The 288,358-nt window shown below is 45.9% G+C and overlaps 1 protein-coding gene across 1 annotated transcript; it reads right to left on the reverse strand.

The window, feature by feature from the left end:
• Window positions 1-2,650: 2,650 nt before the first annotated feature.
• ADAMTS10 (ADAM metallopeptidase with thrombospondin type 1 motif 10) lies at window positions 2,651-134,563 on the reverse strand. Its single transcript, XM_075343597.1, has 23 exons — window positions 134,168-134,563; window positions 132,760-132,913; window positions 131,720-131,937; window positions 130,990-131,073; window positions 130,675-130,814; window positions 122,310-122,353; window positions 119,163-119,268; window positions 94,389-94,535; window positions 70,536-70,677; window positions 69,917-70,024; window positions 69,457-69,602; window positions 64,482-64,545; window positions 62,419-62,521; window positions 48,272-48,405; window positions 47,178-47,301; window positions 41,574-41,654; window positions 35,795-35,961; window positions 31,582-31,708; window positions 31,345-31,474; window positions 17,223-17,427; window positions 3,805-3,981; window positions 3,556-3,712; window positions 2,651-3,328 (listed from the first exon to the last, which is right to left on the reverse strand). Exons 1-23 carry the CDS (start codon window positions 134,561-134,563, stop codon window positions 3,219-3,221), a joined length of 3,264 nt encoding a protein of 1,087 aa, XP_075199712.1. The 3' UTR covers window positions 2,651-3,218.
• Between the last annotated feature and the right edge of the window lie 153,795 nt (window positions 134,564-288,358).

Raw genomic sequence — 288,358 nt, forward strand, 5'->3', positions numbered from 1 at the left:
AATACCCCCAGATATTATCTGATCCTCAGCTGCTGTTACTCAAGTAGCTGCTGATTTTATAAACTTTACTTTCTTGGATTTCAAAACCTAAACATCCGAGCTGACCACCGCTAAAGGTATGTAGAGAATCATTATGATAGTGCCAGTATAGCACTGGCTTTAAGTTATATATGAAAATCCTGGTGTTTGGTTCCCTTTAAGGCATTTTTATTGTAATAGAAGGCGCTTTGCTCTTCATACAGCTGAAGAGCGCTACAATCATGAGTGTTTGCAGGCAATAGTAGAAGAATGGTGAAGATTCCTTGCAATCTTGCAGCTACAATTCAGCAAATGGAGTTGGGGAATTGGTCAGGATTAATGATGCAGATACGTGTCAATCACGCAATACCATCAGGGGAGTGTCTGATTATCTGTAAATTTATTCTGCAGCATGGGAACAACCGCAAATGTACAGACAATATCATTGGGAAGAACTACCTTCAGCATAAAGAAAAACAAGGAATCCTGTAAGTGATTATATGCCCCCCCCCAGACAGAAGGATTTGCACAAGCCCATATCTCCAGAAAAATGATGGTTAGTTCTCCAAGCCGTTTGGAACAACTTCCCTGTCGAATTTCTTCAAAAATCGATTGCGTACAAATGTAACTAAAAGAATTGATGCTGTTTGATGGCAAAAGATGGTCACACCAAATATTCATTTGATTTAGACTTTTTTTGTTCCTTCACTTTGCATTTTGTTAATTGACAATAAACTATTTCATTCCTATTTTTTTTTAAGCATTCTTACTTTGCAGCATTGTGTCCACAACTATCTAAAATGTTTGCATAGTATTGTATCTATCTACTGCAAAAAAAAAAAAATCAACGGTGAATGAGAACAGGGAGTGTGGAGGAGAGTGACCAGCACCCCCGTTCTTGGACTGCAGGGAAATAGATATTATCATGGCGTTGGCTGTTACTAACAACATGGAGCAGGCTGTGGCCCCACCAGGCCCCCTGTTCTCGGACTGCAAGGAATTAGATATGATCAGGAGGCAGGCTGTTACTAGACACCAGAAGAAGGCCATGCCCCACCAAGCCCCCTGTTCATGGACTGCAGGGAAGTAGATATGATGAGGGGGCTGGCTGTTACTAGACACCAGGAGCAGGCCATGCCCCACCCTGCCTCCCATTCTCAGACTGCAGGGAAATAGATATGATCAGGAGGCAGGCTGTTACTAGACACCAGCAGAAGGCCATGCCCCACCAAGCCCCCTGTTTGCGGATTGCAGGGAAGTAGATATGATAAGGGGGCTGGCTGTTAATAGACACCAGGAGCATGCTATGCCCCACCACACCCCCTGTTCTCGGACTGCAGGGAAGCAGATATTATCAGGGGTCTTTCTGTGACTAGACACCAAGAGCAGGCCATGCCCCAGCATGCCCCCTGTTCTTGGACTGCAGGGAAATAGATATGATGAGGGGGCTGGCTGTTACTAGACACCAGGAGCAGACCATGCCCCATCTGCCCACTATTCTTGGACTGCAGGGAAATAGATATGATGAGGGGGCTGGCTGTTACTAGACACCAGGAGCAAGCTATGCCCCACCATGCCCCCTGTTCTCGGACTGCAGGGAAATAGATTTGATCAAGACAGAAGCAGGCTGTTACTAGACACCAGAAGAAGCCATGTCCTACCAAGCACCCTGTTCACAGACTGCAGGGAAGTAGATATGATGACGGGGCTGGCTGTTACTAGACATAAGGAGCATGCCATGCCCCACCATGCCCGCCCCCTGTTCTCGGAGTGCAGAGAAGTAGAGATTATTACGGGGCTGGCTGTTACTAGACACCAGGAGCAGGCCATGCCCCACCATGCCTCCTACTGCGGGAAATAGATATGATCAGGGGGGCTAGCAGTTACTAGACACCAAGAGCAGGCCATGCGCCACCATGCCCCCTGTTCTCGGACTGCAGGGAAATAGATATGATCAAGAGGCAGGCTGTTACTAGACGACACCAGAAGAAGGCCATGGCCTACCAAGCCCCCTGTTTGCGGACTGCAGGGAAGTAAATATGATGAGGGGGCTGGCTGTTACTAGACACCAGGAGCATGCCATGCCCCACCATGCCCCCTGTTCTTGGACTGCAGGGAAGTAGAGATTATTACAGGGCTGGCTGTTACTAGACACCAGGAGCAGGCGATGCCCCACCATGGCTCCTGCTCTCGGACTGCAGGGAAATAGATATGATCAGGGGGCTGGCTATTACTAGACACCAGGAGCAGGCCATACTCCCTGATGTTTGATGTAACTTCCCAGAAGGGAGGGGGAGCACTAAGGAGCAGTTCCAGCATTACAACAAAGTGCAGGTACTGTGAGACTGGGAAAAAACACTATGGATATCACCTTTATAGCTTATGAAGGCATGGCCATTAGAAGATTTTTCCATCTTCCCTGAGTACACCTTTAAATCGACATATTGTAAGAGGTTATCTAGACAAAACATCAAAGTATACTGGAGGGTCAAGTCCTGCATTTTACTTAAAACAAATTTATCTTTGGATCTCTTTGTTAAGTTTGCAATAGAAAAAAAACATTAAATTGATCATTCATTAAGTTTTTAGCACCAACAATATTATACTGTGGATATGTTTAGATACACTTGGATTGAAATAGCACCGAAAAAACCCTCCAAGTATCTTCTAAAAATTAATTTGATATTGCTAAAACGTCCCGCAGTAATGCTACATCTCTTTGTGATAGCAGAAATTATTTTTCGGTTTCTACGAACAAAAATCAGTAGCCTTCTTGTTCTTCTCAACCTAACACAAACAAAAATGGCTCCAAGAAAAAAATCGGATATTATATAACTGTGGTTTAAAATACAATATTGGGCAATTAATTTGTTCTACTTTGTTATCTACAGCCATGGACAATAGTCATTATTTGCCAACATTAATGTCCCTAGATAGTGAGTTGATAAAAGTGATGTATATGTGGGACTAAATAAAGCAGCATGTCAATGCCACATGTGAAAAGGGAGAAATATAAACAGTTAATTGTACAAAGAGTACAAAACTAACAAATGTCAGCGATGAGCAGGAAAAAACACAGAATAAGTATTTCAAAATAAGTAGTACTACTGGGAGCTAAAAAATTAGAGACGATGACAAATACTCGGGTAGGAAAAGTATGCAGTTGGCAAAAATAAGGGACCGAATTCTCCCGATTAGCGTCAGTGGCCTTGACAGGTCCGGCAACACATCTGTCTGAAGTATGGCCGGCTGCAGAACTTAAACTTGAACACCAGGGGGCAGTAGGCCACTTTGTTGACATCTTTACATTCTGTAGAGAGCAAAAGGAAAGAACGTTAGAGACAGGAAACAACTGGAGATGCACACGGTGGAAGAAGGAAAAATATATATCGGAAGTAGAGGGCGCAAGTTTGAAGTCGTGGGAGGAATAAAGGACAGAGGCACATATATGGGGGAACAGTGAAAACGAGAACAGGCAACAAAGATGCAAGATATTATTAGAACAAATAAGACATTTAGAAAAAGCAAGACACTAACCATCTGGACTGTCAGAAGGTCCAGCCTCACATTTAATTTCACACTGCTGCATCGCAGGGGGGCGCACAGACTCAATGCATTCCACAGAGGGCTGTCCTGTGTGGCTCACACACTGTACTGAACGCCTCTGCTGGCCAAGTCCACACTGTGCTGAACACTGGGGAAAAATGGATTAAAGAAATCGCAAACTGTACTTTCTGTCTTTAGAAGAACTTTAATTTCAGTATGTTCTGATTGTTTAATCCATACCTCATCCCATTCACCTGTCACCCAGCGGGGAGGGGGACAGCGTTGCATTGTACACCTCACGCTAGATGAAGGCTTCTCCTGAGCTTGGCATTGGGACGGTGGTAGCGTGTTCTCAGTATCTCCTGACTTACAAAGGACAACTCTGTGCCTATACCCAGGGCCACAGCTTGGCGTACACTGCAAGAAAAGAAGTGTTCATCAGATAACTGTTTATTTGCTCTTCTTTTCATAACCTAGCCTAAGGGTTCCGTCACCCATAGCGATGCACCAACGATCCCACCAGTGATCCGACCGGGCAGGGATCGTTGGTGCGTTGCTACATGGTCGCTGGTGAGCTGTCAATCAGGCAGATCTCACCAGCGACCAGCCACCAGCCACTTGTGTAACGATACTGCGCTTGGTAACCAGGGTAAATATCGGGTAACTAAGCAAAGCGCTTTGCTTGGTTACTTGATATTTACCCTGGTTACCAGAATACACCGCTTACAGGCTGCCAGCGCTGGCTCCCTGTATACGTAGCTAGGGTACACATTGGGTTACTAAGCAAAGCGCTTTGCTTAGTTACCTGATAACCTGGTTACCAGTGTACGCTGCTTACACAGAGTCAGTGCTCGTTGGTTTCGCGCAGCAAACACGCCAATGAGTGATGCACAGCGGGACACCAAAGAGCAAAAAAAGGTCCTGATTGTTTTGTAATGATCAGCGACCTCGCAGCAGGGGCCCGCTTGCTGCTATGTTTCACACACAGCAACATCGCTGGTGAGGTCGCTGATACGTCACAAAACCTGTGACGTTTCAGCGATCTCGCTAGCGATGTCGCTGTGTGTGACAGGGCTTAATGTAAGGTAGGCATTAAACTTAGTACATTAACTAAAAACCATCCTTGCCAAGTTCATTGTCCTCTGTGCTGTCAAAGGCCTACACTTTTCAAGGGGACACAATCTTTTTGGTCTAAGGGCTACATTGCCATATTATATATATATATATATATATATATATATATATATATATATATATATATATATAATGTTATTGCTGGACTCTGCTTTGCTGTTGTTCACATGTATGTATGTATGTATGTATGTATGTATGTATGTATGTATGTATGTATATATATATATAATATATATATATATATATAATATATATATATATATTATATATATATATATATATAATATATATACAGTTAGGTCCAGAAATATTTGGACAGTGACACAAGATTTGTTATTTTAGCTGTTTACAAAAACATGTTCAGAAATACAATTATATATATAATATGGGCTGAAAGTGCACACTCCCAGCTGCAATATGAGAGTTTTCACATCCAAATCGGAGAAAGGGTTTAGGAATCATAGCTCTGTAATGCATAGCCTCCTCTTTTTCAAGGGACCAAAAGTAATTGGACAAGGGACTCTAAGGGCTGCAATTAACTCTGAAGGCGTCTCCCTCGTTAACCTGTAATCAATGAAGTAGTTAAAAGGTCTGGGGTTGATTACAGGTGTGTGGTTTTGCATTTGGAAGCTGTTGCTGTGACCAGACAACATGCGGTCTAAGGAACTCTCAATTGAGGTGAAGCAGAACATCCTGAGGCTGAAAAAAAAAGAAAAAATCCATCAGAGAGATAGCAGACATGCTTGGAGTAGCAAAATCAACAGTCGGGTACATTCTGAGGAAAAAGGAATTGACTGGTGAGCTTGGGAACTCAAAAAGGCCTGGGATAACAACAGTGGTGGATGATCGCCGCATACTTTCTTTGGTGAAGAAGAACCCGTTCACAACATCAACTGAAGTCCAGAACACTCTCAGTGAAGTAGGTGTATCTGTCTCTAAGTCAACAGTAAAGAGAAGACTCCATGAAAGTAAATACAAAGGGTTCACATCTAGATGCAAACCATTCATCAATTCCAAAAATAGACAGGCCAGAGTTAAATTTGCTGAAAAACACCTCATGAAGCCAGCTCAGTTCTGGAAAAGTATTCTATGGACAGATGAGACAAAGATCACCCTGTACCAGAATGATAGGAAGAAAAAAGTTTGAAGAAGAAAGGGAACGGCACATGATCCAAGGCACACCACATCCTCTGTAAAACATGGTGGAGGCAACGTGATGGCATGGGCATGCATGGCTTTCAATGGCACTGGGTCACTTGTGTTTATTGATGACATAACAGCAGACAAGAGTAGCCGGATGAATTCAGAAGTGTACCGGGATATACTTTCAGCCCAGATTCAGCCAAATGCCGCAAAGTTGATCGGACGGCGCTTCATAGTACAGATGGACAATGACCCCAAGCATACAGCCAAAGCTACCCAGGAGTTCATGAGTGCAAAAAAGTGGACCATTCTGAAATGGCCAAGTCAATCACCAGATCTTAACCCAATTGAGCATGCATTTCACTTGCTCAAATCCAGACTTAAGACGGAAAGACCCACAAACAAGCAAGACCTGAAGGCTGCGGCTGTAAAGGCCTGGCAAAGCATTAAGAAGGAGGAAACCCAGCGTTTGGTGATGTCCATGGGTTCCAGACTTAAGGCAGTGATTGCCTCCAAAGGATTCGCAACAAAATATTGAAAAAAAAAATATTTTGTTTGGGTTTGGTTTATTTGTCCAATTACTTTTGACCTCCTAAAATGTGGAGTGTTTGTAAAGAAATGTGTACAATTCCTACAATTTCTATCAGATATTTTTGTTCAAACCTTCAAATTAAACGTTACAATCTGCACTTGAATTCTGTTGTAGAGATTTCATTTCAAATCCAATGTGGTGGCATGCAGAGCCCAACTCGCGAAAATTGTGTCACTGTCCAAATATTTCTGGACCTAACTGTATATATATATATATATATATATATACATACATGTGAGCAACGGCAAAGCAGAGTCCAGCAATAACGTGAGCAATCCAGGATGCTGTTAAAAAATGTTTCTTTTTATTCATAGATCCATTAAAATACAGTGGTCCAAGCAATTCAGAACAGCATTATCGCAGGAAAGTAGCGCAGATAAGACTACGCATTTCAGCGGTAAAATCCGCCTTCTTCACGGTCCAGAATGTTGGACATATATATATATATACTTATATATATAAGTCCAACATTCTGGACCGTGAAGAAGGCGGATTTTACCGCTGAAACGCGTAGTCTTATCTGCGCTACTTTCCTGCGATAATGCTGTTCTGAATTGCTTGGACCACTGTATTTTAATGGATCTATGAATAAAAAGAAAGAAACATTTTTTAACAGCATCCTGGATTGCTCACGTTATTGCTGGACTCTGCTTTGCCGTTGCTCACATGTATGTATATATATATATATATATATATATATATAAATATATATATATATCTATCTATATATATAATTGCCTTATTCTGTCTGTCTGTCTGTCTGTCTGTCTTGCTCCAAAATTGTGTCCCGGGACATGTCCTTACGGTGACAAACAGCGGATTGGCTGCTGGCCTCGCCATGTCCCCGCCCCCCTGCACGGATTGGCCGCTCGCCTCGCCTTGGCTCCTCCCCCCTTACGGATTGGCCGCTCGCCTCGCCTCGGGTCCGCCCCCTCGCACGGATTGGCCATGTCGTTACGGTGACAAACAGCGGATTGGCCGCTGGGCTCGCCATGGCCCCGCCCCCCCGCACGGATTGGCCGTTCGGCTTCACGGATTCGCCATGGCCCCGCCCCCCGCACGGATTGGGCGCTCGCCTTGGCTCCTCCCCCCCGCACGGATTGGCCGATCGCCCAGGCTCCACCCCCCACACGAGGTGAGCGCATCCAGGTCTTGCGGCGGAACGCACACACACACACACACACACATCGCATCCACACACTCACAACATCCCGTGATATCGCTTGCTTCTCGGCAGCGATACTGTGTAGTGATCTCCCAGGACCTGCCGGAGGATCACATGGCCGGAAGCATGTGGTATCTCCGGATGTTGTGATTGTGTCAGCGCGTATATGCGATCGGATGTGTGTGAGTGTATGCGATCGGATGTGTGTGAGTGTATGCGATCGGGTGTGAGTGTGTGTGTGTGAGTGTATGCGATCGGATGGATGTGTCTGAGTGTGTGTGTGTGAGTGTATGTGATCGGATCTGTGTCGGCAGAGGAGCACGGCGTGCAGCACAGCTGCTGGGACCGCCCACCGGTGGGCACAGGGAGAAGTGAGGTGTGTGTGTGAGTGTATGCGATCAGATGTGTGCATGTTTAATGTCTGATGTGTGACTGTGGAGCACGATGGGGAGTGCGCAGCATGGGGGATGGAGCACGATGGGGGGTGCGCAGCATGGGGGATGGAGCACGATGGGGGGCGCGCAGCATGGGGGATGGAGCACGATGGGGGGTGCGCAGCATGGGGGATGGAGCACGATGGGGGGTGCGCAGCATGGGGGATGGAGCACGATGGGGAGTGCGCAGCATGGGAGATGGAGCACGTATGGGAGTGCGCAGCATAGGGGATGGAGCACGATGGGGAGTGCGCAGCATGGGGGATGGAGCACGATGGTGGGTGCGCAGCATGGGGGATGGAGCACGATGGGGAGTGCGCAGCATGGGAGATGGAGCACGTTTGGGAATGCGCAGCATAGGGGATGGAGCACAATGGGGAGTGCGCAGCATGGGAGATGGAGCACGATGGGGAGTGCGCAGCATAGAAGATGGAGCACGATGGGGAGTGCGCAGTATGGGGGATGGAGCATGATGGGGGGTGCGCAGCATGGGGGATGGAGCACGATGGGGAGTGCGCAGCATGGGGGATGGAGCACGATTGGGAGTGCGCAGCATGGGGGATGGAGCACGATGGGGGGTACGCAGCATGGGGGATGGAGCACGATGGGGGGTGCGCAGCATGGGGGATGGAGCACGATGGGGAGTGCGCAGCATGGGAGATGGAGCACGTTTGGGAATGCGCAGCATAGGGGATGGAGCACGATGGGGAGTGCGCAGCATGGGGGATGGAGCACGATGGGGGGTGCGCAGCATGGGGGATGGAGCACGATGGGGAGTGCGCAGCATGGGAGATGGAGGACGTTTGGGAGTGCGCAGAATAGAGGATGGAGCACGATGGGGAGTGCGCAGCATGGGGGATGGAGCACGATGGGGAGTGCGCAGCATAGGGGATGGAGCACGATGGGAAGTGCGCAGCATGGGGGATGGAGCACGATGGGGGGTGCGCAGCATGGGGGATGGAGCACGATGGGGAGTGCGCAGCATGGGGGATGGAGCACGATGGGGAGTGCGCAGCATGGGCGATGGAGCACGATGGGGGGTGAGCAGCATGGGGGATGGAGCATGATGGGGAGTGCGCAGCATGAGGATGGAGCACGATGGGGAGTGCGCAGCATGGGGGATAGAGCACGATGGGGGGTGCGCAGCATGGGGGATGGCGCACGATGGGGAGTGTGCAGCATGGGGATGGAGCACGATGGGGAGTGCGCAGCATGGGGATAGAGCACGATGGGGGGTGCGCAGCATGGGGGATGGAGCACGATGGGGAGTGCGCAGCATGGGAGATGGAGCACGTTTGGGAGTGCGCAGCATAGGGGATGGAGCACGATGGGGAGTGCGCCGCATGGGGGATGGAGCATGATGGGGGGTGCGCAGCATGGGGGATGGAGCACAATGGGGAGTGCGCAGCATGGGAGATGGAGCACGTTTGAGAGTGCGCAGCATAGGGGATGGAGCACGATGGGGAGTGCGCAGCATGGGGGATGGAGCACGATGGGGAGTGCGCAGCATAGGGGATGGAGCACGATGGGGAGTGTGCAGCATGGGGGATGGAGCACGATGGGGGGTGCGCAGCATGGGGGATGGAGCACGATGGGGAGTGCGCAACATGGGGGATGGAGCACGATGGGGAGTGCGCAGCATGGGGGATGGAGCACGATGGGGGGTGCGCAGCATGGGGGATGGAGCATGATGGGGAGTGCGCAGCATGGGGATGGAGCACGATGGGGAGTGCGCAGCATGGGGGATAGAGCACGATGGGGGGTGCGCAGCATGGGGGATGTTAGCACGATGGGGAGTGCGCAGCATGGGAGATGGAGCACGTTTGGGAGTGTGCAGCATAGGGGATGGAGCACGATGGGGAGTGCGCAGCATGGGGGATAGAGCACGATAGGGGGTGCGCCGCATGGGGGATGGAGCATGATGGGGGGTGCGCAGCATGGGGGATGGAGCACGATGGGGAGTGCGCAGCATGGGAGATGGAGCACGTTTGGGAGTGCGCAGCATAGGGGATGGAGCACGATGGGGAGTGCGCAGCATGGGGGATGGAGCACGATGGGGAGTGCGCAGCATAGGGGAAGGAGCACGATGGGGAGTGTGCAGCATGGGGGATGGAGCACGATGGGGGGTGCGCAGCTTGGGGGATGGAGCACGATGGGGAGTGCGCAACATGGGGGATGGAGCACGATGGGGAGTGCGCAGCATGGGGGATGGAGCACGATGGGGGGTGCGCAGCATGGGGGATGGAGCACGATGGGGAGTGCGCAGCATGGGGATGGAGCACGATGGGGAGTGCGCAGCATGGGGGATAGAGCACGATGGGGGGTGCGCAGCATGGGGGATGTTAGCACGATGGGGAGTGCGCAGCATGGGAGATGGAGCACGTTTGGGAGTGCGCAGCATAGGGGATGGAGCACGATGTGGAGTGCGCAGCATGGGGGATGGAGCACGATGGAGAGTGCGCAGCATAGGGGATGGAGCATGATGGGGAGTGCGCAGCATGGGGGATGGAGCACGATGGGGGGTGCGCAGCATGGGGGATGGAGCACGATGGGGAGTGCGCAGCATGGGGGATGGAGCACGATGGGGAGTGCGCAGCATGGGGGATGGAGCACGATGGGGAGTGCGCAGCATGGGGGATGGAGCACGATGGGGAGTGCGCAACATGGGGGATGGAGCACGATGGGGAGTGCGCAGCATGGGGGATGGAGCACGATGGGGGGTGCGCAGCATGGGGGATGGAGCATGATGGGGAGTGCGCAGCATGGGGATGGAGCACGATGGGGAGTGCGCAGCATGGGGGATAGAGCACGATGGGGGGTGCGCAGCATGGGGGATGTTAGTACGATGGGGAGTGCGCAGCATGGGAGATGGAGCACGTTTGGGAGTGTGCAGCATAGGGGATGGAGCACGATGGGGAGTGCGCAGCATGGGGGATAGAGCACGATAGGGGGTGCGCCGCATGGGGGATGGAGCATGATGGGGGGTGCGCAGCATGGGGGATGGAGCACGATGGGGAGTGCGCAGCATGGGAGATGGAGCACGTTTGGGAGTGCGCAGCATAGGGGATGGAGCACGATGGGGAGTGCGCAGCATGGGGGATGGAGCACGATGGGGAGTGCGCAGCATAGGGGATGGAGCACGATGGGGAGTGTGCAGCATGGGGGATGGAGCACGATGGGGGGTGCGCAGCTTGGGGGATGGAGCACGATGGGGAGTGCGCAACATGGGGGATGGAGCACGATGGGGAGTGCGCAGCATGGGGGATGGAGCACGATGGGGGGTGCGCAGCATGGGGGATGGAGCACGATGGGGAGTGCGCAGCATGGGGATGGAGCACGATGGGGAGTGCGCAGCATGGGGGATAGAGCACGATGGGGGGTGCGCAGCATGAGGGATGTTAGCACGATGGGGAGTGCGCAGCATGGGAGATGGAGCACGTTTGGGAGTGCGCAGCATAGGGGATGGAGCACGATGTGGAGTGCGCAGCATGGGGGATGGAGCACGATGGAGAGTGCGCAGCATAGGGGATGGAGCATGATGGGGAGTGCGCAGCATGGGGGATGGAGCACGATGGGGGGTGCGCAGCATGGGGGATGGAGCACGATGGGGAGTGCGCAGCATGGGGGATGGAGCACGATGGGGAGTGCGCAGCATGGGGGATGGAGCACGATGGGGGGTGCGCAGCATGGGGGATGGAGCACGATGGGAAGTGCGCAGCATGGGGATGGAGCACGATGGGGAGTGCGCAGCATGGGGATGGAGCACGATGGGGAGTGCGCAGCATGGGGATGGAGCACGATGGGGAGTGCGCAGCATGGGGATGGAGCACGATGGGGGGTGCGCAGCATGGGCGATAGAGCACGATGGGGGGTGCGCAGCATGGGGGATAGAGCACGATGGGGAATGCGCAGCATGGGGGATGGAGCACGATGGGGAATGCGCAGCATGGGGGATGGAGCACGATGGGGAATGCGCAGCATGGGGGATGGAGCACAATGGGGAGTGGGGATGGAGCACGATGGGGGGTGCGCAGCATTGGGGATGGAGCATGATGGGGGGTGCGCAGCATGGGGGATGGAGCACGATGGGGGGTGCACATCTCCCCCCAAAACACACACACACACACACACACACTGCCACACACGCACTGCACAACACACCACACACACACTGGGAACCACAAACACTGCCCTACACAGACACCCACACACACAACGCCGCACACACACAACACCCAACACACAAACACCGCGGCACACACAAATATACGCACATATCGCACAACACACACATTGCACAAAACATACCTCCCCCCAAAACACACACACACCCACACAAACCGCGCAACACACATACACAATGATACAGACACACAGCGCTCTACAAACAACGCAACACACAAACAACACCGCTCTCACCCCCCGCCATACCCAGACAACACCCAGAACATGTACAGCACCCTACACAAAGACCTGCTAACTACAGACAACAACATCTATATATATATATAACAAAAATCACACATTAACTACACAATACGTAAATTCTAGAATACCCAATGCGTAGAATCGGGCCACCTTCTAGTATATATATATATATATATATATATATATGTTACATGTGAACAACGGCAAAGCAGAGTCCAGCAATAACATATATACAGTTAGGTCCAGAAATATTTGGACAGTGACACAAGTTTTGTTATTTTAGCTGTTTACAAAAACATGTTCAGAAATACAATTATATATATAATATGGGCTGAAAGTGCACACTCCCAGCTGCAATACGAGAGTTTTCACATCCAAATCGAAGAAAGGGTTTAGGAATCATAGCTCTGTAATGCATAGCCTCCTCTTTTTCAAGGGACCAAAAGTAATTGGACAAGGGACTCTAAGGGCTGCAATTAACTCTGAAGGCGTCTCCCTCGTTAACCTGTAATCAATGAAGTAGTTAAAAGGTCTGGGGTTGATTACAGGTGTGTGGTTTTGCATTTGGAAGCTGTTGCTGTGACCAGACAACATGCGGTCTAAGGAACTCTCAATTGAGGTGAAGCAGAACATCCTGAGGCTGAAAAAAAAAGAAAAAATCCATCAGAGAGATAGCAGACACGCTTGGAGTAGCAAAATCAACAGTCGGGTACATTCTGAGAAAAAAGGAATTGACTGGTGAGCTTGGGAACTCAAAAAGGCCTGGGCGTCCACGGATGACAACAGTGGTGGATGATCGCCGCATACTTTCTTTGGTGAAGAAGAACCCGTTCACAACATCAACTGAAGTCCAGAACACTCTCAGTGAAGTAGGTGTATCTGTCTCTAAGTCAACAGTAAAGAGAAGACTCCATGAAAGTAAATACAAAGGGTTCACATCTAGATGCAAACCATTCATCAATTCCAAAAATAGACAGGCCAGAGTTAAATTTGCTGAAAAACACCTCATGAAGCCAGCTCAGTTCTGGAAAAGTATTCTATGGACAGATGAGACCAAGATCAACCTGTACCAGAATGATGGGAAGAAAAAAGTTTGGAGAAGAAAGGGAACGGCACATGATCCAAGGCACACCACATCCTCTGTAAAACATGGTGGAGGCAACGTGAGGGCATGGGCATGCATGGCTTTCAATGGCACTGGGTCACTTGTGTTTATTGATGACATAACAGCAGACAAGAGTAGCCGGATGAATTCTGAAGTGTACCGGGATATACTTTCAGCCCAGATTCAGCCAAATGCCGCAAAGTTGATCGGACGGCGCTTCATAGTACAGATGGACAATGACCCCAAGTATACAGCCAAAGCTACCCAGGAGTTCATGAGTGCAAAAAAGTGGAACATTCTGCAATGGCCAAGTCAATCACCAGATCTTAACCCAATTGAGCATGCATTTCACTTGCTCAAATCCAGACTTAAGACGGAAAGACCCACAAACAAGCAAGACCTGAAGGCTGCGGCTGTAAAGGCCTGGCAAAGCATTAAGAAGGAGGAAACCCAGCGTTTGGTGATGTCCATGGGTTCCAGACTTAAGGCAGTGATTGCCTCCAAAGGATTCGCAACAAAATATTGAAAATAAAAATATTTTGTTTGGGTTTGGTTTATTTGTCCAATTACTTTTGACCTCCTAAAATGTGGAGTGTTTGTAAAGAAATGTGTACAATTCCTACAATTTCTATCAGATTTTTTTTTCAAACCTTCAAATTAAACGTTACAATCTGCACTTGAATTCTGTTGTAGAGATTTCATTTCAAATCCAATGTGGTGGCATGCAGAGCCCAACTCGCGAAAATTGTGTCACTGTCCAAATATTTCTGGACCTAACTGTATATATATATATATATATATATATATATATATATATATATATATATATATATATATATACATACATGTGAGCAACGGCAAAGCAGAGTCCAGCAATAACGTGAGCAATCCAGGATGCTGTTAAAAAATGTTTCTTTTTATTCATAGATCCATTAAAATACAGTGGTCCAAGCAATTCAGAACAGCATTATCGCAGGAAAGTAGCGCAGATAAGACTACGCATTTTCATATATATTATTGAGGTTTAATTGTGGGCAATGGGTTTGCTACAAATATCAACACATAAATATCTAGTAGGTGCTGACTAAGATACTATTAGGAGAATAGAGGTCTGCTTCTCTCCAGTTCACAATCCGATTCAGCTTTCTCCATGGTAGTTTATGAGAAAAGTAGACACAGTTGAGTGTTTCCATTCTCCTATAATCTACAATGGTTATGGCAGGACTCATACATGGTCAATTCTTGACTTCACTACTCCTCACCTAGAAGATGACATGACCACACAGTGAACCATTATTAGTTAGCCATCCCTATTGCCAGGGATGGACATACCTGTTTCCCAAAAAATATGACAGAGGCTTATATTCTTTTTTGCTTTGAAAAATGTGCTAGCGCTTATTTTCAGGGTGTGTCTTATATTTGCCTGCTATATTAGTGTCTGAGGATTGCACCACAATCCTCGTTATCTCTCCTGAGCTGAGAGTGACAGCTGCATAGTAATACACACTGTCACACTGAGATCAGGAGTGCCGCCTCCAATGATTGTGGTGAGGAGACGTCCGCTAATTAAGTGAATGCATAGTCACCCTCTTTCCCACCCAGAATCCTGCCCACCCCTCCGAACCCTGCACTCTCACTCTATGCCTCCTGTAAAGAATCACTACCCGAGGATTGCATCGGTGGCTCTCTTGATCTGAGAGTGACAGCTGCAATGTGCAAGCGCATGGCTTATTAAGTCAATGAATATTCAGCCTCCTCTCCTGTAATCCCACCCACCGGTTTGAACCATGCATGGGCCCCAACACTCTATGCCTTCTGTACCATATCACTTCATGGGGATCGCATCGGAATCCATGGTGGCTTTCCTGAGCTGAGAGTGACAACTGCAAAGACATACATGCTATCATCTCAGATCTGGAGTGCCACCGATGATTGCAATGTGCAAGTGCATGGCTAATTAAGCAAATGAATATTCAGCCTCCTCTCCCATAATCCTGCCCACTGCTCTGAGTTCTGCACACGGAGAAAAAGCTGTGGAAAAACAAGCGCATAGGGTCTTACCCCAATATGTGAGGGGTGGGGGTGGGGGAGTGAAACTACTCACCAGATGTAGTTGTGAGAAGCCACAACTACTGTAATCGCATGTATCACACAATCCAAGGCTGCAGCCACCAAAACGGTAGATAACAGAGAGCACAAGAGAGTGGTGTTTTAATGCCGCGCCAATAGATCACTTCAGATGATGTTCAGACCAGTGTTACTTTATTGTTTTCCAGGTCAACGCGTTTCTGGGGCATCTGCCCCCTTCATCAGGACCACCAAAGAAACAGATAACATCCAATCTGTCTAGTACAGACAATGTATACAATATATAGACACATTGACATCACAGGCACATCCCCTAAAGAAAAAAAAAAAAAAAAAAACGAGCGGGAAGGACTGCCACGTTGCATGGAATGACGTCAAACAACCACTTAACATAAAAAAAAAAAAAAAAAAAAAAAGTGGTTGTTTGACGTCATTCCATGCAACGTGGCAGTCCTTCCCGCTCGTTTTTTTTTTTTTTTTTTTCTTTAGGGGATGTGCCTGTGATGTCAATGTGTCTATATATTGTATACATTGTCTGTACTAGACAGATTGGATGTTATCTGTTTCTTTGGTGGTCCTGATGAAGGGGGCAGATGCCCCAGAAACGCGTTGACCTGGAAAACAATAAAGTAACACTGGTCTGAACATCATCTGAAGTGATCTATTGGCGCGGCATTAAAACACCACTCTCTTGTGCTCTCTGTTATCTGAGTTCTGCACAGACACCCGCACGCTGCCTGATGTATTACCGGTACTGCCAGCCTGAGGATAGCATTGTAATCATCAGTGACTCTTCTGAGCTGAGAGTGACAGCGTGTATGTCTATGAAGCTGTTACACTCAGCTGAGAAGAGTCGCCGATGATTGCAATGCATTCCTCAGGCTGGCATTACCAGTAATACAGCAGGTAGAGTGTGAGTGCCTGTGCAGGACTCAGAGCGGTGGGGGTATTAGTTGAGTGGAAGCTGAATAGTCATCTAATTTGCCATGCGCATGCTCACCGCAATCATCGGCGGCACTCCTGATCTGAGAGTGACAGTGTGTATGTCTATGCAGCTGTCACTCTCAACTCAGAAGAGCCACTGAGGAGTGAGTGGTAAGCAGGATACTGGGTGGTGAAAAGGGTGAATATTTATTCACTTAATTAGCTGGGGTTTAGAGCAACACAATCGGACAATAAAAGTTGTGCATCTTGAAATAGGGCTGCACAAGCCACATATGCACTACAGATCGAGCTATCAATCAAAGCGCCCAGGCATACTTACAGCTAAAGCTCACTGTGTACTGAGTGGTGACTGTAACTGCTCCAGTCACGCCTCTATGATTGAAAGACGGTGGCTACTGGGAGGTGTAAAGTTCATTTTCTCTTGGTATCCAGGCTTTCAATAAAGACAGTCAGGTTGCGTTGGAACATTATTAACATGCAGCTATATATTTGCAGGTTAATAGCATTTTAGACATGACAGATTCTTTTTAAAAATTGAAATATTCCTTTAAATTGTAAATACTATTATGAGGCCTCCACAAACATTGAAACATATTGAATATTTATAGAAAGTTATTTTGGTACCTCAGACCAGTCCAGGGCAACCCACTCTGGAGGGCATTCATTGGTGTTGCAGGGTTCCAGCATGGTGGGGCGAGGTATTGGGCAATTGCTATCATCCAGAGATTTCTCCTCTCCTGATGATACCCTCCTCTGACAAATCACACTCCGGGTACGTACACCAGAATTGCAGCTCCGACTACATTCAGTCCATGAACCTATTGCCCATCTACAATAGAAACAATTGTGATTATCACTGGTAAATAATTTGCACCATTAGACATGTCTCTGTTTACAACAAGCCACCACCACTATATGAATGAAGAATAAATTAAATAGCTGCCCTGGGTAAATTCTGAACATTTGCTGACCCCACAAGTCAGAGAGTTATTGGCAGATTGTGCTGAGTCTCTCTAACTCTACATTCCTGGTTACTAGAAACATAAACCATTGGTTTTTGCTGTTTGGTATGTGAGTGATTTGCCGGTGAGAAAAGGAGGGAAAATAATGGTGTCATGCCAAAAGATGAGCAAACTTGTTTGGCTTGTTTGGGTCGGGATCGGATTCACAATCACTTTTCTAAAAAATCGGCAAAGTTCGGCTTTGTTCGGTAGGTGTTCGCATTTAGGCGGGCTTTGCACACTATGACATCGCAGGTGCGATGTCGGTGGGGTCAAATTGAAAATGACGCACATCCGGCATCGCAGGCGACATCGTAGTGTGTAAAGCCTAGATGATACGATTAACGAGTGCAAAAGCGTCGTAATCGTATCATCGGTATAGCATCGGCGTAATCCATAATTACGCTGACGCGACGGTCCGATGTTGTTCCTCGCTCCTGCGGCAGCACACATCGCTGTGTGTGAAGCCGCAGGAGCGAGGAACATCTCCTACCGGCATCACCGCGGCTTCCGTAGGATATGCGGAAGGAAGGAGGTGGGCGGGATGTTTACATCCCGCTCATCTCCGCCCCTCTGCTCCTATTGGCCGCCTGCCGTGTGACGTTGCAGTGACGCCATACGACCCGCCCTTTAATAAGGAGGCGGGTCGCCGGCCAGAGCGACGTCCCAGGACAGGTGAGTCTATGTGAAGCTGCCGTAGCGATAATGTTCGCTACGGCAGCTATCACAAGGATTTTGCAGCTGCGACGGGGGCGGGGATTATCGCGCTATCGCGCTCGGCATCGCCTTGCGATGTCGCAGCGTGAAAAGTACCCCTTACACTATTGAACAAACCATCCACTTCTGCACTCATCACAGCCAAGTATTGGCATGGCTGTGATTGGCCAGGGAAATCACTGTAAAAAAAAAAAAAAGGAAGCAAAATAGTTAAAGCAGGATATCCTTACCAGTTTCCATGGGGCTGAAACACTACTTCCGGGTCTGCTCATTAACTATCATATATATTCACTGCTTCCCCTGCCCACTGGCTGTCCCGGTATCTGGAATTGGTTGCAGTCAGACCACGCCCTCACCCTGTGTGACAGAGTCTGTGATTGATTCTAATTACACATGCTGTCTGCATACCTATAGTGCAAAAAATAAATAGATTGGCATAGGGTCCCCCCAAAATTACGATGCCGAGCGCAGATACAGGTTGCAGAACCCCAGCCATGTGCTTATCTTGGCTATGTATCAAAATAAGAAGGACCCTATATGGCTTATTTTTAATCAAAAAAAATAGTATGCGGTACCCCTAATTTGGATACCATGCCATGATAAAGCCAACAGTTAGGGGCTGGTATTCTCAGGCTGGGGAGGCCCATGGTTATTGTGCCCCCCAGCCTAAAAATAGCAGCCAGCAGTCACCCAGAAATTTCTCATCCATTAGATGTGACAATCCCGGCACTTTACCCGACTCATCTCCATTGCCCTTGTGCAGTGGCAATCAGGGTAATATAAGGCGTTAGTGAGAGCTCATAGCTGCCACTATGCTCTAGATTAGTAATGAGAGTCGACTATGAGACCCCCCATTATTAATACTATAAGTGAAAATAAATAAACACAGGTACTGAAGAATTCCTTCTTTTGATATCAAATGCAAAAAAACCCCACCCTCTTGCGCCAACTTATTAACCCCAAACACTCAGTTTCGATGTAATCCACACGAGGTTCCACGATGATCCTGGGTCTGCTACATACTGAAGTCATAGAACATGACTGCACACTGTGGCTTCAGGCAGAGACTTACTGGCTGTGAGCGGTGATGTCACGCAGTTTATTTGCAGTCATAGCTGGAGGTTCCCATGGTACCCCACCTGTGACCGCAGGTAAACTGATCTCAGGTGACCTCATTGAACTCAGTGACCTCACCTCAGCTGAATTTTTTCAGTTCAATGAGACCTGCATCTCCTGTCAGAAAACTGCATGGTGCTAAAATTTATATACCAAATTTCTGCACCAATACTGCATCTCCTGGCAAAAGAAAGTATCAAAACACGATGCAGTTTTGATGCAATATTTTGCCAGGAGATGCAGATTTGGTGCTGAGAATTATACACAAAAATCCTGCACCAAATGTGCATCTTCTGGCAAAAAAACACATCTAAACTCGATGTGGTTTTGATACGATATTGATGCGTTTTTCTGCCAGGAGATGCAGATGTGGTGCCGGAATTTGGTGTATAAAATCAGCACCAAATCTGCATTACTTGGCAAAAAACATACAAAATTGGTTTTGACGCAGTTTTGGTGTGGTTTTCTGCCAAGAGATGCAAATTTTGTGCAAAAAAAATGGTGCAGACTTTTTTTTTTGTAAATTCTTTATTTAAGATGTTTCTTAATATTACAGAAATGAAATTGCAACAACAAATAAGCATAAACATGTATTTTTCAGATGAAAGGAAAGAGAAAAGGAAAGGAAAGAGGGAGAGATGGGGACGTGAGGTTGGTATAAAGTAAAGAGAGGACAAGGGGTTGGGAATGTAGAGGGCGTAGGGGAAGGGGAAAAAGGTGAGATTCCCACCTATTTCTAAGAAGGTGTCTGGTTACTAGGATTTATATATATGAAAGTATGAAAAGGCTTTGTTTTCAGAGGTGTGTATGAGCAACGTATTTGTTTTGCTTAACTGTCTATTCAGTTTCTGAGCTAATGTGTTATCTTTGGATGAGAAAATTTGTCAAGAGATTTTAGTTAGCTTTTGGTATCTGTCCCATTTGTCCCAAGATTCTAAAAGCTTCGCATTTTTCCTAGTGTAATGCAATCGGGCTTTTTCATGTATGCTTATAAGATTTGATTCATTGAACCACTCGGTTAGACTCGGTGCATCACCTTCTTTCCAGTGTCTGGCTATTAGAAGTTTTGCTGCATTTATGAGATGAGGTATTATTGAGAGTTTGTTTAGGTGTTCCTTTTGTGGATCTAGATTGAGGATAATAAAGTTTGGGTTGAAAGGGAGTTTGGTCTTGAGAGCATTTTCTATGTGAATTTTAATGGAATCCCAATATTTTGCTATTTTTGGGCAATGATACCAAATGTGTGAAAGAGTGCCAGTCATTTGATTACATCTCCAGCAGTGTGGCGACAAGGAGTTGTCAATTTTGTAGAGAATGTCTGGGGTTTTATACCACCGTGAGATAATTTTATAGTTGAGTTCTTGATATCTAGATGAGGTTGATAGGATGTGGGCGTTGTTGAAGATCATTTGAATTTCACTAGGGTTGAAGGTGGTGTTTAGTTCCATTTCCCATCTATTAATGTAAGAAGGTTTTTCCGAAGTGTTATATAGTAGCTTGTATATTTTTGAGATTAGCCTATTCTTCCCTTGAGCATGTAGTAGAAATTCTTGTTGGGGGGACGAGTTTGAAGGGGAAATATCTGGGATGTGATATGAAGCTAGGTCTCTCATGATGGCTAGGTCTTTATCTTTTAAATCTATTGGATTAAAGATGGATTTTAGCACTTGTATAGTTAATGGTTCATGGTTATGGATTATCTCTGACAGTTTATGTTGCAGAGATTTTTTGATGTCCTAATTTTGTTTTTTAGGAGTCTAAATTTTTGCGGGATTACATGTAAAATGGGGGTGGCTCTGCAAATGTTCGGAATTAGATCTAGTTTTTTATTAAATTTGTGCCAAAGCTTAAGTGTTACTTTGGTAAAAGGGTTCAGTATGTCTTTATATTTGAATCTGTTGTGAGGGGTTGGCCATAGAAAATGTGATAGGTCTCCTTTTAAGTTGCTGATTTCCAAGGTAGTCCACAGTTTTCTAGGGGGGTTTGTCCTCATCTCCATTAGTCTAGCTATGTGTGTGGCTAGCCAATAGCGTTCAAAATCTGGGAGTCCTGTACCTCCTTTAGATTTAGGAGCAGTCAGTATAGTGTACTTTAGTCTATGGCTCTTTTTAAGCCATATAAAATTTGAGATCATGTTTTTCAATTTGCTGAAGAAATGTTGTGGGATATCTGTAGGGATTACTTGTAGAAGATATAAGATTTTTGGCAGAATGATCATCTTGAATAAATTGGTTCTCCCAAACCACGAGATTGGTAAACTGCTCCAAGCGGAAATGTCGGCTTCTATTTTGTGAAAAAGTGGCTTGAGATTCAGATCGTATAGTTGAGACAAGGAGTTGCTAATTCTTACGCCTAGGTGGGTGATGGAATTGCTAATACTGAAAGGGGATGATTCTAATACATCTTTCCATATTTTGGGGGGAATGTTAATGTTTAATAAATGGGATTTTGAAAAATGTATTTTGAAGTTGGAGACTTCACTATATAACTTGAAATCTGCGGTAAGGGCCTTAATTGAATTTGAAGGGTTCGTTAAAATGAAAAGTATGTCATCTGCAAATGCCGCGGATTTGTATTCTATTTGGTTGCATTTCAGGTCTGAGATCTTGGGATTTTGTCTTATTTTCTGGAGAAAGGTTTCTATTGTTAGAATAAATAGAAGTGGTGAAAGGGGACAGCCCTGTCTGGTTCCATTTTTTATGTTAAAACTAGAGGAGAGTTCATTATTCATTTTTAGCTTTGCGGTTGGGGTGGTATAAAGTGCCAGGATTTTGTCAATGAATAAGGGTGGGAAGCCAAATTTTTTTAAAGTTTGTTCGATAAATAGCCAATTGACGCGGTCGAAAGCTTTTTCTGCATCTGAGGTGATGATTGCAGTTTCAATATTGTTATGTTTTGCATATTGAATGGCATTTAGTGTTTTAATTACATTTTCTTTTGCTTGTCTCTCTTTTGTAAATCCCACTTGTTCTAGGTTTATAAGATCAGGTATTATGTTTTGTATTCTTTTTGCTATGATTTTGGCATACAGTTTTACGTCATTGTTAATCAGCGAAATTGGTCTATAGCTTCCGCAAAGGGATGGATCTTTTCCTTCTTTTGGGATTAGAGTTATGTGAGCTGTTAGGGCTTCTTTATTGAATGGGTTATTCTTGTTTATATAGTTAAAATAGTTTGTCATATGTGGAACTAGTTCTGTTTTAAAAATTTTGTAGTACTCAATTGAAAAACCATCCGGGCCTGGACTTTTCCCTCCCGGAGTTGAGTTTATGGATGATTCTACTTCTTGGGAGGATATTCGGATCGTTAGATTTTGTGCTTGTTGGGTTGTGAGTTTAGGTAATTTCAGATCTTTTAGGAAAGTTTTTATGAGTTTTGTTTTCCCCTCTTGAGACTCTTGTGCTGTTGTGAGGTTGTATAAGTTGGAGTAGTATGAAGAGAAAATATTAGTAATGTCTTCAGTTTTGTGATGTACTTTGTCATTCGTATTTTTAATTTTTGTGATATATGTTGTATTTATTTGTTTTTTAATCATGTTTGCTAAATTACGTCCACTTTTGTTGGAGTAAAGGTAGGATCGAAACCTTGCATAGTTAAGGTATTTTTTTCTTTTTTGATTTAAAAGAGCTCTGAGCTCAGATCTTAGCTTGAATAAGTCCTTCTGTAATGAAGGGTTTTGATTTGTTTTATGTTGTCCTTCTAAGTTATTTATTTGGTCTAGAAGGGAAATTGTTGTTTTTTCTCTTTCTTTTTTGGTTCTAGTGCCGAGTTCTATTAAAGTACCTCGTAGAACTGCTTTGTGGGCTTCCCAAATGTTAGGGTCACATATGTTATTGAAGCAATTTTCTCTAAAGTAGTTTTGGATGGACGTTCTTATGTAGTCTTGAGAGGTTTTGTTTTTTATTAAACTATTGTTGAGTTTCCAATTGAGTGGGCATCTTCTGCCTTGTGAAAGCTTTATGTTTAAAAGTAGGGGGGCATGATCAGAAAGTAATATCATATCATAATGTATTTTTTCAACATTGCTTAGAAGTTGATGGGATATGAATAGATAATCTATTCTGGAGTATTTCTTATGGACTTGTGAGTAATAAGAGTAATCTTTGCTTGAGGGGTATGAGATCCTCCAGCTGTCGAACAGAAGTAATTCTGTGAGGGATTTTTTAATGAAATTTACTGTTTTAATTGGGATTGTTGAATGTCCATCTGAGGTGTCTAATGGAGGGTGTAGAGGGATATTGAAGTCACCTTCTAATATTATATTCCCTTCTGAAAAAATATGCAGTGTTGAATATTTTCTTAAAGAAGGGCAGCTGGTTAGTATTTGGGGCGTAGATGTTTATGATTGTGTATAAGGAGTTGTATAGTTGGCATTTCAAGAAGATGAACCTGCCGTCTGAATCATAAATGACGTCTTTGAGGTTAAAGGTTATCTTTTTATGGATAATAATCGAGACCCCTTTATTTTTCTTGATTGGGGAATTGGCATTAAACCATCTGGTGTAGACCTTATTTTTTGTTACTGGTGTGTACGTCTACTTGAAGTGAGTCTCCTGGAGAAGAGCGATATCTATTTGGTGTTTGTTAAGATAGCTCAGTATTTGTGATCTTTTTGGGGGGATGTTCATGCCTTTAACATTGAACGTTATAAAGTTAAGATTAGCCATAGTTACCATGAAATAATTGATAATTTATCTTTGAAATTTGGGTAGGTATCTGGAAAGGGTGAAAAAGATTTAGTATAGGGTAGAGTGTGAGATATTTGAGTCTCTTAGCCATAGCCTTGAGACGTTGTGGATTTCTCAAATTGAGAAATGAAAAAACAAAGAAAATTTGCAGCTGGAAGGGATAGGGTAAGCCAAGCCAATCCCTTCCAGTGTAATCTGCAATAGTGGATTTTCCGGTCCGTGGGGGCGTGGACCTAGGATGTAGTACTTTTAGACAGTATATGTACTTGACACTTTCAGTGAAGTGAACTAGGGGGCACTATCTCCCAGCTAAGTCTTATCAGTAAATGTAATGTAAGAGGGTGAGATAAGTCAGTTATAAATGATAAATAATAACCAATTAAAGCAAACATTCCATATTTGTATAGTTACAACCAATGGTCTTCGGTTCTGTTGCTTGAACGATGAGGATAGAGGTCATGAGCGTCCAAGAAAGTTCTTTGTAGAATTGTGATTTGATTGAACGATATGCACAAATCACAGGCAGATAGAAAGAGGACTAAGTCCCGATGTCTCTATTTCAACAAATTTAATGTCTTTAGAACAGGAACTGAATTGGGAACATACGCAATCATGTGGTAAACTTAGACAAAACTACGACTTCTCTCCAATTCTCTCCTCCTCCCCCGAACGAAAACGTTGGGTGGAAGGTTAACAGAGGGAGAGGAGGGAGAGAGAGAGAGGAAAAATAAAATAAAAAATAAAATAAATAAATAAATAAAAAAAAAAATAAAAAAAAAGGATTTTTTTTTTATATGAATATCTTTTCTTTTCCGTTTCTCATCAGGGTGTTTCTTAAACTTGAATGATGAGGTCAGGTATATAAAGGTATTGGAGAGTCATCATCCATTTTCATCTTGTTCCCCTTTTCTTTTTCTTGGAGTCTTCTTTGGCCCCTGATTCAGTTTTCTCACTTTACTTGCTCTGGGTGGTGATGTTGTGGTCCATTTGTCACGTTTAGGTAGTGCAGGCAAGTGAAGGAAATCTTCGGCGGAGGTCCAATCTGGTATCTTTATATGCATTAAGTCCAACTTATTGAGGACAAAGGGAAGATCGTCTGGAGTTCTGATTATTAGATTTTTGTTGTCAAAGGTGATGGCTAAACCAAAAGGAAACATCCATCTGTAAATTATATTTTTTTCTCTCAGTGTTTTTGTTAAGGGCTGTAATTGTCTTCTCAGATCTAAAGTAAGCTTTGAAAGGTCCTGATAGATTTGTATTTCTGTCTCTTCATATTCAATCTTGCGGGTGTATCTCGCTTTTTGGTAGATTTGTTCCTTTATTTTAAAGCTTTGTAAACAACATAGAACATCCCTTGGTTTATCCCAGTTTGCTGTTTTGGGTTTGTAAGCTCTGTGGGCTCTTCCTAACCCTATGTCAATGGTTTCTTCTTTGCCAAGTAGAGTATTAAATATCTGTGTAAGGGCTGTGTGAATGTCTTTGTCTTCTACTGATTCTGGTAATCCTCGAATTCGAAGGTTATTCCTTCTGGACCTGTTCTCGAGATCATCTATGTGAAGTTTTTGCAAGAAGATCTCTTTTTGTTTGTCGATCAGTATTTCTGTCACTCTCTCTGAGTGCGTTGTAATTTGGTCAAAGTCGTTTTCAAGGGTATGAACTCTTGTATAGATCTGTTTTATGTCACTTTTAAGTTCAGCCATCTCTTCTTTTATGGTCTGTGTGAATTCCTTAAATAGGTTTCTGATGCAGTTTGCTGTAGGAAGGGCTTTGATGTGTTCCATGAGATTGGCATTTCCGCTTAGTGTCTCTTCATCCTCATCACTGTCTGACAGTGTGAAGTTGGTGGTTGGTGCTTGTCTGGATTTTTGTGCTGACATCTCTTGGGTGTGTTGTTTTTTAGATTTATCCCCTTCCTGGTTCTTCTTTGGAGTTTTCAGGGATTTGTTTGGCTCGTCAATTGTAATTTGTAGTTTTTCCCCATTTTCTAGACCTGGTCTTAATAGAACTTTGCTGGGAGAAAGTAGGTTGGGTTAACGCATTTGGAGTAAGCTTGTCCTCTTTTTTTTTTTTTTTTTCCCTTTCCCCTTTTAACTTTCTATATCTCAGCTGCTGCAGCCCTTTTCTTATCTTGACCACTAGATGTCACTGTTCACCACTGTTGCACATTGTTCTTGCACCTTATACTGGAGCTTCTGTTTGTTGTATGCTTAGAATCGTCAGCTCTAGCTGTATTTTTTATATATCAATGTATAACCTAGAGGGGTTTTATGTCCAGCCACTTACGTTTTGCTGCATTAACATGGGGTGAGCAGCATCTGTGATCCAGCAACAGGCAGCTTGGGATGAGTTAAATTTCCCCTGTGCTGGACTTTTATTGTCTAGATGAGCACGGGGGAGGGAAGCAGGCTGCTCTGGCCTTGGTGCTGTCCTAGGAACTTAACCCCTTACAGTTCAGTCTCCTCTCCCTGAGCCTTCCCCTCCTCTCTGTAAACCCCAGTACAGGAGTGGATCCCAGGCCAGTGTCTCTGTTCCTGTTTTCCAGGTACCTCTGCTGATTGATGGTGTAGCTATCTGCTGTGCTCTGCTATCAGCAGTCTCCCTCTCCTCACAGCGTTACAAATGGTGGTGCAGGGGGAACTTGGGGCCCCACTCTCTCAGGTGGCAACCCAATCCAGGAGCAATTAGGTGATATTTATCCTTCGGCGCAGATCTCCTCTCCTCCAGAGCCCCTCTCTCTAGCTCCATCCAAGAGAAATGAAGGGGGGGGGGGTGAGGTTGGAGTGGTGCAGGTGCTGTGCCTCTCTGCTGGATTCTAATGGCAGCTGCTCCCATACATCTAGCAAGCCCTCTCTCTTCTGGCCTTCTCCCTCAGTCCCTGCAGGCAGTGGGGCAGGAGGGAGCTTGGAGCAATGCTTCTTCTGTCAGTAAATCGCAGTGCTGCTGCACCCTCCTAGTCTCTGGGGACTGGTAGTTGTATGGTTGGTATGGCTGCTACTTTAGGCCCTGGCTTCAGCACTGTAATCAGGCCGCTACTCACTCAGTCTCCACAACGCTCCAAAGTTGTTTTCCTGGGCTCCACAGCAGATGTAGGGAGATGGATTTTGTTTTGGGGCCACTTTTTCTTAAGGATCGGCGTTGGATGTCACTAGATTACAAATTGAGATACAGGAGCTCCTCCATGTGCATCCTTCTTCTTCCCCATCTAAGCCACGCCCCATGGTGCAGACTTTTCAGCACCAAACTTGCATCTCCTGGCAGAAAACCGCACTGAAACAGCGTCAAAACATTTTTGTGCATTTTTTTGCCAAGAGATGCTAATTTGGTGCTGAAATTTATATACCATATTCGTGGACCAAATCTACATCTCCTGGCAAAATAATGCATCAAAACTGCATCACATTTTGATGCGGTTTGTTTTTTTTGGGCCAGAAGATGCATTTTTGGTGCAGGAATATGGTGTATAAATTTCAGCACCAAATCTGCATCTCTTGGCAATAAAACACAGTTTTTTTGTCAGGAGATGTAGGTTTGAGTGAATTCAGTTCACTTGCAGTGCGTTATCCTGCATTCACAGGTGGGGTACCATGGGAAGTTCCAGCTATGACTGTACATAAACTCAGTCTACTGTGGCTAAGCTCTGGTTTAGTCAGTCTTTGCCTGCAGCCGCAGCAGGCGGTTATGTTCTATGCCTGCGTGCTGCAACACCAGGATGTTGCAGAGCTGGGATCGTGTTACATCATGTGGATTATGTCAGGCCTGGATGTTTTGGGGGTTAATAAAGGGGTGAAAGAGGGTTGTTTTTTTGTATTTTATTTCAAATAAAGGATTTTTTCGGTGTTTGTGTTTATTTCTTTTCACTTCCAGTATAACCTAGACACCTCCCATTACTAATCTAAGGCTTATTGGCTTTCGTGAGCTGTCAATAACCCCTTATATTACCCTGATTGCCACAGCACCAGGACAGTCGGGATGAGCTGGGTAAAGTGCCGGGATTGTGACATCTAATGGATGCAACAATTCTGGGCAGCTGCAGGCTGCTATTTTTTAGGCTGGGGGGCCCAATAAAAATGGGCCTCCCCAGCCTGAGAATACCAGTCCCCAGCTCTCGACTTTATCTTGGTTGGGTATCAAACTTGGCAGGGAGACAGCAAACTGTTTTTTAATTGGTAATTTAAATAATTTTTAAAAGCCATATGTATTCTGATGCACAGCCAAGTTAAGCACACAGCTGGGGGCTGCAGCCTGTAGCTGTCTGCTTTATCTGCACTGGTTCTCAATATATGGTAGACCCTAAGCCATTTTTTCTTAAACTAATTTTACACTCGATTAGGGGACCCAGACAGCATGTGTATTGCGAACCAGACACAGACACTGTCACACAGGTTTGGGGCGGTCTGACTGCAACCCTTCCCAGACACCGGGACTGCCAATGGGAGAGAGAAGCAGTGACTATGTATGAGGGTTAATGAGCCATCCCGTAAGTAGTGTTACAGCCACATGGAGGACTCGGTAAGTATAGTGGTCATGGTTTATTCCATTTTCTTTATTTTTCCTTTACTTATTTTAAATTATTTGGGTGGCTGAATCTGAACAGTTACTCGGCGTTCCCTGAGAAATCCGTATTCGGGGTCCATGCACGGACACGAGGTATTCTGTATGAACCCCAAATTGTACAGTTCAGATTCGCCCATCACTAATGTCGGCTAATCAGATCAACCGACATGTGCAGAGAAACATGCAGAAACATCCCATGTGAGCCCGCATCAAAGGAATACATGCTACCTTTTACATACCAGTATGTCTAAGGTCATGAAGGGGATAAAAGCAATTGTACAGTTTATCTATGGAACCATATGTAAACTTTAGAAATAAAGAAATACAACTAAGAAAGAAATATTCCAGAAAGCTGCTCGAGTTCCCCATTGACTTCAGTTATACTCAGATGTTGGAGTTGCGCCCGTCTGAGCATCCAACTGCTCTTGATGCATACTGAGCACCCGAGCATGGTAGTGCTCGCTCATCACTAAATCTGACGTGACAATTTATGATCAATTTGGATTATATCCAAATTTTAGGCTGAGTTGCTGTAATGAAGAATTCTTCAGACTAAGAAGAATTGAGTGGATTTTATTTCCACAGCGCATTATAAACACTAGGCATTCAAGCATTGTGTAAATAAAAACTGTTCAAATCATCTTAGTCCAAAGGGTTCTTCATTACAGCAGCTCATCTTAAAATCATGATACTGTCCAAATTGGTCAAGTATCCTGGAGGAGTTCGTATCCCCAGCCACCGCAGCAGCAGCAGATATTTTCAGGCGTCCAAGGGAGTTGTGCCTGCACACAGCCTCCTCAGGTGAGCATCTTCCCTTTATTTTCCTTATGCTCACATATCACTTTATAGTCTTGTGAATTTTTATTCCTCTACAGTTTTTCTACCATGTGATAATTTATGTGATAATAACTTTGGAATGTTTCAACATATCAAAGTGATTTTGAGATTTTTTTTATTGTGACACTTTTTCTTTTTTGTTTACTTTTGAAAACATAAAATTTCATAAAAATATAGAAACTTAGCAATTTATAAACTTTAAAATGTTATACCCTTAAACAATTTTGGTATGCAACACCCAGAAGTTAATCAATATTTCCCTTATGTCAACTTGATGTCAGCATAATTTTTTGAATGCTCTTTCATTTTATTGCAAAATTATAACTCAGAAGACTTAAAAATTTAGCAGACATTTTATTGACCACCCTCTTTAAGCTTCAGGCAGAGAAAGATTGAGCCATGCGATGATCAGTGACATCACTCATTTTACTTGCTGGAGGTTCCCACAGTCCTCCACCTGTGATCGCAGGTAACCGGACCTCAGATGACCTCATTGAACTGAGTGACCTCACCTCAGGTCTCCACGTGTCACTCAGGTGAGGTCACTCAATTCAATGAGGTCACCTGAGGTCAAGTTACTTGCGATCACAGGTGGAGGACCTTGGGAACCTCCAGCTGTGACCGCAAATAACTTGAGTGATGTCACTACTCATTGCTGTGGCTCAGTCTTTTCCTGAAACTCACAGTGGGCGATCGTATTTTATGCCCGCACGCTGTCACTTCAGATGTAGCAGAGCTGGAATCGTCGTGGGAGCTTGTGTGTATTACAGCAGACCTAGGTGTTTTGGGGGTTAATAAAGGGATGAAAGATGGTAGTTTTTTTTGTATTTTTTCAAATAAAAGATTTTTTGTTTGTGTTTAATTCTTTTCACTTACAGATTAATAATGGGGGTGTGATAAATGCCTCCCATAACTAAACTAGGGTTTAGTGGCAGCTATGAGCTGTCATTTACCCCTTATTACCCTGATTACTACTGCATCAGGGCAATCGAGATGAGCTGGGTAAAGTTTTGGGATTGTCGCATCTATTGGACGCGATAAATCTGGGCGGCTGCAGGCTGCAATAACCCTAGCCTGTTTTATTATGGCTGGGTATTGGGAAAGACTGCACGCCATTTTTTAAAATTATATATTTAATTTTTTTTAAAAAAAAAAAAAAAAAAAGCCGCATGCGGTTCTTCTTATTTTGATACACAGCCAAGATAACAAGCATGGCTGGTGCCTGCATGCTGTAGTCGTATGCTTTATCTGTGCTGGGTATCATAATATTAGGAGACCCTATGCTAAATTATTTATTTTTACACCAATCTAGATGCATTCAGCATGTGTGAATGAAAGTATTCATACATGCTGTCACACAGGCTGGGGGCACTGTCTGACTGCAACGAATCAGAGACACGGAGACTGTCGGTGGGCAGGGGAATCAGTGCATGAAGAAAATGGCCATGGAAGCAGTGTCCAGCCACGTGGAGATTGGTAAGTATGAAGTGCTCGCTTTATTCTTATTGTTTTTCTTTTTTTTTTTTTATTACCCGGGTGGCCAGATCTGGTTTATTTCCTGGTGTTCCTTGAGAACTCCGGGCTCGGGGCCAGTGATTGGGTTGTTTTAAAACCGCGTGGATCCAGACTTTTTCAGTTCAGGTCCACCCATCACTAGTCATGAATTAGACGAGCTGTGGAGTCATGCACCATTCCGCCTCAACGTCTCCAATTTTGGTGGTGCTGGGTGAAAATGGCAAAATTCTGAAAATGTTCACGACTATTGAAAGTGATTTATGGCGTAATTAAAATCCTGAAATAGTTTACTAGTGTACAAGTGACGCAAAATCTTACTCAGGAGGACAAGGCTCGGTGTTACATAGACGCTGCTTTTCCTGTATTTTCTCTTGTGCCTCACACATGCCATTAGGCACAGCAGATCCATCTGACAGTCTTTTGCAAACAACATGTTGCATCTGCACCCCTGAAAAGAAAATGGTACATTTAATTTTCCTTTTAACATTGTTTCAAATATTCCATAGTAAATGATATGTTTAAGCTATTGTACGTTCTTCTGGTGCAGTAGCATACCTCCAGCACATAGAGCAGAGCACTTAGTCCACGGTGAGAGATGCCAGTTGTACCCACTCTGTGTATGTTTCTTGATAGGGGAATTAAATCTGTACCGAATAGCAGATATGTCCTCTCCCATCAAAACCTGTAAGAAACATAGTAAATCTGTCTGAGAGCGGCTCAGAATGGCATGGTCGTGTAACGTGATTGATGATGGTTGCATCTTTTAAATGAATTGATTCCCTGTGAATTTCAGTACTACAAATACTCTATTTGCCTAGAAAATACATATATAACACTATCATGACTTCTAGGACTGCATTGGACACCTTTTGAGCTCTTCTATGCAAATATAGTCTTAGTAGTGTCCAAGTGGCTGGGAAAAAGGTTGCCAATTGGTGCTATTAAACAGACTATTTAAAGGGACTCTGCCAGCAGGTTTCTGCAATGGAAGCTGAAGACAGCATGCTGCAAGAGTTAAAACAGGAATTTCATCCCTGCTTGTCTTATCTCAAACTCTGTTTTTGTTTAACTGCAATGTTAATTTAAGCCTCTTATCTTTATCATTAGTGGATCTCAGCAGCTTTGTAGTTCGACTCCGCCCCCTTCTGTTATTAGCAGCTTCTGTCTATGGAAACGTACACTGAAAGCCTGGTGTGAGCAGCTCTCCCAGCACTGTTACATACAAAATCTAAAATCTTTCACTGTGTCAGAACAGCTACACACAGTCATCTAAGTGATACATCGTTGAACTCAGGGACATTTTGCCTACATCATGCTGTGCTCAGTTAAGGTAGTAAAAACCTGTTGACAGATTCCCTTTAAATCTACACTGCACAGACAGGTGTTTCATAGTTTATTAAATAAAAAAAAGTCTAAAAAGTACCCATCTCAGGGTACAATTCATCAAGTTGCTTTTGACAGTTTTCTGGCATAAAACAGTTTGAAATATCATAACATTTTTGCACAACTTGTTGTAAAGCAAACCATTTAGAACTTTTCGGGGGTTTATGCCATTACTGTGCAGATTTTCTAAAGTGGGCAGAACTTGGACAATGTGCATCGAGCCCTCCACCTGGTATCATCACTTTCAGAAATGCCTGATGTATCACAATGTTAAATTAATCTGATCGGTAAACAGTGCAACGAAAAAAAATGAAAACACCAGGATTACTCTTGTTTGGCCATTGCAACATTGCAATAAAATGCAACGTCATATCTCCCTAAAAATGGTATTTGTAAGAACATCATCCACATAATCAAAGCCATCACACAGTCCCAGACACTATTTTATGTACCGTATTTTTCAGGTTACAAAATGCACTTTTCCTCCCAAAAATTTGCGAGGAAAATGAGGAGGCGTCTTAAAATCCAAATGTAGCTTACCGGGAAATACACGCTATGCTGACTGCGGTGGGCGCTGTGTGGAGCAGGGTAGTGCGGCGGGTGAGATGTACTGTTGGTGGTGCGGGGCTTTGCTGGCTGCGGTGGGTGAGATCCTCTGTCAGCGGTGTTGGGCTGTGCTGGCTGTGGCGGGTGAGATGCTCTGTCGGTGGTGCGGGGCTGTGCTGGCTGTGGTGAGTGAGATGCTATATCAGCAATGCAGGGCTGTGCTGGCTGTAGTGGGCGCTGTGTGTTGTGTGTAGAAAGGCATTGTGGGGGTGAGATGCTCTGTCGGCGGTGCGGGGCTGTGCTGGCTGCGGTGGGCGCTGTATGTAGCAAGGCAGTGCGGGGGTGAGATGCTCTGTTGGCAGTGCGATCTTCATATAATGCCACAAGGAGTCATCGCGTGTGCAGACGGAGCTCTCGGATTGTCTTTGAGTCGAGAGCTCAATCTGCACAGGCGCCGATTGCGGGCAGCATTATTTGAAGATTGCACTGCCGATACAGCATCTCACCCCCACACTGCCCTGATCCACACAGTCAGTATGACCACAGCCAGAACTGCTCTACTCCAACACCACCCCTGCCTCCTATGACCCACGCTCCACCCCAGCTGTCACCCCTCTATGGTAAGGCCACACCAGAGTATAACATGGACCCCATTTTTTTTAACCTTTTTTATCTCTATATTTGGGGTGCGTCTTATAATCCGGTGCGTCTTATAAACCGAAAAATACAGTATATCTTTTTGATATTAATCAATGTATCAATATAAATTTCTGTGCAATAGGTTAATGAGCAAATGTAAGCTTCAACAGTGGCGTGAAATGAGTGGTAATTACAATTGCAAAGTGATTGTAGGAGAAATAGCAGTAGTAGGGGATCTCATTCTTGTGGTGGGTGGCGTTGTGTCTCCATGTCGCAGACATGACCTGCAGTGGAAAACTAAGGTAACATTATCAGAGGATCTCCCATCAACAAACTTTGTTGAAACCATGGAGTTGGTCCAAACCTACCTTGCTAGGATTTATGAATGTGGTAAGGTAAAGTTTCTATAAAACTCTTCCAAATGTCAGAGAAATCTGGAACTCTATGTTCCATTAGAAAAAACATCGCCACCCAGTCTTCAGGCACGTTTTTTCAAAAACAATTTGAATGAAGGGTTGCGGAAGCCATGTGTGAAGTATTGTTTTGGATCCCACTGCTGTTATTACGTGTAAACATTTCCTTACACCAGGATTCCATCAATATCTTTCGGTAATCAGATATTCAAAAATGGCCCAGATAGGACCAAAGGGGGTGAAATTGGCCAGATGATTAGATACAAAAGCATGGATCTTTGTCGAAAAACACTGTATTTGTGGGCAAGACCACATGCAGTTATGTCAAATGTTAATAAAAATAGGGAATCAACTAGAAATGCCAGGTAAGATACAAGTGACAGCAAATTGGTAAACTCAATTGTAAGCTGTCATGTATAATTCGAGCTGCCCCAACAATGGGTATAAATGGGCATAAATGAGAGCCTTGCTGCACGATTGCATAATATAGTTTGAAGAAGCTTTTCTCAATACTGTTTACATTGATTGATGTGTTTCTCACTATTGGAAAGACCTGTCAATCACCTGAAAAGTGTGGGGAGAAGCCAGCTGGGGGCAGCATGGGACTAGTTTCGTCTCTGCATATGGCTCTATTCTGTGTTTTTTTATTTTCTCTTGAATGCTCCAGTTTTCCAGAGCAAAATATATGTGTCTGCAATTATGGATTCCTAAATTGGACTAGTAAAATAGGTATTCAAAACGTAAAATGCTTCCTTTATATTTAAAGATTAAAAAACAAACAAACCTGGCCTGGCCTTTGTCAAAAAGGACATAACAAGGAAGTCTCATTATGTACACATCCCAAAAGCAAGCAGCTGCAAAAGGTTACTGTTTTGTGTGGTGTGTTCAGGTGTAGTAGTGGACTATTACAACAAGCGTGCAAAAAATATAAAACATTTTTAAACCATGCACTCTTTGCAAGGTAGACAGTTGCATTTCCATTTCTAGAATGTTGAGATTTTCTTTTCTCTTTAAAAAAGAAAAGCCAAACAGATATCGCTTATGGCTTGTCTCTCTCATGAGCCATTAACAACTTTCTCATACAGACAATCCTTTGATTTCATTACTTTTCTTCAGTAAGAAAACAGGACTGAGGGCACTTAAACTGTACTTTTGTGCAGTACATCAAGAATGGAAAAAAATGGTGTTTTTAAAGGGAATCTGTAAGCAGGTTATTGTTATCTTAAAACAGCATGCTGTAGGGGTTGAAACACAGATTTTAATAACGCCTCTCTTATCAACATCTGTGCTTCTTACCCGCAATGTTTGTTTTAGCCCCAAGAGATTATCATTGCTTTGACTACTTTGACTCTTGATGTGTAGTCTTACATGACACTTGCTGGCATTAGCAGTTCACTGTCTATAGACATTGTCCATAGAGAGTTTGGTTTGGTTGTGGCTAGCTTTGTCAGTTCTGCTGCATTGCTAAATCTAAAATCTCTGATTGTGTCAGAACTGCTGCATCGAGTAAATTAAGTGATACATCATGGAATTCAGGGTCTCTTTTCCTACATCATGCTGACAGATTTCCTTTAAGGTGCTGTATGTCACAGATCAGTCAATTCACAGTACAATGACTCTGCAGGTCCAGCACCTTCCTATCATTTGAATCACTGGATTATTATTCTCAGTTTGACACTACCATTCCCATTCTTATAGAATATCAGGTTTTAAAACTTAATACAAATTAGAAAGCTTGTCCTACAAATGACACATATCTCTTCACAGAACAAATAATATTTTTTTACCATAAGAACCAGTGTTTCATTAGTGGGCCCTAAAGCTTCAAGTGACTCTGGTTCATCCTGAGGTCTTCTATAGTGAAACATGGTGCCAGCAGCATCAAATTTCCTTGGTGTGTCTGGTTGAAGTTTACCATTGATAAGGTATTCACTCCCAATGCTTGCTTTCAGGGCTACAAAATACGCAATAAATATGTAATTGTAAATGAAATACCACAGCATTTCTTTATTGCAGTGAAAAGAAATATGTTTAGTTACATGCGAGCATGTCAGATTAAAAGGAACTACATTGTTTTTATGATGGTCAAAGATTTTGTCCAACTGGAACCTTGGTTAGGTTTATTAGGAGCAAGGTGTATTATAACAATGATATAATTGACTTACTAAAATAATTGCCATTAGTAACCATCACAGTTAGTAGTGTAATAAATGGGCGATGGAGGGGGTGCTTGCTCTCAGCTCACTCACATGTTGGGGCACACACAGAACCATGGTCTCCCTGCCTTACCAATCTCTGCTCTGTAAGCTACAGATCACATACACAACAATTGTGGCATCCACAAGATGTCAGAGACCGGGAGCAGGTGGCATGATGTCACCCGCATCAGGACGCTGATCGTACTGATGGACTCCCCAAAATCCATAGTTAGGAGACTATATATATATATATATATACAGTGGGTACGGAAAGTATTCAGACCCCTTTGAATTTTTCACTCTTTGTTTAACTGCAGCCATGTGGTAATTTCAAAAAATTAAATTTTGAATTATCATTAATGTACACTCTGCACCCCATCTTGACAGAAAAAGCACAGAAATGTAGAAATGTTTTCAAATTTATTAAAAAAGAAAAACTGAAATATCACATGGTCATAAGTATTCAGACCCTTTGCTCATACACTCATATTTAAGTCACATGCTGTCCATTTCCTTGTGATACTTGGTTGAGATGGTTCTACTCTTTCATTGGAGTCCAGCTATGTTTAATTAAACTGATAGGATTTGAATTGGAAAGGCACACACACTGTGTATATAAGACCTCACAGCTCATAGGGCTTGTCAGACCAAATGAGCATCATGAGGTCAAAGGAACAGACAAAGAGCTCAGAGACAGAATTGTGGCAAGGCACAGATCTGGCCAATGTTACAAAAGAATTTCTGCAGTACTTAAGGTTCGTAAGGGTACAGTGGCCTCTATAATCCTTAAATGGAAGAAGGTTGGGACCACCAGAACTCTTCCTAGACCTGGCTGTCCAGCCAAACTGAGCAATCGAGGGAGAAGAGCCTTGGTGATAGAGGTAAAGAAGAACCCCAAGATCATTGTGGCTGAGCCCCAAAGATGCAGTAGGAAGATGGGAGAAAGTTCCACAAAGTCAACTATCACTGCAGCCCTCCACCAGTAGGACTTTTATGGCAGAGTGACCCAACGGAAGCCTCTCCTCAGTGGAAGACATATGAAAGCCCGCATAGCGTTTGCAAAAAACACATGAAGGACTCCCAGACTATGAGAAATAAGATTATCTGGTCCGATGAGACGAACTCTAAGTGGTATGTGAGAAGAAAACCAGGCACTGCTCATCACCTGCCCAATACAGTCTCAACAGTGACACATGGTGGTGGCAGCATCATGTTGTGGGAGTGTTTTTCAGCTGCAGGGACAGGACAACTGGTTGCAATTGAAAAAAAGATGAATGCGGCCAAGTACAGAGATATCCTGGAAGAAAATCTCTTCCAGAGTGCTCTACATCACAGACTTGGCTGAAGATTCACCTTCCAACAAGAAAATGACCCTAAACACACAGCTAAAATAACAAAGGAGTGGCTTCAGAACAACTCTGTGATCATTCTTGATCACGTTCACCATCCAACCTGACGGAACTGGAGAGGATCTGCAAGGAAGAATGGCAGAGGATCCCCAAATCCAGGTGTGAAAAACTTGTTGCATCATTCCCAAGACGACTCATGGCTGTACTAGCTCAAAAGTGTGCTTCTACTCAATACTGAGAAAAGGATCTGAAAACGTATTACCATGTGATATTTTCATTTTTCTTTTTTAATACATTTGCAAAAATTTCTACACTTCTGTTTTTTCTCTGTCAAGATGGGGTGCAGAGTGTACATTAATGAGAAAAAATGAACTTTTTTGAATTTACCAAATGGCTGCAATGAAACAAAGAGTGAAAAATTTAAAGGAGTCTGAATACTTTCCGAACCCATTGTATTTTTATCTTTATATTTATTGGCTGATATTTTTTTTTTGTGGTGGAACTCAGGAGGCATTATTGAGCAAACTAGCACCACTTGGCTACAGTCTCCTCTGAGACGACTCTGCTCCTTCTGCCTCCAGGTGTGCCAGATCCATCTTGGGGGGTTCTCAGCTGCCCACTGTCTTCTTTCCCCTGTTTTTTTATTATGGGTCATGTAAGCTCTCTGTGGAAATTCCAGGGAAGTGCAGCCTTAGGGACATATTTATTATATTCCAATATACTAGAATGTCCAGTTGTTGTGTACCAGTCAGCTTCACCAGGGGAGAAGTACCTGTCTGCAAGTGCAGCCCTATGGACAGATTTGTTGTTTATCACCAATGTATTTTATATAGCTCTTCAGTAGTGATGGGCAAACCTAAACTGTAAAGTCCGGGGTCCGTACCGAACACATAGTGTTCGTGCACACAATCCCGAACACGAACTTTCCTGTCAAGCTCATGTTACGGTTCAGGTCCACTGGCTTGTAAAAAAACCCCAACATTATTAAAAAACATTCTGATTTTACTTACAGGTCCCGCAATGCATCCTGCAGACTCTGTCTCCAGTTCGCTTCTGCATCTGCGTCCGATCATTGCTGTGCCCCCCGGTAACCAGCAGTGACTAAAGGACCTTCCATGACGTCATAGCCATGTGACCAGTCTGGTATCAGTCTGGTGTCAGGCAGCAACATATTAAAGAGCTGTAATTCCTAAACCTTACTCCAATTAGGATGTGAATACCCTCAAATTAGTGCTGAGAATATGCACTTAAAAACACATATCGATTACATAACTGTATATTGAAACTATTTTAATAAACAGGTAAAATGACAAAATTTGTGTCACTGTCCAAACATTTCTGGACCTAACTGTTTAAGAAAAACTTGGATTTCTCTGGAATAAGACATCGGATCACAGATATCAAGGCATCAATTTATTTAGTTTTTCACGTCCTCTGTATACAGATACAGTGTGTCCACCCATATCCTGTCCACTGCCATTAACTTGAGAATGGCGGCAGCTATAGGAATAGAAGTGGTGTCTAGGTATAGTAAAGTAGCCATGCGCTACGCAATGAAACCACCTATAGCACCACCTGGTGGAAAACAACAGAGTTAGCATTTTTATTTAGAAAACAGAACGAGATAGAGAAAAAAAGTGAATTATAAAGTTGTAGGGCATCATCAATTCAATACAAAATCGAAACCTTGCATACAGAAATGCTATGATTAGAACCTGTAAAACTCGCAAGGCTGCGGACATGAAGCGATACTTCATGGAGACCTTCCTACAAGTCATTGCGTATGGTGGCTGCGTGGATTGGCCTTCACGCTCACCTGACCTGACCCCATTGGACTTCTTTCTGTGAGGTCACATCAAACAGCAGGTGTATGCGACCCCTCTACCAACATGTGCAAACGTGTCACCTACCATATTGCACAACGTGCAGCAAGATACAGTATGCTGTCCAGAGTCCAGATGTGCATTGCAGCTGATGGTGCCCACTTTGAGCATCAAAGTTAAATGAGCGTCATTTATGTGACCAGCATTCAATGTTTTGGGGGGGTCATTGGTTTCATATCATAGCATTTCTGTATGCAAGGTGTCGATTCGTATTGAATTGATGATGCCCTACAATTTTTTAATTCACTTTTTTTCTCTATCTCGTTCCGTTTTCGAGATAAAAATGCTAACTCTGTTGTTTTCCACCAGGTTTTGCCATAGGTGGTTTCCTTGCGTAGCGCATGGCTACTTTACTATACCTAGGCACCACTTCTATTCCTATAGCTACGTTCTCAAGTTAATGGCGGTGGACAGGATATTGGTGGACACACTGTAGACAGCTTAGTAAGGTTAATCCTACTGACAGATTCCCTTTAACCCCTTCTCTCCCAAGCCTGTTTTACCTTCCTGGCTAGGCCAAATTTTACAACTCAAATTAGCATTACTTTATGAGGTAATTAGTGTGGAATACGTCAAAATTTCCCAGTGATTCAGAGATAGTTTTTTAGTGAAACATTGTACTTCATGATATTGGTAAATGTTGGTCGATGATAAATGATTTGCATTTATTTATGAAAATATCGAAAGTGTTCCAATATTTTTTAAAATATCCAAAGGTGACACCAATTTAAAAACTACAGCTCTGAAAGTGCTCCGAAATACATTTAAGAAGTTTATTAACACTTTAGCTGTTTCACAGGACTTAAAGAAATGTGGAAGGAAGAAAAGGAACATTGTTTCCACAAAAAAATGTTGCTTTAGCCCCACATGTTTCATTCTCACAAGGGTATTTGGAGAAAATGGATTGTACAATTTATTGAGAAAATTCTCCTGAGTACGCCAATACCCCATATGTGGTGGAAAACTGCTGTTTCGGTGCATGGCAGGGTAAAAAGGGAAGGAGCGCTAATTGACTTTGGATTTCAAAATTGGCTGGTATCGTTAGCGGATGCCATGTTGTATTTGCAGAGCCCCTGATGTAACTAAACACTGGAGCTTCCCCACAAGTGACCCCATTTTTGAAACTAGACATCTCAAGGAATTTATCTAGATATTTATATAATTATATAACATTATGCTGAGTAAATGAAAAATTACTATTTTTTTCCAGTAAAATGTTGCTTTGGCCACAGGTTTTAGTTTTTATAATGGCTAATAGGAAAAAAATGGTCACACAATTTCATTATAGTGTGTCAATACATGTAATCGGGAACTACTTTTCAGGCACAATGGAAAGCTCAGAATGTAAAGAGTGTAATATTATAGTGCAGATTTTGTTGTAATGGTGTGGAGGTGCCATCTCACAGCATGTGCCCCTGAGGTGCCAGAACAGCAGAAATCCCCACAAGTGACCCCATTTTACAAACTGCACCCCTCAATGAATTCAAGATCATTTTGACACCACAGGTGTGTAACAGGACTTAACATGCCCATCTGAATCTCGCCTAATAATAATCAGGCTGATGAGCCCAGTTACAGATACACCTCGTTCAGTAATCTTTATAGCGTAATCATTGTTTAAAATTAAATTTCAGAAATCAAAAGTACATGTGAAAATAAGAAACTTTATAATATATTTTATCAAACAAATCTACTTCTTTCTTTTCCTCGACTGATCTCTTATTCTCAAAATTCTCCATTCACAGGTAAAATGTCTTTTCTCCATTGAAAAGTTTTTACAGATTTTACCTATGATTTGAGAGCAAAACATCAGTCCCGGAGGAGAAATTAAAATAACAATTATATTTTAACTGTGGCATTTCCAGAGGATACAACGTAGAAGGTATAACAATTCTGTTAAGGGCAAACTTTTAAATCCTCCATTCAGTCCTTGAAAGCTTGAACTGTATCATCTGAGTATTATTGTAGATAGATGTAGCCTATAAAAATGGACACATCGTTCTTTTTCATGTTAAAAGGCCTAATACCACCCTGTTTGTTTTTATTCCACCAATGTCTTTATTCAGTCTTTCCATACAATAAATATTACTACTTTTTTTTATCTTTTATCACTATCATTACATTTATTCTACTCACCCAGGTAGTTTTTTGACACATTGAGCTGACGAATGTTAATATGGACAGAACCTTTGGGTATCCAGACTACCTCCTCATATCCTTGAGAAATGGGGGAGGGAGAGAGGGGGAACAAGCTGTAAGAGAGATGTTGAACATAACACTCAATCTTGTAAGCACATCACTCACATTCATACAGTAGACATTTTCTCACTCTCACATACCACAAATAGAGAACTTAATCTATGCATTCACTGTGCAAGTATTAATTTATATAACAGGACTATTGATAATGATTTCCCCAATGCTGTTAAACTGCCCAACCAATACCTAATATAGATGGCTACATACGGTAAGGCCAAAACACTGGACACCGTACCCAATTATAGCATTACTATGTTTCACAATCTTGTGGTGATATGTCCACTGTGGGAAGAGCCTCAACAGTGATATCTCCACACCGCCGCCATACACTTAGGGTGATTAAAATCGTTATTCTAAAATTGACACTGTAGATAATTCACTTATTACAAAGCCTGAGCTGAAACCTGTTCATTTTTGTGGTATATATTGACTATCTAACATTTATGGAGGTCTCCTGACTCTTTCCCAACATCAACTGTCAGTGGAACAGAAGGATCAGCTAGTCTGACTCACAGCTGATCAATGCCGCCTGATCCACGAGCCGCATGTATCAGACACAGGCTGTATGATTTTAGCCAGGTATGTTTGACTCTGAGACGGTAAGAAAAATCATACTTTAAAAGCCACCTGCTATCAATGATTGACAAGTCTCTCCGGGTCTGCATGCATAGGTAGAGACCTGTCAGTTATCGGCAGTGGGTGGGGGACCTGCCTGTCCAACTAGTCTTCCATGTGGCTTGGTCCCCGATGACTTTTAAAGGGAATCTCTCATCAGATTTGGGCCAGGTAAACCATTAATATAGGCATACAGGTAATAGAGTGGCATCTGCATCCAGTGTTCTCCCGGCGAGTACAAGTTACCAGTGACTCGACGGTACCTGCACAGAAGGAAAGTGAAGCCTTTGCCTATAGAAGGGTGGAACACTGAGGAGGGATGAAGCGAGAAGGAATGCACAGGAGCCGGACTTCATCTCATGCACCCGATGCCACAGGGATGAAGGGATAATGAAGGGAGGAGAAAGATATGATAATTAATTGAGACGGTAGTGTTTTTTTTATGGACAACAGCCTGCCCCATAACCTGGAAGAGCTCATTATTAAAAAGTCATAAAAGAGGATTTCTCTGCAACAAGGAATGAGATGTGAGACAGACAGGTATAACTTTTTTGGCACTCTATAACCAGTATGCCCATATTAATGGTTTATCATTGAAGTATCTTTTTTCCTGAAACCTCACAGCGTTTCAGAGTCAAACATACCTCGATGAAATCATACAGCCGGTATTTGATAAATGCTGCCTGCAGATTGGGCAGTATGTGTCAGCTGTCCTTGGTTCCCTATAAAATGAGTCTCTGACCCTCAAATCTCCAACCACAATGTTAGTACTGCTATGTAAGGGACCTTACCATGATAAAATAATTACTGTACTATATATTTTACTTCTATGCTCTCCAGATAAAATGTTCAGTTTTTTCAATATGTAAATTAAGGTTTATCGGCACACCACTGACATGGCCAAGGACTTAATGTTCTGTTCTGCCCTTCATTTAGCATAGAGTGCAGTGTACTTTAGCTTAATTGACAATTCTCTCTTGCTTAAAGCGAGCGCTGCCTTAACTGACTCGTGCATGCGCACTTACACTCCTTGAGCCCAGTGGCACAGACACAGTGTTGGTGTGTGTACGCTCTCCTTCCACACTTCTGACTGTACATCAGTGCAGCAAGAAAGTGTTACCGTCAGAAGCGAGGAATGAGAGCACAAGTCAGTCAAGGCATTACTTGCTCTAAGGCCCTGTGCGCACTAGGCGTTTTTACCCGTGGATTTACCTGCGGTTTTGCTGCGGAAATTTCTTGAGAAATGCTTGAAATCTTTCTGCAGACATTTGCCAGCAAAACCTATGGGGAAAAAAAAATAGCTGTGCGCACACTGCGTTTTTTTTCTCAAAAAAATTCTTTGTGAAGATTTTCTTGAGAAAATTTCTTGAGAAAATGTGCATGTCACTTCTTTTCCGCAGGTACCTGCGGTATACCCCCGGTATTTCACTCTATTCACTGTAATGTAATCGCAAAATTCCGGGGGTATACCACAGGTAGCAAATGATGTGCGGTATAGCCGCAGTATAGCCGCGATTTACCTGCGGTAATGTTCATCACTGCCTGCGGTTTTGCAGGAAGTGATGTCATTATGACAGAAGAGGAAGCGGAGCAGAGTAAACACAGACGTCACACTCCCTGGACGCCGCACAGAAACACTTCCGTGTGACCTCCAGGTGCCCGTGCAGTCTGTGTCCCACTCCAGCCCCGCGGCTGCCTGCCCTGCAGTGTCAGTGTCTGCCTGCAGTATCAGCAGCTTGTCACGCTGCAGCGCAGGCAGACACTTACACACAGCAGTGTGTGCAGCCGCGGGGATGACGGGCACTGCTGTCAGGAGGTGAGATGAGATCATTACCTGCTGTGATAATCTCCTGCCTCCTGACGTCACCACTGTCACTGCCGTCTATGCCCGCGGCCCGAGACTGTCACTGGCGGTGACGTCACGGGCTCTCGCGATACTGCTGAGAACGTGGCGGGCATAGAAGGCAGTGACAGCGCTAATGGCAGGACTGCAGGAGATCATCACAGCAGGTAATGATCTCATCTAACCAACTGATGGCGGCACTCATCATCCCCTGCAGTGACCTGGGCTGACCTATTGATGTTAGCTCAGGTCACTGCATTACTCTCCCAGCCAATGGGGAACCTTCTGTTCTTCACTTACTGGGACAGTGATGGTATGGATCGTCATGGAACCTCCCCCCTTATTGGATTACGCCGGACCCGGATTTGATTGTTCTTGTCAATAAATTGGTGAAAGAGGGAATGTGGGGAGTGTTTTTTCAAATAAAACTTTTTTTGTTGTCTATTTTTTATTTCTTACTGACTGGGTTGGTGATGTCGGGTATCTGATAGACGCGTGACATCACTAACCCCAGGGCTTGATGCCAGGTGACAAAACACATCTGGCATCAACCCCATATATTACCCCGTTTGCCACCGCACCAGGAAAACGGGATGAGTTGGGGCGAAGTGCCAGGATTGGCACGTCTAATGGATGCGCCACTTCTGGGGCGGCTGCAGCCTGCTATTTTAGGCTGGGGAGTGTCCAATAACAGTGGACCTCCCTAGTCTGAGAATATCAGACCCCAGCTGTCCACTTTACCTTGGCTGGTAATCCAATATGGGGGAGACCCCACGTTTTTTGTTTAAAATTATTAATTTAATGTAAAATAACAGCGTGGGGTGCCCTCTGTTTTGGATTACCAGCCAAGGTGAAGCTGCCAGCTGTGGTCTGCAGACTGCAGCCGTCTGCTTTACCCTAGCTGGCTACAAAAGATGGGGGACCTCACATCATTTTTTTTTTAATTATTTATTTATTTTTTGGCTAAATACAAGGCTAGGCACCCTTTAGTGCCACATGAAAGTCACTAAAGGGTGCCAGCTTAGAATATGCAGGGGGGTGGGACATTATATAGGTCTTTCTCATCTATCTATCTATCTATTCATCTATCCATCTTTCCCTCTATCCATTATCTGTCTATCTATCGATTATCTATCTATTATCTATATTATTTATTGCAGTTCAGCATAAAAAAACGCAGGGACCAACCTGCGGCAAAACCGCGGCAAAACCGCGGCAAAAACGCATGCATTTTTCCCGTGGTTTTGGTGCGTTTTTTTACCGCAGGTGCAGTAATATTCAACTCCCAGAAGCTTCTCAAGAAATTTTCATGAGAAAAATCACTTTTCTAGTGCGCACATAGCCTAAGTGCTAAGGGACATTGCACCCCATACTAATTGACAAGGTGGAACGATGCATGGAACTTTTGGCCATGGAAAAGCAGTAAGACACATAGAATAGGAAGGATTTTTATAGAAGTCCCTTATATTACTGTACTATCAGTTAAATAGGAGTTTTGGGGGTGACAGACTCTCTTTAGAGCAAGTTGCAGGTAATTTGTAAGCCAATGTCTGATCCCAAAAGAGGTATGGGGTGCAATGCTATGTGTGTTAATATGGGATCACCCAGGGGGTTGTATATGAATTGTTCCATGCTTTATTGGTTTTGCTTATATGTACAATAATGTATTTAAATTGTATAATTAGGAATTTGTATAATTAAAAATTGGATACCTATAACAAAATTAGTGTAAAAGACACTTACACTTTTACTAAAAGTACTTTATTGTCTGTATTAGTAAATCATCCCAGTGGCTAGATGTGACAATCTAGTTTCATAGTTTCATAGTTTTTAAGGTTGAAGGGAGACTCTAAGTCCATCTAGTTCAACCCGTAGCCTAACATGTTGATCCAGAGGAAGGCAAAAAAACCCCAATGTGTCAAATAAGCTCCAATGGGGAAAAAAATTCCTTCCTGACTCCACATCCGGCAATCAGACTAGTTCCCTGGATCAACACCCTGTCATAAAATCCAATATACATAACTGGTAATATTATATTTTTCAATTAATGCGATCAGGCTCTGCTTAAATTTTACTTGTGAATCCCTCAATACAACATCATACGGCAGAGAGCTCCATAGTCTCACTGCTCGTACAGTAAAGAGTCCTCATCTGTGATTATGATTAAACATTCTTTCCTCAAGACGTAGCGGATGCCCCCGTGTTCCAGTCGCAGGCCTAGGTGTAAAGAGATCTTTGGAAAGGTCTCTGTACTGTCCCCTCATATATTTATACATTGTGATTAGATCCCCCTAAGCCTTTGTTTTTCCTAACTAACTAACCCCAAGTTTAATAACCTGTCTTGGTATTGCAGCCCACCCATTCCTCTAATAATCTTGGTCGCTCTTCTATCTACCTGTAAGATTATGCTATTTATAACCTTCTATACTTTTGCTAACAAGAAATGCATCCATTCCTCTCTTAAATTCATTCAGTGAGTTGGCCATCACCACTTCCTCAGGAAGAGAGTTCCAGAGCCTCACTGCTCTTACCGTGAAGAACCCTCTTCTATGCTGATGTAGGAATTTTCTTTCCTCCAATCGAAAAGAATGCCCCCTTGTTCTTGTCATAGTCCTTGGTACAAACAGATCATGGGAGAGATCTCTATATGGCCCTCTGATATATTTGTACATATTTATTAGGTCTCCCCTAAGTCTTCTCTTTTCTAGAGTAAATAGACCTAATTTTGATAACCTTTCCGTGTATTGTAATGCACCCATTCCATTTATTATTTTAGTAGCCCGCCTCTGAACCCTTTCAAGTTCAGTAATGTCTTTCTTCAGCACCGGCGCCCAAAATTGCACACAATACTCCAAGTAGTGATACTGCAGATCGGAGAGGTTTTGAGGTCTGATTCTTTAGGTAAACTATTAACCATGGCAAAACAGTACTCCGTAACATTTTGTCAAAGTATATATTGTAACTCTTAATAAAGATTATACATTTATATACAGCTGTATATGGTCCTTTCAGTGTTTTCTTACCTGTCTCATGTAGTGACTGGTTGAAGACTCCCTCAATAGTCTCACATGTATTTCCATCCCCACCACACACACGACATTTGTCTTCTCTGGCATCAGATCCCAAAATCCGATCACAGCCCACATGCTAATAGCAAATAAATCTATTTTAATTATACATATATTTATACATAATATTTGTATGTGTAGGCCATGTCTAATTTAATGAAATTATGATATAAGCAGGAAACTATCAAGTGCCAATGGACATGGTATATTGTTGGCTGGTGCTCAATATGACCAGTTTGTCTTCTGCGTGAATTGGGCCTTTGGAAACTTTGGCTGACTCCTTGGTCAACTTCCCTATATAAAGCATGGTTGTCAAAGCACTCAACGAGTTGACCTTCCCGATATTGATGACACCAATCCATCCAGTAGATGTAGAAACTTGGCACTTAAGATAAATGTGAATAGTGGTCTTTTATTGAGAGGAACTTGTAGGACCAGCACAAGCACAGACGTTTTGGTCAAAGACCTTCATCATTATGCGTGCAGGAGGTCCTCAGAAGGTGTAGCAACTGGCGTAGTGAATGGGGTGGATGGGGTTATACAAAGATCAGCATTTAGATAACTGGTAAAACTGCAGCAGAAATCTAGTAGACAGAGTATTTTTTCCATCCATGCAGCCTATTTTCATACTGCTTATATTCTGAGGCCTCCCCCCAGCCATGAGGCAGTAGCAGGTGAAATTTCAAAAAGGGGACAACCACTAAGAATTTTAGAGATAGTTTCATGATACAAAGAATATGTTTTTATTGATTGAAGCCAAACAACCCATTATGGTGTGTCCTGATGGCTCTTCTGAGCGTGCATGGAACGTAGAGAGGAATAGCCACTCCTTATCCCATTTGTCAGGGAACTATCTCCTATGAGAACAAAAGGATTGGGTGTATTGAAATCCAACATTCCCGATGCATTTTTATGCCAATTTTTGCCACTGGTGGAGAAGGTGGAATCTCCCATACACTTAGACAATTGTCTGATCCTGAAAACAGTACAATCTTCAGCTGATATTCATGGAATATAAATAACCTTCTTTAGAATTAAAAAGTACATACCTTGCATTCCCCGTTAACACACACATCATAGAATTCAGGTCTACACGGAGTTCCATCTACTACCGCTGCAGCTCTTTCAGTGTAGAAATTGAACCCTTCAGCTAAGCAGTTCAGTGAACACGCCTTCACACCTCCTTTAATCATAAAAAGGAATAAAAATAATATGACAGGATATTATGTCTTTCTAGGAAGACATCCAGATAAATTATTTTGAAGAATCAACAATCATTACATTTTGGATTAGAATATTCCAAAGGTTTAATGCTCTTGAAAATCCCTTCAGTGTTGACGGTGAAAATAAGTTTTCACAAAGGTGGAAGATACATCCATCTCAAGGTTACAGGGTTAACAGTTGAACCATGTGTACAGCATGCCATCACTCTAGTCTATCACTGGACCATTGGACCAAAGGCGAGTACGTTTTTGTCATACTTAAAGGGGTGGTTCATCCCTTTTCATTATTGGCCACATCAGTATTATGTTGAGAAACAATGTTTCTCTCAAATACCTTGCGTGGCAATAGTGCCTATGAGCGGTACTATTGCGGACCACTCTTCCCCATCGCATGACCCTCGGGGCTCTGTGACCTCGAGGATCTGGTGATGTCACGACAACTTCCTGTTCACCTGAGTTCACTGCGGCCGGCCCCAGTCTCCTTGAGTGACTGGGCTGTGGTTGTAGTTTCACTGCTCATCACAGCCCAGCATAATAGCCCAGCATCACCCTGCTCCCTCCTACCTCAATGCAGAGCGCTGCAAGCTGGAGGGATGGTGGGCTGTGACGAATGGTGAAATTCAGCCCACAGTCCAGTCACTTACGGAGACTGGGCCGACCGTGGTGATGTCAGGTGAGCAGGAAGTTGATGTGACATCACCGGATCCCTGAGGTCACGGAGCCCCGGGGGTCAGATGATGGGGAAGGGTGGTCTGCAATAGCGCTGCTCAAAGGCACTATTGCCAATACAAGGTATTTGAGAGAAACATCGTTTCTCAAGGTTATATCGATCTAGCAAATAATGAAAATGGGTGATCCACTTCTTTAAGTGTGGTAGACAGGTAACCATCTGTTTTGTTAGCTTTCTAGCTTGAGCGCCCCTCCCTCCTCAGTGCATCACAAGACGTGGCGTTGACTACACACTCCACAGTGTGGTGCTTGGGGTCCCATGGACTGAAATTTTGGTGTAACTAACTGAAGGTTAAAATTTAAAAGTAGACAACCCCCTATGTCTTTTTTACATTCATCCAAAACTGATTTCAGTGTTCAATGTGGGCAGTAATTAAAATTTACATGTTCACTCTACATGCACCCAAGTGTCTTGTGAAACATTCCTTGATTTCATGTGCCTCGGCAAAAGACGCCTTGTCGTTTTGTCATTGACTAGTTCCCTTTTATGACATCCATTTTGTTATTTGCTTTATTTGATCACTGATAATTTTCTGTCTATGTTTTCAAATGTCCAAAACGACTTCAGTGTGAATAGCTTTGCAGAGATTGTGTCATGTGCAAAAATGGAAATTTTACTTTTGATGGTATGTCCATATGGGATGGAAATGTGCCAACATTTCCATTGGGGTTTGCACACAGGAAATTTCTGTTGCAGATTTTCACAGACGCTTTCATCACTTTTAATGTAGAGGGGTGAAATATACAGTGAAATCTGATGCAAAATAGCAGGTGTACTGGTAGGACTGAGGCTTGTATCGGTGAACAGGACGTTTCCCTTTTACTAACAGCAAAATTAGATCTATAATCATGAAAATGTCAATCCTAGAGGTTCCTTTGTCTATAAAGTGACAGTAATGTTTTTGTTGTAATTATTTGTGTGAGGCTACATGGCAACTTTGACCTTAACACTTGTTCCATGACCAAAATTCACTAGGTGTTGCTGCTATATTGTAACGCAATGCAAGTGAATGGGACCGCATTGCAACCCCTAGGGCACTGCAATTATAAAAAGCAAATTGCAAAAACTTGGCTTCACTTATGGAGACTTGCTAGTCGCTATCTCAGTACCTGCAAGATTGCAATATGACCCCATTCAATTGTATTGTGCTGCGAAGTGAAAGCGAGATCTAGCGAACACTGGTTGCGTGACAGGTTTTGCATCCATACTCACCGTGTAGCTCTAACCTGATTCTTAAAAGGGTATTCCCATTTTAGTCATTTATGATGCATTCACCTAAATGTCTAATAAATGGGAATTCAATTATACTGTAAATATTTCTCTCCCGCAACTTTTTTCAGATCATTAAAAAATTTGTTCTAATGGTTTACATGCAGTATAATTATATCACTAATGTACTGTCTGTAAGTGAGTTGTCTTTGAAAGCAAATCTCATGTATATACATGGTCATGTTTCTGGTATTTATGGTAATTCGACACTACTAGAGATGGGCAAACACTAAAATGCTTCGGTGCCCGGAACCCAAGCCGAGCAGGTCAGACACTATGAAAGAGCTCAACCCCAGTAATGAGTGTAATGGAAGTCAATGATTGGGAAGTTTTCCGCCCACACTCAGCCAGCCATCAGCCATAAACAGAGCATTTCTATGGGGAAGGAAGGGTGATCTTTTTTTTTTCTTTGAAACACTACATCCAAAAATGTTTCAACCCCAGTGAGAGCCATTCAGACTGTGAATGGCTTCCACCGAGGTGCCTGCACCCATCATGCAGTGAAGTGAGCCTGTGCTTTGTGGTCATTATTTCATGGACAACACATGCTAGCACCGGTGATACTCGGCCGAGTATTCAAGAGCCCCGATGCTCGATTGAGTATGAAGCAGTGGCGAGCTGGCTAGCTCAACATTGGTCCCTACCTTATCTACATTTTGGCCTTTTACATTTGTGCATTTTGGCCCAAGGAATTTAAGGCCAGTTTACACACAGTGACATCGCTAACGATGTCGCTGCCGATTGCACCCACCCCAGTCGTTTGTGCATCACGGGCAAATCGCTGCCCGTGGTGCACAATATTGCTAGGCCCCGTAACATGGATTTACCTTCCTAGCGATGTCACTGTGGCCGGCAAACAGCCTCTCTTCTAAGGGGGCGGTTCGTTCGGCATCACAGCGACTTCACACGGCAGGCGTCCAATAGAAGCGGAGGGGCGGAGAGCAGCCGCATGAAAGACATGCCCACCTCGTTGCCGGAGGACGCAGGTACGGTGTTGTTCGTCGTTCCTGGGGTGTCACACGTAGCGATGTGTGCTGCCTCAGGAACAACCAACAACCTGCGTCCTGAACCAGCAACGACATTTGGGAAATGAACGACAACAATAATCGATTAGGTGAGTAATTTTGATCGTTAGCGGTCGCTCGTATGTTTCACACGCAACGATGTCGCTAACGAGGTCGGATGTGCGTCACGAATTCCGTGACCCCCAACGACATCTCGTTAGCGATATCGTTGCGTGTAAAGCCCCCTTTAGAATCATTATTGTTTAATTTTGTCATATGTTCCCATTTTTGTACTGTGTAAAAATAGCTCAGTACAAGAAATGTATCAAGAAAACTTGGCAATTTGATGACTATGGGGGACAGGTTATCAAGAGATAATCCATGGAGAGTGGAGACCCAGACATCATTGGTTTGCTTTCAGCTACATCTAATGCAGCCATGTGGGCTGTGTTCTTTCTTCTTCTAATTTCTTATTTCACTGTTTTGAATATTTTTGCCGCAAACCCCTTTCTACAAATAATTGATTAAATGAAATAAGAAGATATGTTTATGGAATTTGTTTTCCACTGAGATTGGTGTGCTTATCACTTTTTTTTATGTGTCTATCTACTCATAGATGGTGGTGGTGAGGCAGCGGCAAACACATACAGAAGAGAGGTGTTACGGAGGGGACAATTGGATATAAAAAAAAGGATACCAATCGTCACCTGAAGTCCTCCGGGTGGATGACAAAGCCGCTACGGGACTGGTGGACGGATATAGCAACTAAAAAGAAAAACTGAAAGTGAACGAAGGGGATGTTAAAGGCACACTCTAACGTGTAGTGTGTCCCTGTTGGCGTCACAGGTACACGGGTATCGGTCACGTGTGTAAGGACACGTCAGACCGAGACTAAAACCAAACAGGTTTCAATCCTGTGTGTAGGGACACGTCAGACCAAGAGGTAACCCAGTTAGCATCACTGGGAAACCGATGACATAGACGCTGAACCGGTCATGTGCGTAGGGAGCACAATAGACTGATAGGATAAACCGGATAGCGTACACAAGTCTGCCACAGGCACTGCAGACTACCGGTCACGTGCGTACAGGGAACGTCACACCATGTGGGCTACCCAGTTAGCGTCATTGTTCACCCGAGGACTGATACACATACACACAAGTCAGCCACAAGCACTGCAGACTACCGGTTATGTGCGTACAGGGCACGTCAGACCGGGTGGGCTACCCAGCTAGCATTACTGGTTACCCAAGAACTGATAGGACAGAGACTGACCCTCAACGTGCCAATATACAGATGTACCGAGATACGAATACCTGGTAGTGGCGCCTAGCCCTGGTTACCACAGTCCTATCGCACACACACACTTGCCACAGGCACTGCAGGTAAGAAGGCGCTGGAACCCAAACATACATGCAGCACAGACTGCTCACTGAGCTGCAGCCATAGACAATGACGCTCGAGCGCCAATGGGCGTAGTTACGGACCTTTTATAGCCGCCTCCCTGGCGTCATCGCTGTCGTCAATGTGACCAATCAGCGGCCACCGCGTTAGCGATGACGTCTCGCAGATATGCAATAGCGGTAATCCTGCACTTAGTGCCTGGAGAGGCTTCGGGATCCTGCGCATGCACGGTAGCGCTAAATGAGCACTTAGGCTCAGAACGGTAGAAGACTCTAGCCACCTGATGCTGTCAGCTCGACACCTCGAGTGATGGACAGGTGGCACTGCGGAGTCGACCGATCTCAATGTGGGAGTCAATGACAGGACTAGACCGGTTCGGGACTAAGAAGGACCCCGAATCGTAACATTACTTTCCCGTCTACCCGTCTAGCCCCCCCCACTCCGGAGCTCGAAAGCTGCCACAAGGTTGGACGGAACTGCCAAAGACAACACCCAGGACCAGTGTTCCGGGCCGAAGCCATTCCAGCCCACCAAGTATCGCCTCCTCTTTCGGACCCGTTTCGATCCGACCACCGCGCGAGCGGACCGCTTCCAACCGGGGAACTCGGGACTGGTCAGATGGTCCCTGGAGACCTTGGTACGACGGACTGGCATGGGAACTGAAATATGGGGTTGCAGAAGTGAGGATGATATCTCTTGTGACTCTTTGGAAACCCCCTCTGCAGAGAAGGCATATTGGTGCGGAAGCTTGGGAACCTTCAACCGGCCAGCAGACAACACTCCTCTAATAGTCTTAAGGGGGCTTTACATGCAGCGATATCTAGCGATATCGCTAGCGAGCGTACCCGCCCCTGTCGTTTGTGCATCATGGGCAAATCGCTGCCTGTGGCGCACATTATCGTTAGGAGCCATCACACGGACTTACCTGCCTAGTGACTTTGCTGTGGCCGGTGAACCGCCTCCTTTCTAAGGGGGCGGTTCGTGCGGCTTCACAGCGGCGTCACTAAGCGGCCACCCAATAGAAGCGGAGGGGCGAAGATGAGCGGACGTAACATCCCGCCCACCTCCTTCCTTCCTCATTGTGGGCGGCCGCAGGTAAGCTGTAGTTCGTCGTTCCTGAGGTGTCACACATAGCGATTTGTGCTGCCTCGGGAACGACGAACAACCTGCGTCCTCAACAATGAACGATTTTTTGAAAATGAACGACGTGTCAACGATGGACGATTTGGTGAGTATTTTCCATCGTTAACGGCCACTCGTTGGTGTCACATGCAATGGCATCGCTAACGATGCCGGATGTTAGTCACGGAATCAGTGACCCCGGCGATATATCGTTAGATACGTCGTTGCATGTAACGGGGCCTTTAGACAGACAAGTCTTTTGACATGTGGTACCCCAACTCAGGATCTTCCCTGTGCCCCAGTCAAACTGTGCGGAATGCTGCCTCAGCCAGGGGAGCCCCAGCACAATCTCATCCATCCCATCGTTCATCACCAGAAAAGAGGTGGTCTCCTGGTGCCTCGAAGGCATAGTGAAAACCAACGTGACAGTGTGGTAGATGACACCCTCGGGAAGGATGCACCCTTTGGCTACCCAGACGGAAATAGACTTGGGCAGCATGATCATTGGAATCTCGTGCAGATGGGCGAACTCTGAAGAAACAAAATTCCCGTCTGCACTGCAGTCTACACATGCTGTAACGGATACAGTGATGTTATCAAATGTCAGTGTTCCCTTATAGGACAATTTAGGGGTCGAGGCAGACGCGTCTGGGGTTTCCCTTTTGACAGACGCCAGATAGAGCTACCTCTCGCCCTTTTTAGGGCACTGGTTGACATAGTGACCTGACTGTTTGCAGGCGAAGCAAACCGGTTTATCCACTAACATTGTGGACCTGGCACCTGTCCGCTCTATCGTGATAGGCTCAGGTTCGGGTTCAGGGTACGTGTCTGAAGCCTCAGGTTTGGGGAAAGAGGGTGCCAACCGCACATGAGAACGACTCTGTGCACGCTCCAACTGGTGCTGAGAGTAGCGCGTGTCGATTCTTGTGGCAAGTGATATTAAGGTATACAGGTCAGATGGTATCTCTCTGGTAGCCAAAGCGTTTTTCACATGCTCCGACAACCCCTTCCAAAATACCGGTAACAGGACCTTCTCTGGCCACTTCAACTCAGCGGCCAGGGTCCTGAAGTCAATGGCATAAGCCGTTACTGTTAATGTACCCTGGACCAGGTCCAGGAGACGTAAGGCAGAGTTATGGACCACCTGGGACCCAAGAACACAACCTTTAACGCATCCAAGAAATCAGTGGCCCAGATAGTCACTGGATCCCAGAGCGGAGTAGCCCATGTCAGTGCTCGATCAGCAAGGAGCGATATCACAAACCCCACCTTAGCTCTTTCTGTGGGGTATTGTGAAAGCAAAAGCTATAGGTGTATCAAACACTGATTTATGAAACCACGACATGCCTACTGTCCCCCGTGAATTTATTGGGAAGGGATAGGCGTGGCATGGGCTTCACTGTAGATGAGGCCAGTGACGTCAATGCGACCAATCAGCGGCCACCGCATCAGCGATGACGTCACGCGCATGCGCGATAGCGGTAATCCCGCACTTAGTGCCTGGAGAGGCTGCGGGAACCCGCACATGCACGGTAGCGCTGAATGAGCACTTAGGCTCAGAACAGTAGAAGACTCTAGCCATCTGATGCCTGTCAGCCCGACACCTTGAGTGACGGACAGGTGGCGCTGCGGAGTCAACCGATCCCAATATGGGAGTCAATGATGGGACTGGACTGGTTTGGGACTCAGAAGGACCCCGAATCGTAACAAGAGGCTCCTGTGTAAGAATTATATAGTGGCTCTTTGCTGTCCGCTAGGTTCTCATAATGCACCAGTTTATGTGTCTGTGACTAAAGCGGTTTGCTACCTTGAAGGTGGAAGTGGGTCCCATTGCCTCTTGGGCTCCGATGCGGTTGCTCAAGTTGCACCAGAGTATGTCTGCCCCTTTGGTGATGTCTGAAACGGGTTTGTACCAACAGGCGGTAACATGACAAATGGGTAAAGTTATGTGATGCTAGAATTAATTATATTGCATAAAAATAAAAGCTTTAGCCAACCCATGTACTTGATAACAGAACCAATTTGGGGTGGACACTTTTTACTGAGAGATAAGAGCCCTGATTCCTTGTTTGTAATTTATTGGTCATTTTTTTATCCTTTTTTATTTGCTAACATTTTTTCAGCCAAATACTTCAAAATGGCGCATTTGTTTCATGCATTTGTTGTAAAATTTAAAATGCCATTTATTTTTGGCAATATTTGTTTTTATAACCTTTGCTCTAAAAAAATTGCATGTTTGTCTTGAAAATGTGTCAAGTGATAAACTTTTCCAGAATATTGAAATGAGTAAAAAAAATGTGCAATTTTGTGAAAGTCATATTTCATGAATCTGTCTAATATATGTGGTGTGAGATTGCACATCACAACCTGGGGGTTTCACTCGCTCGCAGCCATGCGAGGTAGCCTAGGCAGCAGAGGTAACACAGTCTTTTTATGAAATTCCAGACGCTTAGTAAAACACTTCATGTATAAACAGCAAACATAAATGTGCCTTTCCTGCCTGAGGCCCCCTTCACACGTCCGTGAAAAACACGCACGTGTGTTACGGGCCGTTTTCCGGGTCTGTGTCCCGTTTTTGTGTCCGTTTTTATGGTCCGTGTGGGATCTGTGTGAATTGCGTATGCTAGCCGTATTTGTGTGTAGAGCGTCTGTGTGTGCGTGTGGAATGAACGTGTATGTCCGTGTGTGTGATGCACAATGTCGTTTATAAATGTCGGCTGACAGCCGACAGAGTTGCGCGATGAGAATGAACTCGGGTGAACTTCACCCGACTTCATCCTCATACCGCGGCTCTGTCTGTGTCGAGTACTGATTAGCGGTCACCTTCTTAAGGATTCACCGGTGACCGCTAATCCCCCGAGTGACTGAAGTTTCCCCCCCTCTCTCATACTCACTGTTCCCCGATCCCCGGCGTGGCGCTGCACGGCATTCACACTGCTGCGGTGGCTTTTACTATTTTGAAAAAGCCGGCCGCTCATTAAACAATCTCGTATTCCCTGCTTTCCCCGCCCACCGGCGCCTATGATTGGTTGCAGTGAGACACGCCCCCACGCTGAGTGACAGGTGTCTTACTGCACCCAATCACAGCAGCCGGTGGGCGTGTCTATACTGTGCAGTAAAATAAATAAATAAATAATTAAAAAAAACGGCGTGCGGTCCCCCCCAATTTTAATGCCAGCCAGATAAAGCCATACGGCTGAAGGCTGGTATTCTCAGGATGGGGAGCTCCACGTTATGGGGAACCCCCCACCCTAACAATATCAGTGAGCAGCCGCCCAGAATTGCCGCATACATTAGATGCGACAGTTCTGGAACTGTACCCGGCTCTTCCCGATTTGCCCTGGTGCTTTGACAAATTGGGGTAATAAGGAGTTAATGGCAGCCCATAGCTGCCACTAAATCCTAGATTAATCATGTCAGGCGTCTCCCCAGATTCCTTTCATGATTAATCTGTAAGTTACAGTAAATAAACACACACACACCCGAAAAAATCCTTTATTAGAAATAAAAAACACAAACACGCACGTGTTTCACGGACGTGTGAAGGGGGCCTTAAAGAAAGAACACAACTTCAGCCACATACCGTGGCTTTATTTGTATAAATACATGTGTGGTCAATATAAAGGACTGGCACATGACTTATTTCTTCCAAAGACAATACTAAGGACCAGGGGGCATACACTGAGAGTGGAAGAAAAGTGATTCCGGCAGCTAAATAGGAAAGGGTTCTTTACAGTTAGAGCAGTCAGACTGTGGAATGCCGTACCACAAGAGGTAGTAATGCCAGATACTATAACAGCTTTTAAAAAAGGGCTGGATGATTTCCTCAGTGCACACAACATTGTTGGTTATAAATGACTTAGTTACCAAATGTAGAACTGGTGGAGGAAGGTTGAACTGCATGAACGTAGGTCTTTTTTCAACCTAAGTAACTATGTAACTAGTCCATTAGAGTCCATAGGGACGTATGTCAGCCTCCTCACACTGGCTCCTGCCAGTATATTCTCCTCCAGGAGAGGTTTGGCCCTGTAGCCACAGCACTAGCCAGCCTGGCTGCAGCCTCCTTCCAGTCTAAACTCAGACCGATTTCCAGAGCCCTCTCAGAGGCTTCACCCAGCCTGAGACCTCCATCACACTAACAGCCATGTGCCAAATGCAGACTCCTTTAAAACGGTATGTGACACACCCATGGGCGGGGTACGTAGGTGGCCAGACCCTCCCATCTCTCCAGCCACCTGCAAGCCTGACCCAGTGAACATTATGATACAAAGCTGTGGTGTGGTACTACAGGTACCACAACGGAATTTCAGGCTTGCACCACTTTTGTGATACATACCGTCCATTAACAATATCACTGGTCACCTTCTCACACTGGTTAAGAAAAAGTTATAGAGGAAAAGGTAAAACAACTTAAAACAGCAAAAAAAAAATCTTTAGAATAAGGTACAAATACTTAAGACACTAAAAAAGAGCACATTACTCTGGAAACCTGGAGAAACAACAATGATGAATTGGGGCCAAGGTGTTTTGCATCATAAGTTGTAGCAGAGGAAATGTGAAATTCCATGGTGGCCATTGAAATGCAGCCTGAGTCTGGCAGAGCGAGATACGCGCCTCTGTGACATCCATATGCCCTTATAGCGCATACTGACAGATGTCCTGAGAGGAAAACCCTTTAGGCATATTTTTCAGTATCTTGGTTTGTGAGACACTTACCAACTCTCTTGGACATGTGTCTCATAGTCTTAAATGTCTCACAACCGAAATTGTACTTGTTTCAGAAAACAGAGTTCAGGACCTCGTTCTTAGCATCAGAGAACCCTGCTCGCTCCAAGTCCAGCTGTGTTTTATACTGAAAAAAGTTTGATGTGGTCTTGGCCAGAAGATTGCTATCTGTTGTAAGCCAAGTCTTGAAAGGTTAACATTAGGTTAAAATGTAACAAGGGGAATAAAAAAAAATACGCATCTTTTGGTATAAATGTGGGAAGCTCAGAAAGGCGTCCCAGCACCCTGATCACTGGAGGCATATTCCTGCATCTGGAGTGCATTAAGCTGTTCTCGGCCTCAGTTCCCCTTTGCACCTCTCACTCTATCTAGGAATGTGCTGAGTTGAGCATTTCAGCTAAATCTTCCACTTTAGATTTAAGTGTGGAATCTCCCAGGGGACAAATTCCCCAGTAAAGGGAGGAGGTGGTGTGTGTATAGAAATCTGGCTGACAAAGTAGAAGCCGGGTGTAAAACCGTGTGTTAAAAAGAAAAAAATAATAACTTGGTCGGCTATCCTTCTAATTGATGCTCAATAATACAGTGTTCACAGCAATACCATGGCGTTTCTGTTTTCCCCATGTTTGCTAGGGTTTTCTCTGTGTACTCCAGTTTCCCCAAACAATCCAAAATATACCAACTTCCTAGGAAATTGTCCTCATTGTGTGTCTGTGGCGAGAGATTGACTAATTAGATTGAGTCACCCCCTTCCCAAACGACAGATTATAATGTCAATAGTGACAATCCCAGTACAGCGCTGTAGAATATGTTCTCTCTATGTAAGTAATGGGAAAGAGATAAATCACAGGTGCTAAAAATATTCCTTATTAGAACAAATACAGATACAGAATAAGTTAGACAAAAGATTTAACAAACACATATTTGAAATTCAAATATTAAGCTGTCAGAAACAATCAATATATTATCATATTCAGAGATTAAAGGGAATCTGTCAGCAGGTTTTTGCTATGTAAGTGAAAGACAGCATGGTGTAGGGGTTAACACATAGAATTCAGGGGTGCCTGTCTTGTCAAGGTACAATCTGTTGTTTATTTGTTACTAGCTGTAGTACCCAGTATTGCCTGGGATAGTAACTGTCTCTCTGTCTCTCTCACTCTCCCTCTCTGTCAGTCTGTCTTTCTCTCTAACTGTCTGTCTTCCTCTGTGTCTGTTTGTCTGTCTCCCTCTCTGGCTCTGTCTGCCTCGCTGTCTCTTGCTCTTTCTGTATCTGTGGGTCTCTGTGTGTCTAAAGCTGGGTTCACACATAGCGACAGCGACAACGACATCGCTGTTACGTCACCATTTTCTGTGACGTAACAGCGACCTTGTAAGTCGCTGTTATGATCGCTGCTTAGCTGTCAAACACAGCAGAAGCAGCGATCATAACGTCGCTACATGTGCAGAGAGCAGGGAGCCACGCACACTGCTTAGCACTGGCTCCTTACTCTCCTAGCTACAGTACACATCGGGTTAATTAACCCGATGTGTACTGCAGCTACATGTGCAGAGAGCAGAGAGCCACGCACACTGCTTAGCACTGGCTCCTTGCTCTTCTAGCTACAGTACACATAGGGTTAATTACCCAATGTGTACTGCAGCTACATGTGCACAGAGCAGGAGCCGGCACTAGCAGCAAGAGCGGCGGAGGCTGGTAACGAAGGTAAATATCGGGTAACCAGGGAAAGATCTTCCCTTGGTTACCCGATGTTTACAGTGGTTACAGCTTTCCGCAGCTGCCAGACGCCGGCTCCTGCTCCCTGCTCGCTTCATTTCGTCGCTCTCTCGCTGTCACACACAGTGATGTGTGCTTCACAGCGGGAGAGCGACGACGAAAAAAAGAAGCAGGACATTCAGCAACGAGCAACGACCTCACAGCAATGGCCAGCTCGTTGCTGGATGTCACACACAGCGACGGGACGTCGCTGCAACGTCACAGAAAATGGTGACGTAGCAGCGACGTCGTTGTCGTCGTCGCTGTGTGTGACACCACCTTAACGCTCTGTTTGTCTATGTCTTTGTTTGTCTATGTCTCTGTGTCTGTCTCTGTGTGTCTCCATCTCTGTGTGTGTGTGTGTGTGTGTGTCTCTGTCTCTTTCTCTCTGTGTCTGTGTCTCTGTGTATGTCTAGGTGTCTCTGTCTCTGTGTGTCTGTCTCCGTGTGTGTATCTGTGTATCTGTCTCTGTGGGTTTGACCATCTACCTATTTAAATACAGCCTGTAATGTTATTTTATATGCTTGAAAAAGACTGTATGGTCGAAACATCGTAAACAGATTAAAGAAAAATAATTTTTTATTAATCATTTTGGCGGAGCTGTCTTTTCTTACTTTTGCTGTGTCTCTGTCTCTTTTTCTGTGTGTCTGTGTCTCTCTGTCTCTATGTGTCTCTGTCTGTGTGTCTCTGTCTGTGTGTGTGTGACTCTATCTCTCTGTGTGTGTCTCTGTGTGTGTCCCTGTGTGTGTCTTTCTCTGTGTGTGTCTGTCTCTGTGTCCGTCTCTGTGTCTGACTCTGTGTCTCTCTGTCTGTCTGTCTCTGTGTGTTGCTGTTTCTGTGTGTGTCTGTGAGTGTCTCTGTGTGTGTCTCTGTGTGTGCCTGTTTCTACCAATATCATAATACTTCACACATAAGCTGTCATATTTAGAATGTCCTTTGTTGTCTATAGCAACCAATCACAGCTCCTATTAATCACCTGTAGCTCCCACCTCTATTGACTTTAATGTAAGCAGTTTTTCTGGCGAATAACTAAAAAGCGTGGGGTTAAATTTTCCCCTCAAAACATAGTCCATCACGTTCTCTGAGTCAAATGAGGAGTCTGCGCAAAATTTCGTGATTGTAAATGTAATGGTGTGGATTCTTTTAGCGGGCATACACACATACACACACACACACACACACACACACACACATACATACATACAGTACATACACTGAACTTTATATATTAGATGTTTGTTTAAGCAGCAGGACTAATTGCTGGACTACAATGTTATGCGTTTGCCCCCTCCTCTGATTGACACCTCACAGTCACTGTACAATCTCTATGGAGAGCCTGGTGTGGGTGGGGAGCTCTCTCAGCTCTGCTACATGCTAAACCTATAACCTCTGATTATATCAGAACGGCCGCACCCAGTAATCTAAGTGATACATTGCTGTTTTCAGAGACTCTTTGCCTACATTATGCTCCTCTCAGATGAGGCAGCAAAACCTGCTGGCAGATTCCCTTTAAAAAGTTGAGTATTTTCCATTTGTACAGCCTGATACTCACATTTAAAGGGAATATGTGACATTCTACATGCACTCAAATCTGTGTAAACCATGGTATAGATGATATAGAATGATATATAGGTTTGTTGGGAAAGATTCATTACAACCTGAGTTTTTTCATTGAAATTCCTTTTGTTTACATACATGAGTCAAGTAGCGGGCCTAGTGGTGATTGACAGCTTCATCTGCATGTGGTCATACAAAGAAAAGACTGCCAATTACTAGTAGGACCGCCCACTGGACTCCTATCCATACAAGCACCAGGGACTTCAATGGATAAAATACCAGTTTTACTGAAACTTTTCCCACAACAATGTCGATTAATCAGATCAGCTCCTCCTGCTGTATCGCGTCCTGCCTGCAGATCAGATACGATTTTCAACATGACAGGTTTCCTTTAATATCCAAAAACACCTACCTCCTTTGTAACTTTTCCAAGTGTAATATTTTCCCCTAAATGCCACATTGTCAAATTCTGCACACTGTATCTCGCGAAAATCTTGGGACCCTGGTGGGCAACCCTGGAAAAAAAAACCTTTAGTTTAGTCTCTTATTATTAACTCTACTCAGACACCACTAACACTGTGTTAAGAATAAGGATATTGCAAATTGTTTTTTATAATATTTTCTAATTATATAAAAATTAATTATATCTCCATTAATTATAAAACAATTTATGTCAATCATAAGCTGCCAAAAAATTGTAGATGATTTTATTCAAAATAAAAAAAAACAAACAAAAACCCACATAATGGCATAAGTGTGTTTTTTCACTTTTAGCACTTATTTGCTACCTACATTATAGAAGATACAAATTAAATTGATAGACGTCCCACCAATGGTTAGTATGGCTGACCTCCTGCTCCTCATCCAATGGGCATCCATAGTAGGAGGATATGAACAGCCGAGCACACAAGTATTGCGTGATACAACCACCCTACTTGCCTAAGGGAATCCTCTAGCAGATTTCTTTTAAACACTAGAAGTCCCAGAGAGGGGTCATTTAACATTTCTACCATTGGAACCCTATGGAGTTCGAAATTCCTGGGACTTCTAGTGTTAAAAGTAGGCGACATACAGTACTGGTCAAATGTTTTGACAGAACTGTTTATGCAATGGTTTTCTTGTTCTTCTTGGTTTGTGCACATTGTAGATTTAGAGCCTTGAAGGGACACATATGTAAACAAGGAGTAAACAAATGCTTGTGAAACAAACTACAATATGTGTTAAGCTTTTATTTTTAAAGTACCCCCTTTTACTTTGATTACAGCAGAGGTAATTCTAGGTCTTTCTTTCCAGGGATGGTCCTCATGAGTTTCCTTATATCGATTGATGGTTTTCATGACTGCATTTGATTATACCTTCAAGGTTCTAGCAATTTTTTTGACTGGCTGAGTTTCATCCTTTAAAGTAACGATAGGCCATTACTCTTTTCTAATACAGTATAAAGTTGCCATCAGAATAAAAAGGGTATACTTAGAGAAATCTAAGGTTAATCATATCTTTAGTTTGTTTCACTTGTGTTTCTTTACTCCATATGTGTCTCTTTGTGGTTCTGTTTCATTCAGTGTGAATATACAATGTGCACATTCCAATATGAACAAGGAAAATCACTGCATGACCATCTGTGTCCAAACTATTGACTTGCACTGTATATCATGACAAATGCATAATTTTAATACATTTGAATTATAAGGCCAAAAACTGAAATTACTATTATTATTTATTATTATAGCGCCATTTATTTCATGGCACTTTACATGTGAAAATGGGTGTACATAATTGGTACAAATAAAACAATCATAAACAATACAAGGCACAGATGGGTACAGGAGGAGAGAGGACCCTAACCCGTGAAGGCTCACAGTCTACAAGGGATGCATGAGGATAGAGATGATTGTGCGGTGCTGTATCAGACTGAGGGTTTCGGCAGCTTGTAGGCTTGTCGGAAGAGGTGGGTCTTCGGCTTCCTTTTGAAGCTTGTCAAGGTGGGCGAGAGTCTGATGTTATGGCAGAGCATTCCAGAGTATGGGGGAGGCACAGGGGAAATCTTGGATGCGGCGGTGGGAAGAGGAGATGAGAGGGGAGTAGAGAAGGAGGTCATGGTCATGTTTAGAGGTCATGGTTACAGTTTTAAACTGGAGTCGTTGGGCAATGGGAAGCAAAGGATGGGATTGGCAGAGAGGAGAGGTTGGGAGTAGCGGGGAGACAGGTGGATTACTCGGGCGGCATAGTTTAGAATAGATTGTAGGGGTGCGAGAGTGCTAGCCGGGAGCAGGAGGTTGCAATAGTCCAGGTGAGAGATAAAAGGGTATGCACTAGGGTTTTTGCAGCTTCTTCGGAAATAGATATATGAATCTGAGAAATATAATAGAATCTTTTTCTTATAACATAAAAATATATAGAATTCACGTATATGTCATCAGTTCTGTGTTTGAAAATAATGTGCCAATCTACTTCTTCCTAGTTTACTCTACTTACATCAATGTTGCATGATCGGTGTCTTTTCCTTTCTCCTAAGCAATACTTTCCTCCAATGGTTGGCCTAAAATCCAATACAGATTTAGAAAATGTTCATTATTGCATGTTTCTAAGTTATGTAGTTGCACTTTTTTTAGAACAAGGGAAATGATGAAAGCATTTTTGGTAATTGTTCATTCTTGAAAAACGTCACACATTTTTTGTTTATGCTGTTGTTACGCAAATATTTGCGACTTCTGCTATCTAACACGGCTTTCGCCACTTTTAAAAAAGTCAGAGTAATCTGAGCATTGTTATATACACAAATTAGGTTCAAGTCAGATTTATGAATTGCAACTTTTTAAAAAGTTGCACTAAAAGTCACAAACCCACTCCAGTAGAGGGGTGGTGTAACAAGTTAAAAATCAGCTTAAGACATGTTACATACTGTAGGTACATAGATTGAAAAAAACATAGGTCCATGATTTCAACCTTCCTTGATCAGATCCTATTGCTTGATTATTTACAACATACATGCCAATTATTGTGAGAAAAGCATCCAAACCCTTTTTTAAATACTGTGGTAGTGCCATTACTACCTCTTGTTGTAGGGCATTGCACAGTGACTATTCTAAGGGGTACTTTGCACACTACGACATTGCAAGCCGATGGTAGCGATGCTGAGTGCGATAGTCCCCGCCCCCATCGCATCAGCGATATCTTGTGATAGCTGCCGTAGCGAACATTATCGCTACGGCAGCTTCACATGCACTTACCTGCCCTGCGACGTCGCTCTGGCCGGCGATCTGCCTCCTTCCTAAGGGGTCGGGTCGTGTGGCGTCACAGTGATGTCACACAGCAGGCGGCTAATAGAACATCCCGCCCACCTCCTTCCTTCCTCATTGCAACCGGGACGCAGGTAAGGTGATGTTCCTCGCTCCTGCGGCTTCACACACAGTGATGTGTGCTGCCGCAGGAACGAGGAACAACATCGTAACATCGGTCCTTCCGAAATTATGGAAATGACCGACGCTACACCGATCATACGATTTCGATGCTTTTGTATCGTAGTAAAAAGGATTCACATACTCCGATGTCGACAGCGACGCCGGATGTGCGTCACTTTCGATTTGACCCCACCGATATCGCACCTGCGATGTCGTAGTGTGCAAAGTACCCCTAACTGTAAAGAACCCTATCCTGTTTAGCTGCTGGTATTGTCTTTCTACCACACATATTGCTATGTCTAAAATAAAGTTCTAAATTTATCCAATACAGTACAAATAATGGAATTGCAGCCTCCAGCAAAACTGACTATATGTTGTGGCTGTCCTGTGTTTTCCCTCCAGAAATCTATGGTATGAATAAATTGCTCCTTGCTGTAGTATAAACAATCACTTAAGAATACTGGCTACACTATTACACTAAAATTAATAAGGTTCCCAACCAGATACTTTCTATATTGCTTCTATGATAAGTTGCCTTGAGAATTGCATGTCCATAGCCTCACAGTCAAAAGGAGGTTTTTACAAACTACTGTCATGGTGGCATCAGGATCTGTGGAGACTATAGATTCAGGCATTCTGCCTGCTAACTTCTCTGATGTCTGTGATCAATGCAGGGAGACTCAGGCATGGACCCACAGACTTGTAGTTCATAGGCAGACTAGAAAAAGTTAATCTCTGCTAGGCTGCTTGTTAGTCTCCTTTGATCACATGCTGTGGGGGAGCCAGTCACATTCGTTCCCTTCCTATAGATGCTGGCTGGACTGTTCCTTTAATGCCAGCTATAGCTTCTCTATGCTTGTATTATGAGGTATTGTGATCCAGACTTACTGGTGGTTGTAGTACTTAGTTGCTGTGAGTGGTTTTCAGAGGCGAGGAGCGAGGGGGGGGGTTGCTTTCAGGCACCGGCGGCTTAGATTGAGGAGGATTCACTCGCTGGCTTCAGACGCGCACTGCGCGTCTGAAACTGACAAGGAGAACTTGGAAAAGAAGTCTGCCGCAATAGTAAGTATAAACGTGCGCAGGATAGAATGAGGGGCGTGATACCACGGAAAGTATGCAGACGCCCATAGGGCAAGGCGCCTCCCATGGGCCCAGCGGCTCTGTAATCTACATAGGAAATATGAAAGTAATAAAATGTTTTTTATTACTTTCATATTACACAATTTTAGAGCACAGGTATGGTTAGGGAGCAACTATTAGGGCAAATATGCGTCTGCTAATATGTCAGATCCCATACTGACACTAGAGGTACAGGATAATGACACTGGGGGTACAAGATAATGGCACTGACACTGGGGGTACAGGATAATGACACTGGGGGTACAAGATAATGACACTGACACTGGGGGTACAGGATAATGACACTGGGGGTACAAGATAATGACACTGACACTGGGGGTACAGGATAATGACACTGACACTTGGGGTACAGGATAATGACACTGGGAGTACAAGATAATGACACTGACACTGGGGGTACAGGATAATGACACTGACACTGGGGGTACAGGATAATGAGACTGGGGGTACAAGATAATGACACTGACACTGGGGGTACAGGATAATGACACTGACACTGGAGGTACAGGATAATGACACTGACACTGGGGTACAGGATAATGACACTGACACTGGGGGTACAGGATAATGACACTGGCGTACAGGATAATGACACTGACACTGGGGGTACTGGATACTGACACTGTCACTGGGGTTACAGGATACTGACGCTTGATACTCGGTACAGGATAAACCACTTGGGGTACAGGATAATTACTCTGGACACTCGGTTCTTTTCCTCAGCTCCCAGCTCTTCTATGTTCTGGGTGATGAGGAAAAGAGCCTCTTTCTCTCAGCTCAGCACCCAGCTTTCCCAATCCCATCCCATGCTCTGACTGCTGCTATCCCTCTTTCTCCAATCCCTACTGATATATGGTTACTGTGTGGACTTTACCCAAGTCACACAGCAGGGACCGGTGCACACACCGTGCACCCTTAAATCACACACACCCAGCAGCCCCAAATCACACACACCCTGCACCCTCATGCCCTGCACATCTCACACACCCAGCACCTTCATGCCCTGCACATCTCACACACCCAGCATCCTCATGCACTGCATATCTCACACACACACACACACACACCCAGCACCCCCATGCCCCATATATCTCACACACCCAGCACCCTCATGCCCTGCATATCTCACACATCCAGGACCCCCATGCCCTGCATATCTCACACACCCAGCACCCTCATGCCCTGCATATCTCACACACACACACCCAGCACCCTCATGCCCTGCATATCTCATACACATCCAGCACCCCCATGCCCTGGATATCTCACACACACACACACCCAGCACCCCCATGCCTTGCATATCTCTCACACAAACACACACACACAGCATCCTCATGCCCTGCATATCACACACACACACACACCCAGCACCCCCATGCCCTGCATATCTCTCACACACACACATACACACACACACACACACACACACACATATACACACACACACACACACATATACACACACACATATACACACACATATACACACACACACACACACACACACACACACACATACACACACACACACACACATATACACACACACACAGCACCCCCATGCCCTGCATATCTCAGACACATACACACATACACACCCAGCACCTCCATGTCCTGCATATCTCACAGACTGACTGTACCACAAATTACCCCTCGCTCAAAAACACACTGAAGCCCCATGTCCCACACAGATAGTATCCCTTAACACTCCTCTGTCACAGTCTGGACCCCCCCCCATATACCACTCACCCTGCATCCCCCCCTCCACCATCATCCCTAATTACCGTGCTCACATCTTCCTCGGTCAGCAGCTCCTGCCCGGCTCCTCCTACACGGTCACATGGCATGAGTCACCGCAGGTCCTTCTTCTCGTGCATCTTCTTCCTGTAGGAAGGAGCTTTCTGTTCTGCCCCTGCCGCGCTGATGCTCATAATTTCTGTGTGCTCTCCTCCAGGTCAGGCCCGCCCCCTCTGCCCCCCGTGTAGCTACTGGCGCTGTCATCTGACGGCTGCCTGCAGTGCAGTATTTTTATCACTTGCAGCGGCTGCCAGACGGTCTAAGGAGCCGCGGCCACCGGTCATGTTAATACACCCAGCGGGGGCCCCTGCAGGCTGCCGAGGACAGCTTAGATTGAACACAAGGTCAGGGCCTACAGGGGGATTCCCCGCTACCCTGGCACGCCAGACAGACACTGTGTACGTGACATCATCGCAGGTCCTGCAGCTCCAGTAGTTGCTCTGTTTGTGCCTCTGCTCCACACATGGCTAATTTGCATAGTTTACAAATTAGCCATGTGGACAGAGCCAGAGGTGCTTTCCCTCAGCGCTCTTCAGATTTTCCGGTACGCCGTACCGGCACGTACCGCCGCAAAAAAAGCACTGGCGGTTGTGTTGTTAACCCTTGCTGTCCTTTTGTTTCTGCCGTCTTTCTTTTGCTTTTCTCCTTAGTCTTTTACTGTTTGTTCCTGTGAGTTTGTAGTGTGTCTGAGTTTTGGCTTTTCTCTGTCTGTCTTCATCTGTGTTATGATCTCACTCCTGCCCCTTCCTACTTTGGGGGGGAACAGATTAGCTCTGGTCAGGAGAATAATAAGGCACAGGACTCAGGCATCTCCACCATCAAGGGTAATCCAGAGCTTAGGAATAGACTAAGGTCCCTTAGCGTGAGAGACAGTATAGGTGCCCCTTGTCACTCGCTATCCTGCAGTCACATCGTGACACTCACCTGCTTGGAAGGTTTGCTAGAGAACAGAACCACTTAATATGCCAGCTACATTACCCATTATCAGATTTAAAGCATCCACGAGTAACAGTGATTTCACAAAAATGTCATTGAGTCTTTGAGCTAGGTATGCATAACATTTAATAAGTTTGTGTACCATACAATATAGTAAAGAAGATCTTACTTACCTTGGGCTATCACAGTGGCGGATGGAAGAAGATACCCCTCCTCCACAGGTTCTGCTACATTCTCCCCATGACGTCCATGGTCCCCATGCTCCATCCACACCCTCAGGACGGGTCCCAAATGGAACACATTCCCTCTTATAACACCACTATGGACAGAGCAAAATGATCATATAGTTTTTGTTTTATTACTTGAACTTTGAAACACAATGCTTTAGCCAATATGCTTATTTTACAGTTTATTGTGATCTGTCAAGTTATCTTTCTGCTTTTTGTCTTCTCCATGCAGTAGGGTTAATAAAGCTGCAAGTAAATGACTCCATGACATATGTAATGTGTGTTCTCGACTTGCACTAATGCCAATTCCATCATTACTTGGACATATAAAAAGATGAAAAATGATTACATCTGTTATAACATTCGTTTGTAATATTGATGTATTGATACATTTAGCAGTTTTTACCCCTTTTTCTATTGTGTTTGTCTGGCAGATGGTACCCTCGGCAGCCGGGATGCTGTTGGTGATGCAACGGCTGGTTTTGCTTAAACACCAAAGTTCACTGCAAACCTCCTGGAAAAATGAAACACAATTCAGTCATATATTTTGGAAGCAAGACGGAGTGCCAGCATTGGACAGTAGTATGAACTGTTTTCTCCAGCACATGGCCATAATTCTGGAACAAATGGGTTTTCTTTTCCACATTACACAATACAAGAAAAGGCCAAATGCAAACCAATTCTTAATTCCCGTTTTCTTTGTAAAGTAAGACATACAGTACAATGAGTTTTTATATTTCTGGAATATTTTTCTATAATTTCTTGAATGAGATAAAGCAATAACAAAAAACTATTATAAAAGGATTTTCTAGGACCTTCAATTGATGTCCTGTACTTATTATTGTCCGTCAATATATAACGTATATCCCTTTTGCATCCTCACTAATAACCTATTGGATGTCCATCCAAAGGACAGGCCATTGAATTTCTCAACACCCAGTTTAAAAGCCTAAATATACATAAAATATGGAAAAATCTGTCTCTGGTTTCCCAAAATGGAAGAATAAAATAAAAAAGAACTCTACCCCGTATTTACACTGGCGGGATTTAATTCCATGCTGGAAACGACATTGATCATCTGCGTCATAGGCTTGTCCAGGAGCTTGTGTTGGATAAATGAAATCTTGTCGTGGGGGAGCATTGTTCAAACAGACGCCCATACCTGAGCTGTGGGAGAAAATTACATTACAATCCATAAGACAACAAAGCAATACACGCATATATTAAAGATGGTTCAGAAGTATTCAGACATTGACACTATTTTTAAAGGGATTCTGTCAATAGGGTCAATCCTCATAATCCGTCTATATGGGCATACAGGTCCTAAAAAGCTCAACGAAATGATACCTTGATATCTGAGTTCCAATGTTTTATTCATTTTTTTTCTTATGTGTAACTAAGCTGTTAATATCTATGGACCGGACATAGATCTCTTGAGAATGTGCCTCTAAAGCTTATTTTACATGAAAGGGGGTTTTACCAGTGTGATTCAAGTAATAACTGAGACAGCTCTGCAGTGAGACCAGAAAGAACACAGTACAGCAGAGATAACATAGTACAACAGAAGTGAACTGTCTCTCTACAAACATTTGCAACACCTCTTGTCTTCTCGTAGTGCTGCCAGCTATGCTGTCGAGCTGTGCCTGATTACAACTAACACGGTACAGCAGAGATGAACTGATCTCATTACAAACACAACAAGCATTTTTGCAGTTGTCTTCTCACTGACCTGTCAGCTATGATGTACTAGGACACCTCCCTTCCCCTCACACTGGCTACCTGTGAGATGTAAGCTAAAGCACTGTGAGAGGACTGCAGCTGCAAATGTTATAGTAATGAGACTTCATTTTTGCTGTACTGCGATAGCTCTGCTGTACTGTATTAGCTTTGCTATACTGTATAAGCTCTGCTGTACTATGTTAATTCTGTTGTGCTTTGTTTGTTCTGCTGTACTTTATTAGCTTTGCTATACTGTATAAGCTCTGCTGTACTATGTTAGCTCTGCTGTGCTTTGTTTGTTCTGCTGTACTGTATTAGCTTTGCTATACTGTATAAGCTCTGCTGTACTATGTTAGCTCTGCTGTGCTTTGTTTGTTCTGTTGTACTGTATTAGCTTTGCTATACTGTATAAGCTCTGCTGTACTATGTTAGCTCTGCTGTGCTTTGTTTGTTCTGCTGTACTGTATTAGCTCTGCTGTACTGTATAAGCTCTGCTGTACTGTATAAGCTCTGCTGTACTATGTTAGCTCTGCTGTGCTTTGTTCTGCTGTACTGTATTAGCTCTGCTGTACTGAATAAGCTCTGCTGTACTATATTAACTCTGCTGTGCTTTGTTTGTTCTGCTGTACTGTATTAGCTCTGCTGTACTGTATAAGCTCTGCTGTACTATGTTAGCTCTGCTGTACTATGTTAGCTCTGCTGTACTGTATAAGCTCTGCTGTACTATGTTAGCACTGATGTGCTTTGTTTGTTCTGCTGTACTGTATTAGCTCTGCTGTACTGTATAAGCTCTGCTGTACTATGTTAGCTCTGCTGTACTATGTTCTGCTGTACTGTATTAGCTCTGCTGTACTGAATAAGCTCTGCTGTACTATATTAACTCTGCTGTGTTTTGTTTGTTCTGCTGTACTGTATAAGCTCTGCTGTACTATGTTAGCTCTGCGGTACTATGTTAGCTCTGCTGTACTGTGCTAGCTCTTCTGTACTGTATAAGCTCTTCTGTACTATGTTAGCTCTGCTGTGCTTTGTTTGTTCTGCTGTACTGTATTAGCTCTGCTGTACTATGTTAGCTCTGCTGTACTATGTTAGCTCTGCTGTACTGTGCTAGCTCTGCTGTACTGTATAAGCTCTTCTGTACTATGTTAGCTCTGCTGTGCTTTGTTTGTTCTGCTGTACTGTATTAGCTCTGCTGTACTGTATAAGCTCTGTTGTACTATATTAGCTCTGCTGTGCTTTGTTTGTTCTGCTGTACTGAATAAGCTCTGCTGTACTGTATAAGCTCTGCTGTACTATGTTAGCTCTGCTGTACTATGTTAGCTCTGCTGTACTGTGCTAGCTCTGCTGTACTGTATAAGCTCTTCTGTACTATGTTAGCTCTGCTGTGCTTTGTTTGTTCTGCTGTACTGTATTAGCTCTGCTGTACTGTATAACCTCTGCTGTACTATGTTAGCTCTGCTGTGCTTTGTTTGTTCTGGTGCACTGTATTAGCTCTGCTGTACTGTATAAGCTCTGCTGTACTGTATAAGCTCTGCTGTACTATGTTAGCTCTGCTGTGCTTTGTTCTGCTGTACTGTATTAGCTCTGCTGTACTGAATAAGCTCTGCTGTACTATGTTAGCTCTGCTGTGCTTTGTTTGTTCTGGTGCACTGTATTAGCTCTGCTGTACTGTATAAGCTCTGCTGTACTGTATAAGCTCTGCTGTACTATGTTAGCTCTGCTGTGCTTTGTTCTGCTGTACTGTATTAGCTCTGCTGTACTGAATAAGCTCTGCTGTACTATATTAACTCTGCTGTGCTTTGTTTGTTCTGCTGTACTGTATTAGCTCTGCTGTACTGTATAAGCTCTGCTGTACTATGTTAGCTCTGCTGTACTATGTTAGCTCTGCTGTACTGTATTAGCTCTGCTGTACTGTATAAGCTCTGCTGTACTATGTTAGCTCTGCTGTGCTTTGTTTGTTCTGCTGTACTGTATTAGCTCTGCTGTACTGTATAAGCTCTGCTGTACTATGTTAGCTCTGCTGTGCTTTGTTCTGCTGTACTGTATTAGCTCTGCTGTACTGAATAAGCTCTGCTGTACTATATTAACTCAGCTGTGTTTTGTTTGTTCTGCTGTACTGTATTAGCTCTGCTGTACTGAATAAGCTCTGCTGTACTATGTTAGCTCTGCTGTGCTTTGTTTGTTCTTTCTGTAGTGTGTTTGCTCTGCTGTACTGTGCTAGCTTTGCTGTAGTGTGATAGTTCTGATCTCACTGCAGAGCTGTCTGTGATTATGAGAGCAAAGTGTCAGCCATTACTTGGTTCACACTAATAGTGCCCCATTTCATTTAAAATAAGCAGATAATCAGGGAGATCTGTATACACACAGATCTTCAGAGCTCATTTGAGGATGGTGATTATAAAAAGAGAGGAAGCGCCGGATCAAGATCAGTGCTGCCCATTGGACCAGACTGTCCCATAGGCGAGTATAATAAAAGGTCTTTTTTATGTTCTACTGATCGGCTTGGGCACTTATATACAGCAATCTAGAATGCTGCATATAAGAGCTTACTGGTGGTGGCCGCAGTTTATTTAGGAAAAACCTGGTAACAGATTTCCTATAACAAGACAAATGTATCAGAAGGATAGCAAAAACTTTATGAGATGCCAAATCAACAATTTAGTAATTTGTTTCCTAATAGGAAAGAATACTTTAGCAATTTCAGCAACATCACGGGTTCTGTAAGGGCGCAGGAGACAACTAAAGTGCTGGAAGACAGAATTTTTGGCAAAAAAAATCTATTTCACAATATCTGGCCAAGTCAAGAGCTTTCTCTTCGACCTATCAATCTGAAGTCTTTAACTGGTAGATGTCTTTATTGTTACAATCTCTTCAAGCCTCACTCCTCTGCCGTCTTCTTTCAAGCACTGCTATTCTGACTTGACAAATTATGCTGATGAGAGAGAGTCCGGTGCTAATTTAATCGCTAAGTGGCTTGCTCACTGCTCAGCTTGTCAATTCTTGAATTGCTGTTTATTTCTTCATTCTGTCTCCTAAAATCAGATTAAAAAGCAATTCAAAAATATAATGTACCCCTAAATGGTACCAATAAAAAAATTAAACTTTTCCCACAACAAAGAAGTCTGTACTTATATCTGTTACCGGTCAATGGAAAAATAGAGGTTTCCACGTTAGGAAGCAACTGAAAAAGTAAAATGGTGTCACAAACCGATTTCAGGGGGTTTTGGAATCAGAAAGTCAAGGTATATAATTGATCACAGATCCTCTTTACTGCTCGCTTGTTTAGCCTGAGTTGGAGCTTATTTAATTCCATCTGATGCTGAAGGGGGTGAAGGTTTCTTTCTATTCTGCGGCAATCTAACAGGAAGATGTAATCTCAGGTGAAGCCACTCCCTTCTGCTATAAGTATTCACTTCCCCCTCCTCCCTATGGCGGTTATAGCTCCTATCTATGTGGCCCACTTTGAAGGAGCCTGTCTCTGGAGAAGCTGAGGTGTCGCTTCTGTTGCAGCTGAGAAGTTCCTGCTGGAGAAGCCATGAAGTGCTATTTATTGTGTCTTTCCCCACCTGTTTGTTTTACCTTCCTCGAGTTGTCTTATTGCAGTGGCGAGACTAGTGTCTCGCTGGCCTTCACTAGCCAGGATGAATTCAAGGCTATCAATGGCCTAGGCACGTGATGGCGCATAGGGGAAAAGACCCATCTAGGAACATTAAGCAGTGCAGGTTTATTTGAAGCTATTACTGCTAACTGTAAACTTGTTAAACGCATTTAATTAAATCTGAAAGTTTACACTTAAATAGAGATGAGCGAACCGGTCCCGGTTCGGCTCGAGGTCGGTTCGCCGAACGGACCTCCCGTTCGAGTTCGGCTCGTCGAACGTTCGACGAACCGAACTCGAGCCAATAGGAAACAATGGCAGGCAATCACAAACACAGTAAAACACCTAGAAAACACCCTCAAAGGTGTCCAAAAGGTGACAAACAACTCAAACACATTGGAAAGTGACAAGGACATATACTCATGCGAAAACAAAACAGCTGGACAAGGAAAAAGAGGAGGACACACAGATATTCTAAAATCATGTAAAACACCGCAAGGTGACTCCAAGCATAGTCTCCCTTTTTTTCCAAAAATTGGGCCCCACACCCACCCACCCATTCAGTGGCAGCAGTTGGGCTCCAGTTGTACAATTCACAGCTAGATTTGCAGCAAGCACATTCAAAAATACGCCATTCTTATCCGTCCCCAGGATGACACCGGGGTAGGTAGCAAAGTCTTTCCTGATCCCAGCTCTGTTCATCTTGGCTTCTTTTAAAAACACATCAAGCAAGGGTTACTCCAAGCGGAGTCTCCCTTTTTTTCCAAAAATTGGGCCCCACACACCCACCCATTCAGTGGCAGCACTTGTGCCCTAGTTGTACACTTCACAGCTACATTTGCATCAAGCACATTCAAAAATACGCCATAATTAACCATCCCCAGCATGACACCGGGGTAGGTAGCAAAGTCTTTCCTGATCCCAGCTCTGTTCATCTTGGCTTCTTTTAAAAACACAGCAAGCAAGGGTTACTCCAAGCGGAGTCTCCCTTTTTTTCCAAAAATTGGGCCCCACACACCCACCCATTCAGTGGCAGCACTTGTGCCCTAGTTGTACACTTCACAGCTAGATTTGCATCAAGCACATTCCAAAATACGCCATAATTAACCGTCCCCAGCATGACACCGGGGTAGGTAGCAAAGTCTTTCCTGATCCCAGCTCTGTTCATCTTGGCTTCTTTTAAAAACACAGCAAGCAAGGGTTACTCCAAGTGGAGTCTCCCTTTTTTCCAAAAATTGGGCCACACAGACACCCACCCCATCAGTGGCAGCACTTGGGCCCTAGTTGCAAACAGGATGTTTTGATTTGCATCAAGCACATTCAAAAATACGCCATTCTTATCCGTCCCCAGGATGACACCGGGGTAGGTAGCAAAGTCTTTCCTGATCCCAGCTCTGTTCATCTTGGCTTCTTTTAAAAACACAGCAAGCAAGGGTTACTCCAAGCGGAGTCTCCCTTTTTTTCCAAAAATTGGGCCCCACACACACCCACCCATTCAGTGGCAGCACTTGTGCCCTAGTTGTACACTTCACAGCTAGATTTGCATCAAGCACATTCCAAAATACGCCATTCTTATCCGTCCCCAGGATGACACCGGGGTAGGTAGATAAAGTCTTTGCTGACCCATGACTTGTTCATCTTGGCTTCTTTTAAAAACAATGTAAGCAAGGGTTACTCCAAGCGGAGTCTCCCTTTTTTTCCAAAAATTGGGCCCCACACACACCCACCCATTCAGTGGCAGCACTTGTGCCCTTGTTGTACACTTCACAGCTAGATTTGCATCAAGCACATTCCAAAATACGCCATAATTAACCGTCCCCAGCATGACACTGGGGTAGGTAGCAAAGTCTTTCCTGATCCCAGCTCTGTTCATCTTGGCTTCTTTTAAAAACACAGCAAGCAAGGGTTACTCCAAGCGGAGTCTCCCTTTTTTTCCAAAAATTGGGCCCCACACACCCACCCATTCAGTGGCAGCACTTGTGCCCTAGTTGTACACTTCACAGCTAGATTTGCATCAAGCACATTCAAAAATACGCCATAATTAACCGTCCCCAGCATGACACCGGGGTAGGTAGCAAAGTCTTTCCTGATCCCAGCTCTGTTCATCTTGGCTTCTTTTAAAAACACAGCAAGCAAGGGTTACTCCAAGCGGAGTCTCCCTTTTTTTCCAAAAATTGGGCCCCACACACCCACCCATTCAGTGGCAGCACTTGTGCCCTAGTTGTACACTTCACAGCTACATTTGCATCAAGCACATTCAAAAATACGCCATTCTTATCCGTCCCCAGGATGACACCGGGGTAGGTAGCAAAGTCTTTCCTGATCCCAGCTCTGTTCATCTTGGCTTCTTTTAAAAACACAGCAAGCAAGGGTTACTCCAAGCGGAGTCTCCCTTTTTTTCCAAAAATTGGGCCCCACACACCCACCCATTCAGTGGCAGCACTTGTGCCCTAGTTGTACACTTCACAGCTACATTTGCATCAAGCACATTCAAAAATTCGCCATAATTAACCGTCCCCAGCATGACACCGGGGTAGGTAGCAAAGTCTTTCCTGATCCCAGCTCTGTTCATCTTGGCTTCTTTTAAAAACAATGTAAGCAAGGGTTACTCCAAGCGGAGTCTCTCTTTTTTCCAAAAATTGGGCCCCACACAGACACCTTATCAGTGGCAGCACTTGTGCCCTAGTTGCAAACAGGATGTTTTGATTTGCATCAAGCACATTCCAAATCAACAAGCATTTACTCTCCCCAGGATGACACAGGGGTAGTAAATTCCTTCTGGATCCATGACTTGTTCATTTTGATGAACGTCAGTCTGTCCACATTGTCACTGGACAGACGCGTGCGCTTATCTGTCAGCACACACCCAGCAGCACTGAATACACGTTCAGAGACAACGCTGGCAGCTGGACACGACAAAATCTCCAAGGCGTAAGTTGCGAGCTCTGGCCATTTTTCTAGGTTTGAAGCCCAAAAGGAGCAAGGCTCCAGTTGCACAGTCATGGCATCGATGTTCATTTGGAGATACTCCTGTATCATCCTCTCCAGCCGTTGACTATGTGTCAGACTTGTTGTCTCTGGTGGCCTTGCAAAAGAGGGTCTAAAAAAATTATGAAAAGATTCCATAAAATTGCTGTTACCGGCACCAGATACGGTCCTACTGGTACGGGTAGACTGTTGAAGATGACGAGACCGTCCCATGTTTGTCAAGTTACAACTGGGAGATTCCCTCCCTGCAGCTGCACGGTTGTTTGGTGGAAAAGCCGAGCTAAGATCGAGTAACAGCTTCTGCTGATACTCCTGCATACGTGCGTCCCTTTCTATGGCTGGAATTATGTCACAAAATTTGGACTTGTACCGGGGATCTAATAGTGTGGCAATCCAGTAGTCATCATCACTTCTAATTTTGACAATACGACTGTCATGTTGGAGGTAGTGCAACAAAAAGGCACTCATGTGTCTTGCGCAGCCATGCGGACCAAGTCCACGCTGTGTTTGTGGCATAGAGGTGCTACCCGTTCTTTCTTCCTCTGACATCTCCCCCCAACCTCTTTCAACTGAAATTTTACCAAGGTCTCCCTCATCCGCTGAGTCTTCCATGTCCATGGACAGTTCGTCCTCCATTTCTTCATGTTCTCCTGCACCTTGCTCAACATTTCGCCTGCTACTATGCGCCCTTGTCGATCCCTGTCCCCCATGGTCCCATGCCTGCTGCGTTGGTGATGATGAACGTCTGGACCTTGGTGATGTTGTTGTCCCTTGCGCATATGAATCCTCCTGTAGTTCCTCCCCTTCATGTTGTCCCACCCCCTGACTCCGAATAGTGTTTAGCGTGTGCTCCAGCATGTAAATGACTGGAATCGTCATGCTGATAATGGCATTGTCAGAGCTAAACATATTCGTCGCCATGTCGAAACTGTGCAGAAGGGTGCATAGGTCCTTGATCTGAGACCACTCCATCAGGGTGATCTGCCCCACCTCTGCATCTCGTTGGCCCAGGCTATACGTCATGACGTATTGCACCAGGGCTCTGCGGTGCTGCCACAGTCGCTGTAACATGTGGAGAGTTGAATTCCAGCGTGTCGCCACATCGCATTTCAGGCGATGAACCGGCAGGCCGAAAGACTTCTGGAGCGATGCAAGTCGCTCTGCTGCGGCGCTTGAACGGCGGAAGTGAGCTGACAGTTTTCGTGCCCTGTTCAGAAGGCCATCTAGGCCGGGATAGTGTGTTAAAAATTGCTGGACGACAAGGTTCAACACGTGAGCCATACAAGGTACGTGTGTCACCTTGCCCAGGCGAAGTGCCGCACCCAGGTTTGCAGCATTGTCGCACACGGCCTTACCAGGCTGCAGGTTGAGTGGAGACAACCATTTATTAAACTCGGACCGCAGAGCTGACCACAACTCCTCAGCTGTGTGACTCTTATTCCCAAGACATGTCAAGCTAAAGACCGCCTGATGCCGTTGCGCTCTGCTGCCAGCATAGTAATGAGGGGTGCGTGATTCCTTCTGCGCAGTGAGAACGCTGGTGGCCTGACCAGGCAGGCTTGGGGCGGAGGTGGAGGACCCAGATGAGGTGGAGGATGCAGAAGCTGTGGCGGAACTTGGACAGACATAGGATTGACACACAAGTCGTGGGGACGGCAAGACTTGTGCAGCAGACCCTTCACCATCTATCACCATAGTTACCCAGTGCCCAGTCAGCGACATGTAACGTCCCTGTCCATGCTTACTGGTCCAAGTATCGGTGGTGAAATGCACCCGTTTACACACAGAGTTTCTCAAGGAAGCGGTGATGTTGTGTGCGACATGCTGGTGTAGCGCGGGCACACCTTTCTTAGAGAAGTAGTGGCGACTAGGCATCTGGTACTGGGGCACAGCGACAGACATAAGGTCTCTAAAATCCTGTGTGTCCACTAGGCGGAAAGGCAGCATTTCGGTAGCCAACAGCTTACAGAGGGATAGAGTCAACCTCTTAGCTTTGTCATGGGTCGGAGGAAGTGGCCTTTTATTTGACCACATCTGAGGGACAGAGATCTGGCTGCTGTGTGTAGACGGTGTTGAGTAGGGTGTCCCTGGAAAAATGCAGGTTTGTGAGGAAAGTGCAGGCGGAGACATGATGTTGCCTTGATCCAACGTTGGTGCTATCGATGTCTGAGAGAGCTGTACACACTCACTTGTTTCCCCTTCCAAACCAACTGACGACCTTACAAGCAAACTGCCTGTTGCGGTTACAGTGGTGGAAGTTTTGCGTGGAAAAACAGGTGTGACAGCTGTCCCCACAGTCCTAGAAGATGAAGAGCGTGCGGATGCACTGGAAGGGGCGGGCGGTGGATGGTTCGCTCCGCTAGGCCGCATTGCAGCACGGTGAGCTTCCCACCGGGACTTATGATATTTATTCATGTGACGATTCATGGAAGAAGTTGTCAAACTGCTGAGGTTTTGACCTCTACTAAGAGAATCATGACAAATGTTACATATCACATGATTTGGGCGATCTTTTTCGATGTCAAAAAAGGACCAGGCTAGGCAAGGCTTAGAGGCCATGCGACCTGTTGATCCACCCCGAATAATGCTCATAGGCAGAGTGGTGGCTGAGGATGCAGTTGTAGACGTGCTACCAGTGCTCCGACTCTGTCCAGGAAGGCGCAAGGTAACTTCGTCGTCGGTTGCATCCTCCTCCACCGCCTCTGTTGACCTCCTCGAGTGCCTGACTGGGGGTTGACAGTAGGTGGGATCTAGAACGTCATCATCAATTGTTGTGTTTGCACTCCCCTCCCCCTCAGACCGAGCCTCTTCTTGCCCTGACCGAATATTTAAGTTGTCATCCCAATCAGGTATCTGCGTCTCATCTTCATCAGTATGTTCCTCATTGTCTATAACCACAGGTGTTACAGTTTGTGACAAAGGGTCAACATTATGCTCAGAAACTTGGTCCTCACGGCCTGAATCAGAGTCACAAAGGTTCTGGGCATCACTGCAGACCATTTCCTGTTCTGTACTCACTGTAGCTTGAGAGCAGACCTCTGATTCCCAGGCTATAGTGTGACTGAACAGCTCTGCAGACTCAGCCATCTCAGTTCCACCATACTGTGCAGGGCTGATGGAGACTTCAGAGCTAGGAGAAATCAAGTGTGATTGGGATGACAACTCAGAGGACTGGTGTTTTTTGGATGCGGTACTTGAAGTGGCTGAGAGGGCACTTGTTGGACCACTTGAGATCCATTCAAGCATTTTCCTTTTTTGCCCATCATCTACCTTTCTTCCTGTTGTTCGTGTCCGTAAAAAAGGGAGCACATCGGATTGTCCACGGTAAGTAGTAGACATCTTACTTTTGCTGGTAGATGGTCTATCTTCAGCAGATGATAATGGAGCTTTGCCACCTTCCCCACGGACAAAACCTTTTTTGCCTTTTCCACCACGCCTCTTCCCCTTTCCACCAGCATCTGTCATTTTGCCACTCATGTTGATTGCGACAAGATTGTGGACTAAAAATGTGGTAGTAAAAATTGAGAGGTGGTGAAGATTGCAGTGGTGGTCTAGCTTTATTAACAGCAGAATAATAAAGAATAAATATCCCTGACAATGCAACTTAGTTATAATTAGTTGGAGTGTGCAACGCAGGCAGATGCGCTCTGCAAATGTCTTGGCACTAGTGGGACTATAGCAAAGTCCAATAGCCACGTATAGGATGCCACTAGGTACACTGAGTGTTTGCTAGTATAATGGCTTAGTTATAATTAGTTGGAGTGTGCAACGCAGGCAGATGCGCTCTGCAAATGTCTTGGCACTAGTGGGACTATAGCAAAGTCCAATAGCCACGTATAGGATGCCACTAGGTACACTGAGTGTTTGCTAGTATAATGGCTTAGTTATAATTAGTTGGAGTGTGCAACGCAGGCAGACGTGCTGCAAATGTCTTGGCACTAGTGGGACTATAGCAAAGTCCAATAGCCACGTATAGGATGCCACTAGGTACACTGAGTGTTTGCTAGTATAATGGCTTAGTTATAATTAGTTGGAGTGTGCAACGCAGGCAGACGTGCTGCAAATGTCTTGGCACTAGTGGGACTATAGCAAAGTCCAAAAGCCACGTATAGGATGCCACTAGGTACACTGAGTGTTTGCTAGTATAATGGCTTAGTTATAATTAGTTGGAGTGTGCAACGCAGGCAGATGCGCTCTGCAAATGTCTTGGCACTAGTGGGACTATAGCAAAGTCCAATAGCCACGTATAGGATGCCACTAGGTACACTGAGTGTTTGCTAGTATAATGGCTTAGTTATAATTAGTTGGAGTGTGCAACGCAGGCAGATGCGCTCTGCAAATGTCTTGGCACTAGTGGGACTATAGCAAAGTCCAATAGCCACGTATAGGATGCCACTAGGTACACTGAGTGTTTGCTAGTATAATGGCTTAGTTATAATTAGTTGGAGTGTGCAACGCAGGCAGATGCGCTCTGCAAATGTCTTGGCACTAGTGGGACTATAGCAAAGTCCAATAGCCACGTATAGGATGCCACTAGGTACACTGAGTGTTTGCTAGTATAATGGCTTAGTTATAATTAGTTGGAGTGTGCAACGCAGGCAGACGTGCTGCAAATGTCTTGGCACTAGTGGGACTATAGCAAAGTCCAATAGCCACATATAGGATGCCACTAGGTACACTGAGTGTTTGCTAGTATAATGGCTTAGTTATAATTAGTTGGAGTGTGCAACGCAGGCAGATGCGCTCTGCAAATGTCTTGGCACTAGTGGGACTATAGCAAAGTCCAATAGCCACGTATAGGATGCCACTAGGTACACTGAGTGTTTGCTAGTATAATGGCTTAGTTATAATTAGTTGGAGTGTGCAACGCAGGCAGATGCGCTCTGCAAATGTCTTGGCACTAGTGGGACTATAGCAAAGTCCAATAGCCACGTATAGGATGCCACTAGGTACACTGAGTGTTTGCTAGTATAATGGCTTAGTTATAATTAGTTGGAGTGTGCAACGCAGGCAGATGCGCTCTGCAAATGTCTTGGCACTAGTGGGACTATAGCAAAGTCCAATAGCCACGTATAGGATGCCACTAGGTACACTGAGTGTTTGCTAGTATAATGGCTTAGTTATAATTAGTTGGAGTGTGCAACGCAGGCAGACGTGCTGCAAATGTCTTGGCACTAGTGGGACTATAGCAAAGTCCAATAGCCACGTATAGGATGCCACTAGGTACACTGAGTGTTTGCTAGTATAATGGCTTAGTTATAATTAGTTGGAGTGTGCAACGCAGGCAGATGCGCTCTGCAAATGTCTTGGCACTAGTGGGACTATAGCAAAGTCCAATAGCCACGTATAGGATGCCACTAGGTACACTGAGTGTTTGCTAGTATAATGGCTTAGTTATAATTAGTTGGAGTGTGCAACGCAGGCAGATGCGCTCTGCAAATGTCTTGGCACTAGTGGGACTATAGCAAAGTCCAATAGCCACGTATAGGATGCCACTAGGTACACTGAGTGTTTGCTAGTATAATGGCTTAGTTATAATTAGTTGGAGTGTGCAACGCAGGCAGATGCGCTCTGCAAATGTCTTGGCACTAGTGGGACTATAGCAAAGTCCAATAGCCACGTATAGGATGCCACTAGGTACACTGAGTGTTTGCTAGTATAATGGCTTAGTTATAATTAGTTGGAGTGTGCAACGCAGGCAGACGTGCTGCAAATGTCTTGGCACTAGTGGGACTATAGCAAAGTCCAATAGCCACGTATAGGATGCCACTAGGTACACTGAGTGTTTGCTAGTATAATGGCTTAGTTATAATTAGTTGGAGTGTGCAACGCAGGCAGATGCGCTCTGCAAATGTCTTGGCACTAGTGGGACTATAGCAAAGTCCAATAGCCACGTATAGGATGCCACTAGGTACACTGAGTGTTTGCTAGTATAATGGCTTAGTTATAATTAGTTGGAGTGTGCAACGCAGGCAGATGCGCTCTGCAAATGTCTTGGCACTAGTGGGACTATAGCAAAGTCCAATAGCCACGTATAGGATGCCACTAGGTACACTGAGTGTTTGCTAGTATAATGGCTTAGTTATAATTAGTTGGAGTGTGCAACGCAGGCAGATACGCTCTGCAAATGTCTTGGCACTAGTGGGACTATAGCAAAGTCCAATAGCCACGTATAGGATGCCACTAGGTACACTGAGTGTTTGCTAGTATAATGGCTTAGTTATAATTAGTTGGAGTGTGCAACGCAGGCAGATGCGCTCTGCAAATGTCTTGGCACTAGTGGGACTATAGCAAAGTCCAATAGCCACGTATAGGATGCCACTAGGTACACTGAGTGTTTGCTAGTATAATGGCTTCGTTATAATTAGTTGGAGTGTGCAATGCAGGCAGATGCGCTCTGCAAATGTCTTGGCACTAGTGGGACTATAGCAAAGTCCAATAGCCACGTATAGGATGCCACTAGGTACACTGAGTGTTTGCTAGTATAATGGCTTAGTTATAATGAGTTGGAGTGTGCAATGCAGGCAGATGCGCTCTGCAAATGTCTTGGCACTAGTGGGACTAAAGCAAAGTCCAATAGCCACAGATAGGATGCCACTAGGTACACTGAGTGTTTGCTAGTATAATGGCTTAGTTATGAGTTGGAGTGTGCAGAGGACAAGAGGGTACAGTGGCAGGATTATGGTGCTCTGGGTAGAGGAATGGAAGCCTGCCTTTCTATTCCCTCCTAATAGTGAAATGCAGGGAGGAAATCCCTGACCTTGGCTGCACAGACGCTGGCGCTGTTTTCAGGACCTGTCACCTTAACTCTGACCCTGCCGGTTTGAGCCCTTAAAAGGACTGCTATAAAGTGCTCTCCCTAAGCTGTCCAGCGCTGTGTATGGAGCGCATACAGCTGTATCGGCTATAGGACTCAGGATGACGGAGCTGCGACAGTGATGTCTGACACCAAAGACGCAGAAGGCAGATAATGGCGTCCGTGAAGAAAATGTCCGGTTTTATAATGCAGGGACATGTGACATGCAGATCCTATCACACATGCCGTTGCTTCTCTGGCTCAAAGTCCACTTAGCTGTGTGTGTGTCTGTGATTGGCTGACATGCTGGCCCGCCCCACAAGACGCGCGCGCTTAGGGAAGGAAGACAAGAAAAAAAAAAAAAAATGGCGATCGCCATTATAGAAACAGCAGTGATCTGAAGGCGCTGTTCACGCACACTATACACTGAAATGTCATAATAGTGTGATTCACAGAGTGACTTACACTATTACAGCAGAAACCAAGCTAGGATTTAGCTGTTTTTTGGCTGCTAGAACCGTTCTCGAACGTTTCTAGAACTATCGAGCTTTTGCAAAAAGCTCGAGTTCTAGTTCGATCTAGAACATGCCCCAAAATCACTCGAGCCTAGAACTGGAGAACCACGAACCACGAACCGCGCTCAACTCTACACTTAAATCACATAGTGATGCTTTGTTTCCATTTTGTTATAATTGTTGGTCAAAGCTAATTTATGGAAATTCTTTCAGAGTGCCAACACTTCTGGACCCACCTCTATGTACAATATGTACTGTATGTATATTTTCTATAGGAACATGTAGAATGAATCTAACTTTTTACTTTTTTTATAATGTACAAAAATAAAAAAAATTGAAGGATTTGTTGTCTGAACCACAAAAAAAATTGCTTATATTATACAATGATTTATAGATACTACTGAAAGATATAAATCTAAGAAAAGAAAATGAAAACAAGCCTCCTTAAAGCTATAAGAAGAGAAATATAAAAAAGGTATGCTTTTTGGAAGACAGAAAATATCAACAATAATCCTCGGCACTAAACAGGATAAATATTCAGATGTGTAGAAATTCTGTGTAGAAATAATTTGTTGCTCAGACATACATAGATACTTAGATTTATTTTTCAATTGCAGAAAATCGTCTTTACATATACAGTGTTTCAGCCTACTCTGGCCTTTAGCAAGTAATTCTGCATAGTAACAAAAAAGAAGATGGAGGTGAGAAAAGATAACATAAGTAATGAGAACCTAAAAGTTAAATTGCTATCATCACATATTGAGTATATATGTGGTATATAATAGATGTGCGGGAAGCATTTGTCTTAAGTAAATACATCATCTCCCGCCTCAACTACTGCAACCTCCTGCTCTCTGGCCTCCCTTCCAACACTCTTGCACCCCTCCAATCTATCCTAAACTCTGCGGCTCGCTTAATCCACCTCTCTCCTCGCTACTCCCCAACCTCACCACTCTGCCAATCCCTTCACTGGCTTCCCATCACCCAACGACTCCAGTTCAAAACACTAACCATGACATACAAAGCCATGCACAACCTGTCTCCTCCCTACATCTGTGACCTAGTCTCCCGGTACCTACCTGCACGCAACCTCAGATCCTCACAAGATCTCCTTCTCTGCTCCTCTCTTATCTCCTCTTCCCACAATCGCGTACAAGATTTCTCCCGTGCCTCCCCCATACTCTGGAACACTCTACCTCAGCACATCAGACTCTCCCCTACCGTGGAAAGTTTCAAGAGAAACCTCAAGACCCATCTCTTCCAACAAGCCTACAACCTACAATAGCCCTCAGTCCAGTAGACCACTGCGCAACCAGCTCTGTCCTCACCTATCGTACCATCACCCATTCCTTGTAGACTGTAAGCCCTCGCGGGCAGGGTTCTTTCTCCTCCTATACCAGTCTGTTTTGTACTGTTAATGATTGATGTACGTATACCCTCTTTCACTTGTAAAGCGCCATGGAATAAATGGCGCTATAACAATAAATAATAATAATAATAATAATAATAAATACAAGAGTATAGTCGTATTTAGCATACAGAGATTATCACTCGATGATCAAGGATTCCATTACATCATTATGTTGTATAATGGGAATATACCAAGGGGTAGAAAATGTTTATGCACTATGGAGTGATAAGATCATGAACCTGTGGAGAAGGAAAGAATCAATTTGTGAGAAAATATAGATAAAGTCAATGCGATCATATCAGAGAAGAGGGCAGAAAGGATAAAGTGAAAACTTGAGGGCATGTAAGAGATTCAGGTCAGGAGCTGGTAAGTAAAGGGTTAAATAACGTTGATAGTGTGCGCAGTGACGTAGGGATCAAGCCATTTCTAAAGCTTTTGAACTTCAGCAAACCAGAGTGAGAACCATTATCCACAAATGGTGAAAACAAGGAACTGTGATGAATCTTCCCAGGAGTGGCGAGCTGCTGTCACTCAACAAGCAGCTGCCGATTTTATAAAGTTTACTTTCTTGGATTTCAAAACCTATATATCCGAGCTGACCACTAAAGGTATGTATAGAATCAGCCTGATAGTGCCAGTATAGCACTGGCTTTAGGTTATAAGCGAAAATGCTGATGATTGGTTCCGTTTAAGGGACTTGAAGTTTATACATTCCGATCGCTTGTGCTGTACAGAGCGATGCTTCAGAACTGTTATGAACAGCAGAAATGCTGATCTCCTGTGGATGCCGGTGCTCAGCTGGCATTCAAAGGAACTACATCACAACAGTGACAGGTTTCATGATATGACCGACGGCTGTCATGACAGCCCATCGACACCCTGTGATCCTGTCATGCCGATGGTGGCAGGGAATGATGCGATCCCCGACAGCTGTTAAATCCCGCTGTCAGAGATTGATTTAACTGAATAACAGTAAGTATACAGAGTTTTCGGTTCCCTTAAGTCAGGGCTGCCAATACAACTTTTTATTTTTCTGGACAGCTTATATAAAGAAAAAATCACAGACATACAATACTTTTTTTACGGACAGAATGTAAAACCATCTTTATAGCTATAAGTCCATAATTCTGATATGGACATTTTAGTTGCTTTCACTATAAACTGTAAAATGATGATAATTAAAGGCAAAATAATTTTTGTAAGTTTTTCAGTTTGAAAAAAAATCATAGTCACTTTAAATTTTTTTTAATGGACAGCTGGTAACTGAACTTTGCTGTGAGACTCCTAACATAGCGGAACAGATAGATGATGAAATGCTGCAACAAATTAAAAAGTCAGCAAATAACAATCAGGACCTTATTATGGAGGATTTTTACTATCTAGACATTCAGTGGGACATAGAATCTTCTTGTTATGCTAAAAGCTGTAAGTTCTTATCTACAATTCAAGACAATTACCTCTCTCAGATGGTAGATGAACCAACCAGGGGAGATAATTTGCTAGATCTGGTCCTGTCAAATTTGACCAGATACAATTTCAGATCTACAGGTCCAGGAGCACTTGGGCAGCAGGAACCATAATATGGTAAGCTTCAATGTTAATTCTGTAGTCTGGAACCATGTCATGGTAACTGGGGATACCAAACATAAATGAGTAATAGGGCAAGTTTAAGGATATACTACTAGAATCCTGTAGATAACTTATACCCTCTGGTAATAAAATATGCAGGAATAAAAAGAAACCACTATGGATAAATAAAACAGTACAAAGTATAATAAGAGGAAAAACAAAGAACTTTAAAAATTTTGAAGACTGAGAATATAGAAATAGCATTTCAGTAGAATAAATCTCTCAACAGGAAATATAAAAAAGAAATCAAGCTAGCAAAATTAGGTATTAAAACAATTTGCCAACAACATTAAAATAAATCCCCAAAAATGTAATAAAAATATCAATACCAAAAAGAAAACAAAGGATGGTATTGACACCTTAAAAGATAATAACAGGATAATTATAGAGGATAAAGAAAAGGTTGAGATATTAAACAGTCACTTTTCATCCATGTTCACCAATGAACTGAGATTCAGGAATCATTCAACAAGGCAAAAATCAAAGTTTGCTACTTGATAAAACTAATTTAACACAAGAGGAAGTACTTCTGTGTCTGAGCAAATTAAACATTGACAAATCCCCAGGGCCTGATTCTCCTTCCTACCTTGCTCCTGACCAGTTCATGTAATTCCCCCTCTTCCTCCCCCAGTGAGGGACAGGACAGAACTGTGTAGAAACATCAGATAAAGACAGATAAGAGAAAAAACAAATATCACACAGCGAGCATACATACAGGATAAGACAATAAGAGATTTAGGAGGAAAACAAGAGCAGGTAGGAAGTACAAAGCAACAGGTGTACACTCCACAACTGCACCAAGCAAAAAGCACAACAAACCACAACTTTCACCAAAAAGAGTCTGGGACGCCACACCTTACAGACCAACACAGAATAAGCTATAGCTGGCATGGGTAGAAGGATTCCAACAGTATGTGATAGGTCTACCCACAACATGTGATTTAAGGCACAAGCATACATTAATGCTTGCTCGCCTGCCTATTAATAAGTACACAGCAGGTCGACACCTGAGTCTGCCTGTGTTGATCCTTAACACCAGAGAAACCAAGAGGCAGAGTGTCAGAATCTGCAATCTGAACAAAGTCCAATGCCGCCATGACAATCCGTGAAATTTGTGAATAACTCCATCTGACATAAATCATTTGTAAGGCCACATCTAGAATTTGAGATCCAGTTTTGGGCTCCACATTAACAAAAGGACATTCATAAATTACAGTTAGTTCAAAGGCAGTCAAATAGATTATTACAAGGAATGGAAGGCCTCCCATATGATGAGAGTCTGGAAAAGTTGGGCTTGTTTAGCTTAGAAAAAAAACGTCTCAGAGGAGATCTCATTTATATGTATAAATACATGTGTGGTCAATATAAAGGACTGGCACATGACTTATTTCTTCCAAAGACATTACTAAGGACCAGGGAGCACTCACTGCGAGTGGAAGAAAGGCGATTCTGGCAGCAAAATATCAAAGGGTTCTTTACAGTGTACTACAAGAGATAATGGCAGACACTATAACTGGTTTTAGAAATCATGATTTCCTCATAACATTGTTGGTTTTAAATGATTTAGTGACAAAAATGTACAATTGATGTAGGAAGATTAAATTAGAGGGACCTAGGTTTTTTTTTTTCCAAACTATGTATCTATGTACCGTATTTTTCGTTTTATAAGATGCACTGGATTATAAAACGCACTTCAAATTCAGAAGAAAAAAATGTGAATAAAATGGGGTCTGTCTTGGAAACCGGTGGTGTCTTACCGGGGAGGGCAGTAGCGGTTGTGGAGGAGTCACAGGAGGCAGGGGCGGCGGCTGTCCCAGAAACTGTAGGCTGTGCTGGTGCAGCAGCAAAGGCTGGGGCTGCGGTGGTGATTGGGGCTGCGGTGGAGGCTCGGGCTGCGGTGGAGGCTCGGGCTGCCGTGCTGGAGTGTGGCGCCCCTGCGGCTTCAGGCGCCACAGGGTACTGCACCTCACTAGGGGTGCAGTATTCATCTCAGATACAGATGACGTCATTGCCGGTTAACCACCACAATACATTCAACACACAACTCGGGAGCTCTATCACTGGTAGGTGCCGGGGGTGGCCATCACGAGGTATGGGACCTCTTGTCCACTAGTTGAGCAACCCGGGAAGCAGAGCACCTGCAGGGGAAGTGAGGAGCCATCTTACACAGCATTCAGTTAGCTCCAGGCGCAGCAAGTGCCAGGTCAGACTCAGGAAGAGACGTCGGAAGACACTGCACAGAAAGGGGGCCATGATCTGGAGCTGGAGGCTCGACCCTGGTTCTTAGGAAGAAGGGGGATCCCAGGGTACGCGGAGAGTGCAGAAGGAACCCGTCACCCGTTTCACGGCCCAGGAGCTGGGGTGGAGGGAAGACCACTGGAAAGGACACACAGAAGGAAACACCGGCCTTGCCCTCTGAACTATCCGGGATTGGCTGAAGCTCATCATAGCAGAACACGGCATTCCAAAGGCGGTGTGACTTCAGTGAGTAAAGACCTTGAACTGCACCCTCTGTCATTCCATCATTGCCGGCGCTCCCATCATAGCGCCCCTGCGCCACAGGCAACTACTACTCCCAACATCCTCCCTGGGGCCTGAGCTCTGCCTGTGGAGCGCTGTACCATCTGAGCTATCATCCGCCCCAGAGAAAACCTCCTAAACCAACACTGGTCCGGTGACGAGTAACCCTTGAGACCCCCTGGGCACGTCAACTTGGCATCATAAACAGATTTCGTGCCCGCTTCAACGGGTACTGTTATGATTCACAGATCGAGCAGGATCAAAAAATACGGAATCCCAAAAAGGTAACAGAGTGGCTGGAAACTTAACGGACTGCAGATCTAATCCTGACACACAACTAACAGTAGGCATGCCTACGATGACCGGGACGCCTCGACATAGCCGGAGATAAATAATCTCACAGAAATATAAGAAAGCTAATCTGCCTCGGAGTAGTCCCCAAAGATAGATAGATAGCCCCCCACATGTAAAGGCTATGGTGATATAGAAAAATATAATACAAAGCCAGAAAAGACAGATTTTGCAAAGGTGAGGCCCAAACAATCTTTATAGGAAAGGATAGGAAAGAGCAACTGTCTGCAGCTGTAAAAACCCTAATATTTACCAGCACTACTGATATGGAAAAATCCTGAAGTCCCACAACCTCTCCTCCACTGTACCAGCACTCAGATGTTACTGGGATCCAAAAACACTAATACAGATGAAGGACTGAATTAATACCAAGCATGCATAACCCAAACCTTGCAGAATCATGGAGCTAAGTATACAGACACTCCCAGCAGGGATTGATACCATTCCGCCACAAACTCCACACAGACAAAATAGGAATCATGCATTAGTATCAAAGCAGAAACAGCAGAGGTACAAAGACCACTTATCTGAGAGTAGTTCTGGGAGTGAGCAGAGCTGGTTACAGAATGTCCTTAACATACAGGAGCAATTGACCACCAGCAAGTAACAAGAGAAAGCTACTAAGTTAAATAGCCCAATCTGACCCTGATTGCCAGTCCTCTTCAGGTGTGTCGCTTTCATTCCACACATCAACTGCACTGCCAGCACTGACCAGAAGAGGGAGCCCCAAACTGGAAAACATATTCACAACAGGGTACTGTGCGCCTTAAAGACTGTGTAAAAAGGACTGTGCAAATGGCGTCCCTCAGAAAACAGCGGCCGCCATGAACCACACAGCGCGCAGGAAACAAAGGGGTGTGCCATTGTGGGCTGGGTTGCAGCATGGCGTGAAAAGCTGTGTCCGCCCCCTACAGCTACAGAAGAGAGATGAAACTACCAAAGTGCACCAGGATCCCACCTTCCCAGGAGCTGGCAGAGCATGGGATGGCTGCGCAGACGGAGTCGGGACGCGCCAACATCTGGAAGTTGCACCGGAGTGCGCATCAGGCCGGGAACCTGCTCCTTACAGCGCAACAAGCACCGTGTCCTGCGACCAGGGGACACAGACTCTGGGCCTGAGCCTGAGCTATGGCTTGCCAGGATGCATGGACTTCCCTGAGTTGGGAGGCCGCAGGCATGGATACAAGCAATAAAACTGTCTAACAGCGATTAAAGTAATGTACAAAGTTAAAGATGTTTACTGATAATGTTTTTTTTTGTTTTTCTTTTACGTGAGCTAAATGGACAACTGGGTCACAGGACTATGTGTGGCCAGGACTGCCTTGTAAATAGCACTTGTTGTGCTCCCTACCAAAATTATCATGACCCAAAAACCTGTTGTGCGTGCTGAAGAGGGGGAAGCATGGTCTGGAACACTCTGAGCACGTCCAGAGCCTATGTTGGGGGTTCAAGGCAGGTCCCCCATATTGTTGTTGCTGCTAAATTTATTGTACTTGGTCAGAGGGATACAAGGTGCAAAAGAAAAAGTTTATGCCAAAGAAACGTTTTTTGCAGAAGTGAAAATTTTATGCCAAAGTGAATGTTTATTGCCAAAAGTGAATGTCTTATGCTGAGAACCAATGTTTTATGTGTGTTACGGTGTCAACAATTTTACTTGTCGTACTGTGAAGTATGTGAGAGTTTGCAACGTTTAAGAAACCATGCCTCCCATAAAGGGAAGAAATGTTCATGTTTTACAGCATAACCAACATTTTGTAATTTTCCACTGTATTGCTTTATTTCCAGCCCGCGGACATGCTGGGATTCGCTGTGGGGGTATGTGGCGCTCCTGCGGCTTGAGGCACCACAGGGTACTGCACCTCACAGGTGACCCCGTGAGTGCGTCAGGTACAGCTGCTGTGGCTGTGGGCGGTGAGGGCTTCAAAGAAATGGCGCTAAGAGTCAGCGTAGATTGAGCTCTAGGCTCAATGGCAAGCCGGGATCTCATCTGCGCAAGTGCCACCTCCGAGCACCATTTTCCTGAAGTCCGCCGCTGGATGGAGATCAATGGGCCGGAGTTGGTACCTGCGCAGATGAGAGCTTGAGCCAATAGCCCCATCTGTGCATGAGCCAACTCTGGGTGGCATTATTTGAAATCCTCACCGCCCGACCGCAGCGCCAGTACAGCCGCCGGAGACCCGTGGGTTACCTGTGGAAGTGTAAGACTTCAGGAACTGCGGGTTGCCTGTGGAAGTCTGTAACCAAGGCTCACAGGTCTCAGCACAAGGCGGGTGCAGACACTAGGACAGTGGAACACTTTATGGTCAGCTGTTAACTCTGCTGGATGAGAAGATCTCCAGGGTCCATCCATGGTGTGGACTGTTTATTATCACCCTATGCACTCACATAGACAGTTCCCTACTACAATCCACATCATTTACTGCTGGGGCCTGTACCTGCTTGCGGAGGGCACAAACACCTAAGCTGCACTACCACATCAGCCCCAGCAGGACCCTGCACCGGTGGCTACCAATAACCTGGCCGCATTCCGCAAGTGGCGTAGTCGACAAACTCTTTTATTTTATTTTCTTTTATTTTGATCTCTTTTCTTTTTTTTTATTCGGACCGACCCCCAGGGTTTACGGAACTGGGCATCGGCTCGACCACAATTCCTCCTGAGTGCCACACATACCCGGGACTGAGTACCCCACAGCCCCTGGGGCGTCACAACATCGAGACTACAATTCTTTAAAATGAGGTCCTTTCATTAATAGGGAATTTTAGCCAACTAAAGAGTTTGTACTATATAGGTTTTGTTAAGAAAAAATCCTCACCGCCGACCTGCAGCGCCAGTCCAGCCGCCGGAGACCCCGCACAGACACCGCACATCCACTGCAGCTGCCGGAGACCCCGCACAGCCACTGTAGACACCGCACAGCCACCCCAGTAGCAGCCGCCGGAGACCCTGCACAGCGGCTGCAGGCACCGCATTGCCGCTGCAGACACCGCACAACCGCTCTAGTACCATCCACCGCAGACCCAGCACCAGCCACCACAGACCCTGCACCAGCCGCCGCAGACCCTGCACGGCCGACGCAGCATTCCCCCGGCCTCTTGCGACCACACTCCACCACCCCGGTAAGCTACATTTAGATTATAAGACGCACCCCTCACTATCCTCCCAAATTTTTGGGAGAAAAAGAGCGTCTTATAATCCGAAAAATACAGTAATTATAAATAGAGTTTTACAGCTCCAACCAGTCAAAAACAACCATCCCCATTAATTTTTTACTTAAAACTGAAAAATAAGTAAAAAGAATAGATTTTAGTTAATAAACTAAACAAGTAAAGAATGAAAATTGTGGTGTTACTTACTCTAAGAAACTAGTAATGTAGTCCCGACTGCAAGCTGACCATACAAAAGGATTGGTCTTCATTGTAATATGAGCTGCCATGAGTTTGGCTGTCTCTTGTCCACGAGATCCACAACCATTACCGATGCCATCATGGTTCATGCCAAATCTAAGTGTATGAAAAGAAATAGTTTGGTCAACACTCAATGAAAATTGAAACACCAGAAGTGTATAAATACAATGTTATTTCTTTATTGCTTTATTAAATGCATACTCATGATATAAAACATTGGTGTCCTATTTAACATCCAGGACCCTCTCAGTCAGCACAAAAGGGGGCACCAGCTACACCGCAGAGACAGGTAGAGTGGCTCCATCTTATAGGCAGCCTCACTGCCTGTGTAAAATGAAGAAACAAGGAGCAATGTAAGGGGGTCTCATGGGTTGAATCCCCAACATTCAAGCATGGTTGGTTTATCCTAAGCACAGTCCATAAATGTTGAAATCTTTAAAATAACCTTTATATTGTTTTTATCACGTGTATAAAACAAAATTTTCCATAAACAGATTTTCCCATATTTATAGTTTTATGTCAAATGCCATTTTTATTGGAGGGGGGAGTGATCTTTTTTAGATGCCATTGTAGAGTTCATATAGGGTAATGTTAAATTTAACTGGAGGCCATTCTATGATGTTTTGATACATTATCACTGGGGAACAATTTGAAAAACAATTTCTGTTGAGTTAGGTTTTTGAGCAGATTTATACTAAAATTGGCATGCTGATTCCAAAAATGTAGTCAGTTTTTTTCTATCACGTCAAGTTTTTCCTCCTCAACTTACCTGCCATAGAAGCACAATTGCACTGATTTCTGTAATAAGACTTGTTATCTGAGTACAATTCGACTCATATAGAGCTACGTGGCAACTTGTAAGAGTAGTCACAACTGACACAGTGTGGTGAGAGGTGTGTGCAGCTTTTTTGTTCATATTTGTACTATTTAAAAAAAAAAAACAACACTTTTTAGGTACAGTAGTTTACATATTTTTGAGAAGACAAAAATCCTATAGTTCAAAAACTTGACGTGATAGAGAAAAACTGAGATAATTTCTGGATTCAGCATCCAAAAATTAATTAAGAACAGTTGTCTGACCTAACTCCTAAAAAATTGCGTTCCCCGGTGATTTATAACTCTATGTAATAAATGGACCATTTATATGACTGGACATATTGGACATTGTAGCACACCTGTGGTACCAGTTGCCTCAAATGTAACCCGTGGAAACCCAAACCCCAGAATATCCGTGCCGGCCAGTACACCAGCACCTTCCGGCCACATACACAACCCCAACACCAGACTGGGAGATCGCGTAGCAACAGGTAAAAGGGAAGAGCACTGACTGGATAGTCGCCACCCAATCTGTAGGGAGAGACCCAATGAGGGGGAGGTTCCTGTGGTCAGTTGGAAGTTGGCGAGAGGAAGTAGTCAGGAGTGAGGAAGTGGAATGAAGTGAAGGTAGATGTAGAGGAGTTGTGAGGAGAGAGAGAGAGAGCAGGAGCAAGAGCAAAAGTACAGAAAAGACTCGATGAGACACCGGAGTGCTGTAAAAGGAGTGCGGGACTGTGGAGTAGAACAAGGACTCCAGGCACCGTGGGTTACCTGTGGAAGTGTAAGACTCCAGGAACTGCGGGGCGCCTGTGGAAGTCTGGAACCAAGGCTCACAGGACTCAGCACAAGGCGGGTGCAGACACTAGGACAGTGGAACACTTTATGGTCAGCTGTTAACTCTGCTGGGCGAGAAGATCTCCAGGGTCCATCCATGGTGTGGACTGTTGATTATCGCCCTATGCACTCACACAGACAGTTCCCTACTACAATCCACATAATTTACTGCTGGGGCCTGTACCTGCTTGCAGAGGGCACAAACACCTAAGCTGCACTACCACATCAGCCCCAGCAGGACCCTGCAGCGGCGGCTTCCAATAACCTGGCCGCATTCCGCAAGTGGCGTAGTCGACACTCTTTTATTTTCTTTTAATTTTATCCCTTTTCTTTTTTTTATTCAGACCGACCCCCAGGGTTACAGAACTGGACATCGGCCGCGACCACGATTCCCCCTGAGTGCCAAACATACCCGCGACCGAGTATCCCACAGCCCCTGGGGCGTCACAACATTGTGACTACAATTCTTTAAAATGAGGTCATTTCATTAATAGGGAATTTTAGCCAACTACAGAGTTTGTACTATATAGGTTTTGTTAAGAAAAAAATCAATAAAGTACTTTTCTTTGTTAATATGTAAAAACATTTTCTATTGATATATTGCGTTATATTGGAGTGTATGGCCAGAGGAGACAGCACATAACTTAGGGGTACTTTACACGCTGCGACATCGCTAGCATTTGCTAGCGATGTCGAGCGCGATTGCACCCGCCCCCGAGCATGGTCGATATGTGGTGATCGCTGCCGTAATGAACATTATCGCTATGGCAACGTCACACGCACATACCTGCTCTGCGACGTCGCTGTGACCGGCGAACTGCCTCCTTTCTAAGGGGGCGGTTCGTTCAGCGTCACAGCGACGTCACAGCAGCGTCACTGAACCACCGCCCAATAGAAAAGGAGGGGAGGAGATGAGCGGCCGGAACATGCCGCCCACCTCCCTCCTTACTCCTTTTCCGGTGGATGCAGGTAAGGAAATGTTTGTCGTTCCAGCGGCGTCACACATAGTGATGTGTGCTGCCGCAGGAACGACAAACAATATCGTACCTGCAGCAGCACCGATATTATGGAAATGAACGACGTGTCAATGAGCAATGATTTTGCATGTTTTTGCGCTCATTGATAGTCGCTCATAGGTTTTACACGCTGCGATGTCGCTACCGGCACCGGATGTGCGTCACTAACGACGTGACCCCGACAATATATCGGCAGCGATGTCGCAGCGTGTAAAGTATCTCTTAGTGATTGAAGGAAGAGAGAATCCCTGTCTCTTGTGCCGTACCCATATACTGCATTCGACGTAACCGTATATAAGATAACCAATTTAGTCTAGGGTATTCTTTTATAAAAGTCTCCTAACATGTTTGTGTTTGAGTACCAACTTTAGAATATCTCTGATAATCTATGTGATGTTAATCTGAATTGAATGTTTTACATATTACATATTAAGCATAAACATTATATAAGAACATATTTCCAAAATTGTAGTAACCAGACATTTGTAGAAAGGCAACTATTAGGGGTACTTTGCATGCTACGACATCGCTAGCTGATTGTAGCGATGCCGAGCTCGATAGTCCCCGCCCCCGTCGCAGATGCGATATCTTGTGATAGCTGCCGTACATTATCGCTACAGCAGCTTCACACGCACTTACCTGTCCTGCGACGTCGCTCTGGCCGGCGACCCGCCTCCTTCCTAAGGGGGTGGGTCGTGTGGCGTCACAGCGACGTCACACGGCAGGCGGCCAATAGAAGTGGAGGGGCGGAGATGAGCGGGATGTAAACATCCCGCCCACCTCCTTCCTTCCTCATTGCAGGCGGGACGCAGGTAAGGAAATGTTCCCCGCTCTTGCGGCTTCATACACATGTGTGGTGCCGCAGGAACAAGGAACAACATCGTATCTCCTATTGGTGCGACATTATGGAAATGTCCGACGCTACACAGATCACCGATTTTCGTCGCTTTTACGATCGTTTATCGGTGCTTTTAGGCTTTACACGTTGCGATGTCGTTACCGGCGCCGGATGTGCGTCACTTTCGATTTGACCCCAACGAGATCGCAGTAGTGATGTCGCAACGTGCAAAGTACCCCTTAGTGTGTTAAGGAGGATCTATCACTTGCTCAAAATAATAAATCGGAATAAATGATTTTGTAATACTCTTAGCGCCCCTGATTCTATGGACATTTTCCATTTTGTGCTATGTCTCGCTTCATTGCAGAGATATTCACATTTGTTGCATATGGAGTGTAATATGTGAAATCTCTGCTTTTTCAGTCCAACTGGATATTTTTTTTTAGATTTCTGCTCTTTCACCCTTCTCTTTGAGATGTTACCAATCACAAGTCAGCAGCTGATTTCACAGTCTATAAGCTTCACACGCTATTGAGCTGTGATTGGTAGCATCTAGGAGGGAGGTGAAAGTGCACGCACCCAGAGAAGACCCTAACTAAACTCCACGTTGGAATGTAAAGCAGAGATTTCACATACTGCTCTCAAGAAAAAAAACAATATTTGATGCAGGTGTTAGTTTTGGGAATGAAAATTTACAGGGAATTCCATAATTTTTTTCTCATAATTGAGTGATTCCATAATTTTTCCCCCTGTTTGATCTTGAAAATTAACCGTTACTGGCTAGCACATTTTGTTTTCATGATTTGTTTTAGTGTTTCTTAAAGCCAGAAAGTTGACATTTGAAATGACTAGTTTTGTGCCATGTCTGTGATCTGCTTTTTTTTTTAAACAAAAGTAAACAACTGAATGAACATCCTCAGAGCCAGGTGAGTCCATAATTTTTGCCAGGGGTTATATAAACTGTTATACGGAGTCATAGTACTAGGAATTAATATAGTAAATATCGTGAGTATAATAATTAATCTATTTCCACAATAGATAATGTTCGTTCGATATACAGTAGATTTATAAATACACTTAGCCAGTGAAAGGCCGGTCTCAGTGGTTTGAATCACATAAAAATATAGTAGGAAAGCGCTTAAGAAATGTGTATGTGATTCAAACCACTGAGACCATCCTCTCACTGGCTAAATTGTTATTCTGTACCAACTCTAAAGCGGGCTTTACACGCTGAGACATCGCTAGCAATTGCTAGCGATGTTGAGCGCGATAACACCCGCCCCCGTCGTACGGCCGATATGTGGTGATCGCTGCCGTAGCGAACATAATCGCTATGGCAGCGTCACACGCACATACCTGCTCTGCGACGTCGCTCTGGCCGGCGATCCGCCTCCTTTCTAAGGGGGCGGGTCGTGCGGTGTCACAGCGACGTCACACGGCAGCCATCCAATAGAAGCGGAGGGGCGGAGATGAGCGGGACGTAAACATCCCGCCCACCTCCTTCCTTCCGCATTGCCGGTGGAGGCAGGTAAGGAGATGTTTGTTGCTCTTGTGGTGTCACACATAGCAATGTGTGGTGCCGCAGGAACGACAAACAACATCGCTAAAAAGCAGAAAACGATTTTTTATTTCAGGATGACCTCTCCGCGGCAAACGATTTTGCCCTCTTTTGCGATTGTTTTAGATCGCTCTTAAGTTTTACACACTGCGATATCGTTAATGACACCGGATGTGCGTCACAAACAACGTGACCCCGACGATAATTCATTAACGATATCGTAGCATGTAAAGCCTGCTTAAGTTTCAGTACATACTCATCCCAACTGACATTTTCCGAGGTCCCTAGGTCGGGTTAGGTATGTTCTAATACTCAAAGCAGGGACAGAGAAACACCCCCCAACCAATACTAATATGATGTTAGTGCTGAAACATACTACCGGGTGCCAATAAGCTTACAGAGTGCTACACAAATACAATCAAATTTAATTAAACACAGGTTTGGGGGCTCTAAAAGGAAACAAATTGAGAGTAAGAGCTGGACAGTTGACCTGCAAACAAATGTGGATAGGGAAATGAATTATAAAACAGAATAAAAAATAATCATCTTGAACCAGGTGGTGGAGGTCCAAGTTGAGGAGAAAGTGGAGATGGATGTGGTGGTGTAGGTAGAAGAGGTGGAGGAGGTGGTAGCCAACAATTTTTTTTTAATTTGGGGAGGCCACAAAACATTGGGAATGGCAAGTATAACAAACAAACTGCGATAGAATACAAAAATTGCTGGGTGCGGCTGGTATACTTCTCTAGTCAGCCAAAGGTAAGGACAAGTCCTGTGGGATCCATATAAGGTTCATTTTAATGAATGTGAGCTTGGACTGACAGATGCGCCTGTCTCATATGATAATCAGGGTCTCATGTTATCACATACCCTGTCGTGCTAACCACACGTTCCAACAGTACACTTTCTGCATGGCAGGCCAACACCTCCAGAGCATTAAGCATAAGCTCAGGCCATGTGCCCAATTTGGAGAATCAGAAGTTAAATGGGGCAGACCCATTACTTAGTACGTGGAGACATGTGGACACGTACTCTTCCACCATGTTGTTGAAATGCCGCCTCCTGCTAATACAGACCGTATTAGATGGTGGTGCCAGATGTTGTGTCTTGCTGAGAAAGGTTTTCCATATTTTGGTCAGGCTAACACTCCCTTCCGGGGTGGTTCTGGTGGCCCAGCTGTGTTGGCAACTTCCTCCTCCTCCACTGCTTTGTGCTTTCACTGAGCCCTGCGTCTGTGGCGCCCTGGACAAGCCAGGGGCCACAGGTAACAACACACACCCCCACCCCCAGCAGTTCACAGCAGACATCCGCAAAGTGACCTGCTTTCTTCCTCGGGCTCAGACAGACACACCAGGTGGGCGGAGTCAGGAGATGGAGACGCCCACCCAGGAGTTTTGGCTGGCCTGAGGCAGGAAACGAGCCCAGTCAAGTCCTAGGAGAGGAAGAGAGAGGAGGTCTGCAGGGAGGCAGACGCAGACTGGGGCCTAGGATTGGAGCCTAGGGCCCTCGTGCAGCAGAGAGTCAGGCAGACGGTAGTGGCCGTCTGCAGGGAGCTGGGGAGACAGTTGGTGGAACCGTAGGTAGCCGGGGCTGGGCGGTGGCCCACCGATACCGAACCGGGGAGCCAGCTGGAAGCCGGAGCGCAGGAGAAGTGTGCACGGAGGTGAAAGAAAGGACTTACACCACCAAACTGGGTCAGAGGAGAAACAACAACCGCAGCCGTCTGTGGGACCCGTCCATCCAGCCGTGTGTTTTACTGAGAACTGTGTCATCATCATTACCGGCTGAGTACCACCGTGCCGTGCGGCACCGCGCTGCCCCCACGACCCTGCACCTCACCAGGCCCCGTGACCCACCTGCTACCCATCCACCTACCTCACCGGGCCCCAGGACAACCAACCCCCTACCCACGGAGGGGAGAACTAACATCTAGCTGCTCCATACCATCACTCCCGGGATCCCCATCCAGAGCAGCGGTGGTGCTCCAATCTCACCACAACCGTGGGTGGCGTCATGGACAATCTCCCTTACCCAAATCCCCTTTTTACTGTGGAGCCTGGCATCACAGACCGGGTCACGCCACCGTGATACCCACAGAAGTGACCCCGTGGCCCGGATCTGAGTACCCCTGATCCGCAGGCGACACATTTGGCATCACGAACAGGATCCTACCGCTCTGCCGTTTGGTAGAGGTGCGCCTTGTTACCGCCGGAGGTGTCCGGCCGGAAAATTTCAGAAGCTGCCATCTTTGGCGCGAAGATTTCCCGCTCGAGCGTCTTCCCCAAGCAGGAAAGGCGCGAAAGTGGAGCCCCGCCCCCTGAAGAAGGAAGTGCTAAAAAGAGGCTAAGGGGGACGGGATGGCATCCGGCCGCATGTGAACCGCGGCTGTGGAAGCAGGGACGCCAGGACTCTGCAAGTGTTTTGTTCCTGGAACACCGTTGTGCGAGATGTCCCGTCCGTCCAGCACCGCTGATGACAACGGCCCCGGCAGTCCGCCCGGCCGCGACGGAGATGACGACGGCTTCGGCAGTCCGCCCGGCCGCAACGGCAGCAAAGCACCCACCCCGTTAACCATCTGGGCAGCCTGGTTCTGGACTGGGGTCAAGGGGTGCTGCCCATTTGCTTAGGGGCAGCATCAGGGCCAGGTTGTTTGGGTGGGTGACTGAAGGACCCATTCCACTGTTATTATTATAAATGTTTGATTACTGTTGCAACGTTAAAGTAATGTGCATCCCGTTGTGGGAAGATTGAAAATGCTTGTGTTTAATGTTTTAATCTTTTGCAGTTTAAAAAAGAAAAATAAAACCGGTGATGGACGGGCAGCCCGAGGACGGTCTGCATTTTGCTAAGGGGGAATGTAGCGCCCTGGACAAGCCAGGGGCCACAGGTAACAACACACACACACCCCCACCCCCAGCAGACATCCCCAAAGTGACCTGCTTTCTTCCTCGGGCTCAGACAGACACACCAGGTGGGCGGAGTCAGGAGATTGAGACGCCCACCCAGGAGTTTTGGCTGGCCTGAGGCAGGAAACAAGCCCAGTCAAGTCCTAGGAGAGGAAGAGAGAGGAGGTCTGCAGGGAGGCAGACGCAGTGTCAGGTTTCCGGGATTTCCAGTTCTCTTTTGAAAGAGCTTGCCCTCGGTTAACATGGAGTTTACTGTTCTGTTGCCCTACTTCCTGTACAGCTGCTTAAAAGGCCGCCTCTAAGCCTAGTCCAGTGCCTGAGTATACTGCTTGCTGTGTGCTCCTGCTTTGCTGCTCCTAATTCCTGATTGCCATTTGGATCCTCCTGAAAGACTACCGACACCGACTCTGGACCGTACCCGGTTTCTTCAAGCTGTGCCCGGACTCCGTCTGCCGTCTTTGGTCAGCACTTCTGCCCGGTTCCTTCCGGTTCGTAACCACTCTGGACTATCATCCCGTACGGACACTTCTGGACTTTACCTCTTGCCCCTTGTGTCCCGGCTGCTGCGCATTTAGGCCTTCCGGGGTGATTGCCAGACAGTCCCTGTATAGGGGTTCGCTCTTGGTGGTCTCCCTGGGGGGAGTCCGGTGCGTGGCCCCGGGAATTCCCTTCGCTCCGATTCGGGAAGGTATTTCGTGTGTTATTGTTCTACTGTGTTTGTTCCGTTTGTGTACCTATCGTGGTTACATATTATAAACATCTTTGTACCAAGAACTCGTCTCTGGTTGTCATTGCCCTAACGCTATCGAAATCCTCAGAACATACAATAGTATTACACGCAGACTGGGGCCTAGGATTGGAGCCTAGGGCCCTCGTGCAGCAGAGAGTCAGGCAGACGGTAGTGGCCATCTGCAGGGAGCCGGGGAGACAGTTGGTGGAACCGTAGGTAGCCGGTGCTGGGCGGTGGCCCACCGGTACCGAACCAGGGAGCCAGCTGGAAGCCGGAGCGCAGGAGGAGCGTGCACGGAGGTGAAAGAAAGGACTTACACCACCAAACTGGGTCAGGGGAGAAACAACAACCGCAGCCGTCTGTGGGACCCGTCCATCCAGCTGTGTGTTTTACTGAGAACTGTGTCATCATCATTACCGGCTGAGTGAGTACCACCGTGCCGTGCGGCACCGCGCTGCCCCCGTGACCCTGCACCTCACCAGGCCCCATGACCTGCCTGCTACCCATCCACCTACCTCACCGGGCCCCAGGACAACCAACCCCCTACCCACGGAGGGGAGAACTAACATCTAGCTGCTCCATACCATCACTCCCGGGATCCCCGTCCAGAGCAGCGGTGGTGCTCCAATCTCACCACAACCGTGGGTGGCGTCACGGACAATCTCCCTTACCCAAATCCCCTTTTTACTGTGGAGCCTGGGATCACAGACCGGGTCACGCCACCGTGATACCCACAGAAGTGACCCCGTGGCCCGGATCTGAGTACCCCTGATCCGCGGGCGACACACGTCTACCAGTGTGTGCTTGTATTCCCACATTTTCCGATCACGCTCCAGTAACGGAAGTAAGGATGGCACATTGTCCTTGTAGAGTAGATCCAGCACGGTGGATAGCAAGTAATCAGTAATGGTAACAATACAGGCAGTTCGACAGTCGATGCACACACACAGCAGCATGTAGTGGCTCATGTGTGTCAAGCTGTCCAGATGCAATTGTGACGCCCCTGGACTATCAGGTTGTCACAGGGTACTGCACGCTCTTTCTCTTTAGTGCAGTATTCAAATCCCTCATGGTTCTGGGTCCCCATCTTACAGTTCTGCCTCCAACAGCAAATCAAATCCTAGGAACACCCTGCACCACACCAACCAGACACACCTGTAGGCGGCTTAAGCGGAATAGGGTCGCCCACCTAGGGGTCAGGAAGGGAAGGTCAGTATAGTGTCAGTGAATTAGAGAGAAAGGAGGAGTGAAGTGGAGGAAGCAGGGAGCGGTGGTTCCCAAGAGTAGCTGTCTAGGTTGCAGGCGATGGTCTGGACTTAGAGGAGTGGGACCCCCGGTCGCAGGGGATAGAGGCAAGGTGCCTGGACCTGTTGAAGTGGACGGTCGGCAGACGGGTCCTATCACCGGTCCGGGACCAAAGGCACGGCGGGGTACACAGACCCCAGGTCGGGGAGAAGCTTCAGGCAACCCGGCAATTAACCTGAGGAGAGCAGAGCCTTTATGGACTGTTCCCACCAGCTCCAGAATCAGGGCACTAGCGCAACGAGGGGGATAGTGTTACGAGGGGGACCCGGGGAAGCGTGCCAAGATGGTGTATGGACAGCTTCCGCCGGTCAAGGTCCACTGTGCGGTGTAAGGGACCGCTGCTATGGTGGGAGAAGAGTGAGCGGGTTGCTGCTAGCGATCGTCTGGAATGTCACAGACGATCTGCGTACACCTGTCCGCCCTAACCCGTGAGGGTTGTATGGCACGGGGCTCACAACTCGGTGTACCTGTTGCACGGGGACGCACAGAGGTGCCTACGCACGTGTGCCAGCGGGAGTCACAGGAATATGGCACGAGGGTAGCACAGAGGTGCCCACGCACGTGTGGTTCAGAAACCAGGTGAGTCCGACAGAGATTCAAGGAGCTCACCTGGGACAGGAACACAGCCTGTTAAACGGAATACTGCCGGAGCAGCAAGGCAGGGGCGAGACCTGCAAAATACAATGACGTCTGTACAGTGGCGTGGCAGCACGCTGCCAGTCATCCAAACATAGAAGGACGGTCGCGCGCCGCCATGATGGCAGGAGGGGTTTTTAAGGAGATGTAGCTCCAGCCAAGGGCGGGCGCGAGACGGATGTGACCCAATCATGATCTGTGACGTCCTGGCCCGGCCAGTCAGGATTCAGCACATCACCAGCCTCGTTATCTGGCCGTGTGATACCAGTGAGCGAATCAGAAGACGTCACGTGGGGCACATGCTCAACCTCCTGCCTCTGGGTCATAAAGGCGGGATCTTCGGTTTCACAATGTGCAGAGCTAAGGGAAGTCTTGCTGCTTCCCTGAGCATCTATCCTTTGCACACTGTGCAACCACTCTGACCCTCTGCGATGCCGAGCAGGACGACACGTGGCAGGCAAGGGATGGGAGACCACTCCATTCCTTACAAGGAGTAAACCACTAGGTGTCACCCTTCTGCTGCATCTAGGAGGAGGAAACTCCTGCAGTCTCCCAGGCCTTTGGCGCTGCTGAGCAGGAGGGCTCGCGGCAGACAAGGAATGGGGGACCACCTCATTCCTTGCAAGAGGAGAGCCACGAGATCTAACATTACCCCCCCGTCTAGGGCCCCCCCGCCGCCTGTGCTCAAAGGCTGCTACCAAACCCAGAGCGTGGACATGATCCTCCAATTCCCAGGTCCTGTGCTTCGGTCCACGACCGACCCACTCCACGAGGAAGTACCTCTTGCCCTGAACGATTTTTGTTTTAACCAACCTCGCTACTTCAGGGTTGTCGGACGAGGAGTCGGCCGTCGGCCACCAATCATGCCTGGCCTCTAGAACTCTGGTCCTTTTGGACCTGAAGAGGCCCACGACCTTGGAGGTATGGTCCCAGGAAAGTAAATCGTTCCGTAACCTAGGGGGAACGAGGGTCTGGCCAGGTGGCACCAGGTCTAGGGGAGTGGGTGACCCGGTGGTCCCGAGGTGTTCTTTACATGACCCTGCCCAGGACGAGATCTCCCCTGTTGTCCAGTTGAGTATCGGAGCATGCCGTTTCAACCAGGGGAGTCCTAGTAGGATCTCATCCGTCCCTTCTGGAAGCACCAGAAAGGACACCTGCTCATGGTGGCCTGGTGGTACATCCATCCTGAGAGGGACGGTGATCTGGGTAATGGGTTTGACAAGTAGGGACCCGTTGACTACCTGGACACTGATTGGTTTAGGCAACAGGACCAGGGGAACAGAGTACCTAGTTGCCAGGGAGGCTGAAATGAAATTGCCGTCAGCGCCAGTGTCTAAGCAAGCCAGGGCAGGGAAGACAGTGGTGCCGAACTGCAACTGGGCGCTGAGGGTTAATTTAGAAGGAGAGGCAGCGTCTAGGGTTCCTCCTCTGATGGAAACCAGACTTTGTCTCTTTTCCGATGGTTTTGAACATCGGGTAGCTACATGTCCCCTCTGCCCACAGGCAAAGCAAACGACCGGCGGCCGAGAGCCTGTGGTAGAGGAGACCACCTTGGAGACTTCCATGGGCTCCACAGAGTCATCAACAGAACTGGCTGGGAGACTGGTCTGGTGGGGAAGGAGAGTCAGAGGCTCTGTAGGCCAGGTAGACCTGGGTGCCGAAGAGACCTCGAGCCTCCGCTCCGCATGGCGGATGTCTATGCGAGAAGCAAGCCGTATCAAGGCCTCTAAGGTGGTCGGCACATCACGCGTGGCCAGTGCGTCTTTGACGAACCCTGCCAGACCCTCCCAGAACACAGGGACAAGGACTTTATCTGGCCAGTCCAGCTCTGCGGCGAGTGTCCTGAACTGCACCGCAAAGTCCCCGACTGAAGTGGACTTTTGCCGAAGGCGTAGGAGTCGCAGCGCGGAGTCGTGGGTGACTTGAGGCCCGAGGAACACCTTTCTCATGGCCTCAAGATAAACTGGAAGGTGATTCACCACCCGATCTCCGCGCTCCCACAACGGCGTGGACCATTTTAGCGCTCTCCCTGTGAGCAGGGACTGGACGAATGCTACTTTCGCCTTCTCAGTAGCATAAAGAGTGGCGGACATCTCCAAGTAGGTGGTAACCTGGTTTATGAAACCACGGCACTCGGAGCTGTCCCCGTTGAAGCGCTCTGGGAGCGCAAGGCAAGGCGACTTTCCGCTCAATTCCACAGCCTGAGTAGCCGCTTGGGTGGCAATTGTCGCTAGAGCAGCCTTATCGGGGGAAGACCGCTCCACAGCTGCCAATCGTGACTCCAACTGCTGCACATAACGCAGCAACTGCTGCTGCTCTTCTGCCATAGCCAGACCTTTGGCGCGACCGTAATGTTACGAGGGGGACCCGGGGAAGCGTGCCAAGATGGTGTATGGACAGCTTCCGCCGGTCAAGGTCCACTGTGCGGTGTAAGGGACCGCTGCTATGGTGGGAGAAGAGTGAGCGGGTTGCTGCTAGCGATCGTCTGGAATGTCACAGACGATCTGCGTACACCTGTCCGCCCTAACCCGTGAGGGTTGTATGGCACGGGGCTCACAACTCGGTGTACCTGTTGCACGGGGACGCACAGAGGTGTCTACGCACGTGTGCCAGCGGGAGTCACAGGAATATGGCACGAGGGTAGCACAGAGGTGCCCACGCACGTGTGGTTCAGAAACCAGGTGAGTCCGACAGAGATTCAAGGAGCTCACCTGGGACAGGAACACAGCCTGTTAAACGGAATACTACCGGAGCAGCAAGGCAGGGGCGAGACCTGCAAAATACAATGACGTCTGTACAGTGGCGTGGCAGCACGCTGCCAGACATCCAAACATAGAAGGACGGTCGCGCGCCGCCATGATGGCAGGAGGGGTTTTTAAGGAGATGTAGCTCCAGCCAAGGGCGGGCGCGAGACGGATGTGACCCAATCATGATCTGTGACGTCCTGGCCCGGCCAGTCAGGATTCAGCACATCACCAGCCTCGTTATCTGGCCGTGTGATACCAGTGAGCGAATCAGAAGACGTCACGTGGGGCACATGCTCAACCTCCTGCCTCTGGGTCATAAAGGCGGGATCTTCGGTTTCACAATGTGCAGAGCTAAGGGAAGTCTTGCTGCTTCCCTGAGCATCTATCCTTTGCACACTGTGCAACCACTCCGACCCTCTGCGATGCTGAGCAGGAGGACACGTGGCAGGCAAGGGATGGGAGACCACTCCATTCCTTACAAGGAGTAAACCACTAGGTGTCACCCTTCTGCTGCATCTAGGAGGAGGAAACTCCTGCAGTCTCCCAGGCCTTTGGCGCTGCTGAGCAGGAGGGCTCGCGGCAGACAAGGAATGGGGGACCACCTCATTCCTTGCAAGAGGAGAGCCACGAGATGTAACAGGATAGGGCTTTCCAAACAAGTGGCCCACTGAAATCCTAAGAGTGAGCCCTGAGAGCAGGCTCCCACACTTAGCCACAGTGGGGAGCAGGGCCCGGCAAGTTCCAGACTACCGGGCCACTACAGTGAATCTAAATTTTGTTCCAGGGGGCAGGTCACGGATCATCAGGCAGCACTATAGGGGATGGGACCCGGACGAGCTCCCATTGGGAGGCAGCGGCACCTAGAGACTTGGTTTACCCATTTGTCAGCTTCTGCTTACTGGCTGAGTGAGTACATGAGTGACCTCCCCATCACGGCACCTAGCATCATCTTCCAGAGCCCCGGGGCATACCCCTACCTGTAGAGGTTAACAACACCTTGCTGCCCCATTCCATCAACCCGGGTATTCCCAACGGCAGCGGCGGTACTCCCAATTACCACACACTAATGGTGGCATCACGAACTATAACTCCCCTGTAAATATCCCCCTTTTACTTTAGATTGTGGTCCCTAAGCCCCCGGGTCCGGAGACCCTCGAGCCACGAACAGACACTGCCCACGGATCCGAGCAGATCGATCCGCTGCTGGGGCGGCACACAATGACAAGCTGTCTTTGGTTGGAGGTGTATCATCTGTGTCCTCTGTATCCTCCTGCCATGCTCCAGTGATGCCCATGAGCTGCTTTGAGTGCCACCCTTTAGGTAACATGGTTCCTCCGCTTCATCCTCCAAAACTGTCCCCGGACTGGACATTTATGTACCTTGCCGCTGTTGGTACAGGACGCCACTCTCTGAGCCATGTCTGGCCAACTGGCCTGATAATTGTGTGAATGCTCCCTGTTTCTCCTTCTCTTTCTTCTGTGCCACTACATCATCCATCATTGCATGAAGTATTTTTTCAAGGATGCATAGAAGTGGGATAGAAATGCTGATGATGGCATCATCAGCTTTGGTCATGTTTGTGGATTACTCAAAGCATGGCAACATTGGCACACACATCCCGCATGGAGGTCCACTCATTGGTCATGAATTAGTTTTGCTCCTCAAAGCAACTCGCCTGTGCATGCTGCAGTTGAAACTCCACTATTGCCTGCTGCCACTTGCACAGTGTCTCTAGCATATGTAAGGTGGAGTTCCACCATGTGGGTATAGTGTAATGAAGCCTTGCGCATGAGGCAGAAGTGATCCTGCGGCACAGATTGGCGAGCAACATCAGGGTGAGAATGCCGAATGCATGCACGAATGGCTCACTGTCACGCTCTTTGTCCGACCGCACCGCTCACTATCCGTCGCTCCAACCCCTGGGGTCCCCACTCCCCTCCGAGCCCGCTCTCCTGCTACACCGTCCAGACCTTTTCCCCGTCGGCTCCGGCTCCGCGCCGCTCACTCACTGCAGACACCTGCGCTCCAACGTCCTGCCTCTCCTCCTGTGGTTTCGGCTCTGACTTCCGGGTTGCGGCCTTCACACATGCAAATTAGGGGGCGCGCGCGTGCACTCACCTAGACTTAAAGTGCCAGCACAGCTGTCCGGAATATCACTAATAGTAACCTTGGGTATTTAAGACTTGCTACTCCCCATGGCCAGTGCTTGTTCAATGTGTCCCTGTGGCTTGTCACTTGTACTAGTTTTTCAGGTCCCTTTGTTCCTGTGCTTGATGTAACTCTCTCTCTGCTTGCAGATCCTGAGTACCGTTCTGGGCACAAACTCCAGCCTGATTCCAGTAACCTGCATCAGTCTTCGGCTCTGGACTTCAGCCTGATCCCGTTAACCTGCACCAGCCTCCACCTCCTGACTTCAGCCTGATCCCGTTAACCTGCATCAGCCTCCACCTCCGGACCTCAGCATGATCCCGTTAACCTGCACCAGTCTCCGCTCCTGGACTTCAGCCTAATCCATGTGACTTGCACCAGTCTCAGTTTTGGACTTCTGCCTGATCCCGTTAACCTGTATCTGGTCCAGATCAGATTCTGCATCCAGTGACTCTTGCTGATCTCGACTTTCGTGCATCTAGGCCCTCTGCGGTTGCGCCCGATAGTCCCTGTATAGGGGTTCGCTTGAGGCGGCGTCGCAGGGGAGTCCAGTGCATGGTTCTGTGGGTCCACTCCCAGGACTATCCTTACACCTGCACTTTCTGTAGCAACTCTGACATCTCAGGCTAGTTTTTTCAGGAAGCTCTGTACCACCAAATTCAATACATGTGACAGGCAGAGGATATGTTTGAAACTGGCTAGGCTCAGAGCTGCTACAAAATTTTGCCTATTATCGTACACCACCAGGACAGGCTTGAGGTTCAGTGGAACGAACCACTTATAGGTCTGTTATTTGTTCCCTGTCCACAGCTCCTGCACGATGTGGAATTTTTCCCTGAAACAGATGTGTTTTAGAACAGCTTACTGTCATTTCCCCCTGGCTGTGCTGAAGTTGGTGATGCAGGTCTTAGGCTACCTGGATGAGGAGACAGTGGAGGAAGTGCAGTAGGAGTAGGAGGCAATATGGACCTCGAAACATCCAGCAATCCTTGATGGTGGTTAGACATGTGCCATGGGTTGTAAACTTCTTGATTATGTTATGTTCCCTGAATTAAGTTCTCTCCTCTGTTATACATGCTTTTTGTGGCACACACAGATACAAAATGCAACGATTGAGTCAACTTCTCTTTTTATTTGGTAACAAGTGCAATTTCACATTGCCCACACCTGCTACTTGCCACAGGTGACTTTGAATGAGCATCACATGCTTGAAACAAAGTTGTTTACCCACAATTAGTGGAAAGTGCTAACACATTTTTCAGCTGATTTTTAGGGTTGGGTGTGAAATTACGTCCAATTGGCCTTTTTTTTCCTATGTTCTTTTTGTGTTGCTTGAATACACACAAAGGAAATAAACATGTGTATAACAAAATATCTGTAAGTGCAATATTTTCTGGGAGAAATACTTGATATTTTGGAATGATTTCAAGGTTGCCAACAGTTTACAGTATATATATATATATATATATATATATATATATATATATACAGTATATATACACATGGAATGAGTAAAGGTCCTATTGACATGAATTTCTCACCAGATGTCTTTAACAAGCCACCCAATCCACCCAAGCATGGAAATCGAGCCAATCGAACCATAGATCCCCATATATTATGTGTAATTTAAACATATAACCGGGATGATTTAGGAAGACCTGCACCCACAGGGAGATGGACATGGTGGCTCTTGAGGTCCTTTTCAACTCTACTATTCTATGATAAATGACACAGGGAGAAAGTATTGAGCACATGAAGAGAAATGGAAAAAGCCAGGGAAAGCCATTGCTCCAGCTGAAATATATCAGTAAATAGAAAGCAATACTGACGCTTTGTGAAACATAATATCAGTTGGTTCAACCAATGATCTATAAAAAAGCGTCTAATTACCAAGGTACCACATAAGAAACTTCTCATGATGGGTAAAACCAATGAGCTGACTCAAGACCTTTGCAACCTTATAGTTGAAAAACATGCTGATGGCAATGATTCCAGAAGAATTTTAAACTACTGAGGGATCCAGTGAACACTGCTGGGTCAATAATCCAGAAGTAGAAAGATCTTAATTTCCCCATAGATCGTCCACAACCAAGTGCTCAGCACAAGATTTTAGATGAGGAGGGAAAAGAATCAAGGAGTGCCTGAGAAGAGCTACAGAATTATTTGAGAGACAAGAATATGAAAGAAGGGAACGAAAAGGGTTTTGTCCTCTCTTTCATCAACATCCGAACTGGTCAATGTGAAAACGTTTCCCAGCAGTCCAGAATGGCCATATCATCCTTGTGCAAAATGACCCGCTTCCTGGCAAGCCAAACAGCATCTTTAGAGGAGTGCACATGTCTCTTGCATAGTCCCAACATAATGGACTATACAGACCATTTCTTAGGGTTCAGCATGATACAGTAGCCTCCTCTTGGGTATCGAGTCTTTTAGATCTTGTTCCATGCTGCTTAATAGTCAATCCTTGTGGAGAGTGTGAAGTTGCAATAGAGAGACTTATATGCCATGCAATGCTCCAGTGCAAATTTTAATATGCAAATAGCCTCTTCAGATAATAAGTGAAAAGGCAATCTCGTGCCACCTATTGGATGTAGGAATCCTAAAAGTCAATATGGACCCATTAAATGATCTTGCTATTGACTAAGGCCTCCTTCATATGTCCATGTGTCCTGTACTTGTGAGGTCTGATTTCACTTGTACCGGAGACACGGACACATGTAGACCCATTAAATCATGGGTCTGCGCACATGTGCGTGTTTTCACATGGACCATGTGTCTATGTGGAGCATACGTGTGTCCGTGTGCTCCACACGGTGACATGTCCATTTTTCTCCAGCAGCGCGGGTGTCACACGGACCGAACAAGCTGCACACTGATGTGATCCATGTGACATCCATGTGACACGTACCGGAGAAAGCACTGTGTCTGTGAGATAAAATTATTTTCTATACTCACCTGTCTCCAGCTCTGCTGTCTTTGGCGCTGCTGTCACTTTCTTCTGAGAACCGCTCATTATGCTCATTGCATATGCACTGCACTGAGGAATGGAAGCAGCAGCAACGGAGACAGCAGCACCATGGACAGGTAAGTATAGAAGTTCATGCTGTCAGTGTGTTATGCCGATGTCACATGGATACCACACTGATAGCACACACTGAACACACACACGGACACACATACGCACCTATACCACAGACATGCAAAACATGTGTGTTTTGCACGGACGTGTGAAAGAGGCCTAAGGGATAGTAGTCCAAATCAGAATCTTCATTTGCAGAGATGTGTTTGTTTGCTTTTTAACTCATCAATGCAAAGCTGGAAAGCTGGTTGGTGAGAGACCTATGACAGTGTAAACCAAAGGGTAAAGTATCTCTTGTGGAAAGCATCAAGTGGGAATGGGTAGACTTACAGACCAAGCACTGATCCTCTTGGAATTTTAATATGCATATTGCCTCTTCATAGAAATAGAGAACTGGAACTATATTGCCATCTATTGAAGTGACAAGTCTTAGGGGCACTTTGCACACTACGACATCGCAGGTGCGATGTCGGTGGGGTCAAATCAAAAGTGACGCACATCCGGCGTCGCTCTCGACATCGCAGTGTGTAATCCTTTATGATACGATTAACGAGCGTAAAAGCGTCATAATCGTATCATTGGTGTAGCGTCGGTCATTTCCATTAATTTGGAAGGACCGATGTTACGATGTTGTTCCACGTTCCTGCGGCAGCACACATCGCTGTGTGTGAAGCCGCAGGAGCGAGGAACATCTCCTACCTGCTTCCTGCGGCTCACGCCAGCTATGCGGAAGGAAGGAGGTGGGCGGGATGTTTACGTCCCGCTCATCTCCGCCCCTCCGCTTCTATTAGCCGCCTGCCGTGTGACGTCGCTATGACGCCGCACAACCCGCCCCCTTAATAAGGAGGCGGTTTGCCGGCCAGAGCGACGTCGCAGGGCAGGTGAGTGCAAGTGAAGCTGCAGTAGCGATAATGTTCGCTACGGCAGCTATCACCATGATATCGCAGCTGCGACGGGGGCGGGGACTATCGCGCACGGCATCGCAGCATCGGCTTGCGATGTTGTAGTGTGCAAAGTGCCCCTTAAAGTCCATATCAAATCTTTAAAGACAACTGGTCAATAGGTTAATTCTGCTCTGAAACGCTGTTTAGAACATAGTTTGAGAATTTGGCTAGGGACTATAGGGAGAGATTTGACAAGTAAAGTGTGATCACTGCCTGGTTCCTTTCCATTCCACTGCAGTTGATTGATGGGTCTCTCCCTATATGCACGCAAAGCTGTTAATAAACAGAAGTGGGGTGGGGCAGAACTGGATTAGTCAAATCCAGCTTTTTGCACAATGTTTTCACTGTAATCCTGGGGCATTTCATAGTAAAACCCGCCTGGCTGTAATCAATCAGTTTCTGATTCATGCTGCCCATTGTTTGGCCACCATGAATCTACACTGTGTGGAGAATTATCAGGCAAATGAGTACTTTGATCACATGATAATTTTTATACATGTTGTCCTTCTCCAAGCTGTATAGGCTTGAGAGCCAACTACCAATTAAGTAAATCAGGTGATGTGCATCTTTGTAATGAGGAAGAGTGTGGTGTAATGACATCAACAACCTATATAAGGTGTGCTTAATTATTAGGCAACTTCCTTTCCTTTGGCAAAATGGGTCAGAAGAGAGATTTGACAGGCTCTGAAAAGTCCAAAATTGTGAGATGTCTTGCACAGGGATGCAGCAGTCTTGAAATTGCCAAACTTTGAAGGGTGATCACAGAACAATCAAGTGTTTCATGGCAAATAGCCAAAAAGGTCGCAAGAAGCGTTTTGGGCAAAAAAGGCACAAAATAACTGCCCATGAATTGAGGAAAATCAAGATTGAAGCTGCCAAGATGCCATTTGCCACCGGTTTGGCCATATTTCAGAGCTGCAACATTACTGGAGTATCAAAAAGTACAAGGTGTGCCATACTCAGGGACATGGCCAAGGTAAGGAAGGATGAAAAACGACCACCTTTGAACAAGAAACATAAGATAAAGCATCAAGACTGGACCAAGAAATATTTTAAGACTGATTTTTCAATAGTTTTATGGACTGATGAAATGAAAGTGACTCGTGATGGGCCAGATGGATGGGCCAGAGGCTGGATCAGTAAAGGGCAGAGAGCTCCACTCTGACTCGGACGCCAGCAAGGTGGAGGTGGGGTACTGGTATGGGCTGGTATCATCAAAGATGAACTTGTGGGACCTTTTCGGTTTGAGGATGGAGTGAAGCTCAACTCCCAGACCTACTGCCAGTTTCTGGAAGACAACTTCTTAAAGCAGTGGTACAGGAAGAAGTCGGTATCGTTCAAGAAAAACATGATTTTCATGCAGGACAATGGTCCATCACATGCATCCAACTACTCAACAGCTTCGCTGGCCAGTAAAGGTCTAAAAGATGAAAAAATAATGACATGGCCCCCTTGTTCACCTGATCTGAACCCCATAGAGAACCTGTGGTCCCTCATCAAATGTAAGCTCTACAGGGAGGGAAAACAGTATACTTCTCGGGACAGTGTCTGGGAGGCTGTGGTTGCTGCTGCATGCAAAGTTGATCGTAAACAGATCAAGCAACTGACAGAATCTATGGATGGTAGGCTGTTGAGTGTCATTATAAAGAAAGATGGCTATATTGGTCACTAATTTTTGGGGTTTTGTTTTTGCATGTCAGAAATGTTTATTTCTAAATTTTGTGCAGTTATATTGGTTTACCTGGGGAAATTAAACAAGTGATGGAAATATATTTGGTTTTTATTAGGTTGCCTAATAATTCTGCACAGTAATAGTTACCTGCACAAACAGATATCCTCATAAGATAGCCAAATCTAAAAAAAAAACCCACTCCAACCTCAAAAAATATTAAGCTTGGATATTTATGAGTCTTTTGGGTTGATTGAGAACATAGTTGTTGATCAATAATAAAAAAATCCTCTAAAATACAACTTGCCTAATAATTCTGCATGCGGTGTAGTGACAGGTTCCATTTAAAGGGGCTGTCCACATGAATTAGGATAGTTACACTAATCATAAGCTGCATTTGCAGATTCTTGTTTCTGGGTCTTTGCCCAACATCAGTGCAAAGCATGAAATCTGGTTGGCTGGGTGAGAGACTGAGAAATGTTCCAGGATGTAGTGTGACTTTTTTCTTTATAACACATACACACACTTCCATCCATCATGCAATATATTTTGCAGTAGGATGGCTCCAGATGTACAGTCAATATCATTAAGAAGTCCTAGAAGTGATGATATTGATCATCACTTGATCACACTTGATCCCACATGATCCCGATCTCAACATTAAGTATGTGTAGATTACATGTATAGAAAGAAGGCTTTGCATTAATCTACAGTGCCTTGCAAAGGTAGTCGGCCCCCTTGAATTTGTCAACCATTACCCACATTTCAGGCTTCAAACATAAACATAAAAAATGTTAAATTACTGATGAAGAATCAACAACAAGAAGGACACAATTGTGAAGTTGCACAAAATTTATTGCTTATTTTAAACATTTTTAAAAAATAAAAAACTGAAAATTGGGGCGTGCAATATTATTCGTCCCCTTTACTTTCAGTGCAGCAAACTCACTCCAGACGTTCATTGAGGATCTCTGAATGATCCAATGTTGTCCTAAATGACTGATGATGATAAATATAAGCCACCTGTGTGTAATATAGTCTCCGTATAAATGCACCTGCTCTGTGATAGTCTCAGTGTTCTGTTTAAAGTGCAGATAGCATCATTAAGACCAAGGAACTCAACAGGCAGGTTCGTGATACTAATGTAGAGAAGTTTATAGCGGAATTTGGTTACAAAAAGATTTCCAAAACTTTAAACATCCCAAGGACCACTGTGCAAGCGATCATATTGAAATGGAAGGAGTATCATACCATTGCAAATCTACCAAGACTTGGCTGTCCCTCAAAACTTTCATCACAAACAAGGAGAAGACTGAGGCCCCTGATCACTCTGGATGAACTGCAAAGATCTACAGCTGAGGTGGGAGAGTGTTCATAGGACAACAATCAGTCGTACACTGCACAAATCTGGCATTTATGCAAGAATGGCAAGAAGAAAGCCACTTCTCAAAGATATCCATAAAAAGTGTCATTTACAGTTTGCCACAAGCCACCTGGAAGAAACACCAAACATGTGGAAGAAGATGCTCTGGTCAGATGAAACCAAAATCAAACTATTTGGGCACAATGCCAAACGATATGTTTGGCGTAAAAGCAACATGGCTCATCATCCTGAACACACCATCCCCACTGTCAAACATGGTGGTGGCAGCATCATGGTTTGGGCCTGCTTTTCTTCAGCGTGCACAGGGAAGATGATTAAGATTGATGGGAAGATGGATGGAGCCAAATACAAGACCATTCTTGAACAAAACCTGTTAGAATCTGCAAAAGACCTGAGACTGGGACGGAGATTTGTCTTTCAACAAGACAATGATCCCAAACATAAAGCAAAATCTACAATGGAATGGTTCACAAATAAACGTATCCAGGTGTTAGAATGGCCAAGTCACAGTCCAGACTTGAATCCAATCGAGAATCTGTGGAAAGAGCTGAAAACTGCTGTTCACAAACGCTCTCCATCCAACCTCACTCAGCTCCAGCTGTTTACAAAGGAAGAATGGGCAAGAATTTCAGTCTCTCCATGTGCAAAGCATATAGACATATACCCCAAGCGACTTGCAGCTGTAATCGCAGCAAAAGGTGGCACTACAAAGTATTAACTTAAAGGGGACGATTAATATTGCATGCCCCAATTTTCGTTTTTTATTTTTTAAAAAATGTTTAAAATAAGTAATAAATTTCATTCAACTTCACAATTGTGCCCCACTTGTTGATTCTTCACCATAACATTAAAATTTTTATCTTTATCTTTGAAGCCTGAAATGTGGGAAAAGGTTGAAAAATTCAAGGGAGCTGAATACTTTTGCAATGCACTGTACATCCACAAAGATCTGTGGTTAGTTCACAAAGATGTTGGGAACAATCTCCCTGCCTAGTTTCTTCCAAATCTACTTGTAAGTGTACCTAGAAGAAATTATGCAGTTTTGAAGGCAAAGAGCGGTCCCACCAAACATGGATTTAATTTAGATTTCTCTTTTGTTTAATCCCTTTGCATTTTGTTAATTGATAAAAGTAAAGTATTACCATTTTAGATTATTCCTATTAGTAACTAATAAAAGTTATATTTTCTATTCACAGTCCTTTAACACTAGAACTACTGAGGTAGTCATTTTGACTACTTTGCACTATGTATTTCTATATAGGTGTCACGAGTCCAGTAGTTCTAGTGTTAAGCGGGCTTTACACGAGATGATAGATTGTGCGATATGTCATTGGGGTCACGGTTTTCGTGACGCACATCCGGCTTACTGCACGACGTGGTTTCGTGTGACACCTCCTAGCGACGCAGTATCGCTCACAAATCGTGAGTCGTGTACTTGTCGCTAGGTTTCATAAAATTGTTTAATTAAAATGGCGGCGGTAGTTCATCGTTTCCGTGGCATCACACGTTGCTCCGTGTGACACCACGGGAACGATGAACAAGAGCTTTACCTGCCTCCCGCGGCACCCGACGGCTTAATGGAAGGAAGGAGGTGGGCGGGATGTTTACATCCCGCTCATCTCCGCCCCTCCGCTTCTATTGGCCGCCTGCCGTGTGACGTCAATGTGACGCCGAACGTCCCGCCCACTCCAGGAAGTGGACGTTCGTCGCCCACAGCGAGGTCGTCCGGATGGTAAGTGCGTGTGACGGGGGTTAAACGAGTTTGTGTGCCATGGGCAACTAATTGCCCGTGACGCAAAAACGACGGGGGCGGGTACGATCGAATGTGCTATCGCACAAACTATCGTCTCGTGTAAAGCAGGCTTAAATCCATTACTTTTATTTTCAACTCTGTATTTGAAGTGGTTCCCATTTAGTGTGAATATCGTAAGCCAATGTGGGTTCTCAATATTTTAATCTACTAAAGATAGAACTTAGGTTATATTAATATTTCCTTTACAATTGGCTCTCCAATATTCGTCATATATTGTTAAAAAAAAATGTTGAAAAGCACGTAAAAGAGTATTGAGGTAGGTTGTGCAAATAAGAGACATTACAGTACATGGAACTCACTCACGTGTGTCCCACCTCATGTGCAATGGTGAAGGCTGTAGCAAGACCAATATCTTCATTGATACTGCAGCTCCTCTCTCTTTCACACATTCCACCTACTGGTGCCAGACCTAGATAGTGACATAGAAAGAAAATCTAATAGAGTATATCATATGTTATCTTTCTTCTGGAAAACTCATTTTGTGTAGGATTATTTTTCATTACATAATTATGTACTGAGAGCATTCTAAAAAATTATGTAAATGCCATCTACAGAGATAAAATAGAAATTATTGGACTTTTTGTTATTAACATATCGGTAACAAAATATTTGTATACATTTTGTACTTAAAGAGGTTGTACAATACTTTATCATTGATGGCCTATCCATAGGATAGTTCATCAATGTTTGATTGGCTGGGGTCCGTTACCAGGCACCATCTCTGTTGCAGAAAAGATGTTCTTGGTTCCTCAGTAGAAGGCGGATGTGCAGTACCCAGCCGCGGCCACTATCAGAAGATGGAGCAGCTCCGGAACTGAGCATTTCCGGCCGCCTGCTGCATCCACCAGCACCAAGAACAGTCGATAGGTGGGTTACTGGGTGTTGGACCCCAGCAGATTAGAAATTGTGATATGCTAATGACCCTCGGCTCAGGCTGTGCTGGCAGCATGAGCCAAATGTCATGCGACTGTGACCCTATCTAGTAGCTCTGCAGGAGAGGGCAGGAGCTGCGGAGGAGAGGAAGGGATCAATCTCCCCATCTTCTCTAATGTCAGCAGATGTGATTATTGCACTACACTCAGATGTCATCCGAGTGCAGTTAGATGTTTCACTCGCACCCATAGACTTGTATGGGTGAGACGGCTCTAACAGACAATCGCAGCATGCTGTGACTTTTCTCTGATCCAGAATCTGGATGAGAAAAAAGCTGACCATCTCCTCTTCCTCATTGAATAACATTGGTCTGAGCGCAATGCAGATTTTTTCGCATTGCACTCGTCCGATTCATAGGCTCGTGTGACTGTACCCATAGCGTGAAAAACTAGAGGTAGAGGGAGGAACTAATTGCAGAGCTCGTCCCCCTCCTCTCTTTCCTATCTACACTACATCTCTTCTCATCAGTAACATCTGCCATCTCCTCTCTCAGTAATGGAAAGTCTTCACTGAATACAGATTTTACCTCAGAATTGAAAAATGTGATAATGACTGATCAATTCTGGCAGAGAAAGAAGCAAATTAAGTATTTATTAATTCAAATACTGAAATTCTGATTTCTCAGTAATAAAGGAGCAGATTGGAAATGTAAAGATGTTTGATTTGTCTTTGAAAGAACTATATGTACATATCAACAGTTTGAGAGGTGATTTTTTTTAACCCCTTCACCCCCGGGCAATTTTCCGTTTTTTGTTAATTCCTTCCCTTTTCTCAAGAGCCATAACTTTTTTATTTTTCCAGCAATATTACCATATGAGGACTTGTTTTTTTGTGGGGTGAGTTGTTCCTTTGAATGACACTATTCATTCTGCTAAATATTGTACTGGAACACAGGAACAAAATTCCAAGTGCGGTGAAATTGCAAACAAGTGCAATTCCTTGATTGATTGTTGTTTTTTGTTTTTTTTTACTGTGTTCTCTATTTGGTAAAACTGACCTGGCAGTATGATTCCTCAGGTCGGTACGAGTTTGCAGATACCAAACAAGTATAGTTTTACTTTTATCTAAGTGGTGAAAAAAAATCTAGAATTTGTAAAAATAATTGCGCTTTTATCGCCATTTTCCAAAACTCAAAGCGTACTGAATTTTAGGGATCTGGGGCTCAGTAATGGCTTATTTTTTGCGTCATGAGCAGTCAGGTTTTAATTATACTATTTTTGCAGAGATGCGCTGTTTTGATTGCTTGTTATATATTTTAATTCGATGTTGTGTCGACCGAAAAAAAACATGGTTTTGGATTTTTTTTCTTGCAACACCAGGGTCGGGAACCTTTTTGGCTGACAGACCCAGGAACGCCACATATTTAAAAATGTAATTCCATGAGAGCCATACTCACCAGGAAGGAGCAGCAGTGGTGGAGTGGCTCAGAAGGTCCCAGGAGGCAGGGTAGGCAATGCTGCGGGCACGGTGTCGTGGCTCAAGAGGGTCAGTGTGCAGAAGGTCAGTGATACTGCTGTTGGTCTGTGGGGAATGACGGCGGCGAGCACCATTGATCTGCTAGCGGGCTGCTTTGAATCTCCCGCAGTTGATGAGATTGACTTCAAGAAGATGGCCGTGGCCCGTGTGGAGATCGACGCGATGGACTTAAAGAAAATAGCTGTGGAGTCCTATCTGCGCATGCGCGACCTCCGAGGCCATTTTTTTAAAGTCTATCTCGTCAACTGCGGGAGATTCAAAGCAGCCCACAGATCCCTGACGCCTGCCACCATGACAACGCAGGAGCCCGCAGTATCGCCGACCCTGCGCCACCACTGCCGCCCCGGTAAGCCATATGCGGTTTGTAAGATGCACCCCCATTTTTCCCCCACTTTTGGGGGAAAAAAAGTGCATCTTTCAAACTGGAAAATATGGTATTTTTTTTATTAAAGATTTGTCTGTGAGCCAGGTGCAGCCATGAAAAGAGACACATCTGGCTCACGAGCCATAGGTTCCCTACCCCTGTGCTACACCATATACTGATCATATTAACTGATTTTATATTTTAATAGATACCAAAAATGTGTATTTTTATTTCCCTATTATTGGTTTATTTTTAATGGGGCAAAAGGAAGGTGATTTGAACTTATAGGTTTTCTTATGTTTTAAAACTTTTTTTTTTACATTTTTTATTTATTGTACTAGTCCCACTAGGGAACTTTATGCCTACACAGTCCGATCGCTTCTCCTGATCAGAGCAATGCTTCAGTACCGCTCTGATGAAGAGAAATGCTGTGTTCCTAGGAGTGTTGGCAATCTGCCGGTATATACAGGAAACGCATCATGGCAATGACAGAGGTCACCATCTGACTCCATGCTGCCTTGAAAACTCATTGGCACCCCAAATGGACCTTGGTGGCTGTTGTGCCACGTGACTTTAGGTGATGTGTATGATCAGAAAATGTGTTATTCAAAGTTTAATCTAGGTGGAGAAAAATCCAAATAGGGCATTAGAGCATGATTTACTTTTTTATTTCTTACCCAAAGTTCCACATGGCTTATTTTTGTAAATACAAATGTCATATCTGAAAGAAAACAGACACGCAATCACTGGAGACTAGTACAATAATGTGAAAAGCATTAAGTCATCATTTTTATTTTCTGCACAAACATTCTAAAATTCTGAACGAAGATGTACATGTATACGTTTCTGGATTTTGGGGAGAACAATCTTGTGACTGAGCAAATACCCAAAAACCAAGCTGTTGCAGTTTGGGCTGGCAGGTTGGGCATAAAACCGTTTTCACCCAGCTCTCCTTATTTTTGGCAATTTGGTCTTGTCCATATAGTGTGACTGCATGAAACAACTCTGATTTATTGCAAATCAAAGGCACTTAATTAACTTGCACACAATATTATACTTAACTGTGATCCTATAAGCTTACTCTAAGGGCCGCTGTACACACTACGACATCGCTAAAGCAATGTCGTTGGGGTCACGGAATTTGTGACGCACATCTGGACGCGTTAGCGTTGTCGTTGCGTGTGACACCTATGAGCGATTTTGAATCGTTGGACAAACATTCGAAATCACTAATCGGTGACATGGAGGTCCATTCCCAATTATCGTTGCAGCTGCAGGTACGATGTTGTTTGTCGTTCCTGCGGCAGGACACATTGCTACGTGTGACACCACAGGAACGAGGAACTTCACCTTACCTGCGCCCGCCGGCAATGAGGAAGGAAGGAGGTGGCCGAGATGTTACGTCCCGCTCATCTCTGCCCCTCCGCTTCTATTGGCCGGCCGCTTAGTGACGTCGCGGTGATGCCGAACACACCTCCCCCTTGAGGGAGGGATTGTTCAGCAGTCACAGCGACGTCGCTGAACAGGTATGTGTGTGTGACGCTGCCGTAGCGATAATGTTTATGTTGGCAGCGATCACCACATATCGGCAGTACGACGGGGGCGGGTGCAATCGCGTTCGACATCACCAGCAAATGCTAGCAATGTTGCAGCGTATAAAGCGGCCCTAACAGTATTTGCAACATAAATGGCTTAGGATGTATTCACACTTAAGCGGGCTTTACATGCTACGATATCGTTAATGAATTATCGTCTGGGTCACGGTGTTTGTGACGCACATCCAGCATCATTAACGATATTGCAGTGTGCGACACTTATGAGCGACCTTAAACGATTGCAAAAGCGGTCAAAATCGTTTGCCGCGGAGAGGTCGTCCTGAAACAAAAAATCGTTTTCTGCTTATTAGCGATGTTGTTCGTTGTTCCTGCGGCACCACACATCGCTGTGTGTGACACCGCAGGAGCGACGAACATCTCCTTACCTGCCTCCACCGGCAATGCGGAAGGAAGGAGGTGGGCGGGATGTTACGTCCCGCTCATTTCCGCCCCTCCGCTTCTATTGGACGCCTGCCGTGTGATGTCGCTGTGAAGCCAAACGAACCGCCTCCTAAGAAAGGAGGCGGTTCGCCGGCCAGAGCGACGTGGCAGGGCAGGTATGTCCGTGTAAGGGGGTTAAGCGAGGTTGTGCGCCACGGGCAGCGATTTGCCCGTGTCGCACAACCGACGGGGGTGGGTACGATCGCTTGTGATCTCGCTAGCGAGATCGCAGAGTGTAAAGCCCGCTTTAGACGTAACATCACTGTGTTCACACTTTAGCAGTAATTCTGTAGCTAAAAACTAAAACTACAACAGCCCTATACCGCTCCAGTATGTCACTGCACAATCACTTAACCTTGCAAAAAAAGCAGTATCGAGAACAACACATGTGTCCGATTGAAAAGTATAGGGCCAGAACCTCACCCCTGGTATGGATGGAGACCGGCATGACTTTGTTAGGGGGAAAGTGACACCGGGGAGAGAGTGGGGACTAGGGTACCGTTGGGGTTTATATAGGGCAGCCTGGTGTGGAGGACCATTGGCCTGCATTCCCCTGGGATAGTGATACCAATTATCCCCTTTGTGGCCATCCTACCTCCTAATGTCCTCTGTGGACAGCCTCGTGGAGCAGCGGGCTGAAGCCAGCCGCTATCCCCCTGGGTGACTGTATGGTCAACTGAGGGTCATCTTAGGTGGCGGTGTAGCTGCGGCCTCCTCTGTCCACCCTTTGCTGAAGGAGCAGCCTTCCCGCAGGTCCAGACCGCTGGCATGGTTCTCACCTGCTGTGCCGAAATCTGCCTCCTGTCTGTCGCTGGAGCGACCTCATCGCTGGTTCTGGCCACCGGCGCATCTTTCCCTTGCAGCGCCTGAGTCCCTTTCTGCTATGCCACAGGAGCAGCTTTCCCACAGGCCCCGGCCACCAGCGTAGCTGTCCATGGATGCGAGCCTGATGTTGGAGGTGGTAGGTAGGCCTCAGATTCTGCTGGGGGTGGGGCCTGCCACTGCCCTCCAGCTCCAATCCCCTGATGTTGAAGCAGGTCACCCCAGCAATGTACTGGTCAGGCAGCCTGGCTTTTCTTTGACAGTGGTCTCCCAGAGGATTCAGGGCTTTTTCTTGCTGGACAGTGCAGTCGTTGGAGGTCTCCTCCTCACAGCTGCAGCCCACAGGTGTGGTCTCCAGGTCGTCCAGGCGGGCTTCTCCTGCACTGGGCCTGGCAGCGGCCAATCCAAGTTCCATGTCACCGTTTCCTGGATTATTCGTTGACCAGCATTGGGATGTCGGTTTTATGACGGTTTTGGATGGGCAACAGGATTTGGGAATTCCGGCTGGTGGAAATCACAGTTCCTGTGCAGCCCAGTGAGTATGACTCTATGTTTTATTCATTTCCCTTTTTTGTTGGTTTTCCGAGTGTTTTGTCTAGTCAGACGGTGTCTGTGGTTGGTGACAGTTCAGGGTTAGTACGGCAGGTGGACCACTTAGGCAGGGGTGTTGTAGTGGAGGACTTGTCAGGGGTTAGGGAGTTGTTAGCCCGCTTGCAGGGTACTAGGTCTGTGGCGGGGTGTGTATCCGCTTGACTGGCTCCTGGTGTGTTGGGTACGGTGGTTGTGGCTGGAGGGCCGGTGGGCCAGGGCAGACTGTCAGAGCCGGTGTTTGTATTGGTTCAGACGGAGAAGGATAGGATTCACTTGGATGATAAAAAGCGATGTGAGGTCTATGTATGTTTTGAGGGGCCGTTGGGTTCTCATCTGAAGAAGGAGGTCAGGGAAAAAATTGGATTGACAAATACGTCAACATTTTTTCCCTGTTGACCTTGGAAAAATTTAGTTTAGATAAGCACAAAAAGGATGACAGGAAGAAGGAGGATGAGGAGAAGTGCCAGTTGCGTCTGATCCCACAGACTTTCCCAAAGTGATTGCAGGCGTTCACGATTTTGGCTAGTGTTATTGGGGAAAAGGCGCCGGATAAATATTTGCACCTTTTCTGTTATATGGATTCCATCGGGGAGGCTTACAAGGTCTACGGGAGGCAGGCTTGGTTGCGTTATGACGAACAGTTTCATCAGCGGAAGGCCATCCGCTCATAAATCTATTGGGATCAGAAGGACATTTGCTTCTGGTTGAGGGTAATAGCCCCCATGAGATATGGGCAGTCCTTTCACGGGGGTGGGGGGGGGGCTTCTGGCCAAACTCAAGGCAACAGTAACTCAGGGAGGGTCCTTTGGACAGTTCAATAAGGAATAACGTTTGGAACACCATTCTAAGTCTGAACTGGGTGCAAAAACCTAAAAAAACATCACTATGGGGAGATAAGGTATGCACACCAGTGACTATGTAAGGGGAATACATGAAATAGCAGAAACTGCTGTGTGAATACTGACTTGAAAAATCCAATAGCTATATGTAAGAGTGAAAATGTGAAAAATGGAATCTGCATTACTGCCATGAACATATGAATCAAGAGAAATTTAGCTACTGAATTGATCAATGCAATAGAGCCCCAACACTACGCCAAAGTATTTCTCTACGTTGGGGTCCCTAGCTTGTGTGTGTCCTCTCATGCAGTTAAAAAACTTACCGTGTATGGGAAGCTGAGACCCAGGCTATTTATGCGTATGATATGGATTGGCAATAGGTGTGGTTGGGGAGGGTTCACAAACGAAAAACTACTAACAATAAGGAATAACGTTTGGAACACCATTCTAAGTCTGAACTGGGTGCAAAAACCTAAAAACCCAAAAACCTAAAAAAACATCACTATGGGGAGATAAGGTATGCACACCAGTGACTATGTAAGGGGAATACATGAAATAGCAGAAACTGCTGTGTGAATACTGACTTGAAAAATCCAATAGCTATATGTAAGAGTGAAAATGGGAAAAATGGAATCTGCATTACTGCCATGAACATATGAATCAAGAGAAATTTAGCTACTGAATTGATCAATGCAATAGAGCCCTAATAATACGCCAAAGTATTTCTCTACGTTGGGGTCCCTAGCTTGTGTGTGTCCTCTCATGCAGTTTTCACTCTTACATATAGCTATTGGATTTTTCAAGTCAGTATTCACACAACAGTTTCTGCTATTTCATGTATTCCCCTTACATAGTCACTGGTGTGCATACCTTATCTCCCCATAGTATATTTGGACAGTTCAGGCCTCAGAAGTCTGGTTTGTGCTGGCAATTTAACGAGGGACAGTGCAATTTTAGGACAAATTGCAGGTTCACACATCTCTGTTCGCACTGTAGCAGCCCCTCTCATGGGGCCTCTAAGTGTTTTAAGCAAAATAAGGCCAAGTCAGGGACCTCTAATACCCATGGGGGAGACATCGGTGAGGCTTCACGTGATTCTCCTCTATCTAAATAGATTCCCTGATTGGGAGAATGCGGTGTTATTAATCGATGGTTTTGCTGCGAGTTTTCGAATTCCGTCTTCTGTTTTTCGGATTCCGCAGACTTTGAAAAATCAGTCCGCTTATCAATATCCGGCGGTGGTTAAGGAAAAGTTAGAGATAGAGGTGTCTTTGGGTCGTATTGTCGGGCCCCGCCTGTCTCTCTGCCTTTTTTCGGATTTGTTTCCCCTTTGGGGGTGGTACCTAAAAAAAGAGGCAAATACATTTCGGCTCATTCACCATCTGTCCTACCCATGGGGGGGGTTGCTCAATGACGGTATTGATCCGGATCTGTGCTCAGTGGTTTACATGTCGTTCGAAGAGGCGGAAAAGTGGGTGAGGTGCTGTGGCAGGGGGGGGCCCTGATAGCAAAAATGGATGTGGAATTGGCGTTTTGTTTATTGCCGGTTCATCCTGACAGTGTTCGCCTGCTCAGCTGTTGCTGGGACGCGGTTTATTTTATTGACAGGTGCCTCCCTATGGGCTGTTTATTCTTGTGTTCATTGTTTGAATTGTTTACTTCTTTTCTGGAGTGGGTGGTAAGAAATATTACTGGTTTTGAGTCTGTTATTCATTACCTGGACGATTTTTTCTGTGTTGGTCCTGGGGATTTTTGATTTGTCGGAATATTCTTGCAGCGACAAAGTAGGTAGCAGGGTATTTTGGCAACTCTCGGGTCTTGCGACGTGTATTTCATTTTTAGGTATTGTCATTGATTCTGAGAGATGGAAATTTTGGCTACCTGAAAACAAGGTGATGGCCCTCAGGGGTGAGGTGGCTCGGGCACTGAAGGTCAAGAACCTTACCTTGTGAGAGGTTCAATCCTTTCTTGGGAAGCTAACTTTGTGTGCCAGATTATGAATATGGGCTGAGTGTTTTCCTGTTGGCCTGCCAGTGCCACGGCCGGCGTGCTGGTGCCACACCATTATGTTCATATGTCAGTGGAGCTCAAGGCGGATTTAGCAGTTTGGGGGTATAATGGTCAGTCTTGTTTTATGGAACCACTGGTACACAATTCAGAAATTGATCTGTTAACTGATGTGGCAGATGGTTATGGTTTTGGGGCCTATTTTGGGGGGAAGTGTTGTACAAGTTGGTGGGTGGTGTAATGCTGGTTTGGTAAAAATATTGCTTTGATGGAAATTTTTCTGATCTTGGAAGGAGTTTGTGGAAGGAGTAGCTTCAGAATAGGAGAGTGTACTTTCATTGTGATATCATGGAGGTGGTTATGGCGATAAATAATATATTGGCTTCTTCACCTCCTGTGGTCAGTGTTCTTTGGTGGCTGGTGTTGGTTTGTTTGTTGGTTAATGCTTGTGTGACTGCCTCTCATGTGCCGAGTGTTTGGAATTCTATAGCTGATGCCCTCTCTCATTTTCATTGGGAATGTTTCAAGGCGTTGGCCCCGGAGGCAGAGGCCAAAGGGTTGGAGTGCCCTCCCAAACTCCTGAGTGTGGTGTCAAGTCCATTGAGCACTTGATTAAGTCTTCCTTGTCTGACACTATGTGGACTACTTAACAACGAGCGTGGCAACAATCCGAGTGTTTGGTGGATTCCTTCAGTTCATTTTTGTCAGAGGAGGATCAGGTAGGTGTGTGTTATTGCTATAGGTCAGTCAGTGGTCGACGGTTGGTTGTTCTCCGGTGAAGGTAAGTCGGCTGGTTGTGGGTTTGGCATTTGGTTTTAAGCATAGGAATTGGAGGGATTAGACTAAGAATTTTGTGGTATGGCAGGCACTAAGGGGTTTTCATAGGGGAAAGATGAGGAAGGATTGTAGGAGGCCGGTGTCATTTGCCCTGTTGGAGAGATTCGGCAGGCAGTTAAGGTTACTGTGTACTTCAGAATTTGAGGTGACTTTGATTAGGTTGGCTTTTACTTTTGCCTTTTTTGGCACTTTAAGGATCGGGGAGCTTGTGGCTGTTAAGTAGCTTAGCTCAGGTGGCATTTTGGCTCGGGATGTTCTCATGTTTGGTGACAGGGTGGAGTTTTGGATTACAAATTCAAAAATGGATCAGGCCAGTGAGGGCAGGTGGGTGGTTTTGGGGCAGTTGTGGGCTCTGAGATGTGTCCAGTGCATTGCCTGGATTGTTTTTTTAGCATTAGGGACCCAGGCTGATGGGCCATGCTGTGTTATGAGGATGGATCCTTTTTCCCCAATTATCAATTCAAGGTGATTTTTCGGAGATATATGTGGGCTCTTGGTTTGGATCCAGCGTGTTATGCACCACATTCATTCTGCATTGGAGCAGCAACTGTGGCTGCAGTTTGAGCTCTGACATACTTTAGAGGTTTGGTTGCTGGGAGTATTGGTAATATCAGGGTTATGTGAGGCCTCAGGGGTTTGTTAGAAGCTTTGTTGTTTAAGGTGTGTGGGTCAAGAGCTCTTCTGACTGTTTTTTTGTATTGTTTATTTTAGGGTAGATTCCTTGCTTGGTGTGGATTTTTGGCCACTTATATGTGTACTGGGCTGCGATCTGGGCCAATGTCCGCGCAGAAGGGAGGCAACTCAGTTTTGCGAGGAGCATGGCAATTGTCAGGTGGCTGGGTTTTTGGGGTATGTATTGGGGTCAGGTTTTGTCAAAGGTACACAGGGCGATTCGTTTGTATTGAACTCCGGACATTTTAGTTTCACATGTGGGTGGCAATGATTTGGGGGTTTCCACATTTCGAAAATTAATTTGGTGTATGAAGCATGATTTGCTCCAGCTCTGGGTATCCTTTCCAGGAATTTGTATGGTCTGGTCTGAGATAGTGCCATGGTGGAGGGCTCATTCGGTGGATAGGCTTAATAAGCCCCAGTTAAAGTTAACAGGGCAATTTCTAAATTTGTCATGAGGAAGGGTGGGGTGGCTGTTCATAACTTTGACTTGGAGGCTGGGTAGGAGGATTATTGGTTGGCTGATGGGGTCCACTTGAATGGAGTTGGTACTGATTTATGGTCTATGAGGTTGCAGGAGGGGGATCGAGAGTTCCATGGCCTTGCCTGGTGGTGGGGTCTCGAGCATTTGAGGATTTCAAAGTGTTCTCATTGTGGCGGTTGGGGTGGGTTCTCGAAGTTTGCCTAAATTGTTACTGGGGGTTCATGAAGATATGGATCCCTTTATTTTACAAGTTTTGGTTAGTGGTTTGGTGATTTGGTGAGACGCTGGCATAATAATGTCGGGTCCCGTGTTTTGTATTTATCCTTTCCGCCCTTTCTGTTGGTGCTCCCGAGTTGGTGTTTACATTTGGGAGAAAGTGTGGCTCAGGGGGAAGTTAATGTTTATAAGGTTATTAATTAATCAACAGATTTATGAGCTTTGAGGACGCCACCCAATCTAAGTTATTTTCTGATGTATATATGTTAAATAAAAGGCTGCTGTGGCCATTCATTCCAACTCTGTTGTCTGTGGTTGTTTCATAGCCGCTAGGGGTAAGGGGACAGTAAAAAAAGGCATATGGTTGGGTCACCGGAACTCGACTATACTAAAGTCATGGACCCTTAGTTTTTCTTTCCTAAACAAGATAAAGTGATTGTGCTGTGAAAGAGAAGAATGATCGAAGTTTTTAGCCACAGCATGACTGCTTGGTATTAATGCAGCCTTACGTTTGTCTGTTCCGTTTTAGTTTGTATACCTGGTTATTAAGACAGCAGTGTCATGATCAGCAATTCCATTCTCAGTGATCGCATTCCCATTTCGGCTTACAATAGACTTTTGCCACCGACAGAAACTGTCAAGAGACTTTCCAGCATGGTGATTAATTTCCAAGGTGGGCTGTTGAATAAGTGAATGGTCTAGCATTAAATCACATGAACCAATTAATAATTTATGGCTTGATGTGTGAAACTAAATCCTAGAACAACGGGCTAACAATGGCAATGGAAAATGATAAAATCAGTTTGGGCTTGAATGTACAGTAATCATTATATTAATATCCTTTAATATTCACCTGATCTTCAGTCAAGAGGATTAACCTCGTCACCATTATGTTCACAATGTTCCCCAGACTTGAGTCCTGGAAAAGTTTGGCAACCTGACCTCCAGGAAACAAGAAAATATCAGTCTTAATACCAATGGAAAAAAGGCATAATACTAAATTAAATAGATAGTTGTAAAGGAAACTTTTAAAGTTTGGTAAGATCTACCCTCCCACACCGTATGTATGGGCATATAGATTGTAGGAATCTGAATAAAATGATACCTTGATATCTGTGTCTTATTGCAGAAAAATCTATGATTTCTTATATATATATATATATATCTCCCTGAGAATCTGCCTTTTGAGCATGTTTTACATGAAGAGGAGGTGTTTCCCGTGTGAGACATGTACAGTAGATCAGGAAAGCAAACTGTCAGTTAGTACATGTCTCACATGGTAATGCTTCATTTCACCTAAAAAAAGCTTTGGAGGCAGATTCTCAGGGAGATTTATGTCCGGCCCTTAGATCTTTACAGCTCAATTACATATAAACAAAAATGTGGATTTCTCTGGAATAAGACATCAGATTGCAGATATCAAGGCATCAGTTTATTCAGCTTCTTATGACCTACATACTCATATTCTTGTCTTAAAAGGCTTCATCTTACTGACAGATTTCCTTTAAGATAACCTATTAAGATGACTGACAGGTTCCCTTTAAATATCCTAATATTTATCGATGGTCGGGTGTAATACTTACAATGTTCATGATAGCGAGGATGTACTGCTCAATGTCCCTTCTCCCATGATAGCCAATCATCATTTTGTCAGCAACAACCAAGGTCTCTACATATCTCTCTGTGCTAACTGATCGTTTGAGCGGAAGCGGCCCACGCTGTGTTTGATTGGATGTGGGTCTCAATGGAGGTGGCCTTAGGTTTCTTAACCACCAATGACGATCCCTCCAGGGTTTATCATCTGTTAAAAGAATATTTCCCTTGAAACTGTCATTTTGTACAAAACAGTGACTGATATAATACTTTCGGGGCTATACATATGAATTTATAAAAATATAAACTAAAGGCCGCTTTACACGCTACGATATCGCTAAAGCGATCTCGTTGGGGTCACGAAATTTGTGACGCATATCCGGCCGCGTTAGCGATGTCGTTGTGTGTAACACCTATGAGCGATTTTGAATCGTCGCAAAAACGTTCAAAATCGCTCATCGGTGACATCCCCCCCTCTTCCGAATTATCGTTGCGGATGATGGGACAATGTAGTTCGTCGTTCCTGCGGCAGCACACATCGCTACGTGTGACACCGCGCGAATGAGGAACATCACCTTACCTGCGGCCGCCGGCAATGAGGAAGGAAGGAAGTGGCCGGGATGTTACGTCCCGCTCATCTCTGCCCCTCCGCTTCTATTGGCCGGCCGCTTAGTGACGTCGCGGTGACCCCGAACGCACCTCACCCTTGAGGGAGGGATTGTTCGGCAGTTACAGCGACGTCGCAGATCAGCCGTACGACGGGGGCGGGTGCTATTGCACTCGACATCGCTAGCAATTGCTAGCGATGTCGTAGTGTGTAAAGCGGCCTTTAGCCTCAGCTGTCATCCAAGACATTTATGGCATATCCTTCCTCGGGACCAGCAGCTATCTCCAGGTCAGAGGACCACCAACCCCATCTGTCTCACCAGATGAATTCACTTTAGTGATTTGAGAAGTGGCTACACATACACAGATTTCCTCATTTACATGTAGAATACATTTGTACAGTAAGGAAAATTGTTATATATACCTATCACACCACAAGCTGCGTCCAGGTGCTGTCGTTGTAAGGAAGAACGCTTGTAAACCACATGAGGTGTGCCCTCACTTGTCTTATTATAGTTTCCACCTGGAGGCAATGGCTCAATGAGATATTCATCATCTCCCGACACTATCACTCCAAGCTAAAATAGAAGGCATGTAGTGTTACAAGAAGATATAAATATGACTTCCACTACATTTATATAAAGATAAATAAACATTACATTGACAGTGGCATGCAAACGTTTTGGCACTCCTTCTCAAAATTACTGTTATTGTGAACAGTTAAGCAAGTGGAAGATGAAATGATCTCTAAAAGGCACAAATGACACATTTCCTTTGTATTTTAGGCAAAAAATTTTTTTTTATATATATATACATACATACAGTATATATTTGTCATCTTTTACATTTTAAAAATTACAAAAGGGAAAATGGACAAAAAGTTTGGGCACCTTTGGAGAATTGTGTTCTCAGATAACATTGACCAAGGTTTCAGACCTGAGCCTGTTAGGGTTATGGCTTGTTCACTATCATCGTTAGGAAAGGTCAGGTGATGCAAATTTCACAGTTTTATAAAAACCCAGCCTCGTCTAACCTTGGGTTCTTCTAAGCAGCTGCCTAGCACTCTGAAAATGAATAGTGGAGGCCCGCAAAGTAGAAGAAGGCTATAAGAAGATAGCAAAGCATTTTCAAGTTGCCGTTTCCACAGTTTATTATTTATTTTTTATTTATTTTACTACTTAATCAATATGTCTTTGGAGAGTAAGGCCTTGTGCGCACGCTGCGCTTTTTGCTGCGTTTTGTGCATTTTTTGGGTGCAGTTTTGGTCCCAAAACTGCATGCATTTCCTCCCCCAGCAAAGTCTATGACATTTAATTTTTGCTGTCCGTACATTGCAGCTTTTTTTTTTTTTGCTGTGTCTTTATGATGACCACAAAGATGCAGCATGTCAATTCTCTCTGCATTTTTGCCAGCATTTTTGAGCACTTCCTGTCAATAGATTTGACTTAAAAAACGCACTGGGCAAAAACACTGTAAAAAACGCTGTAAAAAAATGCAGTATAACGCGACAAGAAATGCATGCTGAGGGAGCGTTTTTTGGGACCAAAAACGTGAATCTTTGTGGTCGCCACAAAGATGCAAGGTGCGCACAAAGCCTTAGAGAAAACCAGAGCACCAGGAGGAAACTTATTTTTTTCCCTAGCCAACGCAACAATGTATATAATCTAAACATTTGGGACATCTTTGGAGTTATTAAAAGTATATTAAATCTTTATAAAAGAATGGGCTCTAATACCTGTAAACATTGAAGAAGTAAAGCTATTAAAGACATTTCACAGATAGAAAACACAACTTGTTTAATTTCAATGAGTAAAAAGTAGCATTTTTCTCACCAGTCCATTGCAGTTGCTAATAGCCACCTTGGAGTTCAACTGTTGGTCCTGTATGTGGCCAACATAATGACAGTCCTCATACAGCTCATGCTTCCAATCCAGACCTCCACTTTTCCAGTACTCAACAGTGAAGTGCTGTCCTAGTAGATCTGTTTGAAGGGTAAGGTTGAGCAAGAAGCTAGAACTCTGAGCTTGTAACCGGTAGTACACCTGATGGTCGGATTCATCAGGGATACTTCGCCGAGACCTGTGGAAGCTTGGAGGAGTTCGACGAAGATCGTAGGTCAGGAACTTCCCACTCTGGTCCACCTGGGCGGGGAAGGCGATCTCATAATCGCTCAGACGAGAGAGGAAATCTGCTGGGTCAGAGGAGAGGACTTCACTGGCTGCTGTCATTCCAACGATGCAGTGACTTTGGCTGAATTACAAGGCACCACGTCAACCACAATAACAAGTACAACTTGAATGATTATAGGGCCAAAGTGCACTAATGGTTGGAACATTGTGTTTTATTATTCTATCATAAATGTATTATATTGGAGCAGATGTAAAAAAATTAGACTTTTTATCTGTATTTTACTAAATATGTTGGGGATATGATTTTGTGGCACTAAGATATACACATGTAATACAGTTTCTTCTCTCTTTTGCTTGTTAGAACAGTCTTTCTTAAAAAATACATAGCATTAATGGTCCGAAAGTGGGATAATTGAAAAGCACGTGACGAGATATTTCCATCAACCCCCTACAATTGAAAAAAAAGCTGTTCCATGTGCAATGTTTTTTAATTGGAGAAGGCTAGAACTTTGAACTCCTTTCATCGGATTTTTTATCTGACAAAAAAGACAAACACTGCCTGAAAACATGACAAACAAGAGTCTAAAATTTCATGTTTTGGACTCAGTTTCCATGAATAACATTAAAGGATATGTGGAGACTCACAATTGAATATAATTGTCCACTATTCAATAGAACCCTCCAAAAGAGTTCTCAGCCTAGAGCATTATCATGAACTCTCCTTACCCTTTACTATTACAATTACTTTCTATGTGATCTTCATAATTTTTATGTCCAATTATCAGAAAGAAAAAACTATTTTATGGGGTTGTAGAATTGATGACGTTAAGTGCGTTATCTCACATGGGTGGATGCTTATATATTTCCCACAAGCTGTTTGTAAATGTGTGTACTGTCTACGACTTCCAGGGGAGTTGGGAATGGTGTTAGGTTCACGTTTTTTTTCTCTGTGGTATGCTAAAAAGACTAATAAATAACTCTATGCTCTTTGGATTAAAGAGTTGGAATGCAGTCTGCAATAATTCAATCATCTGTTAAGAGTTTAAAGAGGTTGCAAGCCTATTCCATCTCTACTTTATGACCAAATGAGGATCAGTAGCTGCCTCCAATTATTCTCAGGGATCAGATGGGAGACTAAACCCTTTTTACATAAATAAATGTGACCTAAAAAGTTGGTAAAAATGACTAAATTATAAAATATATAAAAAGGTACACAAAAGTAAATGGTCAGTTGTCACAATAGAACTTGCCTAGTAATGTTGGGTACCTCTGAATCAAAGTTTATTGCTTGATATTACAATAATTTAGAAATACTCCATTCTCCTGAACTTTGTTCTGACTGTTTGGTTATAACTAGTGATGAGCGGAGTGCTGCCTAGTACCGGGAGCTCAGATGTACCATCAATGAAACAACGACCACAATGCCCAGGCTCACTTCACTGCATAATGTGTACAGGAACCCCAGGGAGAGCCATTCGCAGTCTCTGAATGGCTCGCACTGGGGTAAAAGCAATGCTTTCAGATGTAGTGTGTCAAAAGAAAAAAAACATCCCTCCTCCTCAGAAATAATCTTTCTGGCTGGCTGTATGTGATTGGAGAACTGCAGAATCATTGACTTCCATCATACTCGTTACTCGAGTGGAGCACTTTCAGAGTGTCTGATCTGCTCGGCTTGAGGACCGAGCACCCAAACATTTTAGTGCTTGCCCATCTCTAGTTAGAACATCTCTATTTCAAAATGCATTTCACATGTTGGCCCAGCTTTAATTCCTCCCTGGTATGGAAATTTTTACATCACATGTTTAGACTCCAAAATAGTGTGACAAATATCTCTCACCTTCTGACCTCTGTTTGGAATTTCTGGATCTTTTGAAACTTGAAGGCTTTGCTACAGTCATGGTGAAGGCCAAGGCCAATAATTCCCAGATAATTTTCATGGTGTCCAGTCTTCTTTGGCTCAGCTTTAACTCCCAGTTTCACCATGTCTCTGTCTCTTATGCCTTCTCCCCAGGACTACTAATCCAAGGCCTTTAAACACATCTTACCCAATTTTTATAATGTTTTTCTATATTTTTGTTCCTTTTCTCTGATTTAGGTTTATGGTGCCAAATGTTTATTTCTTACATATGTGTCTATGGATCTGAAAAAAAAAAGGATTTTTAAATATAATTTTATTATAGAATTTGTCTGAACAATATACCAAAAAATGAAATTTAACATCATTGTAATATACAGCACTGGCAAAAAATTAAGAGACTACTGCAAAATTGTCAGTTTTTCTGATTTTTCTCTTTATAGGTATATTTTTGAGTAAAATGTAAATTGTTTTTTTATTCTATAAACTACTGTCTTCGAATTTCCAAGCAATAAATTTGTATCTATTTTCTAGAATAAAGGCCCCATTACACGTGTCGATTTATCGTGCGATCGCATGTGCGATCGCACCCGCCCCCATCGTTTGTGCATCACGGGCAATTTGATGCCCGTGTCACACAAAGTGGGTCACCCCTGTCACACGTACTTACCTCCTGAACGACCTCGTTGTGGGCGGTGAACATCCTCTTCCTGAAGGGGGAGGGACGTTCGGCGTCACAGCGACGTCACACAGCGGCTGCCCAATAGAAGCGGAGGGGCGGATATGAGCGGGACGTAACATCCCGCCAACCTCCTTCCTTCCTCATTGCTAGCGGGACGGAGGTAAGCTGTGTTCGTCGTTCCCGAGGTGTCACACGGAGCGATGTGTGCTGCCTCAGGAACGACGAACAAGCTGCATCCAGGAATGTGACCGATATTTTGAAAATGAACTACATGTCAACGAGCAATGATAAGATGAGTACTTTTGCTCGTTAACAGTCGCTCATAGCTGTCACACGCTACGATATGTCAAACAATGCCAAATGTGCGTCACGGAATTCATGACCCCGACGACATATCGCCCGATATATCGTAGCGTGTAACAGGGCCTTAAGGTAATCTTCTCTGATGAGTCTAAATTTTCAGCTTTGCCCATCACCTGGTCGTCTAATGGTTAGACGGAGACCTGGAGAGGTGTACAAGCCACAGTGTCTTGCACCCACTGTGAAATTTGGTGGAGGATCGGTGATGATCTGGGGATGCTTCAACAAGGCTGGAATTGGGCAGATTAAACTTTGCAAAGGACGTATGAATCAAGCCGCATACAAGGTTATCCTGGAAAAACAGTTGCTAACTTGTGCTCAGGCAAATGTTCCCCAACTCTAAGGACTGGTTTTTACTGCAGGACAATGCATCATGCCACACAGCTAGGTCACTCAATGTGTGGATGAAGGACTACCTCATCAAAACCCTGTCATGGCCAGCCCAATCTCCAGACCTGAACCCCATTGGAAACCTCTGGAATGTAATCAAGAGGAAGATGGATAGTCACAAGCCATCAAAAAAAGAAGAACTACTTAAATTTTTACGCCAGGAGTGGCATAAGGCCACCCAAAAGCAGTGTGAAAGACTGGTGGAAAGCATGCCAAGACACATGAAAGCTGTGATTAAAATCATGGTTATTCCACAAAATATTGATTTCTGCACTCTTCCTGAGTTAAAACATTATTAGTATTGTTCTTTTTAAATGATTATGAACTTGTTTCCTTTGCATTTTTTGAGGTCTTAAAGCAATGCATTTTTTGTTATTTTGACCATTTCTCATTTGCAGAAAATAAATCCAAAATGTATTGCTTGGAAATTTGGAGACATGTTGTCAGTAGTTTATAGAATAAAATAATTTCTATTTTACTCAAAAATATACCTATAAAGAGAAAAATAACAAAAACTGAAAATTTTCAGTGGTTTCTTAATTTTTGCCAGAGCTGTATGTTTCCATGTTCTTATTTATTCTACTCAAATCCTGTTTTAATTTCTTCAGTGTAATCTATGCGGCATAGTAAAAATCTTGGGTTATCTAAAAACTGTCAGCAGACAAGCTTCTTCAGCAGTTCGGGACTAGATATATGGTTGTCCTACCATAAGCCATTTCAAAATCTGTATGCCAAGGAATGCTGAAACACTAAAGGGGGCTTTACACGCAACGACATTGCTAACGAGATGTCGTTGGTGTCACGGAATTCGTGACACACATCCGGCTTTGTTAGCGAAGTCGTTGTGTGTGACACGTACGAGCGACCGCTAACGATGCAAAATACTCACCAAATCGTTGATTGTTGACACGTCGTCCATTTCCCAAATATCGTAGCTGATTTTGGATGCAGGTTGTTCGTCATTCCTGAGGCAGCACACTTTGCTATGTGTGACACCCCAGGAACGACGAACAACACTGTGTCCTCCAGCAACGAGGTGGGCGGGACTTTTTTCTTGCGGCTGCTCTCCGCCCATCCGCTTCTTTTGGATGCCTGCCGTGTGATGCCGCTGTGACGCCGCATGAACCACCCCCTTAGAAAAGAGGCTGTTTGCCAGCCACAGCGACGTCATTAGGAAGGTAAGTATGTGTGACGGGTACTAGCGATTTTGTCCACCACAGGCAGCGATTTGCCCATGACGCACAAAAGAAGGGGGCGGGTGCTTTCACGAGCGACATCGCTAGCGATGTAACAGCGTGTAAAGCCCCCTTTAGAGTGATCTTATTTTGGATTTTTAGCATGTATGTGTTCCAGACTGACCCCTTTTTCATAGTAACACCATAATCTTACAAACAAGGTCTTACAGGCCTTACGATGCAAACTTACTCCCTTACCTCCTCATGGTGTTGTCATACAAGGCTTTTTCCACCTTGTATTTTTACTTTTAGCACTGAACTGCCACTGCAGATATTATATCTTACTAATATACTTTTATATTGAAAGGTACATCAATGTTTTACTTGTCTCCAGCTTACAATATTTATTTTTCTCCTCTGTCCCACTTGCCAGTATATGCATATCCAGATCTTCTCTTCTGTGCATGTCTACTCTCAAAAGTTACCATCTGAAAACCTTCTCCTCATATCTGGTGCTAATAATGCTCCAAGCTGGGAGACAGTTGCAAACAACACATCTTGGGCCCACAAGCCACATGTTGCTCCCGAGCCACAAATTGGGGACCCCTTCCTTAAATTATCAGTCTTACATGTATATCATGTTCCTCTTAACTGCACCTTACAGCCCACCCAATCTTTAGAACAACCTATTTCTGCATCTCCTGCTATCCTTAGCTCTTATCTTTCAATATTAGCTATTTGGCAGGCTGTTTTAACTTGTTTTGGCTTATCCAAACTGCTCCAGATGTCAAAATGATTATGATATCTGGATAGAGACAGATCAGCCAAGGATCCAATGTGATTTTAGGCAGCCAAAGACTTATGTGTAGACATAAGTCATGTTCCTTTCTGTAAAGTACTGTACACGGTCTCATCTAGCTAGTGGAAAAGGTGGACATTTATTTGAAAACTGTGTATACACCAAATCTATAACATGGTTTTATTGAAGAAGTGGTTCACACATATTTATTATTGGCCACAATGATATTATGTCGATAAAAAAGGTTTCTCTCAAATACCTTCTGCTGCCAATAGTGCCTGTGAGCCACGCTATTGCAATCCGCCCTTCCCCATCGCCTGACTCCCGGGCTCCAGACCTTGGGGATTCGGTGATGTCACGTTAACTACCTGCTCACCTCACATCACTGCGGCCGGCTCCAGTCTCCGTGGGTCACTGGGATGTGGGTGGAGGTTCACCGCTCATCACAGCCCAGCATCCCTTCTGCTTGCGCGCTCTGCAAGCAAAGGACGAGTAAGCAGGGAGGTGCTGCGCTGTGATGAGTAGGGAAACTCCACCCACAGCCCAGTCACTCACGGAGACTGGGACCGGCCGCGGTGATGTCAGGTGAGCAGGTAGTTGACGTGACATCACCGAATCACCGAGGTCACAGAGCACGGGGGTCAGGCGATGGGGAAGAGCAGACTGCAATAGCGCGATTCACAGGCACTATTGGCAACACAAGGTATTCTAAACATAATATCATTGTGGCCAATAATGAATATGGGTAACCCACCCCTTTAAGGGTAAAGCATGAATAAGCATGAATATGGCTACACTGAGTAGCAGTGGATACTCTCTTTGAATTTACTGACCAGTTATTTCATTGCGTGATATCTCATGAAGCTTCTGATAGAATAAGGTATTCATAAAATCATTTAAATACAGACTTGTGATAATGCTCCACATCTTTCTACACAGCAATATAATTAATTGCATCCATACAGTCAGGGCCAGAAATATTTGGACAGTGACACAAGTTTTGTTATTTTAGCTGTTTACAAAAACATGTTCAGAAATACAATTATATATATAATATGGGCTGAAAGTGCACACTCCCAGCTGCAATATGAGAGTTTTCACATCCAAATCGGAGAAAGGGTTTAGGAATCATAGCTCTGTAATGCATAGCCTCCTCTTTTTCAAGGGACCAAAAGTAATTGGACAAGGGACTCTAAGGGCTGCAATTAACTTTGAAGGCGTCTCCCTCGTTAACCTGTAATCAATGAAGTAGTTAAAAGGTCTGGGGTTGATTACAGGTGTGTGGTTTTGCATTTGGAAGCTGTTGCTGTGACCAGACAACATGCGGTCTAAGGAACTCTCAATTGAGGTGAAGCAGAACATCCTGAGGCTGAAAAAAAAGAAAAAATCCATCAGAGAGATAGCAGACCTGCTTGGAGTAGCAAAATCAACAGTCGGGTACATTCTGAGAAAAAAGGAATTGACTGGTGAGCTTGGGAACTCAAAAAGGCCTGGGCGTCCACGGATGACAACAGTGGTGGATGATCGCCGCATACTTTCTTTGGTGAAGAAGAACCCGTTCACAACAAACTGAAGTCCAGAACACTCTCAGTGAAGTAGGTGTATCTGTCTCTAAGTCAACAGTAAAGAGAAGACTCCATGGAAGTAAATACAAAGGGTTCACATCTAGATGCAAACCATTCATCAATCAATTCCAAAAATAGACAGGCCAGAGTTAAATTTGCTGAAAAACACCTCATGAAGCCAGCTCAGTTCTGGAAAAGTATTCTATGGACAGATGAGACAAAGATCAACCTGTACCAGAATGATGGGAAGAAAAAAGTTTGGAGAAGAAAGGGAACGGCACATGATCCAAGGCACACCACATCCTCTGTAAAACATGGTGGAGGCAACGTGATGGCATGGGCATGCATGGCTTTCAATGGCACTGGGTCACTTGTGTTTATTGATGACACAACAGCAGACAAGAGTAGCCGGATGAATTCTGAAGTGTACCGGGATATACTTTCAGCCCAGATTCAGCCAAATGCCGCAAAGTTGATCGGACGGCGCTTCATAGTACAGATGGACAATGACCCCAAGCATACAGCCAAAGCTACCCAGGAGTTCATGAGTACAAAAAGTGGAACATTCTGCAATGGCCAAGTCAATCACCAGATCTTAACCCAATTGAGCATGCATTTCACTTGCTCAAATCCAGACTTAAGACGGAAAGACCCACAAACAAGCAAGACCTGAAGGCTGCGGCTGTAAAGGCCTGGCAAAGCATTAAGAAGGAGGAAACCCAGCGTTTGGTGATGTCCATGGGTTTCAGACTTAAGGCAGTGATTGCCTCCAAAGGATTCGCAACAAAATATTGAAAACAAAAATATTTTGTTTGGGTTTGGTTTATTTGTCCAATTACTTTTGACCTCCTAAAATGTGGAGTGTTTGTAAAGAAATGTGTACAATTCCTACAATTTCTATGAGATATTTTTGTTCAAACCTTCAAATTAAACGTTACAATCTGCACTTGAATTCTGTTGTAGAGGTTTCATTTCAAATCCAATGTGGTGGCATACAGAGCCCAACTCGCGAAAATTGTGTCACTGTCCAAATATTTCTGGACCTAACTGTATATACAATGAACGGATTATAAGCACCAAAAATTTCGTGTAGGTCAAAGTTATGTATCATCTCTACCATGCTGAACCTATACATAGAAAATTGATCCAAAATAAGTGATTTTTATTTTTACTATCTTTGAATACATACATTTTGTGCTTACAATGGTATGCAAACGTTTAGACAGCGCTGGTCAAAATTATTGTTATTGTGAATAGTTAAGCTAGATGAAGATGAAATGATCTCTAAAAGGCATTAAGTTATAGATGACACCTTTCCTTTGTATTTTAGACCCCAAAAATATATCTTCCTCTTTTCATTTTAAAATTAACAAAATAGGAAAATGGGCTAATGCAATAGTTTGGGCACCCTGCATAGTTAGTACCTAGTAGCACCCCCTTGGCAAGTATCAAAAGCTTGTAAACGCTTTTTGTAACTAGCCAAGAGTCTTTCAATTCTTGTTTCAGAGATTTTCAACCATTCTTCTTTTAAAAAGTTTTTCAGTTCTGTGAGATTCTCGGGTTGTCTTGCATGCACTGCTCTGTTGAGATCTAGCTACAGATTTTCAATGATGTTCAGATCAGGACACTGTGAAGGCCATTGTAAAACCTTCAGATTGCGCTTTTTGAGGTAGTCTATTGTGGATTTTGAGGTGCCATTAGGATCATTATCAATTTGTAGAAGTCATCCTCTTCTCAACTTCAGCTTTTTATAGATGATGTTATGTTTGCATCAATAATTTGTTGAAATGTTATTGAATACATTCTTCCCTGTACCTGTGAAATGTTCCCCATGCCATTGGTTGCAACACAATACAAAAACATGATTGATCCACCCCCATGCTTAATGGTTGGCAACATGTTCTTTTCCAGAAATGCTGTGCCCTTTTTCTCACACATACCTTTGATCATTGTGGCCAAAAAGTTCTATTTTAACCTCATGGATCCACAGGTTTTGTTTCCAAAATGCATCAGGCTTGTTAAATGTTATTTTGCATATTTCAGACGCTGAATTTTATGGTGAGGATGCAGGAGAGGTTTTCTTCTCTCATGATTCTTCCATGAATGCCATATTTATGCAGATGTCTCTGAACTGTAGACAATGTACCACAACTGAATACTCTGCTAAATTTTCCTGAAGGTCTTTAGAAGTCAAACAGGGGTTCTGATTTGTCTTTCTAGCAATCTTATGAGCAGCTCTCACAGAAATTTTCCTTGGTCTTCCAGATCTTATCTTGACCTCCACTGTTCTTATGAACTGCCATTTCTTAATTACATTTTTGAACTGAGAAAAGAGCAACTTGAAAACGCTTTTCTTCTTATAGCCTTCTCCTGTTTTGCGGACCTCCATCATTTTCAGAGTGCTAGGCAGCTACTTAGAAGAACCCATGGCTGCTATTTTTTGGCACAAGGTTAGAGGAGGCTGAGTTTTTTTAAAGCTGTGAAATTTATATCACCAGGCCTTTTGTAACGAGGATAGTGAACAAATCATAACCCTAATAAGCTAATTAAGGTCTCATTCCTTGGTCAAAGCTATCTGAGCACACAAATCTCCAAGGGTGTTATAAGTTTTTAAAATGTAAAAGATGAAAATAAAACAAAGTAAGAAACAAAATAAACTATATAGACATATTCACTGCAGATCAAAATTAGAGAACAACAGACAATTTCCTAAATGTTCAGATCAATGTGTAGTCCTATGTGATTATATCCTAACATGAGTAAACTAGCAGTATTTTAAGCTTATTTCTAGTGATGAGTGAACTCGCAGATAGTCGGGACCTGTGGGTTCTGGTGATTCGGTTTTTAAAATCTGGTTCCGTGTTGGATTCCGGTCCCCATGTAAGCCTATGGGGACCAGAATCCAGGGATTAAAAATGTTGGTAGAAGGGATAGGGAGATAGGAGCAAGCGTATTGTACTTCCCAAGGCATGGCTATTGGGCTCATGCACACGTTGCGTAATTACATGCATTTACGCTGCGTAATTACTTGCATTTATGCTGCGTTTAGCACTGCAGCGTAAATGCATGCGTCCTGCGTCCCCTGCACAATCTATGTAGATTGTGCATGAGACGTGCGCACATTGCTTTTTTGAACGCAGCGATTTGGGTGGTAAAATTTTGACCCAAATACGTGCGTTCATAAAAGCAGCATGTCAATTATTCCGTGCGCTTTGGATGCAGCTCCCACCCTGTCTATGGTGAGGGCAGCAGCCATAGCGCATGAAATCGGCTTTTTTTATACAAAAAAACTGCATCCATTATGCAGTATTTCTGCAGCGATTTGAAACGCACATGTACTCTCAAATCACTGCAGAAATTTCAGCATTTACGTGCGAACACAGGCGTACACTGCTTCCAGGCCGCCCATTCAATTCCGAGGCCGCGCATTACCTCCATTGCAAATGCACTGCATTCCCCATTCACCGGTGTCTGTGATTGGTTGCAGTCAGACGCGCCCTCACATTGGAAACAGTCAGCTGACACGCTGACACTCAATCACAGGCGCTGTCTGCGCTTATCAAAGTATAAAATTAAATAAATAAATAAAAAAATTGCCATAGGGTCCTCCCATATTAATGATACCCAGCACAGAAAAAGCATACCACTACAGGTTGCAGCTCCCAGTCATGCACATATCTTGGTTGGGTATCAAACTAAGAGGAACTGCATGTGGCTTTTTTAAAAAAAATAATTATTTAAATAAATAATTTGAAAAAAAACAGACAAAACAACATGCATTCCCCTTCAGTTTTGATACCCAGCCATGATAAAGCCAGACAGCTGGGGTCTGGAATTCTCTGGCTGGAGAGACCCATGCTTATTGCTCTGCTCCCAGCCTAAAAATAGTAACCTGCAACCACCCAGAATTGTTGCATATATTAGATGCGACAATCCTAGCACTTTACCCTGCTTTTTCTGATTGCCCAGCCCACAGCTTCCATTAAGCCCTAGATTAGTAATGGAGAGGGGCTATGAGACTCCCCATTACTAAACTGTAGGTGAACGTAAATAAACATAAACACCAAAAATAATCCTTTATTTGAAATAAAATACAAAAATCCCCACCCTCTTTCACCTTGTTATTAACCCCAAAACAACCCTTACAGGTCCGGCGTAATCCACACGAGGTCCCATGATGATTCCAGCTCTCCTACATCTGAAGGCACAGCACCCGATCATGGAACATCACTGTCCGCTGTGCCTTCCAGGCAGAGAATGAATGAGTCACAGCAATCAGCGGTGATGTCACTCAGGTTATTCGCGTTCGCAGCTGGAGGTTTCCATGGACTTCAACCTTTGACTGCAGGTAACATGACCGCAGAAGACCTCAGGTGACCTTATTAAACTCAGTGAACGCACCTGTACCTACTGGCAGAAAACCACAGGTTTTTTTGCCAAGAGATGCAGATTTGGTGCGGAAATCTTTATACCATATTCCTGCACCCATTCTACATCTCCTGGCAAAAAAGTTGCATCACTACTGCATCATACCTCATGCAGTTTGAAGTGGGTTTTTTTTGCCAGGAGGTGTAAATTGGGTGCATGAATATGTTGTAAAGACTTCAGCACTAAATCTACATCTCTTGGCAAAAAAAACGCGGTTTTCTGCCAGGAGATACAGGTCTCATCGGTGAGGTCACTGACTTTACTGAGGTGACCTGAGGCCAGGTTACCTGTGTTCACAGATGGAGGACCATGGAAACCTCCTGCTGTGATCGCAAATAACCTGAGTGATGTCATAGCTGATTGCACAGCTCAGCCTCTGCTTGAAGTTTGCAGTGCGTGGTCAGGTTCCATGATCATGCTTTCTGACTTCAGATATATAGCAGAGCTGGAAACATCATTGTGGGATCTCGTGTGGATTATCTTGGACCTGCAGGGGTGATTTTGGGTTAAAAAAGTGGTGAAAGGGTTTTTTTTGTATTTTATTTAAAATAAAGGATTTTTTCAGTGTTTGTGCTTATTTGCTTTTACTTACAGATTAGTAATGGGAGGGATCTCATAGACACCTCCCATTATTAATCTAGGGCTTAGTGGCAGCTGTGGGCTGTGATTAACCCCTTCTTACCTGAATTGCCACCGAACCAGGGCAATCGGGAAGAGCCAGGTAAAGTGCTTGGATTGTCGCATCTAATGCAACAATTCTGGGTAGCTGCAGGCTGCTATATTTAGGCTGGGGGGCGGCCCAATAAGCATGGGTCTCCCCAGCCTGAGAATACAAGCCCCCAGATGTTGAGCTTTATCATAGCTGAGTATCAAAATTGGGGAGGGGGGCGCATGGTGTTTTTATTTAATTATTTAACTTGTTTATAAAAAAAAAAAGTCGCATGTGGTTACACAGCCAAGATAAGTGCACGGCTGGGGGCTGCAGCCGTGGCTTTATCTGTGTTGGGTATCATAACATTGAGAGACCCTATGCCAAATATTTTATTTGTTTAATTTTACTGTATGATATAGACCCGCAGACAGCGCTTGTGATTGGTTGCAGGCAGACGTTATCACACAGGCTGGGGGTGCATCTGACTGCAACTAATCACAGATGTCGGTGAGCGGGAAAAGCAGTGCACATTCACTAGCATAATACGTGGCCCTGGAAATGAATGGGATGGCCGCGGGATCAGTGTACAGCCATTCAGGAGCCTTGGTAAATATGAACTGCTTGCTTCATTCTCATTTTCTTTATTTTTCCTTTATTTTTTTTATTTCCCAAGTTGCCGGATCTGGATCAACAACCGGAATCCCAAGCCCGGGACCAGCATTCGGATAAGTTTGAAACTTTTTGAAACTGCGTGGATTCGGACTTTTACAGTCTGGGTCCGCCCATCACTACGTTTTTCATAAATTGAATTTTTTCAAAAGCACGTAATAAAAATGTAAATGACATAAATGAAAAAGAACACTGATCAAAATTAGAGAACACTTTCAGATACCTGCAAGTTGTTGGTGTTAATCTGACACCTGTTGCTAATTTCCTTAAGTATCTGACATTCTCTATTTAGCTAGCAGAATAACTTTCTATTTTTCACTAACTATGCAAAAATTGGTGTGCCGTTCCAAAGTGACTGAAACCCTCAAGCAGCAGGTTGTACAGATGAAGGCCAAATGGGTGACTATCAACTATAGTAAGAAGTTGGTTGTTTGAAGTCTGTGATTTTGATAATATTGCATCTTTATAACATCACAAACTCTCAAGTCCCCCTAGAAGGCTGGTCGTCCTCAAAAGACAAATGTAAAGGGGGCTTTACACGCAGCGACATAGCTAGCAATGTCGCTCGTGAAAGCACCCGCCCTCGTCGTTTGTGCATCAAATCGCTGCCCGTGGTGTACAAAATCGCTAGTACCTGTCACACGTACTTACCTGCCTAGCGACGTCGCTGTGGCCGGCGAACAGCCTCTTTTCTAAGGGGGCGGTTCGTACGGCATCACAGCGACATCACACAGCAGGCGTCCAATCGAAGCAGCGGGGCGGGGAGCAGCCGCATGAAAGTCACGCCCACCTCGTTGCTGGAGGACGCAGGTACGGTGTTGTTCGTCATTCCTGGGGTATCACACGTAGCGATGCCTTAGGAACGACGAACAACCTGCGTGCAGCACCAGCAACGATATTTGGGAAATGGACGATGTGTCAACAATCAACGATTTAGTGAGTATTTTGCATCATTAGCAGTCGCTCGTACGTGTCACACGAAATGACGTCACTAACGAGGGCGGATTAGCATCACGAATTCCGTGACCCCCAACGACATCTCGTTAGCGATGTTGTTGCGTGTAACAGGGTCTTTAGAGAGGACAGGATAATGCAGAGAATCTCAATGGATAATCGTTGCAACACTGCAGCTGGAATTGTTCACCAGTTCAGCACTAAACAGGGTAAGGATCTGTCTCGTCATACAGTGACACAACGTTTATGAGCATTTGGACTGAAAGCCCACTCTGCAGTGATCAAACCTCTTATTAGCAGAAAGAATCACAAGGCTAGACTCAGCTTTGGTGAGGAGCATGTTGTGTGGTCACAGAAGAAGTGTCCACAATTCATTTTAGTGATGAAAACAAGTTTAATTTATTTAGGTCTGATGCGAAACATTATCTTCGTCGACAAACTGGGGAAAGATTAAACCCAAAGTGTGATAAGAAGTCAGTGAAAGTTGGTGGAGGAAGTGTCATGGTTTGGAGAATGTTTTCTGCAGCAGAAGTTGGACCTTTCATACATCTACAGGGCAAAGTGAATGCAAGTGTGTATCAGAACTTTCTTCAACAACACGTGGTTCCTTACTTCCTCACTGAATCAGCCAGCAATTTTTATGCAGAAAATGCCTGTCACACAGCAAAACGGCTAAAGCAGTTCCTTGAAACAGAAAACATTGAAACAATGAAGTGGCCGACACAGAGTCCTGATCTAAACCCACTAGAAACCTTTGGAAAATCCTTGATGACAAAGTTATGGCTAAGAAATCCACAACGCTCAAAAAACTGTGGAGGAGGCTGGAAGAAGAGTGGACCAAAATCACACCAGAGGAGTGTGAGAGACTTGTGTTGTCCTGTGGTCACAGATGTGCTGAAGTCATTCAAAACAAAGGCCTGTACACTTCTTACTGATTAGTGACTGTTGTTACCTTCAGAAAATGTAGTTCTAAGTGTCGCGGGCGGAGGGGACGCGCTCGCCACGCTCGGGTCCGGGGCTTCTGCTGCTGCTGCTCGGTGGCTCGAGCGGTGGGCCGGACCCGGGGACTCGAGCAGCGCTCCTCGTCCATGAGTGAAAAGGGGGGGTGGTTTGTTTAGGGAGATAGTTTGTGATGCCACGCACGGGTCGTGGTGATTATTAGCACCACCGCTGCTGGTGAAGGGGATCCCGGGAAGGATGGTAGGGAGCAGCTAGGATGTTGTCCCCTCCGTGGGTAGGGGTTGGTGATCCCGGGGCCCGGTGGTGATACGGGGAGGCTGGATGGCTGGGGGTGCAGGGTTGCAGGGACAGCGCTGTGTGGTGCCGGATGGCACTGGTGTACTCACTCAGACAGTCAATGATAGAGTCTCTGGTAAACCAAACGGCTGGATGGACGGGTCCCACAGCCGGCTGCAGTGTTGTGCTCTCCCCGGACGGCTGATGGTGGCTGTCTTTCCCTGCACCTGTTAGAATGTTCTGACTCCTGTTCTTGCCCACCGGTAGTCCGCTCCCCGGCGTATAGGTGCCGTATGAGCCCATTTTGCCCGCAGGCGCTGGCCCTTGGATCTCTAGCCTATGGAGGTGGCTGTATATCCTCAAGGTGTGGACTGTTGCCTTCTGTCGGGTCTTGGTTGTTGAGAAACCGCTGGGGTTCCTGTCACACTCGGATTTGACTATTGTCGGCGGCTCCAAGCCTGGTCGGGATCCGATGGCCCTGCCTGTGTGCTTAGCTTCACTCCGCTCCCCGGTTCGGTACCGGCGGGCCAATGCCCGACGCCAGTCCTACGGCTCTGCAGAGTTCCACTAACTCCTGCAGACGGCCACCACCATCTGCCAACCTTGCTGTTTGTGTCTGGGCAGTCTAATCTGTCTGTTTTCCTGCCTCCAGACCTATGTACTCCTCGGTGGGTGGGGCCAACTGCCTGGCTTTGCCCCACCTGGTGTGGACATCAGACCCTGGAGGGAGGCAACAAAAGTTTTTGTTTGACTGTTGTGACTGTCTAGGGAAGGGGGTGTGTATGGTGTTATGTCTGTGACTACCTGGCTAGTCCAGGGCGTCACATTCCCCCTTGGTGAAATGCAGACCGTCCACGGGCTGCCCGTCCATCACTGATTTTATTTTTTTCTGTAAAAGATAAATTAACATATAAAACATTCAACATAAGCATACTTGTAGTTCTTCCCTTACAGGAGGCATGGCACTTGAACGTTTCAAACATATAAAAACATTTTTATTACTAATGGACATGTTCATGGTCATCCGCTCCCCCACCCAAGCAACCTAAACCTTGGTGCTGCCCCTAAGAAATGGGCAGCACCCCTCTTCCCCAGTCCTAGTCCAGGTTACCCGAGCGGGAACGGGTACAGTATCTCGCACCCGGCTGTCACTTCAGGGGACCCCACGTCCAGGGGGACCCCTGACCCCCGGAGGATGGCCACCGGTCATGGTGGTGGCCGGGCCCCAGCCTACTTTGCTGCGGGCCCTTCCTCCAATCTGCCTCTCCGGAGGCGGCACGGAACGGAAAACGGCCCACAAACTATTTACAAGCCGACAAGTTCGTGGGTGGCCTGCAAGTTCTCGGCCATGTTCATGAGCAGTTCCTCATGTGGGCTGTTTTGGGTAAACACACTGATGGTCCCAACGGGAACAACTTGTCTTACAACGGACGGCAATCAGGTGAGATTTCGGATTGATTAGTATTCATTCAATGGAAAACAAGGTGCTGAGGGTCCCAACGGGGACGACTTGGTTGCAACGAAGGACCGCTGCCATCATTGCTCATTTCCATACTCCTCGCCCTGCTCCAGGCGAAGAACTACAGTCTCTAGCCCCTCCAGCACGCGGCAGGCACGCCGGGGAAGGGCCGCCCAGCATCCATTGTTGCCACTCTGAGGGATGTAGGTAGCCTCCATATTATGCAAGTTGACGACCCCTTCTTCCTCTGAGACAGGCTCTGTGTCAGCCCCTGAGTCACTGTCATCCGACTCCAGGGGACTGAGGGCGGGGCCCGGCAGGACAGATACGGTTTCCAACTGAGCCCAGACCCGTGGCTCCTCAGTGGCAGGCGATTCGTCATCGGTCGGTGCACAGAGGACTGCCATCGGTTCTTCTGAGCCTACCGCTCCAACATTCGACTGTCCGGCGTCCTCTCGGGCCTCCGGGCCCTGGCTGGGCATCAGCGCGGACTCTGCTATCCCCATCGGGAGCGGCGGGCTGAGCGGGGTAGTAGGGGCGGTCAGCACAGGCAATGGAGCGGGCCCTGCAGGGGCCGCGGGTAGACCGGGTCCTTCAGCCGCAGCGGCCGGTACCTCGGGGACATAAGGGCGTGGGTCACTCACCAGCTCCTCTAGCATGGCCTCTATTTCATGCGCCAGCACAACCGCAGCCAGCTCCTCCAGTTCAGCGGTCCAGCAGGTCACGCACCTGGGTCCGGTTGTGACAGCACAGCACCATCACTTGGGCATTCAGCCACGCCGCCGTCCCGGGCGCAGGCTCTGGGGACTCAGGGCTTTCAGATGGGGTGGACATCCTGACGCTTGTGCTTCCAGGAACGGGAAGGTTTCAGGGTTCTGGTGTCCCTGCTTCTTATGCCCTTGGCTACATCAGGCAGGCTTTCAACCGCACCCTCCCTTGGTTCTTTCTAGCACTTCCTCTGTGGGGGCGGGGCTTCACTTTTGCGCCTTGCCTGCTCGGGGAAGACGCTTGAGTGGGAAATCTTCGCGCCAAAGATGGCGGAACTTCAAATTTTTCGGCCGGACGCTGCCGGCGGGGACTGCATGGCGCACTTCTACCAGTAGGTAGATTGGTTCTATCCTGTTCGTAGACGCCAAGTTGTCGCGGGCAGAGGGGACGCGCTCGCCACGCTCTGGTCCGAGGCTTCTGATGCTGCTGCTCGGTGGCTCAAGCGGTGGGCCGGACCCGGGGACTCGAGCAGCGCTCCTCATCCACGAGTGAAAAGGGGGTGGTTTGTTTAGGGTGATAGTTTGTTACGCCACCCACGGGTCGTGGTGATTATTAGCACCACTGCTGCTGGTGACGGGGATCCCGGGAAGGATGGTAGGGAGCAGCTAGGATGTTGTCCCCTCCGTGGGTAGGGGTTGGTGATCCCGGGGCCCGGTGGTGATACGGGGAGGCTGGATGGCTGGGGGTGCAGGGATGCAGGGACAGCGCGGCACAGTGCCGGATGGCACTGGTGTACTCACTCAGACAGTCAATGACAGAGTCTCTGGTAAACCAAACGGCTGGATGGATGGGTCCCACAGTCGGCTGCAGTGTTGTGCTCTCCCCGGACGGCTGATGGTGACTGTCTTTCCTTGCACCTGTTAGAATGTTCTGACTCCTGTGGTTGCCCACCGGTAGTCCGCTCCCCGGCGTATAGGTGCCGTAGGAGCCCGTTTTGCCCACAGGCCCTGGCCCTTGGATCTCTAGCCTATGGCGGTGGCTGTATATCCTCACGGGGTGGACTGTTGCCTTTTGTCGGGTCTTGGTTGTTGGGAAACCCCTGGGGTTCCTGTCACACTCGGATTTGACTATTGTTGGCTTCTCCAAGCCTGGTCGGGGTCCGATGGCCCTGCCTGTGTGCTTAGCTTCACTTCGCTCCCTGGTTCGGTACCGGCGGGCCAACGCTCGACCCCGGTCCTACGGGTCTGCAGAGATTCACTAACTCCTGCAGACGGCCACCACCGTCTGCCAACCTTGCTGTTTGTACAACAACAGAAAAAAGAAAGGACAGCTCCTCCAGTATGATAAGCAAAATTCTTTTCCTTTATTCCATTTGCAATGTTTCAACCTTCCGGTCTTTTTCAAGCATACAAAATAGCAATACAGGCTCCATATAAATAGGCAGATGGTCAAAGCTGTCACTAATCACAATAAAGACCTCTCCCACAAGAGACAGCCTTCAAATGCAAACAGTGGTATACTGACACTCATAGAAAAAACCTAGTGTCTGGATGGAAGATAAAAAAAACACAAAAACATAAAAAACATCATAAAAAGGTAACAGCCCTAATGAAATACAGATATAAACCTATAATCACATATACATTATTTATATATAGCTTTTAGATCTTTCCATCAATTTGATCTATCACATGTTCGTTACCACCGATTTAGCGCACCAATGTGCATGTGCGTCAGTGTCTTAATTTGATCGGTGAAAATCTTGCAGATCCTCACATTACGTGGTTATTCTCCATAGGTCCTATAGGATAGGAACGCGCCTTCCAAGTAATGGCCTGTCCCGGCTACTCTTGACTGCGCAGCTGCCGCAAATCCAGCGGCGATATAAACAAAACAGTTCACTGACTGGAAAAAACTGCGGTGGCGTCGTTACTATAACATAGCCATAAAAGGCTGAATGTATAACCCACGGACCCGATCCACCTTCAGTAAGGGAAACGGATGTGCCGCCATAATAGGCGAAGTCCATATAATGAGGACATACATACACGCAGAGGAACATATCAGGATATCACCACTTATTAATAGGACATATAAATGTAATGAAGCCACTAAACATACATAAACAACTCAGGGGCTGTAACCTATAGCAACCACATAAACACATGCATGTTCAGATGTAATGAAGGGAATAGAAGGCAACACCAGTGTTAACCAGTCTTGTCCTGACCCCATGGTGATAATAAGTCTCTGTAGGAAAGTTCAAGGGATAATAAATCACACATCCCCATATTTAAATGCAAGTCCGCATTGAATGTCCACAGATGCACGCGAGTAAGAATCCATAGTCTATTGTAACAAAGGTTACTCACAGCACCTATAAGTTGTGGATATGTTGCTAATAACAGGAGGTGCACGCCCGGTCCAAGGGATCCACTTGGAACTTGCAGCAACAACAGAAAAAAGAAAGGACAGCTCCTCCAGTATGAGGTGTATTTTGCACCTTGCTGTTTGTGTCTGGGCCCCTACCCAGACACCGACAGTTCCTGTCTTCTCACTTTCACCTCAAAAACGAATCTGTTTTCTCGCCTCCAGACCTGTGTACTCCTCGGTGGGTGGGGCCAACCGCCTGGCTCCGCCCCACCTGGTGTGGACATCAGACCCTGGAGGGAGGCAACAAGGGTTTTTGTTTGACTGTTGTAACTGTCTAGGGAAGGGGGTGTGTATGGTGTTATGTCTGTGACTACCTGGCTAGTCCAGGGCGTCACATAAGCTTTCTCTGTGCTACAGTCATTGTTCTCTAATTATGATCATCACATTTTTAAGGTTGTATGTTGATAAGCTTTGGATCATTTGCAAAACACTGTTTTAGTGGCATGGTGTTCCCCTTACAAAATAACCTTCAAATGTTCATCAATGTAGATTACATTATTTATGAAAAAAAGCAAGTGATCATACATTGTTCTCTAATTTTGATCTCCAGTGTATATATATATATATATATATATATATATATATATATATATATACATATATATGCCTAAAATACAAATGAAATGCGTCATCTTTAACTTTATGCTTCCTAGCTAGAGATCATTTCATCTTCAACTGGCTTAAATATTCACAATAACAGTAATTTTGACCAGGGGTGCTAAAACCTTTGCATGTCACTTAATAATTGTTTTTTTATAGTTAATGCTGAAAACTTTGCAATTCTGCATGTAAAAAAAATAAAAAAAAATCAAACTTGTTTCTTTATTCTATTTGTGGTGAATTAGGGCGGCTTTGAACGTTGCAACATCGCACATGCGATGTCGGTGGGGTCAAATCGAAAGTGACGCACATCCGGCATCACTTTCGACATCGTAGTGTGTAAATCCTAGATGATACGATTAACGAGCGCAAAAGCGTCGTTATCGTATCATCGGTGTATTCTCCGACATTTCCATAATGCCGGTGCAGAGACAGGTACGATGTAGTTCCTCGTTCCTGCTGCAGCACACCTCACAGTGTGTAAAGCAAGGAAGGAGGCGGGTCGCCGGCCAGAGCGACGGTCACAGGGCAGGTGAGTGCATGTGAAGCTGGCGTAGCGATAATGTTTGCTACGCCAGCTATCACAAGATATCGCATCTGCGACGGGGGCGGGGACTATCGCACTCGACATCGCAGTATCGGCTTGCGATGTCGTAATGTGCAAAGCCCGCCTTAGACTGCCTTTTTGACATTTTCGTTAAACGTATTGTTTTTTTGTTCCCATAGGGGATTTCGGGGTTTGTTTTATCAGTTCTAGGCCTTTTTCACACGTCCGTGTCTCCGGTACGTGTTTGGTACGTTTCCTCACATACCGGAGACACGGGCACACGTAGACTCATTAAAATCAATGGGTCTGCGCTCACGTGCGTGTTCTGCCATGGACTGTGTGTCCGTGTGGAGCATACGTGTGCCCATGTGCTCCACACGTCAACATGTCCGTTTTTCTACGGCATCACGGGTGTCACAGGGAACGCAAACGGACCACACAGAGGTGATCCGTGTGACATGCAGCGGAGAAAACAAGTGTCTGAGAAAAAAAAAAAAAACTTTACTCACTTTCTCCAGCCCTGCTGTCTCTGCCACTGCTGTCACTTGCTGCCGACCGCCGCTCATTATGCTCATTGCATATTCACTTCACTGCGGATCGGAAGCAGCAGCAGCGGGGAGTCGGCAGGACAGGAGACCAAAGATCAGCACCAGGGACAGGTGAGCGGAAAGTTCCCGTTCTCCGTGTGTTATCATGGATAACACACGGAAAACACACGTGTGCCATAAACACAGCTCACGGAGGGCAATACGCACCTTTGACACGTCTGTGAAAAACATGCGTGATTTTCACGGACGTGTGAAAGAGGCCCTAGAAAGCATTGCTTCTTGTGCTAGACATGTATGTGACTTGGCCTGATAATCAAATGCGCAGGCAGGTCTGGTGGTCCTTTGGCAGGTCTTCGGCTGTTTCAGGAAAATATTGGACCTTGTTTTTTAGCCATGGCATTAAAAGTGGTTGTCTGGTCTAAATCCATAAATCTGCAGTCACACTATATGAATGCAGACTGATGAATCCTCACATCATATGCATGGGGTACTGTGAAGATCTGCCAGTTTCAAAGCCGGGAACAGCAGTCAAGTGGCCCCGAGTATGCGATATGCACACTCCCGATCAGAACCCAATTAGATGGGTGTGGCCTTGCTCAATTCAAGGGTAGTTGGATTCTAGCCGGGAGTGTGCATATTGCATACTCACGGCTGAATGACCGCTTTGAAATTGGAGAATCCTCACAGTGCACATGATGTGAGAATTCATAAGTCTGCAGTCACATAGTGTGTCTTCAGATTTATGGATTTAGATCGGACAACCCCTTTAAGGAGATTAAATGGACAGAGATCATCTTCATTGCTTTCCACTCATCACCTGATATCCAAGGCTAGCTCCGCCATATGTCCATTTGAAGCATTTGGTTTTGTCAATGAATAAAGCAGTGGAATGTGTGCAGATTTGGATAGTGCAACACATAATTTCCAATTGTTCGGCAATACTTTTACAAACATGTAGGCATATCAGTTACCTTCATTCTGAAGCTATAAGTTCACATGATTTTTTTAAAGGCCATTGAAGCTGCTGAGTTTGTAACGGGGGCAGGGGGTGCCTTGGGGGGTGCTGTCATGGCCGCTTTATGCATCAGGCTAACCCCCGGCCCGGCCGTCACTATTAAAGGATGGGTTCCGTTTGTGGGGCAGAGTGTGGATGGCAGGGGCTCTTCTTCAGGCTCAGTAAAACGCCGCAGACATTCAGTCGGTAAACCAAAAGACACTTTATTGAACATCTTGCTGTACAGTTTCGGCACACCAACCCTTCAGGTTCAAAGTACAATTCTTGCCGGGGGACTACTATCCTTTTCTCTTCTGCGGGCGTTACCCGTCTACTTCTGTCTCTTCAGCTATACACGTACTTCACTACTATGGGCTTTACCCACACACTTCTGTTTCTCACTGTCTATGCTCGTACGGGTCTTACCCGAGTACTTCTGTCTCTGCGTGGTCGAGGCACTTTCTCTTTCTTTGGCTATCTGCCATGTGTCGCTCCCACACTCTGCCCCGTTGCTTCTCTCTGTCTCTACACACACTTCTGCACTAACTACTACTCTCACTCTGCTACAGAGTCCTCTAACCCTCCCCCTAGGCTGTCCTGCCCCTTTCTTCCCTGTCACTGTTCCCATGGGGACCACTGTTCCACCCTGACACCTAGTGGGGACACCAGTTACTACTAAAAACACAAATAACATCACATCCGCATCACTGGCTACCCCAGCATGGGGCATCTTCAGGGGGGGAAAACTGCTTCTTCGTTACCAGGGGTCCGTCCACCCCTTACATTCCTCCCCTCTTTTACCTCAGCCTCCCGGCAAGGTTCGGACCTGCAAGACAAAACCTGACCAAAAAACACATACACACGGGTGTAAAGCAATCTTCTCACTTTATCTCATAAAACTTTTAAAACCAAACTATAGAGCACAATCTTCACAACACATCAAAAGGCACCCAAGTTCAGTGCCCGGAGTCCCTCCAAGGGAGCTCCCGGTCTTAGTAGCATCTTTGCCCGGAGGCCCTCCGCAGGCGCTCCCAGTCTTAGCTGACCTTCTGCCCAGAGGCTATCCCAGTGCTCCCGGTCTTACGTGGGCAGGAAACAACAAGCAATAAGATTTTCTTAACAGTCACGGAGGGAGTCCCTGCACAGTCCGGCATCAGGCTCCTCCCGGGCTCAGTACCTTAAACATTGCTGCAACTGAAAACATTCACCGGCTTTCAACAGTACCGGTTCTCAAGAACATCCATGTCCGTCACCTCTGGTTACTGTTATCTCACGCGGGGTGGTAGGCGCGCAGCCATTCAGCCCGCTGGGCCCTCACATACTCGGAGAGGGATTGGCCTGGTAAGCGGCGCAGCCTTTGAAACGGTTCATAATTTGGCTGCAGCTCTGTTTCTCCGGCCTCCGGTTTTGGCCCCTCAGCCCCCAGCGGGGGTGATGGGGTAGCTGGACGGGACGGCTGTGGGCTGCCAACAACAACCACCGGATGCGACACCGTGCTCCGGCGAATCGCCAAGATCGCCGATGCTTCCTTCACCTGATCCCCTTCTGCCGGCTCGGCTACCGGTCCAGCAACTGCTTCTGGCGATGCCGCCGGAGTGCTTCTTGGCCGACAAACTTCAGCGGTCACCGGTCTCTGCTGCGTACGCCTCCTGTACTGGCAATATTCCCACTCTATCTCCTGCTGCCACTGCACGGCCTCCTGGACAGTGGGCATCCGGGTCACTCCCACTGCGAACAGGCCCCGGCAACCCACTTCTCTTCTGAATTTTACCTTCTTACCCGGATACAGGGTATGGAGACGCTGTGGTAACCCCTCAGTGTCCAAATTGACTCGATTATAAAAGAAATGTTCTCCGGTCTCATCATCTTCTATAAACCCGTATCCCTCGGCCTGGTTAAACTTGACCACGGTGCCAATACTACACTGCCGGTCAAATTCTTCACTGCGGGACCCGGCCATTATTTCCCTTGCCACGGTCTCGGCCAGGAGCCTCTCCTGCACCGGATCTATTTCGGGCGGTGGGGACTGTCGCCGGGTTAGGGGTGCCGGCTTCACTGGCTCCCAGATAAACCCCCACTCATCTTCCTCAAACTCTGGGATGTTTTGCCAGCCCGGGGCCTGGACTTCTGTGGGGGGCGGAGGCCCTACCTTGACCGACGCAGCCGCCTCCGGACTCTGGAGGGATGCTCCGAGTGTCCCGCTTCCCAGCGTCAGTTGGGTCGTGTAGGTGGCCCGGACTTCTGTGGTCGTTTTCCCGGTAACAGCATCCCACGAGGTGACACACGTGACCTTTGCGGGCCTCTCCGGTCCTCCGGTCACAGCCGGTAACTTTATGGTAGGTGCCTCCTCCACTAAGCTTCGCCTCGGGCGTCCTCTTCCTAGACCTGTTGTCACCAGCACGCCTGCTTCGGCTCGTTTGTCTGTCTGTGTCTCCATTTTGCTTAGCGCAGGCCACTGAGTCGGCATCTCCTGTTGCTCTAGCTGTAATGGCGCCGGGGAAGGTGGAGGCGGACCTTCTTTTCCCGCTCTTGCATGCACTCCACCCCCGGCCTCACCCACCAAGTCGACCCAGCGTAGGCAACGCCTCTTCTTTCCTGCAACGCCGCCCACGTCTCTAGTCCTCCGCAGCATCTTGGGGCAAGTACCTCCCCTCTTTAGGCGGCACACTCTGCACTTCTTCTTCTTCACCGGCCAGCTCAGTGTTTTGCGTTTGGCGCCAATTTTCCGCGCCTCCACTGTGTCTATGAAGACAGCGGCCATCTTACCGCCATCTTGCGACCAGTCCAATGCCTTAGGCACCACTTGGTCTTCCTCACATTTTTGGGTCGGGGTTCCTTGCAGACAGGCTTCACCCTGCTCGCAGCGCCACTTTGTAACGGGGCAGGGGGTGCCTTGGGGGGTGCTGTCATGGCCGCTTTATGCATCAGGCTCACCCCCGGCCCGGCCGTCACTATTAAAGGATGGGTTCCGTTTGTGGGGCAGAGTGTGGATGGCAGGGGCTCTTCTTCAGGCTCAGTAAAACGCCACAGACATTCAGTCGGTAAACCAAAAGACACTTTATTGAACATCTTGCTGTACAGTTTCAGCACACCAACCCTTCAGGTTCAAAGTACAATTCTTGCCGGGGGACTACTGTCCTTTTCTCTTCTGCGGGCGTTACCCGTCTACTTCTGTCTCTTCAGCTATACACGTACTCCACTACTATGGGCTTTACCCACACACTTCTGTTTCTCTCTGTCTATGCTCGTACGGGTCTTACCCGAGTACTTCTGTCTCTGCGTGGTCGAGGCACTTTCTCTTTCTTTGGCTATCTGCCATGTGTCACTCCCACACTCTGCCCCGTTGCTTCTCTCTGTCTCTACACACACTTCTGCACTAACTACTACTCTCACTCTGCTACAGAGTCTTCTAACCCTCCCTCTAGGCTGTCCTGCCCCTTTCTTCCCTGTCACTGTTCCCCTGGGGACCACTGTTCCACCCTGACACCTAGTGGGGACACCAGTTACTACTACAAACACAAATAACATCACATCAGCATCACTTGCTACCCCAGCGTGGGGCATCTTCAGGGGGGGAAAACTGCTTCTTCGTTACCAGGGGTCCGTCCACCCCTTACAAGTTTTTCAAGAGGATGTAGCTTCAGGAATCTCTGGCATTTTTATTATCCTGAAGCATCCATTTTAGTGTTTTTGTTTGTTCGCTTCTTGAGTGCTTTGCGCTTTTTTGTCATTTTTTGTCTGACAGCTTTTTTTTTTAACTATTTTCCAAAGTTGTGGGGGCATCTTTATTATACTGGCGTTTTTTAGACTCTTTTTTTTTTTTTTTTTTTCAATTCAACAATGAAGAAACCACTAGTGGTTTTTCAAACAAAAGCGCTGACAAAATGCTCTGTGTAGGCATCACAATAGACTTTACAGAGCATGAGTTAAAATGGCTCAGACCTAAACACTAGAGTATACAGTATTTGCAAGAATTAGTAGCAGACACAGACAGAAAAGGACCCTGTGCAAGAACAGTATATGTGCCTCTTACCAGTGGCGGCAAACCATGCGGCCACTATGAGGCCCATGAGTTGGAGGGGTGTAGCACCCACGGGGAAGGGGTTAAATGTACTCATTGCCGGGCCGGTGATATCGGGTCCGGGATGTCACAGGTGGCCCTGCCCGGCTTCTTGGCCCCGAGGTGTACAATAAAAGGGATGGATGATGGGGATGTTGGGAGTAGAAGTAATTGTCTTGTGACGCCACCAGCGGTACGCGACCAGGAAGTAGCTACCGCTGCGGTCGCTGTCCTCTAGGGCGGGTGGTGACGAAGCTAGGATAGTTCAGCTTGCCGCAGGTGAATCTAGGCTCCAGGAAGAATGATGGGGGTGGCAGTCTATGGTGGCGTGCACTAGGGTGAAGGACTGAGGACGCCGACAGTAACTGGACAACACAGGCAAGAAGTTTTGTTTACCTTTTACTGGTCAGTTGTTATAGTCCCGAGTTACAGTGGTCCGGTCAGCCTGGTAGCAGTGGGGGATCTCTCTTTGCCAGGTGAATTGGAGGCCTTCCCTAGTGCGCTCTGTGTATTGATCGCTGTGGCCTGAAGCAGCACAGTGTGCCTCTTCATAGATGCAATTTGCCTTGCCCTTTGTGGTGGGCAGCGCGAGCCGGATGCAGGGCCCGCTTGTATTTATGCAGCCCCAGGCTCTATGGTGCTACTTCACCTTGGGGAGTCTCTGGTGAGCCAGGAGATATAGAATCTCCTGCTGTCCGTGTTTTACCCCTGTGCCATTAGCACCCGACAGTCGAGGACCCCGGTGTCCTAATTCTTGAGCTTAGTCCTGGAAAGCTTGCATTCAGCTCTCTTACAGTGACCGTTCTCTTTGCTCGCCTCCGTGTTCTGAGGTTCCTCTTCCTGTTTCTCTGTCTAACCCCTCCCCAGCCCAGAATGCACAGGGAAGCTTGTCCCAACCAGGACTTGAGCTCCCCCTTTTGGCCTGAGTTAGTGTTGTGTGCGTTTGTAACTGACATGGAGATTTTCCCCGCTGCTTCCAGGAATAGCATTGCCCCCCGATGAGGAGAACAGTACCACTGTGGCTCCCATGACCACTGGGGTGCCACGGGGGCCCAGTGCCAGTCATCACACTTTCAACTGTACCGTTGAAAGCAATGGTGAAAGAGGGAGTGCTTCACTGACACTCTCTCCTCCATCATTCCACTAGTGTCACTATAAATGGAGCATTATAATATATGGAGTACTAAAGGCGATGCATTATAATATATGGATGACTATGGCATCTACATTATATTATATGGAGTGCTATGTGGGGCCCATTATACTATATGGAGGACTATGAGGGTGCATTATACTATGTGGAGCCAATTATAATATATGGGAGGTTGTATTGGGGGTCATAATACAGTGTGAAGAGGTGTGGAGGCCATTATACTGTATGTAGTTCCAATATACTGCATGGAGAGCTGTGTGGGAGGGCACATTTGGGGATCATACTGTGTTGGGGTCCCCATACTTTGCTGGGGTAGTTAAGGAGGTACAGTAAATACATTATATTTTGTGTGGAGGGTACTGTGGAGAAATTCAATGTAGTGGTATCATACAGTGTCTGTTGGGCACTTTTGTTGGCATCATACATTTTTGGTGCAGTGAAAGAGTAATCTAGGGGCTTCAATTGGAGGAAAATTGTTTTGAAAGGGCTGTAAAGTAGTAAGATATGTTCTTATGTGACCCAGACGAATATTATGTTTATTTACTTATTTATTTGGATTTATTGTTAACCTTGGTCCTAAATTGATTGTCCCTTTTAATGTCTGAGGGTGAAATAAAACAGATTCTTCATCTTATACAATGTTTGAACTTTGTGAATCTGATCTGATATACATGATTCTAACATTGTTGTTTATTTTATACATTTTATTTATTTCTTATAATAAACGGTATGAAAGGCAAGAATAAAGCTAAATATTAAATTCAACAATCCAGTCACATGGTGTTTGGCTCTAAACTCACCATGTCATGGAGGCATCAGACGCTGGTCAGACTACAGACTCTAAAGGCCCCGTTACACGCAACGACATAGCTAACGAGATAACGCAGGGGTCACGGAATTCATGACGCACATCCGGCCTCGTTAGCGACGTCGTTGCATGTGACACCTATGAGCGACCGCTAACGATCCGAAATACTCACAAAATCGTTGATTGTTGACACGTCGTTCAGTTTCCAAATATCGTTGCTCATTCTGGACGCAGGTTGTTTGTCATTCCTGAGGCAGCACACATCGCTACGTGTGACACCCTGGGAACAACGAACAACAGCATTCCTGCATCCTCTGGCAACGAGGTGGGAGTGAAGTTCATGCGGCTGCTCTCCGCCCCTCTGCTTCAATTGGTGCCGTGCTGTGTGACGTCGCTGTGACGCCGCACAAACCGCCCCCTTAAAAAAGAGTTTGTTTGGCGGCCACAGCGACGTCGTTAGGAAGGTAAGTTGGTGTGACGCGTGCCTGCGATATTATTCGCCACGGGCAGCGATTTGGCCGTGATGCACGAATGACAGGGGCGGGTGCTATCGCTAGCGACATTGCTAGCAATGTCACTGCATGTAAACCAGCCTTAACACTCTTCACTATGCTTCCTCTGGTGCTTCTGAGTTGCCTCGGGCATCAAAAAGCTGTGTGCTCATTAGTGATAGGACTAGAAGGATTTAATTTCTGCTAGCCTGCTGGTTACCTTTTGGATCACATGTTGCAGGAGACCTATCACAGTTACTCCCCGCCTTTTTAAGATTGAGGAATTTGTCTTCCAGTGCTAACTATAGCTTTTTGCTAATCCGGTCCATGTGCTGTTGTGCTCCAGTAACTGGTGATTTACTGTTTGTTGCTTGGTGTGCACAAAGTGAACCATCTGCTTTAATGAAAGTTAATTAAAGTTAATGAACCCATCGGCGAATATGCATGAATCTTGTTTATGAGTTTTTCAGATGACATGACATTACACGTGATGTGAACATAAGCTAAGCTTTTGGTAATGAAGAAGCCTCTCCAGATGTCAGCCTGAGATATGGGGAGCATAAACTGCTGACAGGTTCCCCCTTAATATACTCTCTGCTGTTTTAAGTGATTTGTTTTATGGTCTATAAGAGTAAATATTTTAAAAATTATGAGAATGCAGCTGGTATTATAATATAGAATATACTTTAAAAATCAAGGAGTAGTTACAAACAATTAGGTTTGCTAGGCTTTGAAAGGAGTGTATTGGGAGAAGAGAAAAAGAGAACATAAATCATGAGAGCAGAGATTAGGAACAGATGTGAGTGGTAGGGAGGAAAAGTGGAGCGTGGGAAAGAATGAAAGAGGGAGAAGGAAAAGAAAGCAAACAATGACACAGAATTGTGAAAAACAGACACTATGAATGTGACAAACAATCGCAAGTCTTTTACAGCAAAACTTTTTCCTAAGAACTAATGCGATTTAGGCTATCACTTGAAAGGATAACAAAACGTGTCTTATAGCTATCAAGATGCAGTTTTTTTATTGATGGCCTATCTGATCGTTGGTAGTGTGACACCCAGTGTAGCAAGCCAAAATAACCCCTCCCAGATTAAGCCCAGGTATAGTTTGGCCTAGGCCAGATTATACCCCGGCAGTTAACTGTCCTAGGCCAAACTACACCGCGAGTTGTAAAATAGCCTAGGCTAAACTATACCCCTCCAGGCCACAATATACCCATCTGACGTGGAACTGGTATAGTCTGGCTCAGGCTACAGTTTATGTGGCGCCCCTGACCTGGTCAGGCACCACTAAGTACTGCACCCATGCTGGGGGCAGTACAATACAGGTAATCCAGAAGGCTGACCGAGGTGTGACTACACAAGCGCATAGTAATCAGGTCTCACACATCTAACTTTGGGAGGACTCCTGAGAGATTCCAGGAGGGGGCGTGGCCTCCATGTCCACTCAAGGGGTGTGGTAGAGAGCCTGGTTGCTAGGTTGCGTAGGCAAGAACAGGAGAGGAGGAAGTAGTGAGCCGGTTTAGTGTGCAGCTCAGGGAGAGCAGACGTGAGGAGCAGACCCTGGAGCTGTTGCAGTGTAACAGCATCCGCGCAGTGACTTCCAACGGGGGAGATTGGTCACCTGGTAGTGCCGCCCGAAATCCACCCAAGGCTAGAGAGAGCAAAGGGGTGGCAGAGTAAGGGGACTGCCAGGGAGGTACCAGGCCAGCAGGAGTAACAGGTCCCAGTGCAGAGATAGATTCACCTTTCTTCTGCCAAACCTGCCGGTGGGGGCACTCCAGACCCACAGCATACCACCACAGAGTCCGAAGCCACGTAGCAAAGAGAGGGCCCATAGTTCACAGGAGGCAAGCAGCCGGAGTTACCTGGTCCAGGCTACAAGCAAACAGGCCAAAACAAGGGGAGAACAGGCAGCAGCAACTTCCCTGGGTGACCCCCGTAGGGACTTCAAGTCGGGGTCACCACAAAAACACAAAGTACTAAGGAAGGCGAGTTAGTAGTCACCCTCATCACTCAGCCGGAAGGATTCCTGGTTCCAGCCTGGCTCATCCCAGCTACGCCCGGGTCACTCACTCTGCCACCTAATGTGAGTAAAACCCCTGAAAGACATTCTGCTTGTGTTTGAGTCATTCTGCGACCTGTGGTTCCACACACCTACACAGGGCCCTGGGGCTTGCCTCACTCTCGGGAGGCCACTACAACTGACTGCACCCACTATCAGCCCCAGGCACCCCTTAATCTGCAATGGCGGTCACCCTGACCGCAATACCGAGAGTGGCGTCACGACAATCCTAAAAGAAGGTTCCCTACCTGTGACCACACTGTTCCATCCACGTGGAGTCCCTGAAGGTAATGCACCGACACAACACCTGTGGGGCTTTACATATACCTTGGGGATTAACTGATCTAGGCCAAATTATACCCCTATCTGTATAGTGAGCTAGGCCAAACTATAGCCCTCCAGGCCAGAATATATTGGCTTAGGCCAAGTTATACCCTGGAGTATAAACTAGCCTACACCACTTTAACCACATGTACAGTCAAGACTGTGGAAACACTCATTCTGGCCTGCTACACCGGCTGCTTCACTAATCAGCTGTTGCAGTCAGTGGATGGCTATAAGTCCTTGAATGCTTCTGGAACACAGCAGCTCCATCCAGCCAAAATACATAATTCTGGCATTTTCAATTTTTTTCCGTTACGCTGTTTACCAATCAAATTAATTTATTTTACATTTTAACTGAATGTGGCAATAACAAATATGTTTATTTTTTCTTTTTTTTTATTTCAATGGGACAATAGAGTGGTGATTTGAACTTTTGAGGGTTTTTTTTATTTCTTTCATGTTTTTATAACTTTTTTACATTTTTTTATCCTATTTGGTATTTCCCTTAGGCCCTCTTCACACGCACAAGTCTCCGATATGTGTTAGGTCCGTTCCTGCACGTACCGGAGATACGGGCACACGTAGACCCATTAAAATCAATGGGTCTGCGCACATGTGCGTGTTCTGCCATGGAACGTGTGTACGTGTGGAGCATACGCGTGTCCGTGTGTTCCACACGTAGACATGTCCACATTTTCTCCGGCATCACGGGCCGCATACGGACCACACGCATGTTGTGTGGATGCGGTCCCGTGTGACACGCGCCGGAGAAAACTCACGTGTCAGAGAAAAAAATAATCTTTACTCACCTTCTCCAGCCCTCTTGTCTCTGCCGCTGCTGTCACTTGCTGCTGACCGCCGCTCATTATGCTCATTTAATATTCATTTCACTGCGGCCGGAAGCAGCAGCGGGGAGTCGGCAGGGTTGGAGACCAAAGTTCAGCACGACGGACAGCGACGCCAGGAACATGTGAGCAGAAAGTTCCCGTTCTCCGTGTATTATCACGGATAACACACGGAGAAGACACGTAGTGCCATAAATACGGCACACATTGGGGAAAATGCACCTTTGACACGTCCGTGAAACACGTGCGTGATTTTCACGGACGTGTGAAGGGGGCCTTAGGGGAATTGAAGCTGTGATATTCCGATTGCTTGTGCTGTACAGAGCAATGCATCAGCACTGCTCTGTACAACAGAAATATTGACTTCCTATTAACGCCGGCACTTAATCAGCGTTCACAGGAAATTCAACATAACTGTGACAGGGGTCATTAGCTGACCACTGGCTGTCATGACAACCCATCGGCACCCTGCGATCATGTCACGGGACGGCTGAAGGCAGCAGAGAATGACGCGCTCCCGCCAGGACGCGTTAAATCATACTGTCGGAGATTGACAATGGAATTTAACTAATTAACAGGTGCAGATGGATCTCTGATCTGCCCTCTGCTGTTAGGCGGGCTTTGCACACTACGACATCGCAGGTGCGATGTCGGTGGGGTCAAATTGAAAGTGACGCACATCCGGCATCGCATGCGACATTACAGTGTGTAAAGCCTAGATGATACGATTAACGAGCGCAAAAGCATCGTAATCGTATCATCGGTGCAGCGTCGGCGTAATCAATAATTCCGCTGATGCGACGGTCCGATGGTGTTCCTCGCTCCTGCGGCAACACACATCGCTGTGTGTGAAGTCGCAGGAGCGAGGAACATCTCCTACCGGCGTCACCGTGGCTTCCGTAGGTTATGCGGAAGGAAGGAGGTGGGCGGGATGTTTTCATCCTGCTCATCTCCACCCCTCCGCTCCTATTGGCCGCCTGCCGTGTGACGTCGCAGTGACACCGCACGACCCACCCCCTTAATAAGGAGGCGGGTCGCCGGCCAGGGCGACGGTCGCAGGGCAGGTGAGTTCATGTGAAGCCGGCCTAGCGATAATTTTCGCTACGCCAGCTTTCACAAGATATTGTACCTGCGACGGGGGCGGGGACTATCGCGAGCGACATCGCAGCATCGGCTTGCGATGTCGCAACGTGCAAAGCCCGCCTTAGAGGGACATCAAATCAGCCGACGTGTAGAGAACATTGCTGGCTCGCCATGTGATACATCATAAGTCATGAAGGGGTTAAATTAAAGCTGTTGTTTTTTAATTAAATTCAAATTGTACCCATTTAATATTGCTAGTCTGGTGGATTATGTCCTTTTAATATAATTCTAAATGTTGTTCATCTGTTATATAACTGCTTATGCTACTGACATTTTCAGTCAATGATTGAAGAATGTAGACAGCCTCTTACCTTCCCAGCTTGTGCTCTTCTCCACATGCAGCAGCTCAGTTACTATATATTGCAGTTAGTGGTAATTCTGTAATGAAATAATATCCATTTGATTTTTCCATATTTTGGCATACTTTTTGCACATAGCAGAAGTGATAAGATGCATACATACAAGGATATGAGATGCAGTCACAAACGTCTGAAACCTGTTTGCTCATCTTGTCAATAAAGCAAATATTTAATACTAGCTGTTCTCAGCCAGCTAACGCTCGGCTCAAGGGTATACAGCTCTCCTCCCCCCAAGGGTATACAGATCACCTCCCTGGTTTATAGATCCCCCCAAATGTATACAGCTGTCCTCCCCCCAAGGGTATACAGCTGATCTTTCCCCAAAGGGTAATCAGCTCTCCTCCCAAGGGTAAAAAGCTCCCTTCCCCCCAAGGGTATACAACTCCCCTCCCTCCAAGGGTATATAACTTCTCTTCCCCAAGGGTATACAGATTTTCCCCCCAAGGGTATACAGATTTCCCCCCCAAGTGTATACAGGTGCCCTCCCCCCAAGTGTATACAGCTCACTTCCCCCACAAGGGTACACAGTTCACCTCCCTGGTATACAGCTCTCCCACAAGGGTATACAGCTGTCCCCCCAAGAGTATACAGCTCAACTCCCTGGTATATAGCTCCCCCCAAAGGTATACAGCTCTCATCCTCAAGGGTATACAGCTCTCCTCCCCACAAGGGTATACAGCTCACCTCGCTGGTATATAGCTCCCCCCAAGGGTATACAGTTGTCCTTCCCCAAAGGGTATACAGCTCTCCCTTCAAGGGTATACAGCTCCTCTCCCCCAAGGGTATACAGCTCCTCTCCCCCCCAAGGTTATACAGCTCCCCTTCTCCAGGGTATACAGCTCCCCTCCCCCAAGGGTATACAGTCCCCCTTCCCTCCAAGGGTATACAGCTCTCCCTTGGTGTGCAATGTACACAACAGGATTTGTCTCTGTGCGTACAGGACATGTGATGATGTCACAGAGAGGGAAGGAGTCGGGGGGGGTCACATGATCAGTTCTTAAGTATGCAGGACTTTGTTGTGCTGGTTGTCATGGTGCTGGATGAGGTGAAGTTTATGTGTGGGGTCAGGAGGGATTTAGAGTGTGGATGTAGCAGAGCTATAGGTGTAATGTGCGGGGGCGGAGCCGCGTGTGTAATGTGGGGAGCGGAGACACATGTGAAATGTGCGGCGGGGCCGTGTGCGGTACTGTGGGGGGTGGAGCTGTGTGTGGTAATGTGTGTGGGGGGCGGGATTAGCGAGTAATCACAATGGCTCTTATTTATATAGATTTCAAGGGAATCTGTCAATAAGATCAACCACTCAAACTGCATGTAATGGCATTGGAGAAGAGCGGATTGATTCACAGAGGATCGACTTCCTTTTGATTTCCTGAAATTCACAGGTCCCTATGGATTAAAACACATTGCACTTCAATTTGTGAGGGTCGGTCAAAAAAAAAGTGCTGCGGAAGACTCAGAGAGTGGGTTAATGGCGTCAGGCACAGGCTTCGCCATCATGCCTGGCAGCTATCACATCACATGGTCTAGAGCAGTCAAGCACTGGGGTTATCACAGACAGTATGGTTGCCGGTCAAGGAGGTCCATTTTATGCTTGTACAGTGTAGGGATAGGTGCTTAGAATACACAGCATAGGGATAGCAAAAAAGGAATAACGTTTGGAACACCATTCTAAGTCTGAACTGGGTGCAAAAAAACCTAAAAAACATCACTATGGGGAGATAAGGTATGCACACCAGTGACTATGTAAGGGGAATACATGAAATAGCAGAAACTGCTGTGTGAATACTGACTTGAAAAATCCAATAGCTATATGTAAAAGTGAAAATGTGAAAAATGGAATCTGCATTACTGCCATGAACATATGAATCAAGAGAAATTTAGCTACTGAATTGATCAATGCAATAGAGCCCCAACACTACGCCAAAGTATTTCTCTACGTTGGGGTCCCTAGCTTGTGTGTGTCCTCTCATGCAGTTAAAAAACTTACCGTGTATGGGAAGCTGAGACCCAGGCTATTTATACGTATGATATGGATTGGCAATAGGTGTGGTTGGGGAGGGTCCACAAACGAAAAACTACTGACAAATAAGGCTGGTTTCACACATCCGGCTTTTTGCCGTTTTGCCGGATGCGGCACTCTCCCGTACAGTTAATACAGTACAATGACAGTGCAACAAGCGCCGGTCACATGCTGTCATGTGACCGGCGCATGTGACCCGGAAGTTACAGCGCTGTCATTGTACTGTATTAACTGTACGGGAGAGCGCCGCATCCGGCAAAACGGCAAAAAGCCGGATGTGTGAAACCGGCCTAAGGAATAACGTTTGGAACACCATTCTAAGTCTGAACTGGGTGCAAAAAACCTAAAAAACATCACTATGGGGAGATAAGGTATGCTCACCAGTGACTATGTAAGGGGAATACATGAAATAGCAGAAACTGCTGTGTGAATACTGACTTGAAAAATCCAATAGCTATATGTAAAAGTGAAAATGTGAAAAATGGAATCTGCATTACTGCCATGAACATATGAATCAGTATTCACACAACAGTTTCTGCTATTTCATGTATTCCCCTTACATAGTCACTGGTGTGCATACCTTATCTCCCCATAGTGATGTTTTTTAGGTTTTTTGCACCCAGTTCAGACTTAGAATGGTGTTCCAAACGTTATTCCTTATTTGTCAGTATTTTTTCGTTTGTGAACCCTCCCCAACCACACCTATTGCCAATCCATATCATACGCATAAATAGCCTGGGTCTCAGCTTCCCATACACGGTAAGTTTTTTAACTGCATGAGAGGACACACACAAGCTAGGGACCCCAACGTAGAGAAATACTTTGGCGTAGTGTTGGGGCTCTATTGCATTGATCAATTCAGTAGCTAAATTTCTCTTGATTCATATGTTCATGGCAGTAATGCAGATTCCATTTTTCACATTTTCACTCTTGCATATAGCTATTGGATTTTTCAAGTCAGTATTCACACAGCAGTTTCTGCTATTTCATGTATTCCCCTTACATAGTCACTGGTGTGCATACCTTATCTCCCCATAGGGATAGCAAAAGGCTGAATGCAAATCTAGCAGGATCGGACATATCAATATGAACTGATTGATCTGAGATATACAGCAGTATCAGCACCTTAATCTTTTTCACTGCAAACAAGTGTATAAAAAAATCTTTCTCAGAGGCTTTTCAATATTGAAATAAGTAATTAATTAATTTTAGCAAAATTACATTTTTGGGAAAAATTAGGTAATCTTGACAAATTCAAAATTGAAAAGATCCACATTAAGTGCTCTGGGCAGGACACAGCACTAATGAGCTACTAACGAGCTACTATCTCCCTACACAAATCTCTTTAGCTTCATTAAAAGTTCACTGTCTACATGATGTCAGGTAAGGAAATCAGACAGTGAGCTTTCAATCGAGTTTAAGAGGCTGATGGTGGGCGGCAAAAAAGTCTCGGAAAGCAGAGACTTGTTAAGTGCTATGTCACGCCCAGAGCTCTTAAGGCCCCTTTCACATGTCAGTGTTTCTGGTACGTTTGTGCTTTTTTTTAAACGTACCAGAATCACTGACATACGCAGACCCATTATAATGAATGGGTCTGCTCACACGTCAGTGATTTGTCAGTGCACGTGTCTCCGTGCAGCGTACCCGCGTGTGCGTGATTGCTGCACGGAGACATGTCCATTTTTTTCTGGCATCACTGATCTCCCACGGACCACGCAGTGGTGTGGTCCGTGAAACACGTGCCAGAAAAAAACGTACTTTTAAAATAAAAAACATTTTAAGTCACCCGGCGTCCAGCGATGTCCTCTGCAGCCCGTTCTCCCTGCTGCTTCTGTGCCGGCTGATTACTGTCGCGCATATTCATTATGCACGACACAGCCGACCCGGAAGCAGCTGCTGCGGGGGTCACCGCCGGCCGGATGTTGCGTCGCGGGAGGATTCAGCACCATGGAGAGCGGGAGCGGGCGCAGGTGAGTGAATCTCTAAGTGCAATCACGGGCCACGGAGAACGGAGCCCGGATTGCACTTAGACAACCCACGTGTACCGTGATTTTCGGCACACGCAGGGACATGTGCGTGTTTTACACGCCAGTGAAAAACGTCACTGTTTTTCACTGACGTGTGAAACGGGCCTAAAGCACACCAATCACTAGGATTTTCCTATATAACCTAAAGCCGGTGCTATACTGGCGGTGCGCTATGATGCTGATTCTATAGATACCTTTATTTGTGACAGAGAAAAAGGAAAACACGATCAGACGTCCAATAAATCTAATTAAATTTATTCAGAACACCACATGTGTAAATGCTAAAACCATCTACAGTGACCGTGTATAATCCTCAAATAGAAGGATATACTGATAATATAACAAATACTCATACATAGATAGCAACACAAGGTATGCTGTATACTGTAGGTACATGACCTTTTAAGGTATTTTCACACTTGCGTTTATTTCCTTCCGTTACAATCCGCCCTTTTGGAAAACAGCGGAATCCGTTAACGGATTCCGCTGTTTCCCATAGACTTGTATGGGTGACGGATTGTACCAAAAGGACCTGCGTTGCTTCCGCTGGGCGACGCTCCGTTGCTTCCGCCCAGCGGGAGGAACGCAGCATGTAACGTTATTTTGAGCAGCGGAATCCTCTGGATTCCACTGCGCATGCTCTTTTTTTTTTTTTTTTTTTTAAATCAAACTTTATTTTGGCTCGCGGTGGCCGAACGTTCAGCTGAGCGCCCGGCCGTCGGCAAGCGACAGCGCTCAGCTGAGCAACTGGCCACCGGCATGCCCGGCCGCCGGCAAGTCACAACGCTCAGCTGAGCGCCCGCCCGCCGGCATGCCCGGGCGCCGGCAAGTGACAGCGCTCAGCTGAGCGCCCGCCCGCTGGCATGCCCGGCCGCCGGCAAGTGACAGCGCTCAGCTGATCACCCGGCGGCCGGCTGCAGGGAGCGATCAGCTGATCACTCGGCGGCCGGCTACTGGGAGCGATCAGCTGATCACCCGGCGGCCGGCTGCAGGGAGCGATCAGCTGATCACCCGGCGGCCGGCTACTGGGAGCGATCAGCTGATCACCCGGCGGCCGGCTACTGGGAGCGATCAGCTGATCACCCGGCGGCCGGCTACTGGGAGCGATCAGCTGATCGTTTACAATAGTCTGCCGCTGGTAAAACTGTAAAAAAAAAAAAATCAAAACGAATTGCGTTGTTTTGCAGCATCCGTTGTATCCGTTGTGGCACTATATGCAACACATCTGTTGCATCCGTTACACAACGCAATGCAACGGATACCGTTCAACGCAAGTGTGAAAGTACCCTTAAACGTATAACTACCCATAAACAATAATCTTTATTAAACTATTAAAGGGAACCTGTCACCACTTTGGCCTATAAGCTGCGGCCACCACCACCGGGTTCTTATTTACAGTATTCTAACATGCTTTATATAAAAGCCCAGGCCGGGCTCGGCTATAAAAAAACACTTTATAATACTTACCTAACGGTCGCGCGGTGGGCCTAATGGGCATCTTCGTTGTTCGGCGCCGCCTCTTTTGGCCATCTTTGTTCTCCTTCTTCTCTAGCCGTGGTGCATGACGGGTCTGACGTCATTCACACTCACGACATTCCGGTCCTGAGCATGGCAGATCAAAGTATTGTAGTGCGCCTGCGCAGGATCAGCGAGTGTGTATGACATAGGCGCGTCATGTACCCAGGCTTCAGAAAGAGGACAAAGATGGCCGAAAGAGGAGGCCCCGGCACCGGACAACGGATACGCCCATTAGGCCCACCGCGCGACCGTTAGGTAAGTATTATAAAGTGTTTTTTATGTTCTCACAGTGGCCTGGGCTCTTATATACAGCATCTTAGAATGCTGTATATAAGGGGGAATAACTCTCCCTCTCTTGGTCCTGGCTGACAATGGCACCTTAGGTGTGTGGTGCCCTGCATTCTGCGGGGGCTGACCCTCTTTATTCCTAACTACCTTAAAACCCCTTCACGACCGGCCGATTTTTCGCTTTCCGTTCTTTTTTTTCGCCATTCTTTTTCTGAGAGACGTAACTTTTTTATTTTTCAGTCAATATGGTCATGTGAGGGCTCATTTTTTGAGGAACGAGCTGTACTTTTAAATGAAACCATAAGTTTTACCATATAGTGTACTAGAAAACGGCAAAAAAAATTCCAAATGCAGAAAAATTGCAAAAAAAGTGCGATAGCACTATGGTTTTTGAGATATTTTATTCACTGTGTTCACTATATGGTAAAACTGATGTGTGGGTGTGATGCCTCAGGTCAGTGCGAGTTCGTAGACACCAAACATGTATAGGTTTACTTTTATATAATAGGTTAAAAAAAAAATCGGAAGTTTGTCCAAAAAAAGTGGCGCACGTTTTACGCCATATTCCGTGACCCGTAGCGTTCTCATTTTTCGGGATCTATGGCTCAATGACGGCTTATTTTTGCGTCTCGAGCTGATGTTTTTAACGGTACCATTTTTGCGCAGATGCTACGTTTTGATCGCCTCTTATTGCATTTTGCGCAAAAGTTGTGGCGACAAAAAAACATCGTTTTGGCGTTTGGAATTTTTTTGCCGCTACGCTGTAAACTGATCAGATTAATTGATTTTATATTTTGATAGATCGGGCGTTTCTGAACGCGGCAATACCAAATGTGTGTATATTTTTTATTTTTTTAACCCTTTAATTTTCAATGGGGCGAATGGGGGGTGATTTGAACTTTTAGGTTTTTTTGTTTTTTTTTTAATTTTTTAAAACTTTTTTTAACTTTTTTTTTTTATTTTACTAGTCCCCCTAGGGGGCTATTGCGATCAGCATTCCGATCGCTCTGCAGTATCTGTTGATCACAGCTACAAGGCTGTAAACAGCAGATACGCTCTCTTTCTCTTTTGCTGTGCCGCTGGCACAGCGAAAGTGAAAGCAAGTCAGGTGTAGTACAGGAGTCATCACATGACCCTGTGCTACCATGACAACTATAGGAAGTCAGGTGATCGCGTAAGTAAATGTTTACCGCGATCGCGCTTATAATGGCGCTGTCACATATTGACGGCGCCATATATGGGGTTAAACGGCACGAGCAGATAACGATTCTGCTCGTGCCTAGCTGGCACACTTCTCAGCTGTGAAAATCAGCTGAGATGTGTGCCGATCGCAGCATGATGCTGCCGGCAGACCGCGGGCAGTAACATTATGACCGCAAGGACGTAATTTTACGGCCCGCGGTCGTTAAGGGGTTAAAGGATACCCACCACCAGCCTCCAAAAAGTGCAAGGTGCAATAAAAGTAGCACACAATTACCAGACACAACACGGGGTGGTATTAGTAGTTCATAATACCAACCTCCCCAAAATATAGGAGACTCTCCACACAGATAATAAATGACCACCGAGTCATAGTTATGTGGCACAAATATGCTGAAAAAAGGTTCAGTTGAAAAAAGTCACACTACTAAATGCTGGGGTACTGTGTTATTTCATCTGTAATTTGTCTAGGCTGATTAGAATATCAAAAATAGCTCAGTACTATCCCAGCCTATAAAGACTTACTGATACATCCTCTCCTATTCAGAAAGGGCACCACACACCTAGGGTGCTTAAAGCCCAATTGTCAGGCAGGGCCAAGAGAAGGGAGAGTTATTTCCCCTAGGGTCCTAGGTCCATCAAAGTATCTTGCATGTTCCACTCTTACATCAGGTTCCTCTACATTAATCCCTAATACCTTGCTACCTAGTGTGCACTTACACACTACACGCACATTGCGTGTTTGATTGTCTGTTTGAGTATATTGGTTTTAATACTTTAATAAAGATTATTGTTTATGGGTAGTTATACGTTTAAATGGTCTTGTAATTTCTGAAGTACCCGAGGATATCTTTTTGGTCTACTTATGCTGTATAGGTAACAATTAGTGATGAGCGAGTACTAAAAAGCTCGGGTGCTCGAAGCTCGGGCCGAGCCTCCCAAGATACTCGTGTACTCGGGCCGAGCAACGAGCCCAATGTTATCCTATGGGAGACCCGAGTATTTTTGTGAAATGACCCCCCGGCAGCATGGAGAAACCCTAAAAATGTCACAAAAGTCTCAGAAGAGTGCTCAAATGACATGGCAACAGCATGGGGAAGACCCCTTGAAGCATTTATCACTCAAAAGTCACAGCTGTGAACAATTTTGTCCGCGTTACACGCCATTTTTACGGACTCACCAGAAAACCTTCCAAAATGACCCCAAAATGATTTTTCATGGCAGAAATGTTAAGGGCACATACCCAATAGTGAGATAGAGCTGGTGTATGTTACTTTTTGAGATTAATACATGAAAGATTTTACGTGAAAACATTGTGTGGCACTCCGATGTCCCTGAGAAGAGACGTACATGAAGGCCTCTTGAGTCTAATGTGCCCATTTTGAGGAAGTGAGTCTTTGTAGTATTTTCCTTTGCCAGGGCAGTCCAAAATTGTGAGGTTCACCAATGCCCCTGCATACAGACGTGCATGAGGGCCTGTAAACCTGAAGTGCCCATTGGAAGGAAGTGGGTCTATTGTAGTATAGCCCTTAGGCAGGGCAGCCAAAAATTGGGAGGCTCCACATTGTCCCTGAAAACAGACGTGCATGATGGCCTGTAAACCTGAAGTGCCCATTGTAAGGAAGTGGGTCTATTTTAGTATAGCCCTTTGCCAGGGCAACCAAAAATTGGGAGGCTCCACGTTGTCCCTGGATAGAGACGTGCATGATGGCCTGTAAACCTGAAGTGCCCATTGTAAGGAAGTGGGTCTATTTTAGTATAGCCCTTTGCCAGGGCAGCCAAAAATTGGGAGGCTCCACGTTGTCCCTGGATAGAGACGTGCATGATGGCCTGTAAACCTGAAGTGCCCATTGTAAGAAAGTGGGTCTATTGTAGTATAGCCCTTAGGCAGGGCAGCCAAAAATTGGGAGGCTCCACATTGTCCCTGGATAGAGACGTGCATGATGGCCTGTAAACCTGAAGTGCCCATTGTAAGGAAGTGGGTCTATTGTAGTATAGCCCTTAGGCAGGGCAGCCAAAAATTGTGAGGCTCCACGTTGTCCCTGGATAGAGACGTGCATGATGGCCTGTAAACCTGAAGTGCCCATTGTAAGGAAGTGGGTCTATTGTAGTATAGCCCTTAGGCAGGGCAGCCAAAAATTGGGAGGCTCCACATTGTCCCTGGATAGAGACGTGCATGATGGCCTGTAAACCTGAAGTGCCCATTGTAAGGAAGTGGGTCTATTGTAGTATAGCCCTTAGGCAGGGCAGCCAAAAATTGGGAGGCTCCACATTGTCCCTGGATAGAGACGTGCATGATGGCCTGTAAACCTGAAGTGCCCATTGTAAGGAAGTGGGTCTATTGTAGTATAGCCCTTAGGCAGGGCAGCCAAAAATTGTGAGGCTCCACGTTGTCCCTGGATAGAGACGTGCATGATGGCCTGTAAACCTGAAGTGCCCATTGTAAGGAAGTGGGTCTATTGTAGTATAGCCCTTAGGCAGGGCAGCCAAAAATTGGGAGGCTCCACATTGTCCCTGGATAGAGACGTGCATGATGGCCTGTAAACCTGAAGTGCCCATTGTAAGGAAGTGGGTCTATTGTAGTATAGCCCTTAGGCAGGGCAGCCAAAAATTGGGAGGCTCCACATTGTCCCTGGATAGAGACGTGCATGATGGCCTGTAAACCTGAAGTGCCCATTGTCAGGAAGTGGGTGTATTGTAGTATAGCCCTTAGGCAGGGCAGCCAAAAATTGGGAGGCTCCACATTGTCCCTGGATAGAGACGTGCATGAGGGCCTGTAAACCTGAAGTGCCCATTGTCAGGAAGTGGGTGTATTATAGTATAGCCCTTAGGCAGGGCAGCCAAAAATTGGGAGGCTCCACATTGTCCCTGGATAGAGACGTGCATGATGGCCTGTAAACCTGAAGTGCCCATTGGAAGGAAGTGGGTCTATTGTAGTATAGCCCTTAGGCAGGGCAGCCAAAAATTGGGAGGCTCCACGTTGTCCCTGGATAGAGACCTGTTAGGTTCTTAGTGCCTCCGTGCTTGCATTTAAAAACCGCACGTGTGTGCCTGTTGGTGGCAGCTTTCCGCTGCATTTGTGTGAGTTTTGCAAAAACTTGGATATAACGCACAAGTCTAGTGAATACACATCAGCACAGCATTGCAAAATGCGCAAGGGCGTTGTCAACGAACAAGGAAGTGGACGTGATGGTGGTGCAGGCAGAGACCGAGGTTGTGTGCAAGCTCTAATTTCGCCACAACAAAGGGCCACATCTAGTCGCTCGCACGTCCTGTCCCAAATTCTTGGGGACCGCAGCAGTACACCACTCTTGAACCAAGACCAGTGTCAACAGGTTGTTAGTTGGATAGCGGATAATGCTTCCAGTCAGATTGGCACCACCACAAACACTCTGTCTTCCACACGGTCAAGTGTCAGTAGCCGTGATACTGCACCGCACATTTCAGAACCTGATCCTCCTTCCTACCACCAGGCCGAGTACACGTCCACGGACATTACTGATCCCACACTTGGACACTCGGAAGAGCTGTTCGTTCATGTTTCCATTCACAAATTCTGGCCTCTCGCCAGCTCCTGTTGAAGTGGGCCATGACGAGATTGTATGTACAGATGCCCAAATATTTGAGCAGCCACGTTCTCACGAAGTTGGCAACGTGTCTCAACAAGGGGTGGACGATGATGAGACACAATTGTCAGGAAGTCAGGAGGAGGAGCAGGGTGCGGAAGAGGAAGACGACGTGGTGGATGATCCAGTAACTGACCCAACCTGGCAGGAGGATATGCAGAGCGAGGACAGCAGTGCACAGGGGGAGGGAGGCGTAGCATCACAACAGGCAGTAAGAAGCAGAGTGGTGGCCCCAGGCAGACGTCAGGCAACTGTTCCCCGGAACAACACGACACAAGGTGCCTGTACAAATGTTAGGTCTTCCCGAGTCTGGCTGTAATACTATTGTATGTATTGAGGATTTCGATTGCGTTAGGGCAATGACAACCAGAGACAAGTTCTTGGTGCAAGACGTTTATAATATGCAACCAGCAAATATGTACATAAACGGAACAAAAACACAGTAGAACATAAATACAGGAAATACCTTCCAGGGACGGAGCGAAAGGGAATTCCCGGGACCGCGCACCGGACTCCCCCAGGGAGACCACCAAGAGCGAACCCCTATACAGGGACTGTCTGGCAATCACCCCAGAAGCCCTAAATGCGCAGCAGCCGGGACACAAAAGGGCAATAGGTAAGTCCAAAAATGTCCGTACGTGATGTGAGTCCAGAGTGGTATTAAACGGAAGGAACCGGGCAGAAGTGCCGACCAAAGACGGCAAACGGAGTCCAGGCACAGCTAGATGATACCAGATGAAGCCCAGAGTCGGTGTCGGTTGTTTTCCAAGAGGATCCGAATAACAATCAGGAACCAAAAGCAGCAGGGCAGGAGCACACAGGAAGCAGTATACTCAGGCACTGGACTAAGCTTTAGGGGCGGCTTTTAAACAGATGGACAGGAAGTAGGGCAACAGAACAGAAAACTCCATGTTAACAAAGGGCAAGCTCTTTCAAAAGAAAACTGGAAAACCCGGAACTCTGACACTGGCAGTTTTTTAAGTTGGCTCCAGATGATACTAAAAAGGCTATTTGCAACACCTGCCATGCCAGCATCAGCAGGGGTACCAAAACTAGCAGCCTGACCACCACCAGCATGATCAGGCACATGTCAGCCAAGCACCCGACTTTGTGGGAAGTACAACAGAGTCGAGGAGCAGTGCTTGCTGATGTCACTGCTACGTCTTCGCTGGTTGTGCATGCGAGCCAATCCCCTGTCCATGCTGCCTGAGAACAAGCCTCCTCCACTCCTGCACCTGCAGTTGCCTACGCAGAAAGAACACCATCATCAAGCACGTCCTTGTCCCAGCGCAGCGTTCAGTTATCCATTTAGCAAACCTTTGAACGCAGGCGCAAATACACTGCCAACACCCCACATGCCACAGTTCTAAATGCTAACATTTCGCGACTGCTTGCGCTGGAAATGTTGCCTTTTAGGCTGGTTGAGACAGAAGCATTCCGCGACCTGATGGTGGCAGCTGTCCCACGTTACTCGGTCCACAGCCGCCACTATTTCTCCCGGTGTGCCGTCCCCGCATTGCATAACCACGTGTCACAAAACATCACACGTGCCCTGAACAACGCTGTTTCAGCCAAAGTCCACCTAACCACAGACACGTGGACAAGTGCATGTGGGCAAGGCCGCTACATCTCGTTGACGTCACACTGGGTTAATATTGTGCAAGCTGGGACCCAGTCTGAGCGAGGGACGGAACACGTCCTTCACACACCAAGTTTTGCAGGCCCTACCTCAGTCAGGGTTTCACACACACTCTACAGCTCCGGAATGTCATGCTCCTCAGCCTCCTCCTCCTCCTGCGCATCCTCATCCACTTTACCCTCCACACCAGTCCCAAGCTGGAAGTGTCGCGGGCGGAGGAGGGGACGGTGCGCTCTCCCACTGCTCGGGTCCGGCTGACGCTGCTCTACGGCTGCTGCTGCTCGTTGGCTCGAGCGATGGCCGGATCCCGGGGACTCGAGCGGCGCTACTCGCCCGTGAGTGAAAAGGGGTGGTTTGGGTTTTGGGGATATTGTCCGTGACGCCACCCACGGTTGTGGTGATTGTGTGGACACCACCGCTGCTCTGGACGGGGATCCCGGGAGCCTGTGACAGGGAGCAGCTTTGTTGTTATTTCTCCCCTCCGTGGGTAGGGGGGTTGGTTGTCCCGGGGCCTGGTGATGGGGTAGAGATGGATGACAGGCGGGTTGCGGGGCCTGATGAGGTGCAGGGTCGCAGGGGCAGCGCTGTGCCGCACGGCACGGAGGTACTCACTCAGCCCAATGATGATGACACAGTTCACGGTAAAACAAGTGGCTGGATGGACGGGTCACTCGGACGGCTGCGGTTGTTCCTCCCTGCAGGTTAGTGATGACTGTCTCTCCCTGCACCTAAGTTAAGTGTTGGTAGTGATGGTTTCCCAACGGTAACCCGCTCCCCGACCTGGATATGGGCCGGAGGAGCCCCTTTTGCCCACAGGCGCTGGCCCTGGGAGACGGTTACCCTTGGCGGTGGCGGTGTCTCCCCTTCACGGTTGGACGGTTGCCTTCTATCTGGACTTGGCTGTTTGGAAACCCTGAGGTTCCCTTCACTAACGGATTTGGCAAATTCACGGCGACACCAAGCCTTGCCGGGATCCGAAAGTCCTCTGCCAATGGTGCTGGCTTCTCTTTGTATACCGGTCCGGTACGGCCGGGTCACCACCCGTCCACGGTCCTTACGGCAGACTCCAATCGGCCTCCACTGCAGACGGTCACCACATCCTGCCAACCTTGCTGTCCTGTCCGGGCCACACACCCGGACCAACTTCAGGCTCTTTGCTGTCACTTTTCTCCTCTCTACTACTTTCCTCCTTCCACTTCCTTAGCTTAACTCTCACTGCCTGTGTTTTCCCTCCTCCTCGGTGGGTGGAGACCAACCGCCTGGCTCCACACCCTGGTGTGGACAACAGCCCCTGGGGAAGGCAACAAGGATTTTGTGTTTTGACTATGATATGCCTGCAGGGAGTGTGGGGTGTTTAAGTGTTGTGCTCTGTGGCCCCTGGCTTGTCCAGGGCGACACAGAAGCACTGCAACACTGCCTCGGCGAAGCGGCAACAGGCAGTGCTGAAGCTAATCTGCATAGGTGACAAACCCCACAATGCAGAAGAGGTGTGGACAGCTCTGAAACAGCAGGCAGATCACTGGCTCACAACTCTGAACCTAAAGCCAGGAAAGGTCGTGTGTGACAATGGCCGGAACCTGGTGGCGGCTTTGAGGCGAGGCCAGCTGACACATGTTCCATGCGTGGCCCATGTGCTCAACCTCGTGGTTCAGCGGTTTCTAAAGTCATACTCAGAGCTGTCTGATCTGCTGGTAAAAGTTCGCCGCCTGTCTGCACATTTTCGAAAGTCACCTACTGCTTCAGCCGGCCTTGCCGGCTTAAGACGCCGTTTGCATCTTCCGGCACACAGACTGGTGTGTGATGTCCCCACGCGTTGGAATTCAACTCTGCACAAGTTGGTCAGGATATGTGAGCAGAAGAGGGCAGTTGTTGAGTACCTGCATCACCTAAGCCGTCGGGAAATGGGTCAAACTCCACACATAACACCTGAGGAGTGGAGATGGATGTCCGACCTATGCACCATCCGCCAAAACTTTGAGGACTCCACCAAGATGGTGAGCGGCGATGACGACATTATTAGCGTCACCATACCGCTTCTCTGCCTTCTAAAATGGTCTCTGCTCAAAAAACAACCATGATGCATTGCAGGCGGAGCGCGATGAGTTTGAGCAAGAAACAGTAGTGGGTGTGGGTGATGATAACACACAGCCCAGCCTCGTCTCATCACAACGTGCAGTGGAGGACTATGACGAGGAGGAGGATGAAGACATGGAGCAACTCTCTGGCCAAATTGAGGATATGACATGCAGTCATATCCTCGGTTCAGCGTGGCTGGCCAGAGGACAGGGTAGATGATGAGGAGGAGGAGGAGGAGGACAGCATGTTCAGTCATCGTGTTGGTCAGGATACTGAAGTGATGGCTGTTAAGAGTCTGGCACACATGGCTGACTTTATGGTAAGCTGCCTGTCTCGTGACCCTCGCGTTAAGAACATCTTGGCCGACAATCATTACTGGTTGGTAACACTGTTAGACCCACGCTAAAAGGAGAACTTTATGTCTCTTATTCCCGAGGCGGAGAGGTCAGGCAAAATGCAGCAGTTCCAGAAGGCCATAGTCACGGAAGTAGGCAAAGCATTCCCCTCACAAAACGCTAGCGGCATAGGTCAGGAATCAGTGGACAACCAAGGCGTACAGCCGAGAGGGGCACAAGTCCAATCCGCCAGAGGTAGGGGAACAGTCTTTAAGATGTGGGACAGTTTTCTCAGCCCCTCACATACCACAGCCCCTGAGGTGAGGGGTAGTGCCACAAGAAATCCTAAGTTTGCCCAGATGCTCAAGGAGTACCTTGCAGATCAAACAACTGTACTCCGACATTCCTCTGTGCCTTACAATTAATGTGTATCCAAGCTGGACACGTGGCATGAATTGGCTCTCTACGCCTTGGAAGTCCTGGCCTGCCCTGCCGCTAGCGTTTTGTCAGAGCGTGTTTTTAGTGCCGCAGGTGGAATCATTACAGATAAACGCACCCGCCTGTCAACTGTAAATGCTGACAGGCTGACTCTGATCAAGATGAACAAGGGTTGGATTTGGCCAGACTTCACCACACACACCAACAGCAAATTACAGCGGAATTTAAAGTTTGTAACGGGAATTTGCCATGTACCTCCACTCACCCATGGTAACACACTTCTGGACTTTGGCTAATCGCTGGACTGCTCCTCCTTCTCCTCATGCGCCATCATGGTGACCGTTACAATAGTTAAGCCGTTGTTTCAGGTATACCCCCAGTGGTAAATTTTTTCGCCCATTCTTTCTGAATGGGCATTACAACGACAGGAGACCCGCTCCTTTGCAATGGGAACAATGTTTTGAGGCCCTCATGCACATCTCTATCCAGGGACAATGTGGAGCCTCCCAATTTTTGGCTGCCCTGCCTAAGGGCTATACTACAATAGACCCACTTCCTTACAATGGGCACTTCATGTTTACAGGCCATCATGCACGTCTCTATCCAGGGACAATGTGGAGCCTCCCAATTTTTGGCTGCCCTGCCTAAGGGCTATACTACAATAGACCCACTTCCTTACAATGGGCACTTCATGTTTACAGGCCATCATGCACGTCTCTATCCAGGGACAATATGGAGCCTGACGCTGCCACCGACTGCCACACACGTGCTGTTTTTAAATGCAAGCACGGACGCAATAAGAACCTAACTGGTTTTTAGGAGCGACAATTACTGAGAAGTCTGACACTATCAGACACTGCTGACTGACGTGTATTATACACTAGACTTGTGCGTTATATAATAGTTTGTGCAAAACGCGCACCTGTACCCTGCCACCGACTGCCACACACGTGCTGTTTTTAAATGCAAGCACGGACGCAATAAGAACCTAACTGGTTTTTAGGAGCGACAATTACTGAGAAGTCTGACACTATCAGACACTGCTGACTGACGTGTATTATACACTAGACTTGTGCGTTATATAATAGTTTGTGCAAAACGCGCACCTGTACGCTGCCACCGACTGCCACACACGTGCTGTTTTTAAATGCAAGCACGGACGCAATAAGAACCTAACTGGTTTTTAGGAGCGACAATTACTGAGAAGTCTGACACTATCAGACACTGCTGACTGACGTGTATTATACACTAGACTTGTGCGTTATATAATAGTTTGTGCAAAACGCGCACCTGTACCCTGCCACCGACTGCCACACACGTGCTGTTTTTAAATGCAAGCACGGACGCAATAAGAACCTAACTGGTTTTTAGGAGCGACAATTACTGAGAAGTCTGACACTATCAGACACTGCTGACTGACGTGTATTATACACTAGACTTGTGCGTTATATAATAGTTTGTGCAAAACGCGCACCTGTACGCTGCCACCGACTGCCACACACGTGCTGTTTTTAAATGCAAGCACGGACGCAATAAGAACCTAACTGGTTTTTAGGAGCGACAATTACTGAGAAGTCTGACACTATCAGACACTGCTGACTGACGTGTATTATACACTAGACTTGTGCGTTATATAATAGTTTGTGCAAAACGCGCACATGTACCCTGCCACCGACTGCCACACACGTGCTGTTTTTAAATGCAAGCACGGACGCAATAAGAACCTAACTGGTTTTTAGGAGCGACAATTACTGAGAAGTCTGACACTATCAGACACTGCTGACTGACGTGTATTATACACTAGACTTGTGCGTTATATAATAGTTTGTGCAAAACGCGCACCTGTACCCTGCCACCGACTGCCACACACGTGCTGTTTTTAAATGCAAGCACGGACGCAATAAGAACCTAACTGGTTTTTAGGAGCGACAATTACTGAGAAGTCTGACACTATCAGACACTGCTGACTGACGTGTATTATACACTAGACTTGTGCGTTATATAATAGTTTGTGCAAAACGCGCACCTGTACACTGCCACCGACTGCCACACACGTGCTGTTTTTAAATGCAAGCACGGACGCAATAAGAACCTAACTGGTTTTTAGGAGCGACAATTACTGAGAAGTCTGACACTATCAGACACTGCTGACTGACGTGTATTATACACTAGACTTGTGCGTTATATAATAGTTTGTGCAAAACGCGCACCTGTACCCTGCCACCGACTGCCACACACGTGCTGTTTTTAAATGCAAGCACGGACGCAATAAGAACCTAACTGGTTTTTAGGAGCGACAATTACTGAGAAGTCTGACACTATCAGACACTGCTGACTGACGTGTATTATACACTAGACTTGTGCGTTATATAATAGTTTGTGCAAAACACGCACCTGTACCCTGCCACCGACTGCCACACACGTGCTGTTTTTAAATGCAAGCACGGACGCAATAAGAACCTAACTGGTTTTTAGGAGCGACAATTACTGAGAAGTCTGACACTATCAGACACTGCTGACTGACGTGTATTATACACTAGACTTGTGCGTTATATAATAGTTTGTGCAAAACGCGCACCTGTACCCTGCCACCGACTGCCACACACGTGCTGTTTTTAAATGCAAGCACGGACGCAATAAGAACCTAACTGGTTTTTAGGAGCGACAATTACTGAGAAGTCTGACACTATCAGACACTGCTGACTGACGTGTATTATACACTAGACTTGTGCGTTATATAATAGTTTGTGCAAAACGCGCACCTGTACCCTGCCACCGACTGCCACACACGTGCTGTTTTTAAATGCAAGCACGGACGCAATAAGAACCTAACTGGTTTTTAGGAGCGACAATTACTGAGAAGTCTGACACTATCAGACACTGCTGACTGACGTGTATTATACACTAGACTTGTGCGTTATATAATAGTTTGTGCAAAACGCGCACCTGTACCCTGCCACCGACTGCCACACACGTGCTGTTTTTAAATGCAAGCACGGACGCAATAAGAACCTAACTGGTTTTTAGGAGCGACAATTACTGAGAAGTCTGACACTATCTGGACTGTTTTACACTGTGTACACCAGCCCCAGATATGATGAAGGCTGGTATACGGTCACCACTACCCTGCCTGCCTGCCTGCCTGTATACTGCTACAATAGTCCTGACAAGGACTCTTCTGGTCAATAGCCTGTATTCCGACCTGGCTATACCCTGCCTGTATATAGCAACAATAGTCCTGAGAAGGACTCTGCTACTGTACTCCGACCTGGCTATACCCTGCCTGCCTGTATACAACTAGAATAGTCCTGAGAAGGACTTCTGGTCACACTGTTTGCAGCCCTGCTCCGGAACTAACTATAAAGGGCCGCAAAGCTTTCCCTGAATCAGCGACACTCTCCCTGCACTGACTGTCTGGATAGCTGTGAGCAGAGCACAGCGCGCCGGCCGGTATAAAGGCTCGGTCACGCTGTGCAGGCCGGCCAATCACTGCAATTCCACAACTAACAGGGCTGTGGCATTGCAGTGGTCTGCCAGCCAATCCCTGCATGAGGGCTGGCTCTCAAAAGAGCGCCAACATGCAGAAATGAAGACCACGAGTACAGCACGAGTATCGCGAGATTACTCGGTCCCCGCCGAGCAGCCCGAGTACAGCGATACTCGTGCGAGTACCGAGTAGTTACAAGCATGCTCGCTCATCACTAGTAACAATGCTTTTCTTGATAGCAAAAGTATAGAAGGTTATAAATAGCATAATCTTACAGGTAGATAGAAGAGCGACCAAGATTATTAGAGGAATGGGTGGGCTGCAATACCAAGACAGGTTATTAAACTTGGGGTTATTTAGTTTGGAAAAACAAAGGCTTAGGGGGATCTAATCACAATGTATAAACATATGAGGGGACAGTACAAAGACCTTTCCAAAGATCTCTGTACACCTAGGCCCGCGTCTGAAACACGGGAGCATCCGCTACGTCTTGAGGAAAGAAGGTTTAATCATAATCACAGACGAGGATTCTTTACTGTACGAGCAGTGAGACTGTGGAACTCTCTGCCGCATGGTGTTGTAATGAGTGATTCACTACTAACATTTAAGCAGAGCCTGGATGCCTTTCTTGAAAAATGTAATATTACCAGTTATGTATATTAGATTTTATGACAGGGTGTTGATCCAGGGAACTAGTCTGATTGCCGTATGTGGAGTCAGGAAGGAATTTTTTTCCCCATTGGAGCTTATTTGACACATTGGTTTTTTTTTGCCTTCCTCTGGATCAACATGTTAGGCTACGGGTTGAACTAGATGGACTTAGAGTCTCCCTTCAACCTTAAAAACTATGAAACTATGAAACTATGTCCACAAAATTGTCCAAAAAATAGCAGAACAGGAAAATAATCCCTGGTCATAATACCAAAGTAATGGTAAGACTATCGCACATAAAGAAGCTGAGCTGGAAAGCAAAATAAGCTATGAGAAGAAAAGTATATACCTGGTACTATAGAGCAGTAAATGAGGACAGCCGGGCACACTGAGTACCCGACGTGCATTTCGGCTATGCCTTAATCAAGGGGCAAAGTTCAGGTAGGAAGCATGTGTGTTGTAAATCAGCGAGCGGCAATTGTACTGCGGTGACTCATATTGTGACATTTGCATCACCATAGCAACCTGCGAGGTCGGCCACCGTGTCATGTCTGGGCGGTGCTGATCAAAGCACATGATTGGAGCACCACCCACACAGAGATGCGGCAGAGTGGAGGGAGTCGCAGCAGAAATGGTCCGTATGCATGCTGTATATGTAGCGACTCTGAAGCCATCAGGAGCTACAGGGAACTGCATCCTATTCAGGATGCAGAGCCTACCCCCAGAGACCTAGAAGACCAGTGTTGGTAACATCACAACATTCAAGTTAAGCCCTGTTTTTCCCATTCCCAAAGACTGGTGACAGGCTAGGGTTGGACCCAATGGGTGGCCACCTAGGGGTGGGACCAATCCAGTCCACTAGACGACAACCAGGTGGGAGGGGTGAGACAGACAGTCAGTGTGAGTGAGAGGAGACGGACGTATCCGTACTGACAGCAGAGTGTAATGGTGACCTGAGGGCCCAGGCATGTGGTTGCCGTTGGAGTACAATGGAGTACTCCCGGAAACATAGCACCGATGGGGTACAGAGCCCTAGGTCAGGGAAATGCTCTAGGCAGACCTGTTAAAATCTGCACGGTGAGGGGACCACCCAGGACCTCACCGACCGGAGAAGTTCAGGACCCAGTAGCAACAGGAGAACCGGGGAACAAAACCAGAGGAACCGACACCACATGGTTCAAGCTACCTGTCATATGGACTAAGACTTAAAGACAACCAGGAGGGGACCCCCAGACGCTCCAAGCCACGAGGACCCACCAACCAGAGACAGGTGCAGGGCAAAGAAGCCATCAGGTTACCACACCGGCACTGGGACTAAGGGAAACAGTGGTGAGGACCTGTCTTCTTCGGGTTACCAGCCATAACAACTCTGTGAGTAAAGAAACCAGTTACACTGCAATTCCTTGTGTGGCCTACCTTCTTTCCGCGCCTAACAACATTATCTATCCTCTGGGGCCTGGCCCTACTTGTGGAGGACCCAACATCCAAGCTGCCCCCAACACCAGTCCCAGTAGTAAGAACTGTGCAGCGGCGGCTCCACTTAAATAGCCGCAATCTGCAAGTGGCGTCACGACAAAAACTTTCTCTTTATTCAAAATCCCTTGTTAAATAGCTCCCTTTTTAAAGCGGCTCCCAGCGTCATTGAATCGGGCACCAGCCACCACACCTGTGACACTTCCCCAGTAAAAATACTGCCCGGGACTGAGTACCCCAAAGCCCTGGGGCGGTACATATACAACCAAAAACATTAGTGCATGTGATGAATATAGCATAGCACGGATGATTAAATGACAATGTCCATCACAATTAATAATTCGTTACAAATTTACATATAGAACATATATAAATAGATGGTCACATATATAAAAATAATCGAAGACTATGATAGAATAAATTAATTATATAAATAAATATCATGTACAGTCATGGCCAAAAGTTTTGAGAATGACACCAAAATTATATTTTCACATGATCTGTTGCCCTCTGGTTTTTAATTGTGTTTGTCTGATGTTTACATCACATACAGAAATATAATTGCAATCATATTATCAGTACCAAAAGGTTATATTGACAGTTAGAATGAGTTAATGCAGCAAGTCAATATTTGCAGTGTTGACCCTTCTTCTTCAGGACCTCTGCAATTCTCCCTGGCATGCTCTCAGTCAACTTCTGGACCAAATCCTGACTGATAGCTGTCCATTCTTGCATAAGCAATGCTTGCATTTTGCCAGAATTTGTTGGGTTTTTTTTGTCCACCCGTCTCTTGATGATTGCCCACAAGTTCTCAATGGGATTAAGATCTGGGGAGTTTCCAGGCCATGGACCCAAAATCTCTATGTTTTGTTCCATGAGCCATTTAGTGATCACCTTTGCTTTATGGCAAGGTGCTCCATCATGCTGGAAAAGGCATTGTTGCGTGCCAAACTGCTCTTGGACAATTGGGAGAAGTTGCTCTTGGAGGACATTCTGGTACCATTCTTTATTCATGGCTGTGTTTTTAGGCAAGACTGTGAGTGAGCCGATTCCCTAGGCTGAGAAGCAACCCCACACATGAATCGTTTCAGGAAGCTTAACAGTTGGCATGAGACAAGACTGGTGGTAGCGCTCACCTCTTCTTCTCCTAATAAGCTGTTTTCCAGATGTCCCAAACAATCGAAAAGGGGATTCATCTGAGAAAATGACTTTATCCCAGTCCTCAGCAGTCCACTCCCTGTACCTTTTGCAGAATATCAGTCGGTCCCTGATGTTTTTTCTGGAGAGAAGTGGCTTCTTTGCTGCCCTCCTTGAAACCAGGCCTTGCTCAAGCAGTCTCCGCCTCACAGTGCGTGCAGAAGCACTCACACCAGCCTGCTGCCATTGCTGAGCTAGCTCGGCACTGCTGGTAGTCCGATCCCGCAGCTGAAACAGTTTTAAGATACGGTCCTGGCGTTTGCTGGTCCTTCTTGGGCGCCCAGGAGCCTTTTTGGCAACAATGGAAGCTCTCTCCTTAAAGTTCTTGATGATGCGATAGATTGTTGAAACAAATCACAGAAAAAAACGATCAAAGGGGAGTAACCCGAAAATATAATCACAGAAAAAATACTCCTAAAATTTTTTTCGTTAAACTTTTATTAAATATCAATATATTGAAACATAAAGTGAGGGGGGGGTGTTCAGAAAAATATAAAATACCCTAAGGGTCTAAAGTACAATATAAAATACAGTCTAGTGGACCAGCCAGCGGTATATCTAAGCAAATGGTGGGAAAGGCTTATATCGCTCCACCAGTCAACTTTACAAATGATGATACATCAATTTTTTAACATTGATTGCAGAAACATTTTTAATATACAATTATCATCCAGATCCAATAATTAACCATGCATTGAAAAAGAGACTTACATAAAATGTAAATTTTTAGATAGATTTGGCATATATCTCTCAAATACAGAAACTTGAACTATATGTATTATTGGTAGGACAGTGTAAGAAGATATAATTATAGAGTACTGTAGTGGGATAAAACAAACATACAGTATTCTTTTTATGTCAAAAAAAGCGTAAACAATTTAGCCCCAAGAAATATTACCCAACGCGTTTCGCCTCCTTGGGTGGAGGTTCATCAGGGTATAAATATTACATATGTTCCATAGTGTATCACACGTTGTAATATATCAGTTTAGATTCTCATTCTTCAAATAAAGATATTTTTACAATGTAATAGAATTCATCAGTGGGACCTCTTTTCCATTCATAAATATAGCCTCACTCTGAGGAAATATTTCACAACAGAGGGCTCTCAGCCCATAACAGGTCAGTGAACCCTTCAATGGTTAATCAGTTGTTTTTATAAATCCATTCCGGAAAAACATTCCTGTGACTGCATGTTTCATCAGAAGTAAGTCTGCTTCTTATGTTGATAAGAAGAGACAAAAGGGGGATGGAGGGTTTAAATAACCACAGAAGTCCCCTTTAGCTGATTGTAAGGATGTAAGGCTGTGGATAAAAGTCCTCCTCTCCTGTCAGAAATCAGGCATGGTCTGGAGATTGTTGACTGAGGTGCAATGTTTGTAGCTGCGATACTCGTCCCTGTTAGGCCATTTTTGTGCAGAGCAATGATGGCTGCATGTGTTTCTTTAGAGATAAGCATGGTTAACTGAAGAGAAACAATGATACCAAGCACCAGCCTCCTTTTAAAGTGTCCAGTGGTGTCATTCTTACTTAATCATGACTGATTGATCGCCAGCCCTGTCCTCGTCAACACCTACACCTGTGTTAATGGAACAATCACTAAAACAATGTTAGCTGCTCCTTTTAAGGCAGGAATGCAATGATGTTGAAATGTGTTTTGGGGGTTGAAGTTCATTTTCTTAGCCAATATTGATTTTGCAAGTAATTGCTGTTAAGCTGATCACTCTTTATGACATTCTGGAGTATATGCAAATTGCCATTAGAAAAACTTAAGCAGTAGACTTTGTAAAAATTAATATTTGTAGCATTCTCAAAACTTTTGGCCATGACTGTATATAACAATCATCAATTGATTAAATATAAGTTAATGTAACTAGATTAATCTACATGATCACGAGTACAATGAATATAGCAGTTAAACATATACCATATCATGGACCAATGCTATATAAATAGGGTCTCAGTATATAGACATGATCCCTCCCTCAACGAAATTAAGGGAGTCCCATACATATGCATAAGTTGGACAACACATATACCTGTTACACATTTTATACTGTTCACTGATTTATTAATACCATTATTTCCCTGTTCTTCTATTTTTTGGACAATTTTGTGGACATTGTTAGCTATACAGCATACTTTGTGTTGCTATCTATGTATGACTAATTGTTATATTATCAGTATATCCTTCTATTTGAGGAATATGCATGGGCACTTTAGATGTTTTTAACATTTACACATGGGGTGTTTATTAGAGTTGAGCGCGGTTCGTGGTTCGTGGTTCTCCAGTTCGCGGCTCGAGTGATTTTGGGGCATGTTCTAGATCGAACTAGAACTCGAGCTTTTTGCAAAAGCTCGGTAGTTCTAGAAACGTTCGAGAACGGTTCTAGCAGCCAAAAAACAGCTAAATCATAGCTTGGTTTCTGCTGTAATAGTGTAAGTCACTCTGTGAATCAAACTATTATCACATTTCAGTGTATAGTGTGCGTGAACAGCGCCTTCAGATCACTGCTGTTTCTATAATGGCGATCGCCATTTTTTTTTTTTTTTTTTCTTGTCTTCCTTCCCTAAGCGCGCGCGTCTTGTGGGGCGGGCCAGCATGTCAGCCAATCCCAGACACACACACAGCTAAGTGGACTTTGAGCCAGAGAAGCAACGGCATGTGTGATAGGATCTGCATGTCACATGTCCCTGCATTATAAAACCGGACATTTTCTTCACGGACGCCATTATCTGCCTTCTGCGTCTTTGGTGTCAGACATCACTGTCGCAGCTCCGTCTTCCTGAGTCCTATAGCCGATACAGCTGTATGCGCTGCATACACAGCGTTAGACAGCTTAGGGAGAGCACTTTATAGCAGTCCTTTTAAGGGCTCCAACCGGCAGGGTCAGAGAGCCATAGGTGACAGGTCCTGCAAACAGCAACAGCGTCTGTGTAGCCCAGGTCAGGGATTTCCTACCTGCATTTCACCATTAGGAGGGAATAGAAAGGCAGGCTTCCATTCCTCTACCCAGAGCACCACAATCCTGCCACTGTACCCTCTTGTCCTCTGCACACTCCAACTGATAACTAAGCCATTATACTAGCAAACACTCAGTGTACCTAGTGGCATCCTATACGTGGCTATTGGACTTTGCTATAGTCCCACTAGTGCAAAGACATTTGCAGAGCGCGTCTGCCTGCATTGCACACTACAACTCATTCTAACCAAGCCATTATACTAGCAAACACTCAGTGTACCTAGTGGCATCCTATACGTGGCTATTGGACTTTGCTATAGTCCCACTAGTGCAAAGACATTTGCAGAGCGCGTCTGCCTGCATTGCACACTACAACTCATTCTAACCAAGCCATTATACTAGCAAACACTCAGTGTACCTAGTGGCATCCTATACGTGGCTATTGGACTTTGCTATAGTCCCACTAGTGCAAAGACATTTGCAGAGCGCGTCTGCCTGCATTGCACACTCCAACTCATTAAAACCAAGCCATTATACTAGCAAACACTCAGTGTACCTAGTGGCATCCTATACGTGGCTATTGGACTTTGCTATAGTCCCACTAGTGCAAAGACATTTGCATAGCGCGTCTGCCTGCATTGCACACTCAAACTCATTTTAACTAAGCCATTATACTAGCAAACACTCAGTGTACCTAGTGGCATCCTATACGTGGCTATTGGACTTTGCTATAGTCCCACTAGTGCAAAGATATTAGCAGAGCACATCTGCCTGCATTGCACACTCCAACTTTTTTAAACTAAGCAATTTTACTAGCAAACACTCAGTGTACCTAGTGGCATCCTAAACGTGGCTATTGGACTTTGCTATAGTCCCACTAGTGCAAAGACATTTGCAGAGCACGTCTGCCTGCATTGCACACTACAACTCATTGTTACTAAGCCATTATACTAGCAAACACTCAGTGTACCTAGTTGTATCCTAAACGTGGCTATTGTACTTTTGTCTATTCACAGTATTGGAACGATATTTGCAGCACGTCTGCCTGCATTGCACACTCTAACTTTTTTAAACTCAGCCATTTATAGTAGCAAACACTCAGTGTACCTAGTTGTATCCTAAACGTGGCTATTGTACTTTTGTCAATTCACAGTATTGGAACGTTATTTGCAGCACGTCTGCCTGCATTGCACACTCAAACTTTTTTAAACTCAGCCATTTATAGTAGCAAACACTCAGTGTACCTAGTTGTATCCTAAACGTGGCTATTGTACTTTTGTCTATTCACAGTATTGGAACGATATTTGCAGCACGTCTGCCTGCATTGCACACTCTAACTTTTTTAAACTCAGCCATTATACTAGCAAACACTCAGTGTACCTAGTGGCATCCTATACGTGGCTATTGGACTTTGCTATAGTCCCACTAGTGCAAAGACATTAGCAGAGCACATCTGCCTGCATTGCACACTACAACTCATTCTAACCAAGCCATTATACTAGCAAACACTCAGTGTACCTAGTGGCATCCTATACGTGGCTATTGGACTTTGCTATAGTCCCACTAGTGCAAAGACATTTGCAGAGCGCGTCTGCCTGCATTGCACACTCCAACTCATTAAAACCAAGCCATTATACTAGCAAACACTCAGTGTACCTAGTGGCATCCTATACGTGGCTATTGGACTTTGCTATAGTCCCACTAGTGCAAAGACATTTGCATAGCGCGTCTGCCTGCATTGCACACTCAAACTCATTTTAACTAAGCCATTATACTAGCAAACACTCAGTGTACCTAGTGGCATCCTATACGTGGCTATTGGACTTTGCTATAGTCCCACTAGTGCAAAGATATTAGCAGAGCACATCTGCCTGCATTGCACACTCCAACTTTTTTAAACTAAGCAATTTTACTAGCAAACACTCAGTGTACCTAGTGGCATCCTAAACGTGGCTATTGGACTTTGCTATAGTCCCACTAGTGCAAAGACATTTGCAGAGCACGTCTGCCTGCATTGCACACTACAACTCATTGTTACTAAGCCATTATACTAGCAAACACTCAGTGTACCTAGTTGTATCCTAAACGTGGCTATTGTACTTTTGTCTATTCACAGTATTGGAACGATATTTGCAGCACGTCTGCCTGCATTGCACACTCTAACTTTTTTAAACTCAGCCATTTATAGTAGCAAACACTCAGTGTACCTAGTTGTATCCTAAACGTGGCTATTGTACTTTTGTCTATTCACAGTATTGGAACGATATTTGCAGCACGTCTGCCTGCATTGCACACTCTAACTTTTTTAAACTCAGCCATTATACTAGCAAACACTCAGTGTACCTAGTTGTATCCTAAACGTGGCTATTGTACTTTTGTCAATTCACAGTATTGGAACGTTATTTGCAGCACGTCTGCCTGCATTGCACACTCAAACTTTTTTAAACTCAGCCATTTATAGTAGCAAACACTCAGTGTACCTAGTTGTATCCTAAACGTGGCTATTGTACTTTTGTCTATTCACAGTATTGGAACGTTATTTGCAGCACGTCTGCCTGCATTGCACACTCTAACTTTTTTAAACTCAGCCATTATACTAGCAAACACTCAGTGTACCTAGTTGTATCCTAAACGTGGCTATTGTACTTTTGTCAATTCACAGTATTGGAACGTTATTTGCAGCACGTCTGCCTGCATTGCACACTCAAACTTTTTTAAACTCAGCCATTTATAGTAGCAAACACTCAGTGTACCTAGTTGTATCCTAAACGTGGCTATTGTACTTTTGTCAATTCACAGTATTGGAACGTTATTTGCAGCACGTCTGCCTGCATTGCACACTCAAACTTTTTTAAACTCAGCCATTTATAGTAGCAAACACTCAGTGTACCTAGTTGTATCCTAAACGTGGCTATTGTACTTTTGTCTATTCACAGTATTGGAACGTTATTTGCAGCACGTCTGCCTGCATTGCACACTCTAACTTTTTTAAACTCAGCCATTATACTAGCAAACACTCACTGTACCTAGTTGTATCCTAAACGTGGCTATTGTACTTTTGTCAATTCACAGTATTGGAACGTTATTTGCAGCACGTCTGCCTGCATTGCACACTCAAACTTTTTTAAACTCAGCCATTATACTAGCAAACACTCACTGTACCTAGTTGTATCCTAAACGTGGCTATTGTACTTTTGTCAATTCACAGTATTGGAACGTTATTTGCAGCACGTCTGCCTGCATTGCACACTCAAACTTTTTTAAACTCAGCCATTATACTAGCAAACACTCACTGTACCTAGTTGTATCCTAAACGTGGCTATTGTACTTTTGTCAATTCACAGTATTGGAACGTTATTTGCAGCACGTCTGCCTGCATTGCACACTCAAACTTTTTTAAACTCAGCCATTTATAGTAGCAAACACTCAGTGTACCTAGTTGTATCCTAAACGTGGCTATTGTACTTTTGTCTATTCACAGTATTGGAACGTTATTTGCAGCACGTCTGCCTGCATTGCACACTCTAACTTTTTTAAACTCAGCCATTATACTAGCAAACACTCAGTGTACCTAGTTGTATCCTAAACGTGGCTATTTTACTTTTGTCTATTCACAGTATTGGAACGATATTTGCAGCACGTCTGCCTGCATTGCACACTCTAACTTTTTTAAACTCAGCCATTATACTAGCAAACACTCACTGTACCTAGTTGTATCCTAAACGTGGCTATTGTACTTTTGTCAATTCACAGTATTGGAACGTTATTTGCAGCACGTCTGCCTGCATTGCACACTCAAACTTTTTTAAACTCAGCCATTTATAGTAGCAAACACTCAGTGTACCTAGTTGTATCCTAAACGTGGCTATTGTACTTTTGTCAATTCACAGTATTGGAACGTTATTTGCAGCACGTCTGCCTGCATTGCACACTCCAACTTTTTTAAACTCAGCCATTTATAGTACCAAACACTCAGTGTACCTAGTTGTATCCTAAACGTGGCTATTGTACTTTTGTCTATTCACAGTATTGGAACGTTATTTGCAGCACGTCTGCCTGCATTGCACACTCTAACTTTTTTAAACTCAGCCATTATACTAGCAAACACTCACTGTACCTAGTTGTATCCTAAACGTGGCTATTGTACTTTTGTCAATTCACAGTATTGGAACGTTATTTGCAGCACGTCTGCCTGCATTGCACACTCAAACTTTTTTAAACTCAGCCATTATACTAGCAAACACTCACTGTACCTAGTTGTATCCTAAACGTGGCTATTGTACTTTTGTCAATTCACAGTATTGGAACGTTATTTGCAGCACGTCTGCCTGCATTGCACACTCAAACTTTTTTAAACTCAGCCATTATACTAGCAAACACTCACTGTACCTAGTTGTATCCTAAACGTGGCTATTGTACTTTTGTCAATTCACAGTATTGGAACGTTATTTGCAGCACGTCTGCCTGCATTGCACACTCAAACTTTTTTAAACTCAGCCATTATACTAGCAAACACTCACTGTACCTAGTTGTATCCTAAACGTGGCTATTGTACTTTTGTCAATTCACAGTATTGGAACGTTATTTGCAGCACGTCTGCCTGCATTGCACACTCAAACTTTTTTAAACTCAGCCATTTATAGTAGCAAACACTCAGTGTACCTAGTTGTATCCTAAACGTGGCTATTGTACTTTTGTCTATTCACAGTATTGGAACGTTATTTGCAGCACGTCTGCCTGCATTGCACACTCAAACTTTTTTAAACTCAGCCATTATACTAGCAAACACTCACTGTACCTAGTTGTATCCTAAACGTGGCTATTGTACTTTTGTCAATTCACAGTATTGGAACGATATTTGCAGGACATCTGCCTGCATTGCACACTCAAACTTTTTTAAACTCAGCCATTATACTAGCAAACACTCACTGTACCTAGTTGTATCCTAAACGTGGCTATTGTACTTTTGTCTATTCACACTACTGCAAATCTATGTGCAGCACCTCTGCATGACAACCTCGTGCTCTGTTTTTAATAAGCTATAATGATAGCACAAAATACTGCCATTTTGTGGCATCATAGAACTGGCTGTTGTATTCCATTAGTGCCCCACTGGTGACAAGCTATTTCTAGCACCTCTACATCACACCCTCATGCACATTTAGCTACGCTAATGTTATAGCAAACTCATGGAATTCATTGCTGCATTTCATAATTCGGAGGGATAGAAAGTCAGGCTTCCTTTAGCTTTTCCTTCTGTTCATAGACAGCATCTCCAAGACAAATTTCCCCTCCACGTCTAAGTGTGGAGAGGCAGCTAGTGCGCATGCGTGTGCCGATGTACCCCAGCTGCAGCATAATTACAGTGTTTCGCCTAGTGAGTATGCTCAGCCTGACTGTGCCATTCCTGACGCTAAGTCTTCATTTCGGGATACAGCGCATGCTCCCACACTAAGTGTGAAAAGCCTCTTTGCACAGGTGCTTGCATTCTGTGCCGGGTCTAAGTCCTGTTTTGTGCCTAGACACCATGCTAAAGCTGATAGTCTTTTTTCAGAGACTGTATTTCATGCTACTGAGCATGCTCAGGCACTTCCTGCATCAGAGACTAGGTCCGGTAATGAACTCTTTGGCCCTGGCCCTGATGTGGGGGTCCCATATAGACCACAGGGCATCAGGTGTCCTCCCAAATGGCTTGCAGAGGCCCACACCTATGACTTGTCACCGCATTATTGATGGTCAGACGATGACTGGTGAGGTGTTTGGGTCATGGCAGCCATGAGGTCATCATTGAAGTTGCGTTTCCAAATAGGACGCTAGTTATGCCACTCATGACGTGTCACTCTGCTTTTGTCTCCAGGAGGTGCATTGTGGTTCACCCTGGTTTGGGGCGGACCCAGGTTATAAAAGGGGCTGGAGCCAACAAGGAGGTGCGCAGTCTTCTATTATGCTCCGAAAGAGCACACCTCCATGTGTTGAACCCATTGCGGCTTTAGGCCAGAGGTAGGCAGGGATAGGGTGGTGGATGCAGGCCACCACCACAGTTGGTAACGCAGAACGGTTAAGACCAGCTCCTGTCCTAACAGTCCTGCTTGTGCAGCCCAGTGGCATTAACAGGCCTGCTGCTGCTGATGCGCCTGCTGTCCACAGGTGTGGCCCCTACGCACACGGTCAGCGTACTCAATGGCCCCTGTGTTGTTAACAGGGAGTTCCTGGGCTGGGTGGGCATGTGGACCCTGTGACGCTAACAGGGCTCACAGTCTCCAGATCCGAATGGCGTCTAACTCGGTTCAGGCTACTATTAGTTTCATAGCCACACAGCTCTGTATCCTCCACCAAACCTTCAAGTTGCCAACCTCTCCTTTTCCAACTGGGAGCACGGTGGACACTGACTGCTGAAGGTGATATATACCTTTCTCTTTCTTTTCTTATTAATTTTTGTTATATAGCGGTCACAGATTATATACCACTTTATCCAAATCTGCCAGTCCCACTGTAACAGATGTTGTTTCTTCAGCAAATGTTACAGTTGTTTAACCACCAAATCCACGGACCAAAATTTTTTTCCCCTTTCCAACACACCTGTTCCCCTTTCCAACAGCATCTGTCCTTTTTCAACTCATTTTGGGATATGACCAAAAGTGCAACTGTGCAGGGACACCGTACTCAACGCCATCTCAGCACAGCAGCCATCCCTCGGTCCCTCCGATGTGGACAAGTAAAAGACCATTTCCTCCTATCCATGACAAAGTGTTGAGATTCACTCTGTGCAGCACTGGTGTTTAGTGGAAAAGTAGATCTAAGATTGCGTACCACATTCTGCAGATACTCCTGTATACGTGCGTCTATTTCTATGGCAGGAATTAGTTCGCCAAATTTTGTCTTGTACCGGGGATCTAACAGTGTGGCAACCCAGTATTCAGGATTACTTCAAATTCATACAATCCGAGGGTCATGTAGGTAGTGCAGCAAGAAGGCGCTCATGTGTCTTGTGCATCCAGGAGGACCAAGTCCTTGGTGTGTTGGTGGCAGAGAGGTGAGAATCGTGCATCCTTCCTCTGCCCTCTACCCACAACCTCGCACAACCGAAATGTGAGCAAGCTCTCACTCATCTGCTGAGTCTTCCATGCCCATCGCCAGTTCGTCCTCCATTTCTTCATGGGCTCCTGCACTTTCATCAACACTTTTTGCTGATACTATGCGCCCTTGTTAATCCCTCTCCCTCACCATGACTGCCGCATAGGTGCCGCTGACCATCTGGACCTCGTAGATCTTGTTATCCCTTCCGCATATGACTCCTCCTGTACTTCCTCCCCTTCCTCTTGTCCCAACACCTGACTCCGAATAATAATTACAGTGTGCTCCATCATGTAGATGACCAGAATTGTCACGCTGAGAATGACATTGCCAGTGCTAAACATCTTCGTCGACATTTCAAAACTGTGTAGCAGGGTGCATAGGTCCTTGATCTGACACCACTCCAGCAGCGTGATCTGCACCACCTCTGGATCAACTTATCCCAGGCTATATGTCTTACCGTATTTCAGCAGGGCTCTGCGGTGCTGCCACACACGCTGCAACATGTGCAGATTCCAATTCCTGCGTGTCGGAACATCGCATTTCCGGCGTTTAACTGCCAGACCCTAAGACTTCCGGAGTGATGAAAGTTGTTGAGCTGCTGTGTGCGCACGATGGAAGTGAGCACATAGCGAGCGTGCCCGCTGCACAAGGCCATGTAGGCCGTGATGGTGTTTTAAAAATTGCTGGAGAATTCGGATCAACACGTGAGCCATAAAAGGCACGTGTGTCACATTGCCCTGAGGATGGCCCGCAGCCAGGTTTGCATCATTGCCGCACACGGCTGTTAAGTCACCAACGGAGTCCGCTCCGTCAATTTGTACTCCGGTCGCCAGGTGACAACGTGTTCCTTTCATGAATAGTGCTGATGATGGGAGAGTAGTCGATGCCAGCGGCGCAGGTGGACGCAGGTTATGCTCACCCACTGGGCTGCATTACCTTGACAGATGCAGAATCTCTGGCTGAATGTAGCTGGTGGGTATCTCACAGATGAAATACCATCATTCAGCTACAACCAATGGGAAGACACCACACCCTTTTTTATGCCCATCCTGTCTGCAGACCACTGCCAGACATAGCTATGAACCTCTGGTTAATTTTACCCCCAGTTCAGTTTTATGATTTTGTGTGCTTGTTACCTGACTACTTTTCCTGCTTGCTGTTTATGTACCTTGTTGGCCGATACGCATTTCACCTCTGCTTGTTTTCTGATTAAGTCCTGGCCGTCCCATTCTGTTCCTGTTCCTCAATTAATGTTTTGACCCTGCCTGACTACTATTCTCTGTAATAGCGGTGTGACTCACATTTCCCATACATTTCAAAGTAAAACTTTGACCGCCTGATGGCATTGAGCTCTGCTGCCAGCATAGTAAGGAGGTGTGTGGTAGTCCTTGTGCGCAGTTGCAAGGAAGGGTGGCCTGACCACACAGGGTTTGCGCAAAGGTAGAGGACCCACACGAGGTTGAAGAGGCAGAAGCAGTGTATTAACTTCTACATACAGAACAAGGATTGAAACAACTCGTGGGGACGGCAAGACTTGTACAGCAGACCCTTCTCCATCTCTCACCATAGTTTGCCAGTGCCCAGTCAGTGACATGTAATGACCCTGTCTATGCTTACTGGTCCAAGTATCTGTGTTGAAATGCACCCTGTCGCACACAGATTTTCTCAAGGAAGTGGTGATGTTGTGTGCGACATGCCGGTGTAGCGCGGGCATGCTTTTCTTGGAGAAGCAGTGGTGATTGGGCATCTGGTACTGGGGCACAGCGACAGACATAAGGTCTGTAAAATCCTGTGTGTCCACTACGCGTAAAGGCAGCATTTCGGTAGCCAACAGCTTACAGAGGGATAGAGTCAACCACTTAGCTTTGTCATGGGTCGCAGTAAGTGGCCTTTTATTTGACCACATCTGAGGGACAGAGATCTGGCTGCTGTCTGTAGACGGTGTTGAGTAGGGTGTCCCTGGAAAAATGCAGGTTTGTGAGAAAAGTGCAGGCGGAGACATGATGTTGGCTTCATCTTGCCTTCAGATCTGTTCATCTTGTATCATTTTTAAAAAACACAGCAAGCAAGGGTTACTCCAAGCGGAGTCTCCCTTTTTTTCCAAAAATTGGGCCCCACACAGACACCTTATCAGTGGCAGCACTTGTGCCCTAGTTGCAAACAGGATGTTTTGATTTGCATCAAGCACATTCCAAATCCACAAGCATTTACTCTCCCCAGGATGACACAGGGGTAGTAAATTCCTTCTGGATCCATGACTTGTTCATTTTGATGAACGTCAGTCTGTCCACATTGTCACTGGACAGACGCGTGCGCTTATCTGTCAGCACACACCCAGCAGCACTGAAGACACGTTCAGAGACAACGCTGGCAGCTGGACACGACAAAATCTTCGAGGCGTAACTGGAGAGCTCTTGACATTTTTCTAGATTTGAAGCACAAAAGGAGCAAGGCTCCATTTGCAAAGTCATTGCATCGATGTTCATTTGGAGATACTCCTGTATCATCCTCTCCATCCGTTGACTATGTGTCAGACTTGTTGTCTCTGGTGGCCTTGCAAAGGAGGGTCTAAAAAAATTATGAAAAGATTCCATAAAATTGCTGTTACCAGCACCAGATACGGTCCTACTGGTACGGGTAGACTGTTGAAGATGACGAGGCCGTCCCATGTTTGTCAAGTTACAACTGGGAGAATCACTCCCTTCACCTGCACGGTTGTTTGGTGGAAAAGCCGAGCTAAGATCGAGTAACAGCTTCTGCTGATACTCCTGCATACGTGCGTCCCTTTCTATGGGTGGAATTATGTCACAAAATTTGGACTTGTCCCGGGGATCTAATAGTGTGGCAAGCCAGTAGTCATCATCACTTCTAATTTTGACAATACGAGGGTCATGTTGGAGGTAGTGCAACAAGAAGGCACTCATGTGTCTTGCGCAGCCATGCGCACCAAGTCCACGCTGTGTTTGTGGCATAGAGGTGCTAACCGTTCTTTCTTCCTCTGTCATCTCCCCCCAACCTCTTTCAACTGAAATTTGACCAAGGTCCCCCTCATCTGCTGAGTCTTCCATGTCCATGGACAGTTCGTCCTCCATATCTTCATGTCCTCCTGCACCTTCCTCAACATCTCACCTGCTACCATGCGCCCTTGTTGATCCCTGTCCCCCATGGTCCCATGCCTGCCGCGTTGGTGATGATGAACGTCTGGACCTTGGTGATGTTGTTGTGTCTTGCGCATATGAATCCTCCTGTAGTTCCTCCCCTTCCTGTTGTCCCACCCCCTGACTACGAATAGTGTTTAGCGTGTGCTCCAGCATGTAAATGACTGTAATCGTCATGCTGATAATGGCATTGTCAGCGCTAAACATATTCGTCGCCATGTCGAAACTGTGCAGAAGGGTGCATAGGTCCTTGATCTGAGATCACTCCATCAGGGTGATCTGCCCCACTTCTGCATCTCGTTGGCCCAGGCTATACATCATGACGTATTGCACCAGGGCTCGCCGGTGCTGCCACAGTCGCTGTAACATGTGGAGAGTTGAATTCCAGCGTGTCGCCACATCGCATTTCAGGCGATGAACCGGCAGGCCGAAAGACTTCTGGAGCGATGCAAGTCGCTCAGGTGCGGCGGTTGAACGGCGGAAGTGAGCACTGCAGACAGTTTCCGTGCCCTGGTCAGAAGGCCATCTAGGCCGGGATAGTGTGTTAAAAATTGCTGGACAACAAGGTTAAACACGTGAGCCATACAAGGCACGTGTGTCACCTTGCCCAGGCGAAGGGCCGCACCCAGGTTTGCAGCATTGTCGCACACGGCCTTACCAGGCTGCAGGTTGAGTGGAGACAACCATTTATCAAAATCAGTCTCCAGAGCTGCCCACAACTCAGTCGCTGTGTGACTCCTATTTCAAAGACATGTCAAGCTAAAGACCGCCTGATGCCGTTGCGCTCTGCTACCAGCATAGTAATGAGGGGTGCGTGATTCCTTCTGCGCAGTGAGAACGCTGGTGGCCTGACCAGGCAGGCTTGGGGCGGAGGTGGAGGACCCAGATGAGGTGGAGGATGCAGAAGCAGTGGCGGAACTTGGACAGACAGAGGATTGACACACAAGTCGTGGGGACGGCAAGACTTGTGCAGCAGACCCTTCACCATCTATCACCATAGTTACCCAGTGGCCAGTCAGCGACATGTAACGTCCCTGTCCATGCTTACTGGTCCAAGTATCGGTGGTGAAATGCACCCGTTCACACACAGAGTTTCTCAAGGAAGCGGTGATGTTGTGTGCGACATGCTGGTGTAGCGCGGGCACACCTTTCTTAGAGAAGTAGTGGCGACTAGGCATCTGGTACTGGGGCACAGCGACAGACATAAGGTCTCTAAAATCCTGTGTGTCCACTAGGCGGAAAGGCAGCATTTCTGTAGTCAACAGCTTACAGAGGGATAGAGTCAACCTCTTCGCTTTGTCATGGGTCGCAGGAAGTGGCCTTTTATTTGACCACATCTGAGGGACAGAGATCTGGCTGCTGTGTGTAGACGGTGTTGAGTCGGGTGTCCCTGGAAAAATGCAGCTTTGTGAGGAAAGTGCAGGCGGAGACATGATGTTGCCTTCATCCAAAGTTGGTGCTATCGATGTCTGAGAGAGCTGTACACACTCACTTGTTTCCCCTTCCAAACCAACTGACGACCTACCAAGCAAACTGCCTGTTGCGGTTACAGTGGTGGAAGTTGTGGGTGGAAAAACAGGTGTGACAGCTGTCCCCACAGTCCTAGAAGATGACGAGCGCGCGGATGCACTGGAAGGGGCAGGCGGTGGATGGTTCGCTCCGCTAGGCCGCATTGCAGCACGGTGAGCTTCCCATCGGGCCATATGATATTTATTCATGTGACGATTCATGGAAGAAGTTGTCAAACTGCTGAGGTTTTGACCTCTACTAAGAGAACCATGACAAATTTTACAGATCACATAATTTGGGCGATCTTTTTCTATGTCAAAAAAGGACCTGGCTAGGCAAGGCTTAGAGGCCATGCGACCTGTTGATCCACCCCGAATAATGCTCAGAGGCAGAGTGGTGGCTGAGGATGCAGTTGTAGACGTGCTACCAGTGCTCCGACTGTGTCCAGGAAGGCGCCAGGTTACTTCGACGTCGGTTGCATCCTCCTCCACCGCCTCTGTTGACCTCCTCGAGTGTCTGACTGTGGGTTGACAGTAGGTGTGATCTAGAACTTAATCATCAATTGTTGTGTTTGCACTCCCCTACCCCTCAGACCGAGTTTCTTCTTGCCCTGACCGAATATTTAAGTTGTCATCCCAATCGGGTATCTGCGTCTCATCTTCATCAGTATGTTCCTCATTGCCTATAACCACAGTTGTTGGAAAGGCAGCATTTTGGTAGCCAACAGTTTGCATATGATGAAAGTCAACCTCCAAGCCATTTCATGCCCTTCTAAAAGCATGTAAAACACAGCGAGGGGACTCCAACCACAGTCTCCCTCGTTGCCACTAACTGGGCCACACACACCCCACTTGACTGGCATCGGTTGAGCCCCCTTTTGAAAAAGAAAAAGATGCTTTGCATGAAGCACTCTCAAAAATACGCGTGCCTTTCCCGTCCCCTGGCTGACCCAGGGGAAGAAAAGTCCTCTGAGAGCCATGACTTGTTCATCTTGGTTCTTTTAGAGACACAGCGAGGGGACTCCAACCACAGTCTCCCTCGTTGCCACTAACTGGGCCACACACACCCCACTTGACTGGCATCGGTTGAGCCCCCTTTTGAAAAAGAAAAAGATGCTTTGCATGAAGCACTCTCAAAAATACGCGTGCCTTTCCCGTCCCCTGGCTGACCCAGGGGAAGAAAAGTCCTCTGAGAGCCATGACTTGTTCATCTTGGTTCTTTTAGAGACACAGCGAGGGGACTCCAACCACAGTCTCCCTCGTTGCCACTAACTGGGCCACACACACCCCACTTGACTGGCATCGGTTGACCCCCCCTTTTGACAAAGAAAAAGATGCTTTTCATGAAGCACTCTCAAAAATACGCGTGCCTTTCCCGTCCCCTGGCTGACCCAGGGGAAGAAAAGTCCTCTGAGAGCCATGACTTGTTCATCTTGGTTCTTTTAGAGACACAGCGAGGGGACTCCAACCACAGTCTCCCTCGTTGCCACTAACTGGGCCACACACACCCCACTTGACTGGCATCGGTTGACCCCCCCTTTTGACAAAGAAAAAGATGCTTTGCATGAAGCACTCTCAAAAATACGCGTGCCTTTCCCGTCCCCTGGCTGACCCAGGGGAAGAAAAGTCCTCTGAGAGCCATGACTTGTTCATCTTGGTTCTTTTAGAGACACAGCGAGGGGACTCCAACCACAGTCTCCCTCGTTGCCACTAACTGGGCCACACACACCCCACTTGACTGGCATCGGTTGAGCCCCCTTTTGAAAAAGAAAAAGATGCTTTGCATGAAGCACTCTCAAAAATACGCGTGCCTTTCCCGTCCCCTGGCTGACCCAGGGGAAGAAAAGTCCTCTGAGAGCCATGACTTGTTCATCTTGGTTCTTTTAGAGACACAGCGAGGGGACTCCAACCACAGTCTCCCTCGTTGCCACTAACTGGGCCACACACACCCCACTTGACTGGCATCGGTTGAGCCCCCCTTTTGACAAAGAAAAAGATGCTTTGCATGAAGCACTCTCAAAAATACGCGTGCCTTTCCCGTCCCCTGGCTGACCCAGGGGAAGAAAAGTCCTCTGAGAGCCATGACTTGTTCATCTTGGTTCTTTTAGAGACACAGCGAGGGGACTCCAACCACAGTCTCCCTCGTTGCCACTAACTGGGCCACACACACCCCACTTGACTGGCATCGGTTGACCCCCCCTTTTGACAAAGAAAAAGATGCTTTTCATGAAGCACTCTCAAAAATACGCGTGCCTTTCCCGTCCCCTGGCTGACCCAGGGGAAGAAAAGTCCTCTGAGAGCCATGACTTGTTCATCTTGGTTCTTTTAGAGACACAGCGAGGGGACTCCAACCACAGTCTCCCTCGTTGCCACTAACTGGGCCACACACACCCCACTTGACTGGCATCGGTTGAGCCCCCTTTTGAAAAAGAAAAAGATGCTTTGCATGAAGCACTCTCAAAAATACGCGTGCCTTTCCCGTCCCCTGGCTGACCCAGGGGAAGAAAAGTCCTCTGAGAGCCATGACTTGTTCATCTTGGTTCTTTTAGAGACACAGCGAGGGGACTCCAACCACAGTCTCCCTCGTTGCCACTAACTGGGCCACACACACCCCACTTGACTGGCATCGGTTGACCCCCCCTTTTGACAAAGAAAAAGATGCTTTGCATGAAGCACTCTCAAAAATACGCGTGCCTTTCCCGTCCCCTGGCTGACCCAGGGGAAGAAAAGTCCTCTGAGAGCCATGACTTGTTCATCTTGGTTCTTTTAGAGACACAGCGAGGGGACTCCAACCACAGTCTCCCTCGTTGCCACTAACTGGGCCACACACACCCCACTTGACTGGCATCGGTTGAGCCCCCTTTTGAAAAAGAAAAAGATGCTTTGCATGAAGCACTCTCAAAAATACGCGTGCCTTTCCCGTCCCCTGGCTGACCCAGGGGAAGAAAAGTCCTCTGAGAGCCATGACTTGTTCATCTTGGTTCTTTTAGAGACACAGCGAGGGGACTCCAACCACAGTCTCCCTCGTTGCCACTAACTGGGCCACACACACCCCACTTGACTGGCATCGGTTGACCCCCCCTTTTGACAAAGAAAAAGATGCTTTTCATGAAGCACTCTCAAAAATACGCGTGCCTTTCCCGTCCCCTGGCTGACCCAGGGGAAGAAAAGTCCTCTGAGAGCCATGACTTGTTCATCTTGGTTCTTTTAGAGACACAGCGAGGGGACTCCAACCACAGTCTCCCTCGTTGCCACTAACTGGGCCACACACACCCCACTTGACTGGCATCGGTTGACCCCCCCTTTTGACAAAGAAAAAGATGCTTTGCATGAAGCACTCTCAAAAATACGCGTGCCTTTCCCGTCCCCTGGCTGACCCAGGGGAAGAAAAGTCCTCTGAGAGCCATGACTTGTTCATCTTGGTTCTTTTAGAGACACAGCGAGGGGACTCCAACCACAGTCTCCCTCGTTGCCACTAACTGGGCCACACACACCCCACTTGACTGGCATCGGTTGAGCCCCCTTTTGAAAAAGAAAAAGATGCTTTGCATGAAGCACTCTCAAAAATACGCGTGCCTTTCCCGTCCCCTGGCTGACCCAGGGGAAGAAAAGTCCTCTGAGAGCCATGACTTGTTCATCTTGGTTCTTTTAGAGACACAGCGAGGGGACTCCAACCACAGTCTCCCTCGTTGCCACTAACTGGGCCACACACACCCCACTTGACTGGCATCGGTTGAGCCCCCCTTTTGACAAAGAAAAAGATGCTTTGCATGAAGCACTCTCAAAAATACGCGTGCCTTTCCCGTCCCCTGGCTGACCCAGGGGAAGAAAAGTCCTCTGAGAGCCATGACTTGTTCATCTTGGTTCTTTTAGAGACACAGCGAGGGGACTCCAACCACAGTCTCCCTCGTTGCCACTAACTGGGCCACACACACCCCACTTGACTGGCATCGGTTGACCCCCCCTTTTGACAAAGAAAAAGATGCTTTTCATGAAGCACTCTCAAAAATACGCGTGCCTTTCCCGTCCCCTGGCTGACCCAGGGGAAGAAAAGTCCTCTGAGAGCCATGACTTGTTCATCTTGGTTCTTTTAGAGACACAGCGAGGGGACTCCAACCACAGTCTCCCTCGTTGCCACTAACTGGGCCACACACACCCCACTTGACTGGCATCGGTTGAGCCCCCTTTTGAAAAAGAAAAAGATGCTTTGCATGAAGCACTCTCAAAAATACGCGTGCCTTTCCCGTCCCCTGGCTGACCCAGGGGAAGAAAAGTCCTCTGAGAGCCATGACTTGTTCATCTTGGTTCTTTTAGAGACACAGCGAGGGGACTCCAACCACAGTCTCCCTCGTTGCCACTAACTGGGCCACACACACCCCACTTGACTGGCATCGGTTGACCCCCCCTTTTGACAAAGAAAAAGATGCTTTGCATGAAGCACTCTCAAAAATACGCGTGCCTTTCCCGTCCCCTGGCTGACCCAGGGGAAGAAAAGTCCTCTGAGAGCCATGACTTGTTCATCTTGGTTCTTTTAGAGACACAGCGAGGGGACTCCAACCACAGTCTCCCTCGTTGCCACTAACTGGGCCACACACACCCCACTTGACTGGCATCGGTTGACCCCCCCTTTTGACAAAGAAAAAGATGCTTTGCATGAAGCACTCTCAAAAATACGCGTGCCTTTCCCGTCCCCTGGCTGACCCAGGGGAAGAAAAGTCCTCTGAGAGCCATGACTTGTTCATCTTGGTTCTTTTAGAGACACAGCGAGGGGACTCCAACCACAGTCTCCCTCGTTGCCACTAACTGGGCCACACACACCCCACTTGACTGGCATCGGTTGAGCCCCCTTTTGAAAAAGAAAAAGATGCTTTGCATGAAGCACTCTCAAAAATACGCGTGCCTTTCCCGTCCCCTGGCTGACCCAGGGGAAGAAAAGTCCTCTGAGAGCCATGACTTGTTCATCTTGGTTCTTTTAGAGACACAGCGAGGGGACTCCAACCACAGTCTCCCTCGTTGCCACTAACTGGGCCACACACACCCCACTTGACTGGCATCGGTTGAGCCCCCCTTTTGACAAAGAAAAAGATGCTTTGCATGAAGCACTCTCAAAAATACGCGTGCCTTTCGCCTCCCCTGGCTGACCCAGGGGAAGAAAAGTCCTCTGAGAGCCAGGTCCACATTGTCAGTGGACAGACACGTGTGCTTATCTGCCAGCAGACCCCCAGCAGCACTGAAGACAGGTTCCGAGAGAACGCTGGCTGCAGGACACGACAAGATCCTCAAGGCGTACGTGGCGAGCTCAGGCAATTTATCCAGATTGGAAGCCTAAAATGAGCAGGGCTCAAGTTGCACAATAATGGAATCAATGTTTCTTTGCATATACTCATATATCTGTGTGTCTCCCTCTTTTTCCTTGTCCAGCTGTTTTGTTTTCACATGAGTATATGTCCTTGTCACTTTCCCATGTGTTTGTGTTATGTTGTGAGTTGTTTGTCACCTTTTGGACACCTTTCAGGGTGTTTTCTAGGTGTTTTACTGTGTTTGTGATTGCCTGCCATTGTTTCCTATGGGCTCGAGTTCGGTTCGTCGAACGTTCGACGAGCCGAACTCGAGCCAGACCCCCCGTTCGGCGAACCGCCTCGAGCCGAACCGGGACCGGTTCGCTCATCTCTAGTGTTTATCTCTCAATACCTGTTCTGAATAAATGTAACTACATATATATAATATATATATATATATATATATATATATATATATATATATATATATATATACTGTATATGCAGTGCCTACAAGTAGTATTCAACCCCCTGCAGATTTAGCAGGTTTGATAAGATGCAAATAAGTTAGAGCCTGCAAACTTCAAACAAGAGCAGGATTTATTAACAGATGCATAAATCTTACAAACCAACAAGTTATGTTGCTCAGTTAAATTTTAATAAATTTTCAACATAAAAGTGTGGGTCAATTATTATTCAAACCCTAGGTTTAATATTTTGTGGAATAACCCTTGTTTGCAATTACAGCTAATAATCGTCTTTTATAAGACCTGATCAGGCCGGCACAGGTCTCTGGAGTTATCTTGGCCCACTCCTCCATGCAGATCTTCTCCAAGTTATCTAGGTTCTTTGGGTGTCTCATGTGGACTTTAATCTTGAGCTCCTTCCACAAGTTTTCAATTGGGTTAAGGTCAGGAGACTGACTAGGCCACTGCAACACCTTGATTTTTTCCCTCTTGAACCAGGCCTTGGTTTTTTTGGCTGTGTGCTTTGGGTCGTTGTCTTGTTGGAAGATGAAATGACGACCCATCTTAAGATCCTTGATGGAGGAGCGGAGGTTCTTGGCCAAAATCTCCAGGTAGGCCGTGCTATCCATCTTCCCATGGATGCGGACCAGATGGCCAGGCCCCTTGGCTGAGAAACAGCCCCACAGCATGATGCTGCCACCACCATGCTTGCCTGTAGGAATGGTATCCTTGGGGTCGTATGCAGTGCCCTCCAGTCTCCAAACGTCACGTGTGTGGTTGGCACCAAAGATCTCGATCTTGGTCTCATCAGACCAGAGACACCTTGAACCAGTCTGTCTCAGAGTCCTCCAAGTGATCATGAGCAAACTGTAGACGAGCCTTGACATGACGCTTTGAAAGTAAAGGTACCTTACGGGCTCGTCTGGAACGGAGACCATTGCGGTGGAGTACGTTACTTATGGTATTGACTGAAACCAATGTCCCTACTGCCATGAGATCTTCCCAGAGCTCCTTTCTTGTTGTCCTTGGGTTAGCCTTGACTCTTCGGACAAGCCTGGCCTCGGCACGGGTGGAAACTTTCAAAGGCTGTCCAGGCCGTGGAAGGCTAACAGTAGTTGCATAAGCCTTCCACTTCCGGATGATGCTCCCAACAGTGGAGACAGGTAGGGCCAACTCCTTGGAAAGGTTTTTGTACCCCTTGCCAGCCTTGTGACCCTCCATGATCTTGTCTCTGATGGCCTTGGAATGCTCCTTTGTCTTTCCCATGTTGACCAAGTATGAGTGCTGTTCACAAGTTTGGGGAGGGTCTTAATTAGTCAGAAAAGGCTGGAAAAAGAGATAATTAATCCAAACATGTGAAGCTCATTGTTCTTTGTGCCTGAAATACTTCTTAATACTTTAGGGGCACCAAACAGAATTCTTGTGGTTTGAGGGGTTGAATAATAAATGACCCTCTGAATAAACTTTTCACAATTTAAAAAAAAAAAATTAAAAAAAAAATAACATTCTTTTTTGCTGCAGTGCATTTCACACTTCCAGGCTGATCTACAGTCCAAATGTCAATTTTTATTAATTACTGATTAAAAATATCCAAAAACCCTGTGCAATTATAAGCGAAAAAGAAAGGGAGGAAGGAAAGATTCTCACCCTATCCGATGAACCTCCCTCCTGTCCACTACCTACCGCGGGGGTCGGCACCCTGATATCTACGAAAATGGCGCCCCCTTTCGTAGATATCAGGGTGCCGACCCCCGCGGTAGGTAGTGGACAGGAGGGAGGTTCATCGAATAGGGTGAGAATCTTTCCTTCCTCCCTTTCTTTTTCGCTTATAATTGCACAGGGTTTTTGGATATTTTTTAATCAGTAATTAATAAAATTTGTGTTTTAAAGGGCTATATGATTCTTGTTACAGTCCAAATGTCACAATGCCAAGTTAATTCCAAATGTGTAAACCTGCTAAATCTGCAGGGGGTTGAATACTACTTGTAGGCACTGTATATTAGCTGTAGGATAGTAACTGTCTCTCTGTCTCCCAGACTCTGTCTGTTTGTCTCTGTCTGTCTAAGTCTCTGTGTGTCTGTCTGTCTATTTGTCTCTGTCTGTCTGTCTCTGTCTGTCTTTGTGTGTCTCATGTGTGTCTCTGTCTCTATCCATGTCTGTCTGTCTGTGTCTATCTCTCTGTCTGTCTGTGTCTATCTCTCTGTCTGTCACTGTATCAGTCTCTCTGTCTATCTCTATCTCTGTCTGTCTCTCTATGTTTGTCTGTCTCTCTCTATCTCTGTGTCTGTCTGTCAGTCTCTTTCCCTGCCTGTCTCGTTCCAGGTCTGTCTCTTTCCCCATCTGTCTCTTTCCCTGTCTGGCTCTTTCCCCATCTGTCTCTTTCCCCATCTGTCTCTTTCCCCATCTGTCTAGTGCCAGGTCTGTCACGTTCCTCATCTGTCTCGTTCCCCATCTGTCTCGTTCCCCGTCTGTCTCGTTCCCCGTCTGTCTCGTTCCCCGTCTGTCTCGTTCCCCGTCTGTCTCGTTCCCCGTCTGTCTCTTTCTAGGTCTATCTCATTCCATGTCTGTCTCTTTCCCCATCTGTCTCTTTCTCCGTCTTTCTCTGTGTCTTTCCCTGTCTCTTTCTTTGTCTCTGTCTCTTTTCATGTTTTTGTCTCCTTTCATGCTTTTGTCTCTTTCCCTGTTTTTGTCTCTTTCCCTGTCTGTCTCTTCCCCTATTTGTCTCCTTCCCAATCTGTCTCTTTCCCTGTCTCTTTCCTTGTCTCTGTCTCTTTTTATGTTTTTGTCTCTTTCTCTGTTTTTGTCTCTTTCCCTATTTGTCTCTTTCCCCATCTGTCTCTTTCCCGGGCTGACTGTCTCTTTCCCTGTCTCTTTCCTTGTCTCTGTCTCTTTTCATGTTTTTGTCTCTTTCCCTGTTTTTGTCTCTTTCCCTATCTGTCTCTTTCCCTGTATCTGTCTCTTTCGCTATGTCTGTCTCTTTCCCTGTCTGCCTGTCTTTTTACCTGTCTGTCTGTCTGTGTCTGTCTACCTCTGTCTCTTTGACTGTCTGCCTCTCTCTGTTTCTTTTCCTGTCTGTCTGTCTCTTTCCCTGTCTGTCTCTGTCTGTCTCTGTCTGCCTCTTACCCTGTCTGTCTCTGTCTGTCTGTCTCTGTCTATCTCTCTTCCTGTCTGCCTATTACTCTGTCTGTGTCTATGTCTGTCTGTCTCTTTCTGTGTCTCTCTATTCGTCTCCCCACCGACATCTTATTACCTCACACATAAGCTTCTTATACTAACAATTTATTTTATTCCTATACCAATCACTCACAGCTGCTATTAATAACCTATAGGTCGCACTTTCATTGACTTTAATGGAGGCAGGTTTTTTTAGAGAGTAACTGTAAAGAGCGGGGTTAAATTTTCCCATCAAATCGTAGTCTATGACGTTCCCTGAGTCACATGGGGTGTCTGTGCAAAATTTCGTGATTGTAAATGCAACGGTGCGGATTCCTTTAGCGGACATACACACACACGTACATACACTCAACTTGATATATTAGATATTATATATATATATATATATATATATATATATATATATATATATGTGCTAATTCTATTATACAATCATTTAACTAAGTGACTAGAAGGACCTATGCTAATGTCATACCCATGTGATCAGAAGGGCCTGGGTCTCAGCCAACATAGCTTATACCTAGAAGCAACATTTTTCTGTTGGCTGATGCCCCGCCCCTTCTGATCACATGGGTATGACATTAGCACAGGTCCTTCTAGCCACTTAGTAAAATGATTCTATAGTAGAATTAGCATAAATAACAGATAGGAGGAGGACAGACAGGCAGGGGGCGAGAATCACTATCAACCCCCCCCCCTTCCACAGCTATTAGGTGATTGGCAGCTACTGCCATTCAAAAAGCTGCTGAGTTTACAAACTTAACTTGCTTTTGTTTCAAATCCTATAGATCCTAGCTGACAACTAAAGGTATGTATAAAATCAGCATGATAGTGTCAGTATAGCACTGGCTTTAGGTTATATAGGAAAATTCTGGTGGTTGGTATGCTTTAAGGCCTCGTTAACATATTAATTTAAATGCAAATTTCTCTGGAATGCAGCATTAGTTAGATGTAAAGGTGTTCATGGATTTACACATTAAGGACATCTGTGCCATATATGTGGTTTGGTGGGATTGAGCTTATTGACAGATTCCCATTAATACATTGACACTAAATGCCATCACCAGAGATAGTGGATACATTCTTCCATCTATTTTGCTGCAAATCCTAGCAAAGTCAGATTTGTTATATGCATATTTTGACTCACATGTGTGATGGATATCACCCTTTGCATTGGTACAAATCTGCAGTTAATCCTTACAATATTCAAAAAAATGCATATTTTGATACTGATTTTTTTCCACTACATTTAACAGGATTAAAGGGAACTTTTCAGGTGCAATATGCACCCAGAACCACGAGCAGTTCTGGGAGCATATTGCTAATTCCTGCCTAACTATCTAGTCTACTATCTAACTATCTACTATCTAACTAACTATCCCTGCTTCTAGTAGCACACATAAAGAGATCTCTAGAAAAAGTATTTCTAAAGACCCTTTATGATATGCTAATGAGTTCAAGGACTAGTCGCAAGGGCGTTATTTCCCCCGACTCGTCCACCCTCTTAGCATAGAGTCAACAATCAACATCTTTAAATTTAAAGATGTAATCCGTAGTGAAGAGCAAGCACTACCTTTCTCGGTACTCCCAACAAGGGCATACTAACATGCTGTTCAATGCCCATTGCCCAGCATCATCATCGGCAGTGACGCACGTACCTGTGTCCGTTGCACTGCCTCAGATGCCAGGCAGTGCGCATGTAGCACCCACGGGGCAGGAGTTAGACGTTACTCGTCGCCGGGCCGGTGATGTCGGGTTTGGGATGTCAAGGGTGGTCCTGCCTGGCTCCGTGGCTCCAAGGTGTACAATAAAAGGGAAGGATGAGGATGGGAGGTGGAGGATGTTGGGAGTTGTGGATGAAGGTAAGGAGGATTGTCTCGTGACGCCACCTGCGGTACGCGGCTAGGGAATTAGCCGCCTCTGCTGTCGCTGCCCTCCATGGTGGATGGTTTTTGCAGCAAAGATGGTTCTGCTCCCCACAGGTGGAGCGGGCCCCAGGGAGGATGATGAGGGAAGTGGTGGCCGTTGGCGCCAAAGCACGGGGTGACGGCGATGGCAATCAAAAGACTGAGTCAGCTGCTGCGGTTCCAGGTGTTTTATTCACTGTCTTTAGATTGCATGGGAAGTACCGGTCACCACCGTGGTGGGCTCCAGCCAATCCTGTTTAAGTTTGAATTAGCCACCGGTATTTTGGAAGTGTGCTTTAAGAGTTGCCCCTCCAGAAGTGAGGAACCCGAGCTGAGTAAATATACAATTATAACTGGCGCCCGCAGGGCAAAAAGTGCTCTTCTATATAGACCAGACTTGACTGTAATAGGACTTCCCCAATTCCCATTAAAGCCGACACGTGTCTGAGTCATAGGCTCAGATTCAGCTCCACTACCATTCCTGGCCACCAGAGGGAGCTTCAGAACAGCACCCACACAAACGACATTCACAACAGCTGGCTGTATGTAGATGGAGAGCCAAACTGCTCAATCATTTATTTCATTTATTTTCATTATACTCATTACTCAAGTTGAGACCTTGCAGAGCATCTGACCTGCTCGACTCGAAGACCGAGCACTCAAGCATTTTAGTGCTCGCCTGTTTCTATCCATTATTCTCATTACTTAAGTTGAGCACTTTCAAAGCATCTGATCTTCTCGACTTGAGTAATGAGCATTTTAGTGCTCGCCCATCACTAGATACAAGCACTATAGACCTGCAAAATTTTGATTTGAGTATTTCTTGTATATGGTGCTGTTATTTATCAATTTTTGGTAAACATGAATGGAAACATGGAAGGTAAAATATAGAACCCAGATGCTAAAATTTTGAGACTGTCCAGTGATTCTACTGGATACTTTCACACTTTAATAAAATATATCATCAAACATCCCAAAACGTTCTAGGAAGAGAGCCTGTATCCAAAGAATTTACTAGACCTACTTTCCCCATTTATGTCATTTCCCTTTTTTTACTTAAATTTGATTGCAAAAGTTCAGGACTGGCTCAGTTAGTACTGAATGTGCCATTGTGCTGAAAGGAGGGTCTCCTTGATATATTTTGTTTTAAGGGGGAGGGTGGTGAGTACAGAGTATGCATGGAAGGGGTCTGCCGGTTTAATACAACAGTGGTACTGTTCTCTGGCCATACTCTCTTCTGAAAGCCTGTCTGTCTTTTGGGCAGTGCTTCCTGTATACATAGCTGAACTGTCTCATAGACTATGTCTGTTAGCATATATGCATATTGCTGTATCAACTGCTGAAGTTAAGTCTATCGATCCATCTTCCATCGCTATTACTGTCTTTTAGAAGCCCAAGAATCACGTTTACCACTTGTTCATCAGGTGATCAGATACTTTATACTGGCAAAAAATCATCATGTTCCCGTCAGTTTTCGTCAGCCATTGTAAACAGGCCGCTAAATGAGCGCTGTTCGACTATTATAGTTGTTCACTTTTTCGTGGACTAATAATATAGTACAGTCAAATTACATTTTATCGTTATGATTGCAACAAAACATTAAAAAAGTGCAGGAAAATATAAAGTTTTTTTGTGAATCGTTGACTACACTGCAGTAATCACAGCAATGAGATTGTGTTTGACTCCATCCTATAAGGATACCCAAACACTGATCTACATTTTTTGCGAATGTTATATGAAAGTGGATGGCACAAGAATAACATTTATCAGCTATCCGCAAAATACGGAAAAAAATTCAAGATCATAGGATCAATCACTACAATAAAAAACCTGAGGCTCCATTATGGAAGAAATCAAATGGATGATTACCTGTCCATTTACTGCCTATGGGAGTGATGATGGGTATATCCAAATTTAGCCATCAGCTACACTATATGGAGAAAAGTATTGGAACACACATCTTAATCATTGAATTCAGGTTCTTCATTTCAACCCCATTGACAGTGGTGTATAAAATCCAGCCTGTTATGATCTGGTAACCGTAGATGATCACAAAAATCCCATAGTGGAAAAACACAAAAAACATAAGAGTAATTGGTACCTGAGCTGACCGCAGTCCCCTATCTGTCATACCACACTAGAAGTAGCCGTGGAGCGTTCCTAAACACACCTAGAAGCCTCGTCACAGCTGGAGAAACTTACTACACCTCACAGATAGAATTGAGGAAACCTATCTTGCCTCAGAGCAGTCCCCAAAGGACTAGCAAGCCCCCAACATATAGAGCCAACCGTGATGTAAGAAAACACAATACACAGATAGGATATATAGATTAGCAAAGAGGAGGCCCGACTTCCTAGATAGAACAGAACAGGACAGATAACTGATTGCGGTCAGAGCAAAACCCTGCGGAAAAAATACCAATCTCATGATATACAAAAAACCCTGAGACCACTGGGTCTCTCCCCCACTATATCAGGTACTCTTGTAAATAATGGGAGAAACAAAATACCAAAAAAACACAAGAAAAACAAAAGTGCAAATAATCAAGAAGAACAGGGAGAACCTCCCTTTTCTTGAAGTGGGGCTTGAAGAGGGGGGACCCCCAAGCTCATCAAAACAGAAAGACAATTCCTCTCCTGCAAGAAAACATATCTTTAGCAAAATGAAAGAAACACAAACACCCTTAGGTGTGAATCAGGCAATAAAGTAAAGAACTTACAACTTATCTGGAATGGTACAGGTACAGGATAAATGGAAGGACACATTCCAAGCCAATTCTGAGACTGATATAAACATTTATCACCAGCCCCAGCCAGCAAACAGTGCTCTTCTGTATAGCCCAGGCTGATCTGCAATTGGAATTCCAAAACTCCCAATTAACTCCCACACCTGTTGAGTCACAGTCAGCTTCACCTTCAGTCCTGACCACCAGAGGGAGCTCCAAACTATCACCCCCTTGGATGACATTCACAACAGTAGCCCCCCCTTGAGGAGGGGTTACCGAAGAATTGTGTTCCTGACCATAACCCTTCAACTTCATAAGATACCGAAGTTTTCGTCTATTAAGACGGAATCAAACCATGTCCCCCACTTTAAACCGGGGACCAACAGTCCTACACTGGTTGGCAAACCTTTGAGCACTCTCCTGGGACTGAAACAATTTGTCCACTACTTGACCCCAAATCTGCTGCATTCTCTCCACCACAGAATCAACTCCCGGACAGCCTGAAGCCTCAACCTGCCCTGAAGAGAACATAGGATGAAATCCAAAATTGCAGAAAAAAGGAGACATCAAAGTAGCAAATCTAGCCCTATTATTGAGAGCAAACTCTGCTAATGGCAAAAAAGACACCCAGTTATCCTGATCCGCAGATACAAAACATCTCAAATAGGTTTCTAAGGTATGATTTTCTCTCTCTCTCAATCTGACCATTGGTCTGAGGATGAAAAGCAGAACAAAAAGACAGCTAAACTCCTAATTTAGAACAAAAATGCTCTCCAAAATCTGGACATAAACTGAACTCTGACACAATATTCTCAGGAATACCATGTAAACAAACCACCTGTTGAAAAAACAAGGGCACCAACTCTGAAGAAGATGGCAACTTCGGCAATGGTACCAAATGGACCATCTTAGAGAATCTATCACAAATAACCCAAATAACTGTCATCCTCTGAGAGACAGAAAGATCCGAAATAAAATCCATGGTGATATGAGTCCAAGGTCTCTTAGGCACAGGCAATGGCAACAACAACCACTAGAATGTGAACAACAAGGTTTGGATCTGGAACAAATCCCTCAAGATTGCACAAAACTCCTGACATCCTGAGATAAAGAAGGCCACCAAAAAGACCTACTCACAAGATCCCTAGTACCAAAAATCCTAGGATGGCCAGCCAATAGGGAACAATGAATCTCAGACATAACGCTAGTCCTCCATTGATCAGGAACATACAGTTTCCCCATCGGACATCTCTCAGGTTTGTCCCCCTGAAATCTCTCAAGGGCTAACCTCAAATCGGGTGAAATAGCGGAGAGGACCACACCTTCATTCAGTATGGTAGATGGCTCAACAACATCAAGAGAATCAGCAAAGAAACATCTAGAGAAGGCATCGGCTTTAATATTCTTGGTGTCCGGAAGAAAAGAGACCACAAAATTGAAACGTGTAAAAAATAGAGCCCACCTAGCCTGTCTAGGATTCAGTCTCTTGGCAGATTCATGGTAGGTCAAATTCTTATGATCGGTGAGCACCACAACTTAATGTTTTGCCCAGGGGCGTACATAGAAATCATGGGGCCCCATAGCAAAAGTCTGAATTGCCCCCCCCCCCCTCCCCGATAAAGACAATAAAATATCAACATAATAATCATTATACATGTTACTGGGGGCAGCTTATAGTCAGAAATAACACATACTACTACATAGTGTTACTGAACAACACCCACAATACCAAGGCCAATAATACATTGCAAAATAATCTCGCCACTCCATGAGCAAATATCCCCACATGGAGTCTGAATATAACCACTGTCCTGTTACTGAGCAGAGCCCACTGCACCAAGACCAGTGGGTTCACACCGTAAATCCCCCAAAAATCTGCAATATGTGAACTTATTTCAACCAACTTTGAACATTTTTACATGTTCAATGAAGAAGTGACAATGTTAAAGAGTTTAAAAACAATATTTTATTAATAAATATTAAAATACATAAATATACAGCAAGGAAGAAAGTACTATGTGATAGATAGAATCATAAAGGGCCACAGACAGAAAATTATTATTAATAGAGTCCCATATACATCAAATTATATAGGGACTAAAGTACCAATTACCTACATATCAACTGTTTTACATGGATAAAATGCCTAAAAAATTCCACATTTAATATGCTGAAAAAATAATAATTCAAGAGGAGCACCCACAATAAATAATCAATAAATAAATGATATAATCATTAATGGGTTACAGCTAACCTCAGGAAAAACAGCATACCCTTATAGTTGTGAATAGGAAGGCAAAAACGCATGATGCTGATAGTATATTTACCAGTATAATAGGTGGTAATAAGACCGTCTGTGACCCCTCACTCCGACACGTGTTTCGCTCTGTTGCTTTTTCAAGGAGCGTGGAATATGTGAACTTAGTCTAAAGTAGCGATGTCCTTTTTCGTGCCCCTCACCCCACACACAATATACATTTTCACATCTGTCATATAATGGTAACGATTATGACCCCTTTATAGCCTTAGAATCTATAGTAAAACTCTGCAAATTATAGGGATAATACACACACACACACACACACACACACAGTGATGGCACAGCATAGGGGCAACAGACACACTCAGTGATGGCACAGCACAGGGGTAACAGACACACACTAAGTGAAGGCACAGCACAGGGGCAACAAACATACTCAGTGATGGCACAGCACAGGGGCGACACACACACACACACACAGTGATGGCACAGGGGCAACAGACACACAAAGTTTGATGGCACAGCACAGGGGCGAGACACACAGACACACACAGTGATGGCACAGCATAGGGGCAACAGACACACACACACAGTGATGGCACAGCACAGAGGCAACACACACACACACACACAGTGATGGCACAGCACAGGGGCAACAGACACACACAGTGATGGCACAGCATATGGGCAACAGACACACACAGTGATGGCACAGCATAGGGGCAACAGACACACACACACACACACACACACAGTGATGGCACAGTACAGGGGCAACAGACACACACACACACACTCACAGTGATGGCACAGCACAGGTCAGTTTCTGTAGTGTTACAGGCAGACATGTGTACATTATAATACTCCCCTGCTCCTGTGCTGTGGGAGAGGATGATAGTGGCTCCGGCCTTCCTGTTAAATGCACTTCCTGTAAGTCCTCCTGGCTGCTCCTCCTCTCCTTTGTTTTTTCTATTCCCTCTGTTCTCCGCTTCTCACAGTTTTTTTCTGCTCTCTGTTTGCTTTTCTCTCTTTTCTGTGGTCTCTACTGCTCCTCCTCCACTCCAGGACTGTGTTTTCCTCTTCATTTCATTCTCCCGCGGCTGTACTGAACAAGCTCAATCCCCTCTCCTGATTGTCAGTTCTCCTCCTGAATTCTCTCACAGCTCTCTGATTGGAAGAAGAAGCTGCCGGGCTACTACCTCCTCTTCAGCACTGGCCACGCACTGTGTGCAGTGTGGATGACTCTGCAATAAACAGTGCTGGCACCCAGCGGCGTTAATCAGTTGTTTGCTGACGGCCCGGGGGCATGATGCATGAACGTGAAAACGCACACACTGCAGGCAGCCGCTCTGGGGCCCTCCAGCACACGGGCCCTGTAGCAGTGGCGTTGTCTGCCTCTATTGACGGTAAGCCACTGGTCTTGCCCCCTCCAGCCAGTGTCTCCATTCTTCAAAGGCCCAATTCATAGCCAACAGTTCTCAATTACCCACATCATAATTTCGTTCGGATGGAGAAAACGTCCGAGAGAAGAAGGCACAAGGCTTCAGCTTGGAAGTTCTAGGATCTCTTTGAGACAAAACAGCTCTTGCGCCAATCTCTGAGGCATCTATCTCCATTTGAAACGGAAGAAAAACATCAGGTTGCTGCAGGCCTGGGGCAGAAATGAACGTCTTTTTAAGCTCCTGGAAGCCATAATTGCCCCTGGAGTCCAATTCTCAACGTCAGATCTCTTTTTGGTCAAATCAGTCAAAGGCTTAACAACACTAGAGAAATTGCCTATAAATTTACGGTAGAAATTAGCAAAGCCCAAAAATTTTTGAAGAGATTTCAAAGATGTTAGCTGAACCCAGTCATTAATGGCCTGATCCTTGATCGGATCCATTTCAATAGAAGGCGGGGACAACATAAACCCCAAAAAGGAATTTTTTTTGCACGCCAAAAAGACAATTCGATCCCTTAACGTACAATGCATTTTCCTTAAGTACCTGAAAAATTGACCGAACTTGCTCAATATGAACATCCCAATCATGAGAAAAAATCAAAATATCATCCAAATAGACAATCAGAAATTTGCCAATTAGGTCCCAAAAAATATCATTCATGAACGGCTGAAAGACCAAGGGGGCATTAGAGAGCCCAAAAGGCATCACTAGGTACTTAAGATGCCCCTCAAGGGTATTAAAGGCCGTCTTCCATTCATCACCCTCCTTAATTCGAATGAGATTGTATGCCCCATTAATTTTAAGTTTCGTAAACCACTTGGCTCATTTTACTCTGGAAAACAGGTCCGACATCAAGGGTAATGGATACTGATATTTAACAGTGATTTTATTAAGGAGACGATAGTCAATACAAGGTGTCAATGACCTATCCTTCTTGGACACAAAGAAAAAAACGGCACTCAAAGGTGACGAGGATGGTCTAATATGACCTTTTTACAATGACTCCTTAATATAGGGTCTCATAGCATCATGTTCAGGCACAGATAGATTGAAGATCCATCCCTTAGGAAATTTGCAACCTGGCACTAATTCAATGACACAATCACACTCCCTGTGGAGAGGAAAGCAATCAGAACCAGTCTCATTAAACACATCAAGGAAATCTGACAAATATTCAGGTACATCGTGTGGCTGAGAAGAAATAGACAACACAGAAAGATCATCATGCACACATTGACAACCCCAACTAGCCACAGACAGGGATTTCCACTCTAGAACTGGATTATGGGTCTGCAACCAAGGGAATCCCAGTACCAAAATATCATGCAAGTTGTATAATACTAAAAATTTACAAACCTCCTGATGAACTGGCGCAACCTTCATAAAGTGATATGAAAAAGTTTGGGCACCCATATTAATGTGAACTTTTTTTCTTTATAACAATTTGGGTTTTTGCAACAGCTATTTCAGTTTCATATATCTAATAACTGATGGACTCACATTAACACTAACACTTACACTAACATTTCTGGATTGAAATGAGGTTTATTGTACTAACAGAAAATGTGCAATCCACATTTAAACAAAATTTGACCGGTGCAAAAGTATGGGCACCCTTATCAATTTCTTGATTTGAACACTCCTAACTACATTTCACTGATTTACTAAAGCACTAAATTGCTTTTGTAACCTCATTGAGCTTTGAACTTCATAGGCAGGTGTATCCAATCATGAGAAAAGGTATTTAAGGTGGCCACTTGCAAGTTGTTCTCCTATTTTAATCTCCTATGAAGAGTGGCATTATGGGCTCCTCAAAACAACTTTCAAATGATCTGAAAACAAAGATTATTCAACATAGTTGTTCAGGGGAAGGATACAAAAAGTTCTCTCAGTAATTTAAACTATCAGTTTCCACTGTGAGGAACATAGTAAGGAAATGGAAGAACACAGGTACAGTTCTTGTTAAGCCCAGAAGTGGCAGGCCAAGAAAAATATTAGAAAGGCAGAGAAGAAGAATGGTGAGAACAGTCAAGGACAATCCACAGACCACCTCCAAAGACCTGCAGCATCATCTTGCTGCAGATGGTGTCAATGTGCATTGGTCAACAATACAGCGCACTTTGCACAAGGAGAAGCTGTATGGGAGAGTGATGTGAAAGAAGCCGTTTCTGCAAGCACGCCACAAACAGTTGCCTGAGGTATGCAAAATCACATTTGGACAAGCAAGTTACATTTTGGAAGAAGGTCCTGTGGACTGATGAAACAAAGATTGAGTTGTTTGGTCATACAAAAAGGCATTATGCATGGAGGCAAAAAAGCGGCATTTCAAGAAAAGCACTTGCTACCCACAGTAAAATTTAGTCATGCTTTCTTTGGTCATGCTTTCATCATGCTTTGGGGCTGTGTGTCCAATGCCGGCACCGGGAATCTTGTTAAAGTTGAAGGTCGCATGGATTCAACTCAGTATCAGCAGATTCTTGACAATAATGTGCAAGAATCAGTGACGAAGTTGAAGTTACGCAGGGGATGGATATTTCAGCAAGACAATGATCCATAACACTGCTCCAAATCTACTCAGGCATTCATGCAGAGGAACAATTACAATGTTCTGTAATGGTCATCCCAGTCCCCAGACCTGAATATCATTGAAAATATGTGGGATGATTTGAAGCGTGCTGTCCATGCTTGGCGACCATCAAACTTAACTAAACTGGAATTGTTTTGTAAACAGGAATGGTCAAATATACCTTCATCCAGGATCCAGGAACTCATTAAAGCTACAGGAAGCGACTAGAGGCTGCTATTTTTGCAAAAGGAGGATCTAGAAAATATTAATTTCACATTTATATTGAGGTGCCCATACTTTTGCACCGGTCAAATTTTGTTTAAATGCGGATTGCACATTTTTTGTGAGTACAATAAACCTCATTTCAATCCAGACATATTACTGAGTCCATCAGTTATTAGATATATGAAACTGAAACAGCTGTTGCAAAAACCCAAATTGTTATAAAGAAAAAAGGTTAACATTAATAGGGGTGCCCAAACTTTTTCATATGACTGTAGTTACCCGAGTCCAAAACTGGGGTTTATTTTCAGCTAGGGGAGTAGCATCAATGCCCCTTAAAGGAATAGGAACCTGCAAAGGTACCAAAGGAAAACCACAACTGCTACCAAACCCAAAATCCATCATGTTCAGGGCAGCCCCTGAATCAAGAAAGGCCATAGCCGAAAACGAGCATAAAGAGCAATTCAAAGAGACGGACAAAAGAAATTTAGGTTGCACAGTACCCACAGTATACAAACGAGCAAATCGTTTTTCCTGTTTAGGGCAGACAGAAATAGTATGAGACGCGTCTCCACAATAGAAACACAACTTGTTCTTTCATCTAAAACCCTGCCGCTCAGTAGTAGAGAGAACCTTATCATACCACATTGGCTCCGAAGACTGTTCCGCAAGCAATACATCAGCACATATCATTTTGCGTTTGCGTAAACGTCTATCAATTTGAATGGCTAAAGTCATGGAGGCAACGAGGCCAGAAGGGATAGTAAATCCCACCATAACATCCTTCACTGTATTCGCGAGACCCTTCCGAAAAAGTGCCGCAAGTGCATCATCATTCCATTTAGTAAAAACCGCCCACTTTCTGAATTTCAGACAAAATATTTTAGCGGAATACTGACCTTGGATCAAAGCCAACAAGGCCTTCTCAGCTTTATCAATCACATTGGGTTCATCATACAACAATCCCAGGGCCTGAAAAAAGGAATCCACAGTAGCAAGAATCAGATCATCAGGAGCCAAAGAAAAGGCCCAGTCCTGAGGGTCACTGCGCAAGAAGGAGATGACAATCCTAACTTGCTGCATGGGACTCCCTGAGAACTTAGGTCTTAAGGCAAAAAATAATTTACAATTATTTAGAATGTTCAGAAATTAAAGACCGCTTTACACGCAACGACATCGCTAACGAGATGTCGTTGGGGTCACGGAATTTGTGACACACATCAGGCCTCGTTAGCGACATCATTGCGTGTGACACGTACGAGCGACCGCTAACGATAAAAATACTCACCTAATTGTTGTTCGTTGACACGTCATTCAAATCCCAAATATCGTTGATGGTGCTGGACGCAGGTTGTTCGTCGTTCCTGAGGCAGCACACGTCGCTACGTGTGACACCCCAAGAATGACGAATAACACCGTACCTGCGTCCTCCGGCAACGAGGTGGGCGTGACTTTCATGTGGCTGCTCTCCGCCCCTCCACTTCTATAGTACGCCTGCCGTGTGACGTCGCTGTGACGCCGCATGAATCGCCCCCTTAGAAACGAGGCTGTTCGCCGGCCACAGCGACGTCGTTAGGAAGGTAAGTATGTGTGACGGGTACTAGCGATTTTGTCCGCCATGGGCAGCGATTTGCCCGTGACGCACAAACGATGGGGGCGGGTGCAAACGCTAGCGACATCGCTAGCGATGTCGCAGCGTGTAAAGCCCCCTTTAGACTTATCCCCCGAGAAAAATTCAGGAATGGGAATTTTAGTTTTTTTAACAATGGTCTGTCTAAGATAAGCCGAAATACCCTGAACCTCAGAAGCAAGATGCTCAATACGATCAGACAACTGATTAATATCCATGCCAGCAAAAGATCTTCCACGGAAACCAAAGAATAAAAGGAAAAATATGCAGATATAAAAAAAAAAATGTCCTTCTTTTGAGTACCTTTTTTTTTTTGTGGCCGATGATACTGTTATGATCTGGTAACCGTGGATGATCACAAAAATTCCATCAGCAGAAAAAGACAAAAAACATAAGAGTAGTTGGAACCTGAGCTGACCGCAATCCCCTATTTGTCAGACCACACTAGAAGTAGCCATGGAGCGTTCCTAAACACACCTAGATGCCTCCTTCCGCCGGAGAAACTTACTACACCTCACAGATAGAAATGAGGAAACCTTTCTTGCCTCAGTGCAGTCCCCAAAGGAATAGCAAGCCCCCAACATATAGATCCAACAGTTATGTAAGAAAACACAATACACAGATAGAAAATATAGATTAGCAAAGGCGAGGCCCGACTTCCTAGATAGAATAGGACAGGACAGACAACTGATTGCGGTCAGTGCAAATCCCTGCAGAAAAATTACCAATCTCCTGATATACAAAAAACCCTGAGAACACTTGGTCTCTCCCCCACTATATTAGGTACTCTTGTAAATAATGGGAGAAACAAAATACCAAAAAAACACAAGAAAAACAAAAGTGCAAATAATCAAGTAGAACAGGGAGAATGTCCCTTTTCTTGCAGTGGGGCTTGCAGAGGGGGAACCCCCATGCTCATCAAAACAGAAAGACAATTCCTCTCCTGCAAGAAAACAGATCTTAAGCAAAATGAAAGAAACACAAACACCCTTAGGTGTGGATCAGGCAATAAATCAAAGAACTGGCAACTTATCTGGAATGGTACAGGCACAGGATAAATGGAAGGACAAACTCCAAGCCAATTCTGAGACTGATATAAACATTTATCACCCAGCCAGCCCCAGCCAGCAGACACTGCGCTTCTATATAGCCTAGGCTGATCTACAATTGGACTTCCCAAATTCCCAATTAACTCCCACACCTGTTGAGTCACAGTCAGCTTTACCTCCAGTCCTGACTACCAGAGGTAGCTCCAAACCATCACCCCCTTGGATGACATTCACAACACCAGTTCCTATTGCAGTTTGCCTTTACTTGCATTTATGATAAAATTGGTTATTCTAAAAAGTTCCCCAAAATCAAATGCTGTATTGTAATAACCTTCCAGTGTTGTAACAAGTCAATTTTAGAGATGTCTTCTTTCCTCAATATTCCATGATCAATTGTGGTATCATTGAAAAGTGGAAGCATTTAGAGCAGGGGCAGGCAATTAATTTTCCCGAGGACCTACATGAAAGACTGGGATTGTTGTGGAGGGAAAAACCAATAGGCTAAAATTAATTGTACTCAATATTAATATTAACGCATTAATTCTAATTATTATATCATTATTAATCATATAATTTAATAATGAGCATAATTGAGTATGCTAACACTTGTTATACACCATATGAGCCTACAAATAAACCCCTATATATAGTATTAGCCCCCATTAAGCCCCCGCATACAGTATGAGCCCCTACATAGCTTCTCTATATACAGTATGAGCCTCCACATAGCCCCCTGTATACAATATGATCCTCCAGACGATCCTCTCATATACGGTATGAGCTCTCACACAGTCCTTTTAAAAACAGTATAAGCACCCACATAATCCCCTATATATAGTATGAGCTGCCACATAGTCCCCTATATACAGCATGAGCCCCCAAATAGCCTCCATATATACAGTATTATCCCTCACACATCCCTCTATATACATGCACACATTCTATACATACGTTGATTGCTGATGTATGTAAAGCGCTGTGGAATTAATAGCGCTATATAAATGAATAAATTATTATTATTTATTATTATACGTATGTAATATATATATATATATATATATATATATATATATAAACAACATATACTCAAATCACTCCTGTTTACCCAGCGCTCTGCCCTCTGGTGCACTGAATCTCCACACAGCAGACGTAATGTGGTGATGTTATCAAATCTGCTATTGTAGCGCCCCTGAAGCCATCAGGGTGCTACAAGGTTCTGCATCCCCACAAGGATCCAGGGCCTACCCCCTAGGGCCCCGGGAGATCAGTGTCGGTAAGAACAAAAACCGAGGTAATCACAGTTTTTCCCCAACAATCCCCATACAATGGTACATAGCTAGGGTCGGACGAATGGATGGCTGCCTAGAGGTGGCAAGGTGGCACTTCCTCCCATGCAATGCTGTCTGACGTAACAGAGCTGCATGGGTTGAAGCAGAAAGAAGACAGAAGACCAGGATGGTGGAGGGGTGAGAGGGAGTAATAAACATGGAGTCTCTAAGTGTGTCTGTGTATTTATTTCTAATAAAGTATTTTTTCTCTGTGTGGTGTCTTTTTTAACCCTTTATTGGAGATTCTTAATGGCCGGGTCAAACTTGCCTGATATTAAGAATCTCTGGCTTAATATTAGCTAGTAAAACAAAGCTAGTATTAACCCTTTATTACCCAACGTGCCACCCATCACCAGGGCCACTGAAGAGTTGGATACAGTGCCAGAAGATCGCGCGTCTATGAAAGTGCCATTTTCTGGGTTGGCTGCGGACTGCAATTCGCAGCGTGGGGGGCCCAGAAAGTTTGGGCCAACCTTTGCTGAAGATTCCAATCCCCAGCTGCCTAGTTGTACCTGGCTGGACACAAAAATGGGGCGAAGGTCATCTCGTTATTTTGTTATTATTTCATGAAATTCATGAAATAATAAAAAAAGGGCTTCCCTTTATTTTTGGTTCCCAGCCGGGTACAAATAGGCAACTGGGGGTTGGGGGCAGCCGTACCTGCCTGCTGTACCTGGCTAGCATACAAAAATATGGCGAAGCCCACGTCATTTTTTTTTTTAGTTTTTCCATTGCCAGTGAAGGTAACACCAAGCAGTTGGGGTTAGCAGCCCGTATCTGCTTGGATTACCCTTAGCTAGCAATACAAAATTATGCGGGAGCCCACACATTTTTATATTAATTATTTATTTAAATAACTAAAAAAAAAATGGGCTTCCCTGTATTTTGATTGCCTGACATCACAGTACTGTAAAAAGAAGTAAATAATTAAAAAAATGACGTCTAACAAAGGGGGGATTGCTCGGCACCACCTGAATTATTAGACAAATCATGTGCTATGTACCTATCAAATCACCTGAACACACACAATATGGCACATAGAGGCACCAGACTTATGAATAATAAATAATTAATATGGAATAGACCTTGATGTGTGCAAAAAATACAATATTTATTTATTTATAAAGGGTGGCAAAATACTCACAATTTTAAAATCATTTAAAATCAGACATAAACACTAAACACTGCCTCCAACATGGGACATATGAATTGCATAGACAAGCATATTGAGGGTAAACACAACAATACTGGGCCCTAGCTGGGTATTCTTATACAAAATAAAGTATATAGTCCATCTATGCTAAAAATGTGCTTGTATTGCATCAAGTTGTTACTGGATATCCTGAGACTGTCACCAAATGGTATATAACAAAGGCTAAACTAGCCAAAAATAAAAAAATAATAACAATGAGTCCAAACAGTCACTAAGGAAGGTTACCAAAAACTGCAATACAAGGTCCCGGAGTCACAGTGTGAGAGCCTGACGCGTTACGCCAGTCACGCTGGCTTCATCAGGAGCCTCTTTGTGCCATATTGTATGTGTTCAGGTAAAAAAATGACGTAGCGCTCTGCGGTATCTTTGATTCTCAGCGCAGATAAAGCGGATGGCTACGGTCTGCCACCACTATCTGCCTGGCGTTACCTTGGTTGGCAATCAAAATACAGGGAAGCCCATTAATTTTTTTTATTTAAAAAAATAATTTAAAAAAATACGTGCGCCATATTTTGATCGCCAGTCAGGTAAAGCCAGGGAGCTGCGGGCTGGGATTTTCGGCAGCCCGCAATCGCCCCTGGAAAAGGCGCATTGTTTCTTAGCGCCATTTCCAGGTGCTTTACCTGGCTCGTCCAGCAGCCGTGATGGTGGTGGCTCTCTTGGTAATAAAGGGGTTAATACCAGCTTTGTATTCTCAGATGGTACTAAGCCCAAAATTCATGGTGTCATGCCAAATTAGACATGGCCACCATGAATTTCTAGGAAACAGAAACCCCCCCCCACAAAACAGAGACATTTTTTTTTATTAGAAATAAAACAAAAAACATTTAGAGACTCCATCTTTATTATAAAAAAATCCTTAGTCCGACGTAATCAACAGGCACAGCCATGTCAGCTTCATCACTGTGCACAGACACAGTCTATACACAGTGAGAAGCACAGAGAGCCATGTCAGCCTGCTGCATCGCTCTGGACAGAGCGATGAAGCAGACGCTGACAGTGAAGGGATGACTCGTGCAGTCTCGCATTGCATCACCCCCCACTCCCGACAGGAGCGCCTCAGCTGTGGAAATACATGCAGCTGACCTGCTGCCGTCAGGAGATTGTGCACTGTGATGCAATGACACTCGCATCACGGTGCACCAGGACCTTTGATGATGTCATACTCATGTGACCAGTCTGTAGCCAATGAGGTAATTCAACATTCACACGTGACTGGTCACATGGGTATGACATCACAGTCACGGCAGGTCCTTTTAGCCAGAGGTGCTTATCGGGGGGAACAGCAATGATCGGACGGACACGGAAGCAGAAGCACCGGGAGACAGAGTCTGCAGGACATCGCGGGACCTGTAAGTATGATCATAATGTTTTTTTTAATAATGTGCTTTTTTTTTTAACAGCCCCTGGACCCGAACTGTAACATGAACTGTAACACAAACATCCGAGAAAGCTCGTGTTCGGGGTCTTGTGCACGAACACCATGTGTTCGGTACGAACACTGAACTTTACAGTTCTGGTTCGCCCATCCCTACCCAGGACTGAGTACCCCATATCCCTGGGCGTGACACTATCTCAGTCGCATGTGCTAATTGATGGAAGAAGGATGTATTCACTGCTATCTGCATCCTCAGGACAATTGGGGAGGGCATGGTGTGGCCCGTAGGCCAGACTGGAACAGCCAGAGAGATGGACGTGGCTTATGGTTTGCATTTTGCCCAGGTCTGGATCAAAGCAATTCATAAAATTACAGAAAGGGGTTAATAAGTGCTGAGGAGCATAGCACACAAAAGTTGTCAAGACTCAATAACTGTAGAATTCCAAAACTCCTCTGGTATTATCATCAGCATAGAAACTGTGAGCTTCATGGCACAGGTTTCCATTGCCAAGCAGCTGCATGCAAGCCGTACATCACCAAGCAAAATACCAAGCATTGAAGGGAATACTGTTAAGCAGTGAATATGTGATTTGTGGAGTGATGAATTACATATGGAATAACTTTCTTTTTTCTGAGGACTAACCACAGAGACTCTCAAGATCTTTAGAGCCCAGTCTATATGGAGAGGCTGAACATGGAGAGGTTGAACATGTGCATCTACACATTATTAATTTGGTATGAGACTGCACATGGATATCCCTGGCAGTCTCATAGACAATCAGTGGAGTAGAGGTCTGCATGCTCAATCACCTTTCCATTCAGACACAGAATAGCCCCAATCTCTGGATTGGTGGCATCCCGTTAGTTGAACCTCCAGTGATCAGACACTTATTGTCATGATCCAGGTCTGTATTGGCCGCTGTGGTTTGATTATTTCACCCAGCTCCGGCCTTGTCATGTCAGGGGTTAACACTCCCTGCCTCACTCCGGTTTCCAGGACATTATATCCTGGTGCTGCACCTCTGGTTCAGTGCCAGTGTTAGTTTATGCTCTGCAGCATGTGTTACTAGCTCTGGTGAGTTACCTGATCTGTCCTGCCTCCCAGCTACCTTGTTCTGACCCGTATTCACTTCCATTCGTCCGTCTGTCTCGGTCCCTGACTACATGCTCCTGTCATGATCCTTCCCAGCATGTGTTACTAGCTCTGGTGAGTTACCTGATCTGTCCTGCCTCCCAGCTACCTTGTTCTGACCCGTATTCACTTCCATTCGTCCGTCTGTCTCAGTCCCTGACTACATGCTCCTGTCATGATCCTTCCCAGCATGTGTTACTAGCTCTGGTGAGTTACCTGATCTGTCCTGCCTCCCAGCTACCTTGTTCTGACCTGTACTCACTTCCATTCGTCTGTCTGTCTCGGTCCCTGACTACATGCTTCTGTCATGATCCTTTCCATCCTGTCTTATCCCAGTCCTGACCTGTTTGTCCTCCTCCCTTATTTTTACTTGGACTTCCCGGCATCTGACCTGTATCCTCGTTCCTAACTTCGGCTCCATCACTCCCCTCTGTTGCATACGTGATTTCCCGGCTATCACCTGACCATGATTTGATTATCCCTTTACTATTTACAAGACCTCCTGCTGCTGACCTGCTTTACTAACTACTCTATTTCCCTCTGGTGGTTTGCCTGCTAACTGCACTCTAAAGCTACACTTCTTGTAGCTTCAGCGTCTCCCTTACTACAGTGTGACACTTATCTCCTACTCAATAGACATTGGTAAAAAAAAATCCTTAAATTCTAATGGCCAGAAGGTGAAGCATTATTAATTCTGCAATCAGCATTGTCTACTAAGTTATAATCCATTTTATAGACCCCTCCAGGGAGGTACAAGAAAAGTCTAAAAAATAAATGGGGTGCACAGCTTGACCATCAGAAATTTGTCTACATTTTAGTCAGATTTCTGAGATCAAAGGGAGCGGATTCTATTTGCGCTGCTGATTCCCAATGAAAATCCAGGAAAAAAGTTTGAAGAAAGTGGTTTATTGTCAACACGTTTCAAAGTCACTCAGACTCCTTCGCCCTATCAACCACGTAAACAATGTGGTTTATGTGGTTGTCCTGAGGAAGGAGTCTGAGTTACCTTGAAATGTGTTGACAATAAATCTTTTTCTTCAACCTTTTGTCCTGGATTTTCATTGGGAATCAGTAGTGCAGATAGAATCTGTTCCCTTTGATCCCACTGCAGCAGCTGATACATTGGTTTGACAGTGGTTGTGCTACACACAATACTATGAGAAGAGCGCATCCCTGTCTTCCCGTTTACTAATCTACCTGAATAATTGCCTATTGCGTTGTGTGCTTGTTTAGTCAGAATTCTGGTACATTTAGAAAATCTGTCCCTATGTCTCTCCCAAATATGTAATGCAGTTCATTGTTTTTTTCTGCATTATAGCTTAAATGACCATTTATAGAATTGGCTCTAGAATATGTGTACAGTATACAAGAGATTTGAATGAGTATGTAATGGTTTGGACTGTGTGTTCAGTGTTTGGGAATATATTGGTGCTGTAAACAAGACTAGTAATAAATCACTTTCCAGTATATTTCAAGACTTTTAGGACAATATGAATATCATGTCTCCACTTGATCTGAAGCTGAGAAGCTTGTATTCAGGGGGATGGGAGAAATAATACAATTTGTTTGAATACAATAGTATTGGAGTACATCTTGATCAAGACTTTGTTTTACTTGTAATCCGCAAGTTTTATACATTTGTAAAAGAGACTATATGTGAACAACATTATATCTAGTCTACCCAGCTGTATTGTGTCACTCCTACTTTTTTATTTTGAGAAGCAGAAAATGGAAACTCTGAAGCTGTGTTTTTCATAGCTTTCATTTCTATTGCTTTTTGTGGGTTTTGGTTCTTTGGGTTAGGCTCATTGTGCAGAGCTCCCTGTCATTACTTTATCCTCTGCTGCCACAACTCTCCTAATTATCTGCGCTTTATAAAATATGTCTATTTCTAGGCACTTTAAAATAAATTGGATTTAAAGGCTCTTGCTGGTAGTGTGGTTTCCCACTCAGTGATGAGGGAAGCACACAGACATACACATGTCAATTCAATAACTTTACTCTCAGCAACAAGCTTGATACACAACACCTTAAGGCCTGTTTCACACGTCAGTGATTCTGGTACGTTTGTGCTTTTTTTTAAACGTACCAGAATCACTGACATACGCAGACATTATAATGAATGGGTCTGCTCACACATCAGTGATTTTTCACTGCATGTGTCTCCGTGCGGCGTACTCGCGTGTCCGTGATTGCCGCACGGAGACATGTCCATTTTTTTCTGGCATCACTGATGTCCCACGGACCACGCAGTGGTGTGGTCCGTGAAACACGTGCCAGAAAAAAACGTGCTTTTAAAATAAAGATCATTTTTACTCACCTGGCTCCAGCGATGTCCTCTGCAGCCCGTGCAGCTTGCTGCTTCTGAGCCGGCTCATTACTGTTGCGCATATTCATGATGCACGACACAACCGACCCGGAAGCAGCTGCTGCGGGGGTCAGCGCCGGCCGGATGCTGCACCGCGGGAGCGATCAGCACCATGGAGAGCGGGAGCGCGCACAGGTGAGTTAATCTCTAAGTGCAATCACGGGCCACGGAGAACGGAGCCCGGATTGCACTTAGACAACCCACGTGTGCCGTGATTCACGGCACACGGAGGGACATGTGCGTGTTTTACACGCCAGTGAAAAACGTCAGTGTTTTTCACTGACGTGTGAAACGGGCCTAAAAAGGAGACAACTAGTATCATTGCTTCAACTGTTTCACTAGAGGTAACAGGATGACTTGTATAGAGGACTAATTGGTATTGCGAAAAATTTTTGACACTTGCAAGGGTCTGCTTGCAATCTCCTCGGCAACACTTCCTTTAATGTACAAACAGCCTATCCTTCACATTTGTCATATCACAGTCGATAGGCCACTTTACACGCAGCGACATTGCTAGCGATGTCGCTGCCGATCGCACCCGCCCCCTTCGTTTGTGCGTCACGGGCAAATTGCTGCCCGTGGCGCACAATATTGCTAGTACCCGTCACACGGACTTACTTTCCCAGCGACGTCGCTGTGGCTGGCAAACAGCCTCTTTTCTAAGGGGGACGGTTTGTGCGGCGTCACAGCGATGTCACACGGCAGGCGTCCAATAGAAGCGGAGGGGTTGAGAGCAGCCACATGAAAGACACGCCCACCTCATTGCCGGAGGACGCAGGTACGGTGCTGTTTGTCGTTCCTGAGGTGTCACACGTTGCGATGTGTGCTGCCTCAGAAATGACGAACAACCTGCGTCCAAAAGCAGCAACGACATTTGGGAAATGGACGACGTGTCAACAATCAACGATTCGGTGAGTATTTTACCTTGTTAGAGGTCGGTGGTATGTGTCACACGCAACGATGTCACTAACGAGGCTGGATGTGCGTCACAAATTCCGTGACCCCAACGACATCTCGTTAGCAATGTCGTTGCGTGTAAAGCCCCCTTTTCACACAGTCATAAGTCTCCTAGCTGTTTCTCACATGGCCATCCTTTTCACTTTCAGGCATCAGCTTTCAGGTTTCTATGGTGTAACAATTTTCTCAACTCTCTTGGGTACCTGTTTGAGCAGATGCACTCTTCAAAAGGTAGGAATAAGCCTCTATTCTTCCCTCTGCAGCAGTATACATCATCACTCTATTGTCAGTACTCTCTTATGTAGGTCCTGGTGTCCTCCATGTGGGACAAACCTCCCAAACTGTGGCATAGGCTGGAGCTTCTATGTTCTACCATGGCCATTATCACTAAACCATTGGTTGGTGCAACGTAATAGTAAATGTTTACTCACCACCTCTTGCTAACTATGACACATGCATCACATGCATATTATTCTGCAGGGTGGCCTTCACCTACTTTGTCTGACTTCATTTGTCTGACCTTTCCTATTGTAAAAATATTTCCTTTTATGCTCTCAGGTACCAAAAGATACTCTCTAAGCTTACCCCACACTGATCTATGACTCAGCCAACTTTTGAGCATCTCAGTGCACATTAGTTATTTAAGACATTGTTCCAAAAAATGTCCTGATGACATCGCATCCCAGGATTGGCCGTTGGATGTCAGCTGTCCTGATGATGCCAGCTGTCCTGATGACACGACATGCCTGGATTGGCCGGTGGATTACACCCACACCGATTGGGCATGAGCTTTTTGGGGCGGTGCTTAGGTTATATATGAACGCCGCCAACTTCGATCAGTGCTCAGACGTTAGCAAGTCTCATGTTGTGTGAGTGTCAGGCAGGGTCACTTGAATTGCATCTAGTATTCCTGTAGTACACTGGTTATGCATGTGGTACACTGCTTATAGGCAACTCGCTTGAATTGCCTCTAGAGTTGCAGTAGTATCCTGGTTAGACATGCGGTACACCGCTTATAGACAACTCACTTGAATTGCGTCCTAGTACTGCTGCGTATGCTGGTTAAGTGCACGATACACCACATACAAACAGATCCCTTGAATTGCGTCCTAGTACTGCTGTGTACGTGAGTTAAGCATGCAGTACACCGCCTACAGGCAGGTCGCTTGAATTTACGTTTACCCTTCTCTAAGTACCAGTGTGAACACTGGAAAAGCATGCAGTTCACCACATAAAAGATGCTTGAATTTGCGTTACCTTTCCGTTTGTTCTTTGGTCATAGATGACAGCACAGGTAGTGGTCTGTCGCTCTGACCTTTAAGTTAATAGTAGATTCCTTTTCGCACAGTAGTTTAGTCTGTGTGAAGTCAACTCAGACAATAGTGCATTCAGTTATCAATCTACTCTCTTTTTTTATTGTCCACCTTGCCCTCTAGGCTCATAGCAGCTACATATCATCCTTAGCACGGTGGACCCCGGGTTGCGCTTAGGTTTCTATAGTCATTCTTTCCTAAGCTGCCAAACCCGTAATGTACCGCCTCAGCATCAGCAGCCGAGACTGCTCGGATCTGGGTCCGCGGTGGCTCGAGGGGTCTCCGGACCCAGGAGGGGTCACGCAGTCACTCAAAATAAAAGGGTGGTATTTACAGGGGAGTTTGTGTTTAGAGTTCGTGACGCCACCCACGGTGTGTGGTAAGGTGGAGTACCACCGCTGCTGTTTAACCCCTCCGTGGGTAGGGGGAGAATGCCCCGGGGCTCGGTGATGGTGAGAAGGGGATGCCGTTGGGGAGGAAAGGGTCACTGCGTACTCACTCAGTCCAATAATGCTGACACCGACAACTTATAAACCGAAATTCTGAGCACCGCTGCAGCAGGGAGGGAGCACGCCTGGATCACGTGCCCAATGGTGTTGCTTGTTAGCCTGTGACCTTTCCCTTGGCACCTTCTTTACTGGTTGGCCCCTGTGGTATAGAACTAGTCGGGTCCCACTCACCCGTATGGCTAATGGAGTGAGCTTGCTCTCAGGGTTCAAGCTTGGGAGTTTCTGGACTGTGTATTGGGAAAGTCCTATCCCCTTGTTGCGCTAGTACCCCGATTTTGGAGTGGGTGGAGAACAAATCTTGAAGACTTCGCCCTCGTTGGGTAAATTACCAGGACGCTTGAAGCTACTTCCCAGCCTAGGGTCCACGTACCCCATTGTGCCCTGGCCCCTGCCCGGAGATGGCTCAAGGCCGCCGGCTGCCCTCCTCAGCAGTTCTGTGCCCCTTGACATGATCCCCTGCGATCGGGGTTCCAGCTCCTACCAGGCCCATTTTTTTTTGCAAAGTGCCGGATTGTGCAGCACAGGAAAAACCGGATGTGTGAAAGCAGCCTAACCAAGGAGGAGATGGACATCATGCAGAAGGGAAGATTGCACAATATCCTGTGACGACCTGATAGGCCAGGGCGTCACAGTAACATTCTCCTTTTTCTTTTCCTACTCCTCCCCCACTATATCAATATGGTCATCGTGCAGCCCTCGCTCATTATTTTCCCAAAGTGTGTATGATGTCCTCCTTTATAATGTTTTCAGAATGTGTATGAAGCCTACTTATACAATTCTCTTACATATAGTTGCAGTCATCATTGGCCCCAATCTCCTCACTCTCATGTCCTGACTCTACTGTAAAACATTATAATGAAACCCTGCAGAGCGCCCTGGATGAAGCTGCACCTGCTACAAATAGAGCAACTCTGCACAGATGGCAGCAGCCCTGGCACACGTTGCAAACACGTATTCTCCAGCGGCGCTCCAGGTGCGCTGAACGTCTGTAAAAAAAATCCAATCCAGCCGAAGATTTCATCCATTATAAGTTTATGCTCAAAGCCTACAATGCTGCCCTTCACCTCTCCAAACAAGCATACTTCAACATCCTCATCACCCCTCTAGCCAACAATCCTAAATGACTCTTTGATACTTTCCACTCTGTCCTCGGACCAAGAGTTCTGGCCTCAACCACCAACCTCAACGCCGATGACCTGGGCAATTATTTTAAAGAAAAAATTGACCATATACACCAGGAAATTTTGTCACATCCTCATAACACCACACATTGTCTGCCCTCCTACACTTCACCTAGCTCACTTTCACTCTTTGATCCAGTCACAGAAGAAGAAAGTACTAGTCTCCTCGCATCTTTTCGCTCTAATAATTGCACCAGTGACCCTGTACCCTCACATCTTCTTAAATCTGTCACCCCAACTGTCAACACTCACCTAACTAAACTATATTCAATCTCTCTCCTCTCGTGTCTTTCCCTCCTCCTTCAAATATGCCAGCATACACCCATTACTTAAAAAACCATCCCTAGACCAAAATTGTGCCGCTAACTACAGACCAGTCTCTAATCTCCCCTTCATCTCCAAACTCCTGGAACGTTTGGGCCACTCCCATCTCGTCTATTCCGCTATCTGTCAGATAACTCTCTCCTCGACCCACTACAATCCGGTTTCCACTCCTTACACTCTACTGAAACTGCTCTTACTAAAGTCTCTAATGATCTACTAACAGCTAAATCTAACGGTCATTACTCCCTGCTGATTCTCCTGGATCTCTCTGCTGCATTCAACACTGTGGAACACCAACTCCTCCTCACTATGGTCCGCTCTGTCGGGCTCAAGGACACCATTCTCTCTTGGTTCTCCTCCTATCTTTCTGACCGCTCCTTCACTATATCTTTTGCTGGCTCCACGTCTTCTCCTCTTCCCCTTACGGTCGTGGTTTCTCAGGGGTCAGTCCTAGGCCGCCCCTTTTCTCTCTATAAATTGCCCCTATTGGGCAAATCATCAGCAGATTTGGTTTCCAGTACCATCTCTATGCTGATGACTGTATACATTGTCTCCTGACATCACCCCTGCATTATTACAAAATACTAGCGATTGTCTATCATGTCTATGTCTATCTATCTACAATATCATGCCCTCCCTTTATCTAAAACTGAATCTGTCAAAAACTGAACTTCTCGTTTCCTCCCTCTCCCAACCTTCCCAAACCCAATATTACAGTTTCTATGTGTGGTTCTACCATTACGCCCCAGCAGCACGCCCGATGTCTTGAGGTTATATTTGACTCCGATCTCTCCTTTGCTTTCCACACTCATTCACTTGCTCAGTCATGTCACCTTCACCTCAACAACATCTTTAAAATTTGACCTTTTCTTACCATTGAATCTCCAAAACCTTTTACTGTTGCTCTTATTCATTCTTGCCTGGTTTACTGTAATTCTTTACTAATTGGTCTTCCTGTTACTAAACTCTCCTCTCTCTAATCCATTCTGAATGCTGCACCCAGGATCATTTTCCTATCCAACTGCTTCACTGGTGCCTCTGCTCTGTGCCAGTCATTGCACTGGTTGCCTATCCGTTACAGAGTCCAATATAAACTTATCACTCTCACTTACAAAGTGCTCCACAGTTCCACACCGCCCTACATCTCCTCCCTCATCTCTGTCTATCACCCCACCCATGCCTTCTGTTCTGCTAATGACGTAAGACTAACATCCTTAATAATTTGAACCTCCCACTCCCATCTTCAAGATTTCTCACAAGCTGTGCCAATCCTCTGGTACACACTACCGGGAACAATTTGATTAATTCCCAATATCCACACCTTTAAGCGGGCCCTAAAAATGCATTTCTTTAGGCTAGCCTATCACCTCACCTCATGTAATCTAGTCCCATTCTGCCCTTCATAAAATTTACTTCCAATTTGTGTCCCCTGTATCTTCTGATTGCATTCCTCTTCATGTACTTTTTTACACTCTGTATGTATAAATTCTGGCTGGCGACAGGTCAATAAAGCTGGTTTTGAATCCCCTATTAAATCGATGGCTGGACCATATATGACAAGCTTTTCCCCCCATTCACTTTTTGTGTCTCCCCTATTTCCTCATTGACTGTAAACTTATGAGCAGAGTCCTCACTTCTCTTGGTATCTGAATCTTGTTATTTTGTAATGTCTCATATTGTCTGTACATATCCCCTCTGACTTGTAAAGCGCTGCGGAATATGTTGGTGCTATATAAAAATTATTATTATTGTTATTACTCCCAGGGGTAAATGTTTTTCAGCTCTTGCACTTATTGCCTAGACTTTCAAAATCTAGGCATCCAACTCTTTCAAAATGGGAAAAACATGTTTTCTAATGCCCTCCTCTATGTGTCTTCCAGGGTGTATTGCAGTCCCTCCTTCAAAATTTTGGCAGCGCTTACACTTATTGCACAGGCCTTCCCAGTCTAGGAGTCCTACGCCATCAAAATGGTAAAAAAAATTAGTCCTTAGGGCCCTCTTCTACGTGTCTCCCAAGGTGTATTCCAGTCCCCCCTTTTAATTTTTGACAGCCCTGCAATTTAGTGAATAGCCTTTGCGTCCCACTCCAACAAATTGGAAAAATGTTTGCTGAGGCTCTTTTCTACATATCTCCAAAGTTGTATAACAGTCTCTCCTTCTAATTTTTGGCAGCTCTTCAATTTAGTATATAGGCTTTTACAGTTTAGGCATTCCACTCCTTTAAAAATGGAAAAATGATTTCTGAGACCCTCCACTAAGTGTCATTCAGGGTGTATTATAGTCCTTCCTTCTAATTTTTGTCTGCCCTTGCACTTAAAGGTACTTTACATGCTGCGACATCGCTAGCGATGTGCAATTCTAGATCGCACATGCATAAAATGACCTATGTGCGATCTCGAAAGATCGCACTTGCGATCTAGAATTTCACATCGCTAACGAGATCGCTAGCGATGTCGCAGCATGTAAAGTACCCTTTAGTCCATATGCTTTCTCAGTCTAGGCTTCCCACTCCTTTAAAATGGGGAAAAAAAAGTATTCCAAGGCCTTTTCTATGTGTTTTCCAGGGGGTATTCAGTCCTTTCCTTCTAATTTTTGGTAGCCTTTGCACTTTTTACATAGGGTTTCACAGTATAGATGTCCCACTCCTTCAAAATGTTTTCTGAGGCCTTCCTTTATGTGTCTTTCAGGGTGTATGGCAGTCCCTTCTATTTTTGGCAGCCCTTGTACTTAGTGCATATGTAGCGCCCCGCAGGGCCTAAGTGGTTTTACTCGTCACTGGGCCAGTAGTTTCGTGGGATTTATGCTGTGACTGGCCTGACCCGGCATCGTGTCCCCGTCGGCTACACGTAATGACAGGTGTAAAGTTGTCTGGTGTAAGAGGGAGGGATGGAAGGAGGGCGAAAGGTCCCTAGGAAGCATCACCGGTGGCAGTCGTAACTGGGGTCTCGGCCGCCGACCCCTCCTGCGACTTTTCATCTCCAAGGAGCAGTGTTGGACGGGGATGGGGGATGCTTTGCAGCACCACCCGTAGTGCGCAGCCAGGTATCAGGCGCCGCTGTGATATGTCGCTCTCCTCCGGGGCCGATGTTCATGTAGCTCAGGTAGTCCAGCTCCCCAAAGGTAGAGCGAGCCCCAGGGAGGACGGTGGCGACCGGGGGAGGGGGCCGTTGGCGCCAAAGCGCGGGGTGACGGCATCGGTAATAACAGGCCGAGGCAGCTACTGCGGGTCCATAACATTTACTTGCAGTTCGTTAGGAAGGCTGCCCTCGGGGTAACAGTCACCACCGTGCTGGGCCCCAGCCGATCCCGGGTAAGCAAGGAGCAACCACCGATGTCCGTGACCATGTAAGACCTCTCTCCTCTGCGGCTGTAGTGTAATCTTGATACCCGTGGTGTGAAGCGACTTGGGGACTCCAGTTCTACGCTGAGTCCCATTCGAAATGGGGTTAGCCCGGGGACTACCTAGTCTACCTGTGACCCTGCAGAATTGATGGTGCAACATGAAGTATGGTCCATCCTAGGGGTCTGCAACCTGTCTGCGCCGGCCTCCAAGGGAGCGGTTCAGTAAGCTTCCCCTCAGCTGCCGTGTCCTCCTCAGTCTCACAGGCTCACCAGACCGTCTGCAGCTACCCCCATTCCATTCGGTTCCAGTTCCCTCCAGTCTGCCAGCTTATACGAGTCCATCATGTCCTGGTACTCTCTCACTCTCCTTCTGTGTCTCTGACTGACTGTTCTGCCCGGTTGTTCCCTCCCTGGGGGGAGCTGGGTCGCAGACCCCCCAGGGACCTGTTGTTAGTTCTCTGTCTCAGGCTGAAGTGAAGTGATTTTCTGTCTGCTCTTTTTGTTCAGTCCCAGTGCCCCCACCCTTGGGATGACTCACTCTGCCTGGGAAGTTCCCCACTGCCATAGTAACCTCCTCTGCCCTGATTTCAGTGTGAATTCACCTGGTCTCCTGCTTGTGTAACTTGATATGAACACAGGATGTTGTGTAAAGCTCGAGACATCAGCGATTAACCCCCTCTTACCTGGATCAGCACAACACCTCAACTCAAATGCAGTTCCCTGTGGTGACCGAGACCCCAGGGTGCCACACATAGGCTTTATGAGTGTAGCAGTCCCTCTATCTAACAATTCTAACAGAATGTGTATGAGGCCCTCCTTTATGTCTAATACAGGGTTGTATCAGAGTCCCTCTTCCTTCTAATTTTTGCAGTTCTTGCATTGTCAGTATATATTTTTTGAGTTTCAGAATCCCTTCTTCATAAATGAAATTGGATGTGTCTGACCATGTCACACACACAACATGTACAGAAAATGTAGTAAAATGTTAAAATTACATTTACCGGTGACTACGGTGGGTTTTAGTTTTATCTCTCCCTCTGCTATGTCATCTGCTGTAGTCATAGGGGACGGGAAAATATGGTTAGCAATGACCCGGCTATTAAGGGGTGGAGGTTTTTTCCCCTCTCTTTATAATTTTGCCTTATAAACAATTCATTATATATGACAGAATGTTTCCTAACATTTTGTCCAGTAAAATTCACTTATCTTTAGCTTTGTTGTCTTATTGTCAGTCCGTAAAAGTTTAGTATTTTCTTTACTAAATCTGCAAGTCACAAAAAGGCAACATGTGCATAACACTTTAGGTTTCTCGTTGACTTTGCTGGCATCATATTACCTTGAAGTTTTGTAACAAATCTGCACTCAAAATCTACGTATCTAAAAAAGCAATGTGTGCCCACAGTCTAATATTCTGCCAAAATTGTTCCCTGCAGCCTGGGAGTCAGAGATTTTCCTGTCCTCTCCAGACCTTCTAGGTGGGTCTTCTGGAAAAGTTCTCGAGTTTCCCATTTACTTCCATTATACTCATGACTTGAAACAAGCACTTCCGAGCATCCAACCTGCTCGATTTAAGTACCAAGCACTCAAACATTGTAGTGCTCGCTCATCACTAGCAAAAATGCAATGATATGGAAATCTCTTATAGCCATGTTTTATTCAGAACATAGAATACTCATCAGAAGTTGAAGTTTAAATATTTTTCTTTTTGATTTGAAAACGTTAACTCATTTAGAAATGTCAAAAAAGTTGGGACAAGGTTAACAAGGAACTGGATAAGTAAGTAATGAATGCAGCTGCAAGGTAAGTTTTCGACCAAGTCACATGATTGTAAAAACAGAATGCTAAAAAGGCAGTGTCTCTCAGAAGCAAAGATGGGAAGAGATTCACCATACATGATTGGAGGTTCACCATCCTGAACAACTGCGTCTAAAAATTCTGCATCAATTTCAGAAAAATGTTCCTCAATGTAAAATTGCAAACTGTTTGAATATCCCACCATCTACAGTACATAGGCAGAGTCGTATCTAGATTTTCTGGCACCTAGATTAAAAATTTAGTTAGGTGCCCCTATCCTTCTGCGTTTTGAGTGTTTGACCGCTCATTCATATGCGATTTGTACACTTATTATCATGTGCCGACAAGCTGCTATTCCTAATTCTTTCAATGTTCAATAGAAAACTACAGCTCCTGCTTTATTGAGAGAAGCAGGAAAAAAGATAGTTGTCAGGTGACTAACTATGAAAATTGCACGAGTAGAGTGGCCATGTGATAACTACTACAACCAGCAAGGATTGGGCAAGCTACAGTACTTAACTTTATAATTAGAGGGGTAATCCATGTTTGTGATTAAAGACTTCTGAATTTTCACAGCATGCACTACACACTTTTTGCATTCTCCCATGCTGGCGGCAAAAGTAGACAGTCATGTGAGTGCAAGTATACAATTTGCATACTTCTGGCCACATTCTGACTAGATGTGTCAGGCCTTGCTCAATTCACTTGTATTGAGAGAGGCAACTCATGTCAAGTTGGCACGTGACTGCATGTATGTAAATCGCATACATTCAGTTTTGTGACCTCTCACTCTCACCATCGGCATGAGAGAATCCTTAGAGCAGGCAGCGTGTGCGCTGTGAGAATTCAGAAGTCTACACACATAGAGGGACTTCAGACTTACATCAAAAACTTGTACAACCCTTTAAATGCTCCTAAATAAAAACATAGCAACTCAACTTCTCAGACGGTACAATAAATTACGGATTGTTACAGGATCAGAACTAATAACAGCACAAGAATATCATAACCACTAGCATTAGCAAATTACATAAGTAAAACCCCATCATTACAGAAACACATCTCTAAAAACTATCAAAAGTACTGGAATACATCACCAAATCACAATCAGTACATGAATAAATAACCTTAACCACCATCAGTACATAAATATATCAAAACCACCACCATCAGTTACAATTGTGCATAATTACAATTGTACTGTCAGATCAAACCCATATACATTTGTATCACATGAACCTACAGCTTCCAGTACCTCCTTAACAATGGTAAGGAGATACTAGGTGATGTTGTTATCAGTCATCATCAGACTGCGATCCATACAGTAACCACATTACTGATCATTACTGATGAGAATTAGTCAATTTCACAAATATATATTTACATCCAGGTACCTTATAGATGATGTTGTCTCTGATCATAGTCATTCTCTTTCTTTTCATCTTTGCGAAACGTGATGACTTTTTATATCTACAGGTCATCTCTGCAGACTTCCAGCTTCTCTGGTTTTCTGCAGCTCATCCCGACACAATGCACTTTAAAATAGCAGTTTGATTACAATGCTACTAAATAAAAATCTTTAATACACTGTTCTTAGTTCTGAATAAATAATTGCCCCTCACTGTGTTGCATGCAAAAATATGACCCCCACACTGTCCTTCTTATGGTACATGCCTTCCATTCTGCCCTCTCCTTTCCATACTGTGCCACTCTTCATATTGTCCTCTCATACTGTGTTCCCCTATACTACCTATTCTCTATACTGTGCCCCCTAATCTCATTATCCCCCTTGGTATACTATCCCCTCCCTATTGTCCTTACATTGTTCCTCCATTTTAATCACCCTCTATATTTCCTTCCCACACTACCTCCACTCTATATTGCCCTACCACATTACAATCCTTGTCACCTCATAGTTTCCTCATACACCCCACTACATCCCTCATACTAAGTCCTCATATTTCTCCTTCATCCCACTCCCCATACTCTGTCCACACCCAGCCCATCCCCCTTGTTTATCATACTGTGTCCACATACATTCCCCCTCACTCCTCATACTGTTTCCTCATAAACGCCCCTTGCGTCATATATTGTATCTGCACCCATTCCTTCTCTCGCTTCCCATACTCTGTCCTCAAACATATTGTTTCCTTATACATCCCTCCATACTTCCCACACTGTATCCACACCCATCTCCCTTTTGCTCCTCTTACTGTGTTTGCACATATCTCCAACCCAGCTCCCTATACTGTGTCTGCACTCATCACCTCCCTTGCTTCTACTGTGCACTCAAATTTCTCCCTCCCCCTCTGTACCCATCTCCCCCATACTGTTTCCTCATACATGCCCCCTCTTGCTCACCATACTGTGTTCTCACCATCCACCTCTTATACTGTTTGATCATCCACCCCCTTCACTCCCCATACTGTATCCTCAAATTTCTCCTCCCCCTCGCTCACTATACTATGTTTGCATCAATCCAATCCATTCACTCCCCATACTGTGTCTACGTACATTTCCCCTCACTTCCCGTACTGTGTCCACACCCATACACTCCTTGCTCCCAATACTATGCATGCACCCATCCCCTCCTTTGCTCTACATACTGTGTCTGCACCTTTCCCCCCTTGCTCTCCATACTGTGTCCTCAAATTTCTCCAGCCACCCTTGCTCACCATTGTGTGTCTGCACCCATCCCACCCCTCACTCCCTATACTGTGTCCCCACCTATTGTAAACCTTACAGCTGATATTGCTGAGGCTTTGAATGGGAGAAGACCCACTGGACCCCAGAGGGGGACCCTTGCTTACACTTTAGTGGGAGGGTCTTAACTAAAAGTCTGCCACAAGGTGGACACCAGGTACTACTCCCAGGGCAGTGATCAGGTCTTTGTCAGCTGACCCCCAGGACAGGAGACGGACTTAGGTACAGACATAGGGACATAGGTGCAAGCAGTTACAGGCAGCAAGGCTGTGGCAGACATGAAGACAGGAAATGGACAGGTATGGTGGGTACAGAGACAGATAGGTATGGGAAGGCAGGCACAGGTACAGGTAATGAACAAAGGGATAATGGGGCTTGACAACTAGCTAACAGACTGGAAGACTGCCTAGTTAAAGGCATTGCGCAGGCACCTCCCATAGTGGGAGGACACCTTAAATACATAGTGCCCCTCTGCCATAGGCAAAGAGTCAAATCCGGGAAATGGCACGCCGGCCCTATAAGAGGAGGGCCGGTGTGCGCACCCATGCCCTAAGCACATTGCTAGTGAGCCTGTGCGACATGCACAGGCCCCAGGGGGAAGAGAGAATGGGAGCAAACATGGATGGCTGCAGGGCACTGGTGTAGGACGCAACCCGGCCAAGGTGGTGGGAAAGTCAGTGTCCCTGCAGGAACAGCAGCGTTACAGTCCCCCTTACACCTCCTCATCACCATGCCTGAAGGAAGTCTCTTCTCCAGCAATTTGTCATCAAAGACACATCCCCCTTCCCCCATTACTCCTCATACTTTGTCCTCAAATTCCCCTCCATTACAATTAATCTTTGGTGTCTTCAGCTCCACTGGAACACTAATCACAACTGTGTGTGCCTCTGTAGCACTAGTGTGTGATGTCAGCAGCATAGTCAGATGACCTAATCACGCTTCTAATGTTGCCCTGACCCAGAAGAGCCAGTGGTCAGGGCTTCACTAATATAGTAGGAAAAAAAGTATTTTGTCAGTTACCAATTGTGCAAGTTCTCCCACTTAAAAAGATGAGAGAGGCCTGTAATTGACATCATAGGTAGACCACAACTATGAGAGACAAAATGAGAAAAAATATCCCGAAAATCACCTTTTCCAATATGGTAAGATTTTTTTTGCAAATTATGGTGGAAACTAAGTATTTAGTCATCTAAAAACATGCAAGATTTCTGGCTCTCACAGACTTGTAACTTCTTTATGAGGCTTCTCTGTCCTCCACTCATTACATGTAGTAATGGCACCTCTTTGAACTTGTTATCAGTATAAAAGACAGCTGTCCACAACCTCAAACAGTCACACTCCAAACTCCACTATGGTGAAGACCAAAGAGCTGTCAAAGTACACCAGAAACAAAATTGTAGCCCTGCACCAGTCTGAGAAGACAGAATTTGCAATAGGCAAGAAGCTTGGTGTGACGAAAGCAACTATGGGAGCAATAATAAGAAAATGGAAGACATACAAGACCACTGATAATCTTCCTCGATCTGGGGCTCCATGCAATATCACACCCCGTGGGTTCAAAATGATCACAAGAACAGTGAGCTAAAATCCCAGAACCACATGTGGGTACCTAGTGATGACCTGCATAGAGCTAGGACCACCGAAATGAAGGCTACCATCAGTAACGCACTACACCGCCAGGGACTCAGATCCTGGAGTGCCAAGCATGTTCCCCTGCTTAAGCCAGTACATATCTGGGCCCATCTGAAGTTTGCAGTTGGATTATTCAGAAGAGTATTGGGAGAATGTCATATGCTCTGATGAATCCAAAGTAGAACTGTTTATTAGAAACACAACTTGTCGTGTTTGCAGGAGACAGAATGCTGAGCAGCATGGGAGTGGCAACATCATGCTTTGGGGCTGTTTCTCTGCAAAGGGACCAGGACGACTGATCCATTTACATGAAAGAATGAATGGGGCCATGTATCGTGAGATTTTGAGTGCAAACCTCCTTCCATCGCTAGGGCATTGAAGATGAAACATGGCTGGTTCTTTCAGCATGATAATGATCCCAAGCACACCACCAGGGCAATGAAGGAGTGGTTTTGTATGAAGCATATGAAGGTCCTGGAGTGGCCTAGCTAGTCTCCAGATATCAACGCCATAGAAAACCTTTGGAGACAGTTGAAAGTCCATGTTGCCCAGCGACAAGCCCAAACATCACTGCTCTAGAAGAGATCTGCATGGAGGAATGGGCCAACATACCACCAACAGTGGGTGCCAACCTTGTGAAAACTTACAGAAAACGTTTGATCTCTGTCATTGCCAACTTTTGTTATTGACCAAATACTTATTTCCCACCATAATTTGCAAAAAAACTTGCCAAATCAAATAATGTGATTTTTTTTATTTTTTTCCTCATTTTGTCTCTCATAGTTGGGGTCTACCTATGATATCAATTACAGGCCTCTTTCATCTTTTTAAGTGGGAGAACATGCACAATTGGTGACTGACTAAATACTTTTTTCCCCACCGTACTTGCATCTGAAAGATTGTTGTCCTGATGGAATGTGAACTTACTGCTCAGTCTTTTGCAGGTTTCCCCTGTATTTAGCTCCATCCATCTTCTTTCTATCAATGCTGTCCAGCTTCCCTGTCCTTGCTGAAGAGAAGCATTCCCACAACATGATGCTGCTACCACCATGTGGTATTGGGTTTTCAGGGTGATGTGCAATGTTAGTTTTTCACCACATATAGTGACTTGCCCACCCCAGGGCTCTGGGACACCCGGTGCCGGGCCGGACTAGTCCGGGGGTCGTCAGTGGTGGAGGGGCCCGACTCCGTGACCCTGGTGGGTGTCAATTAAATATGGCTTCAGTGTTGGGGGTGAATAAAGTTCATGGTTGTCGTGATGCCACCTGTGGTTTGCGGCTATTAAACCGCCGCTGCTGTATGAGGCCTTCGGGGCTGGTGGAATGGCAGCTTGGATGGTCCTGCTCCCCACAGGTGGAGCGGTACCCCGGGGCAACAGTTGGTGCTTGTAAGTGTCAATACAGTAATGGAAGTTCATGCAGATAAAATAACAGAGGCAACACCAGGGACTGCAGTTTCAAGATGTTTACTCACAGTTGGTTATTTGACACGGCAGCTGTCCGGTTGCCCACTGGTGTGCTGGAATCCCCTGTCAGGGACCTCCGCTGATCTCGGGTAGATCTGGGGGTAAATGCCAGTGCACCCCTCTATGTGTTCCTTTCTCAACTGACTCCTCAAGTCTTGCCCTTGTTGGCTGAACCTGGCTCGGCCTCCACTGCAGCCTTCGGGCTGGGAGCTCACCTGTCGGTTATTTGCCCCTTTTCTGGAGGTTCTGCTGTGGGCTGTGGTCCGGGGAGCATGCAGCTTCCCTGGACCTTGGTTTCTAACCTTTGGAGTTGACTTCTCCTCCTCCAGTGACTAGGGACCGTCCCCTGGATGCAGCTTGATCCCTCCACCGATGTTCCTGTGGAACAGGCCATCAGCTCAAAAGCTATCTGTGGCCCTGGAATCCTTCCGTTCCCTGCTTGGTGTCACCTGGACCCTCTGAGTCCCAGGGTCTTCACCAGGAAGCGTCACTTTCTTCTCCTTAGCTCCTGTCTGACTAGAGCTTTCTTACTGCCTCTCCTTCTCCTCTGCCTCAAGTCTTGCCCTTGTTGGCTGAACCTGGCTCGGCCTCCACTGCAGCCTTCAGGCTGGGAGCTTGCCTGTCGGTTATTTGCCCCTTTTCTGGAGGTTCTGCTGTGGGCTGTGGTCCGGGGAGCATGCAGCTTCCCTGGACCTCGGTTTCTAACCTTTGGAGTTGACTTCTCCTCCTCCAGTGACTAGGGACCGTCCCCTGGATGCAGCTTGATCCCTCCACCGATTTTCCTGTGGAACAGGCCACCAGCTCAAAAGCTATCTGTGGCCCTGGAATCTTTCCGTTCCCTGCTTGGTGTCACCTGGACCCTCTGAGTCTCAGGGTCTTCACCAGGAAGCGTCACTTTCTTCTCCTTAGCTCCTGACTGACTAGAGCTTTCTTACTGCCTCTCCTTCTCCTCTGCCTCAAGCAGATCTCCTCCTCCTTCTCCCCTCTCTCTCCGACTGCCTAAACTTGACCTTCCTTTCCCTGTCTACTCTCTGGTGGCTCCTCCCACCTGCCCAGTTGCTAAGCTACCACCCAATCGGAAAGGGGATGGGACTTACCAGCCCTCCCTGGCGAGCCAGCCACGAGGGTTGCTGCCACAGTCCCCTGTCACTGTGTGTGCCTAGCAATGGGTGTAGTGCAGATTTACCTGGGAACTGGCATGCACCCCTTTTCTTACCCAGGATGGGACATCACACCTCTGGATGGGGTGCAATGTCTCTGTGGCGACGGAAGCCTCAGGGGCGCCACACTAGCATTTTGTATTTAGGTTTTAAGTACCTTCTCACATCATGATTAACTTATGATACTATTTTGTTTATTTATATGATTGACTTGTGGTTAGTGATGGACAGACCCGGACTGTGAAAAGAACCCCGGGCCTAGAATTCTCAAGGAACTCAGGGTAACAATCTGGATCCAGACACCAGGGTATTAAAGTTAAAAAAAAACCAAAAAAACAAAGAAAAAAGAAAGAAAAAAAAGAATAAAACAAGTGCTTCATATTTACCAGTCTCCATGCAGCTGTACACTGTTCCGGAGCTGCGCACACTACTTCCGGGGCTGCTCATTATCTTGATGCATATGCACTGCTTCCCACGTCCCCATGTCTCTGATTGATTGCAGTCAGACAGTTCCCCCACCCTGTGTGACTGAGTCTGACTGCTTTCAATCACAAACGCTGTCTGCATCTAGAGTGATGTAAAAATAAATAAATAAAAATAAAAAACATTGTAGAGTCCCCCCATATTATGATTCCCCTACAGGCTGTAGCCCCCAGCCATGTGCTTATCTTTGCCGTGAATCAAAATAAGATCCACATGCGGCTTTTTAAAAACAATTATTTAAACAAATAATTTTAAAAAATGGCGTCCGGACCACCACCCCCCAATTTTGATACCAAGCCATGATAAAGCCATGATATTCTCCGGCTGAGGAGACCCATGGTTGTTGCCCACATGCTGTCATTTCAGATGTAGCAGAGTTGAAATCGTCGTGGAACCTCATCTGGATTACGTCAGGCCTGGGTGTGCGGGGGTTTAATAACGGGGTGAAAAATGTTTTTTATTTTTTTTATTTTTTTCAAATAAAGGATCTTTTCTCTCTTTGTGTTTCTTTTCACTTACAAATTAATAATGGGGCTGGGGTGGGTCTCATAGATGCCTCCCATTACTCATCTAGGGCTTAGTGGCAGTTGTGAGCTGTCATTAACCTCTTATTACCCCGATTACCACCACACCATGGCAATCGGGATGAGCCGGGTACATTTCCGGGAATGTCGCATCTAATGGACGCGTCAATACTCGGCGACTGCTATGTTTAGGCTGGGAGAACCTATTAAACATGGGTCTCCCCAGCCTGAGAAAAGCAGCTCATAGCTGTCGGCTTTATCATGGCTGGGACCGCATGCTGTTTTTTAACTATTTATTTAAATAATTATAAAAAAAAAAAGCCGCATGCGGTTCCTCTAATTTTGTTACACAGCCAAGAAAAGCACACAGCTAGGGGCTGCAGCCTGTAGCCGTATGCTTTATCTGTACTGGGTATCATATTGTGGGGGGACCGTGTGCCAATTTGTTCAATTAGGTATTTTTACACCAATATAGACACAGACAGCATGTGTTATTGAAAGTAGTGAGACATGCTGTCACACAGAATTGGGGCACTGTCTGACTGCAATCAATCAGACACAGGGACTGCCATTGGGCGGCCCCGGAAAGGTATGAGCACACCCCGAAGCAGTGTACAGCCACGCAGAGTCCAGTAACTATGAAGCACTTGCTCCAATCACCCTATCCCTTCTACCATCATTTTTAAGTGCCTAATTCGCGTCCCTATAGACTTATATTGGGGACCGGCGTCCATCCAGATATCCGGGATCAATACCCAGTTGAGCCTGTCAATCCTAGGTATCTGCTAGTCTGCTAATCACTACTAGAGGTTTCCAAATCATCGCATTCTTGTTTTTACATTTTATACAGCTGTACCAATTTTTTGAGAATTGAGGTTGTTACAACATGTCTTCAGTAGGCCACCAGTTTGCTCGACAACCAATTTGCACCCCATCTTATAGGAAGCATTTGAGGCTGAATACATCCCCTTGCTACTATCATGATGGATGGCAGCATCACAAAGCTTCAACTGATGCAATCAAAGCTAACTCCAAGTGCAGCATTAACCTGGGTGCCAGCTGTATACGGCATCTGGCAACCATGCTGTATGAAGCCTACTCAACATAATGAAGGTGCACTTCATTTGCACATGTATGGCTTGCATGACCAAAGTGTTAAGTTTATTGTGCAAGCAGATGATAAAAATATTTTGGTGATGTTGTATGTAACAGTCTGTAAAATTAATCATAAATGTGGGGATTTTCCAATAAATATGGTACATGTAGACCTGTTGAGCAATATTATTATGTACACTAGGAACAAAATGTATGTGTGAAAATATAATCAAAATATAATTTTGCTTACTCTGTAAGGGCAGGGAAGTGAAGTCTGATAATAAAACTGATAAAAAGCAGGAATAGGAATACAGCCAAATTCCTAAGACATTTAGTAAGTAATTGGCCCAAAATGTTAGCTTTCTTTTATCAGTGCTGAAGATTAACAGAATTTCACACTTATATTAATAATCTACTTAAACTGATATACATCAACAGGTTGACTTCGATATTGTACATAACACTTTATCTCCCCTAAACTTCACATAAACATGCATGATTGGCTCCATGGGGTATGCTTGTTTATGACAGTATGTAAAGGGAGACAAGCTTGTGCAAACACATGGCTTACCGCTCACACATAGCTCATCTCTCCATAGTCTGAAAGAGTTGGGTTTGAAAGTCCAATATGTCCATTTCTGACTTCTCACTATGTACCATTGGGAAACAGTTGGGAAGGAACCATACTCAGATCAGGCCGAGGTCAGTACCAGAGGAAACAACCGAGTGGGGAGGTAGAAGAGGAAGGAACAACCGGGGCTATTGTGGGAAGGAAGAAGATGGGACAGAGGAATGGCAGAACGACTAGGGGACAGAACACAGACAGAGGCTTAGGGCACAGAGAGGGAACGGATCAGGATCACACTTACAGGGACCAGCACTTACAGGCAAAGCAGCTCCAAGCTTACAGCCGCCGCTGGTTCACTGGAGATGGCAGTATTTAAAGCATCACAGCTCCGGAAGTGAGGCTCGGGAGAAGGTTCCACCCCCTAGCCATGTGGACGGGGAGGGGAAACCGTGACACCGGGCCTTTCTGCTGAGCAGTAATGTGGCTCCAATGAAAAAGCCACACTGAATCAGAGTTCTGTATTTTCAATACAAACTGTATGCCGATGCCGGAACTGGGCATTATGCATAGTTTGGTATCTCAGTTGGCAAAATACATTGCCGACAGCATGGCTTTCAACATCATTGATCCACACAAACACACACAACAAATACACAGTACAGACATAAAAAAACCATAATACAGACATTACATACACATTACACACACCAAATACACAATGCAGACAAATACACAATACAGATATGCAACACAATTTTGACAACAAAAACACAATATGTACATCAAATACATCAAATACCCAATTTAGACATCAAATACACAATACATACACAGAAAAGCCTACAATGTGTAAATCAAATACGCAATGCACACGAATTCACAATACACACATCAAATACACAGTATACCATGCTAAAATAATTCCAACATACAGAGTCCAGATAAGGCTGAGGCCAAATGGGGATTACAGCGTGTCCTCGTATGACACTCAGCACACGCTCGCAGCACAGCGGGAGTTGAGTGTCAAGCGAGAGTCATGCGACTGTGATCCGATCGTGCAATCAGACCACAGCTGCAGGGGGGGCGGCACTGCGGAGGGGAGGGAGGGATTTATCTCCCTATTCTCCTTCATTGCCAGCAATTGCGATTCTCGCACTGCACTTGCATTACACTGGTGTAATGCGAGTGCAATGTGATGTTTCTCTCGCCCCATAGACTTGAATGGGTGCGAGTGAAAGAGGATCGCATTACACTCGGCGCATGCTGCAACTGTTTTCTCTGCCCGATTAGGGCTGAGAAAATAATCGCTCATGGGAGCTGCCCCATAGAGTAACATTGGTCCCAGTGGAATGCGACTTTTTATCGCATTCCACTAGCTCCGTTTTTCTCGCCGTGTCTCCTATGCTTCATACCAAAATACAGTGCTCAAATCACAGCTTTGCAAAAAAAAATTTCAAGAGCTGTTTTTGTTATTCCATGTAATCTTTGTGTTTGGGTGTGCTGAATCCAAAAATGACCTACGTTTTGTCATAGGATGTCATGATTTCTGACAATTTAAGTAACCAAATAAGTTAAATAAGGCAATACCTCAAAATAAATGAATATAGACTTAGAAAATTAATTTTTTATTACACATTTTTCATGAAAATTATTTTTTTAACTGGAATGAGCTCACTAATGTGACGCGTGGCAAAACCAGTTAGTCACAGAGGTTGTACAAACCTCTCAGGTACAAAACTCCATCCTCCTTGGCACACCAACAGAAAACCCACACCAAGGTGCACAACACCGGCCAGTAAAGCCTAGTCACCCCCCATGACAATAGGGACACACCAGTGGGCAGCACCAGGTGGATGGGAGTGCCCACTTAGGGGTCCTGAAGTGTCAGGGGACGGAACACAACAGAACAGTCCTGACAGTTGAAATGAGAGGAGTGGAGTGACAGCGGAGTCAGTGGTAGGGGCCCCTGGACTACCGGACTACTGACTAGGTGGAAGACGGCAAACAGAATCACAGGCAATGGAGATCCAGTCGCGGGAGACCTTAAGTGGACTGGGGCAGGGTTGTAGCCCGCCGGTGTCCACAGCTGGAATCCGGTCCGGAGGCCGTGCACAGTCGGGGTGTCTGGACCCTAGGGCGAGTAAGGTTTCAAGGCTCTTGTCAATTGACCAGTCGGGGACAATATTTCAGGCCTTGTTCCACAGTAAGCCCAGAGAGCAAAACGGAAGCCCAACGCGGGGGATAGGGTGTCCACCAGAACCCACAGAGATCCCAAGGGTCAGATTTCGCGGGCCACAGCTCCCAACATAAAAAGTAGTTGGTCTTCCCCGTTCCAAGCGGAATTGTCCCATTGAAGACACAAACATTGAGTGCAGGAGGAAAGGACCCCTGTTTGCTACACCAGAGTGTGGGACCTGAAGACTCCCGCCGGAGGCAACCAGTCACTGGCAATTTGGTTTACCACTGGACTCTGTGTGCAATTCTTTGAACTGTGAGTACACCATCTATCCTCAATCCAACCCTGCACGACACTCTCCGCAGCCATTACTCCCGTTCACCTGGGCCCCGTGACTACACCTTCCCTACCCGTGGAGGGGACTCCACCTTGCTGCCCAGCTCCATCAGCCCTGGGCATCCCATAACCAGGCAGCGGCAGTGCTACCACCTCTCACCGAAACCCACGGGTGGCGTCACTGACAGACTATTCCCCTGTAAATACCCCCTTCCTACGGTTGTGAGGATGGACGGCCGCATGAGCCCCGGATCCAGCTACCGCTCGAGCCACAGTAACGAACCCGGATCCGAGCAGCCCCTGCAGTGGCCCGGCCCCCATCCGCAACAACCCGAAAATTGGCGTCACGAACAGGATACTTATCCCATCTACTAACCTGGGTGAAGTGTGCCTTTTCTGAACTGATAACCCGTGAAGCGTTAACATTTTTGGACTGCCGCCTTCTTGCCCGCCATATTTGGCGCCAAAAACAACAACTTCGCCATCTTCTTCCCTGAAAAGAGCGCGAGTCCTAGGTTCCGCCCCTTAAGAACGCGGGTGGAACCCGGTGATCCCCAGAGCAGGAAGTTGCAAAGGACAGGGGGTCTCATGAGATTGCTGTTGAAAACCAAGGGGAAGGGCAAAAAAAGCAGCATGTGACCAGAGTAGATAAAGTGCAGGGACACCAGGACTCTGCAGAAACCCGTTCCTGGACACCAAGCGCAAGATGTCTCAGCAGCCTGGCAAGCAGTGCGCGGAGAGTCCCGTTCCCGGAACCACAGAGTGGATCGAGGAACAGACAGAGAAGATGTGCCGGAGGATCCAGGCCCAAGCCCACTCCATTTTGACGAGGTGGAAGACGGAGATGAAGGGCCTGACTGCAGCTGTCCGGGCGTGCAAGATGGAGATGGCCTTGGAGGAGTGGGTAAGCAGTGACCCACGCCCCTATGTTCCACAGGAACCGGCCGTCCCGGCTGAGCGGTCCGGCCTGCCCTCCGTCCGCCACGTCGCCTCCCTTGTCTCCCGTGTCCACAGCCAATGCCCCGACCGACCCGCTACCTCGACCAGTGACAGCGGAACCCGTCTTATCTGCGGAGGAGGGCCCAGTAACTGGAATCTTGGGCGTTGCTTGCACCACTGCCTCGGCACCCGTCCCGGCCCCAAGCCAGGCCGCAACCCCGATGACATCTCACTCGGCCCTGAGCCAGGCTGCAACCCCGATGACATCTCACCCGGCCCCGAGCCAGGCCGCAACCCCGATGACATCTTCCCCGGCCCTGAGTACAGCCGCACCAGTGATGACGTTGGCTCCGGCAGTCCGCCCGGCCGCAACGGAGGCAGCACCTGACCTGAAGTGTACCCCAGCTGCGGCACCAACCACTCCTAAGCACCCCGCCCCGGCTGTGGAGCTTCCGGAGTGCACCTGTAGAGCGGCGGAGCAGGCTACTGATCGGTGGGGTCCACGGCATTATGAGAGGCCGGTCATCGCTGGGGCCGAGGGCATCCGAGTGGGCCTGGCTCCTGAGCAGGAGGCGGAGCACGGAGCCCGTGCCCCATACTGGGAGCGACAGCAGCAGCTACGCTGGGAGATAGCGTTTGAGAAAAGAGAGTAAGGTAGTGGATCCCGGCTACCCATTCCCCAGTTAAATCCAGCTTCCCTGTTTTATGTTTGATGGACCACGGCCTCTGGACTGGTAGAGGCCACCCAAAAACGTTCTTGGGCCTTTGTACATAACCCCCTTCTACCTTCATGTTACACCACCACCAGGACTGTAACACCTCTGGAGAGGTTGGTTGGAGGAAGGGCCTGCGATGGAGTCGGCCGAGGCCCAGTCACCAACAAAACCAGTGGCTAACCTCCAGGCCAAGAGTTCCGGACCATGGAACTCTTGAGGTGGATTGGTAGGTAAGGAACTTTTAACCGGACACTATGGACACCAACAGGAACTCGAAATGGTGTGACATCTGTGTAGCGGCGGCACCGGGGGTGAGTTCAGGTGTTTTGGGTGGCGGGTCAAAAGGGAGAAGTAGATACAGTTTGCAACGTTTAAGAATTGTGCCTCCCTGTAAGGGAAGAAATGTTTTATTGTTAATGTGTTTTACCTTTTACACCGTTTTAGTAGCAGTTAAATAAACGTCAGTGGCCGGACAGCCCAAGGACGGGCTGTATTCAACCAAGGGGGAGTATGATGCCCTGGCAAAACCAGGTAGTCACAGAGGTTGTACAAATCTCTCAGGTACAAAACTCCATCCTCCTTGGCACACCACCACAAAACCCACACCAAGGTGCACAACACCAGCCAGTAAAGCCTAGTCACCCCCCATGACAATAGGGACACACCAGTGGGCAGGACCAGGCGGATTGGGAGCACCCATCAGGGGGTCCTGAAGTGTCAGGGGAGCGAACACAACAGAACAGTCCTGACAGTTGAAGTGAGAGGAGTGGAGTGACAGCGGAGTCAAGGGTAGGGGCCCCTGGACTACCGGACTACTGACTAGGTGGATGACGGCAAGCAGGACCACAGGCGATGGAGATCCGGTCGCGGGAGACCTTAAGTGGACTGGGGCAGGGTTGTAGCCTGCCGGTGCTGACAGCGGGAATCCGGTCCGGAGGCCGTGCTCAGTCGGGGTGCCTAGACCCTAGGGGGAGGAAGGTTTCAAGTCCCTTGTCAATTGACCAGCCGGACACAAGGTTTCAGGCCTTGTTCCACAGAAATAGACAAAGGAACCTGCGGCACATTTTTAGTTCGAAGTGTACGGCCAGCCACAAGGATGTAAAAAAGTGTTGGACCCATACCAACTCCAATAAACATGTAAACAAGGAGGAACAACGGAGTTTGGAGGTATAAAAATTAAAATACAATTTTATTATGACAAAGTATTTAAAAATTACATACAAAATAGCAAATAGCACATGACACAACTTAAATAGGTATGTGAAGAGTTAAATATACAATTGTGGAAGTACGGTGGGTGGGCAAGCAAAAGTGACTGGATATACACCCTTGTCCTGACACAGCCTGTATCAAAGTAGTCCCTGGATTAACAAATTACCCGTATAAGGACATCAGGGAAATGTTAACATAGCAGGATATACCTAAGGCGCCAGTGACAGCAGCTTGCTGCTGGAAAAGCAGCTCCGTGTGGAGGACCCGACGTACGTTTCGCAAGGAATTATGGTCGCTTATTCATGGGTGAGTGATCCACAGTAAGCCCAGAGAGCGAAACGGAAGCTCAACGCGGGGGATAGGGTGTCCGCCAGAACCCACAAAGATCCCAAGGGTCAGATTTTGCCGGCCACAGCTCCCAACATAAAAAGTACCGGGAGTGGACTCCCCGTTCCAAGCGGAGTAAAGATAAGGTAAGATAAGATAAAACTTTATTGATCCCACAATGAGGAAATTTGCACATTACTGCAGCTCAATACAGGAAAGGATAAAAAATAGAATTAAAAAAGATAAGATATAAATATATATATATATATATATATATATATATATATATATATATATATATATATATAAAAAGAATACATATTAACAATGGCTATGTAATTGAATTATCTATTTAAAAGATAGATTGTATAATAAATTGTGAAGTTAACTGCAGTTGGAATGAAGGACCTACGAAAGAGCGCTCTGTTCTACAGCGCGGATGTATAAGTCTCTGACTGAAGGAGCTATTCAGGCCCTCCACAGTTTCATGCAGAGGGTGGAAGGGGTTTTTCATGATAACTTTCAGCTTTGAAAACATCCTCCTCTCACCCACCACAGCCACAGACTCCAGAGGACAACCCAGCACTGAGCTTGACCTCCGTACCAGTTTGTCGATCATGTTTCTGTCCCTTTCATTACAACCAACCCCCCAACAGACCACTCCATAAAAAAAGGCAGATGGTACCACCGTGTCATAGAATGTTCTAGACAAAGTCCTACAGACACCGAAGGACCTTAGCCTTCTCAATAGGTGGAGTAGACTCAGGCCCTTCTTATACAGGGCATCTGTATTCATAGTCCAGTCCATCTTTTTGTTGAGGTGGACACCCATGTACTTGTAAGAGTCCACTGTCTCAATGTCTTTTCCCTGGATGTTCACCGGTACTATAGAGGGTGACTTCCTCCCAAGGTCAATAACTATCTCCTTTGTCTTGTTGGTATTTACGTGGAGAGCATTGGTCTCACACCAGCCAACAAAGTCACTGATGACACCCTTATATTCCTCATCATTCCCATCTGATACGCATCCAATAATTTGCATATTATCTGAGAACTTCTGAAGATGGCAGTGGTCCGAGTTGTACCTAAAGTCCGACGTATACAGACTAACCAAAAAGGGTGAGAGGACCGTGCTCTGTGGTGCCCCAGTGCTGCAGACCACCACATCAGACACACAGTTGTGAAACCTCACATACTGTGGTCTGTTGGTGAGACAATCGATTATCCAAGCCGTCAACTGATTGTCCACTCCTGCTCCTTCCAACTTCTCTCTCAGCAGAGCAGGCTGGATGGTATTGAAAGCACTGGAGAAGTAAAAAAAACATGACACTCACAGTGTTTCTTGCTTGCTCCATTGAAGACACAAACATTGAGTACAGGAGGAAGGGACCCCTGTTTGCTACACCAGGGTGTGGGACCCGAAGACACCCGCCGGAGGCAACCGGTCACTGGCAATTTGGTTTACCACTGGACTCTGTGTGCAATTATTTGAACTGTGAGTACACCATCTATCCCCAGTCCAACCCTGCACGACACTCTCCGCAGCTATTACTCCCGTTCACCTGGGCCCCGGGACTACACCTCCCCTACCTATGGAGGGGATTCCACCTTGCTGCCCAACTCCATCAGCCCCGGGCGTCCCATCACCAGGCAGCGGTGGTGCTACCAACTCTCACCGCAACCCACAGGTGGCGTGACTGACAGACTATTCCCCTGTAAATACCCCCTTCCTACGGTTGTGAGGACGGACGGCCGCACGAGCCCCGGATCCGGCTACCGCTCGAGCCACAGTAATGAACCCGGATCCGAGCAGCCCCTGCAGCGGCCCGGCCCCTGTCCGCAACACTAACACACACTAAAATCGATTCTTCTTCCCTGTGAGTCTCCTTTTGGTACATTTATGCTTGTGAGTAGCCTCTGCAAAGCCTTTCTGAAGCGTCCAACTGTAGTCTGCCATCACTGTAATGCTCCATCTTCCCTGGTATCTTTTTTCCATCTCTTTAATGACCTGGTGGAATCGTTCACCTTGCCTCACAGCTCCCAATGTTTCAGGAAAGTTGTCAAGGTGGGAATGGGGGAAATGCACTTTCAAACTCATCATGCAACCTAAAGCTTGAAATGCTTTCAGCATTTGTCCAAAGATCTTTTTGTAGTCAGGATCTTTGTTATTGCATAAAAATTTCTCTGTGACCTCTTAAATGCAAACCACCCTTCTTTTTGAGGATCTTTCATGGTATTGATAAACTCTTGATCAGCTATAAGCCTTCTAATGTCTGGTCCGACGAAAACACCTTCCTTCAATTTTGCCTCCAAGAGGCCTGGAAACTTGGTGACCAAGTATCTGAAGCATTCTACATCTCTTGGAAGTGATTTTCAAAATTGCTTCATCAATTCCAATTTTATGTGGAGAGGTGGTCGAAGAACTTGATGGGGAGGTACCAAAGTTTCTCGGAGGACATTTTTTTCACAAACTGTGGGGACCTTCGACTGTGAACTCTTCTTGGTCCAGTGATTTTGTCGGTCTCGACTGTCCCATAGAGACAGAAAACAAGTGTATGAAAACAATAGATTTGGTATACCGAGCTTGTTGCCCGAGCAGCATGCACAACACTTTTAAATCCCCGCACACTTGCTAACCAAGGTCTTCATATTAAGTTTACGAAGAACCAATTCCAAGTTCTCATAGGTTTCCTTGAGGTGTACGGAGTGATCTACAGGGATGGAAGCATAAAAACCACCGTTGTGGAGTTAAACTGCTTTGAGACTTCTTTTTGAAGAATCTATAAAAAGATGCTATTGCGCTGAATCATATTGGATTTTGAATTGACCCATCAAACCTTCGACATTGATGAATCATGAAGAAGACACTCCCGGCAACAATAAATTCCTGCTTTTGAGCCTTGATCCGAGTAACTCATCGGCAACTTTGGAAAGATTCAAGTCTCTTACCAAATCATTCATCTCCTCCTGGAAAAACAATTTTTGTCTTGAATCATCTTCAAAATGAAAACTTGATTTATCGTCTGATTCAGGTATAACTGCACCTTCATCGGGGCTAGTTATTTCTTCCAAGGCATCAAGGTAGCAGGGACCTTGGGTACTAGTATATCTATGCCATTGGGGATGGGCTGAATTGCTGAGTGAAGATTGGGGTATGAAATGGAATGCTTCCATTTTTAGTTATACCCTTTCACATCGCATGAAAAAAAGTAACAATCATCACTATAGTTCTTTTGGTCTCGCCATACCATAGGAATCCCATAACGGAAAGCTTGTTTCTTACCCTTGAACCAGTTTTGGAGGTCCTCAACACACCGTTTGCACACTTTATGAGGCACCAAGTTTTATCTTGATCTCCAAGCTTTAATCTGAAGTATGTGAAGTATACTTTTTTCACAAAGTCTATAATATTCAGCTGTTGCGTCAACACTGTATATTCACAACAAATGTAACAGACACTGTCAGGCGACTTAATATACTTCCGCTGAGCCATAATTCTAATTTTGGGAAACATGGTTGAATAATGACGAGCTAACTTGAACTGAGATGCAAAAGTGTGAACAGGTAAGAACCAAGAAAAAACAAGCCCGGGCATGTCCGAGAGCACACACGTTTAGATTGCAACATGTTTATGCTAGTTTCATTAGCTCACTCTTAAAGTTCTTTTCTTTGAAAGTTATATTTTTTTGGCATTGTATATCTTGAATGTATTGATGGGAATTAATAAATAGGAACTTTGACTTTGAATTTGGTTAAAAACCCTAAGATCAAAAAAATACCAACAATTTAGAAAATACTACATTTTAAGAGAATTTTGCATTTAATGTCAAATCCTGATGTCCAGGATTTTTTTGCAATATTTTTTTCATTTTCAGCACACCAAAATACATGGAAATTAGATGAAAATAATCAAACAGCTTTTTAGTTGTGCACCAGTGTAATAAAAAACAAATAATTCCAATATTCATTGAAACAATTTCTAACAACAAACAGTGCCCGAATATGTACCAAAAAAATCCTATCAATTAATGGTAGCATACAGTTCTCCAAAAATACCAATATGCTAAAACGTACCAAAAAATCCTATTAATTAATATCAATATACAGTACATAAAAAATACCAAAAACCAGTCCAATACAGTCCTCAAATAATGTGGAATAAAACCATTATACAAGGCTAAAATAACATCATATTCATAATACAAATAGTAGCAAGAATAGAATAAACCACTCTGCAAACAATGACAGAGCTCATCCACTCGGGAGACAAGCAATATCTGTGCACATTTATGCTAAGCTCTAGTAGGGTACCATTTCCCCTTATCAAAAAAATAAGCAATGTGTTTGTCCAAGTTACTATACAATTGCTGCCCCCTGCTGAACAATGGACACAGGGTGTTATTTTAAGGCCGGGGCCATACAGTGACTACTGCAATCCTCGCATGACACTTTGCTCACGCTGGCAGCACAGCGGGAGCAGAGTGTCATGCAAGTGTCTTTGCAACTGAGGTCCGATCGTGCGACATCGGACTACAGCTGCAGAGGGTAGGCCAGCGCTGAGGAGGGGAGGGCCAGCGCTGAGGAGGGGCGGGTCAGCGCTGAGGATGAGAGGGAGGGATTTATATCTCTCTCTCCTCTGTTGCCGGCTATTGCTATTCTTGCTCTGCACTCACATTACACCGGTGTAATATGAGTGCAGTGCGATTTTTCTCTCACCCCATAGACTTTAATGGGTGTGAGAGAAAGAGGATGCATTGCACCCGCAGCATGCTGCGACTGTTTTCTCGGTTCGATTGGGGCTGAGAAAATAATCGCTCATGGGTTCTGGCACATAGAGTAATATTGGTCCGAGTGGAATGCAATGTTTTATCGCATTCCACTCGCTCCGATTTTCATGCTGTGTGTCTTAGGCCTAAAATCTAGTTCAGTGGGCTCATAGGAGATAGCAAGGTCATTCGGCCTCAAAAACAAAATTTACTGCAACATGAAGAATAAAAAAAGGAAATATATCCTGAAAACAAAGCAAATACACATCCTAGAAGTTATACATCTGGGGAAAAGGGGGGTAAAAATATATACAGTACATGTGCGTACATGATTTATACAAACAGACATATAAATATATAAACTGTTCTTACATACCAAAGTAATAAATGAATGCTTTATGATGATTTAATTCCCCGCAGAAAGCTGTAATATATTAGAATAGTCTGGGGTTCTTTTACTTCCACTATCAAAACAAACAGCTATGGCAATCTAGACACAATACTTACAGTGCAAAATGTTCTTAGTGTTTTTTTATGTTCTGGAACATGAGCATTTATAATGAGGCAATCCTCATTTGCCCTGTATACAGTTTATCTAGGTTTTAAAAATCCCTCAAGTTTAGAAGATTCTGCAAAGGCAATCAGATTGTGCAAGAACTGTAAACATGCAGAGGCGTAGCCATGCTTCTGTGCCACAACATAGAATGTATACCATCACACTCAGCTGCTTTTACATTGCATAACATCTGTTTAATATAAAAGATTAGCTTTCATTTGTATAATAGATCTGATTATATTTTTGTCACGAAACAACTTTACCCCTTCTTGATTTTTTCTAATGTTCATAGAAGGCATAAAATCCATTGTTTGCACCCTTCCTCTGTCAAATCAATAAGTTCCCTTAAGGTGGTGTCACACATAGTGACGCAGCAGCGATCACGACCAGCGATCTGACCTTATCAGGAACGCTGCTGCGTCGTTACATGTTCGCTGGTGAGCTGTCAAACAGGCAGATCTCACCAGCGACCAGTGACAAGCCCCCAGCTAGCAGCGACGTGTGGAAGCGTAACTAAGGTAAATATCGGGTAACCAAGGAAAGCACTTCTCTTGGTTACCCGATATTTACCTTAGTTACTAGCGTCCACCGCTCTCACGCTGCCAGTGCCGGCTCCCTGTTCCCTGCACTTCTAGCCAGAGTACACATCGGGTTAATTACCCGATGTGTACTCCAGCTACATGTGCAGGGAGCAGGGAGCCGACACTTGCAGCGTGAGAGCACACCACTTAGCGCTAGCTCCCTGCACTCCTAGCCAGAGTACACATCGGGTTAATTACCCGATGTGTACTCCAGCTACGTATGCAGGGAGCTGACACTGGCAGCGTGAGAGCGGCGGACGCTAGTAACTAAGGTAAATATTGAGTAACCAAGGAAAGGGCTTCTTGGTTACCCGATGTTTACCGTGGTTACAGCTTACCGCAGGCTGCCAGATGCCGGCTCCCTGCTCCCTGCTCGCTTCAGTTCGTCGCTCTCTCGCTGTCACACACAGCGATGTGTGCTTCACAGCGGGAGAGCAACGTCCAAAAAATGAAGCAGGACATTCAGCAATGACCGGCGACCTCACAGCAGGGGCCAGGTCGTTGCTTGATGTCACACACAGCGACAGCGACGGGACGTCGCTGCTACGTCACAGAAAATGGTGACTTAGCAGCGACGTCGTTGTCGTCGTCGCTATGTGTGACACCACCTTAAGTCAAAACTGACTGTGATATCTAAGGGGTCTAATGGACTGGATCGGAGCTATCCCAATCATGTCGGTGAGATGTGGGTGTATCTTCTGCAAAATGAAGCTGACTCCCTTAGACCTCATTCACACATCAGTATTCGACATCAGTATTTTTAATCCAAATTTATTAGTGGAACCTAGAAAGAAAGGCTAATATTTCAGAGTTCACAACTCTTCTAAGTTTTGGAGATAGTTTAGTTTTTGCTTACTAATACTGATAACTGATGCATGAATAAGGCCTAACAACCCTTGGACTTCCTACAACCACACAAATCGATAGTCTTCTGCCAATGAATATACATCGTAATGTATTTGTAAAGTGACCAGTGGTCACAACTGTTAAGTACTGTAGATAATTATGCCTTATATAGTACCTTGAAAAAGTATTCAAACCCCGTGAGCTTTTCCACATTTTTTTCACGTTACATCCACAAACTTGAATGTATCTTATTGTGATTTTATGTGATATGCCAACCCAGAGTAGCAAGTATTTGTGAAGTGTAAAGGAAATGATATATAGTTTTCAAAACATTTTAAAAATATAAATCTGAAAATTGTGGTTTGCATTTTTATTTAGTGCCCTATTTTCTGCTACTACTAAATAAAATCCTCAGTGACCAATTGCTTTCAGAAGTCACCTAATTAATAAATTGAGTCCACCAGTGTGTAATGTATTCTCAGTGTAATTACAGCTGTTCTGTGAAGGCCTCAGAGGTTTGTTTGAGAACATTATTGATCAAACAGCATTATAGAAACTAAGGAACACACCTGTCAGGACAGGGATAAAGTTGTGGAGAAGAGTAAAGCATGGTTAGGTTATACAAAAATAGCCCAAACTCTTAACATCTCACCAAGCAATCCAACTTCAATCTATCATTAAAAAATGGAAGGAGAATGGGAAAATGGCAAAGATACCAAGACATGGCCATCTACCTAACCTGACATTCCAAGCAAGTAGAGCCATAAGTAGAAAAGCAGCTGTCGCGGGCGGAGGAGGGGACGCTGCGCTCTCCCACTGCTTGGGTCCGGCTGCTGCTGCTGCTCGGTGGTGGCTCAAGTGGTGGGCCGGATCCCGGGGACTCGAGCGGCGTTCCTCGCCCGTGAGTGAAAAGGGGGGGAATTGATTGTGGGGATTTGATATTGTCCGTGACGCCACCCACGGTTGTGGTGAGATTGGTGACACCACCGCTGCTCTGGACGGGGATCCCGGGAGCGATGACAGGGAGCAGCCTGGATGTTAGTTCTCCCCTCCGTGGGTAGGGGGTTGGTTTTCCCGGGGCCCGGTGAGGGGGTAGGGATGGATGGCAGGCGAGTTACGGGGCCTGGTGAGGTGCAGGGTCGCGGGGGCAGCGCTGTTCCGCACGGCACGGTGGTACTCACTCAGCCAATGATGTACACAGAGTCTCCGGTAAAACAAACGGCTGGATGGACGGGTCCCACAGACGGCTGCGGTGTTTCTCCTCCCGGCAGGTTGATGGTGACTGCCTTTCGCTGCACCTGTGTAGTGTAATGGTTCCAATGGGTTCCCACCGGTAACCTGCTCCCCAGCTTGAAGGTTGCTGAAGGAGCCCTTTTTGCCTGCAGGCTCTGGCCCTGGGAACTTTAGCCTTGGCGGTGACTGTGTTTCCCTCTCTCGGTTGGACTGTTGCCTTCTGTCGGGACTTGGCTGCTGGGAAACCCAGGAGGTTCCCTTCGCTAATGGATTTGGCAAATTTACGGCGACTCCTAGCCTTGCCGGGGTCCGTAAGCCCCTGCCGGATGGTGCTGGCTTCTCTTTGCGTACCGGTCCGGTACCGCCGGGCCACCGCCCATCCACAATCCTTACGGCTAGCTCCAATAGGCCTCTCCTGCAGAAAGGTCACCACCGTCTGCCAACCTTGCTGATCCGTCCGGACCACACACCCAGACCACTTTCTGTCCGCTCCTTTACCACTTTTCTTCCTCTCACTTTCACTTCCCTAACTCATCTGCCTGCTTTTCCTGCCTCCAGGACTGTGAACTCCTTGGTGGGCGGGACCAACCACCTGGCCCACCACCTGGTGTGAACATCAGCCCCTGGAGGAAGGCAACAAGGGTTTTTGTCTTACTTCGGTGTGCCTGACCGGGAGTGTGGGGTGTGCTGGTGTTGTTCTGTGACGACCTGGCTTGTCCAGGGCGCCACACAGCCACAAGGCTCATGGTCACTCTGGAGGAGCTGTACAGCTCCCACAGCTCAGGTGGGAGTATCTGTCCACAAATCTGGCCTTTATAGAAGACTGGCAAAAAGTAAGACATTTTTTAAAGCAAGCCATATGAAGTCCCTTTGCAGTTTGTAAAGAGTCCTATAGAGGACACAGCTGACACATAGACGAAGGTGCTTTGGTTAGATGAGAACAAAGTACAACTTTCTCTGAAAACACCATCCTCACTGTCAGACATGGTAGTGGCAGCATCATGGTGTAGGGATGCATTTCTTCAGTTAGGACAGGGATGATGGTAAGAGTTGATGGGAAGATGAATGCAGCTAAATACAGGGCAATCCTGGAAGAAAACCTGGTAGAGGCTGCAAAAGACTTGAGATTAGGGCACAGGTTCACCTTTCAGCAGGAGAACAACACTAAATATACCGCCAGAGCTTTATTTGAACGGTTTAGATCAAAGCATATTTTATGCTTATATCCAGTATAATGTGCCAGCAAAGAATACAAATACTATTTAGACATTTAGGACTCTTTCAGATGTATGTGCAACACGGTTCATGCACAGACGAGAATGCATGGACTGGCCATGGGTCTCCTGACCAGAGCATAATAGGAGATTCATATATTTCTATGAGGCTGTCTTACTCAGGTCAGGAGACCTCTGGCCAGTCTGTTGCATTGCAGTCTGTGCATGGACTGGCCACGGGTCTCCTGTGCCGAGCATGACAGCCTCATACAAATATATGAAGCTGCCCGCTCTAGTCGTGAGAGCCGCAGCCAGTCCATTCACTCTGGTATGAGCACAGACCATGTTGCATGGACATCTGAAAGAGCCCTTAGAGTAAATGCTCTCAGTAGAAGGTCAGTAAAAGGAAGTCTGTCAGTCAATTCATGGTGCCCAAACCACACAAAGCGTAAACAAGAGTCTGGCTACAGCCAGGTATGTTTTTCTCTGAAACATGCTTTAATTGATTGACAGGTTTCTCACGATGTACACAATCTCTAGCTTTTCAGACAGAAACATACCTGGCTGTAATTGTCGTGGGCGGAGAGGGTTTTTTGGGGAACGCCGCTCGCCTGGGGAATCTCTGGCGCTCGGGTCCGGTGCTTCTGCTCCTCAGTGGCTCGAGCACGGGGCCGGACCCGGGGGCTTGAGCAGCGCCTCCTCGCCCACGAGTGAAAAGGGGGAGGTTTGGTGGTGGAATGTCAGTTGTGACGCCACCCACGGGGTTGTGGTGATGGTGGGCACCACCGCTGCTGGTGATGGGGTTCCCGGGAGCGATGGCGGGGAGCAGCTGAGGTGTTGGCCCCTCCATGGGTAGGGGCTGGTGTCCTGGGGCCCGGTAGGAGGGAGCGTGCTGCAGGGCGCAGTGCTGCGGTGCGGTGCCTGATAGCACTGTTGTACTCACAATTGAACCACACAGAGTCACTGGTAAACTAGAAACTGCCGGAGTTTGCAGCCTTCGGTACGGAGGGTGTTCAAGTCCCACACACGGTGCAGCAGGCCCCTGTTCTTTCCCTGCAGTCAGGTGCCTCTTTCTCCACTCTTTCTCTTTCTTTCCTCCTCGGCCGGGAACGGGGAGTCCACTCCCCTGCAGTGATCCGGGATCTCTTTCGATACCGGCGGGCCACTACCCTACCCCGGTCACCTCAAGTCCCTTCCTCACTAACAGCCTGTCCCGGCCCTTTTGGAGCACGCTTCTGTAGCAGCCCGGGAGCTACAACTCCGGACTCCTTTCCTCTCCCTCTCCCCACACACTCTGCTCCAGCCCCTCCCCTGCTGCTCTGTTTTGCTCTTTCCCTGGGGGGGGGGGGGTGTCTGTCCTGCTGCACTGGTGTGGGATCAGGTTACCAAGGAGGAGAATGGCCTGAACTTTGCGGGATTTCTGCAGGCTCTGTGACACCCTGGTTTTGCCAGGGCGTCACACACCCCCTTGGTAAAACACAGCCCGTCCTCGGGCTGTCTGGGCACTGACATTTATTGTAACGGGAAAAAGAAAGTGCACACATTACAACTATACATCTTCCCACATCGGGAGGTACGTTTACTAAAACTTTAAACTGTTCTGCCACCCCCCACCTGCGGTGCAGATGGCCTCGTCCTGAACTTGAGGACGTTCAACAGGGGTGACAGTCCATAAAACAGTCAACTTTTTTTTTTAACTTGCAGGTAGCCGTCCATGTTCCGCTACCATCGCTGCTGCCGCCACCGCTCCCAGTATGGGGCACGGGTCCCATGCTCCGCCTCCTGCGTAAGAACCAGGCCTACTCGGATGCCCTAGGCACTGGCTACAACCGGCCTTGCTAACTGCCGAGGGCTCCATCTCTCACTGGCCTGCTCCTCTCTGCAGGTGCACTCCGGCTGCTCCACAGCCTGGACGGGGTACCTGGGAGTGGCTGGCACCGCATCTAGGGCAGACTTCCAATCGGGTGTCGCCTCTGCTGTGGCCGGGCGGACTGCCGGAGCCGATGTCATCACCGTTGCGGCTGGGCGGACTGCCGGGGCAGACGTCATCACCGTTGCGGCCGGTCGGACTGCCAGAGTCGGGTGAGATGTCATGGGGGTTGCGGCTACTGCTGCTTCCAGGAACCAAACGGGTGCAGAATCCTGGCGTCCCTGCTCTTTATGCCCGTGGTCACATGGGGCACGATCTTCAGCCTCCCCCCCCTTGGTTCTCTCCGGCACCTCCTTCTTCAGGGGGCGGGGCTTCACTTTCATGCCTTCCCTGCTCGGGGAAGACGGCTCGAGCGGGAACTTTTCACGCCCAAGATGGTGGAATTTCAAAATTTTCGGCCGGACACCGCCGGCGGGGACTGCAAGGTGCACTTCTACTGGTAAGTAGTTTTGTACTTTTAGTAGTGGTTTGGGACAGGATTATTCAAATGAATGGTTCCCGTTAAAGATTCCGCCTTCCATACCACAGGTCCTAAGCATGAATCCTGGCAAAGGAGAGCTCTGAGAAAAATCAGATAATCCATTTAGCATTCAGCAGAAATATGTCCACTGACTGCAGTCAGATGACAAAAAAGGCCTCTCCACGAATGTCCTTTTTCCTTTGAGAACACTACACAAGACATGTACTGTGATTGCCATGGGACAATATCTAAAGAAACCACAATAAGTTTTGTCACAGATTTGCTTCCTGGCTGAGCTACCCTCCCCATGGGTTACTGTGTTGCTGAATTGGGTGTATGTACACCTCAAAATTTGTGTAAATGATCATCTCCTCTTTGCATGAAGCTGTGGAGTTAAAAATGCAATTTGCTCTTTCAGAAAAGAATAGGCCTGGAAGGCTAACACCACCAATTGGATGTAGCAATCCTAAAAGTCAATATCGATCCTTTAACAATCCTTGCCACATCACTTAAGGCCACGTCACACTAAGCAACATCGCTAGCAACATCGCTGCTGAGGCACAACTTGCTAGCGATGTTGCTGTGTGTGACATCCAGCAACAACCTGGCCCCTGCTGTGAGGTCGTTGGTTGTTCCTGAATGTCCCGGACCATTTTTTAGTTGTTGCTCTCCCGCTGTGAAGCACACATCGCTGTGTGTGACAGCGACAGAGCAACGACCAAATGTGCAGCGAGCAGGGAGCCGGCTTCTGCGGACGCTGGTAAGCAATGTAAATATCGGGTAACCAAGAAGCCCTTTCCTTGGTTACCCGATATTTACCTTCGTTACCAGCGTCCGTCGCTCTCACGCTGCCAGTGCCGGCTCCCTGCTCCCTACACACATAGCCAGACTACACATCGGGAAATTAACCCGATGTGAGCTGTGGCTAGGAGTGCAGGGAACAGGGAGCCGGCACTGGCAGTGTGAGAGCAGCGGACTCTGGTAATGAAGGTAAATATCGGGTAACCAAGGGAAGGGCTTCTTGGTTACGTGATGTTTACCCTGGTTACCAGCGTCCGCAGAAGCCGGCTCCCTGCTGCCTGCACACGTAGCAGAGTACACATCGGGTAATTAACCCGATGTGTACTGTGGCTAGGTGTGCAGGGAGCCAGCGCTAAGCGGTGTGCGCTGGTAACCAAGGTAAATATCGGGCTGGTTACCCGATATTTACCTTAGTTACCAAGCGCAGCATGCTTCCACGTGTAGCGACGCTCCAGAGATCTCTGCCAGGTCAGGTTGCTGGTGGGATCGGTGGAGCGTCGCTTAGTGAGACATCTCACCAGCGACCTCCTAGCAACTTACCAGTGATCCCAATCAGGTGGTATCGTTGTTGGGATCGCTGGTAAGTTGTTTAGTGTTAGTGGGCCTTTAGGATAAGACGCCAAATTGTAAACTCAATTCTAGGATTGTTACATCCAATAGGGGGTGTTAGAGTTCTAGTCCTCTTATTTTCTGGACAGGCCATTTGCTGAGAAAAATAGCTGTATTCTGTGATTGGCAGCGTATCTTGTATCACATGCACCCATACCAGTCTATGGGTGTTTGAAACATCGGATAGCACTTGGATTTCATCAAATATACAGCAAAACAGACAATGGAGAATATGAAGAGATTAATCTCTCCATCTTCTCCGCACCATAGGAGCTTACATTTAAGGCCTAAGCAACACAGCATGAAAATCAAAGCAAGTGGAGTGCGATAAAACATTGCATTCCACTCGGACCAATATTAACCTATGTGCCAGCACCCATGAGCGATTATTTTCTCAGCCCTAATTGGACCGAGAAAACAGTCGCAGCATGCTGTGGGTGCAGTGTGATCCTTGTTTCTCTCGCACCCATTCAAGTCTATGGGGCGAGACAAAAATCACACTGCACTCGCATTACACCGGTGTACTGCGAGTGCAGAGCGAGAATGGCAATAGTCGGCAATGGAGGAGAGAGGAAGATAAATCCCACCCTCCCCTCCTGAGCACCGGCCCTCCCCTCCTCAGTGATGGCTCCCCTCTTTTCGCATGATTGAACCTCAGTCGCAGTGACACTCGCATGACACGCGGCTCCCGCTGTGCTGCCAGCGTGAGCTGAGTGTCATCCGAGGATCGCAGCAGTGACCCGTGTGGCCCCGGCCTTACTGGCAAAGCAAAGAAAGTGAGAGAAGACACTCCTGATCATAAGAGCTTACACCCTGGGAGCCAGAATGAGGCAAGGGAAGATAACCCCTGACATGACCAGGCCAGAGCTGGGTGTAACCAGCAGCAGGGAAAAGCCGGCCTGGATCATGACAGACCTAGTTCTGTGAATTGAATTGCACCAAGTTTAGTCTCTATTCCTTGAAAGCTCTTCTTGCGAAAGAACATTCCCAGAGAAATGGTTCATCTGTTGCAAGTAACGACCAACATGGGTTGTGTATGGCTTCAACTACAAAACAATTGTTTGCCAAATGATTATTTTATTAGTAGTTGTTCAACTATCAACTCTGATGTATGCCCATTATAATGCTGCATTTACATTAGCTGATTTTGCAGCCTAAAGGTCCAGTCACACTAAACAACTTACCAGCGATCCCAACAACGATCCAACCTGATAGGGATCGCTGGTAAGTTGCTAGGAGGTTGCTGGTGAGATGTCACACTGCGACGCTCCAGCGATCCCACCAGCAACCTGACCTGGCAGTGTGAGAGCGGGGACGCTGGTTACGAAGGTAAATTTCGGGTAACCAAGGTAAGGGCTTCTTGGTTACCCGATGTTTACTGTGGTTACCAGCGTCTGCAGAAGCCGGCTCCTGCTGCCTGCACATTCAGTTGTTGCTCTGTCGCTGTCACACACAGCGATGTGTGCTTCACAGCGGGAGAGCAACAACTAAAAAATGGCCCAGGACATTCAGCAACAACCAACGACCTCACAGCAGGGGCCAGGTTGTTGCTGGATGTCACACACAGCAACATCGCTAGAAACATCGCTGCTACGTCACAAAAGTTGTTCGTTAGCAGCGATGTTGCTAGCGATGTTGCTAGCGATGTTGCTTAGTGTGACGTGGCCTTTAACCGCCAATTGGTAAATATTTACCAATCAGTAAATGCCGTTTTCACATGCAGACCAAGCTTCAGATACCCACTTAATGATCTGTAACAGGTCATTAAGTGTGTATAGGCTGCCATTGTTTCAGCAGCAAAGGGCCTGTTTACACAGAACAATATGCTGCTGAGAACGATGATTAAAAGTGTTTCCTTGATTAAAGGCCACGTCACACTAATCAACATCGCTAGCAACATCGCTGCTAAGGAACAACTTTTGTGATGTAGCAGTGATGTTGCTAGTGATGTCGCTGTGTGTGACATCCAGCAACATCCTGGCCCCTGCTGTGAGGTCGCTGGTTGTTGCTGAATGTCCTGGGCCATTTTTTAGTTGTTGCTCTCCCGCTGTGAAGCACACATCGCTGTGTGTGACAGCGACAGAGCAACAACTAAATGTGCAGGCAGCAGGAGCCGGCTTATGCGGACGCTGGTAACCAATGTAAACATCAGGTAACCAAGAAGCCCTTACCTTGGTTACCCGATATTTACCTTCATTACCAGCGTCCGCCGCTCTCAGCTGTCAGTGCCGGCTCCCTGCTCTCTGCACACGTAGCCACAGTACACATCGGGTAATTAACCCGATGTGTACTCTGGCTAGGAGTGCAGGGAACAGGGAGCCGGCACTGGCAGCGTGACAGCGGCGGACGCTAGTAACTAAGGTAAATATCGGGTAACCAAGAGAAGTGCTTTCCTTGGTTACCCGATATTTACCTTAGTTACGCTTCCACGCGTCGCTGCTGGCTGGGGGCTGGTCACTGGTGAGATCTGCCTGTTTGACAGCTCACCAGCGACCATGTAACGATGCAGCAGCGATCCTGATAAGGTCAGATCGCTGGTCGTGACCGCTGCTGCGTCGCTATGTGTGACACCACCTTTAGTGAAATGGACGAGGAAGCAATCTGAAAAATCACCTGGAATATAAGGTATGTATTTATTAAAAACTGATTGCTTTAAAATATAACTTTACCTTGTAATATTTATACTAAGGTTATGGCTTCAAGCAGACATGAAGTCACAAACTCTGGTAGAGTTGAGGTTAACATTTATCTTCACTTGTTTCTTATGAGAAAAAGAAATTGTGTGAACAATGCCAGACCAGACATTTTTCAATTGTTGTGAGGTTGCTTGCAACCTGTGTCCCCTGTACATTTTTATCATGATAATTGATACAATATTTGTTTCATTTCATTTTAGATGCACAAACTAATTTTCTATACAAGTATTGTCTTTCTTCGATAACTGATCTATGCAATCTTCAACATTGAAATTCCACCACCAAGTCATGAAATTATACAAGATTAATGCACATTAATAATATGCAAATATGGAATGCTGCAGGATGTTTATGCCAGACTGGCTACTCACTGTACAACATGAGACCTGGCATTATGTTGAAAAATTAGTCCCAAGTCACTTTGGGGAAATTGCTGTGACTCTGATTCTACGAACAAACCAAGGTAGCACAGAACTCTAAAGCCTGCTTTACACGGTACGACCGATTGTGCGATTTCACAATCGATCGTACCCGCCCCTGTCCTTTTTGCGTCACGGGCAAATCGCTGCCCGTGTCGCACAAAGTTAGTAAACCCCGTCACACATACTTACCTCTCGTGCGACCTCGCTGTGGGCGGGAGTGGAGGGACGTTCGGTGTCACAGCGACGTCACACGGGCGCCGGCCAATAGAAGCAGAGGGGCGGAGATGAGCGGGACGTAAACATCCCGCCCACCTCCTTCCTTCCACATAGAGACGGCGGCGGCCGCGGGAGGCAGGTGAGCTGCTCATCGTTCCCGTGGTGTCACACGGAGCGACGTGTGCTACCACGGAAACGATGGTCAACTAAAGTAAACGATATTATGGAACCTAACGAGCAGTACCCGACTCACGATTTGTGAGCGATACTGCGTCGCTAGGAGGTGTCACACAGGCCGGCATCGCCAGCGATGCCGGATGTGCGTCACAAAAACCGTGACCCCGACGATCTATCGCACGATAGATTGCCTGGTGTAAAGCAGCCTTTAGAGTACCTGGAATAAAGCCACTGTACATTATGCCATGTGAGATTCCCTTTTGAAGGCCTCTCCATGGTGTTGTCCACTTGGTCTCCATATAGAGATAAGAAGCTGGAATGGAGCAAAGAGGCTGGAAAGGAGGTCTTTTCTTTTCAACAATGAGTGCCACTTTTGACTGGGATGCAATGTTAAGCAGGCATTATTCTTGAGTCCACTTAACAATGACATGAAAGAGCTTTTACAAGGGAAACTCAGCACTATAAGTTAGGCTATGTGCCCACGTGTGTGCGCTCTACACCGCAGCGTAAAAGTCACTGCACGTCCGCTTCAGAGCGCAGCTGAAAAGCTCCGTTCTGAAACTTTGGTGACTGCAGAATTCGTGCGCTCTGGATGCTGCCTCTCCCTTTGCACAGAATGGAGACAGCATGCAGAGCGCACGAAAGAAGCGACATGTTGTGTGACGCCCTGGACCCCAGGGGTCACAGGTCACTACACAACACCATACGCCCCCTTCCCTGGACAGGTCACACCAGTCAAACTTTAAATCCTTGTTGCCACCCTCCAGGGTTGATGTCCACACCAGGTGGGGCGGAGCCAGGTGGTTGGACCCGCCCACTGAGTTCACAGCCTGGAGGCGGGAAAAACATAGTCAGTTAGCCCAGTGGTGGTCAAAGAGTCCAGACCTGGGCAGGAGTGAGGAGTGGGAATTGTGTGTGTCTGGGTCAGAGCCCGGGCACCTTCAGCAAGGTCGGCAGATGGTGGTGGCCGTCTGCAGGAGTTGGCGAAGGTCAGCAGAACCGTAGGACCGGGGTCGGGCGGTGGCCCGCCGGTACCGAACCGGGGAGCCGATTGGAGCCAAGCACCAAGCAGGGTACTCAGACCCCGACTAGGCTTAAAGCCAACCTCTAGTCAAATTCTCTGATTACGGTCTGGGCCTCAGGGGTTCATTCCCAACCAAGTCCCGATTGAAGGCAACAGCCCAACCAGTTCGGATAAGCGCCACCGCCAAGGGCCAGGCAAAGGGGCTCCTCCAGCTCATATACGTCAGGTAGCGGACTACCGGTGCCCAGGCATTTGAGTCAACATACAAACACAGGTGCAGGGAAATGACAGCCACCATCAACCCATCCAAGGAAACACTGCAGCCGGCTGCGGGCCCCGTCCATCCAGCCGTTTGGTTTACCAGAGACTCTGTCCATCTGTGTCTGAGTGAGTACACCAGTGCCATCTGGCACCACGCCGCGCTGCACCGCGACCCTGCACCCTGCAAGCCCCATCCTACGGGAAAGCAAACAGCCACTGGGCCCCGGGACCAACATCCCCTACCCACGGAGGGGTCAACACCTAGCAGCTCCCCGCCATCGCTCCCGTGAACCCCGTCACCAGCAGCGGTGGTGCCCACCATCACCACAACCCGTGGGTGGCGTCATGAACGCTAAAACCAATCCCAAATCCCCTTTTCACTCGTGGGCGAGGAGCGCTGGTCGAGCTCCGGGTCCGGCCCTGCTCGAGCCACCGAGGAGAAGGCACCGGATCCGGGTGCGATCTCCCCCGCCTGCGACAGTTGCTTCTTAGAACGCAGCGATTTGGCAGCATGCAAATCGCTGCGTTCTAAAACGCCACTTGGGCATGGATTATGCACAATCTTCATAGATTGTGCAGGGGACGCAGGACGCATGCAGTTACGCTGCAGTGCAATACGCAGCGTAACTGCATGCAAATACGCAACATGGGCACATAGCCTTAGAGACAGAAGGAAGGAATTGAGAGAGAGTAGTGAAGCTGAGACAAGGAGGCAATACGGAGTGGAAGACAGTCGGGTCCTGAAGGAACGAAGGTCGCCCTGTTGTTTGAGGACTGGTGGAAAGTATGTTGCTGAGGTTCCCTGGGAAGAGGGAGGTCAGCATGGCCAGAGCACCCATATTCGCAGGGAGAGAGGCCAGTAAACCAGGAGGCCGATGGAAAGCTCAGGCAGCCGGAATAGTAAAAGTAGCAAGGAAACTGATATGCTTGGAGAAGAAAATGTCCCCTGCCTTAGAAACAGAAGATCTGTGTAAAGAAAATAAAGCAAAAAGGTTTAAAGAGAAACTGGAGTCTGTCTCTCTGTTGCTGGGAGTGAATGTGAAGAAAGAAATGAGAGTCAGCATCCCACTACCATCCCCATAGTCATATTCCCCTTTTCATGAAGCGGGCTAGCCGGAGTAAACACGACTACTACCCCCAGCTTGAGCGGGGCCTCCGGTGGGTCCTTCAATTTCATCATATCTAATAATACCGGTAGGAGAACAATGCTCTCTGCTAGCAGAGGACACAACATAGGACTAAAGAAAAGCACAACTATTTCCTCAGGGGAAGAGATTCAGAGAGTCAACGTGTCAGGTGATAGCAGTGGTGCAGCAGAAAAATATAAAAGCTTGGGATGTCAGAGAAGGAGAGGAATTGGCGCCAAACAGAAGAAGGGAGCTGGAGTGAGGAGCACTCACTACCCTGCTCAGGAAGCAACTGGGCCTACCTGTCAAGACCCTCCAGCTCGAGACTGTATTGTCAAGCCGAGAAGGCCAGACACCGCCTGTCAAAGACCCTGAGTTCCAGACTGCATGGTCAAACTGAGAAGACCAGTTATCGTGGGAAATCCGAGTGGGCCGGGCTGTTGCTTCTTGCTTAGCTGATGTGAAGTAGTTCCTAAATTGAACTGTTAGTGGGCTAGTCTATCAAACATTCAATGTTATTTTTGAAGTATAAGTGTATCGCTCATTTAGTTTCTCCATCATCCCCTGGGCGATTCTTGGACAGCAAATCTTTTTTGTTTTTATTCACCTACTATCTGCTACTGAGCACACAGACTTACTAATAGATATGACGACCCATAAGCCCCAATCCCTGATAATTCTAGGCGATGATACAGACAAATTAGTCACCTCGGACTGTGCACCTCCTTTCTCTCTGTGGTTTTACCGCTTTGGGTTATCACACTCCTTTGAGTTAGTGCATTCTAATTAGAACCAGGGAGGGTACAGCATAGGGTCTGACTCATTGTGGAACGGGGGTGTCACTGAGACTAGGACGCCGACCCCTGTGGTATAGGAAGGGAAAGGATAGGGAAAATACCCCTCCCTCGCCCCCCCCTCTTCCTCTCCTATTCCTCAATTTTTAAGCAAATTGTATATGTATGTATGTAAATTTGATATCGATAAAAAAAGTAAAGAATTTTATACAAAAGTAGTTAAGGCTGATGTTTTATCACTAAAAGGGATGGAAATGATTCCAATCAGAGAAACTGTCATCTACAGTCATATGAAAAAGTTTGGGCACCCCTATTAATGTTAACCTTTTTTCTTTATAACAATTTGGGTTTTTGCAACAGCTATTTCAGTTTCATATATCTAATAACTGATGGACTGAGTAATATTTCTGGATTGAAATGAGGTTTATTGTACTAACAGAAAATGTGCAATCCGCATTTAAACAAAATTCGACAGGTGCAAAAGTATGGGCACCCTTATCAATTTCTTGATTTGAACACTCCTAACTACTTTTTACTGACTTACTAAAGCACTAAATTGGTTTTGTAACCTCATTGAGCTTTGAACTTCATAGGCAGGTGTATCCAATCATGAGAAAAGGTATTTAAGGTGGCCACTTGCAAGTTGTTCTCCTATTTGAATCTCCTATGAAGATTGGCATCATGGGCTCCTCAAAACAACTCTCAAATGATCTGAAAACAAAGATTATTCAACATAGTTGTTCAGGGGAAGGATACAAAAAGTTCTCTCAGAGATTTAAACTGTCAGTTTCCACTGTGAGGAACATAGTAAGGAAATGGAAGAACACAGGTACAGTTCTTGTTAAGACCAGAAGTGGCAGGGTAAGAAAAATATCAGAAAGGCAGAGAAGAAGAATGGTGAGAACAGTCAAGGACAATCCACAGACCACCTCCAAAGACCTGCAGCATCTTCTTGCTGCAGATGGTGTCAATGTGCATCGGTCAACAATACAGCGCACATTGCACAAGGAGAATGTTACGGGGGGCTGTCTGATAATAACCGAAAGGAGTATCAGACAGTCAGGGTCCACCGTGCAAAGACTTTGCTGCAGACTATGGCAGAGTGCAATACCTCTGTTAACTCACAGAAGGATATAATAAGAAAGTAAAGCAATTCCTCCCTTACTTGGAGGGTGTGTGGAATGATCTCTGTTAATAATCACAGAGACAAAGGCAATGTGTGCGAAATGGCACCTACCTAGGTCCGCTCTTCTAGTGGTGCAAAAGAGACGAACAGCAGCGTAAGCCGCACAAAGCTCCTACCTGCGTTCGCTCCACTAGTGTGCGAGGACACGAACCACTAGATATGGCACCTGCCTAGGTCCGCTCTTCTAGTGGTGCAAAAGAGACGAACAGCAGCGTAAGCCGCACAAAGCTCCTACCTCTGTTCGCTCCCCTAGTGTGCGAGGATACGAACAACTGCCAGACGCAGTATAAGGAACGTTACCCTAGCGGCAACGTCCACCTACGAGTACAATCACAAGGCCCAGCCAGACCATGTGCCTCAGGCACCTGCCTATGTCCGCTCCCCTAAGAGGTAAGGATACGGACAGCAGCCGAAGCTGTAAGGTATAAGAACGCTACCCTGCCGGTAGCGCTCACCTAGCATAGACAGAGGAATGCCTAGAGGAACGCGCACAGAGCGTCTACTCATATGCATGAACCAAGAGGACTGAGCACCATGCGGCGTGTGTCAGGGTCTTATATAGACTCTGTGCCTCATCCAAGATGGAGGACACCAGAGCCAATCCGCTTCCAGAACGACAGGAGTGACGTCATGCTGGCCTATCACCGAGCAAGACGTCACAAGCACATGACCAGCGACCAATCGGCATAGAAGGTGTCAGAGACATGTGACCTCGTGTCAGCGATGATGTCACCCGCACATGTGCAATGGCTCCAAGATTGGACTTAGTCTCCGGCGCTCGCACATGTGCAGTAGCAAGAAATCTGGACTTAGTCTCCAGCGCTCGCACATGTGCAGTAGCAAGAAATCTGGACTTAGTCTCCAGCGCTCGCACATGTGCAGTAGCAAGAAATCTGGACTTAGTCTCCAGCGCTCGCACATGTGCAGTAGCAAGAAATCTGGACATAGTCTCCAGTGCTCGCAGCAACCGTAACAGTACCTCCCCCTCAAGGGCCCCCCTCCCGGCGACGCAGATAATCGGCAACTAAGTCGGGAGCATGGACAGCCTCCTCAGGCTCCCAAGAGCGATGTTCCGGGCCATAGCCCTCCCAATCTATCAAGAAGAACCTGCGCCCTCTAACCATCTTAGAACCAACTATGGCTCGTACCTCATAGCTAGAGCGAGAGGAATCAGAGGCAGGAGAGTGCACTTCACGAGCGTGAGGTAAAATAGCCGGCTTTAGCAGTGAGACATGGAATTTGTCATGAATCCTAAGATGGACAGGTAACTTCAATTGATAGACTACAGGATTTACCTGTCGAAGAACCTCATAAGGACCCAGGAAGCGAGGAGCAAATTTGACAGAGCTCACTCTAAGTCTCACGTGTTTTGCAGAGAGCCACACAAAGTCCCCTGGAGAAAAGACAGGAGCCGGGCGACTAAACCGATCGGACACCGTCTTCATACGGTCCTTAGCTGCTTGGATCGACTCTTGAGTCCGATCCCAAACCTCTCTGGCATTAGTTGCCCAGTCGGCCACAAGAGGAGAAGGTGCAGCAGCGGGAAACGGTACCGGTACCCTAGGGTGTTGCCCATTATTGAGTACGAACGGTGTCTGCCCAGTGGCCTCAGCCAGCGAATTGTTAAGGGCAAATTCTGCCCAGGGTAGGAGGGAGGACCAGTTATCGTGGTTCTCAGCAACAAAGCGTCGAAGGTATATAATCATAGATTGATTGGTACGTTCAACCAAACCATTAGTCTCCGGATGGTATGCCGAAGAGAGATTCAACTCAATTTGCAGAAGGCTACAAAGATCTCGCCAGAAACGGGAAGTAAATTGCGGGCCTCTATCACAAATGATACGATCTGGCATCCCGTGAAGCCTAAAGACATGCTTGAGGAATAGTTTGGCTAGTACCCTGGAAGATGGGATTCTCGATAACGGTACGAGATGAACCATCCGGGAGAAATGGTCCGTAATGACCCACACAAATCTATGTCCCTGTGAACATGGAAGATCACCCACAAAGTCCATGCCTACCACCTCCCATGGTCTATCTGGCACTGGTAAAGGATGCAAGAGCCCAGCCGGTCTCTGCCGTAATGGACGGTTGCGAGCACACGAGTAGCAGGAACCGACATATCTCTTGACGTGGCTGGCTAAGTGTGGCCACCAATACCACCTCTCCAGTAACTCTCGTGTCCGCCTAATACCAAAATGCCCACCCACCTTTGAGGTGTGGGCCCATGACAGTATATCATTCTGTCGATCAGGCGGAACAAATGTCTTGCCCGGTGGGATTTGGTCTAACGTCACAGGGGAGAGCGTATGAAAAACCCTGGAGGGAAGGATAAGACGAGGTTCGTCATTCTCTTCCTGGGTAGAAAGCATAGAGCGAGACAGGGCGTCTGCCTTGTTATTCTTACTCCCAGACAAATAGTTGATGGAGAAGTGAAAGCGGGAGAAAAACAAGGACCAGCGGGCTTGGCGAGGATTCAGACGCTGAGCGGTTTGTAAGTACGTCAGATTCTTATGGTCTGTATAGACCTGGAAAGGATGTTTCGCTCCTTCCAGCAAGTGACGCCACTCCTCCAAGGCTAATCTCAAGGCGAGCAGTTCCCTATCCCCAATGGTATAGTTTCTCTCTGCCGGTGAAAAGGTTTTAGCAAAGAAGAAACACGGCCTTTTTCTACCTGCACCGTTCTTTTGATACAAGACCGCACCAGCACCCACTGAAGAGGCATCAACCTCTAAGAGGAAGGGCTTACTCTCATCGGGTCTTTGAAGAACGGGAGCAGTTGAAAAGTGTCTTTTTACTGCCTCAAAAGCCTGAGATGTCTCAGTAGACCAGGCTTTGGGATTAGCACCTTTCTTAGTCAAGGCCACCAAAGGGGCCACCAAAGTAGAAAAATGGGGTATGAACTGCCTGTAATAATTTATAAATCCTAAGAAGCGTTGCACCGCCTTCAAGGAATGAGGTTCGGACCATTGCAGGACAGCAGAGAGCTTCGCAGGATCCATAGCCAGACCCTCTTGTGAGATAATGTAACCCAAAAAAGGCAATGAGGACTGCTCGAATACACATTTCTCGAGTTTAGCAAACAATGAGTGCTCCCTTAAACGGGAAAGGACACGAACGACATCCTGACGATGAGTCTCCAGATCAGGAGAAAAAATCAGGATGTCGTCCAGATACACCACTACTGAGGATAACAGTAAATCCCTGAACACATCATTTACGAAGTCCTGAAATACTGCGGGTGCATTACATAACCCAAAAGGCATGACGAGGTATTCATAGTGACCGTCTCGAGTGTTAAAAGCGGTCTTCCATTCGTCACCCTTTCGAATTCGTACCAAGTTATACGCACCCCGCAGATCCAACTTCGTAAAAACTTGAGCTCCTCTCAGTCTGTCAAAGAGCTCCGAAATTAAAGGTAATGGGTATTTGTTCTTTATTGTGATTGCGTTGAGACCCCTGTAATCTATGCAGGGACGCAAATCACCCTCTTTCTTCCGAACAAAGAAAAACCCAGCTCCCGCGGGAGAGACAGACTTACGAATGAACCCCTTCTCTAAGCTCTCTCTTATATAGGTCGACATGGCCTCCGACTCAGGTATCGACAGGGGGTAAACCCTGCCTTTAGGTGGAACCGAACCTGGGATAAGGTCTATGGCACAGTCATACGGCCTATGGGGTGGAAGAACCTCAGCACCCTGTTTGGAGAACACGTCAGCGAAATCCAAATAGGGTGTAGGTATGGGAGAGAGATCAGTTGATGTAACTGCAACGACCTTAGGTGGTAAGGGAAGACATCGGGACTGACATTTCGAACCCCAACTAATAATGCTGTCAGACTCCCAGTCAATGTGAGGAGCATGAGTCCGAACCCATGGAAGACCCAGAAGGACGTCGTCTATACCCTCAGGCAAAACAAGAAAAGAAATCTCCTCTATGTGACCCTGAGACAGGGAAAGGCGCAAGGGAACTGTCCTCAATGTAATGGAGTCAGACAACATAGTTCCATTAACAACACGGACAGGAATAGGCGCCTCTAACATGATAGAGGGAATATTGTGTCCCTTTACAAATCCTGAGGACACAAAAATCCCGTCAGCTCCGGAATCCACAAAAGCCATAATAGGCCATGTATTCTCAGATAACGAGAGCTGACCTGGGATACAACACTTAGAGGGTGCAGAAGACGTCTCTAGTAACCCCCCTCTAATGGTTACTAGGCCAGGGAGTTTCCCTGACGACTAGGACACTTGTTGGCATAGTGCCCAGCCTGACGACATACGTAACATATAGGAGGACCAGACTTGCGTAGTCTGGAGAACGTATGACCTAACTCCATAGGAGTGGGAGATGTTTCAGATGCTGAGGAAGATGGTAGTGGACCCTCAACAACTGGAATAGCCCGATGCTTAGGGCGTGAGGAAGAGACCTCGAGTCTACGTTCCTTATGGCGTACATCGATCCTCGTTGCTACTGTGATCAAGTCCTCCAGAGAAGCAGGGACTTCACGAGTAGCAAGGGCATCCTTGACATAGCCAGCCAACCCTCTCCAGAAGATAGGAATCAACACCTTCTCTGGCCAATCTAGTTCTGCCACCAGAGTTCTAAAAGCAATGGCATAAGAACTAGTGGATAACGAACCCTGAGATAGATCTAACAGTCTCAGGGCCGCATCATGGGTAACCTGCGGACCCATGAATACCGCCTTAAGAGCATCAAGAAAGTCTTGATGTCTCAGAGTAACCACATCAGAGCGCTCCCATAGGGGAGTCGCCCATTCTAAGGCTTTGTCCTGAAGTAAGGAGATGATAAAGCCTACTCTGGACCTCTCCGTAGAGAAGCGAGAAGAGTTAACCTCTAGGTGTATCTGACACTGACTAATGAAACCACGACATGATCTGGCATCGCCAGAATATCTGTTTGGTAGAGCAAGTCGAGGATCATGTGCAGATGTCACCATGGTCTGAGGTTTATCCTCTATACTCTTGAGCCGTGACTCAAGTACTTGTATGTAATGGTGTAACTGCTGATATTCTGCCATAACTGCCAGACCCTTGGCTCAGTCCTAATGTTACGGGGGGCTGTCTGATAATAACCGAAAGGAGTATCAGACAGTCAGGGTCCACCGTGCAAAGACTTTGCTGCAGACTATGGCAGAGTGCAATACCTCTGTTAACTCACAGAAGGATATAATAAGAAAGTAAAGCAATTCCTCCCTTACTTGGAGGGTGTGTGGAATGATCTCTGTTAATAATCACAGAGACAAAGGCAATGTGTGCGAAATGGCACCTACCTAGGTCCGCTCTTCTAGTGGTGCAAAAGAGACGAACAGCAGCGTAAGCCGCACAAAGCTCCTACCTGCGTTCGCTCCACTAGTGTGCGAGGACACGAACCACTAGATATGGCACCTGCCTAGGTCCGCTCTTCTAGTGGTGCAAAAGAGACGAACAGCAGCGTAAGCCGCACAAAGCTCCTACCTCTGTTCGCTCCCCTAGTGTGCGAGGATACGAACAACTGCCAGACGCAGTATAAGGAACGTTACCCTAGCGGCAACGTCCACCTACGAGTACAATCACAAGGCCCAGCCAGACCATGTGCCTCAGGCACCTGCCTATGTCCGCTCCCCTAAGAGGTAAGGATACGGACAGCAGCCGAAGCTGTAAGGTATAAGAACGCTACCCTGCCGGTAGCGCTCACCTAGCATAGACAGAGGAATGCCTAGAGGAACGCGCACAGAGCGTCTACTCATATGCATGAACCAAGAGGACTGAGCACCATGCGGCGTGTGTCAGGGTCTTATATAGACTCTGTGCCTCATCCAAGATGGAGGACACCAGAGCCAATCCGCTTCCAGAACGACAGGAGTGACGTCATGCTGGCCTATCACCGAGCAAGACGTCACAAGCACATGACCAGCGACCAATCGGCATAGAAGGTGTCAGAGACATGTGACCTCGTGTCAGCGATGATGTCACCCGCACATGTGCAATGGCTCCAAGATTGGACTTAGTCTCCGGCGCTCGCACATGTGCAGTAGCAAGAAATCTGGACTTAGTCTCCAGCGCTCGCACATGTGCAGTAGCAAGAAATCTGGACTTAGTCTCCAGTGCTCGCACATGTGCAGTAGCAAGAAATCTGGACTTAGTCTCCAGCGCTCGCACATGTGCAGTAGCAAGAAATCTGGACATAGTCTCCAGTGCTCGCAGCAACCGTAACAGAGAAGCTGTATGGGAGAGTGATGCGAAAGAAGCCGTTTCTGCAAGCACGCCACAAACAGAGTCAATTGAGGTATGCAAAAAGCACATTTGGACAAGCCAGTTACATTTTGGAAGAAGGTCCTGTGGACTGATGAAACAAAGATTGAGTTGTTTGGTCATACAAAAAGGCGTTATGCATGGAGGCAAAAAAACACGTCATTCCAAGAAAACCACTTGCTACCCACAGTAAAATTTGGTGGAGGTTCCATCATGCTTTGGGGCTGTGTGGCCAATGCCGGAACCAGGAATCTTGTTAAAGTTGAGGGTCGCATGGATTCAACTCTGTATCAGCAGATTCTTGACAATAATGTGCAAGAATCAGTGACGAAGTTGAAGTTATGCAGGGGATGGATATTTCAGCAAGACAATGATCCAAAACACCACTCCAAATCTACTCAGGCATTCATGCAGAGGAACAATTACAATGTTCTGGAATGGCCATCCCAGTCCCCAGACCTGAATATCATTGAAAATCTGTGGGATGATTTGAAGCGTGCTGTCCATGCTCGGCGACCATCAAACTTAACTGAACTGGAATTGTTTTGTAAACAGGAAAGGTCAAATATACCTTCATCCAGGATCACATTAAAAGCTACAGGAAGCGTCTAGAGGCTGTTATTTTTGCAAAAGGAGGATCTACAAAATATTAATGTCACTTTTATGTTGAGGTGCCCATACTTTTGCACCTGTCAAATTTTGTTTAAATGCGGACTGCACATTTTCTGTTAGTACAATAAACTTCATTTCAATCCACAAATATTACTCAGTCCATCAGTTATTAGATATATGAAACTGAAATAACTGTTGCAAAAACCCAAATTGTTATAAAGAAAAAAGGTTAACATTAATAGGGGTGCCCAAACTTTTTTATATGACTGTATAAGGTACCTGAATGAAATTGTTTATTTGTTATTTGACAACATCTCATCAGTACTATGGTTCCTTTATGGTTTACAGTCTGATGATGACTGGTAACAACAACTCCCAGTAACTCTTACAATTGTTAAGGACATACTGGGAGTTGTAGGGTCCCGTGATACAAGTATACATGGGGCTTACCTGAAGCTGCAATTGATCACTGTACTAAGCTGGATGATGGATTCTTGTACTGAAGGTGGTCCTGATGATGTATTCAAGTAGTAACAGTGGTTCTGGAACTGTATTCATGTACTGATGGTGTTTCTGGCACTGCATTTATGTACTGATGGTTGTTCTTGCGCAGCATTCATGTACTAATAGTGATTCTAATTATGTAGCAATCCATAATGTGCTTCATGTTAAAAGTAAAAAAATCCTCAAAACTTTGTTTTGAGATTAGGAGGTGGATTTTGTTGAGTTTTTGTTCCAAAAACTCATTGTAAGTTTTGGTTTGTTAAAACTAATTTTTTTGAGCAGAAACTCTCTAAATCCTTCTCAAATACTCAACACTTGGTTCTGATGATTTATTATTAAACTGATGATGGTTCTAATGAGGGATACTCATGGGTAAAACGGTAACAATGTTTTGAACTATTGACTTTTAGGCTCCATATCCCACCATCTGCTACAGCTTTGAGCATGAGACTATCTTCATTTTATAGACAATCATCTTAGCTATCTCATACATAAATTTGTCTTGGAACTATTTAGCATATGATTAGTTATGCAGATTCTTGTCATGTCACTGTATTGTTACTGTTTTGCTCCTGGTATTTGAAAAATCTTTGTTCCCTGTATAATCCAAATTATAACCTATCCTCACATTCCCTTACAGCTCAGTTTGATATTAAGTTAATTCCCAAGTGAAAGTTTACTGGTTTGAATTGAGGAGCAGCCTTGAAGAAGATTTCCCAGAAAAAGAGAAACAGTATCATTCAGCT

The sequence above is a fragment of the Anomaloglossus baeobatrachus genome, chromosome 1 (genome assembly GCF_048569485.1).
Source record: "Anomaloglossus baeobatrachus isolate aAnoBae1 chromosome 1, aAnoBae1.hap1, whole genome shotgun sequence".
Lineage (NCBI taxonomy): Eukaryota > Metazoa > Chordata > Amphibia > Anura > Aromobatidae > Anomaloglossus > Anomaloglossus baeobatrachus.

Coding starts and splice junctions, on each gene's coding strand:
- ADAMTS10 (XM_075343597.1), bottom strand. CDS start 134,563: ATGACAGCAGCCAGTGAAGTCCTCTCCTCTGACCCAGCAGATTTCCTC. Junction 122,354..130,674: donor ACTGCTGTCTTAATAACCAG/GTATACAAACTA, acceptor GTTTTCTTTCAG/ATATGACATTTGTATTTACA. Junction 3,982..17,222: donor TTGCCCTGGACTGGTCTGAG/GTACCAAAATAA, acceptor CTTTTCTTGCAG/TGTACGCCAAGCTGTGGCCC.